This window comes from Argopecten irradians, chromosome 13 (genome assembly GCF_041381155.1).
Source record: "Argopecten irradians isolate NY chromosome 13, Ai_NY, whole genome shotgun sequence".
NCBI lineage: Eukaryota > Metazoa > Mollusca > Bivalvia > Pectinida > Pectinidae > Argopecten > Argopecten irradians.
This window is the reverse complement of record NC_091146.1, coordinates 13081122-13341156: the sequence shown is the minus strand read 5'-3', so window position 1 is coordinate 13341156 and position 260035 is coordinate 13081122. Positions and strand designations below refer to the sequence as shown.

General features: G+C 35.1%; 12 protein-coding genes and 2 pseudogenes across 13 annotated transcripts; 10 read left to right on the top strand and 4 right to left on the bottom strand.

Moving 5' to 3' along the window:
- Nucleotides 1-6841: 6841 nt before the first annotated feature.
- Nucleotides 6842-12637, top strand: LOC138305610 (heat shock 70 kDa protein 12A-like; annotated as a pseudogene).
- A 9348-nt stretch (nucleotides 12638-21985) lies between these two features.
- Nucleotides 21986-30368, bottom strand: LOC138305609 (heat shock 70 kDa protein 12B-like; annotated as a pseudogene).
- Nucleotides 30369-43546: 13178 nt separating this feature from the next.
- Nucleotides 43547-45013, top strand: LOC138306157 (complement C1q-like protein 3). Its single transcript, XM_069246548.1, has 2 exons — nucleotides 43547-43772; nucleotides 44631-45013. The coding sequence occupies exons 1-2, from the start codon at nucleotides 43580-43582 to the stop codon at nucleotides 45011-45013; spliced, it is 576 nt and encodes a 191-aa protein (XP_069102649.1). The 5' UTR covers nucleotides 43547-43579.
- Nucleotides 45014-45602: 589 nt separating this feature from the next.
- Nucleotides 45603-56113, bottom strand: LOC138306156 (uncharacterized). The gene is made up of 4 exons (XM_069246547.1): nucleotides 56056-56113; nucleotides 53798-53963; nucleotides 52621-52766; nucleotides 45603-46611 (listed from the first exon to the last, which is right to left on the bottom strand). The coding sequence occupies exons 1-4, from the start codon at nucleotides 56087-56089 to the stop codon at nucleotides 45932-45934; spliced, it is 1026 nt and encodes a 341-aa protein (XP_069102648.1). The 5' UTR covers nucleotides 56090-56113; the 3' UTR covers nucleotides 45603-45931.
- Nucleotides 56114-60747: 4634 nt separating this feature from the next.
- Nucleotides 60748-77193, top strand: LOC138306767 (uncharacterized). The gene is given in 21 exon segments (XM_069247237.1): nucleotides 60748-61082; nucleotides 61293-61415; nucleotides 61771-61959; nucleotides 62395-62473; nucleotides 62741-62765; nucleotides 62767-62824; nucleotides 63229-63414; nucleotides 64963-65184; nucleotides 65594-65713; nucleotides 66632-66793; nucleotides 67154-67266; nucleotides 67576-67735; nucleotides 68446-68519; nucleotides 68948-69101; nucleotides 70684-70853; nucleotides 71683-71794; nucleotides 72279-72477; nucleotides 73562-73631; nucleotides 73955-74139; nucleotides 74355-74469; nucleotides 74852-77193. Coding segments are annotated over 21 exon segments (2955 nt in total). The 5' UTR covers nucleotides 60748-60841; the 3' UTR covers nucleotides 75050-77193.
- An 845-nt stretch (nucleotides 77194-78038) lies between these two features.
- LOC138306768 (uncharacterized) lies at nucleotides 78039-94526 on the bottom strand. Its single transcript, XM_069247240.1, is given in 21 exon segments — nucleotides 78039-78421; nucleotides 79577-79754; nucleotides 80212-80396; nucleotides 80752-80821; nucleotides 81128-81326; nucleotides 81779-81890; nucleotides 82850-83019; nucleotides 83237-83390; nucleotides 83659-83732; nucleotides 83979-84138; nucleotides 84465-84586; nucleotides 84886-85038; nucleotides 86478-86597; nucleotides 87032-87253; nucleotides 87584-87661; nucleotides 87664-87768; nucleotides 88214-88296; nucleotides 88539-88617; nucleotides 89169-89351; nucleotides 93038-93160; nucleotides 94157-94526. Coding segments are annotated over 21 exon segments (3051 nt in total). The 5' UTR covers nucleotides 94395-94526; the 3' UTR covers nucleotides 78039-78178.
- Nucleotides 94527-97102: 2576 nt separating this feature from the next.
- LOC138306459 (von Willebrand factor A domain-containing protein 7-like) lies at nucleotides 97103-105996 on the top strand. 2 transcript variants are annotated; one of them, XM_069246918.1, is made up of 9 exons: nucleotides 97103-98505; nucleotides 98785-98907; nucleotides 100483-100671; nucleotides 101068-101146; nucleotides 102034-102116; nucleotides 103117-103302; nucleotides 104141-104365; nucleotides 104807-104926; nucleotides 105750-105996. In XM_069246918.1, exons 1-9 carry the CDS (start codon nucleotides 98283-98285, stop codon nucleotides 105893-105895), a joined length of 1374 nt encoding a protein of 457 aa, XP_069103019.1. In that variant the 5' UTR covers nucleotides 97103-98282; the 3' UTR covers nucleotides 105896-105996. The 2 variants fall into 2 exon arrangements, with proteins under 2 accessions (XP_069103019.1, XP_069103020.1); XM_069246919.1 differs by lacking the exons at nucleotides 97103-98505; nucleotides 98785-98907 and adding an exon at nucleotides 99536-99578 and having other exon boundaries at nucleotides 105750-105992.
- Nucleotides 105997-108451: 2455 nt separating this feature from the next.
- LOC138306216 (hemicentin-1-like) lies at nucleotides 108452-113311 on the top strand. The gene is made up of 5 exons (XM_069246617.1): nucleotides 108452-108703; nucleotides 111535-111765; nucleotides 112041-112160; nucleotides 112492-112650; nucleotides 113081-113311. Exons 1-4 carry the CDS (start codon nucleotides 108481-108483, stop codon nucleotides 112635-112637), a joined length of 720 nt encoding a protein of 239 aa, XP_069102718.1. The 5' UTR covers nucleotides 108452-108480; the 3' UTR covers nucleotides 112638-112650; nucleotides 113081-113311.
- A 6687-nt stretch (nucleotides 113312-119998) lies between these two features.
- Nucleotides 119999-141752, top strand: LOC138306032 (von Willebrand factor A domain-containing protein 7-like). The gene is made up of 20 exons (XM_069246363.1): nucleotides 119999-120681; nucleotides 124099-124221; nucleotides 127506-127694; nucleotides 128056-128134; nucleotides 129332-129414; nucleotides 129633-129818; nucleotides 130638-130862; nucleotides 131099-131218; nucleotides 131693-131857; nucleotides 132252-132391; nucleotides 132688-132847; nucleotides 133745-133818; nucleotides 134508-134661; nucleotides 135201-135370; nucleotides 135846-135957; nucleotides 136399-136597; nucleotides 137147-137216; nucleotides 138118-138302; nucleotides 138832-138988; nucleotides 139384-141752. Exons 1-20 carry the CDS (start codon nucleotides 120459-120461, stop codon nucleotides 139618-139620), a joined length of 3051 nt encoding a protein of 1016 aa, XP_069102464.1. The 5' UTR covers nucleotides 119999-120458; the 3' UTR covers nucleotides 139621-141752.
- Nucleotides 141753-146884: 5132 nt separating this feature from the next.
- LOC138305934 (beta-1,3-galactosyltransferase brn-like) lies at nucleotides 146885-155630 on the top strand. Its single transcript, XM_069246234.1, has 2 exons — nucleotides 146885-148022; nucleotides 152205-155630. The coding sequence occupies exons 1-2, from the start codon at nucleotides 148012-148014 to the stop codon at nucleotides 153187-153189; spliced, it is 996 nt and encodes a 331-aa protein (XP_069102335.1). The 5' UTR covers nucleotides 146885-148011; the 3' UTR covers nucleotides 153190-155630.
- A 51-nt stretch (nucleotides 155631-155681) lies between these two features.
- LOC138305933 (cholinesterase-like) lies at nucleotides 155682-249885 on the bottom strand. The gene is made up of 6 exons (XM_069246233.1): nucleotides 249168-249885; nucleotides 172797-173099; nucleotides 171196-172177; nucleotides 160960-161221; nucleotides 160188-160354; nucleotides 155682-158657 (listed from the first exon to the last, which is right to left on the bottom strand). The coding sequence occupies exons 1-6, from the start codon at nucleotides 249189-249191 to the stop codon at nucleotides 158551-158553; spliced, it is 1845 nt and encodes a 614-aa protein (XP_069102334.1). The 5' UTR covers nucleotides 249192-249885; the 3' UTR covers nucleotides 155682-158550.
- On the top strand, nucleotides 231045-233182 carry LOC138306471 (uncharacterized). Its single transcript, XM_069246939.1, has 3 exons — nucleotides 231045-231160; nucleotides 231960-232366; nucleotides 232672-233182. Exons 1-3 carry the CDS (start codon nucleotides 231051-231053, stop codon nucleotides 233088-233090), a joined length of 936 nt encoding a protein of 311 aa, XP_069103040.1. The 5' UTR covers nucleotides 231045-231050; the 3' UTR covers nucleotides 233091-233182.
- Nucleotides 234206-235634, top strand: LOC138306525 (uncharacterized). Its single transcript, XM_069246981.1, has 3 exons — nucleotides 234206-234225; nucleotides 234539-234930; nucleotides 235202-235634. The coding sequence occupies exons 1-3, from the start codon at nucleotides 234206-234208 to the stop codon at nucleotides 235615-235617; spliced, it is 828 nt and encodes a 275-aa protein (XP_069103082.1). The 3' UTR covers nucleotides 235618-235634.
- Nucleotides 238311-239792, top strand: LOC138306460 (uncharacterized). Its single transcript, XM_069246920.1, has 3 exons — nucleotides 238311-238398; nucleotides 238686-239134; nucleotides 239320-239792. The coding sequence occupies exons 1-3, from the start codon at nucleotides 238349-238351 to the stop codon at nucleotides 239439-239441; spliced, it is 621 nt and encodes a 206-aa protein (XP_069103021.1). The 5' UTR covers nucleotides 238311-238348; the 3' UTR covers nucleotides 239442-239792.
- Nucleotides 249886-260035: the final 10150 nt, after the last annotated feature.

The window sequence follows — 260035 nt, the reverse complement described above, 5'->3', positions numbered from 1 at the left end:
TGACACTCTTCCCTGACTACCGACGGCGTCACGCGAACATGGATCATTCCGTATCAACACAAAGCTGACTGCTGTTTTTACGTTATTTTCTGTTAAAAATCAAGTTATGAATAAATTCTGTTTTTAGTCCATATTCTAAGTATTTTTCGTTAACAAAGATACATTGTAGGCCTAACCAAAGTATCCATTCAATTATATCTGTATTTTTCATATTGGTATAAATATGAAATACTGCTGAATTAATTTACATTATTTTTTTTTTCAATTCCTAATGTACATGTACAATAAAAGGAGTGCATGCAACTGCCCCCCCCCCCCCCCCCCCGTTCCCCAGGATGGGGGAGAGGACATGTCTTTTTTTCTTTAAACCACCCCCCCCCCCCCCCCATTTTTCGCCGACTGAAATTTTCTAAAAAATGCTTATTTGAAAGAAAAATGGTCATCCTGCACATTTTCGTACTTCATTCTAGAAAATTTTCCGCTGCGCGACGTATTTTCTAAACGTCCAAGCACATAATGTCAAACCTTAAATAGTAAAAATTCAATACAAACGAACTAGACTAAAATGTCCATCAAGGGATTATATGTACTATTTAAAAATGTCTCTTAAAAGATCAATTTATTTATATGTCTTAGCGAGACAATTAATTCATTTTTTTATGTTACACAACAATGTGCTGATGGTGTGAAGCCGGTGTATGCAGATCGAGTAGGGTTGTATAATGTTATGACGACACAGTTATCATTTCTAAATGTAAGTAACTTTAAATCGAAAAATTACCATGTTAAGAACGCTTTATAATCATTAAAATACATCGTAAAACTCATCTCAGCCATTCTTAATCGTATTTTTTTTCCCCGAGGGAGACCAACGGACCCCCCTAGTACCAAATTCCCGCGCCTTTGGGCGCTCGCAAATTCATCAAAATGCACCGTAAAACTCATCTAAGCTATTCTAAAGCTTTTTTTTCCGGGGAAGACCCTCGGACCCCCCAAACACCAAAATCTCGCGCTTACAATATTTTCTCGGGGAGGGGAGGGTGGGGGTGGGGGTGGGGGGGTGGGGGGTGGGGGGTCACCCACAGACCCCTAAAACAACATAATCTCGCGCCTTCGGCGCTCAGACGTTAATTTGGCCAATTTGCGTATTCGTTAATTTCATTTCAGCGACCCTACTGTCTATAAATGTGTGCAAGGATTAAATTTATTGATATATGAAAAATGTACATAAAGCATATATGGTTGGGAGTTGAATTAATCTCCTGCTGTAGGTGCGACGGCGGAGGGAGGGGGATGGTACAAAATATTGGGGACCTTTGCCCCCCCCCCCCCCTCCCTCCTCCATTACGTTTCATCTTCCTACGCCACTGCATATCATTCATGTGTAAAACTTTTATTGTTTGTTTGATTATTTTAACGTCCTATTTACAGCCAGGGTCATGTAAGGACGGCTTCCCGTGATTATTATTGTAATAGTCCTGAATATTTGTTAATATATGGTTGCGTAATTAATGTGATTTAGAAAACTGGAAAAAGTTGTGATCTGAAGTTTCTATATGTCCATTGATTGTTTACCAAAATTGTTGAATTTACAAAAGGGTGTTGAATGAACCTAAATAAATGTATACTTTTGTACAATGTATTTCAAACGCCTACTTTAGATTATATTACAATTTATGAACTGTTTTGTGACCTGTACAATACATGTACCGTTGTCAAACGTCGTGTTACATATATACGTGTATACGTATCTACATGAAAATCAAAACATTACTGCAACAACACAAAAATTACTTACATTTATTTATTTGAGTATTTATTTGATTAATTAATTAAAATAATAAAGTGTATGACTTCAAAAATAAGTTACAGACAACTGTGCAGAAATACTCCAATGTTTTTGCGTTTTAAAATTAATAGTTTTTATATTGGAAAAATTATTTAAACAAGCGAAGCAATAGATCAGCACTTTGATGCGTGTTTATGGACTTCTACAGTAAACCAAAAGCGATAACAATAATATCAACTCAAACACTGGAGCGTTAAAAACGGTGACTTAGAATTTGTTGTTATTTTTGGGAAACATGTAAAACATAGCGTTTTAATGGATATACTAGAAATTGCCATTGGACAATTTGACAGGCTTTTTTTTTTTTTGGGGGGGGGGGGGGGCAGAGAAACATGTCTTTTTGCCCCCCACCCCTCCAATTCATTTTCGCCGACTGAAATGTTCTTAAAATGTTTACTTGAAAGAAAAATGGATCCTTCTGCACATTTTTGGTACTTCATTAATCTTATATCACATCACACAATGTTCAAACCTAAAAGGGACTAAATCGATGAAAATTCATGTAATAAAAGATAAAAAGAATTATAGAACTAAAAATAATTGTAAAAGTTATGTACTTTGTGTTAATAACAAAATTTAAAAGTTTGTATAACAATTTTGTTCAAAATGGAGAAAAACTGAAAAGAAATAGAAACGACCTAGTCACTATTTCATATTATTATCTTTCGGCGAGTGTAAACAATCCCTATGTGCATGCGCGACGCGTGAACATTCAATACATCCGATCGAAGGAAATCTCATCTGTCTATATAATTGGACATATCTGCTATCGACTGAAAACACAAATTTATCGACTACAGGTTCCTGATTACTGTGTTAAATCTAATAAACGTTTAAACGTATGCAGAAGTTTTGTGAAGAGTTTCTAAGTGTAAATAATCCTATACTGTACAGGTTTTTGCAGCCATAAAGAAGAGTTTTCATTATATTATATGGTTTTATACTTGCTTCTACCATTATTTTATTTTCATTTGTCATGATATTAGGTACTCTTCCGCTAAACCTGCCAATAAAAAAGGCCTAATATATAGACTTTATAATAAGGAAAAAGTGGAAAAAAACCGTAATAATATGTTTAGCGGACTTAGTAAGTACATTAATATTTGACATTCCCTATCATTGACCTTGTTATTCCCCTACATAGTATATCCTTAGTTATAATGTCTATCCGTCTAATGGGCATTCCCTATATATCTCGCAATCTAATGGAAATTCAAAGTTCCAGTCTAAATATCCTTAGTTATAGTGTCTATCCGTCTAATGGACATTCCCTTATATACTTAGTTATAGTCTCTATCCGTCTAATGGACATTCCCCTACATGTTACTAGTTATATAATTTTTTTCAATCTGTTTAATTAAAACAATCAGCCTAACTACATATACTAAATTTTATGTGTACTTTTATGCATTCAAAGCAAAAATATACCTTACATTGTAGACCTATGTATATGTTTGCTTAATAATGTACATGTACACCTGTATTCATGCTTAATATATACATAATTAACGGGGGAAAATAGATCTCACTTCTTGTCATATTTCCATCAAATACGCTAAAGCATCATAAAACGTATGCTGTTTTAGATATAGGGGCGTAGGAAGCGGGGGTGGGAGGTGGTGGTCGGGGTTGGAGGGGTCAGGAGGGGGGAATTGCCTCCCCGATTCCCAGGACGGGGGCAAACATGATTTTTGCCCCCCCCCCCCCCCCCCCCCCCCCCCCCCCCCCCCCCCCCCCCCCCCCCCCCCCCCCCCCCCCCCCCCCCCCCCCCCCCCCCCCCACCCCCCCTCATCATTTGCGGACTGAAATGTTCTAAAATTGCACACTTGAAAGAAAAAAGGATCCTCCTGCACAATTTCCCGCTGCGTGGCACATTTTCTTAAACGTTCATGTACATATATGTATGCATATAATGTTGAAACGTTTAACAGTAAAAATTCAATACACATGAACTAGACTAAAAATGTCAATCAAGGGATTTTACGTACTATTTAAAAAAATGTATCTTAAAAGATTCATTTGTTTATATGACTTAGCAATACAATTAATTCATTATCATTTTGTGTTAAACAACAATGTGCCGATGGTGTGAAGCCGTTATGTTCAGATCGAGCAGAGTTGCATAATGATATGACGGCATTCACAATTATCATTTCTAAATGCAGGTAACTTTAAATAAGAAAAGTATCATATTAAGAACGGTTTGAAATCATTAGTATACATCGTAAAACTCATCACAGCCATTTTAAATCGTAATATTTTTACCCGGGGGTAGCCCGAGATACTCTGGCCCTGACACCAGACTTAGACATTATGACAGTTAGATGTCTGGTTTAATTTAGGGCCAGAGCGCAGTAGTACTCGAAAACCTGGGGCCGCGGTGGCCGAGTGGTTAAGATGTCCCGACATATTACCACAAGCCCTCCACCTCTGGGATGCGGGTTCGAATCCTATGTGGGGCAGTTGCCAGGTACTGACCGCTGGCCGGTGGTTTTTCTCCGGGTACTCCGGCTTTCCTCCACCAACAAACCTGGCACGTCCTTACATGACCCTGGCTGTTAATAGGACGTAAAACTAAACAAACCAAACCAAACAACCTGGAATAAGCCGACACCGTTTGGTATCGGGCCAGGTACTCTCCAATTCAGACTGACCACCGAGAATCGCCACTTACCTTGGTCTTTTCAACAAATGAATAATTTATCTACTCATAGCCATCCATTTCACCACGCATGCACGTTCTATTGTGTCAACACAGTAGTTTCTTTTCCGCAACTTTAAATTTCACTCGTCGTCGTCGCCATTTTCTCGTAGTATGCAAATCCTCTTTGATCTCGACGGATTGCTATATTTGGGTAGATATGATATTCATTTGTTGAATAGACTAAGGTTAGTGGTGATTCTCGGTGGTCAGTCTGAATCGGAGAGTAACTGGCCCGATACCAAACGGTGTCGGCTTATTCCAGGTTTTCGAGTACTACTGCGCTCTGGCCCTAAACTAGACGTCTATCTGTCATAATGTCTAAGTCTGGTGTCAGGGCCAGAGTACCTCGGGCTAACTCGGGGGAGACCCCCGAACCCCCTAAAAAACCAAAATCTCGCGCCTTCGGGCGCTCCCACGTTCATCAAAATGCATCGTAAAATTCTAAATCGTAATCGGGGCGAGGAGTGGGGGGGGGGTTCAAATATTTAGGACCTTGCCCCCCCCTCTCTCTCTCTTTAGGACCTTGCCCCCCCCTCTCTCTCTCTTCTCTCTCTCTCTCTTTCAATTACGTTTCATCTTCCTACGCCACTGAGATACGATGTAAATGTATCGGCCATTACGCTTAATCAGGCCAAAGTAACCAATAAAATATAAGTTGCCTCTTAGTGGTGTTATTAAATTGCATTAGCCGGATGAGATTTTCAGCGACCTCGATTTCGAACTCAAAGACAGACAATGCCGACAGATACAATTTCTTGTTGTAATTGGCTATATTTTAACGTTGATAAACATTGCCAATAGTTCAAATCAAATGTTGTAATTTTGAAAACTTTCTAATTTCAGGTATTAGAACGTTTGTAGGAAGTCAAAAACCCTAAGAAATCTATGTAAATCTAATGATTTAGTAACTTTAATTAATAAAAATCATATGTACACATAAACTTGACTAAAATGTCCTTCAAGGGATTCTACTATTTCGTAAAATGTCTCTTGAAAGATTAGTTTGTTTATATGTGTAGAAGAACAGGAAAAAATACACATTCCTGTCGAGTGCCCCGACCAGGATTCGAACCCGGGTCTCCGGCGTGGAAATCAGCATGCTCCGTCAGCTGAGAGACAGAGACCGTATTTAACACTATGTACAAGTCACACCGACCCGCTCCTTTTACATATGTAGCAAGACGATTAATTCATTATTATTTTGGGTTACACAACAATGGTGTGAAGCCGGTATGTTTATATCGAGCAGTGTTGCATATATAATGGTATGACGACATTCACAATTATCATTTTTAAATGCAAGTAATTTTAAATCGAAAATCGAAAATTTTCCATGTTAAGAACGTATTAACATCATCAAAATAAATCGTAAAACACAGCTCAGCCATTCTAAATCGTCATATTTTTTCACAGGGGAGATTCTCGGACCCTCCAAACACCAATATCTTCGGCGCTCGCAAATTCATCAAAATGCAACGTTAAACCCATCATAACCATTCTCAATCGTTCTATTTTTCCTGGGAGAAACACGGACCCCACAAACACCAAAGTCTCTCGCCTTCGGCGCTCGCAAAATCATCACTTTGCACCTCCATTACGTTCCATCTTCCTATATACGTCACTTTAGTACTCTTACCTAATCAAAGGTATCTAGGCTACGGTGGCTGGAAAAGTACATGAAAAATAAAAATAATAATAAGATAAAAAAAAAATGCATGCGAACGCAATAATATTGCATGTGAACGCACAATAGTATTGCGTTCGTACGGAATAATGATTGCATTTGCACGCATTACTTTTACGTTCGCACGCAATATTTTTTTTTCATTTTTTTTTCATGTCCTTTCCCAGCCACCGTAAGGTTGAGCCCTATAGAGGAACCGAAAATTTGGTGAAATGTGATGAAATGTCGTAGCACTGTTTATGAGCAATTCTGTATTTGCACATTACAGAGTGATCTGCCCTTGCGGGAAGGTAGTGACTGTGACGCCGTATGCTTGTTCCTAAGTTCCTTAGGTATTAAGAAGAAGCCAATATTTTAGCAAAGGTCATTAATTGGAACAAACATCCCAGCATACCACAGGCTCAGTGTCAGGTCTCTAGGCCCCTTAGCCCTTAGATTTTTAAAAGAAGTCATTTAAAGATTTCAGTCTATTTTTTGACCCCTGTGACCTTGAATGAAGGTCAATGTCGTTCATTTGAACAAATTTGGTAGCCTTTCATCCCAGCATGCTATTGGTCAAATTCAGGACTCCAAGTCTCCAAGTTTTGGAGAAGGAGTTGTTAAAATGGAAAAGTTGACGCCGGACAGACGGACTTGCCCTTCTGCAGGTGAGCTAAAAGTAAGAAAGCATCCATGATATAGCGAATGTCAAGAATCCTCTTTGGTCCAGGGTATGTTGTTATATTTGAGGAAAATCAGTTTGATCAATACCTTTGTATGTATAGCGTATACATACTCAAGGAGGTGAGAAGATATAATTTACGTCTAAGAAGAAAGAGACAAAATCAAACTTTTCAGTTGTCTGTATCATAGATAAAACTTGAACCAGTTATACAGTGCCGTGGTTTGTATTGTACCAAATATGACAACGTTCTGAAAAGACTTAGAAACGCTTACCAATTAACTACCGTCAAATATACGTGTAGGGTCATGCAAACCAATAAATTTGGAGTCTTGAGATCCCAAAGTAAGTACACTATACCATCGACTAGTCTCACCATCCAGGAATTATGACGTCATCATTTTTTAAGCGAGTTTCGATACGTCATCATAAAAAGATAGCACTAATCCACGGTTAACATTATTTACCCAAGTCGGTCTCGAAACCCCTAAACTAGGTGAAAGGATAATTGTTCCCTATAGGCCGGGATCTAGAGGGGGTCCACGTGCACTCCCCCCCACAACTTAACGAACCAATGTGTTTTTTTTCTGAAGCCTTATGATCCACTGATAACGAAATCGAGAGGTAACATTGTATAAAACTGGGATGAACTTCCGGTTATGACATCATCAAGATGGCAGCCATCTCGAATTTCACTAAAGACTGAAAAAAACATTGACATTTTTCAACCGAAGAAGACAAATGAGGCATCAAAATGACCAAAATAGAACCACAAATACATATCAGGTCCATATAATCCAATATATGTAGTTATTTCTACACAGGAAATGAAAAAATCGGATTTTAAGCTCAAAAATTGTCATTTTAAAGCAATTTTTTCATATTTGGCTTGACTCAGCAAAAATGTTTTCCAACAGCAAACTATTATTTCTGATCAGTTATTTGACCTCTTATCAATCAGTAAAAACAACACCAAAAAAAAAAAAAAAAAAAAAAAAACCAATGTTAACATTGTATAAGCTCCGGTTATGACGTCATCAAGATGGCCGCTAATGCGAATTTCATGGAAAAGTTAAAAATATAGTCATAGACATTTTTTCAACCGAAGTACACACAGATGAGGTATCAAAATTACCACAATCGAACAACATATACATATAAGGACCAAATAATCCTATATAAATAGTGATGTGTACGCAGTAAATGAAAAAAAAAGAAGATTTTAAGCTCAAAAATGGTGATATTTTTAGCAAATTTTTCATATTTGGCTTGACGCATCTATAATTGTTTTCCAACAAGAAACTATTATTCGTAACCAGTTATTTGACCTGTTATCAATTAGTAAAAACAACAACAACAAAAACATATAGAAATGGAAAAGAAAATTATTGTTATACCATCATTTGGTTTACAAAACATCACCGGGTGCGTATACAGAGTATATGATTGCTGGTTTTTTTCCAAACCGCTGACACCACAGTTACCGGATGTCTTAGAAATTCCTGAAGATAACATTGGCAATTGACGATTCATATCTTAACACATTTGAATTTTAAGTTGGCTTAATATCTAAGTGGGACTTGACAATTTCCTAACATAATCCATTTTCATGTTCGAAAGTTTGTAGACTAGTAGCGTCTCAAAATGAATTTTTATAGCACAACGCCAAATAATATGGTATTCAAATTAAAACTGAGAAAGCATTTGTTTCCGTTAATACCACGACACTTTCCGAAATTTGTTTCTTTTAGAAATAGCGCATCCACTGTTAACTTTATTTTTCTGTGTATAACGTAAGGAAATGTCAGATGGTTACTGCAGTATCACATATTTCTTTCAATAGTTCTTAATGATAGGCATTATCGTTGTGCGCGCTTTCTCGCCAGAGTGTCGATGAGCTGATGAGCTAATGTGACATCACATTACCAGTTTACCATCGTGGTTCTAACTTGTCAACCGTCCACGGCCAAAGGTAACATCAAGAACATCAGGTTCGCGGATGTGGGAGCTCATCCTGTTTTCAACCTAGTGATTCACATATCGTATATGATGTTCCAGACGTCTCCGGTAGGATGGAAAAAACACCAGAGCCACATTCTGCGAAGGGTTGAGTTGTTTCTCCTTAATTCGTATGAAGCACAATTCCTCATTCTTGTGAACCCTCAGTGACCATAGATGGCACAGGTGAATTCTTTGAAGTCATAAATGAGTTCTACAGTGAAGTTCCTCTCTTTGCCAAGTCTGGAGAGCACTGTAGAAAACTATTGTTTCTGGAGAGTCTTCAATGGTGTATCCACGCATACACCAGATGCGACACAACCAGTACCTTCAAGGGACTGGGGAAAGTCTGACCAATGAAAAACATTTAACATTTATGACCTCATTAAAGACCTCGAGGATATCAACTGTGCCATCTATAGTCGCACGAGTGTCCACGAGGTTAAAGAATGGTGCTTGAATCATTCCGCCATTCGAAGAATCTGGATCTGGTGTAATTTCCTGAGAAGTCTGAAACAGCATATACGATGTGTTAGAATCTGAAGAAGATCCCACATCCCTGAACCTGTTGTTCCTGATATAAACTCTGGCCATGGATGGGCCATGAGAGATGACAGGCTAGAACACTACTGGTAATGTAGTGTCACATCAGCTCATCGAGACGACGCTCTGGCTTTCGACGAATTGGATACTGATATCTCGATTACTCTGATTCGGACTGCATGTACCAGCTACCAGACATGCCGAGTCACGTCAGAGAATAGTGCAGTGAGGCGGGAAAGAACGCACAATGATAATGGTTATAATTGAGAACCAGTGAAAGAAATATGTGACATTGTGGTAACCATCTGACATTTTGCTTATACTATGCATAGGAAATAAACGAAACTGTGACTTGTCCTACCTAGATATTCTGTCAACTTTACATTCATGTTTCCTACTTAAAAATCGCAAATATTCAAACTTATTTAAGGAACATATAATACACCAGAAAACTGTAGTGTCAGCGGTTTGAAGTTAGAAAATTAGCATATACCCAGTATACGCACCCGGTGATATTTTGTAAACTTAATGATGGTATAACAATAATTCTTTTTTGTATCTCTATATATTTTTATTGTTTTTACTGAGTGATAAGAGGTCAAATAACTGTTTACGAATAATAGTTTGCTGTTGATAAACATTTTTGCTGCGTCAAGCCAAGTATGAAAAATTTGCTAAAAAATTATCTTTTTTGAGCTTAAAATCCGATTTTTTCATTTCCTACCTAGAAATCACTACATATATTGAATTATGTGGTCCCGATATGAATTTGTTGTTCTATTATGATCATTTTGATACCTCATTTGTCTACTTCGATTGAGAAATGTTAATGTTATGACTATTTTTCAATTGTTAGTGAAATTTGAGATGGCGGCCATCTTGATGACGTCATAACCGGAGCTTATACAGTGTAAACATTGTTTTTTTTTATTGGTGTTGTTTTTACTGATTGATAAGAGGTCAAATAACTGATCAGAAATAATAGTTTGCTGTTGTGCAAACATTTTTTGCTGCGTAAAGCCAAATATGAAAATATTGCTTTAAAATGACAATTTTTGAGCTTAAAATCCGATTTTTTCATTTCCTGCGTAGATATAAACTACATATATTGGATGACATGTTCCTGGTATGTATTTGTTGTTCTATTGTGGTAATTTTGATGCCTCATTTGTCTTCTTCGGTTGAAAAATGTCAATGTTATGACTATTTTTTTCAATTTTTATTGAAATTCGAGATGGCGGCCATCTTGATGACGTCATAACCGGAAGTTCATCCCAGTTTATACAATGTTACCTCTCGATTTCGTTATCAGTGGGTCATAAGGCTTCAGAAAATATTGGTTCGTTAAGTTCTGGGGGGGGGGGGGGTCCACGTGGACCCCCCCCCCCCCCCCCCCAGATCCCGGCGTACTAAACCTTGTGTGGAATTTTTGCATTGTGTTACAGAGGGCAATCAGAATATTTGATATCATTTTTTGTTGATGATTTTTTATTGAATTTAATTCGAAAATAGATCACTGCAGACACGTGCACTCAGGGCAGCCATTTCCCGCCTTGTCTCCGAGTTTGTACCCGTATGTACACGTCATTACACACGTCAGGATGTTAGCACACTGGTTCGGGGACAGCTTCTTGGCATGTTCTGTGAATATACATGTATATGTATATATATTAATTAAAACATATATATGTTAATAAAATATGTAGAGTGTTTAAGTAGTGCACCAATAATTAGAAGCAAATTGATGTTTTATTGTCGTGCTAAAGTTTGTATTAGACTTTGTCCTGTATTTCGCGCACAGTATAGACATGTATTTCATATCATGGTTAAATAGTGTGATTTTTGCTTCTACGCATTGATGAATCATTCTGTTCCATGGGCAACTTGTATTTTTGGATTATCGGCCGTGAGTTAAATACCGAGCAAATATTTATCCCGTACGCTCCCCAAATCGATACTTATCTATGTAAAACAAGCATTTCCACGAGCCCGGTTTGTACGATTAGCCCCGGTGAGTTAGGATAGCCTGTGAATTTTTATTCTTATTTCTATTATCAATAACCTTTCAAACAATATTATCTACTACGTACTCTGTTATGTGTTATGTTTGCTGTTTTCCTTTCACACAGGTGGTACAATAGATATCACTGTACATGAAGTTTTGAAAGGAGGCTTTTTAAAAGAAACCACTCTGCTAATGGCGGGGATTGGGGTGGGACAAAAGTGGACGAAGCCTTCGAAGAGTTATTGCAGTCGATCATTGGCAAACCTGCCTATAGGCACTTCAGCGTCAACAAGATGCCGAATGTGATTGAGTTGCAGAGAATTTTCGAGGAAAGGAAGATATGTTTTACTGGTAAAAATGCTGGAACGAAGATAACTTTTAGAATACCACTTGAGATTAAAGAGTCATTTGAACAGTACAATAACGATAGAAATTTAGCTGACGTAATCGCAGCTAACTTCTCCCTTGCAGATATTGATTTGAAGCATGACAAAATGCGCCTCTCTCACGCAATGGTACTAGACCTATTTAAACCATCGCTGAAGCACATCACTGATCATATTACTAGTATCTTACAGAAAACGGAGTTACATGATTGTAAAACTATCTTGATGGTCGGTGGCTACTCAGAATGTATCATCCTTCAAGAAGCAGTCGGAAGTGTCACAGAAAACATTCGCGTTATAGTTCCAGGTGGTGCGAGTCTAGCTGTTTTGAAAGGTGCTGTGATCAACGGATTCACTCCGGATGTATTGTCACATAGGGTATGTAGATATACATACGGGACAGACTGCATGACGAAGTTTGTAGAAGGTGTTCACAAAGAGGAGTATCGTGTAATAGATGCAAGAGGGGAAATCAGTTGTGCACATTTCTTTGACAAATTCATCACGAAAGATAAGCAAATAAGAATCGGTACATCTTCGGTTACCAAAGGTTTTGATGTGGTTTTTCCTAAACAAACAGTGATGGGTTTTCGAATATACGCCTCCACGTCGGCTGACCCGATGTACGTCACAGATGACAATGTCCATGAGATAGGCTACATGTGTTTGGATATGCCAGATACATCATTAGGTCTAGAAAGATGGGCCATGGCAACGATGTACTTTGGAGGATCAGAGATCGAGATAAAAGCTGTGGACGAACACACAGGTAACACAATACGTACATCTGTTGACTTCCTTGGGTAGTGTGGTGATGTAATTAAGTTCTGCACACGAACCAAATTAACAAAACCCATGTGCATTATGCATTACTATGACAGAGAACCTGTATGACACCTTTTAAAATTCAAAAGACCCAAGCGGCCGGTACTAGGGATGATCTAAGTTAGCTGCTAAAAGCCATTCTTGAAATTGAACAATGAATAAAAATATCTTATGGATCATTGTTCGCAACAAAACGAGGAGTTGGCTGAAGGTGGTTAAGGTCGTACGAACGAAAGTCAAGGTCAAATTTCCATATAGTGGAGTGTTTGGGGAGCTGGTGGGGGGCTGGATGGCATGCATCACAGCTCATGTGCTACAACTCATCTGAGCTGTCAATCATCGGGATAGACACTGCTTCTCAGAAACAAAGAATATTTACACCCGGTTCCTCAAATGTACCCAATACCAGATACATTATGCGTATATATATCCTACTGTTGAGTGTAAGCTAACATTTACATTTTAGTGCACTCCTTTTAGTGCACTTGGAGTGCACTACATTTAAATTATTAGTGCACTACATTTAAACTACAGGTAAACTAGAAGTGCACTACATTTACATCAAGTAGTCAGGTGTGACCTCTAAAACCTCTATACAAGAAATGGGCAGTGCCATTGAACACCTTTGTTAGATACATAGATACATGTACCCGTATATTTTACCTGTCTCACCTGGTAGTTCAGTTATTACTGGATATTCCAATAGTGTAATTGAATTTTCTGTTCTTATATAATTACTTAATAACATTTTATGTTTAAGGAGATTAGCATTGATCATCATAATATGAACACTCTTGTTCTGTGATTTAACGATATTTAAACCGGAGACTTAATATCTGTTTAAACATAATTCTACAATAATTCTGCACATATTATATTATATATAATACATATATAATATAGAATGAATTGTCTTTTTATTGATATATAATAAACGTATATATACATTTAATATATTTATTGTATTGTCATTTTGATGATATAGATATAAACATTAGATCTACAAATGTATGTTAAAATCAAGTAAAAGTTGTGCACATGTATTAGAAGATAAACTGTAAGAGATGACATGTACGTTGTATATTTATTTAAATGTTGGGGAATGTAGTATATGTAATTCATGTGGACAATGACATTTTAATCTATTTTAGTATTTACACGTACACAGAAAATACATTTTTTTAATTATACACAAATTAATTGGTATTTTTATTTTCAACCAGTAAATTTAGAGTATACACTTCATATCATTATTACAGTAGAGCATTCGACTAGTGTTCGGAGGTCCCGGGTTCGAATCTCGATCTTGCTGCTCTATTTTCTTCTCTTCTGTTACAAAAATGTATGCTAATCAGTTGCCACATGTCTTTCTTGAAATACTTCTCAACACGAAACAAAACCGTTTTTTATTAACTTATAAATTATTACTTCAGGAATAAACGCATTAATAGATATATGTATTTATTTTTTACAAAATGATAAAAAGTTTAACGTGATATATAATTGTGAGCATCTTAAAACAAGCAGATGAGAAAAATACATTAAAAATCATTGCCGAACTTCAGAAGCTATATGGATATTCCGTACTTCATGATTTTTCATTAAACGAAATTAACAATAGAAATATTCGATAATAACATAACATTACCTTACTGTGTTTTTATGTTCAAAATAGGATCTGTTTGAGTATTTAATTAAGGTATACAGTCTTCTTTGTCAGATTCTTTTTCTAAATATAAAATACATTCTATACACTAAAATATTGAGTGTCATTGTAAATAAACCATTTGCTTGCAACACTAATCACGTGTAATTAATAGTAAATAATTCAATTTTGCTTGTTATGAGCATTTTCATTGGCTTAAAAATTTACTTTATCAGCCCATAAAGGAAAAAATGGCGTCGCCGTTTGTAACGTTGCTTTTGATTGGTTGAGATGAAGGCGTAATGATTTCATAGACAAAAGAGTCCCAAAATGAATTTTGAATATTGAAGAGATTATCTTTAGTAAATTGAATTATAAGGATTAATTTGAATAGATTTTTTATGTTATGAAGATATAACACAAAAATCTGAGTGTACTCTCATCATAAACCGCTTCGCGGTTTATTTAGAGTACACTCAGATTTTTGTGTTATATCTCCATAACATAAAAAAAATCTATTCAAGTTAATCCTTAAATAATGTTTGAAAGTTTGCAAAACATGAAATCAGCAGGTAAAAGTTTGTTTACAAATGAACAAAACCCAAAACTAGTAGCCATGGACTACATTTTCCATTCGATGTATGGAGGCCCATACGGGAAGTCCATTTGTATCATCACGTAAATAACCTTTGTTAGTAATTATGCAATATATTTTGAATTGAGCAAATTTGTCATGAATAATTTTTTCAGAGGTAACTAGTTCCTAGTTATATGTGCCGTAGTATTCATTACGATACGCGGAGGATTCATACAGTTTGCAAAGAAAATGTCATTCACACAACGATGAAGGTACAAATAGTGACATCATTATAGTTGTAAGTTGTAGCTGTGTTCCCAACGTTTTGCTTTGTTTGTTTCCGTTCTGTTTCCATACATCATTCCAAAGTCGACCATTAAGTTCTTATGAAGGTACGGACTTTCTTAAAATGAAAACATGGATTTTGAAAAATATGGCCGTTATAATCGTCGAAGTGATGTAGGCCTATATATGTAGATAATGACTATCATGATATGCAGAGATTTAAATATGACATCAAGGATGTACTCCTCTTTAATCTCTTGTGTATATGGTCAAAACGGCAAAATTCACATAAAATCCAATATTTTGTCAACTAGGTATCTTTGAGTGACAATAGCTCAAAAACGAGCACACGGACATATGTTTTTCTTCCATTTTATTTTATGGCATGAACTCCTATTCCCAAAAATCTAAATGAGAAAAAAGTTTAATACAATGAAATTTTGAATTCTTAGAAGAGTTTATCCTTCAAGACAAATAATCATGATTTGATACGCAAACCTTTTCTTGAGGTTCAAATTTGAGCTACGATAATTTTCCTAGTTGTTCTAAGTTTATTGATGCATGTAAAAAAAAAGTTCCACGGTATATATTTTCAACTTTATCAATCTCTATCTCATTTCCATATTTAATTTCTGTTTCTGAAGAATTCGATTTCGGTTTTATCAATAGAGAAAGAATTATGAGGCGAATAAACCATACGGATTCGAAAAGCGAAACCAAAAATCTCTAAACCTCAGAACATATTGCCCAAATTAATAAAATGACTTTAGTGTAGACCTAGCCAGTTTCTTCTCTCCTCAAATTTCTAAGTAGTTTTTTGGGTACACGAAGAAAAAAATGCCATAATGACGCATCGTCGGGAACCCATGAACCATCGATATTATAGTTGTAATGTTCACCAAAGGGATATGAGAATTAGTTACAGTTTATATAATCTTGGACCCACCAAGTACTAGTACTATATAAAGTATGATGTTTACCCTGTTTTATCTAGACCTCTTAAACGTCTAAAATGGTCTTAGGGCACTCTGGTGGGTCCATGATTATATAATCTGTAATTCATTCTCAGATCCCTGTGCTGTTCTCAAGCGGCTTTGGATTTTCGACCATATAGGAAAGACGAAAAGCACAGTTTCCTATGTGCCAACATAACGACGTTTCTGATTGGTTGTCAAGTTTAACGCGTTAAAAGTTAACGTGATAAAATAATTATTGACGTGATAAAAAACATTTTAACGCGTTAAATGTTAACGCGTTAGCATTTAAAGCGTTAAATGCAATTTTAACGCGTTAAAAGTGTGTGTTTAACGCGTTCAATGTTAACGTGATAAGATAATTATTGACGTCATAAAAAAACATTTAACCCGTGAAATGTTAACGCGTTAGCATTCGCGTTACGCGGTAAATGCAGTTTTTAACGCGTTAAATGTGTGTTTAACGCGTTAAATTATCTCCTTTCTGACATGAACAGACTTTCATAGTATACTATGAAAATGCTTATAAACTGTCAGATATATTTCTCCGTGCCTTTGAAAGATTTTTACAACTAAATTCACCAAACCCTATGGTTTCCAATAGATTACTAAAGACAAAATAGGATGTTATTCTCGCCTACGGCACATACACATTTAAGAGATTTTTACACGTAATAGTAGCGAACAGCATTAATGACTCGAAGAGGTACATTTCCAAATCCAACTACCGTCACATATATGTTTTTAAAGAGTGAGGTCTTATTGCAATTGACAACGGTTATATTTAACAACCATTATATTTAACAAACATAAAAATGCCTTGATATCGAAAACATCTGTAATTAAAGTTGTTGCTTTCTTCAGACATGTCAAATTTCAGTACATTGTATGTAGGTCATTCAAATCAAATTTCGGTAAAGTGCTGAGTTTAGACAACACATACTATTATGAAGTACACATGTATAATAGGTTATTGCCTATCGCATGTTTCAGTAGATTCAAAACTTGCATACATACGTTTATTATTTACCACCTAATACTTTTAGCCGTTCTGTCCGTCCGTCCGATGTCTATGGGACCCTAGTGCATTTTGGAACCGATCGGTCAACAAGATTGCCGACAGGTCGCCATCTTGGATTTTGATAGTTTTACACAGTAGTATTTACGGCAACACATATCACATATATTCTCAAAATATGACTTAAACGTCATAGCAAACCAATTTCATTCGGAATACAGCAGTCCGGTACTTTACCGACATCAATGCTTCATTTGAATTTGTTTCTCTAAATCGAAGTGAGTAACACAACAGAGGGTAGCCTTGGAAACTTTGAAACGTTTAAACATGCGAGTGCACTTTTGCTCGCAGGCACTCGTGAAATTCTCAATATCCATCATCATTTTCTTTAAAGTAGTTGTTAATACCCATGACAACACTTCTCGTCCGTCATTTAAGTAGAAAACAATTTTAGATTATTTACAGATTGTGGAAGAATGTAAGACAACAGACCGCGGACGGAAGAACAAAAGTTTATACATATTTTTGGAGATTTGAAGATACGCTGTATGAATAAAGGGGGTCTCGACATATTATCACAAGCCATCCACCTCTTGGATGTGGGTACGAATCCCATGTTTGCCAGCAACAAACCAACAAACCTGGCACGTCCTTACATGACATTGGCTATTAGTATGGCGTTAAACGTTACAACCAAAACCATATATTTACACTTGCTAGGCTTGTTCACTATACGTAAATACTAGCCGATTTTGTTTACCATAACTGCATGGGATCTCTTGTTATTTTTTGATCACATTTAAAAGTATGATAATGATTAGGGCATGCTAATAATGAAAATATATATTGAAGTCATGTTGAAATGTCATGTTATGGTAATATGTTTGTAGGGTGATAGAATATAAGAATGAATAATGTAATTGTGTTGATGATAAGTACAGAAATGTTACAGTGATTTTATGATGAATGATGATGTATTTGTTGACCACTGATGAGGATGATAATCTTATTGATATCTAATTGGAAGATGATATAAGTGTATATGATGATTAATGTTATATGGATGATGACTCATGATAATAATATTATATTAATGTCATGTTGAATGAGGATGTGAGTGGGTTGATTGTGTATGATTATCTTGGACGAGTTAATATTATATTGGTATGCTTAATTAATAACGATGTGAGTATGAATGATGATCTTTGATGAGGCTGTGGGGTGTGAATGTGATGGTCAATTTTTGAGGATGATTATAATACATGAAGATGGCAATATATTGAAATTATGCTGAATATGATGTGAGGAGGTGTGTATGGTGTGAGTGAGATAACCATGTATCTGTATATGTAAAATCTTCGAAAATAAAATAAATATAAAAAAAGAATAACTGCATGGTAACATTGAACTTTGAACTTGCGTATGAAAATGTTCTATTCAATTTAAAGGGGCTACTTTTTAAAAAAAAAGAAACACATGGCTTTGTTTACATTTTGACGCAACATTATGTGTATATTGTTGTTTTTCATAGAATTTTGGAAAAATGTAAACATTACATATATGTTTTACATTTATATATAATACCAACATTTTTTAAATAAACAATTTTATAAAAAAAAACGGGGAAATATCCCGACCGGGGCGACGTGCAGTGCTGTCAAATGTAAACATTACCTCTGTGTCTGTGTTCGTCCTACGATCGAGTCTTTGGGGCGGACGGGCGTGAGACCCTCTGACAGAGGTCAGTTATAAACATATCATCTTGTCTTTGTTCTTTGAGAATTTAATCATGTGTATTATAAAACATGCACCGCTAGTAATCCACGTGTTGACAGTTACGCGTCACCACAAATACATTGTACCCATCGAACACAAGTGAAAGTGTTCCGTCTGTAGATGGCGATGGATCTAAGCGTAGATTATACAATCACATGGCTCCCAATGGTGTAATATCGTCAAGTCAGACGACAATCTCCAACACGTTGAGCTACTTGAATAACGATGTATTGACAACTTCGGCAAACTCCAGTGTGTAAGCGTGCGTCAGCTTCGCCTCGCTGTACAAAACGGTCACCGAGTTCACACATGTGGCCGAGTACAAATTCTTTATGTTATAACGCTATATATTAACTTTAAGCAAAATTGAATATATATTTATAATTCTGATCTGATGAAATAAAATTTTCTCTGAAATTTTCTTTGTTTGTCATGTTTATTTTACAATGAAATATTGAACTTTTTTGTCGTCGCGGATGAATAATTCTACCTTACGTGAAGAGTCATAATTTGCTGTTCAAATGAGTAAGCTCCTCCCACTTTTGACCGACTTTTATTGAATAATAACGTCACATTCAAATGACGATTTCATTGCATAAAATATAAATAGGGATTGGATTTCGCTTTTATGTTAACCATGCTTGTATGGAGCAATTCCTCTAAGAATATATTCTATGGGGCGCGGTTAACATAAAAGCGCAATCCAATCCCTATATGAATAAAGGTATGACATCAAATCTCCGTTTAGATAAGGGTTTGTTTTTCGGCACTACCTCCCAACCCAAGTTTGTCATAATCGAAGGAAACTACAAAACATGTCAGTGTAATTTTGTTGTTATTTATTTTAAGCTTTGTTTTCATACAAATCATTAGCAAAAATAAAACACTGCTATATCACTTCAGCATTGATAATTACAACAACAAAAATATTTTTTTGATCAGATCAGATCAGCAAAAACAGTTAATGTATCACAAATTATAAAACCTTGTCAATAACATTCCAAACAACAAATATCACAAAAAAGAAAACTAAGACTCAAATAGACTCTAGGCGGGTCACACAAGTACAGACCGTCTATGTGATCACCCTGACCTAGCTATTCAATTATAACAATATGTATAGAAGTAATGTTGATAATGTAGTATAATACATATAAATGATAAGAATTTTAGAGTATGAAATTTGGACTAATATATAATTATCCACATATATCTTTCACGTACGGGGTATGTTACACTGTTTTTTGTCATTTATATGTATTATACTACAATATTGCATTCAAAATGTGGGTATTAAAATCAGTAGTTATGTCATGGCCATAGGTGAACTGCATACAAATGTTGATTTATTCAACATAATGCAATTCGAGGTCCATTTTGCTGACATTTCAATTTCAAAAATTGATAAAACACATATGTTTCATTAGGGTTTAATTAGTATTTTTAGTGGGAGTTAATTTTCTGATACTCCATTTTAATTGTTAATTTTAAATTTCGGAAACAGATTATTGACCTGGACATAAATTGTCACAAATTCACGAATTACGTAGGTCTACAGTGAAAATAGTTTGATTCTGAGTATACATTACTATATAATAAGGGTCAAAGAATTAATATCAACAGGATTTTCCAGATGACACGGGATCCCATTAAACGTTAGTCTGTAGGATACGAATTACTTTTAATGGTAAATATGGGACAAAAAAGTAATTACAACCGTGTGAACAAAACAAATTGTCAAATTTTCGAGGCGATCTGCCCCTTTATCAAGATACACAAAACGAACACGATTATATAATGTGATACGAATAGTAATACGGGACAATGAAAGTTGACAAATATATAGCAGCAGAATGGGGCGTAATAAACCCTTCGTCAGGTGGCAGACAAAGGCCGGACCTACCAAAATGATGTTCGGCATAACAATATGAGCAGTGACTGGAAAGCGTGCCACATATGACGTCAAAAGTGTGGCGAAAATTTATTTGTAGGCCTAGTGCTCATTTGTATAGGATACAAATTAAGTCGCTGTGTGCAAAGGAGCAAAATCCTAAATTTAGTCGTCTTTTACCTGGCAGCATATACAAAGAATAAAAAAGCGTAGAAAAGAACGGAAAAATGCTCGAAGTAGGGATAAGTAATTGCAATTTGTAATATACATATACATGTACGTATATGCAATCTATATTTAACGTTCGTTAATGTCTTTGGAATAGCGGGTCTGTAGATAGGTAATCCAGAATCTCTCTCAATCGACGCTGGGTAAGTTGAAATGTCTGGCAACCGGATAGTCAGGTTTGTTTTGTTTGATTGTCCAGCGGTGATTGTTGATTCTGACGTTGAATGGACCACCGGTTTCCCCAACGTATTACATTGTGCATTGCCAACACGAGAGGAGGTAGATGACATGGTAGAGGAGGAGGTTTGCTGCTCATCACTACTAGGTCTTTTACATTTTTGGTCTGCGGTAGGCTAGTACCGATGCCTCTGGGAAAATACGCCTAAGTTTGGTTGATGACTCGATGCTTTTTCTAGTGGTTCCATAGGATAGAAGGGATATGTGATAAGTTAGGACGGAATGTTACCACACAAGGAATACGTTGAGTGGCAGTTCTGGTTTGCTTTATGAGAAGACTGGGTCTATCAAGGGCGCGGACCTTGTCGATTTCTTGGTCAATCAGGTGTGATTTGTATCCTCTAGAGAGAAGGTGGTATTTCATCTCTTCGCAACGACGTTCGAAGGTGGTATTGTCGGACATTATTCTTCGGACTCTTAAAGCTTGTTAATAGGGAATGCTTCTGATTGTAAGCGATGGATGACAACTGGTGGGACGGACGTATAATAGATGAGAATCAGTAGGTTTGGAATACAAGGCAGTACTAATAACCCCTTGGGTGATCGGGTGGTGTAGTGGTTAAGCCGCTCGCCTTTCACCTAGCACGGAGGTGAAAAGGTCAGCGGTCACCTGCCCGATCACGCGGATTTTCTCCGGGCACGCCGGTTTCCTCCCACAATAAAAACTTGTTTCCCAATCGATGTAAAATAAAAAAAAAATTATATCTAATGACCCTTTCAACTAAGGTGGATCTAGTGTCTAGAAATATATTGGTGTCTGATGATATATCGTCCGTGACTTTTATGGTATTGTGGATTGTGTTGGCATGTTCAATGAATTCATCGGAGAGACTGTCGGTTGGAGGTCCATTTGATTTCAATATCGTCAATAAATCTGAGGCAGCTGAAAGGTTTGATTGGGACTGCAAACTTACCACATCTCCCTTCTATCCTTAGGAACCACTCGCAAATCATCGAGTCACCAACCAAACTTTTTCCCAGAGCTACCGCTACTAGCCTACCGGAGACCAAAAAAAAATGTAAAAGACCTTGTAGTAAGCAGCAAACGTCATCCTCTTGCTCCTGCTGCACAAACGGATTCATTCAAGACATGAAACAATAAACGGTGCATGATGTGTCCATACATAGCATCCACAGACACATTTGAACATGCATTCAACAAAAAAGCAAACACCATCCGACAGAACCAGACATGCAAATCCAGCAATGTCATCTACCTCCTCTCGTGTAAGAAATGCACAATGCAATACGTTGAATGCAGAAGTTTCCCGTTATACCGTCCCCTGATGTACCGCCAACCTCACATACCACCACACTAGTCCCCCGTCATACCGTTCCCTGTTGTACCATCAACACTGCATACCGCTACACTAGTCCCCGGTCATATTGTCCCCTAATGTACCGCCAACCTCACATACCGCCACACTAGTCCCCCGTTATACCGTCCCCTGATGTACTGCCTTCACACATATCGCCACAGTAGTCCCCCGTTATACCGTTCTCTGATAAGCCGCCAACCCGTTATTCCATCCCCTGTACCGCCAACCCGACATACCGCCGACAGCAGTGCCCCGTTATATCACCCCCTGATGTACTACTATATAATATAATACTAATCACTATATAAATTCCTGTTAATACCGTGTAACCCCACATACCGCTATCCACAAATCTAATGCAAATACAAACATACTGCCGAAACAGCACTGGACAAAAGGAGGCTTATAACGGGGGACTGTTGTAAGGGTATATTCTAAAATGCATGTGTTTAGTCGTATAAAATGGACAGTTAATTACACGTGTACAGGCGTTTTTGCCAGTCTAACCGAGGAAGTCAAAACATGCACAGATCTTGTTCTCTGTGTGTTTGTCGACAGCGGTAAGTTGGATCTCTGAGCCTCCGAAGTATAGGGTCACATTTGCTCCCCTCTCTTTACCTAACGTGATATCAGGCATCTCGAGTCTCGCTTCTCCGATCTTCTGACAACTGTCGTCTGTAACATATTTGGGACATTCAGATGTAGACGAGTACAACATTAACCCCATGCTTGTTGCTGAGGAAGCCACAACATTGAATGATTTAGTTACTGATGATTCCCCTAACGATACATGCGATCCTTTACTGACAAAGATATAGAAACAGTTTATCGCATTTCACCTCACCATCATCATTTACAATCCGATATTTATCATACCCATCAACTCCAAACGGAGTGCGTGTGGCTATCCCGTAAGTGTATTTTACATATCCGCTGAGACAATGTCCCCGGACAGTGGACCATTAATCACAGCTCCCTTCAGTACGCCAGACCTGACTGCCCCGCTCGGAATGATTAAGACGTCATGTATCCTAAAAGCAATTCTGCGGATAGCTTCCTGTAGATATTGACACTCGGCGACGGAATACCCACCTACCATCAGATATAGCCTCGCAATTAGATCACCACTGGTTGACTGAGATAAATGAAACAGTGTTTTTGGTTATGGATTTCAAGGATTGATTGGAACAGAGCTGGTGCTTGGTTATGGATTGGTGAAAGGCGGATTTTATCACGATTCCATTTCCACAACTTCATTGGAGAGAAACTAATTTGGTATAGCTTCTGGCAATCGCTTACCTGGATTGAACAGTTTGTGAATGATTCCATAAGAGGGAAGGCACTGTGATCGTTGATTTACTTGCAGGATCATTAACTATCAAATGTCCGTTTTTTTACCTCAAAATTCCGGTGCAAGTCGATAACGCTTGGCACATCGTTAGTCTTGAAGTGGTCAAATGCAGGTTTACCGACAATATTTTCCCAAAAGTTTCTCAAAGGAGGCATCCACTTTAATTCCTCCCCAGTCTCCGCCATTAGCTTCGTAGATTTCTTTAAGGAACCCGTTCTTTAATACTTCATGGACCGTTATATCGATGGTCCCGCCTGTTTGAAATGAGAAAATTACAAAATTAGGCCTGTAATATGATATGACCCATCGGCATTCACACCACCTATGGTTTTCGCCATCGATGTTCAATTGTAGAAATTGATACGATCATAACATTCATTTGGATATAATGGTTAATTGACAAAATAACATGGGCTCATGTATGGTTAAAATAGTTATATTGACCGAAGTGAGTTACTTTTTCAAATGCCATTATGCTCTGTGATTATGATTTATAAACGAGCATGACAATTACCGTATTTTTCCGGACAATAAGTCTTCCACATCTGCTAAGGCCAAAGGCTGTTTAAAAGATTTTCACAGTTATAGTACACATATAAGTCGCACAGGTAAATAACACCATCTTGTTCGCCCTTTATATTGCTTAATTAATTTAAAGTATTTCGAATTCTTGTAAAAATATAGTGTTAACAATTTGGTAAAACTTTGACATTACATATTTTTTATAGTGCCACAGCTGTTTACCTGATGATATGAACATGTTCTGTATGCTAAATTTCACTGTAACGATATATCACTTAATAAAATATTTTAAAATTTGAACATGGACCCCATGTAAAATTAGGATGATCAGGTTGATGCTCCCAAAAGAGCAAATATATCGGCCTCTAAGAGAGTCGGAAATCTAGGGATCATATATTCATAGATTATTTAATTGAAGTCGCCAAACAATCACCGCCATGTTCAGTGACTTACAGGTTTTGTCGAGTATTTATGAATCGTATCACGTGACTGACGTCGACACAACCTGCACCTGGTGAACCAGGTAACTAGCGTAAGCGCACATGTGCTTGTTTACGTGTTTCCTTCTGGCTAATATACTACTCAAAAATTTGCTAAGGATCACTTTGATTTTGTAGTATATCAAATTCATTTAATTGTACAATATTCATAAAAACACACTTTAATGATGTCTTTAAGATGTCTAAACACAGGCTCCAACAGGAAAACTATGGAATGTTCACGTGTGCTCGATACATTACTTGCGAAACAGAGCTACCCCCCAAAATCACAAAAACACGGCAATGGGAGCGAAAATGAAATTCGCGTTAAATCAATTTTCTCGTGTAATTTTCATTTCATTATATTGTGTGACGTCCCCTAGCTTCAATAAGACTTTCGACATCGCCGACGCATGCTCGCAATTAAGTCCCGTTTCCGGTTTTACTGGATGGAGGCCCATTCCTCTTGTAGGGCCTGTTCCATGTTTTTGCAGTGACCTTTCGGGAAGAAATGGATTACTGTAGCATGTCCTACACGTGCTCTATCGGATTTAGATCCGGGGAACGAGCAGGCTAATCCATGGGTTCGATAGTTTCCCTCTGAAGTTCGTCGTCAGAGGTTTAGTAACGCTACGTCACTACAAAATGACTTCATAAACGCCACTGGAACTCGAATATCTACGCTATTTGTACATAATCATACAGACTGAGGTTCCGAAGACCTGCAGAGAGGATTCCCTTGACTGGTAGGCATGCTCAGGCTACACTTACATGGGCCCACGATCATGCGAGATGGACTATCAGAGACTAGAGCCCTGTTCTGTTCACAGACAACTCCAGATTCTGTATCGACTTCACAGACAAGCGTGCTAGAAAGTGGAGACTACCAAATGAACGATTTCTTACAGCCAACGTCTCCGAACACGACCGACATGGCGGCGGGTCTGTAATGGTCTGCGGCGGTATAAGTGTCCAAAGTAAAACAGATCTCCATGTCTTCCCGAACGACAATTTGATAGCCCAGAGGTACTGCGATGAAGTCCTCGATGTCTACATTAGACCATATGCTGGTGCTATCGGTCCGGAATTCATTCTAATGGATGATAACGCTCATCCACATAGAGCTCGGGTCACTGTCGCCTATCTTCAGAGGAAAACTATCGAACGCATGGACTGGCTTGCTCATTCTCCGGATCCCAATCCGATAGAGCACGTGTGGGTCATGCTACAGGAATCCATTTCTTCCCGCGTTTACCAGCCAAGGTCACCGCAAGAACTTGGAACGGCTCTGCGAGAGGAATGGGCATCCATCCAGCAAAACCGGAAGCGGGACTTAATTGCGGGCATGCGTCAGCGATGTCGCAGTGTTATTGAAGCTAGGGGACGTCACACGATATGCTGAAATAAAAATTACACGAGAAAAACTGTTTTAACGCGAATTTCATTTTCGCTCCCATTGCCGTGTTTTTGTGATTTTGGGGGGTAGCTCTGTTTCGCAAGTAATGTATCGAGCACACGTGAAAATTCCATAGTTTTTCTGTTGGAGCCTGTGTTTAGACATCTTAAAGACATCATTAAATCATTTTTATGAATATTGTACAATTACATGAATTTGATATACTGAAATATAAAAGTGATCCTTAGCAAATTTTTGAGTATTATATGAGCAAATCATGCTGGTATTTATCCACATAATGAGTATTTGAAACATCTAATTCACACATTGCCGTAAACATAATGTGTGTAATCAAATATGTAATATGCGAGCATTATTTTCTTTGTAGATCAAGTCCTGCTGAGGTCGACCACATGTTTGTAGTTATGAAAAATTGTTTGACATTTTCTCTTGGTTTCACAACTCTCGTGTTACTTCGAGATTGCCGCGACGATGTTTGGAAGAATCTTTCGAGCGTATTTTCCGTGTACACGTTAAAAAAAGATTTTTTACTTTTATAATTAGAAATACTTCCAGTGCTGCTGCAACTTTACAAAAAAGTGGTGAAAATTAGCAAAGTTTAAAACTCAGACAGACCGGAGAAAAATATGTAAAACACTTAAAAAACAGTTTATCACTATGACAAAAAAGCGAAAGTGATAGACCATCACAAACTTTAAACAATGTTGCCTATTTATACTTAGGTAAACTAATTTAATATTCTACGAAACGATATATTGCATTTCTCGAATCAATTATCGATAGTCATCACTGAATATCGTCTGAAATGGTGAAGTAAATTGGAATTTAATCGTTGACAAGGCTTCTAGTAACGTTTTGTTGTCGCTTTAGATAACATTCCGATTTGTCATCAAAATTCGAATATAAATACACTAAAAGGGTTTTACCAAAATCTTTTATGGAATCTTTGAGACAAAAATAGGACCATATATAATAACCGAGGTTTGCTAAATCGATGTGTTCTATATTGGGGCTTGCGTAAGCATCGATCGATTAACTAGTAAACAAAAACAGGAGTCGTGGAAGCCTTAAAATAACTGTGCCGTTAACTGGGCGAATTTTTAGACCTGTTAATATTTCTTCACTTAATCTACTGAAAAAACACAGAAAATATTGTATATGTACTAAATTGCTGTGTTTTATGCCTTAATGAATGTATAGATGGACACATACCTCCAGAAATCACTGTACAATTTACTAATACCATTGTAACAATGTGCCGATGATATTGTAGACAACAATTTGGGCTTCATTCGTTCTGAACCGTAGGTACGTAATTCACTATTATTATGTAATTAAGTATATGTACTAGTGCTATTGACGTTATGGCCACAACAACCAATTTCTGCTTATATGTATATGTAAAAATCACAACCAATGCATTGCCAAGTACTGTTATTACAAAATACTTCGCAATCGTTTTGGTGATGAATAAAATATTAACACGCATTTTTTTGAATCATGCCGAGGTAAAACATAAAAAAAACAGAATATATCACCTTTAATTTTCTTGAAGCGAGTAAATAAAGTCCGACTTTCCCCGGACGAATCTAAGATGAATCATTGTAGCAAAATAAAAATAAATAAGTGAGATTGGTTCTATCTAGTATTGACGATTGTATGTTCTCAATGATGTTGATATTTTTGCCAGAATAAAATCTACTCGACATATTTACGAGTCAATATAGTAACACAATATAATATAACGTGTAATATGTAACAGGAATAAAATTGTTAAAGTTATCCATGATACATGCCCACTTATTATCATCGTGTTCGTTCCTAACGGTAACAAATAGAAATGACTTTAATGCCTGTAGAATATCACTAGTTTAAACCAGAATCTCCCCTTATTACCCAACTCTGTTCTTTAACTAGAGATCTAAATATCTAACAGCAATACGAACCTCCACATCCAACACCAAGTATCTACAATCCCTCATTGAAATGTTTCGATTTTAGCAGCACCGATCCCTCCAGATAGGAGTAAACTCACAGGGTATTCTGACAAAGTAATCGATGCGTGCTTCTGGTTCTAACATCCAGGAGTATCTGTTTTGCAGCTAGTCCTGCCAGATAATCTATCAACAATTCACAACAATATTGTTGAACCTTTGATGGTACAAGTCTTAACTTTTTTATTGTGTTACAAATTGGATCTTGTCAAACAATTTCCTATTTTCTTGCACGCAGACGCTATGTCCTTAATTAGTCCGCCATAACTGCCATATATCATTAGGCTTTTTGTCTGATATTTATATATAAGAAAAACAACAACTAGTAATAAAGGCAGAATTAGCGAGCTATATTCCATCCATATTAGCTCATACATATTCACTATAGTAGTTCATGCACACTCTAATTTATTTACTTATTCTATAGAAAAGGTTCGACGAAGGTAACAGTCGTTATAAAAACCATAATATATTATGACATTGCAAAATGAAGCTTATTTAGTTTAATGTGGTTTTTGTTTATTATCTCTTTACAAATATAATTGTATTATCAGGAATTTTTTTGCAAACACTTTTACATTTCGGCTGCTCGATGTTTATTCGTCTATTCAAAATATCTGAAACCTAATCAAATACGTGTAGGTAATTAATTGGATGTCTTCAAATAACCTTTCCACCAAATATCATTTGAACAATTATTAGAGATTTATCCAGAGCTTATATTACATATCAGAAGCCTCACGAATCATCTGTTTGGCCGGATGGGTCCATAATAGCAGAATCACGTAAAGAAGCACCATCTTATAATCTGTCTCCGATGATCGCCTCATCACTGTTCGTCTTAATCACTATCATCGCAGGGTTTTTCAAATGTGAAATAACGGACAGGACGATCACCACTTTGATTGCCGCCTTTTCTTCTTTCAGTCCTCTGATGTTCAAACATTTGCTTTCTGTCCAATCTGAAAACACGTATACGTGATCAACCATATTTTTGTTTCAGTGATCGTTATTTTGACAATAAAGCTAGAGTAGTTACAAAAAGAGCTCTCTATGACTGTCGATCATTATTCTTTTTTTTTTTTTTTGGCAAACCTAAATAGCTCATTTAATCTATCCATTATATTTATTTCTGTAACTCTTTGTTAAATAACATCATCATAATCAATTATAATTATTATGTAATTACTTTATGTTTTAGAAATGCAGTACAGTAAAACGCGGTTATAACAAACCTCACGGGACCAACAAAAGCAATTCGTTATAAGCATAATCAGTTTAACACCTAATATAGATAACTTAATATATTATATTATGCATTTGCACATTACAGGTTATTCGCTCACTTAAGCATTGACCTGCTTTCAGTTGGCAATTATAGGAGTATGAATGCAGCGACACATTTAATAAAGCACGCTAGTATATCAGCCCGACAAACGTAGCACAATGTTGTCTTGTCATTTCATGTGTAAGGCTATTTTCTTTATTGATCCGTAGCTACAAAGATATGTTTGCATGCTTTGATAAAAGTATAAAACCATATTTTAATTAAAAGAAACAGCTATCTTTTTAAGCATGAGCTTGTGTAAAATGTAACAAAATGCAATGGTAAAGCGAGACATTAGCAAACAAAATACTATAACAATTATTTGATACCTCTGAAACTCACATGTGTTTGGTACAAATGCATCTTGAATCGTCTAAAGAAAAACCATAGGTGGTGTTCGCCGTCCATGGCCAGTTCGTTATAGTGGTCCTCCGCTTGAAACCCAAACGAATGAAATGTCTTATCAGGTCTGAACAAAACACAGGTAGGTGCTTTTTGAGATACCAGTCCTCCTGAACCGGCATTCCAGGTCATCAAGTTAATCTTCAGCGGGTCAGTGTGGAACTCATGTCGTGTGGAATAGGCGTACCCAGTGTACGTAGTCCCAAAATCGATGGCCACAACAAACTGGAAGTCGTCCCTTAGATTCATTCTAGAAATAAAATTATTAACTACACTAATATAGTAATTTACCCAGAACATTTCACTATCGCTATCAAATATCCCGACGCCTAATAAGTTGGGAAGCGCAATAGTAAAAAATACTCGATTGGACATGGTTTGGATTTAAACACATTTCAAAGGGAATTGAATAATAATATTTAAAGAAAACATCTCCACATGTACAATTTAGGACAAATCTCTATAACATTTCACTATGATGTCCATTATCTTGTGTAATTCCTTTCTAACTTTGTCATAGCTGAGTAAAATGAAATCTTACTACGTGCTTACAGTTTTTAATTGAACCAACTTTTCCGGTAGACACACTAATCCATGAAATACGTCTTCGTAGTAAATTCCAATATTCCCCTTGGTGAGCTGTTCTACTTTCACTTTCGTTTTCGCAGAAAAATCACTGTTCTTAGAATTCTGCTGTGCTTTTCAAAAACAAGCATTATATGAACTAGTCCCATCGTTTCGATTATTTTTCTTTCAATAATTGGTTTTATATAGTCCAGACATATGATAAATAACACCGTGTGTTCTTTTTCTTGAGTTTTACTTCGCACAGACATTGTCCTATTGCTTCATTGGGGCCTGCATTGTATGCTGTTAGTTTCACTTTTGTCTTATGTATTCGAGGCTTATTTTTCATTTTGTCAAGCTCATTATTTAGATTGATGTTTACATCTGATCCTGTATCTATCTTTAATGGTTTCAGGTTTCCCTGGACTTCTAGAGTAACCATTTCAGACAAACAGGCATCCCGAATTTTGACAAAAAAATGCATAGGTCTAGTATTTATTTGTAGTTTTCTCATGTTTTAAACATTCAAGAATCAATAAACAAATCATTAGACTGACACGAAAATGTAAATATGTTCATGGAAATCGTTAAGGATTTAAGTACAATGGCCCCCTCTCTGACAACGGGTTGTCCTCGCGAGGTAACCAATCAAGCTAAACCACCTGTTAATTAATTTTGTTATTTAGGTTATTTTGCAACGTTTGCAATAACAAGATGGAAATTATGACATGCAGATATGACAATCAGAAGGCATTTTAAACATTACACATTTTCTTGTTATACATGTATTACAGTAAAGGACCACTACATGAAACAAGGAATAACTTTGAGAAAAAGATATACAACCGCCGTCTTTGGGAAAAGCATTCAGCTTTGTGGAATTATAAAAAGTTTATACACTATGTTCAGATGACATTATAACAATATATACTTTGGTATCAATTGGAATGCCTCCATTGATGTCATATGTACGTAATGTAATATACAGCCGCCATTGATAAAGGACTCGATGTGTATGCCTTTGTAAGTCAAACCCGGTTAAACAAGCGTTCCGTGTACATGCTATAAACACAATTATTAAACGTATTATAAGAGTAACATAGTTATTTGGTAGACCGAAATATATACCGGGACCCATGTGAATTTGTATAACTGAATTGTTCATTTTTGTTTTGTAATCTTTTGTCAATTAACAAGCAGCAACAACGGTATACGATACAGTAATACCTTAAGGTTATAACACTTTTTTATCACCTTTGTTACTATAATGTTTCAAGTAAAGCCTACAAAATGATACATGTGCATAAACATACAAAACTATCACTAATTAAAAAACCCTAACAAACCAAGCTCTTTTATCATATGTATTTCGTAAGTAAACCCTTTTGTGAAACAAAAAGGTGATTTGTATATTTATCTGGTAACAACCGACATATGCTTTATTTGCCGTAAAATATGTTGGAATAATATACCCCCCAATCAAATTTTTATATACGATAAATCGTCGTGATATGATATATGGTCCTGCAACCGCCTGTCCACAGATCTAAACAATTTATTATGCTATTGTCATACAAATAAAGCACATGTATCACTATACCTTATGCGTAAACCTTGACATTTAGTTCACAGACAACTCGAATGGTTTCAGTCGACATACTATTAATATTAAGGTGTCCAAAATAGTATATTACCTACCTATAGGTTTACGAATCCCATTTTTCCGTACAGTGCCTACTGTTACAATGGAGTACACATCGTCCCCTTTCGTAATGAAGTGTATCCCCCATGCTGTAGCGAAAATTAACAAAGAAATAGTACAAGAGTGCATAGATAATAGAGATGTGATGAAATCAAACATACGATTAAACATTAATCTTTAGGATAATAGAATGGTAATACTTAAATTTGATGTAGATCGATTATATAATACTTGAGACAAACTAATAGTCGAGTGGAGATACGAGGAGAGAATAGATTTATTGTCACTCAGGAACCTCCATTTTGAGAACTTAATGCCCTGTTAAACTTGTAACTCGTCTCTGGCTGACGGGTGACTCAATGAGCATCACACAGGGTAGATATTTGATCACTGCCTGGACTTGCCACAATGCCACCCTGTTTATAAGCATTATTACATACAGCAATATGACTGAACCAGAGCTTCTCTCAGTGTCGGTGCTTGTCGCGCGTAAAACCGTTTATATCCATGGTACAGTGTGCGACATTTATGAGGGGTATATACATGTACATGTATCTTAGGTCTATTTTAGGTGGAGGGTAAATATAAAAAATAGACCAAACAGCAGTTAGCGATGTTAATCGTCAGGTGTCTTCCCGATTAAGACAAACCAAAACATGACACCATGAATTTTGAAAGAAACATTTAAAACTTAGAAAAATAAATCTAGATGGATACCACATTTGTTAACAGATGAATACAAGAGATCACGCGTCGTTAACGAAAAAAAAAATGAAATGTTTCCAAAATACAAAAAAAAACAAAAAAACTTTCGACAATTTAGTGATTTGTGATGTTGTGGGGGTGTAATGAATTGAGTAAGGAATTAAGTATGTAATTAGCAGTACTGTACTTATGTATACATTTGTATTTAGTAATTAAGTTGCATCCCTTTAGTTTAAACATATTTGATTGAGACAAACGGATTCGGCACAAGATATTTCAACTTATGTCAAGCCCTCTCCAACAATATTACATATATACATAATCAACATTTGAAGATGGCAGACTTAAGATATTTTTCAGAAACGAAATCTCATGCATACTCAAAATCAATATAAACATAAAATTAACGTAGTAGTTTTAAACATACAAAGTACATTTCCATTTTTTTTCTTACAAACTCCATGACGGATAGAGAGAGAGAGAGAGAGAGAGAGAGAGAGAGAGAGAGAGAGAGAGAGAGATATTAAAATATTTTTGTATCAAGAATGTATTTTTGAGTTTCATTAATAATAAATTCATTTTCGTTATATGTTAAGTTAGAATCACCGAACAACAAGGCTGGCTCAGATTCATTGACGATATTGAAATCAAATGGACCTCCAACCGACAGTCTCTTGATGAATTTATTGAACATGCCAACACATTCCACAATACCATCAAATTCACTGCCGATATATCATCAGATACCAATATATTTCTAGACACTAGATCCACCTTAGTTGAAGGGGCCATTAGTACTGACTTGTATTCCAAACCTACTGATTCTCATCTATACCTCCGTCCCACCAGTTGTCATCCCTCGCATACCACCAGAAGCATTCCCTATTCACAAGCTTTACGAATCCGTCGTATAGTGTCCGACAATACCACCTTCGAACGGCGGTGCGAAGAGATGAAATGCCACCTTCTCTCTAGAGGATACAAATCGCATCTGATCGACCAAGAAATCGACAAGGTCCGCGCCATAGATAGAGCCAATCTCCTCATATACCAAACCAGAACTGCCACTCAACGTGTTCCCTGTGTGGTAACATTCCACCCTAACTTACCACATCTCCCTTCTATCCTAAGGAACCACTGGAAAATCATTGAGTCATCAACAAAACTTAGGCGTATTTTCCCAGAGCCACCGCTACAAGCCTACCGCAGACCAAAAAATGTAAAAGACCTTGTAGTGAGCAGCAAACTTCCTCCTCTTGCTCCTGCTGCACAAACGGGTTCATTCCAAACATGCAACAATAAACGGTGCATGATGTGTCCATACACAGCATCCACAGACACATTTGAATGTGCTATCAACAACAGAGCATACAACATCCGACAGAACCTGACGTGCAAATCCAGCAATGTCATCTACCTCCTCTCTGTTCCTACTGGACACAAACCAAGCGTCGATCGAGAGAGAGATTCTGGATTACCTATCTACAGACCCGCTATCCCAAAGGCATTAACGAACGTTAAATATACAAATTGACATCAATTGATCACTTGCTTTTCAATTAATTATCCCTATTTCCAGCATTTTCCCGTTCTGTTCTACGCGTTTTTGATCCTTTACATATGCTGCCCAGCAAAAGGCGACTAAATTTGGGACTTTGCTTCTTTGCCAACACACCGAGGAGATAGGCGACTAAATTTGCATCCTATACCAATGAGCACTATAAATCTATTTCGCCACACATTTGACGTCACACGTGGCACGCTTTCCAGTCATCGCTCATATTAAATTTTAGCGTTCTGCCGAACAGCATGGATACACTTTTGTAGATCCGGCCTTCGGCTGCCACTTGCCGAAGGGTTAATTGCGTTCCACTGTGCTGCTATATAGTTTAATATTTGTCTACTTTGTCCCGCATTACTGTTCGTATCCTATTATGTAATCGTGTTCGTTTTGTATGTCTTGATAAAGGGGCAGATCGCCTCGAAAATTTGACAATTTTGTTTTGTCCACACGGTTGGAATTACTTCCTTGTCCCATATTTACTATTTGAAGTAATTCGTATCCAACAGATTTACGTTTGATTGGATCCCGTGTCATCTGGAAAATCCTGTTGATATTACTTCTTTGACCCTTTTTGCAAATATAGCTACACTGTATTTTAGTGACATTTAGGAAATATTGAATATGAATATAAAATCATATTCGCAATGTGTCCTAACTGAAAATTGTATAACACTTTTTATTTTGATTGAGCGATCAATAATAAAAAATAACTGCGTATTTTAAAAATTCCGTAAATTGTCCACTTATAAAACGACGTCAAACCAAACGTCACGACGACGCGCTACGTAACGTCAGATTGAAAAATGTCAAATTACATCTCGGTCTAGCTAAAATCGGATTTTATAAAAACAATTGCTTAACATTTGAATTCAGACTATTAGATTTGTAGCAAACATATGCGTTGTCATATGGATACATGTTTATTCTATACACAATCATTTCACTTTTAAAGAGATCTAGAATATATACAAAATTGACACGCGGCCTAACGGTGTACTTTGTCATTGAATAAACATAAAATATACTCACTTAAACATTTATTCAATTTAACGTAAAAATTATTTTTGATTTTCCGAATGTAACTGGCCTTGTAGAAGAAGATAAACCTGAGTGTCCGGAGTTGAAAACTAGAAATGTGTTCAACTCTAGAGAAAGACTGGGGAAAAAAAGAGAGTATATTTTAGAGTCAAATGCATACACAGGGATCCGAGATATAGTTACAGTTAGTACATACATATATTTAGACACACCCTTTTATGGATGTGTATGAGTCGACATAAAAAAACAGGAAATTTCATTCTCTTCGTGGTGTATTATACCAGTTCAGTCTACATGTGGAATACGAATTTTATCGATTTTTATCCAGATCCATAAAACGTCTAGAAATAATTGTATGGGTACTCTGTTAGGTCAAAATTGATATATACTGTACACTATTAATTCTGAGACCTATGTAATTCATAACGGTAACTTCAGGCACGCCATTTAAAAAACGTGATTAGAAATCGATCTGTACTAAAATTGAAAGAAAATTTATCAACATCGATCATAGGAAAAGTGCTTTAAGGATGTACACCTCTGAGAAGTCAAAATTTTCTTGTGTTAAACTTTTTTTCTCATATAGATTTTTGGAAAAAGGAGTTCATACCATAAAAGAAAATGGAAGAAAAAATATATGTCCGTGTGCTCGGTTTTGAGCTTTTGTCACTCAAAGAGACATAGTTGATAAAATATTGGATTTTATGGGAATTTTGCCGTTTTGACATATAAGATAGAAATTAAAGCCATAATTTCCTAATGAGGTGTTTGATATGTATGAATGCTTGTAGAATTCATTTTCTAGTAGTCTTTTTTAAAAATATACCAGTTTTGATCAATTAAACTAATATTTTTTTCTCAGAATAACAATATATGCAACCCCTACCCCTTAATTTTGTGCTACAAAATGCACCATTTTCAGCCATTTTTGCCAAATTTAACCTTTTATAGAAAAAGTTTTGGTATTAAACTTTTGTTAATATTTTGCATATCAATAGGGAAACGGTTGTTCTTTCTAAATCATGAAGAAAAATTGGGGGTCCGTGTGCTTACTTTTTTGCCCCATTTGAATTTTTGTTATTTTTCAGTATTTTAGAGTAAAAACTAAAAGTGCCCAAATTACCATTAAATGTAAAAATAAAGTCGCAAAAGTGTATCGTTTCACATATAAATGCTCAATATTTTAATTACTATGAACCTAGTAACGATATGCAGCTAAATACAGCTAAAAATGCTGGCGCAGTGATGATTTAAGTAAAAACAATTTCAGTAAAAATTAGCAAAACTGTGGCTCTACTTGAAAAAAGACAATCAGGTGTATTTCAAAATGCCGCCAAATGGGCCATGTATACTTAAAACCCCAGGAGGTCATTTAATTAAGCATGCTACTTAAAAGCCTCTCTACCTATATACATTGTACTCATCACACAAATACGTAAAGTTAATGCTAGTCAATAGGGATATGTATTTTAAGTGGTTGTTGCATTTTAATTAATTTGATAATGAAGCCTTATATCTTACTTATAAATCCTTGTTTGTATATTAAAATAAAAGAATATAATCAAAATACCCGGTGTATAATTAAGAAAAACATTTATTTCTAGATTATTGGAATATCCAATTCCATCAAATTACTTTTTATTTTTTATTTTTTTGACACCATGGTTGTGCCAATCATGCTTGATTTACGCATTGTAAAGCTCCCGTCAGCTCCACTTCACGGCTGCCTGTCATGACAATAATTTACATGTAGGTGTATTCAGCATCACTTACTCTGTTTTACCAGCTAGTTTTTACCTCACCCTAATCTATCCCCAGGATACGATGTACATGTCTACCCCAGGCTTTCCAACATGCATGTAAATGTACGTGTATCTAATAAAAATGGTATTTATGTATTTCAAATTCATAACGAAAAAATATGTCTGTTTAGGGTTACATTGGCAAAAAAAGTAGGGTCGGTCGGATTTTTTTCTTCTATTTGTTTTAGTGTCGTTCACTCTAAAATGATGGCCGGAACCGGAGTCTGAGATCGAAATCCCGACTATGTATTTTTTTTGTAGAAAAGTGGAAAAAAATAAGGGTCGAGGGTGAAAAATTAGGGTCGGTCGGGTAACCCTTAACAGACATTTTTTTGGCCTTAAGTATATGATTTTTAAACGGTAAAGTATATTTGTTTGTCTTAACAAACTTCCATTGAAACAATTCAAAAATCACATGTTCAAAGATACTGCCCCCATTCAGATAAAGCTGTACAAACACAGAAGGCTCTGGCCATCTATCGATGGTCACCTTGAGGTCCCATCCTGAACTCATCGGGTATTATCACGATCTATTCACCGAGGAGTTCCGGATGCTGGAGGTCCCTTTGACAAATTGTGATTATTGGACCATGACGCAATATACGGTCAAGATAACTTGCGGGGTTGGGATCATAAATATATTGTGTTTACCAGTGATTAAGAATCAAAACAAATAGCCTACAATAAGTGGAAGACGTCAGTGGATTTAATTTTGCATGATCTTTTATAGACGTTCAGTTTTTAATGAAGGATACGTAATTGAGCTATTTTACGGACACTACTTTTAGAACTTAAACTAGCAAAGAAAAATAATATACAAGTGTATATATTTTAATGAAAGACGATCTACAAGCGCTAGATAACTGATTGATATGCATCAAATCTTTTTATTGAAAAGCTGATGTCTTACCCGGTATATGAATGTATTACTGATAGCTTATTATGAAATAAAAAAAGTGTTTCAAAAGCACAATAAGACTGGTTTTTTGCTGCAATTCAAAGTTGTTTTGACTTGTGGAAATGCGTTTATTTCATGTAAATGATATACATATATATATAATGTAATCTACCCATAAGACACTGACTTTTGAAAACGAAATATTTTAGATATGAAATAGAAACTACTGATATAAAATTAAATAGACATTTATAAATTACTTAATGAATATGAATTAATCTTTGTTACTTTTGCAGTGAAAAGGTTTTATTTATGTAGCAGAGATATGTATATTTACTAAAGAAAAATACCGTATAGTTATATGTACTGTACACTTACTTGTGGATGTTGTAATTAAAAAAATTAAACACTAAAAAATTATAATTATGTATTATTTTATATTGAAGAATGTATTCTTCCCCCGATCCCTAGCTGTAGCGTATCACCATGTCTGTCTAGGTCTGAATGTACCTGGACACCATGTCCACTCGTCGTGGACACTGTGATCACACGTAGTGCACTCCATGTCTACCTGTAGTCTAAATCTTGTGCACTCCGTGTCTACCTGTAGTCTAAATCTTGTGCACTCCGTGTCTACCTGTAGTCTAAATCTTGTGCACTCCGTGTCTACCTGTAGTCTAAACCTCGTGCACACCGTGTGCACAATGTGTAACCTTTAGTCTACTACCAACTGTACTTTATCGTTCGCACGCAATAATCATGTTGTTCCCACTCAATAATATTTCGTTCGAACGCAATAATATTCCGTTCCCACGCAATAATATTTCGTTCCCACGCAATAATTTTATTTATTTCATGTCCGTTCCCAGCCACCGTACATTATCATACATGCATGATATGACAGTAATCATGCCACCGTAGTAATATGATATGGCCTACAATTTATGAAACGGCATCTTATCTAAAAAAAGGTGTTTTCTTTATTTTTAACCATTAAAGCTTTATTGTATTATATTTTATATATTCAATGAAATATATATAATTGTATTTATCTTGTACGTACAACATACATGTAGTATCTTGCACATGTATGAACGACTTAGTGTATAAACTTGTACGTACAAGATGCAAAGTTGTACGTACATGATACTACGTTGTACGTGCAAATGTACAAGATAATAATTTGTACGTACAAGATACTGTAATAACATGTACGTACTTGTAAGATATGAAGTTATACGTACAAGATGATAACTTGTACCTACAAGATTCTAGGTTGTACGTACATGATACAACGATGTACGCACAAACATACAAGATTATAGTCTGTGCATACGTACGTACAAACGTACACGATACTGTAACAATAGATACTAATAAAATGCTAAGTTATACGTACATGATAATTGGCCGCCATGGGTAAAAGTATCGCGCTCCAAATATGGCAAATATAGTTCCATATATGGAATGACTTACAAATTTTCACTACGAAAGAAATATAATGTCACATAGTTTTTAACATTAACTTTAAAGTTCTTTTTCGCTAAATTCTGAATAACACTTATATTTGTTCAGTTTCACGATGTTTATTCTTAGTTTGTTGGCCTTTTAAAACTTTTAAACATATTTTACCTGTTGAGTGTGTCATTTCGTCACGGTTTCCGGTAAATCAAACATATAGCGGCATATTTGAACAGAATTATACGTGTGTTGGATTTTACCACTAATAGTTGATGAAACATTATAATCGAAAGGTTTGTGAATTGAATATTGATTATAATTGTCAGAACAATACAGGACAATACAGTTACACCGTGTCCAACCGTACTTTGGAGATTGCGGTTGAAGTAACGCAGAGTTTGCGGTTATGAGCCGGAAAACGGAGAGTCGGAAGAGAAAATGTCATATTTCTCATCAGGAAGCTTTTTTCAGAAATCTGAAGTGTGCACGGAGAACAGAGATGATATATCCAAAATCGGGAAGCGGTAACCTGTTTCTGTATGGCCCCAGTATTTCAAACACCTACGTACAGTGCATAATTTTTGCCACTTTTCGCCAATTGTCAAGTTCATGATCTCATGCTGCTTTACAAATCGAGTCTAGACCAGTATCAACTGATTATATTATAATTTCGAACCCTTGTAAACAGCCTCTCAAAAGATTTTCTAAATCTAATACCGGATGATTGAGAGATACGATTTTGAAAATGTGTCGGTAAAAGTAACGTCATTATTGCGGTTGACATAAAGTAGTTTTTCGTGGTTGCGGAAAATGTAAAGTAAAAAAGTAACGTCATTGATTGTTGCGGTTGGGATAAAGTAGGTTTTATGAGTGCGGATTGTCAGATGAGTCCTAAATGGACGAAATGATACCATCTGGTGCAGCTTATCCCCCTTTTCGACTTACTGCATCGATTACTAAATTATTTATAATTAGGTGCCAGTCAACTGTGTATCTTTTTTACATCGTTTTTAGCAATGATTCAAGTGTTGTTAATGTATGTTGACGTTGATTCAAATGGTTTTTTTTTATTTTTATATTTATTTCATTGCAAAGACTATGGCGGATACATCTAAAGTAGGACCGGTACACCATGAAGCATTAAAATCGGTTGATTATTTTTCGAAATATTGCCGAAAACAGATGTTCTGAGTTAAATGGGACAAACAGTAACAAACTTGACACATGTTCATAGGTTATAGATCATTCTGTTTCCCATTTATAAACTCTCCTGTTTCTCTAATTAGGTAGTTTGAGATTCGAGAAGGATTTTTTGTTGTTCTTTGCTGATTGAAAAGAAGCATGGTTGAGAGTTCAATGAAAGTGACCATTCACAACTCAAAAATAAAATCAGGTTGTTGGAAGGGAACAGTACATGAATAGGAATCAATATTATTGAGAGTTTCACTTCCATTATTAATCCCAAACGACCAATAAGAGATTTATCATTAAGACCGAGAGTCGGAATCAGAATCAGAAAGCGAATTGAATGTCATTACTATAGCATATAGTGATCAATGAAGTAGAACTAAATACAATACAATGGATTTCGTATTCTGATTCGGATTCGAAGTCTTAATGAGAAATCTCAATGGTCAATTCAATCTTTATTCATTTTTTTATTTACTTTTATTTATTTACTGTGTTATCAATCGCCTGTAGCAGTAGGCGTCTCTTTAGCGGCTACTAGGTAGGGCCTACTCTTATTACGAAGACTACAGAGAAACACAATACACATCATGTATTTTTATAACGGGTACGGGTGTGTTTCGTGGGGTGAAAAATGCTTCATGATCTTCATGATAATTTTATATAATTTTCCTGTTTGTTGCTTCACAGTTTTATAATAACAAATGAAGAGTTAAAGCTGACATACCATTCTTACATATACATACCATTGCTAATATTAAAACTGATCAATACGGAACGGAAACTTAATTGATTGTCTTAGTGATAATAACATTAAACGCAAACATCTCCGAACCACTCTGAGGTCATGGAAAATGGCAAATATCATCCTTCCATTATAGCTATTGAATGACCAAAAACCGCAACCCCCATTTTTTACTTTATGCAACCGCAACCTCATCCTTCAAAAATTCAATTCAGTATTTCATGGAAATTTCTTGACACAAACAAATGTCATTCATTCGGGGTGTTTTTAGAACATCAACACATAAATGGAAAGTGTTTATATAAAACAATATGGCTTAAAACATTATGAAATTTTGATTTGTTTACAAAAAAATCCTATTTCGATTTTTGTCGTTGAGTGTTTGAACTCCACAAAAAACATCGACAATATGCGAAACATGCCTTGAATTCTTCAATGTGTGCTACAATCCGTGAGCGACTCAGTTTTTTTAAATATTCTCTAGAATTTCGTTATTTGACAATTTCGTGGACCTACCCTCTCAATTTTCCATCACCTTCCGGCGATAACCGCAAACTCTGCGTTACTTCAACCGCAATCTCCAAAGTACGGTTGGACACGGTTACATTAGGATATTAAAGATGCTCCACCGCCGACAGAGTAGAAATGATATTCATCATTTGAACAATAATTGGTGTTTAATCATGTATATATATGTCTAATCAACACAAAAAATAATGTAAAATAATTTATTTCGCCTGTGGTGCATGTGCAATCGGTACTTCATTCCATATAGGATATAGTGCCACGGAATTTTTTCGGGATGCAATTAATTATTTTTCATATTTTTAACTTGAAGTAAAAATAGAAGCTCAAACTTTTCATTGGTGGTTATAGTGTAAAGTAAGTAACTTTTGTAACTGAAGAAAAATACTAAATCGTCTGCTTCTGTTTTTGATATTGAAAAAATACCATTTGTCAGCGGTGGAGTATCTTTAAATGGGGCAAAAAAGTAAGCACATTGACCCCTATTTATCTGTCTGATTTAGAAAGATGAACCTTACCCTACTGTTCTTGAAAAACTTGGCAAAATCTGAAAAAAGGCTAAATTAAGGGGTAGGGGTAACATATGTTGTTCAAATTATATTTACTTGATAGTCTCCATTGTTGATGGAAGGGTGGGGTCAAGACTCGGTCACCCAGTGACAAGGTCGGAAGACACACACACTCGACTGACATCTTTTAAACTGACTGGCTATACTAGTGTTTGTATGTTTCACACAGATATCAAACAATTGCTAATAGAAAATTTTACACCGTATATGACATTTGTTTTAGTAATGTAATGATAGTAATTACCCATCAGTCAAAAAGCTTGTAAAAAACCGACGACATGTTAGTAATGTGTTATAAGTAAGATAGAGGAAGTAAGCACATTCTGTGTCAAGTCGGATACTTTCTCAGGTAAAACAGATTTCATATAAAGGTGTATAATACAATCGGCCATTCGACGATTATTTGTAAGGAGACCGAGCGAAGTGGATGGTAGGAATAAGTTCGATTATAACCGCTCTGTAACTGAAATATTTTAACATTTGTCTTCGAAACCAGTCAGGCGTTGTATATAGGGATCTGTATTACAGTGTATCACGGTACAGTACACAGAAGATGTATTTACTATTATATCTGCTGTTTATCGGTGTTGTTGTTTCGCAGCCTCTCGTTAACAATGAAGTTACCGTACCAGGGCCAAATGGGGATAACTCCTATTTAGCTTGTATTAATACCAACCAGCAGTTACTACGGACAGAGAACAGAAATTTACATAGACGTATGGCCGTATACGGCAGTAAGTTACAATATCTAAATCAACAGGTTGGTTCTACTAACAAAGCCCTTCAGGATTTACGTTACAAGTACGAACAACTCCAAACATTTTTGATAGAAAATGTGATGCCAAAGTTGCAAGACGCCTTGCCATATCAGCCCGGTGAACAGGGGAGTAAGGTCGAGGAACAAACAAAAGGTAAATATGAATAGTGTATACCAACTGTGTTTCGTGGCTACTAAATTTCGCGATTTCATTTTAAAGCAAGTTAGCGAAGATTAATATTAGCGAATTTAACAATTGAATGATAATTTCTTTCAATACAGATGATGTAGACATTAAAGGGACAATTCAGTGAGGCTAATTTTTTTACATAACCAAGAAGCAAAATATGGCATAAGTGTATTGTTCTACATTTCTTATGAAACATTTAGCACATTGACAAATTCCACGTCATTGTTTTGTATTTTAATTGCTAACGTTGTAATTACAAATCGTTGATCAATACGATTAAGCAGGTACAATATGTACGCTGTACCCATATCTGAGCTAAAGTCACGCACGTTAAACAAATGAACTACATAACCACTGAAGAGGTGATAAAATGATTTTTAGGCAAGACAATTCACCAAATAAGGTAAACACACTACTGTAAGCTAAACTTTTGCGAATTGACCTGGATCGTGAAATTCGCGAAAGTTAGTAACACGCGGAATTTATCACATGGGTTTTCCATTGTGAAACATGCATAGGTATGGGATGAGGTGAATTTAATCACTCTGAAAGTTGCTGTTGCAAATTCTTCCATCTGTACATGAGGTAGAGCCTCGTTTTCGTATAATCTGCAATGACGTCAGATAAACTTGGCGCTGAATATGAAAGGTAGATTTTGGCGTTACATCTTTAATAACACCATACATCTGTCTGGTTCAGGCGTTCTCGCTACATGACTATACTGCAAGATGGCGTGATTTGTATACGATTCTAACTGCTACGCCTCAAGTGTATCTTGAACGTTTCAGAAAATATTTCAAAAACTTTTTTGTTATGTTTCAGAACACAGTCAGAACATAGCATTCTATGCCATTGTAAGCTCGGATACAGAAACAAATCCAGTGGTATTCGATAAAGTTTACGTCAACGAGGGCGGTTGTTATGACAACACGACTGGTGTGTTCACATGTAGTGTAAGTGGCGTGTACCAGATCACGTGGTCAGTGGAGACGTTCGGAGAAGAGGATGTCGGGACTATACTAGATGTTAATGGTGAGGAGTTCGGATACACTTGGACTGATTCACAGGACCAGCAGTATGACACGAGTACCAATGTAGCAGTACTGAGGTTGAACACCGCAGATGTCGTTAAAGTGATTCTTCAGGCAGGGTCAAAGGTCGACGCCCGTCAATCTTCGTTCACGGGTCACTTCCTCTTTACTTGAAGGATAAACCAGCAGTTTGATTGTCACTCATAACGTTTTCATAACATTTGATAAAGGAATATTGGTGTATCAGTTTATCTACATGTCTGTGCAGAGTGTCCACCACCGACAGAGCATATGTAATTCGTATTGAATCATGTGTATACGTTTCATTGTCACAAAAAATAATATAACAAAATATTTTACTTTGGTGCATGCGCAATCAGTACTTCATTTCATATAGGACATAGTGCCATGAATTTTTTTCGGATGCAATTAATTTTTTTATTATTATTATCATGAAGTAAAATTAGAAGCTCAAATTTTTCAATGGTGATAATGGTGTTAAGTAACTTTTGTAACTGAAGAAAAATACTAAATCGTCTGCTCCTGTTTAGGATAGAGAAAAATACCATTTTCAGCTATGGAACATCATTAAGTGAAGATATTTCATTTTAGCAGTTCTCTAAGTCTTAATTCTATTATGTTTCACTTTCTACATCTACGTCCACATTCCATGTTTATTAACCACCTTCATCAAGTAGAAGTTATGTCACAGTGGAGTGAGTGTACAAAAATATCTTATAATTTTTACATATTGCCTCATAAGAGTAAGCATGTGGTATATATATGAAGACCATGCCCGCAATCAAACAACTAAATAAAACTTCACGTTTCGCATTTGCAACGGTTTTTTGGGGTTTTTTTTGACACTATGCGATTAGCAGGAGTTATGATTGTCCTTTGAACAAGTTTAGAGCACACTTTTTTCAAGATACGATGTAAATATTCTGGCCTTAATATTGATTGGTTATTGAGAAACAGTCATATATGTGGTAAAAGGGATCATCTTAAACTGTATGACATTAACTGTTTATTGTGTATAAACTTTTGATGTTTTCAAGATCTCGGGATTTCATTCAAGTTTAGGGTAAAATATTACACACGATGAATTCTCTTACGGATGACTTTCACTGTCTGTAGGTATCTGACGAGGGAGATAATATCGGGGACAGCTATAACACATAAACACGTGATCAGAAAGGCTACAGCCACACCACCCATGGCAACACTTGTCGGCCGCGAGTCGTACACGCTGATATATTGACGCCTCCTAGAGGACAGAGTCGTCTTGTTTATAGCTAGTTCCAACGTCAGTTCCTCCATCATGGCTCGTAACTCAGTCTGGCTAGGGTGACTTCGGTTTGTGTAACAGAGCTCTTCACAAGTATAGGAGACGTTAACTTTCGGAATGATCTCGATGACGGAATCGTTGGGATATTTCGTAACGTCAAACACCATGGTATTGAGATCTTGGGAAACGTCATTGACAGTACTGTTTGAGGAATGATTGACGTCAGAAGTGGCAGTGTTGATAGCTGGAGTGACCTCACTGAAAATGTTGCTAAGAGATAGGGTGACGTCAGATGTGGTGCTGCTGTGACTTGACGTGCCATCTTTCACGCCATTTGTTGGAGATGACGTGAGTGAAAAGGATGTCGTACGACCCTCGGACGTCACGGTGGGGACAGAAGCCGCTTGTGTGGAAGTAATGTCAGTAGTTTGTATTGCCGGGGACGTTTGGACAGTCGGATGACCAGGTCTAGACGTCGTATTATCTGAGAAAATAACGTAAATGAAATATTAACAAAAGTGTTCAGAAAAAACCAACCCATTGGGCCTGTATCGCTCACCTGGTTTGTAATGCCAAGTAATATTCTGGATACAGGTTCATTGTTTATTTTCTGAAGAAATTTGAATATTTACCTCTAATTCCCCTATTGGGCCCCACCATTCCTGCCCCCTGGGGGTCAGAGCCAAAATTTATACAAGCTCTGTTCCCCTTCCCCCAAGGATGTTTGTGGCCAAATTTGGTTATAATCCATGCAGAACTCTATGACAAGTAGCGATTTATAGGATTTACCTTTATTTCCCCTATTGGGCCCCGCCCCTCCTGCCCCCAGGGGGTCAGAGCCAAAATTTATACAAGTTCTGTTCCCCTTCTCCCAAGGACGTTTGTGGCCAAATTTCGTCACAATCCATGCAGAACTCTAGGACAAGTAGCGATTTATAGGATTTACCTTTATTTCCCCTATTGGGCCCGCCCCTCCTGCCCCTGGGGGGTCAGAGCCAAAATTTATACAAGTTCTGTTCCCCTTCCCCAAAGAATGTTTGTGGCTAAATTTGGTTACAATCCATGCAGAATTCTATGACTAGTAGCGATTTATAGGATTTACCTTTATTTCCCCTATTGGGCCCCGCCCCTCCTGCCCCCGGGGGGTCAGAGCCAAAATTTATACAAGTTCTGTTCCCCTTCTCCAAAGGATGTTTGTGGCCAAATTTGGTCACAATCCATGAAGAACTCTAGGACAAGTAGCGATTTATAGGATTTACCTTTATTTCCCCTATTGGGCCCCGCCCCTCCTGCCCCTGGGGGGTCAGAGCCAAAATTTATACAAGTTCTGTTCCCCTTCTCCCAAGGATGTTTGTGGCAAAATTTGGTCACAATCCATGCAGAACTCTAGGACAAGTAGCGATTTATAGGATTTACCTTTATTTCCCCTATTGGGCCCCGCCCCTCCTGCCCCTGGGGGGTCAGAGCCAAAATTTATACAAGTTCTGTTCCCCTTCCCCAAAGAATGTTTGTGGCTAAATTTGGTTACAATCCATGCAGAATTCTATGACTAGTAGCGATTTATAGGGTTTACCTTTATTTCCCCTATTGGGCCCCGCCCCTCCTGCCCCCAGGGGGTCAGAGCCAAATTTATACAAGTTCTGTTCCCCTTCTCACAAGGATGTTTGTGACCAAATTTGGTCACAATCCATGCAGAACTCTAGGACAAGTAGCGATTTATAGGATTTACCTTTATTTCCCCTATTGGGCCCCGCCCCTCCTACCCCCGGGGGGTCAGAGCCAAAATTTATACAAGTTCTGTTCCCCTTCCCCAAAGAATGTTTGTGGCCAAATTTGGTTACAATCCATGAAGAACTCTATGACTAGTAGCGATTTATAGGATTTACCTTTATTTCCTATATTGGGCCCCGCCCCTCCTGCCCCCAGGGGGTCAGAGCCAAAATTTATACAAGTTCTGTTCCCCTTCTCCTAAGGATGTTTGTGGCCAAATTTGGTCACAATCCATGCAGAACTCTAGGAAAAGTAGCGATTTATAGGATTTACCTTTATTTCCCCTATTGGGCCCCGCCCCTCCTGCCCCCGGGGGCTCAGAGCCAAAATTTATACAAGTTCTGTTCCCCTTTCCCCAAGGATACTTGTGGCCAAATTTGGTTACAATCCATGCAGAACTCTATGACTAGTAGCGATTTATAGGATTTACCTTTATTTCCCCTATTGGGCCCCGCCCCTCCTGCCCCCAGGGGCTCAGAGCCAAAATTTATACAAGTTCTGTTCCCCTTCCCCCAAGGATGTTTGTGGCCAAATTTGGTCACAATCCATGCAGAACTCTATGACTAGTAGCGATTTAAAGGAAATGTTGACGGACAGACAGACGGACGGACGGACGGACGGACGACGGACGACGGACGCCGCGCCATGGCATAAGCTCACCGGCCCTTCGGGCCAGGTGAGCTAAAAACCAACCCATTGCTTTAAGTTATATATTTATTTGACCTTTATTATGTAAAATTAAGCAGGCTTTTTTTAAGTGCACGACAGATTTTGGTGAATAATGATATGTTTGGAGGTTTGATTGTTGTACGGGGTCAGAGGTCAGCGGGGAAATATAACATGTTCATCTGTAACCTCCTAGCAGTTATTGAGATTAATAAAGTCGACAACTAGTCTGGTGGTTTATGTTATAACGTGATGAAGTTTTACACCATATATCAAAATGTTAAGTAGGCCACCCTCTTCCCAAAAATGATGGTGTCAATTAAACGTAGATACCATTCATGTAACTATCCAATTCAGAATGTGCCTTATTTCAAAAAGAAGAAGGGCTACATGTTCACTTAGCTACTATAAATTCAACTGTTTTGACTATTACCTTTATAAAATAAGACGAGATCACTGTCACATACAGAACTGTTTAGACTGTTACCTTTATAACATAAGGCGGTATCACTGTTACATACATAGTTGTTTAGACTGCCACCTTTATAACATAAGGCGGTATCACTGTTACATACATAGTTGTTTAGACTGTTACCTTTATAACATAAGGCGGTATCACTGTTACATACATAGTTGTTTAGACTGTTACCTTTATAACATAAGGCGGTATCACTGTTACATACAGAACTGTTTAGACTGTTACCTTTATAACATAAGACGGTATCACTGTTACATACAGAACTGTTTAGACTGTTACCTTTATAACATAAGACGGTATCACTGTCACATACAGAACTGTTTAGACTGTTACCTTTATAACATAAGACGATATCACTGTTACATACAGAACTGTTTAGACTGTTACCTTTATAACATAAGACGGTATCACTGTTACATACAGAGATGTTTAGACTGTTACCTTTATAACATAAGGCGGTATCACTGTTACATACATAGTTGTTTAGACTGTTACCTTTATAACATAAGACGGTATCACTGTTACATACAGAGATGTTTAGACTGTTACCTTTATAACATAAGACGGTATCACTGTTACATACAGAACTGTTTAGACTGTTACCTTTATAACATAAGACGGTATCACTGTTACATACAGAACTGTTTAGACTGTTACCATGATAACATAAGACGGTATCACTGTCACATACAGAACTGTTTAGACTGTTACCTTTATAACATAAGACGGTATCACTGTCACATACAGAACTGTTTAGACTGTTACCTTTATAACATAAGACGGTATCACTGTCACATACAGAACTGTTTAGACTGTTACCTTTATAACATAAGACGGTATCACTGTCACATACAGAGATGTTTAGACTGTTACCTTTATAACATAAGACGGTATCACTGTCACATACAGAGATGTTTAGACTGTTACCTTTATAACATAAGACGGTATCACTGTCACATACAGAACTGTTTAGACTGTTACCTTTATAACATAAGACGGTATCACTGTCACATACAGAACTGTCTAGACTGCCACCTTTATAACATAAGACGATTTCACTGTTACATATAGAACTGTTTAGACTGTCACCTTTATAACATAAGACGGTATCACTGTTAGATACAGAACTGTTTAGACTGTTACTTTTATAACATAAGACGTTATCACTGTCACATACAGAACTGTTTAGACTGTTACTATTATAACATAAGACGGTATCACTGTCACATACAGAACCGTTTAGACTGTTACCTTTATAACATAAGACGATATCACTGTCACATACAGAACTGTTTAGACTGTTACCTTTATAACATAAGACGATATCACTGTCACATACAGAACTGTTTAGACTGCCACCTTTATAACATAAGGCGGTATCACTGTCACATACAGAACTGTTTAGACTGTTACCTTTATAACATAAGATGGTACCACTGTTACATACAGAACTGTTTAGACTGTTACCTTTATAACATAAGACGTTATCACTGTCACATACAGAACTGTCTAGACTGCCACCTTTATCACATAGGACGGTATCACTGTCACATACAGAGATGTTTAGACTGTTACCTTTATAACATAAGGCGGTATCACTGTCACATACAGAACTGTTTAGACTGTTACCATGATAACATAAGACGGTATCACTGTCACATACAGAACTGTTTAGACTGTCACCTTTATTATAACATAAGACGGTATCCCTGTTACATACAGATATGTTTAGACTGTTACCTTTATAACATAGGACGGTATCACTGTTACATACAGAGATGTTTAGACTGTTACCTTTATAACATAAGACGTTATCACTGTTACATACAGAACTGTTTTAGACTGTTACCTTTATAACATAAGACGGTATCACTGTTACATACAGAACTGTTTAGACTGTTACCTTTATAACATAAGACGTTATCACTGTTACATACAGAACTGTTTAGACTGTTACCTTTATAACATAAGACGGTATCACTGTTACATACATAGTTGTTTAGACTGTTACCTTTATAACATAAGACGGTATCACTGTCACATACAGAGATGTTTAGACTGTTACCTTTATAACATAAGACGTTATCACTGTTACATACATAGTTGTTTAGACTGTCACCTTTATAACATAAGGCGGTATCACTGTTACATACAGAACTGTTTAGACTGTTACCATTATAACATAAGACGGTATCACTGTCACATACAGAACTGTTTAGACTGTTACCTTTATAACATAAGACGATATCACTGTTACATACAGAACTGTTTAGAGTGTTACCTTTATAACATAAGACGGTTATCACTGTCACATACAGAACTGTTTAGACTGCCACCTTTATAACATAAGGCGGTATCACTGTCACATACAGAGATGTTTAGACTGTTACCTTTATAACATAAGACGTTATCACTGTTACATACATAGTTGTTTAGACTGTTACCTTTATAACATAAGACGTTATCACTGTCTACATACAGAACTGTTTAGACTGTTACCTTTATAACATAAGACGGTATCACTGTCACATACAGAACTGTTTAGACTGTTACCTTTATAACATAAGACGATATCACTGTCACATACAGAACTGTTTTGACTGTTACCTTTATAACATAAGACGATATCACTGTCACATACAGAACTGTTTAGACTGCCACCTTTATAACATAAGGCGGTATCACTGTCACATACAGAACTGTTTAGACTGTTACCTTTATAACATAAGATGGTACCACTGTTACATACAGAACTGTTTAGACTGTTACCTTTATAACATAAGACGTTATCACTGTCACATACAGAACTGTCTAGACTGCCACCTTTATCACATAGGACGGTATCACTGTTACATACAGAGATGTTTAGACTGTTACCTTTATAACATAAGGCGGTATCACTGTCACATACAGAACTGTTTAGACTGTTACCTTTATAACATAAGACGGTATCACTGTTACATACAGAACTGTTTAGACTGTTACCTTTATAACATAAGACGGTATCACTGTTACATACAGAGATGTTTAGACTGTTACCTTTATAACATAAGACGGTATCACTGTTACATACAGAGATGTTTAGACTGTCACCTTTATAACATAAGACGGTATCACTGTTACATACAGAACTGTTTAGACTGTTACCATTATAACATAAGACGGTATCACTGTCACATACAGAACTGTTTAGACTGTTACCTTTATAACATAAGACGGTATCACTGTTACATACAGAACTGTTTAGACTGTTACCTTTATAACATAAGACGGTATCACTGTTACATACATAGTTGTTTAGACTGTTACCTTTATAACATAAGACGGTATCACTGTTACATACAGAGATGTTTAGACTGTTACCTTTATAACATAAGACGGTATCACTGTTACATACAGAGATGTTTAGACTGTTACCTTTATAACATAAGACGTTATCACTGTTACATACATAGTTGTTTAGACTGTTACCTTTATAACATAAGGCGGTATCACTGTCACATACAGAGATGTTTAGACTGTTACCTTTATAACATAAGACGGTATCACTGTTACATACAGAACTGTTTAGACTGTTACCTTTATAACATAAGACGGTATCACTGTTACAAATGCGTTGTTTAGACATCCCGTTGCATATGATATTCATACACTGCCTGTCTATGGGCGTAGATATGTTGTAGATACCATGTGAACATATGTTTATTGGTCCATATCCCGTTATCCTACAGGACACAACCAGAAACACATATCATAAACATGTAAATTTTAGCATATCTTTGTTTGCAAAACAACATTTCGTAATATAAAAGTGCTGGTGAAACAGTAATGATATTCGTAGTCATTAATTAAACCATATTGATATGCACATTTCAGAACTAACAACATGAAAACGGCTATTCAGTTCAAACGTAATTTAGGAACATCGTCAAAGCCAAAATTATTATATAACATTTTTCTTTGTTTTCATACTAATTCTGGCTTTCTGATTTGCAATCCCACTATGTAACCTTACCAAGCAATTGCCATTTATATAGACTTTGAACTTCAATCGCTTATCATGACGTCATTATTATTGTGTTCCAGTGATCATGGAAAACGGCTGTTCAAATGGCTGTTCCATCCTTGACGATAACGAATGATTAATTCCTTATAGATGCTAAATACCTTGGTATGTCGACATAAAATTGTAACCAAATATAAGTTAAGCATTGAACGTCTTTCAGTTGCCATTCATAACCAAGATGAATGCCAACTGGACAGAGGCAAATCCAACATGATGCGCTAGTGCGCTTTAAGAAATTTACCTCTGCCCAGTTGGCATTCATATGAATGCCAACTGAAAGACGTTCAATGCTTAAATAAAAACATTTCAGAAGGGTGCGGAAACTCGACGTTATCGTGACGTCACCATAGAATCATTGACGTTGCGTATTGATTTGGAAAAAATAACACTTTGGAAAGGCAATGGAATCTTACGTGTAAACGTATTTTATTTTATCAAGAAGTCTGGGAAATCAATTATAAGCATTGATGACACTATTTGTTGTAACTTCATCAGGTTATGAAATAAATTTCGTTTGCAAACTTTTGTTATAGAAACAGTTTAGATTGAAAACAAAATTTCGTTCAAACCCGATTAAATTAAAAATAAATGTTATAGTGACGTCAAAGCTTAAAAAAATACGAGTATGAAATATTCTTATGACACAGGATTATCAAAATGTTCATACTATGAATAGAATATTTGACTTACCTGTAAATGTGATCGATAGTTCCATCATTCGACGCCAGGTGTCTCCATGTCTGTACGCTATGATCTGCAGTATATAAGCCAGCCGTTTTATTGCAGTACTCTTTAGCTCGTAACCAGTGCTGGGACCTCGACCAGTACAGATCATATCTCTCACACGTGACCACACCTACATCCAATGGGGGTAACAATTTCATTCACTATTAAATTGTTATTTAAAGACAGACATTGAAGTAATTTCACATGTATCAACATCTACAACCAAACAGGGAAACAATATCATTCACTATTGTTATTTAAAGACAGACATTGAAGTAATTTCAAATGTATCAACATCTACAACCAAACAGGGAAAACAATATCATTCACTATTGTTATTTAAAGACAAACATTGAAGTAATTTCACATGTGACAACATTAAGTATACAACAAAAGAGCGAAACAATATCATTCACTATTGTTGTTTAAAGACAAACATTGAAGTAATTTCACACGTATCAACATCTACAACCAAAGAGGGAAAACAATATCATTCACTATTGTTATTTAAAGACAAACATTGAAGTAATTTCACATGTGACAACATTAAGTATACAACAAAAGAGCGAAACAATATCATTCACTAGTGTTGTTCAAAGACAAACATTGAAGCAATCATTTCACACGTGTCCACATCTACAAACAAAGAGGGAAACAATATCATTCACTATTGTTGTTTAAAGACATACATTGAAGTGATTTCACATGTATCAACATCTACAACCAAAGAGGGAAAACAATATCATTCACTATTGTTATTTAAAGACAAACATTGAAGTAATTTCACACGTGACAACATTAAGTATACAACAAAAGAGCGAAACAATATCATTCACTAGTGTTGTTCAAAGACAAACATTGAAGCAATCATTTCACACGTGTCAACATCTACAAACAAAGAGCGAAACAATATCATGCACTATTGTCGTTTGAAGACAAACATTGACGTTATTTCACATGTGACAACATTAATTATACAACAAAAGAGCGAAACAATATAATTCACTATTGTTGTTTAAAGACAAACATTGAAGCAATCATTTCACACGTGTCCACATCTACAACCAAAGAGCGAAACAATATCATTCACTATTGTCGGTTGAAGACAAACATTGACGTTATTTCACATGTGACAACATTAAGTATACAACAAAAGAGCGAAACAATATCATTCACTATTGTTGTTTAAAGACAAACATTGAAGTAATTTCACACGTGTCAACATCTACAACCAAAGAGGGAAAACAATATCATTCACTATTGTTATTTAAAGACAAACATTGACGTAATTTCACATGTGACAACATTAAGTATACAACAAAAGAGCGAAACAATATAATTCACTATTGTTGTTTAAAGACAAACATTGAAGTAATTTCACACGTGTCAACATCTACAACCAAAGAGCGAAACAATATAATTCACTATTGTCGGTTGAAGACAAACATTGACGTTATTTCACACGTGTCAACATCTACAACCAAAGAGCGAAACAATATCATTCACTATTGTTGTTTAAAGACAAACATTGAAGCAATTTCACACGTGTCAACATCTACAACCAAACAGGGAAACAATATCATTCACTATTGTCGGTTAAAACTTGACAGTGACGGTAAGGACAAAATGACTGAAGGCGTCTGATGTAGAACGACGACAGCGATGAATTTCTTATGGCGAGATAGGCTTACGTAATCAACTTATACAAACTCTAAGAGCGGACTTCACTGTCACAGTATATTCCGTCTTTGCATATTACAGAGTTAGCTCCCTTGCGGGTAGGGGTATCAATTGTTACGTCATTATGTTGTGAGCGCAATTCACGTCGTTTTCTCCGAAATGTATGACGTTACGCTCGCAAACACATGACGTCACAATCAATACCTACCCGCAAGTGCAGATAACTCTGCAATATGCAAATTCGGAATATAATACAAAGAGAAAGGTTTGTCTGAGTAGCAATCATTAGTTAAAACCTGACCTAATTAAACAACAGTTGTTTTCCGATCTAAAGCCTGTTTTGAAATTATCGAACGAAATTGATAGAATGACAATATATATATTAAAATACGTATTAAATATGCCAGTGCTTTAAACTCAAGACAGCTTCGTCTTCCGATCCAGAAATATAAGCATACCATAAGATATAATCCTAAACATTAATGGACTGTTGAATTGACACATATCCTTTGGAAAACTGCAAACAAAGGATGATAACTTACCTAGTACGAGGAAAATGAGTATTAGAAATATCATTTGTGAGGTTACTGCGCATTCGACTAGCTAGGTATCGTAGATGGCAGCTGGAATAGTCGGCGCGTTCGAGTAGATTGCTGATAATATGGCAGTTATGTTGTCTGACTACATACTACTTTGGAAGTGTCAAATGATTTAATATACATGGAATTATCATCTTTTCCATTAACATAATCAATAGGCTTTTCCCAGACATTGTTAAACTATACCTAGGATTATATATATTACGGATACTTAAATCAATCAATTTACACATAGGTTTTTCTTCGCGGGTACTTCAGTGACTGTTTTTAATTTCGGCAATATTAAGATAAGCCAATCTAATTAATACTATATTGCTTATTGAATACATAGATACCTTAACACTTCTGGCGAATTACATCCGGGCACTAGAGCCAGAAATCCCTAGATCAATTATCCCGATATCCTCGTTAGCATTGCCATTTATTGCAACATGTCTGCATGGATATCGTATATGATATTGGCATCATATATATCGATGTGCTCATATTAAGACAATTAATTGTAATCATGAATTTCATAAACCAATAATCACTACTTTGCATTAAAATGCCTTTAACATTGTCATCGCATAACGTAAAACATGGCATCGCCGTTTGTAACGACATCTCTGATTGGCTGAAACAGCGACACAATGATTTCATAAAAATGAGGCACGGGTTTCGATTGGTATATAAGGATTACTTTTAACACACTAAGACAGTAAACGTGTGTATTATACTTACATAACTAAAACAATCATGAGGGATGTTGATGATTCATTAAAGATGCTCCACCGCCGACAGAACATAAATATATGATACTCATTCTTTGAACAATAATTAATGTTAAATCGTGTATATATAAATATGTCTAATAAACACAAGAATTTATACAATTTTTTTTTTGTCTTTGGTCCATGCGCGATTAGTACTTCATTCCATATAGGATATAGTGCGACGGAATTTGTTATTACTGATGCAATTAATCATTTTTCAATTTGAAATCAAATTTGGAGCTTAAACTTTTCAATAGTGGTAATGGTGTACAGTAAATAGCTTTTGTAACTAAAGATAAATACTAATTCATCTGCTCCTGTTTTTGATTGAGAAAAATACCATTCGTCAGCGCTGGAGCATTTTCAATGATTTCATATCTATTTAAGATATATTTGTCTAATTTTCATACTGACAAATCAAGATGATAAATATGTTATTCACCGCAAAAACTTATCAACAGTTTGATGACTGCTAGAACAAAAATACATAGATTTTAATTTTACAAAAGAAAATGAGGGTTAAAAATGAATTTTGGCAGTACTGCCAGAAATAATGATGTGAAACATATATTTGGCATCGGGTCTCCTATCCAAATTAAAATCTATCGGTATCTCAGGAAATATTTTCTCTTGGTTCTCTAATTATCTGCTTAATCGTTGTCAATGTGTAGTAATTAATGGTAAACAATCTCAGTTAGCTTATATTACAGCCGGTGGTCCTCAAGGATCCATCCTAGTTCCATTGCTATTCAGAATTTTCATTAACGATATTATAAGTAGTATCAGCTGTTCCATCAAATTATTTGCGGACGATACATCATTGTCTGTTATAGTGGAATACTCTGATCTGAGTGCAAATCTACTAAATAATAACCTTAGAAAAATTAACGATTGGTCTAATACATGGCTTGTAAATTTTAATCCTTCTAAAACTGTAACTATGACCGTAAGCAAAAAAATTAACAAACCGATTCACCCCTCCCTATTCATGAATAATATCACACTAACAGAAGTCAGTTGTCACAAACATCTTGGCATCACCCTTTCAGCTAACGGAACATGGTCTTACCATCTACAACAAATTATTAGTAAAACTTCTAAAAAACTAAATATACTCCGAAACCTTAAATTCAGCATTGATAGAAAATCTCTTCAAACTTTATGCTGTTCTTTTATCAGACCATTGCTAGAATATGGAGACATTTTCTGGGATAGCATGACATTGGGACAAAGTAATCCTTCAGAAAACATTCAACTTGAAGCAGCTAGGATCATTACCGGTGCCACCAAACTCACTAGTCATGATCGTTTACATACAGAATCTGGATTAGATATACTTATCAATAGAAGGCGAAAACACAAAATCATTACATGTCATCAGATTGTTCATGGTTAGTGCCCCACTTACTGTACCTAACTAACATGCTCCCAACTCGTCATCATAATATTCACTCATACAAAACAAGGGGAGCCGATTCTTTCTATCAACCTCCATGCCTTACTAACCTTTACAAAGGCTCCTTTCTACATTCTTCTGTGGACTCGCTTCCGGACATTATAAAATTAAATCCATATATTACCTGTCTCAAAACTTCCTTAATACTAATATCCCAGCTGTCCCTCTCTACTATATTATTGTAAAACAAGGCATGGCCAGATTCTAGAATGCATTGCAGTTCTCTAAACTCTCATCTATATCATCGTAATCTTGTAGTTGGTCCTCGCTGCTCGTGTAACCAATCTGACGAAATTTCTGAACATTTCCTTCTCCATTGTCTAAATTACCATCAAACAAGAATGGTATGTTTCAGAAACCTACCCCATGACTATGATATAAACACTTTACTCTATGGTAACCCTAATATGCCCGACCAGTACAATGAAAATATTTTTGATACGGTTCAAAATTTTATCAGTCGCTTAAACCGTTTTAATTAGATATATATACATATGTATCCAGTAGTGTTTACTCTACTGTCCATCTTAAAACCAGTCTTTTTTTCGTATATTGGTTATATACTCATGACCCGTGTTAGTTTTACTAATGATCAAACTATGGCTGATTTATCAAAATCTTTGGTTTTTTATGGTTGAAAAATAAACACCATTTTTCTCTACTCAATCCCAGCACCCGTCACTTTCCCTACCAAAGCTCTGTATATTTAGCACTGAAAATTCTTAGAAATCAGTTTGTTTAAACCAAACATATATAGTGCAGTGAATACACACAGCCAAACTTAGAATTAAAGCTAAAGTTTATAATTTCACATTTTATAGCGATTTTAGTAACTACTTTTTCAGATGCATTTTCAGAATAATATGTAATTGTTGAATCATATATACCATGTAGTCATACCGCGAGATGGTTTGTTTTGTCATTTATATTTCTTAGATTTTAGAATATTTACAAGACAAAACATGCAACACAGATGGGAGACAAAACATTATTATTATATAATTTTATTGTTTTAATATACATTAAGCACGTGAATCACTTAGACTGAATACTACATGTACCTCAGTGAAGACAAGACATGACCATATGACAACAAAACATTGTCTTCTTGTAATATTGAAATGTGTAAAAAATAATAATACATTATAAAATGATAAGGTAAGTATACTATGTATGTTACCATTTACACCAAACTCTACTTCAATACAACAAGACATGACAGGAATATATGACATTAAAACATTAAAACGTATTTGTAATATTGGAATGTATAGATAAATTATATCATTATGAAATGAGTGTAAGGCCAAAAAATAGTATGTCTGTTTAGGGTTATCCGAACCGGCCCTAATTTTTTACCACCGACCTTAATTGTTTTCCCCATTTTTCTATGAAAAAATTAAAAGTCGGGATCTCGATCTAAGACTCCCGTTCCGGCCATTATTTTAGAGCGAAAGACACTAAAAAATCCTCCCGACCTACCGATTTTTTTGCCAATGTAACCCTAAATAGACATTTTTTGTCTTAAGGTGTGTTGCTACTTAAACTGAATACTATCCCACTAAAACAGGACAAGCTAGGACAATATGACAACAAGGATTGACTATTTGTAATATTGGAATGTATAGAAAAATAATATCTTATTATAGAATTATAACATGTGTGATGTCAATTAAACTGAATACTATCCCACTAAAACAGGACAAGCTAGGACAATATGACAACAAGGATTGACTACTTGTAATATTGGAATGTATAGAAAACTATTATCGCATTATAGAATTATAACATGTGTGATGTCAATTAAACTGAATACTATCCCACTAAAACAGGACAAGCTAGGACAATATGACAACAAGGATTGACTACTTGTAATATTGGAATGTATAGAAAACTATTATCTTACTATAGAATTATAACATGTGTATTGTCAATTTAACTGAATACTATCCCACTAAAACAGGACAAGCTAGGACAATATGACAACAAGGATTGACTACTTGTAATATTGGAATGTATAGAAAACTAATATATCATTAGAATGATAACATGTGTGTTGCCACTTAAACTGTGCACTACCTCACTTAAGACAAGACATGGTAGGACAATATGACAACAAAAAATGACTACTTGTCAACATGTGTGTTGCCATATTTTTTAAAATATTTTTTGTCAAAAAATCACGACATTTTATTTGTATCGAGTGTTACTAAGCGGCTATAGGGTGCCTCCATGATCCCACTATATACCATTCTTATCAGCTATACCTAATGCTGCCCTTCAACGGAAAACAAACGTAACCGCCAACGATCGATAGCGGTGACAGGCCTTGCTATCGGGTGACCTGGTATGCCCTCTACACGTAGGGATACGTTTTGACCAATCATTGGATCCTCCAATCCAGGAAGTACCTGTACAGGTTGCTCAATCCTTATCAAACCCTACATGACCTACAGAACACTGGTCTAACAGATCAAGATGGGTTTTTTCTACTTGAAACATAACATCGTGTGAAAGAATGCAAATACCATTAAAGATGACCACATTTGGTTTGATATGTATATGGTGGTTTCTGGTTGCTGAGACTGGGGCGTTTAAGCCGACTACTGGTCAGGGAGATGACCAATCTATGTATACTCATGAGAGTATCACACAGGATGGAGTGGACAGAGCAGCAACCAAGTTTCTTACATCGACTGGATTATTTAATACCTCAACACAAAATTCTACGGACATCGTCAAGGATTATTTCGGATCGGGTACGTGAAATATTAAACATCGATCCTTTAAAGTCGGTATTTTTACTGTACAATATAGAGTAACTGTATAGTGAGGCACACCGCAATATATATATCTGGTCTATATATCAAACTAGTTAATCTGATATGTACATACTTTTGATTCACAACATGCTATTTCATATTACAGCGGGGTAAATATAGGGAACGCAATCGGTTTCAATGTTGTAGATACAAAGGGTTTCAAGAACTACCAGAAGAGGAGGCAGGAATTCGCAGCGGCTGTGATGAATGTCTACAGGTCATTTCATAATGACCCTGACTACACCGTCACCTCCGAGAGGATCCGGGAAGGTATGTGTATGTACACTGTCACCTCCAAGATGATCCGAGAAGGTACAGGTACTATAGGATCAAATCTACTACACTGTTATCTCCAAGGATACCCGCAATTCTATGTATTTTCACTAAATTAAGTTTTCCTAAAGGTTACATATCAAATTGCAAAATATAAAAAAATCGAAGCACATTTACAAGTGACTTGATGCGACAAAAATTCAATCTAACGAATCTCTGGATTGACCATTGACTACATTGAATCTGGGTATTGACGTCTTAATATAAATTTTATTTCAATAACCAATTAAAAAATCAATGATATATCATATTTAATATCATATTTTATTTCATTTTATTGCAAACGTTTTAGCGGATAATTTAGTGAAGTCGACAAGACTAGAGATCGCCTCCATCCTTTCCCAAGGATCACTGGATGATACCTCGATACACCTCCTGATAGACAAAGTAGGGAAGTGTTTGATGATCATACAGTCCTTCTACAGTAACACCAACTGGGTAGAGATGATGGTCAATGGCGGAGAGTCGTTCCTTAACTTTGGTAAGGATAATATTATTCTGTTCTCTTAAATACAGGCAGTTAGATATGTTCAGTTAACAGGTGCATGTATCAGTCTTTAAAGTTAACGGCTTCAGTTACAATGTACATAGGTTAATTGGTCAACCATTAACCATAATCTGAGAAAACGTTCCCGCAGTAATTCCATCGTATTTCGTATCCCTCATTTACCAATTTTCGTTTCAGTGAAACTGGATAATATGTCACTCAATCAACCAACCAGTAACAGTTACCATGACAACAGATGCTCGATTTGGGTGGTTTCATGATCGGCCCAGTTCAGCTCGTATTGATCTAGTTTACTATTGACATTTCTTCTCTCGTATTGCTTCCAATAGAATTTCAGTGTACTGAAGATTAGTTCTATAACGGTAACTTAAATATGTATTTATTTTGTATATTTTCCACATTACAAAGGAACACTAGCGCCATTCAATATGAAGATAGCTGAGTCAGGGACAGACACGTGTCGTAATTGTGATGGCAGCATGCCTAAGTAAGTCCGGGTAAATTCTTAGTTCGTTAGTTGATAAATCTTTTTTTTTTGCATTTACATTGTAATTATATTGCTTTTATGACTTTCTATCGTATTATACCATTAGTGTTTCCCTCATTCCCCTCATAAAGAGGTAGAAATGGTATAAAGCTAGTATATTAATAATCCGAAATAAAAGGCCAAAATAAATTCAAAGTAAAATCAAAATCATTTCTATGGAATTATCCTCATTTGTAGAGTTACTAATACAATTTCGTTGCATTTCAGTGCCTGCAATAATAACCTGCTTGTCCAGAAATCGCTTGACCAGTGGATACCTCTATGGCCAACTTTATTTCCCCAAACCTACAAGTTAGATAGTACTTTATCATTTATATCCCTACCGCAATATGGTGAAGTGTTAAACACCACATGAGAGCTGCAAACTTTTGTCATAAGAAATGAGAATATAATTATATTAGATAAAGTTTAGATTAAAGTACTAACAAACAATATATCAATATGTAAAAAAGACGAAAATCAAAAAGCTTGCAATGTATTTTGATATATTTATTTAATTGAATTATAAGATTACTAGCATATATTTAGAATTAACGGCTCTTAATGTTGCTGTGAGCAAACTGGGTTAAGCTTATAATGATTAGAAAGTAACAACATGTAACGGAATCTAAAAATTGTTCATTTTCTTCTTCAATTTTAATCAATATGTTCACTCATAAATGTTTCGTCTGATACCGTAAACTTACAACTAACAGCAAACCCCCTGGCTGTTGAGGGTAAATGCAGTCACGGTGGAGTGAATGATGCTGGAAGGAACACAGCAGCAACTGGGGGGATAAATAAAGAAACACCGGATTGGAACTGGTCTCCGCATGCGCACCTCCACAACACTTCCGGTCTGACGGCGGTCAGAGCTACCGAAGCTTTTTTCATGGACTCCGGTAAGTCGTTATCATTTCTCTTAAATGTTGTAAACAGGATGCTTATCATCTGCGTCGGACACGATAAATGAAAACAAGCAAACAATGATTAAAATCAACTGTTGATAACACAAAGTAAAAGTGTAGTACATTAAACGTATCTGCAGTCAAAGTAAAATTATTGATATTTTTTTACTGAAATCTAAAATATATGTATTAGACTTGGTGATTAAGATGATACCGCGTAATGATATCCTAGTGGAAATGAATCTCGAAAGTGTCTTCTAGAAAAGTTTTAACAGATACAATTAAGGATCTGCTCTAGTGAGGTTTTAGTCTCTTTGAAGTCTTGTTACAACATTAATCAAAGCGTTTTTGTGACTTTCAAAACCTAAATGTCTCAATTTGTCATTTAGAAAATATGAAAAAGTAGACTCTATGGCTTGTAGAACTCTTTGTATACAGACTTTAAGAAATTACCAACTTTGCAGCCATTATGAAATGGTGCATTTCTCACACTTTGTAGAGAGGTCGGTTCAGTTGTTTATTACCATACACCGTTTGGGTTATCAGTACATTCACTTATTTTAATTTCAATGTTTTTAATTTAACAACATGTTTAGCTGTATTAAGTTAATTTTTGCTTTATTTTTTTTTTAAGTTTACTGAAATGAAAATGGTAAGCATTTAAATGTGGAATTAGAACCTATTTTTACACGTAAGTGAAGATAAAAAGATTTATATATGTTAAACAGGAGATGTTGAAGTACTTTTTTGGTGGTTTTGTAACTGCAAAATTTTAGAAAAAGTTAGTCATTGGAACTTTTTTCTGTGAAAAATGACATCTGGTAACAATTGTAAAAAAGCCAGGTATTTTCACCTTCATAATTTAGGCGGTAGGGGTAACAGATACAGCTATTCTGAGCAATAGCATGACTATGTGATAATAATATTTTCGTAAAGAAAACATCCTAGTTAGTCGTGCGTATGGTCAAAACAGTGGAATTATGTTAAAATCACAATTTACGTCAAATAGCTGTCTTTGAATCGTACATATGCAATAGCTCAAAATCAAGCACACCACCACATTATTTTATTACATTTTTGAATTTGGTTTGAATTCCTTTTTCCAAAACATTATATCAGAAAAGAAGTTAGTCATCAGAAAAATACTTTTCATTAGCGCAGACCCTTAAAATGATATCGCATGAAGATAATACCTATGCTCCTGGGATAATTTCTCCTAAAGGTGCGTTATATAATATTGTACATATATCGACTGTTCCTCTTCTCATTTTAGGTTTTGTCATTTTACGAAATATTTGAATTAAAGGATGTATAAAACAATTTCGAGATAACACTTTTTCACCCACATGATTATTTATTTATTCCTCAGCCATAGTTTATTTGTTTACATGCATTCGTTTCTTTATTTGATGTATTTTCTCCTTTATTGTGGTATTATTTGTTTTAAGTTAAGCTTATAGTTTGTGTCGTTAATATATTTATATACATTTGTTTTTTTTCAGATAATACGTAAAATATTAACATGCACTTATTTCCTTCCAGCTTCAGGATTATTACGAGATGTCAACCAGGCAACCATAGAGAATATTTTCAAACTGAATTCAGTCAAACAGGAGAAATCCATGGGCTTTGTTGTTGATGTAACAGGCTCCATGGGGGACGATATCGCGTCTGTTAAAGCATCTCTCATCCATGTTCTATCTTCAGTCTTTGGGACAGAAAACGAGCCCAGTAGTTACGTATTGTCTACGTTTAACGATCCAGGTAACAACATTTAATCATCCATATTATATACAATAAAAAACATCCAATATCGATAGATACATGTACCCAGCCAAATCCTATCAGCGCAAACACCATGAAACACATTGAAGTATACGAATTAAGGTTACTTGCAGATACAGAGAGCATTATTTTCCGGATCGACCAGCAGAAAAGTGTAGTTGGAATCATCAAACTACACCGTATATGAACCCATCAATATTGTGTATTCTTAAAGAGTGCAAATTTGAAATTATTGCTTTTTATCCATTTTCCTTTCCAATAATGTATATAGATGTATCTGTTATGACCAGAGAATGACAGTATATGGCTTCGTTCTGTGATTTACGATACGTTGATACATGTATTACACATCATTACTAACATCAACAACGACTTTAATTTACTGTAGCTACCCTGACGACAGTAGAAACAACGACTGATGGACAGGAAATGATTCACTGGATAGAATCACTCAGCGTTCATGGAGGCGATGATTGTCCTGAGTACGCCATGTCCGGCATTTTAGCTGGTAGGATCATCAATCTCGCTACCATCTATAAAAATACCTTAGTTAAATTGTCCACTCAGTAAAACCATCCACATGTGGTAATATGGCACCAGGTGTAGCTGTAAACACTTTCTAGTATTTACATAGAGAAGTATTATAAGACTCTTTCATAAGTGGATATGAAGGATAGGGATATTCTACCCGAGGGTCACAAAATGTAGTAAAACCCGAGGCTTGCCGAGGGTTTTGCAACATTTTGTGATCCCGAGGGTAGAATATCCCTATCCTTCATATCCACTTATGAAAGAGTATTTTTCTTTCATACCTCGACGTTTTATTGCAATTTTACAACTATAATATCCCGCCATTTTGAAATAAATTCGAAGAAATCCACGACTGGAAGTCAATTTTCCATACATGAAAAATTACGTGATATTTTCAACACAAATTCCGTTGCTTGCATCTTTTATAGTAAAACCAGTCAATTTTGTGAAAAAAAAATGTTAAAATTTTACCGAGGAAATAGAGATTTTGTTGACGCCGTGACGTCACGAGGCTTTATTGCATGGGTAGCCATGCAATACAGCCTCAGGCGACATGAGTGTATTGCCCTAGACCAGCCAGTATTTGTAGGTATGAAAGAAAATAGTTTATGGCACTAGTGTTTTGAACCACAACTTTTCACTTGTATAGGTAAAGTAATGGACACCAGTCCAGACAGTTAAGCGAGACGAAATTCATACACTGTATGTTGAGTCAAATATCCTGAAAAATTTCCTTTTTGCTATAGATGTTCACTCTAATTATCTGTCATTTAACACCGAATTTGACCAAAGTTGACAGTAAAAAAGTTCTTACAGTAAGAAACTTCCTTTGTTGCAGCCTGTTCGTTTGTGCTATTGTTTTAACTTTGATTTAAGTACTTTTTTATTGCCACAGCGATTGACGCCTGTAAGCCGCACTCCATCATCTATGTTGCTACAGACGCGGATGCCAAAGATGGAAACTTGTCGAGCAACGTTATTCACCAGGCGAATGCTAAGGATATCACACTAAAATTTCTTTTGACCGGTAGTTGTTCCCCAACTCGTCGTCGGAGAGGTACATCGCAAGCTTTCATCCAGGGAAATGCTTTATTACATATTTGATTGTATCATAATTATACAGACCCACACCAACATTTATTTGAAATATATTTGGTTTTGAGTTGTATTTTACCTAAATTATCCAGTTGCTCGGTAAGATCTATTTGTTTTATCATAAAACAATAAAGGCGATAATCAAATATTGAAGCTTGGCATTCGTATGGGTTTATTTTAGTAACGTCGATTTTTTTAAAATTGTGTTATCAAAGCTGATTTACAGGTAGTCTAACATTATAATGCATTTTATTCCCTTACTGTGAAGGCTTTCTTATTATATTCATAATTTGTTGTGTTGCTTATATTTTGTATTAATCAGGCATAGAAAAGAGAGGTCACTCGGTGTTCGATGCACTCGTATCCAATACTGGTGGAAGTATGTTCAATGTAAATCATAGCGAGGTGACGGCAGTTTTAGATAATGTATTAAAGGTATAGAGTGTGTTTCTTGAATCCAATTATGTTTGATCATGACGAAGTCATGTGTGATCTGCTATAGAAATGAAACATTTAAACCGTAGGTAATTGCTGTGCAAAACCAATAAGAATTGATATTTTAAAGATTTAAAGTAAAAAAAAAAAAGTTTAAATAACACAATAAATTCAGATGCTATAATAGCGCAGATATGTAGTTGTACGAAATAATAAATGTGTTTTCACAAACATGACTTTGTATCCGACTAACATGGAACAAACAAAATTAAAGACATTTCATCTGTTTCTATTTCCGTATTTCTTTAGAATGACTTTCCCTCATCTGAAGCTATAATCGACTACTTTGTCTTGGCTACATCAGACCCCGATACAGTAAATGTAACTGTGGACAGTGAGGCAGCCGTTCTTGTCATCACCATCAAAGGACCATACAGTCTGGCGCATGCGTCACTGGCACTTCCCAATGGTACCTTTTCTAAGTCTAACAGTTTCTGCAACAATCATATTAAATATCTTGTGTATTCATATAGTAAATTTTAAAATTCATACCAATGACTTGGGATCCGCATACAACACCAAACATCAGGTATCAGCGTGACCACGTGTCCACATTTGAGTAGATATTTGTGGTAATTGAGGATATAGCTTTTAAGGAGTTTGTTTAATGATTTGTGGTAAACAAAATGCACAAGAAAAGCATGGCCTCCTTCATTAGATGATCGTAATCAATAAAAAGAAATACATAAGAAGTATATATTTTTCATATATTTCATGATATCAGAAAATGCTAGGTTGAATACACGCTGAGGATGTGTAAATTAAGTTGTCTATGTGTCCACCTCTCATTTGTAAAGAGTCAAAGACATAAACTTAAGAAAGTAGGGAGACGTTCATTCGATGTTTGCAAAATCATCCATTTTTTTCAATTGTTGCGATAAATGACCTTGATACCATTTGTATTATAATAGGTCAAGAAACATTAAAAAGTAACAAAGAAACATCGTGCTAATTAATTTGAGGAATACTCTACTATACCAAATATATCTTATGAGAATGATTTTCAGATTCTGTGTCAATATTGATAATACATATAATTTCAGTGGTAATCTCATGTTCTCAATTGAAACTATGTTGTAAAACTAATTTAACCTACTACATTTATTGCCTTTTCAATAGGAACTATAGAAACATTCTTGACCACACGTCCCACACAATATTTCTCCAGTAACACTATCACAATGTCCATCCAGGTAAGAATTAAGATAAGTTATTTTACGTATTGAAATCTTTAAAACTGTAACTCATAAACCGTTTAACGCAGCTCTTTGAAACTTTCTTTGTCCATCAGACAAGTGCTCTAGTTGTGCCTTTTGCTATTGCGGACATTCCTGTTTTTTTTCGTTACCATGGAAACTTAGTAAAAATACCAAATTACTATTTCTTTTGGTTTACGGGCTATAACTTTAAAACGGTTCAACACAGCTCCATGAAATATTTTGCATGTATCAGGTAACTGTTTCTTTTTGTTACCTTCAGTTTTCCAGTTTTACAATACTCAAATAAATTTGAAGTCCTACATTGAACTTGATGTATTTGGGATTTTCTACTAACTGCGGGGTGCGGAGGATAATGCCACGCTTTGCGGCACCTTGTTTGAATTGCTTTTGTTTTTAAATAGAGACCAACCCCTGGTATATGGAAGCTGACACGACTCAGGGGTAAAGAGTGGGCAGTAAATGTTACAGCGGCTACCTACATGTATATAGACAGTCAACTAAAGGAATCGGACGGATCAGGAATATCCTATGTGTTAGACCGTAACCCAATAACGGGTAGGTTATACATTGTATGTTAGACCGTTATCCAATAACGGGTAGGTTATATGTTAGACCATTACCCAATAGTGGGTAGGTTGTGTGTTATACCGGTACCCAATAATGGGTAGTTGTGTGTTATACCGTTACCCAATAATGGGTAGGTTGTGTGTTATACCGTTACCCAATAATGGAAATGTTGTGTTAGGTACCAATAATGGTAGGTTGTGTGTTAATTGTAACCCAATAATGTAGGTTGTGTGTAGATGTAACCCAATAATGGGTAGGTTATTGTGTTAGACCGTTACCCAATAATGCGTAGGTTGTGTGTTAGATTGTAACCCAATAATGATAGGTTGTGTGTTAGATTGTAACCCAATAATGGGTAGGTTGTGTGTTAGATTGTAACCCAATAATGCGTAGGTTGTGTGTGTTGATGTAACCCAATAATGCGTAGGTTGTGTGTTAGATTGTAACCCAATAATAGGTAGGTTATGTGTTAGATTGTAACCCAATAATGGGTAGGTTGTGTGTTAGATTGTAACCCAATAATGCGTAGGTTGTGTGTTAGATTGTAACCCAATAATGCGTAGGTTGTGTGTTAGATTGTAACCCAATAATGGTAGGTTGTGTGTTAGATGTACCAATAAGTAGGTTTGTTAGATTGTAACCCAATAATGGTAGGTTGTGTTTAGATGTAACCCAATAATAGGTAGGTTGTGTGTTAGATTGTAACCCAATAATGGGGTAGGTTTATGTTAGACCGTTACCCAATAATGGGTAGGTTGTGTGTTAGATTACCAATAATGGGTAGGTTGTGTATTAGAGTAACCCTATAACGGGTAGGTTGTGTGTTAGATTTAACCCAATAACGGGTAGGTTATATGTTAGACCGTTACCCAATAATGGGTAGGTTATATGTTAGACCGTTACCCAATAATGGAATGTTGTGTGTTAGATTGTAACCAATAATGGTAGGTTGTGTGTTAGATTGTAACCCAATAATGGGTAGGTTGTGTGTTAGATTGTAACCCAATAATGGGTAGGTTGTGTGTTAGATTGTAACCCAATAATGCGTAGGTTGTGTGTTAGATTGTAACCCAATAATGGGTAGGTTGTGTGTTAGATTGTAACCCAATAATGCGTAGGTTGTGTGTTAGATTGTAACCCAATAATGGTAGGTTGTGTAGGTTGTGTGTGTAGATTGTAACCCAATAATGCGTAGGTTGTGTGTTAGATTGTAACCCAATAATGGGTAGGTTGTGTGTTAGATTGTAACCCAATAATGGGTAGGTTGTGTGTTAGATTGTAACCCAATAATAGGTAGGTTGTGTGTTAGATTGTAACCCAATAATGGGTAGGTTGTGTGTTAGATTGTAACCCAATAATGCGTAGGTTGTGTGTTAGATTGTAACCCAATAATGGGTAGGTTATGTGTTAGACCGTTACCCAATAACGGATAGGTTATATGTTAGAACGTTACCCAATAATGGGTAGGTCGTGTGTTATACCGTTACCCAATAATTGGTAGGTCGTGTATTATAATTACAATTATATTTACAATGTATATATTAAAACATATTGCTTTAATTACAAACAGGTAAAAACTATACACTAGAAATCCTCGCCTACAATTTGAACTCCTCGTCATCGTCCTTTGCTGTGAACCTTGTCGGAGAGCACGGATCTATCATATACAGACAGTCAGTGTCACTTGTGTTCGGGTCCACCAAAACCACTGGTTATCTCTCCATCGTGGTACCATCAAAGGTAGGACCAGCATTATATTGATTACATCAGTACAGTGAACTCGCGATAATCCGGATTCCGATGGTCCCGAAATTTATCCGGACGGACATAACAGGGTTCGGATTTTATAATTGAATTTATAGCCAGACGCTGGAAGTCCGGATAATTCGCAATCCGGGAAATATATATCTGAAAACGAATGTGATTATTAACTAAGTACTGTGGAGAATTCGCAATCCGAATGGTTTTAGCAGGGGACTCAAGCGTTCAGCTTATTGAGGGTCCACTGCACTATGCTATTATGATGTCATTTTTTACAATAATTAAGGATCCGGTTTTACGATCATTCCTTGGTTCCACAGGAAAGCATTCCATGAACCGAGGTAATGTACCAGTAATACTTTCCTATGTAGAATTGTAAGTTAAGGAATTTACGGAATGCCCTTGACACCAGGTACAAATGAGTACATACATTGTATTTGAAAAAGAATTCTTAATTAAGAATTCTTTTTTTTTCAAATCCAATCGAAATGAGCTAATGTGATAATGAACGTGTATATCAGAATGGGACCGATCCGGCAACTGATATTTCTTTTTGTATAAGAGTAACATAAAATAAAGAATAATTCGAAGATGTGAATGATAAATAAGGGACACTTTGTCCGAATTAATAGAATATGAGCTTAATGGTTTTTTTTCTCTAGATTATCTCTGTATTTCCTCCACAGTAAGCAATTTTCCGCTATTATTGGTATCAGCAATGTATATTGTACGTTTATGTTTAATAAACTGATAATGGAATGGTTCAGCTATATGCTTGTATTTAGATGAACGTATTTTGATGTTTCAGAACTTCTACGTACAACTTAGTGGTGTTGACCAAAATGGTTTTAAATTTAAGAGGACTTCTAAAACTCTGATCATCCCTGTCGGAGTCGACCTATATGTACAACCCATTATAGGTAGGTATATTACAAAACTTTGTGAAAATTAGTTTCAATTTGTTTAATACATTACTCAAAGATGGAGACATTTCTCTTTTATATAAATATAAATATAAACTTTATCTATTTTACATCGATTACGAAACAAGTTATACAACTTATGCAAATAACTTTCGATGGCCTGGATGTAAGCGCGCTAGGGATTTTAGTGTGGGAGGAAACCGGAGTGCCGGGAAAAAAACCCACGTGATCGGGCAGGTGACCCCTAAGCTTTTCACGTTCGTGCCGAGGATCGAATCCCGGGATTGAACCCCGGCCGGCTAGGTGAAAGGCGAGTGGCTTAACCACTACACCGACCGATCACCCCAATATTTCTCTTATATCTATGTGTGTTTTTGTGTGATATGTTCCTTTTGGTAAATCTAGTTGTTTATTTTGCCACATAACTTCCTGAAAACAGACCAATATAATTGTGTACTAATTTGTTATGAATTCCTTATAGGTAATCTTGACATCGGTAAGGTCCACGATATAACATACACTATACGTAACCTTGGTGACACAGACAGGATCTATACCGTCAGTATAGTAGACAACAAAGGTCGAGTGAACAGTCCAACCTCACGAGAGCACGTGCTGGTGGCCGGAACCTCTACCACGGGACATTTCCAGATCCTGAGCTCTATAGAGCTGGAGTTTGTGTATGTATTGGGGTATTTATTACTGGTATTTGTACAATGTAGGCATATTTAAGTCTACTACTGGGCATTTACAGATTCTGACTTTATCGAAATAAAGCATACATATACAGGATAGAGATAAAATACATCATCACTGACTTCATTTCTAGAGTTAACGGACAAAATACTCTTTGCAACAACGACGATCACTGACTTCATTTCTAGAGTTAACGGACAAAATACTCTTTGCAACAACGACGATATATTCATTTTGAAAATAAAAGTATGGTTATACCTTAACGGTATTGATATTATTAGAATCAAGTAAATACTTACAAACATTCATACCACCATGAAATCAACATCGTTTTGACAAGATAAGGAATAATGCTGTGATAATATAGACAAGGGATGAAGTTTAATGAAGACAAAGTAATTATGATGATATTACGAATTTGATCTAAATTGGTAGAATACTCTGTCCATGTTTATTTACTGATCAGCTTATGTTGATCTGCCTGTCTGTTTGTTACCGGTGTCCGTATTTGTTTGTATTTCATATAACTTGTAAACATGCATACACGTAAAGTATGTAAATACTAAAGCAGCTCTTAAAGCAGGTAACGACATCACGTACTGGTGCAACTCATTAGGATATATACCATAAGTTGCATAAGTAATTATGTATGTAATTCCGGAACCTGGTTAACCGGATTTTAGTTTGTTGTATATCCGGATTTTAGTCCGCATTTAGTCCTCATCTTTGTTCTTCCGGTAAAACGGCATGGTTGTCGGTTGTGTTTTGGTGGAAGTTTTTTAAGCAAAGGCACGGTGTGTTTATAGATAATCAGTCGATTATTAGTTGCGGTCAGATAATTCGCGTTTGTTTGTATAATAATGATATAGTCATGATATGTAACGGTTAATTGTATAACGTATAACTGGTGCAACTCATTAGGATATATACGAAGTTGCATAAAACTTTTCAAAAGGTGAAATATAAAGCATTGGTAACTTTAAGTTCTGTAACAGTGGTATTGTTACCGTTTTTGAGATTTTGGATTTCGATATTGCATGTTTATTATGGTATACCATATGTTTGTAGGACCTATACTGTGAGTGTGAAGTTATCGGGATCTCCCTCCGTTCTACAGTCCAGACAGAGCTCAGTCATGGTATGGTCCAATGCTAGTCTATAAAAGAATTTCATATTGGGTTGCGCAGTGCGATTAGTTTTGCATATAACGTTCCATAAAAAAATATTTCAAGTTGTGTTCAGAATGTGTTAGTAGATATTAGCCCCTTGTTTAATCGAATGATATTTTGTATGCCAATATATGACTTCTTAGGCGTACTTGGACATGATAAGGATAATAAAAAGATTAAACAGGAGCAAACACTTTAAACAATGAACTTGAATGTGAGTATAGTGCTGAAAAGCAGTTTGTTTTAAGTTTGTGTGTATCACTGAGTAACTAATTATTGGATCTCTGTACAGTTTGCAGGAGCTCTCTGTTCATCCGTCATTAGTGAGTCATGCGCCCGGGCTGATACCGGAAGTAACTGCTCAGAGGTCAAGTGGTCCGCAACAGCCATCTTTTCATTTGATGTATCGACTTACGTAAGCATTCCAAGCGTTTCGATGACCTTGGATTCAAAGGACAGAAAGCGTTTACATGTCAGGTATGATATTGTGATTTTAAACAAATTAATTTCGAAATTAAATATTGTTCATGACACATTATATTTTAATGCTTAAACGCAACAACGGGTAATTGTGTTCACTGTGTCATTGAACAGCGATAAATAACAATGGGAGAATATCCACATTGACCATTACATTATATGCATACGAAAGGCAGGCAATGCTGAATTTGAGATTCATTTTTTTATTATAGCGGCACGTGTTGTCTTGACAACATTACTGTAAATGCTAAACCCTCTTTCGGAAGTGGATGCGACACAACACTGCGCGTGGTTGTCTCAGACGAGGAGACACTAGGTGGAAACAAGGTAAGCTATATCTTTGTTTTATACTTCAGTAGACTTTCATATCCATATAAATATTTAAGTTTTATATTACATATCGCCACTGAGATGATACATTGTATTTTGATGTCTAGCATTTGGTGTTACTTGTTGGTTGGTTCTAGTGCATGATATGGTGTATGTATGTTGACTTTATTTAATGCTTTGATGGACATAGTAATTACTTGACCTATTCATAAGTTAATATTTTTATAATGATCATAACGTTATACACTTAACATTATGTATATCACTTTGATATTCCAATTTTGTGTCTTATATGGCGAAGTTAATTCTAGAAATTGTTTTCTGATGGATACTTGTCATATTTATACATATATACAAATATATTACTTTGTTTGTACAGGAGAAGTTGCCACACTCGAGCCCTATAGACGACTATACTGGTGTTATTGTGGGTATTGTCGTATCTACCACTATAGTGGTGGCTGTCCTGGTCGGAGGCATTGTGTACAAAGTTCACTGGGCGAAAACCAAGAAAACTAAGACACCTACAAATCCCACAGTAATGGACAGTCACCCATCTCCTAATGAAAAACAGTGATTGTTTTATACAAAGTTGTATGTATTCACAGATGTATTGTCCTGATTGAAGGAAAACAAAGACTTCAAATCACAAAGAAAATAGGGACAATCATCCATAACCAAATGAAAAACAATGATTTGTTTTATAATTATACAAAGTTGTATGTATTCATAGACGTATTGTTGGGTTTGGAGGGAATGTGTAAATAAATAGGGAATATAAGAAATTACAAAAACTGCACTGTTCACCTCAAGATGGCAAATGATTAGCGGTTAAATGATAGATTAGATTGTCAAATTATATCTATTTCTGTGTTCGTTTTGTCTGTTGTAAATATATTTCATTTTTAATGCTGTATATCCAAAGCTTTTATTGATACACTATCACATTGTGTTAGTATTCCTGTGACGTAAAACTTTCCAAAATCCTACAAAAATCTAATCATAAGGTCTCACGGGTTTTGCATCAGTGTATGTGAACTGACGTTTTGAATGTATCAATTGCTACTGACGTGAAATATCAGAAATCCTTATACAACTTGCAGACATGTTTGGCAGGGTAGCGGTATTTTTTTTAAATGTTGTATTTTTAAACTCTTTACGTATACTAATATATATTATTGTATACCTATCCAAGTTTTATGTTATGATGTTAAGTTAAGGATATACATTTCAAAAACTTAATAGAGACTATCCATGTAAATTACTATATATACATTTCGTGTAAAAAATTGTTTGTTGATTTGTTAGAGATATATAATAGCCTATTATAGTTCTATGTATGTTTTGAATAATAAAAAAAATATTTGTTTCTACTTTAAAGTTCCTAACTCGTTCTGATGATATTGTCTAAATATCCTATAAATCTTGAAAATTTTCTCCGGGGTCAGTATTTTGAAATATTTCACTTTAAGCGGTAAATTATTAGTCTTTAATTATATGTATTAACATAATGCCTAGGCCTGTCCGAATAATATATGAATAATAAATGTGGTAAAACTTTAAAAAAAATGTATAATCATTTATGAAGTCTGCATTTTAATTATAAAATTCCTCCAAATTTAGAGCATTGTTTTTATTCAAAATAATATCAGAATGTGGATACAAGATTATCCGATAAACACCTGTTTGCTTAAGACATTTTTATGCAGGTGGTAAAACAGTAGTTTAAAATCTCTATTCACTATCACTGGATATACTCTATGTAAATATTGTGCAGTTCATTCAACTTGATAATGGAATTGAATATTATCGAAGACAGAGATATACATATTGTATGTTGATAAATGTGTATGGCATCGTTAGGGAAAATGGTCAGTTCTGGTCGTTAGAATGCTAGTGTTTATGCCGACCGATGCTCATGAGAGCATCACCCTAGATGGAGTGGACAGAGCGCCAGCTAAGTTTGTGATAACACACAGCCCGTTCATTTTCGCAGTTTGTTCCCAAAAATTGAACACTGAAATTTAAACGAATGAAAGTTCGGCTTGAAGTGTATGATATAAAATCAAGTCAATTCTTAATATTACACGTATCAAAGTTCGCGAGGATGGCTATAGCCCGCAAAGTCGTAAAACAATTCAATGTTGGGGACATACTTGACTATGCGGTATTATACAGGCAACTTCACACATTTTGTTATTGTCCCACACAGATATTTATATTTTAACTTATCAGAAGTTGAAGCTACTGAGTGACAAATGGAGACATATTTTATCGACATTGGGAGAGAGTCTAATGTCGTTCTTCGTGATATAGACATGGCAAACAAGTTCTTAAACCATGGCACCTATTGCGTACATTGATCAATGTGAGATTTTTGTAAATGATAAAGATAGGATACATTACATGAAGGTTTGGGTGGTGTAGTGAATACACCACTCGTATTTCACCTTGTTCGATGATACTGTTGGATTCCTGATCCAGCATGACCTCCTCCCAGAATACCTTGTGTGATGAGACTTCCGGTAGAGTGAGTGAATGTTAATCTATCATAACGAGATGATCCCTTTTCCTTAAAGCTTACAGGTAGTATGTGTTTGCCTATGAACCCACAACAATACCGACACTGATGTGAAAAGGTAATTTGTTAAGTGCCTGGTCACGTAGGATTTTTGTTCAGGCACATGCGTTCAGAGTTGTAATGACATGACATTTTGTATTTCGCTGTATTTGTATCTTACCTGTATTAATGGTGAATTTTTCTATTACTGTATACAGCGTTTACAGGAAATGTAACACAGAGACAACTTAATAAATAAATGTAATTATCTTTATTTTGATAACTTAGTCTTTATATGATGTAGTGTTGTAAAGATAGAATATTTTTTATGGCAAAATGTAAAATACATACACGATTTCAAGACAGCAATTTTCGTAACATCATGGAATCGTGAACTTTTCATTACAAGAGTATTGGTTTTACATTAATATTAAGATTAAATACTTCACATGCCTCATTTTTGTTCCTGTTAACAAAGACAATCAATCAACTAGCAATCAGTTCCAATTTATTATGTCAGAGTTAAACAATGATCCATGGGTTAAATAGTTATATCAAATATTTTTTTGAGAATATTCCATTTATTAAACAATATAATATTGAAATGGCTTATATAATGCAAATAGAAAAAAAATATCGGTGTTTTGATTATAGAAATATTTACATTCCATAACCAAACAAGGTCGAATATAAGAAGGATAAGTCACACTGGGTTTTGGGCAAGTACAACGCAGGAGCTTTTGTCTTTGTGCACTGACCGTGACATTGGGCGACGACTGATTTCCTTTGATATCCGCCGGCGCAGCTTTTAGTGTTGCTTGCGGGTGCAAGGGTTACCGTATTACTATCTGAAGCGTGCTGTCATTTCATGAGCTGTCGGATTTTTTACGAAAATGTAAGATATATCTTCCAAATCTTTCGTCTTTAAGCAAGTACAAAACTTCGTGAAACTTCATTAACTTTAACTTGGTGTTTCTTTGGATTTAATAAGATAAGTTTTTGTTGAGAAAAAGTGTTTTTTTATACCCGGTTCATAGGCGTCTCGCGTGGTGTTTAGTAGTATAGACAGTGGCCAATCCTTCTCACTTCAAAATCCTTGATCCAAAGTATGATCCTTAAGAACCACCGAGTTAGTGACGTCATGTATCAGTATCTGTAATGTTGATACACGTGGTTTGAATGGTACGTGTGCATCGACCGCCTCGACCGGTCCATGTCGTTGAACGTATTTTCCTTAGACTTCTTCGTGTTATTGCCAGTACACGCTTTGTAGATGATAATTACGACTGCTATGACGACGACGACGCCAGCCGAACCGACCGCGGCCCCGACTATCAGTCCAATGTTAGTGCTAGAGTGGACGACAGGGTCTTGCTGTGGTTGACTGTCCTGTAATCATGTATACATAAACTTATGACAGGTAGGTATAGGATTACATTAACAATATCTATTTAGTAATATACCATTTGGTTAAACACATTGTCGTTTTTGTTTTAATTTATGAAGCATTTGTCACTCAAAACAATCGTAAATATAAATTACTATTGTTATTAAAATCGCTTGTAAGAACCATTGCAATAACATAAAATTAAAACATAAAAACATAATGTCACCGTTTGAAACGTTGCGTTTGATTGACTGATACAACGACATAACGAATCAATTGAAAAATGGTTCATCATAGATTACATTTCATAAATATTTTTGTTTTCATATATGTGTAAAGACAACTATGAAAATCTAATGGCTGCATTAACCAAAAATATATTGAAATAATGTTGATAATTTAAAATAATTTAATTTAAAAAGAGCGAAAGATATACTTTAAGGTACTAATTAGTCTTTGGTTATAGTGCTTGTACTTCTACAATAAAACAAATTCAGTTGTGGCGCATATAAATTTTAGTCAAGGTAGTTTAGATTGACCAATGACTTTGTCCCGTATTACGTTTTCCGCAAAATTCTACTTTGTGAGTGACGTCATAGATACGGATTAATTTTTCAGCGTACGCAATAGTAATCTCAAACTTTTAACGTATATAATTGAGTATAACATATATAAATAAATCATATTAAAGATATCAGAGTGTTGAATACATATGATATTACGAATGTCTTTGTATGTTTCATAATCAATTTGGCTATGTCAGATACCCATAGAACAACATACAACATTATCAATTAAATGTTGTCATATTGGTAACGACACGTGAAACCTGTCCTATATATATGACGACGTCTTGCAAATAGTTTGGACACGTTACATTGATAACGGACACATATTGACATGTAACCGTAAGCCAACTTTGGGGATTAAATTAAATAATGTTCTGGTTGATCATATATAATAATCAACTCGTTGGCGGAAGTTAAGACTGAGTCATATAAATGCGATGTATCTATAAATGCTGAGTTGAGTGTTGTATCTTTAAAATAAAAAAAAGAATTCTTAGCAACTAAAAACATACAAGATACATCATCCAGGTATGTTTTGTTTTACATGTACATTGATAGAAATACAATGGAATAAAAATGTCTACCTACATTTCGATGTGGTTTGTCACCTATGACGTCACTCATGCCATCATTACGATCCTCATCATCTTCTTCTTCTTCAGCAATAACCTCTTCATCTGAAGCAACAACGACGTCTGACGTCACACACTGACTCCCTGCTGACGACTTTGCGTCCGCAGTAAAGTTTCCATGGCAGCAGTTCCCACTGTAAAACAACAATTACACTCAAATGATGTTGTTGACTCTTATCTTTAATAATTGTCAAAATTCAGAATGAATATCAAAACCAGTGTCTTTAATGTATATGTCGTTGTCATGGTTACTGGTATTAAACAGAGCAGAATGTTACAATTTGTAGAAAGTTGTAGGTAGTGACTCAGCATACGATCAATAATCTACTGGCACAAAATTCTGTTTCCGCTGAAGGTATATATATTCCTGTTCTGTGCAATTGTACCAGTTTGATATAATGCATGCACAAACCTACTCTGCATCGTAACCGGTCTACATTTGACAAGAATATCGGCATCACACAATAATTTATCAAATTGTACTTAAACAGTCCTAACTGAAGTTCCATCATCGTTATGTACTCTAGGCAGTTGTTTAAAACGGATTAATGTTATGTCGTTATTGGTATGTATATATAATGTTAATGTTACCTGACGAGTAAATGCTTCGGATTTGTTGGGTCTATGTTCATCGACATAGTAGCAGGATTGGCATATGTTGATATGTCAAATGAGAAAACTGCTGTGGCTGACCACGTGAATACAGTACAATTACTTCCGGTATAGGATTGCCTGCACTTCCGGGTCACAACCGAAGAACACATTGGTCCAACGAACTATGTAATAAGAAAGAAATGCTAATTGGCTTCAAACATGCAATGCGTTTAAAATACGATCAATATCATGTTTTATAGCTTTTAATCCTTTGTTGTAATTTCCTTTAAAACTTTCTACCATGTTACCGATATTATTTTTTTTTTTTTAATTTCAAGAAACCTAGGCTCAGCACATAATGTAATTCACTACTTATCATAAAGTACTGAACGGAAATGTAAAATATTAGAAATACTCATGCTTGACAAGCTTTATGTTTGATATTTATTATACATGCATTAGTAGACACGGACAAAGACTTGTCAATTGAGAATGACCCGCATGTAACGCAAGACAGTTATATATGGCTCTACCTACCATAACTGTGGAGGTACTAGACTGTAGGGCAATGAGTGATCCATTCAGGTTAGCAGTTACCGTATATGTTCTATACACAAGTCAAAAACAACATGATACATTAATATGAGGGTGGAGACACTTATTGAGTATATAAATAACATCACAACGGTAGTGCATATGTGCATTCAATTCCCAATTCGTTGATTAAAATATGTCTGTTGTTTTGTCGCTATTTATTGAATCTATTTTTTAATTTATTATAATTTTGTTTACATTATTAGATGTACAAAGTATATTTTTTTCTTTGAAGTAAAGTGTGATATCGGAAACAATACTCAATACCATAATTCGAGTTTTTCATGACTGCATCATTTTTCTTTCATTTTCCACTTACACCGTCTCAAGTTCCGTCGGACTGGCTATCTGGAAGTACCCGGTGGTAGAGTTTCCGGCTGGAACTGTCTGTTGTTGAGAGGTTGGACTTTGGATCCTCCCTTTGTCATCAGTAATACTGACTCTGTAGGTCTGAGTCGTACTTCCGAGGTTACTTAGTGTATAGGTTATATTGTGTGTCACCCTAATATCGAGGTTTCCTGTAAAACAAAATACCAGAGAAAATGTAAGGGATCGTATTTATCTGTATATCATGGAAACATGTTTTATTGTGTTCAATTTGCATGACAATCCTAACAACAGAACTTCGTTCCATTTTGAAATATTTTAGCTTTAAAACTTTAAAAGCAAGATATAATCTTTTATACCTATATGATGAATCTACTGATTGGCCATTAGTAGATTAAGATGAAGCATATTTCAAATGTATTTCAGTTCCAAATAATGCCAATTTATGTAGTGTTGAGGTGAAGGCAGCTTCTCTAAATGCACGCTTGCAGGTGAAAAATAGAATACAACATTAATACAATATTATAACTATGTACAATATGAATGAAATATTAGTTTCATCTTGTTGCGTTTAATTGCATCTGTTCATCTCTTGAAATGACAAAAAAAATGTGAATTTATTGATAAACGATTATGTTCTCACCAACAAAAGGTCTTACAGACAAATCTACTCCGACCGGTTTGGTTCGCTTCTTAGACATCCGTTGAAATTCGAAACCATTTTGGTCCACACCGCTTAACTGTACATAGAAATCCTAGAAGCAAAGATGACGATTTCACATTGAATTAAATTTGAATTAAGGGCTTATTTATATATAGCATTTTGTACAATATAGATAAATTGAACCGAATATACACATTCCGCTGCATTTTATCAAAATGAAACATTACCATATTAAATAATGTTAATAACACACTTAAAACAAGATCACATCTTTTCATCATAAATATCAATACTGTACCTTTGCTGAGTTCTATATGGCGTTCTAACGCCCTGATAAAATTAAATAATGACCGAGGATGTAGCAAAAGGTCATTTTTTGATATTCTACCAGGGCGTTATAACACCATAATATAATATCATGGACCGAATTAAAGGTCCTTAACTTATATTAGATATGACAATTATTAAAATGTTTTCTTTGTGCTAAATAAAGTAGAAATGCATGGATAATGGCTCGACTACATCTTCCAGAAGAACCCGACGACGGAATACTGTGATGACATAATTGTAATATCGACTTGGGAGTGACGTCACAATAGGAATATAGACTCGGGTGTGACGTCACAAAAGATAATATTGACTCGGGTGTGGCGTTACACTGGGGAATATTGACTCGGTGTTTCTAAAAATGAAACATCGAGTCAATATGCTTTCTAAAAATGGAAACATCAAGTCGATATACTAAATATCGCCCTCAGCGTGACAGTGTATCAGCCAATGAGGTGGGAGCATATCTAATTTATCAGAATACCCACCCCTAAATACTGTTTGCGGTGAAAGAAAAAGACAATTTATTAACGGTTTAACGTTTAGGATTGTTTAGGACTCAAGAAATCTGTTTGTGTAAAGACTTTCAATAATGTTTATGCTGGGGTCCTGTTATAAATTGTTTTAGTTACTTTACTTTTGATGGGAAGGCGACCAGTATATACTCAGTTATCTTCATTATTTAGCAATCATGTTAAAAGTTGAATTGCACATTGTTCTTACTTTATTTGGTGTAACTATCGGCATATACCCAGTTATCACGGATGGACTGAACACCAAATCCACAGGATGACTATATAGGTCTGCTCCCTGGTCGTCAAGGAGATGGAGACGGAAGGAAGACGAGGACGAGTTCAGATTGTAGATATGTACTTGTAGAGTGTAGGTTTTACCTGTTGATAGTAAAATTGTATTCAAAATCATATATTCCCTTAACATTCTGACCTATTTGATGAATCTCTGGTAGCTAATTCTAATTGTTTTCAGTGATCAACGAAAAACGCCCTAAACATATTAGAGATATAGCATCAAATAATTTGAATTAAAAGTTTTTGTAAAAAATATGTTATATAATTATCTAAGATAGTGGCAATATTTAAACAAACTTACCTACAATAGGGTTTCTGTCAACTATATACGATAGACCTGATCCATCGGTTTCCTTCAGCAGAGTGTCAATATTCATGTAGGTGGATGATGTGACGTTTACAGTCCATAAGGACGAGTCATGACGTGTTAGCTTCCAAATGCCAGGAGATGGTTGCTTTAACACATAGTAAAATATATCAAAAAAATTTGTGTATGAGAAAACATTAGACGATACACATGGCTACGTATTAACATTATTTTGTTTTTATATATCATGTTAATTACACATACACTTAATATTGATCACATTATCATAATGCTTAACATTTATTTTCTGATATTATAGGGAGTTTGTGTGTCTTTTACTTCTATTATAGAATTTGTATTTTTGTTGAAGATATAACCTACAGATACATGTACAACGTCACTAGATTGATAATTACCTTGGTGGACATAGTTAGTTTGCTGCCGGAGATATACTGTTTAGAGTATTTGTTCGGGAACATTTGTTCAGTACCTAGGGGTAGACACAGAATAATTTTACAACACATTATAACTATAGCATTATGAGAAAATCGCCACAAATTGAACTATGATATGATTGGCTTTTTGGGGTTTTTTGCATATTATAGTAACAATTAAACCAGTTATGACATTAAGAAGTATTAAGATTGAGAGTTTAAACCCCTGAGTTATAAATTCAATACGTACGATAAATTCAATTTCGTACGATATGAGAAACGTATCCTTATCTAGTATCTACCATTAGGGAGTGCCAAAGACGCATGCTCAAGTCGTCTCGGTCCTGTGATGGTGATGACGAGAACGGCTGTCTCACTGTCCACGGTTATGTTCGCCGTATTAGTGTCCGATACAGACCAGACGAAATAGTCGATGATAGCTTCAGACGATGGGAATTCCTCCTGTATTTTAAAACAAAGCAGAAACAAATACTTCTTGTATTTCACTCTATAACCAGACCACCACATCAAGAATAGCTAAGGTCATATTCAAACAACATATGCAGTGTTAACGTTCGCTATATTTTCTAAATTAATTTTCACTATAAACACAAACCCTGTTGTCAGTAAGAAACTTTTATGTTTGTGTTACAGTTTTTGTAATAGTTTTCTTTACAAATTGATCACCAATTCATCACTTCGATTATACAATGTATCATGCTGTAACAATTTTACTATAAAATATGATAATTTTAGTAATTAATTTGTAGTTGATACAACACACCTACCTCGAGGATACGATCCAAAACTTCAGTCACTTCATCATGACCGACTCTGAAGACAGAGCCACCAGTACTGTCAGCAAGTATGTCGAATGACGCGGCACTCCTCTTACGTCGCGTGTCAGCATCTTAATACCACACAATGGAAGTATTTTTAAAATGCAGTCCTCAGATATCTCATGACGGTTTTTTTTCTTTATTTTTTTTAACTAAGCTAACTGTCTTTACAAATATATATCAATTTATATCTGTTAAATAAAGGAATGCCTTTTTAGTAGATCACCGACACGTGTAACCTTCAGTGTTGGTATTTATTATATGAAGGTCATGCTTTGAAATGCAGTTAAACAGCTATTTAACATATGGATTTAATATTTTGATATTCGTTTCCACAGTTATATAACAGGAAACAGTTGATTTTATTTACCACTCCTGTAGCCACAATTTCCAGTTAAAATGAATTGAAGCTTGACATGCTTTGCCTTGGCTTCCTGTACCACAAGGTCGGTCATATCCTCGTCCTTAGCATCCGCGTCAGTGGCCAGGTAGATAGGTGAGTACGGTTCTGATTCGTTAATAGCTAAAACAAAACAGTACGATTGAGAAAAACCAATGTGATGCACACTATACTACGAAGGTATATTTAAAGGCCCACTTCTTTTCCGACACAAATACTTAAAGTTTCATAAAAAATAATACAAAAAAAAATAAGAAGATGTATATCAATGAGGTTAACAAGAGGTTACAACATCAACAATCTGAGTATAATACAGATCCTTATCATCACTACGTTTGATATGAGGATCTCACAATATCCCATTAGGGGTCATGTCAGGATGACCTTTGGAAATGGCCAATCAAAATTGCCAGAATCTTGACTGGGGACGTGTACGTAGTCATCTCGCCCTAAAAGCACAACAATGCTCAATGTGTAGGCTTACTTGCAGGGCTCGAATTTCAGGCTGTTTTACTTGCTTTTTGCAAGTAGATATACCAGAATAGCAAGTGAAAAAATATGCACTTGCTTATTTTAGCAAGTGGTTTTTAACAGGGACAACTGTAAAAATGGCATAATGATTGTGAAAAATTGTTGTAATGGAAAATATGGGGGCCCAGTTCTTACAGTAATGTTGTTGATATTTATTATGTACTTATACACCTCACATCATCATGTAAAAATAAAGGATTTTATATATAACAACTGTAATTTGAATACGGATATTAATTATAAGTAAAAAAATATTTTCTAGCGAGTAAAAATTTATGGCACTTGCTATTTCTAGCAAGTGGCAAAAATGTAAAATTCGATCCCTGACCTGGACGAAATGGCGTTAACAATTGACGTAGAAATGTGTAGAACATGTATTTGATCTGGAGAACATATGGTAAAAGGTCATCCGAACGTGACCCCATATCGGGTATTGTCAGACCCTATATTGAACGGAGTGGTTACTAGGATCTGTATTTCAATCAGATTGCAACATCAAACAAATGCCATAAGGCCCTTCGTAATCTATGTTAACAGTAAGATTCAATTCGCTGTTTTACCAGTGATAGTAAGCTAACGCTCGGTAATTAGTACGACGGTGGGAAACATAATACGACCCTTGTTATAAAAAAATACATTTTATTCATATTTTTCATATTGTTCAAAAGGTAGCGATAAATGTCAACGGTAAGCCAATACATTTCCGACTCTCCAAAATTATCAATCTCGTTTTGCATTCTCACGAAAAAAGTCTTTTGGGAAATGTTGTGGGCCTTTAATACATATAACATATCATTTATTTTTCTTCTTCTCACATACTAAAATTCTGTTAAGTTGAAAAAGAAAACAACAACAAAACTGGTGGATGATGATAACTATAAACTTGGAAATATTGCCAGTCATTTCGTTGTTGTAGATAAACTGTTGATATTATACGTAATATCTATGTTGTGATGTTTATATATGATGACTTAAGAAATAACAATTAAGGCATGAAAACTAGCTGAAATGTCTAATAATGTGACAGATACCTGCCAATAGTCCAGATAGAGCGTACTCCGGACAGTCATCCCCTCCAGATACATATAACGCATCTATCCATCCGATCATCTCATTTCCGTCCGTCGTACTAGCTATAGTAGTGAGGCTTTCTAAAAGAAATCAGCCATTGAGTTAACAATAGTTATATAGCTCTGAAACTAATGGTAATTTATGGATTAGTTTATGTTGTAGAAAAATAGATAAATATAATGTCTCGCAAAGGTTTCGTTATATTGTTATAGTAATTTGAACACATTGTCAATTAAGCAAATTACTATACGTTTATTAGTTTGAAGAAATTAGGGGAAAGTTTTTATTGATAAAATATTGGTAAATATAGGATGTAATTAAATTGCCGACTTCATAATAATAAACTCCTCTTACAAAATATCTAAATCGGGAGGAAAGCTTATTGTCTCAATCAATCCACAGTTACAACTGTAACTGTTTAATAAGAAAGAGCTTAATCTTTTACAAAAATATGATTATCTAATACTGCAACAAAAGAGCAATAAACATTTGATCACTAGTAAGTGTAATATACCCGGATCACTGAATGTTGACAACACATAATTTTTTGGCTCGTTAGCCGTCCCAATCTTGGCAGAGAGTTGACCAATTAGTGTTTCTTTTACAGATCGGATATCGTCACCCATCGACCCTGTTACATCGACAACCATTGCTAACGACATGGCTTGTTGAACCGTCCTCAATTGTAATATGGTTTTAATGGTTTCTTCGTCCAATCCTTTAAACAAACCCGTCCCTGATGAAATTGAAAAGTAATATTTAATTCCTAATTAAAATCTGACTGAAATATGTTTCGTCTATACTATTTTACATACATTGGGCATTTTATTTTTATTATTTAATATTTTGCAATTTTATGATAGCTTAAGAATTACGATATTAAATTTCTTTTTTTCTTCTCTTTTTATTGCTCTTATGGTTGGGTGTGTGTGAGGGTGAGTGAGTGTGTGTGTGTGTGTTTGCTTGTTTGTTTTTTAAAATATAGCAAGGATATAGCCAATAATTTAAGTTTCATCATAGCTAAGGAAGAATAGAAACAGAAGGACAAAAGCCTTTAAAATCCTACTTGTGTCCACGAAGAAAGCTTCCGTTGCCTTGACCGCCGTCAGACCAGATATATTGTGAAGGTGCGAATGCGGAGACGGGGCCAATACGGAGTTTACTTATTTATTCCTCCACTTGCAGGTGTATCCCTTCCAACGTCACTCAGACCACCATGGCTGCATTTACCCTCAGTCGCTCCAGCTTCGACTTGCATCAATAATAAAATAGCTTTTGTGAAATCAAGTGTTCAATTGTTAATAATTGTAATTAATCCCCTTGGATTATTTCTCAGTTAATCTATAGATGTAAGTGTCCAATTGTTAATAATTGCAGATGTTACAATAACAGATGAGGATGCTACAGGATAGTACGAAATGTAAATACAAATTAAATACAATGTAATGATAAAGACAGTTAAATTTACCCTCTAAATTAATACCAGTCTCAGAGATTATTTTTAAAAAAAACGTATATGCTTGCAGATATCAAATAGGATATGTATAATGACTGGCGTTGAATGTGTTTAGATTTGTATTTGTTTAGTATCGAGTAAAAGACACATTAATTCTCAGTCTGGAAAGATGATTGTGTATTGGCATTGCTTAGAAGTTGACAGTGATTCAAATACCTGTATACACTTTTGTAATCTCACCTGGCGGTTTTGAAAAGGACAACTGACCATACATATAGCCGCTAGTTAATTGGTTACGAACCAACAAGTTGTCCACACATGCTCTGTAAAAATAATTAATATAATGGCATTAAAATATATACTATGTGTATACACTGTCAATAAAATAAACTCTATTCACCATTTTCGTTATAAACTTCGTATTGAGATATAAAACTGGTATTGGTATACCCAGTATTTTGTTATACCGATATTTTAATTATCATCACAAATATATATTAAGTATATCACATGGATACATAGTTAATGAAGCAGTGTTAGACATTGATCAACTCAACAAACTTACTTTTCAATTTTGTCATCACAGCTGCTACATGTCACAGTTTCAGGTGATGCAATCTCAACTTCAAAAGGACGGAGGGTTCCTAGTTTGTAAGAAACGAAGATAACTAAACATTTAATGTGAAAATGGATTTATATATTTTGAATGTTCTATGTTACAAATATTACCAAGCTATCGAATATATCTGCAAATATTGTCTGTTCCGTAACGCATATCATAGAGTTATCTTCCCTTGCTGGGATGTATTTATTGTGAATGCATATGTTTGCAAGCATACCGTCATACTTTTCAGAGAAGATGGCATGAGTTTCGCCTTAACGTACGTCATAATGGAAACATATCCGCAAGGGAGGTAACTATGTAATGTGTAAAGACGGAATATTTTGTACATCTGGTAATTGTACTTATGGTAGATAGTCTACCTTTCATAATCTTAAAGTGATACTGCTATTCCATGCACATATGTTGTGGTTACAAAATACTAGACGACCCGGATACGACATCATATAATAGTATGATAATTTTCGGAATATAAAAATGGCCCGAATATTTGCTTTTTAAATTTTATACTTTGTTTTTTGAGGACTTTGACAAAATATCAAAATTCACACGAAATAATTAGAAGGGACTAACCAAAATCCTTCGCCACCACTGCACCATTCATCTCTATCCAGTTGGTGTTACTGTAGAAAGACTGTAGAATCAGCAGACACTTCCCCACTTTGTCTACCAATAGCTGAACCGACGCATTATTTAAAGATCCGGAATTCATAACTGCTGCTATTTCTAATCTGGTCGTCTGGATGAGAGTGGCAGCTAAGTTATATAAAAGGATTAAGGTTCAACTGTTTATATCATTAAAACGAACAGTGATATTGATGGTACGATAGGAGTTTGAGGTTCATAGGAAAATGCTAGATTGCTCACAAGTGATATTGGCTATCAACGAAACAAGGAGGTGCGATCCGACTCGTCTGTTTAACACCCATGGGTACTTTATCACTTATCGTTATCGTTTTATAATCATTTCGAAGGTGAAAAAATAGATATCGCAATCAATATAAATAGATTGACTGATATTGACAAATTAAAAATCGATCGATATTTCGAAAATGTCAATATTGTAATGACTTAATGGATTGTTTAAGTCAGTTTTGGAGATAACATAAATTATATATATTGTACAGTACCGCATTACAATCAACAAATATGTCCATCTCTACCATACAAATTATCCCCACAGGATGTTTGGCTGCTAATATTCACGAGTGTTTTAAATTTGCCCAAATCACCTCACATCCCGAAATTTAAGACCTCGCAAATTACGAAAAAAAATCCCCGCAAATACGTGCCAAACAATAAGTCAAGAATGTTCACACCCGTTATATACTATATAATGTAGATAGTTGTCTATATGCTAATGATAACACAAGACGTAGCATAATGTGTCAGTACCATTTGTCATTTGATTTTGCTTTCTTAATATAGATTTCATATTAGAAAGAAGATGAAAAAAATCAAAATGGTATCTCCTGAAATGTCTGTTGAAAGAAAAATATCCTTGACTAGATTGGTGACGCAATATCTCTTATTTTCCATCCTCGATGTAACAGTACAGGTGATTGGTTAAGCAGTATCAGGGCAATAAATGTATAGTATCAATCATACTGAAAAGCAAATATTTACTGAGGTAAGGTGTGTCACTATTTTATGGTAGCATAAGGTATGCGTCTCATAAATCAACAGGAGTCTGTTGTGAAAAAGCAGTAAAATACTTCCGGCTAGTGTGGTGATGCAATATCTAACATCGACAACCAGAAAGAAATTAGGTGTGCAGCTACTGCGGGATGAAAGGGAATTCCCCTTGAATGTACATCCGGGTATAGTGATGACGCAAGGTTTCACACTTATGTGATTTCAAGAAAAAGTTTAAATAGTATTTTATTCATATATTGATATATAGAGGATCTTACATGAGTGACTATGTACTATGAAATTTATCACACGAGTTCAATGATTTGATATACCACTCGCCTTACGAGTGTAAGATTCTATTTATCCCATAGCTTTTATCAAGATAGAAATATAAATGAAACTTAATTTCGTCTATATATAAACCAGATCGGATGTGACGTTTCCGTCTGCGGAGACACTCATGCGATCATAATAGTATTATTTCACATGTGTCTTATGACATGGCCGTATGACATGGCTGGAGAGGCCAGTTATGTGATAAATATACATAAAGCATATATTGTTCGGTTTCAAGAAATATTTACCAATAAAGAACAGATTTACTATAATTGTAAGATATCATAGGTATATGATAATTATATTTGTCTCGTATATCCACAATAGCCAGGTAGTCCAAAAGTGGAAACCTACAACAGATGTTATAGCAATGGGTTCACTCAATAACAGTCCATTACTAAAGGTATTGCTGGACGTGAAATCTACCTATGACTTTATTATCTCACTGTAGTATCTTATGTTTACCGTATTGTTAAATCCTTTATTGGCTTCATTTACTTTTTATATACATAACATAAGTGTTTCTTGTACTTAAGAATCTGGTTATTAAGATAATCGTTTCCACTATATTCGGTAATTGCGTATAACAGAGTTTTTTACAAGTAGGTATTAATAGTGAAAACAAGATTTCGAGTGTACTGAAAATGACACTTTTTTGAATTTCGAAGAATTTAAAAACACTTTTGACATATTGTCAGATAATTTCTTATTATTTAAGGGACTGTGTCGATCGATTCAACATTATTGTAGACATAACAACATCAAAATGCAACTAAAACAACCTTTTATAGACCGTTTATACCTCACCACATTCAGATTATACTAAAAAAACCACAAAAGGAACCAAAGATATGTATGATAAACTAAATAAAATGAATACATTGAGGAACACAGCAGAGATAAAATGGAAAATGTGACACACTATACACAGAAAGATTGGCAACATCATTACAAGATTCCTTATCAAATTACAAAAGACACATATATTCACTTGTTCCAATACATATTACAAATCAAAATACTTCCAGAACAGTCATACATAATGATTAATAAACTACAAAAATGACACATGCAGCCTTTGTAATGAAGAGATAGAGACAATTTAGCATATGTTTTGGAATTGTCTAAAAGTTCAACCAATATGGGCTACTATTACACGGTGGGTTTTTGATACATCACATACAGATATAAATTTAGACATAAAGAGGGTACTGTTGGAAATAAAAGAAAGCTTTATTCCCATCAACTTAATTATACTTTACTCAAAATACTTTATATATTTGATGTCAATAAAGAAGACAAACTTAAACATAACTTCATTAAAACCATACCTATCTAAAATGCACAAAATACATAAAACAATTGCTCAAAAACAAAACAACATGCAGGAATTTACTTTAACATGGCATGATATCCAACAAATATTTCAATGTTTCAAACATAATTGATAAATCTATCTTCAATAAATATATACACTTTATATAATTATATGGCGATAACCATTGGATTCTTTTTATGTAGACTACGTTTATATGCTAATTTGTTATTCTATACAGTTGTTAAACTTCAATTTGTTTACCTATCCGTGAATCATAAATACAATATGAAAGATTGAGTGAAAGTGATGTTGTTTTGTTATAAATGTCTATATTTATCGGCATGAACGTGATGAGTCATTTATTACATGTATGTAAGTGGTGTGGTGAATAAGAGCCCTCCTGTGTGGGGACATTTGCTTATATTTTTGAAGGCTGACCCCAAGGCCCAAACCATTGGCAGCCTTAAGATGCATAAAATGTCTGGAGTATTAAATATTTGGGCTTTTTTCTGGAATATTACACGAATTTGATGAAGCTATCTAAATTAAGACAAAATGGAATATGATAAAAAAAAACTTTTAGTCCAATCTGTATTCAGAGACCATCAAAGAGAAATTGAAAATAGAAAGTAGTCGCTTGATACAATAACTCATACTGATCAGAATTGAGACGACCGGTGTACAAGGTTTGATATCGATGTCTTTCACAATAATCTTATATGTATTCTATCTTCTAAAATAAATCAAGATATAAAATTATTGAAAGTGGTTTTTTTTTTTTTTTTTTTTTCGTTTTTAAATTCAATTTAATTCAAAATTATCATACACTCATCCAATTATTAAGTTTGTATTTGGCAAAATGCAGGATTGGACTGCAAATCAAATCGTCCTATGTGGCCGGGTCGTATAAGTCTGAGGGAGGTCGGCAGTTTTACTACTTGTTTTCTACTTTCAATTGGCAACAAACCTATCCAATGCCCATTCAATGCAGTAGTGACCATAAGTTGATGAATTTGTTTCGAATACTCCGACTATCATCCTTTTATGATATTCGATATGTAATTTCATGAATATGACCGAAACAAATGTTCCACAAATCGACAGGACAGTGTAACGTTTCCATTTTCTATAGCTAGAGTTGGTTGAAACATACCTTGTCGTATCCGCTCCGAGTTGACAGTGTAGTCAGGAATCAGACGGTACGACTTGTAGACATTCATCACAGCCGCTGCGAACTCTCGTTTTCTCTGCTGATAATCCTGGAAGCCTTTGGTATCTATCGTATTGTGTAAAACATTTTAAATGGAACTCAAAAATGTAATGGCCTTTTTAAGATGAAACATGTACATCACTACGCGCTTAAGATCTTAAAATGATATTACTTTGGTAAATTGAGTTTTAAATTCAAAGCATTAGCAAAAGAAAGAAATGCAATGTATGCTGACAATGTCTTTTCATTTTGTTGAAAAGCTTATTTCATTTTCATTAATGCACTGCATGCTGACAATGTCTTTTCATTTTGTTGAAAAGCTTATTTCATTTTCATTAATGCAATGTATGCTGACAATGTCTTTTCATTTTGTTGAAAAGCTTATTTCATTTTCATTAATGCAATGTATGCTGACAATGTCTTTTCATTTTGTTGAAAAGCTTATTTCATTTTCATTAATGCAATGTATGCTGACAATGTCTTTTCATTTTGTTGAAAAGCTTATTTCATTTTCATTAATGCAATGTATGCTGACAATGTCTTTTCATTTTGTTGAAAAGCTTATTTCATTTTCATTAATGCAATGTATGCTGACAATGTCTTTTCATTTTGTTGAAAAGCTAATTTCATTTTCATTTATATTTTAAATAGTTCTGCACAAATAGGAAGGTTTGTTTGAAGCACTTTTTCTGTAACTGCTAAAACGATGTGTAAATGCTTAAGAGGCAATAATGAAATGATATGTAGTAAAATACGGTTATAACGAGCCTCTGTAGACCATATCCGTTATGACCATATTCCTATGTCCTATTGTAGATATCTTATATGAGCCTGACAACTAGATAGTTAAATATTCCAATTAGCGAGCATATCTGTATAGAGATCAACTGCTTAATAACCTACTTCCACGGGGTCCAAAATTTTAACATAATGTTATAGACAGGCTTGACTAAGATACTGATTTGATAATATATCAGCCTAGCTAGTGCAGTGAATGTTAATTTGATCAACAAAACAAAATAACGAAGAAATTGCAACTATTCATTAAGAAATGACTTCTACCTGATCTGAAATACTCCTTAATAACATCATGTGGGTCCGTCTTTGTGGTGTTAACTTGTCCAGTCGAAGTCAGAAATTTAGCAGCTGCTCTGTCCACTCCACCCAGGGTGATACTCTCATGAGTATACATAGAGGGGTCATCACCCTGACCAATGGTCGGCATAAACGCTACCGTTCTAACTGCCAGAACTGACCAAATCAACAAAAGCATAGATTCCATTTGCCCTAAAGATGCCATGTTTAGCTATCAGTGGCAACTGTGCATATTTCGACCGTCTGCAATGAAATATGTTTATATTATAAAGTTGAACGAAATGAAAAATTCTGTTTATAAGTGTCCAGTGACCGTCAACTCACGTAAGGTAAACTTCCTGGATCAAAATTAAAGCTTAAAGGATTTTAAATAGATTTGTACATCCTGCATTATATATGTCTTAAACAAACAGGTATTTTATTGGATCAAATGAAAGTCATGTCTGCAATGAGATATGTTTCTATTATCAAGTTGAACGAACTGCACTATCTATTTATAAGTGTCCAGTGACCGTCAGCTCACGTAAGGTTAACTTCCTGGATTTAATTTTAAATAGAATGTTTACACCCTGTATATACGTCTTAAACAAACACGTATTTTATTGGATTATCTTGTAAAAAATAAATCATTATATGCAACAAATTATCTGCATTACTGTTTTAAAAAATCTGAAGGGATTTGTAAATTAAATTTATTTCACAAAAGATCGTTTTGAAAATTTTAACCATATTTATAATTTTAAATTCTGACATGACCAGACCATATATAAATATATATTTTCAAAACCAGGCAATCGTTTATATGTTAAAGAACAAAAAATAAAAGAAAAGTGACCCCAGGAACTCTCTTACAAAATCATATAAAAAAAATATACTAAATTGGTCTTCTGAACGAGTTACGTACTTCAAGCACAAGTAAACACACTTGAGTATACGGGGGTTATAAGGTAATTACACTGTTATAATTTATATAATGCACATAAGAACATAAATAGAATCCCGTTAGGATGCCAGAGATATTAATAATTCTAATAGATGGGCGACACATCAACTGAATGTCCAATCTGGTAACAATTTTTATTTATATTTCCATTATGATCATTAAAATTCAAAATTATACACGTATATAATTTGAATTCCCGCTTACGCTAGTGTTCAATGAACGGAACAGCCATATCATGAACTGCTCAATATAGTTCTCCACAAAACGGTTTGAAACAAGAGAACAAATAAAAAAAACTGTGCAGTGATTTTTAAGACATGCTACACGATAATACATTGGAATTTAAAGACCTCGCAACTTTAAAATTACTTTTTAAATCATTTGACCGTTATTTATAGGCGTAAATACCATATTCGCCGTAATTAGCGCCCCTCTGCTTTTCTGGAAAAGAAATTGAAGTTGTATAAATGCCCCATTCGCATGGCTTTAATCAACGACATTTAGAAAATATATTGTCAGTGACGCGACGGAAACGTTAAATATTCATACGCTTGATCAGATGTCAGTTCATAGCCTGATGTATTCCCATCTAGTTTAATATAGATTGAACGGGAAACTGAAAGTAGAATGGAAATATGAAATCATTTGGGCTTATAACAACACACTTAAAACATAGTTGTGATGTCATCTTTTGTTGTTTTTGTACTTTAACTACCGGATTATCGGACCATTACCTGTAACTGTCCTATATTTTACCTTTTACTGTCTTATATATGTGACTCTAATATAAGACAGTCACTTATTAGACAGTAAAAGGTAGCATATGAGAGAGTTATACAATACGGGTGAGTATATATGTCTCCGGGCATAATCCCATAATTATGTTTACACACAACGCACAACCTGCCGTAATATTCCATTATCTTTCAATCCAAGTTACGAAAAAATGCCACACAATGAATATGGAAAGAATTTTATCCTCTATTGATGCGAAATTAATCACGTCCACTGAATTTCTGTATATAGCCCATATAGAGATGTCCTCCTTATTATGAATTCACCATTTAATACTTATTTACAACATTAACTCCAATTTCCGCTTTCTGAAACCTTGCTATTTTTGTACACCACTTTTGATTTTAAATTTCCAAAACATCTACACTGTAGTTTTACACTGATTTTGGTGCTGTTTCAACAATATTTTAGAATTTCACCTAAATCCCATTGGCCTGTTGAATGAAATTGCACATGGTATAAATAAATCCAAAATTGTCCCTATATAAGTCGAAATTTTAAACCCTATGAATTCAATGAAAATTCTGGGGGCACCGACTGTTTTGAACTGGCCTGAAAATCACTGTCATATGCGATCATTTTAGCAAGACACTTTCAAACATACGCCTAAATTGCAAGTCTTTGCAAATTTCTTTATCACATCAGACATTGGAAAGAAATGTCCTTTTAGCAATAAAAGTCACAAAAGCCACCTTAATATATCGCTTAAAATGAGAAAATAATATCCCTCCACCACTGTTGGCGGACATGGTGAAAACGATTTAACAGATAGTTGTCCAACCCAAAAACATGTTTCATGCATTCCGTTCATCAATGTCATTCATCACATATAACACAGGCAAAGGTAATTTTATGTTGCCATTGTCTATATGTCTATTTGTGTCGTGGTTGAATGTACATTGGTAGAGTTACCTGAGCTCATAGACAAAGGCAAAAAAAGCTGGCTTTTATTAGAAACAAAAGTGTACTTTATTAGCACAAAGACTTGCTATGTATTAAGTTAGAGATAAGCCTCAAACTGTACAATATGTGGGAGAGAGAACAGATATCGGCACTGACGGGCCTCGATACAGTTCTCTCTCCCACATATTATACAGTTTTCGGCTTATCTCCATAACAGAACGTACACTGTTGACTAAGAAATCGTTATTTATTACTCGTGTATGCGTATTTACCGATTCCTACTAAATAAGTAGTACATACAAGGATATTGAATGAACTATTGCAAGGGATTTTTGGGACCATGAAAAAGAGGTTTTACTCATGAAACGCAGGTGGTCATTATACAGAGATTGTGATTAGTACATTTTACTGTATGTTACAGGGTGGAGGATTTATAATAAACTTAATTACGGTCTCTGCCAGGGATCGAACTCGGGACCTCTGGATTACTGGCTGACGCTCAACCGATCGAGCTAAAGAGAAGTTCTCACTAGCCGAGTGGTATATTGCTGGTAGTATTGACCATGGTTAGATGTATATTGAATTTTACGCGATACATGTAGGTTGTAAATGAAGGTCTAAAATCAATCTATTTTAAAGTTAGTCTAACCTAAATCAGATCTTTCATAACACGTCATATTCACTTATTTATAAAAAAAAATATTTATGTATACCTAGTGTGATAAAACAAAAAATGTACATAGTATTTATGACGTTTCGTACATAATGCACATCTTAAGTTCAAAGTAAAGGACCGCAAAGGTATTTGAATTTCAATCGCAAAGTCACTATCAGTGATTTACTAAATGTGGCAATTGTTTCAGAAGTTTACACGAGAAAATAAATATGATAAGATTTTATGATATGAAAGTTAATACAATAAAACATTGTATATCAACAATTTAGGATACCTCTGATACAATAAATGTTATAGTATATCCCTGCTTCACGCCATCAATTAAGTTTGAATATATTACACTCTACAACAGTTGTTTTACATGATAAATCGATTAAATAACAGCTGATGAACTGAATAAAAAATCTATGCTAATTTCCATGACCACTATCTTATCAATATTGACAGAGGAATTGATAATGTCAAACCGTTCTCATGTCGGCCTGTCGAAATGGTATCCGTACCTTGGTATGGAAGATAAATATTTGACCTGAAAACAGTTATTGATCTCAACTTCGTCTCATTGAGCCTGAGATACACTAAGGTAGCATAGTAAAGCTGTTTTATATAGCTTTAAAACAACCAGTATCATAGCATTGCCACTAGGTGCATTAATAACTGTAGGTACGTCCATCATCTGTCTAGAGATGCTTGTATAAAACGTCGATGTATGCGTACAAGTTTGTGATATTGAAATCGCTACTCAAAGAAGATTAGTGAAGTAAATTGAAATTAAGATGACGGTATTAGCCCTTATGTTGATTACATCAGTGCTAATTGTGAAGTCATGTGCATTCAAAGCTACTCTTAGTCAAGGCGATGACCCGGCTATGTATACTCATGAAAGCATTACACTAAATGGAGTGGACAGAGCGGCAGCCAAATTTCTTACATCGACTGGACAATTCAACACAACTAAGACGGATCATGATGATATTGTCAGAGAATACTTCGGAACAGGTCAGTAGTAACTATCGTTTATTCGGAAGTGATATACAGCATTATGTACTGTGGTAGCCGGGTGGTTGATATATTCAACGCCACTTTTAAGGTTAGCATGTCAGTTGCCAGGAAAATATCACATTTCAGAGTTTCCTCTGCTACTAATCTGGCTTTATTTCACCTCATTTCCAAGACACTTCCCAGAATATATATGGAAATGAAAATAATGTAAACATAAGCAAATCAGTATCGAATCGCATGATAACTGAAACAAAAAATATACTTCTTTTGTAACAGACACGAAGGGTTACCACGAATACCAGAACCGGGCTCATCAGTTTGCAACGGCTGTGATGAATGTCTACAAGGTACAGAAAAACAACCCAGACTACACCGTCAACAGCGAGAGGATCCGAGACGGTTTGTATATATATACTGACTAAATGGTTATCTCCGAGAGGATCCGAGACGGTTTGTATATATATACTGACTACATGGCTATCTCCGAGAGGATCCGAGGCGGTTTGTATATATATACTGACTACATGGTTATCTCCGAGAGGATCCGAGACGGTTTGTATATATATACTGACTACATGGCTATCTCCGAGAGGATCCGAGACGGTTTGTATATATATACTGACTACATGGTTATCTCCGAGATGATCCGAGACGGTTTGTATATATATACTGACTACATGGTTATCTCCGAGAGGATCCGAGACGGTTTGTATATATATACTGACTACATGGCTATCTCCGAGAGGATCCGAGACGGTTTGTATATATATACTGACTACATGGTTATCTCCGAGATGATCCGAGACGGTTTGTATATATATACTGACTACATGGTTATCTCCGAAAGGATCCGAGACGGTTTGTATATATATACTGACTACATGGCTATCTCCGAGAGGATCCGAGGCGGTTTGTATATATATATATACTGACTACATGGTTATCTCCCAGAGGATCCGAGACGGATTGTATATATACACTGACTACATGGTTATCTCCGAAAGGATCCGAGACGGTTTGTATATATATATATACTGACTACATGGTTATCTCCGAGAGGATCCGAGACGGTTTGTATATTATAAGACTCTTTCATATGTGGATATGAAGGATAGGGATATTCTACCCGAGGGTCACAAAATGTAGTAAAACCCGAGGCTTGCCGAGGGTTTTGCAACATTTTGTGATCCCGAGGGTAGAATATCCCTATCCTTCATATCCACTTATGAAAGAGTATTTTTCTTTCATACCACGACGTTTTACTGCAATTTTACAACTATAATATCCCGCCATTTTGAAATAAATTCGAAGAAATCCACGACTGGAAGTCGATTTCCATACATGAAAAATTACGTGATATTTTCAACACAAATTCCGTTGCTTGCATCTTTTATAGTAAAACCAGTCAATTTTGTGAAAAAAATGTTAAAATTTTACCGAGGAAATAGATATTTTGTTGACGACGTGACGTCACGAGGCTTTATTGCATGGGTAGCCATGCAATACAGCCTCAGGCGACATGAGTGTATTGCCCTAGACCAGCCAGTATTACACATGTAGGTATGAAAGAAATATTCCTATGTACTGACTACGCCATAATCTCCGAGATGGAACTGAAACGTATTAGTATTAGCTGAGGAAACAGTCCCTGATTCATCAACAGTGTCATGTTAATTTTTTTACTATTAATTTATTAGCTAACATCCTGATATTATTTCTGGAGATTGATGTAATAACTAAATATCTTGCATTCATCGTTGCACCACGTACAGAAACATGTCTAACCACACCGCCAAAGTTAATTATCTGTACAACAATGGTATGAGCAGCAATAATTTAGCTGCTGGTCTGGAAATATTAATTTTCTTTTAATTAAGATTATGTTTGTATTAAAAATAGATACCATATTTAATACTTTGACATTGTATTAGATTCAGGTTTCTGAAATGATAAATACATTGTTCTTGTTAACAGCCGACGCTGTAGTAAAATCCACACGGTTGGAAATAGCGGCCATCCTATCGGAAGGGCGACTGAGTGACGCCTCGGTAGGTCAACTAATAGACAAGGTGGGGACGTGTCTGATGGTCTTACAGTCCTTCTACAGTAACACTAACTGGGTAGAGATGATGGTTAATGGCGGAGAATCGTTCCTTAACTTTGGTATGTTATACGTCTGTTAATGAGTATATTGATATAGGGCCCTATGATGTGAGTGTTAATGCATAAAACTAAACAGGTATCCTTAAAAAACAAAATTAATGTTGCAACAAATTTGATACAAGAAAGCGAAATTGCGATGCATATAATTATCTTTTAAACTTGTTTTTAGTTGAGAAAAATATACACTTTCATTTTTAAATGACTTTCTGAAAACAATTATCACAAAAAATGATAATCACTATTGGAATTCAAATTGGCTTATTTAAGGCACTGTAGAATATTACATTAGAATATGTTCATAAAACTACTAAATTACACTTTCACTGAATCCAAGGATGCCGAAATATTTTTGTTTTAATACATCTTTGTTATATTTCTGTTGCTATTGACACACAGGAACTCTCACCCCATTCAATTTGAGTGTTGCCGAATCTGGAACCGACACCTGTCGAAATTGTGACGACAGATTCGCTAAGTAAGAACATTTCTGTGTGTAAAGTTAATTCAAAACATATGTATATAGATATTTCAACAGTCATTTAATCCTAAACATTGTTTTATTTATACATGTAGGTAGTAATTTGTTATTTAGAAATATTCGTCTGAAGAAATGCTTCATTCCGGCTGTATATTATACATAAGGGAAATACCATGAAGCTAAGATTTAAGTTTGAGGTTAAAACAGGCCATATATAGATGAATTATAGATTTTTTTAAAAAAATGCAATGGTTAATCGTCATTGTTAGTTTAGACGGAGTTACAGTTTGAATAACGCCGCATATTGTGTGTAGAATATAATATAAATCGCAGTTGGTACTGAACATTTTATTTTTTGATCGAACGTTCATGACATATCGTACTATTATGAAAGGGATACCTACCTACCGGTTTTGGATAATACAGTTGACCATACATATAGCCACTGGTCAGACGGTCGTGGATCAAGAGTTTTATTACAACTCCATAATTAAGAGAGTTACGTATACTTCGTGTAGTCAGACTATATTAATCCAGGTATCAAATAATAAACATGAGTATAATTTACTGACCTTGGCTGTTTATAGGACGTTAATAAATGAAACAAACAAAAATAAGAATTTAAACATTCCAAAATGTGGGATGAATAAAGATAAAGACGCGGCATTTTCTTACTATCTGGATACTTTAATGGAAATAAAATTTAATTTATACCTCAGGGTATTGAAACACTCACTTTGGTTTCCTGGATTTTAACGGTAGCCTTATAACAGACTAGACATTAAACCATGACGACAACCAGAACATTATAGTGTTTCAATTATATATTAGAGTTTGCATGTACCTGTATGATTTATAAAATTTACTTTCTCTCATCTTTTCAGTGGCTGTAAAAACAACCTGTTGGTCCACGACCGTCTGACCAGTGGCTATCTGTATGGTCAACTGTATTATCCAAAACCGGTAGGTAAGTATCCCTTTCGTAATAGTACCATGTCATGAACGTTCGATCAAAAAATAAAATGTTCAGTACTAACTGCGATTTATATTATATTCGATCACAATATGCGGCGTTATTCAACTCTGAGGACATTGAATAAACACTGCAGCTGTTCATTAACACTTTGTTTATATCACACGTGGTATAAACTATGTACACATTCTGATGATTGGCTGACACGGTAAACTTTGACCGAACTACTTCTTTCTAAGTGCCACGTCATCATTGTCAACGCAATCAATAATTAAATGACATTCTATGTTGTGATCGTCGCTTGACGTCCAAAACTGCTGTTGGAAAGCGCATGCGTCGTGGTCGTTGTGTCAATATACGTGACGTTATAATACATGATAAATTGACCATGTACTAATAATACATGTTGACGGACAAAAAATTCACTGATGAGTTTCGTAGATTTAACGTGTATGAAACGAACTTTGTGATCTTGATGGTAGTGGCTTGATGATTATCTGGCGGAAATTAGACGATGCCGTGTCGTGCGAACGCTTTTAAATGTATACATGTAGTCCGACATTTAGTTTTATTTTCTGGAAGCAACTTTGCAAAAGCTCGTGTCTTTTGTAACTTCTAGAAAATAACTCACTCGTGTGGAATAAATTCAACATTTAACAACCATTCATTGTGTAACCTCTATTTGTATCAATGTCCTCAGTTCTCAGTAACACATCAAACCATTCACAAACCCTGGGCTTAGGAAATGTAGCCAGGTCATTTTGGTTTCGTTATCGACCATGTTATCAATTCATTAAATCGCGTTGTCATTATTCACATGATACAGGCGTGTTTTTGTTCCATTTTGGTCTTCGAAATACTGCCGCATGGAAACAAACTTCAAATCATTCCCGATTAGCCCTTTTATTTTTTTTGATAATATTTACTTCTGCTACCGGTGTAGTATCTTAGCATGTAAGATCTACAAATATGTTTTGTTGTATATAAACACTAGCCAACCCACGAGCTACAGAAGGGAAGTGTAGCCATGGAGGACCAGACGACACCGGAAAGAATAACACAGCAACCGGGGGCATAAACAAGGAGACTCCTGATTGGACCAGATCTCCGCATGCGCATCTCCACAACATGGCCGGTCTGACGGCTGTAAGGGCAACGGAATCATTTTTCATGGATAAAGGTACAGACTGCTCCTTAGATAATAATAATGGACTTTACGTTCATTCGATTGCACATTGAGGCAAAGACCCTTCTCACATGTGGGCAAAACATATAAAAAATACAGTATTTACAATAAAGTTAATAGACCCATACATTGATTATAACACATATACATGTACATTGGCCTGATATTTTCCTCTACTTTTTAATAGTTCTTTTCGGGATTTAGGCTACGAGTCGTGATGTTAGATAGACAAAGGTACCTCCTGTTACCTCATTGTATTCACCTGTTTTTTAATCAATATTTGCATATTAATCATTTATACACAATAATTTCGAGATACTAATTATATTGCTTTAAATAATAGCTTTTCATTGGACGATATTAACATATCACATTTCGTTCCGAGTCGCGGGTTAGAATAATATGTGGAGTAGTTACCAGGTACTGACCGCTGTCGGTGGTTTTCCTCCACCAACAAACCTGTACGCACGACCTTGGATGTTAATAGGACGTTAAACTAATACCCCCTCCCCGCAAACAAAACCCCACAAAAACCGGTATGTAGCGATTTTTGAGGAATGCAATAGTGAGCATACGGAGATGTTTGGGTGACATATGTGATGTTCACTCATTACAATTAAAACTTGTTGTTATTATTGTTGTTCATACTTACAGACCTCTGACTCAATCAATGATTAAGAGTGCAATCCCGATTAGATAAATGTTTGAATTATCTTTCTATCCTTAATAATGAGCTATCCATGGGTACTTTTGTCGTACATTAACTCTTTCTAGCTAGTGATATATCATGTGTTACTGTATTTCATTATCCTTAGTGTTTTTGCTGTTTTAGTTACTGGGTTACTGAAAGACGTTAGCCGTGATGTAGTACAGGAAATATTCAAGCTCAATAGAACAGAAAGACAGGTGCCTTATTTAGGATTGGCATTGGATATCTCTGCATCCATGGTTACAGACATAAGCTCACTGAAACATGAGATTGTCGGGATCTTGTCGGCCGTCATGGGAACAGATAATGCCCCAGGGAAATATGTGTTATCGACCTTTGCGGGACAAGGTGCGTTTTTATAAAATTGCCACTTCTACCTTACAAACTAAATAAACCAAGTAAAGTCTATACTGGTATAAATGACACGCAAAATCTTACCATTATGACGTCACTGAAGTTAATAATGTAAATATAAGCATCCATTACACTGTTTTTATAATATAGAATCTACTATCTATATAGACGCCACTCTTTTGCAGACAGTAATTTCATAATGCGGTAGCACGCATTATGAAGATTTTCTGCAAAGCTCAGTCAACTATTATTTTGCATAATATTTTAAAATAGTGAGTCAATATTTAATGATTGTATATAAAATTGCAAGATGTTATGCTGCAAATTTCCAGAAAATTATGTATTATATTTTCTAGTATTTTTGTAAAGCCATCAAAACGACAGCGAGGTCATGAAAAGTATGTTATATTTGGGTTTTTTTCTCCACCATTACAGCTAACTTAACCAATGTTGTGACCACAACCGATCCAAATGAGTTCATACGGTTGCTGAATGGCCTGACATTTGTACCTAAGACAAGCTGTCCGACTTACGTCATGTCCGGGATCCGTGCTGGTACCAATGTGTTTTTTATATGATATTGATTTTATTGTCGTAATGTCCTTAGTTTATAATATATTTCGACTCGCATATATTTATATAAAAATCGTCAAAAAGTACAATATCAATTTAATAAGCTGAAGTCAATGAAAAAAATAATAAATAAAACCCAATGACTTGTGTAATGACACTTTAAGTCAAAGGAAAAGTGTTGTGAAGTTTTTAACATTTGTGAATGTTAACAGCACAGTAAAATATTTCATCGCATCAATTTTACTCCTTCCTTTGAAGATATGATTTTTAATTTCACTCAATCCTTTTTAAAGATATGATTTTTAATTTTACCCCTCCCTTTGAAGATATGATTTTTAATTTTACTCCTCCCTTTGAAGATATGATTTTTAATTTTACTCCTCCCTTTGAAGATATGATTTTTAATTTTACTCCTCCCATTGAAGATTTGATTTTTAATTTTACTCCTCCCTTTGAAGATTTGATTTTTAATTTTACTCCTCCCTTTGAAGATATGATTTTTAATTTTACTCCTCCCTTTGAAGATATGATTTTTAATTTTACTCCTCCCTTTGAAGATATGATTTTTAATTTTACTCCTCCCTTTGAAGATATGATTTTTAATTTTACTCCTCCCTTTGAAGATATGATTTTTAATTTTACTCCTCCCTTTGAAGATATGATTTTTAATTTTATCCTCCTTTGAAATTATTTTTAATTTTACTCCTCCTTTGAAGAATTGATTTTTAATTTTACTCCTCCCTTTGAAATATGATTATTATCCGATTATGATTTCTTTAATAGCAATTCCATTTTATTATTACAGCTATTAAAGCATGTACGCCTCATTCCACCGTATATGTAGCTACGGACGTTGATGCTAAAGATAATAACCTGATGAGTACTGTGATGGAGGAAGCGACAGAGAAACACATCTCATTGAAGTTTCTTTTAACAGGAAGCTGTTCGTAATATCCGGCCTCATTGAGAAGATAAACATAAAATAAAGCACCGCTATAATTTTTATTTCATTTTATTTTTTTTTTTATTATCAATATGTTGTGGATTAACTTGTATGTATAGTTATGTCATGGAGATGTAACATACAAATCAAATTGTTTTATCAAACAAATATACTTTGAATCAGATGACAGTACATTTAGATGTGTCTGGTATATCTTCATAACATATATATTATATCTTCAGGTTAAAAACCACTAACACAATCTAGATCATCTCTTCCATATTCCGAAGTCACTATGCCGGTCAGAATCAACGATATAAAAACAAAGTCATTGTTTGTCTTTTTTAAGTTGATAAGTTAAGTGTATTAATGATACGTGATCTAAATAGAAATTCTTTTCACCGGACTCACAAACGTTAATATTAACATATCAAATCGCATAATGTACATGGAAATGACCTGAATTGAAACTTATTTCAAATCCATAATTATAAAGGAGTCCAGGATTCTTCCAATACTTAACCAGTATTTTAAATTAACGATTATTCGGCATTTAGATATTTTTGGAATATTCAATATCTTTACAATTGTTAAGACAAAACGGTCTCATTTTGTACGAATGTTCATTTTTCAATGATGTAAATATACTTTCAATATATTTCCTCTTATTTCCTGCGTGATATTTTTAAAATCTGTTCCACGGTTATCCCATATATTACTTGTTATTTTTAACATCTCGATAATACTCTTCTATAGATCAAAGATGATAATTTGAGTTCCCGTACTCGATCCGGTTCTGTTAAATCTCTGTTTCGTTGCTCTCCTATGTACAGCATCAATCAACCTAATTTACTTTAAATGAATACCATTTACTACTTGCATTTTTATACGAATTTTAACTACCGATTTATATAATAGTGGAACGATTTAGTTCGTTAAGAAAATGATATTTTGTAGGATATCCACTTCATTTTCCCACCGTATGTTCTTGAACACTTGAAAGTATTATAATTATGCAAATAGGCATGTTACAGTAGTATTCCATCGTATACGTCGCGAAATAATGTTTACGGTTCCATAGCACTCGGTGTCAAACACTATGACGCACTGATACTTTTTTCTAAATGATCTGGTGATTTAATCGATCATGTTCTCCTCGTTTGTTAGAATCAGATCAGGTAGGGGTAGGTGTTTAGTCTCCGACATCTTGTTTCAGACTGTACATTTTGATATGGAGACGAGTCCCTTATTCATGACATAAACCTGTATTCCTGAGAAAACGTGCTATCTCTTGTTATTTTCCATGTATCCCAGTTGATGTTGGGATATTTGAATGCCTGATTACCAAGACATATGAGTATTTTATCGTCCATATTTTTGATATCAGCTATCGTAGTTTTACATTATCATCATTTGTCCCTCTGTCATTTGCATATACTAGACACACCAAAGGTTCGTCTAAGCTATTTCGTGAATAACAGACACAAATGTATTCATCTAATGTATAGCAATAGTTATTTTGTTGAGCGATTATCTCATAGGTAATATTGTCTTCCGTAATAACTATATTATATCAGGGTTAACCACGTCAGTTCTTACGGAAAGTTTCTAGCTTGATTTCCGTTTGTATAAAGATACTTTAAAATTTACCGTTGTTTAGCTTATTTTACATTCCTTTCTTCCAACTATTCCAGTCGCACCGAAAGTGGACCCCGCACTAGGAGTGTTACTTCCCCTGATCAGGTTACATCCGTTTTTTTTAGTTTCTTCCCCTAGTCATCTTTCTGTGCTGCATTTATCATGAGTGAGGTCATTACTAATTTGTTTAGTTGCTCATCATCACGCTACTAATTGATATTGCGAAACTGCCATTATTTTAAATCAGCGCATTTTATATTCGAATTTGATAATGTCATGCCATATTAGCATTTAATATTTGCATTAAATTAAATAATCAAATACTGTACTCAAATGAAATATCTTCAAATGAAATATTACAGAAGTTTTGTTACAGTGTTATTGAACAGATGCAAGCCGAAGACACCGACAAAGTGCCCCAGCCGGACATATTATATCAATTGTCTCCCGTACAATATAGTAAGCAATATAAACGCAACGGAACGGATAACTAAAACGAATCTTAGAAAGTATGATTATACAATGTCTTGCCTTGGAAAGCAATTTTGTTAGGTTATACATTGAGCGCCTAGTAGGTCCGATCATTGTACTCAATGGTAGTTATTTTTAATGTATTACGTGAAACGCAGTCAGTCATTCTTTATAACCAGGAAGAAAATAAGTAGGCTACCATGCTTACTATCTATGAATGTGTTTACAAAGAATTAGTCTGTCTACAGGGCGGCGGGTCCTTTAGATCAACACGTAATTGAAGTTGAGATATTTTTTATCCACCACATGAATCCTTGAGCGTAAAATAAATAGAATGGTCATAGCAAAAGAGATTAATTACAGAATTTCGATATGCGGTTTCTAAGGAATTTTGGTCCATGCTGTGGTAATTGTGTAAATAGGAGCAACCTATATAGAATATCGACGTTGCCTTCTTGCACCAGTTTATGAAATTAAAAGTAAAATGACGGTATTGGTTTGGATGTTCGTATCGTCAGTTGTTATTATTACAGTCAATGCATTTAAGGCTACCGTCGGTCAAGGAGATGACCTCTCTATGTATACTCATGAGAACATCACCCTGGAGGGAGTAGACAGAGCGTCTGCTAAATATCTTACATCAACTGGACAGGTTAACACCTCCACAGCAACTGCCAGAGATGTTGTCAAGGGTTACTTCGGATCTGGTTAGTAATGATTATTGATTGGTAATTACGTGTATTAACCTTTATCATGAGATGTATGATAAGTCTGTAATATGAATTACGACAAAGCCGTGTAAGAGCGTACCTACATGTAATGATAAATCACTAATTAGAGGGCGTCGCCGTTTGTAACGTCGCTTCGAATTGGCTGAGATAACGGCGTACTGATGTCATAGACAAAAGAGTCCCAAAATAAATATTGAAGAGATTATCGTTAGTAAATTGAATTATTAAGGATTAATGTGAATAGATTTTTTTATATTATGGAGATAACTAAATCTATGCAAGTTAATCCTTAAATGATTCATTGTTCTCAGACCCGGTTCTCATGTCTATGTAGACAGTGTCATTTATTGTAGAGTGTATGTTTGTATATCACTATTTATCAAATGTATTGAGTTGCGCCAAATGCATGTACATGCAGGACTACGCATATGGTATCAAGGAAAGTTTCTCGCCCATTATTATTTTATACCGAATTCGTGTCGGAAAAAATTCGAGTGTGTTTCTTGTGAGTGGAAAGGAACAAACCGGATGCATAAAAATTCAGGTACATTCAATGAGCTATTTTCATAAATAATGCTAAGTAAATGTTGGTATATATTTACTTAAGCATTAAAATGCCTTCAAAGAGTGATTAATGGTCCTATAAGTCTCCCAGGATTGCAAACAAATTGAATTTGTATTCAATTTCTTCATCACCAATTACACAATATAACATAATTCTGGTTTTATAGTTTGCACTATATCATTGTTTATGCTTTTGTGTAATTTTCTAAATTTTGCTTCCTTAAAAGATGGACTTGCTGATACTAATGTTAATTTAGGGTTTGCTAAATTTATTCTGATCAATATTGTTAATTAAAAATCTAATCGTTTAAAAAAATATGCAATGGATATTGATGAACTTTCATTTCATTGGCAAAACTTTTGAGCGTCGCTTAAATAATCAGTGACATACCTTTTGAGGGCAGGTTTCATAACGTTCCGCTCAACATCATCATTTACGGACCATACCGACGATTCCCGATTGCTTTGACAACATTCATAATCTCGCTGTCGTATATTTAATTCTGAACAATGATATCTCACCAAGGTTTTGTCATTTAAGTGTGCATTATGTGTTTTTTTTTCTTTTTTATTATTCTTTTGATTTGATTGAAGTAGTGATTTCAAAACATAACTGTACTTGAAATTATTTCTCCATAGGAATACTAGTTCCGGTTAAATTGGACTATCCGGTTTTCCGTTGTCCGTCGGGGTAGAAATAGGAGGCAACTCTTTTAAGATGTCCATTTTCTCAGTCTAAGAGACTTCGTGCCGCAAAAAGATTCATTCCTATTTACACAAAATCAAAAGCTCATACCAACATTTGGCATCAGAATTTCAAAATTGTTGCTGGAACTAAATATAAATTTCGACACCATTGACGAGTACACCGTATCGGATGTACAACCATGGCTCATTCAAACACCTGATATCAATTTATCTCTACATGAGAGGGCAAAATCCAGTGCATTACCCGAAGAACACAAATCCTCCTTTCGGGAGTGCATTAGGGCTTTCCCTGACCATGTTCAGATCTACACTGACGGCTCAAAAGATGATGATAATGTTGCGGCAGAATGTGGTACATCTAATCACTGCTCCTCTATCCGACTCCCGAATGTTGCCTCCATTTTCTCTGCGGAAGCATGTGCTATCGGTCCCGTGCTTGACCATATCGAAGAACACCGCATTGAAAAGGCAATCAGATTGTCTTCTAAAACTCAAATTACTTATCTCTGGATTCCCAGCCATATGGGTAAAAAGGGGAATGAAAAGGCCGATAAAGCAGCTAAGACTGCTCTTCGCCTAGCACAAACAAATTTGAAACTACTATGACAGTTGAAAAATGTTGCTTGTAAGAAAGATTGGGAAACTAGAGAGAGAGTAATTAGAATTGATATAGGCTATAGTTAATTGTTAAAGCAGTTTAGATGACCAGGACCACACATAGGGTCATTAGGACTCAAAGGGGTCAGGAGTGTGAGAAAGTGTCTGTGAGGTGTCTATGGACAATAGTGTGAGGATGCAAGGTTCATTTAGAATAATTCAGTGTACATGTAACCTTGGTCCTGAGACAGGACAGTAGGGTCATCAAAAGACTTGTGATGTGAAATGTAGCCACACCTCATAAAGATGTAATTAACCAATATAATTTGAGAATTTAGATAAATAGAGTAAAGACAGATATAATTCGAAAGGAAAGATATAGGGAGAGAGAAAGGAGACAGACATAATATCAGGTCAGTGAGAACAGGTTAGAGAGAAGAGAGCAGAACATCAGGTCAGAATGACAGAGTGACAGAGACAATGGATAGTAAGATGTACTTCCCCAGGTAGTGGTGATGAGGAAGGAAGTGAACAAGCAAGTATGGAGTTGAAGTATGAGATAACATCTGAACTGTAATAATGATATACCAACAAAAAGAAGAATAAAACTATTAGAACTGGATTTACAGACTCCGTGTCTTCCTCCCCAGTACAACAAATATATAATCACCAGCTATTCAAAAAAAGACCAGAACACCAAGAACCAATCCGGTCATACTACCTTACACCTACCAAGTGTTTACTGTAATAATAAAATCAAGTCTTTATTGTTTATAAACATTTGTTTCAGGTTAAACAGTATCGTTTACGTAATACTATTGTTACAAATCCAGTGACAATTGTAACTATGTAACATTTCGATGACTAGTATGATGTGTACCCTGTACACTGGATGTGCAACAATAGCATTACATAAATCGATTATGTTGTTGTTTTAGTAACGGGAGTTCTGAAAGACGATAGCCGTGATACCGTGAAGGAGACATTCCAGCTACATAAATCAGACAGACACGCACGCGCAGTGTCTATGGGATTTGCAGTCGATATCACTGCGTCCATGGTAAATGACGTACAATTTCTCAAAGCAACAGTTATCAATACTCTTACTGCAGTGATTGGAACGGATAACGCCCCGGGGAGATATGTGTTGTCGACCTTTGCGGGTCAAGGTAGGTTTCATGTACACTTTTCCGATGAATTTGTCTTAGATCGGATATATTTAAGATATATTTGAGATATATACAATCAATTTCTAAGATATGATACTTACAAAAACATTATGTATATAGGCTTGAAAGATTAATTTGTATATAACGCAATTGAATTGACTTAATGTTTGACCTTATAATTTTACATGTGTGATCTGGTTTTGTTATAATGACATCAAAACGATAACATGTCATCCAAAATACAAAATATGTGTATGATATGCCCTACATTACAGCAAACTTAACCACAGTCGTGACTACAACCGACGGACATGAGTTAATACGATGGTTGGATGACATAACATTTGTACCTAAGACCAGCTGTCCGACTTACGTCATGTCCGGGATCCGCGCTGGTACTGATGTGTTTTCCATATAATATTATGATTTTAGCATTTAAACGTCATTATATGAAGACCTAAATAATTTACATGTCATTATTTGATCATTATTGTAGTTAATAATATATGTCGACCATCATTTACATATGGAACGCAACACAAATTACAATATTAATATAATATGCAGAAGTTATGACAAAACAGGTTGATTGTGTAATGGAAATCACTACAGTGATAAATAATATCTAATATTTGAAGCTCGATGTAAAATTTTAACATAATAAATAATTGTACTCATTTCTAGTTGAAAAGTATGTTTTTAATAACATTTTTTTCATTTTCACAGCTATTAAAGCATGTACTCCGTATTCCACCATATACGTTGCTACGGATGCTGATGCTAAAGACGAAAGCCTGGCGAGTACTGTAATAGAGGAGGCAAGAGGGAAACACATCTCTTTGAAATTTCCGTTAACAGGAAGCTGTCCGTAACAATCGACAAAAAGTGAATATTAATATAACATTTTTTTTTACTAATGATTTTGGCAAATAAATATGTATTTTACTATTGAAATTAATAATCCGTTACCATAAAAGAGGATGTGTAACTAATTCAATACGACAATTTTGTATTCAACTCAATAAAATAATACTTATAATACCCGGGTACTATACATGTATCATAAAGATGGCGTTGTCCATTACTGATTGGATCCTTACGATCAGGTTCAGCCATCCTTCTATCCGGAACAAGTCTTCACTCACCTGATCACTTCGGGTTTGCCCGGGTGCTCTGGGTACCCTCGCGAGTTTATGTTGAAAGTGAATTGCAAAACGTGCATTGCTTTTTTTCAATTGATATGTAAAACAATAACTTTATACTTTTTGCATATCATTAATGTAGTGATTAAAATACTCAATTTATATATTTACAGGAGAAGAAAGACTACTGAATGCAGCAGATAGTTGTGAAAATTCTAGTCTTTAATTCGATATTGGTGTTGATTGTAAAGTTTGGACAGCACATATCAGAACAAAACTGCTAGTTCTGATAATTTTAAGTGCAGAACTAAAGTATATTTCACATTAAAGATAATGTATTCCCATGTCACTCTGCATATTTACTAAAAGAAAAATGTTGATTTGATTTTGATTAAAAGATTGATTATCATTACATTGCTTTGAGTGTTGATTTCCATGAGGTTTGAATCAAATATTGTCAATCTTATATGTAACAATTTCTTATTACAATCGACAGGGAATTAATAGATAGTACAACTACCAAATATAACAACCTTGATGTGATAAAACATCTAGCTATTGAAGGATGTTTCAGAACAGAACGTGTGGTAACTGAGAACATGGAGCAATGTAAATGTCAAAAAGCATATTGATACCATGGCGCTGTAACTCTTAAAGTTGACAATGCAAGTGAAAAGGCAAAAACACAATATTATAACATTTTTTCCAAAATCGTTTCTGAGACATCCCCTCTGAGACTTCCCTTCACTTATGACAGAGTCGTATTAATGGAAATGGATGTTATAATAGTTAGAACTAGACCGATGTTTTACCATGACTGTTACCATTGTATACATCTATAAACTTTATAATCATTCTATTTACCCAATTTTAACGAAATGAAAACGACATATAAAACCAACCATGTACACAGGCAATATGTCTTATAGGTCAAATTTACCTGAAAAGAGCAAACTCTTGACATAAAATTGATCTCAATTGATCTCAATTTCAGGTGAATTTCATATCAATTTCAGGTCAAGATATTTCAGGTCAAATTGACCTAAAGACTGTGTATATATTTGTTCTTTATATAAATATAATATTATTTTTGACGCGGCGACTAATATTACGGATTTGATATCAAAACGAAAAGAAACACATTATAAAACGAAAAAGAAAGAATCTACTACACTACAACCACGACACAAATATAAACATCAATTTAAAATTATCGATGTGTATGTATACTACATAAGAAATTGTGTAAGGCATTGGTAAAGAACATCATTTATTACATACATATTACAAAGTAATCAATATATGTATAAACAAAATAAACTAATGATTACTTAATGATATTGAAATATTGTTTCTTAATTTGTAAATTAAAGTTCAAAAAAAAAAGAAAAAAGCTGCTGTTTCGGTTCGTTATATATACATGATAATAGATTCTAAAGGTAACATTTTTTGTATTCCAAAAATTATTTAAATTGGGCAATTTGTTATTCGCTAGACTAGTGTGAGCTAGGTTTGAAAACAAAATGATATTGTGGTTGAATATACAATGTGGTTTATAAAATACCAAGTACAACAGTTACATGGAAAGGTACGTACATATCATGGATTAAAATGCCTCACTAATCTGCACGTATAGTCTCTTTGAATCAGTCACTTTGATTATTCCCTTGGGCTAAAAAATACCAAGTGTAACGTTGATATATATCCGTCATCTCTGTTGAGATTACGGGGGTGCAGCCAGATGTAGATGGACTCATTTGCCCACCGCTGAACTCAGTCCTACTCCCTTCCCAGTGGTAACATTAGGTCAATCAATTGTGTGTTAACTTATCATTTGTTATATTGATTGCATATTTCGCAGTCAAATACAATTTTCCAGTGTGGGCATATACTTCACTCCAGTGAAAATGTCTGTTTTCATATTTTCGCTCGGTTTTCACCAATAGGAATGCAGCATTGACGGTGAAAATAAAATTTTGATTGTAATGTTATAGTTTGTGCGTGGAAAATGACGTCATATTTATGATTAAGAATCTGACGTTATGCTTACAAAAATAGCTTTGTTAGATAAAATGGCGGAATACCTTTGGCGGCTCTAGTAGTGATGGTCTTCTCTAAGAGGACGAAAAAGTGAAAATAAATATAATATTCTTTGTTTCTTGATGAATACTAGTAATATTGCATCTCATTATCGTGGAAACTGATATTTTTCACCCATGAAAGTTTCCACAAACTCGATGGATTTTTACCGTTTTTTATCAAGGAATATGCTCTATATATTACTTTCACATTACCAAATATAAGAATAGCATGACTTCTTTGTATGTTATTAAATATTGGACATTTATTATACACGTAAAATATTGATTGAAAAGTATTTGGAAATAATCTTTCTCTCGTCTTAGATGGGATGCTATTTTAGATATTTCTTTTGATAATAATCATCGAGAGGAGGTTTACACGATACCGTTTAATGAAATATATGATTCAAAATCGCACAGCTTACAGTATAGAATTAATCACATACTTGTCTTTACAAACTCATGAGTTTCAGCTATGATAAATATCTAATATACTCTCATAACATATTAAGGGTCTGTGTATGAAAACATGTGTGATATGATAATATGGATTGACTGTAAAATGAATGATGAAGAAAAAAATATAAAAGATAAAAAATCATTCTCTCATATCTGTCAAATCCCTTACAACATATAATTATGTAGGGGTATTAGATTAATATACTTAATGTTACAGTTGAAATCAAGTTCTTGGAATGCATTCTTCTCTTCCATCTTACTTTATATCTTTCTTTTCCTCCAAACCCCCTTTTCCCTAGCACTATCGTCTTTTGGGATGTAAACCTTTCATTATATTCCTTCCATCGTTTGTTTCTCGTGTTTTATTTATGATCCGCGCCTTTAAATGGTGTACGAGCTACACGGCCTGACCGTTACTTTCTTTTTTCTATCATTTTTGTATTTACATCGTTTACATTTTATCTCCTGATTTATTCATGATCCGCAGGTGTACATGATGTACATGCTACACTACCTGACCCAAACTACAGAGCATACCTTAGCTACCACATTAGGTCAGTTGTAAAAAAGTGGTATCCGACCTATGACCTCCATACCACCAATGTACTGGATACCCTGGTATGATCCAGGTATCCCTGGGGTAGGTATTTATAAGAACTTTAGGTCTGAGGTAAGCATAAGAAGTTAATATAAAATGACGTATCTATATCAAGGAAGTCGGGTAGGATTTTGAAGTGATTTGAATTGCTCCATACCGACATATTATTTACATTTATCGTCTTGTGGATATTTACTTGAAGTACATTTTATTTTGTTACATGCGGAGAAGGAACTGGCGAATATATATATAGGGATTGGATTTCGTTTTTATGTTAACCATGCTTGTATGGAGCAATCTCTCTAAGAATATATTCTATGGGGCGCGTTAGCGCCCCATATTGAATATATTCTTAGAGGAATTGCTCCATACAAGCATGGTTAACATAAAAACAAAATCCAATCCCTATATTTACACTCACACGACTTTTTATTTATATTTTATGCAATAAAATCGTCATTTGAAAGTGACGTAATTATTCAATAAAAGTCGGTCAAAAGTGGGAGGAGCTTACTCATTTGAACAGCGAATGGTGACGCTTCACGTAAGGTAGAATTATTCATCCGCGACGACAAAAAAGTTCAATATTTTAGTGTAAAATAAACATGACAAACAAAGTAAATTTCAGAGATAATTTTATTTAATCAGATCAGAACTTTAAATATATATTCAATTTTGCTAAAAGTTAATATATAGCGTAATAACATAAAGAATTTGTACACGGCCACATGTGTGAACTCGGTGACCGTTATTGTGCAGCGAGGCGAAGCTGACGCACGCTTACACACTTTAGTTTGCCGAAGTTGGCAAAACACCGATTTCCAAGTAGCTCAATGTGTTTGAGATGTCGTCTCACTTGACGGTATTACATCCTTGGGAGCCATGTGATTATATAATCTACGCTTAGATCCATATCGCCATCGATAGATGAAACAAATTCACTTGTGTTCGATGGATACAATGTATTTGTGGTGACGCGGAACTGTCAACACGTGGATTATTAGCGGTGCATGTTTTATAATACACATGATTAAATACTCAAAGAACAAAGACAAGAGGATATGTTTATAACTGACCTCTATCAGAGGGTCTCACACCCGTCCACCCCAAAGGCTCGATCGTAGGACGAACATAGGCACAGAGGTAATGTTTACATTTGACACCCATCATTTTTAACAAAAATGAAAGCACGTCGCCCCGGTCGGGATATTTTTCCGTTTCTTTATACAATTGTTAATTTAAAAATTGTTTGAATCATATATAAATATAAAACATGTATATATTGTTTACATTTTTCCAAAATTCTATGAAAAACAACAATATACACGTAATGTTGCGTCAAAATGTAAACAAAGCCGTGTGTTTCTTTTAAAAAAAAAAAGTAGTCCTTTTACGTTGCACAGAACATTTCCTTACGCAAGTTCAAAGTTCAATGTTACCATGCAGTTATGGTAAACAAAATCGGCTAGTATTAGCGTATAGTGACCAAGCCTAGCAAGTGTAAATATATAAGTATATACTGCATTTGTCAGATGTACGCATTAAAGGTAATTGTCCAATGGATCACACCGAACTTGTTTGGGGAAAGATAAATTCAATGTGACAGGCGATATCTGCTGCTGCCAATGTCACCAGGAAGTGGCCCTAGGAATAAGATATTGTTATCTAGGTTTCTGTCAAACATACATCATGATACGCCCCTCCTTATACGCGACCCAAGTCACTGCAAGGGTACTCCAGTCCCTTGTAGGTTGATGTGCATGTATATAAAAACATGCATCTTAAAACAACTACGTCTCGAATATACGTTTGTATCTGGTTGGAGCATGTGGATCTTGTTTTGAATTCACCAAATATAGCTGTCAAACTCACTCTTTGATATACTGCATCAGAGATCAGGACGGCCAGCAGTCTTCAAAGAAGCAATGAAAACATAACATTTGAGGCACATTTGTATACCAAACTTTTTTTTAATAATTCCCATTTCCAATGGGAATAACTCACGTACCACATGGTACCCGATAACGTTTGTGCTGAACTATTGTTTCTGTTGGTGATGGAATGATGTCAAGTTATAAGATGATATCCCCCGTTAACGTCATTTTAGCGGGAGGATTACAGGTATTTATGTTCCATCACCACTGGCGATACTAGTCCCGCATAAACGTTATCGGGTATCACGTGAGACGTGAATAAATCATATTCATCTTTCCAAGATTGACATGCAACAATGATCGTACCGAAGGACAATAGTAGTCTTCACGTCAGGGCTCTAGTCTATATATAGCCTGCATCATTTGAAGTACAACATGTGCTTCATATGAATAGTAATCAGTTTTAAAAAACGTAAATTAAAAAAAATGAAAGTTAATAAACTATTATCGCGTGACGTGCTGTATTTCTATTGGATATTTCTAACCTTTCTGTTTTTCTGACGGAGGTCAGTTTCCTGAATTAAAATCACATTTCTTTTCTTTTACACCAACATACATTACCTGTCCTTAGACCAAAATGCCAGATTTGATTTGGTTTGTTTAATTTAACATCATATTAACAACTTTTGTCATATAATGACGTGTCAGGTTTGTTTGCGGAGGGAGCCGATGTTAGGATATTTTAACCACTCCACCAAATGGTTTATATTAATAACATACATATATCTTACTCCCATCGTTAGCTAGAAAATCACGCAATTTATAAAATCACGCGTAAGAGTTACCTCCAATTAGGGGAACGTGGGACTTTTTTTTATATGTGCATGATTATGTTTTTAATTTTAATAAGCAACCCGAATACTTCCGGGAATTTTGAAAGATTTTCTTTGTGTTTATTGTATGATTAAAGGGAGACAAAAGAAGGCTGCCGAAGTGACGAAGTGTTATACACAGTACGTACTCAGCAATTATTGATATAGATATATACATGTACCATATACAAGGATGCCGAAGTGACATAGTTTAATTCGTGTATCTTAGCAATTATTGAATTATATACACCATATAGCAAATAGAAAGGTACAAAACGTTCATCAGAATCTCGATTAAAGAAAACTCGAAAAGATAAAAGCTGTTTTTTAATCATTGATAATTTGCAGTTTTAAATTATGTACATGTCCAAGAGCTTTGTCACGTCTAACGAAATCATGTAAGATACAAGAGATAGCTAGAACTTAAATATTCTTTCCGAATAATTGGAAATTGTAACCTCTATTCATATGAAATCATATCACCTGTTTTCTCAAAACCTATAAATTGATTTTTTTTTTATTTTCAATAACTATAAATTGAATTTTTTATTTTCAATAACAAGAAATTGAAACCACTAGAACTTGAATTTTATATTACCAATAACTAGGAATAGGAAAATTCATAAAAAATAGAAATTTTCAAGAGTTGAAAATTGAAACCTCTTTTAATAATAACTAGAAATTGAAATACTTATTTTCAATAATTGGAAATTAAAACCTATATTCATAATAATTTTAAAAAAATCAATAACTGTAAATTGACACCTCTATTAATAATAATTAGAAATCGAAACCTCTATTCTCAATAACTCGAGTTGAATCCAATATTTCCAATCACTCGAAATTAAATATCTATTCCAAGTAACCCGAAACTGAAACATCTATCACATTTGTAATTAATAACTGAAAATAGAAACAAACTTCTATCCCCAATCCCTAACCTGTACAAATGGACCCATTCCTATAATCAATACATTCTTTCCGTCGTTTTTTTCTTTGGAGTGGTTGTCCAGTAGCCATAGGTCAGAGGGAGATCGATAAGGGTTTTAACCAATGGACGACACAAGGAAGTCCCGACTACTGGATGTGTTATCATCTTCTGTGTTGACAAAGGTATTCACCTTTCAATACGATACACTTTATGTTAGATTTAATTGAAAAGGGGCACCTGTATATATCCCTAGTCTTTTATCTCTGAGGTTATACACTTTTTCTTTTGTATAAATCATAAAATGTAATGATTTAATTTGTTCACTGCAGTTAAATGTTCTATCGGTTAGGAATCATGAGATAAGATAACACTCACGTTATAAACATCATGTACATTCCATAATAACCTCAGTTAAAGCAGATCAAAAGAGACATCATTAGGTTACAAGGCAGCTCTTTGAATATAAAGAATATCAATAATCCACCGAGCTGTTATGTGGTTTACTGAAACTTTGAGGTTATCATATTTACACAAACAAACGGGAGTTTATTCATTTCGTAAATAACATGCTGAAACAGAGGATTCGTTGCGACAGACGTGGGGAGTGACACATACTTGAGATTGTGACATTCTCCCTGGGAATATTTCAGCAGGACATCATCCTTGGTTATACCTTAGCTAACGGACTAAATGGAAATTAGATAATCACTCATCAGGACCACTACACTACCCCAACATGGTGAAATTTCTATTGTTTTGTTTCTGGTCAATTCTAACTTCTAGGACACTGGCGTTTAAGCCGACCGTCGGTCAAGGAGATGACCCCTCTATGTATACTCATGAGAGCATCACCCTGGACGGAGTGGACAGCGCGGCTGCTGAATATCTTACATCAACTGGACAGGTTAACACCTCAACAGCAACTGCCAGAGATGTTGTCAAGGGTTACTTCGGATCTGGTCTGTATTTATCACTGATCATTACATTTATTATATTTTTTTATTTCTTCAAGTGTTAATGCAGATAATAAATTAGAATACATTCAAATACGAGGATAAAAACAAGATGATTTTACATGACGTAAATGTAATACAATGTGATATATTAGTATAAATATATTGAATGTTACACATAGTACAACATAAACATATAGATTAGATATTGGTATCAGGTACCTTGATTTGGATTGATATATAACCGATTTGTTACATATTGACCCCATTGTCTTCGCCACAAATTAGTACACAATTGTAATCAACTACCAACTACATATATAAAGACCGGTATCAGTTAGTATATATTGATTATAATGTAATATAGAACATGTAAAACAAAGATAAAAAAAACCGTGTTTTATCATTAAAACATACAGTGACGGAATACAACATTGTTGATGCATATCGTGGCTATCTATTTAGGAAATTATAATTTATTCATATTTACATTACCTTTTTAATGAGATTGATTTATTGAAATGTGGAATTATTTAGAGGAAATTCAAACAGGTCTGAGGGTTTTAATTTTCACGATCATTCATTAAAACGTGGTGGTCCTGAATGGAATCACACTGGACATTAATATTAACATAAATATATTTGGACTTTGTTTAGAAACGTTACTTAACAGAATAAATGTAATAATCTATAACAGAATTCGTTTGTATGCGATAAATAAATGTATTTTTGTATAGATAGAAAATAGTTATCAACCATACGTGTATTCATCCAATTTTCTTTACAACCAAATATTAAGATTAAAGTAAGACATAAACCCGACTAAACAACATTATTACATGGTGCGGATGATATAATATAAGTACATGTATATGCTTTTAAACCAATTTGAAATCAATAATTTTTTTTTTTAGATTTTTTTTTTATTTATTTTATATAAAAATAACAAAAATACAAAATAGCTAATTCATAAATAATTTGAAAACAAAAATTGTTTATCGAGAGAAAAAAAATTGAGTGGAAAGCCAGCTTCGATTATAAGCTTATCTTGTATACACTATGTGTTGCATTCTGAATTGAAAACTATTTACATAGGCTGTGATTTGGTGCCGCGTTTATAATGTCTCATTACTGTATTACGTCCTTCTCCGGCTCTGTAAATGAACGTTAATGATATTTATGTCTACCTGATAACAAACAATTTACTTATCTTTATTTTCTTTTAGATTTGATTAGCATTATGATATAATTCGTTTACAAGGACCGTGTATGTAAAAATACTAAGCCAAGTTCTATAGCTTTCGATAACAAATGTACTAGACCCCGTGATAACTAAAAAAACGTTTCAACGTTGATTGGTTTTGCATTTATAATGACCAACAATATGTCAAAGTCAATATGCTTATCTTTTTTTCAAAGTCAAACTAAGGACGACTACTCACGAAATGAAATGCACGTGTATGTTGAAATTATATTTTTCATATTTGAAAAGTTTAAAACAAATGTCTGGTTTATAGTGCGGCAACATTTTTCTAAAGTGATCGTGCTTAGAAACAACGACAAGCATTGTATTTAACAATTGATATGTTATCATTCCAATGACCCCCTCATGACCTTATCGGTAATGTTACGACCTGCTTAAATAGTTATCTGTGATTGTCAACATCATTTAGATACGCTTTATCATTTCCTAGATAAACATCATTGTTATATTGTAACCGAAGTACCCACGCTATGATTTCAAAATGTTTCTTAGGATATGTAGTGTCCTCCGGGTTTTAATTTTATTAATTTCATTTTTTTATATTTGTAAATGTCCATGTATCGATTCTGAATATTATTGTGTTATAATACATGATTTGTAAAGTTATCTTTTGCCAGTACATTTGTTTTTATGATTCGATATAATAAATATTATAACCGGGAAAAAACATCGATTTTGTACAGGTGACAATTGATAATTTACTGATTTGTGATTCTCACTGTATTGGGAACAACCAACTAAATGAAAAAAGACCTTCGAAATGTATATATGAAGATTGAGCCGAGGATAAAATTTTAACCCGGCTGCCCTTGGCTGGCTATTTATTAATTTCAAAGGTAAAAATGTTTTCTGACAGGTAATTATTCCTAGATAACTTTAATAAAGAAAATGTTTGTGTTATTGAGGGTTCGGTTCGTTGGTAATGAGTATAAATTGCAGGACACAAAACGAAGAATTCAAGTGGAATTTGCTTTTCTCTTGTATTGTATTTCTTTCTCATATATCAAACATATGTGGCACATTACATAGAAATAAAATGAAAGTTCACTCGTATTGGTAATCCAATATGTAGACACCGAATTAGTTGTCCGTAGATGGCGATCCACCTTATAAAAGTTCCGAATTTGAATAATGTTCACACACACAGTTCACTATCTGGTAATCCAAGAAATATCCGTAGTGACCGCCTTGAAGGTTGGGGTTCCAACTGATGTTCATAAAATGACCACTGTCCGATAGGTAAACCCGGATGTAATCAAGATCAATAGCATAAAGATATTATCACAATTAAACGACTTGAAAATATATCGACAGTTTGATATGAAATATATCTACTTAAGCTTATCAATGACACCATTGCCTCAAGGAAGGTTATAAACACTTTGACATGTGAATACTATATGTAATTGTCGGTCACTCCACAAAAATAAGACCACAATGCCTTAGGGTAGATTTTAAACTTGTCAACACATCTATAGGTAAAATATACAATTATATAACAACATCTCAAAATTTCTCTATGACATAACCATGATATGCATTTGGAAATTCAGATTGAAATTTAGGTTCCACATATCAATTTTGATAATGAATAGTTAAAAACATTACAATTTCATGTTTATGTAGTGCGCCTGATTTCAACATGGCTACCTTTGTTGAGGTTTCAGCTGAAGGATCCAAATTTGTTTCTCTATCTAGTGTTATATGAGAACCTATACTTTAATTATAGAACACAATAGCTAACTAACATCCCTTTGTTTTAATAATACATTAGAAAACTTTAACAAAAATTAACACTGTGGTGTATGTATAATTATTTAGTTGGCTGTTTTCTATACATCTCCTGAGAAAGGGTAATCCAAATTTTCTTTCGTAGCTAATACATTTCGCGATTTTTTTTCAAAGCGATTTTGCAAAGATTAAAACTCGCGAATTTAGAAATTGAATGGATATTCATATCAGTATAAGTGATGTAGATTTACATTCACATATATCATATTTTGCAAATTTACTAGGATCGCATAATTCACGTGCGAAAGAAAGTTTTATATTTTGTGAAAAATCAGCATCACCATACAGTCAGATTAATATACAGATATATATATATATATGTCGGATTATGTATGTATCAATAATGTAGAGATTGACAAACATTCCAGACACGAACGGTTACCAAGACTACCAGGCGCGCTCTAAAGAATTTGCTGCAGCCGTGATGAGAGTATATCGGACATACCGTAATGATCCCGATTACACTGTTAACTCGGAGAGGATAGCAGAAGGTGCGTACATATGTCAAATCAAACCAGCTGATGAACGTAATTATAAAACATTATATTTTTATATCTTGTCTATTTTGTACAAAATCATATCATTTATTTAGAAAGATGCACAATTACATCATCTTTATTATACTATCAATTGATTATATTACTTTATATTTAAAATATTATTAATAACTGTTTTTATATTTATAACTGTTTTATTATTGCTAAAAGCAATTGATTATATTACTTTATATTTAAAATATTATTTATAACTGTTTTATTATTGCTAAAACAAATAGAATATATTACTTCATATGTATAATAATTCATTAGATTTGTAGCATTGACGCATTGTAGCATGACGGGTTTCACGATACCTAATTATAAGCTTACATATATCTGTATTGCATTTAACACATATTTTGTAATTTGTACCATTGTAATACAGAAATCTTGACGGTTTTTAATTTGTAATCGTAAATTTATATTCAGGTCAAATTTGAGAGCTATTAAAATTTAAACAAACCCCGCGTCTTAATTTTCCTTGTGTCACAAACATTTACGTAGAATTAAAACAAATTAGATGTTATAGGTCTATGCATGTGACAAAATTATAACCTTTCTGTATGATAGGCAAAATATGCCAAAAATACCAGAGATGTAAGATGAAGATTTCTACATGAACGTACAGTACTACAAGTCGTACATTACACGTGTTTGTATCTGCAAACTTGAACTGCATGCTGAGTAGATTTTATATATAGATCATGAGTTGCCTGACCTTCCCGAATTCATATTGTCGATAATGAAAACTAAGCCGGGTACTAATTGATAATGAAAATAACACCAGTGATTATTTAATCAACTTAAAATATATAATAATTGTTTATGTTTGTGCTGTCTGGGCAAAAATAAGTTCTACTAGCAGAGACAGTCTAACTTCTTTATTCGTATGCGCACATACACAAACCCCACTAGGTAAATATAGCCTGACAGGAGGCTGGAACAGGGGGTGAAATCTGCAAACAGAATAAATGAGATTACTATACATAGACACTATCTATCATTCCAGACATCTAATACAATATAGATATTAAGATATGAGACAGTAAATCATAAAATTTACCTGTATGCAAACTTCACTTACAACTATTAACAGCATATTGCATTTCACAAGCGCCTGTGCTAACAAGGTGTGAATAACGGAACCACTTATAATATAAAATTATGACTAGTTTATAGCAATTCTACAACTAATAACCATAAGGATATAGAATTATGTATTATTGAACACAACTTATTACGTAACTTTCTTAGTTAACCATATTTAATGGTATTGTAAACAAACAGACGACACTGATTGACATTTGGCGGGACGGACCCAAGCCGATCCCAAAAATTACCAATTTACGGCATAAAATGAGTCGACATATCAATGTAACATAAAAACTAGTATTACAGATACTTCATACATTCATTTTATACACTTACTCTTTTGGGGGCCTACCCATTATGGTAAAATTGACTTTTTAGCGTGACTGAGACGCTTCCACATGATACTGTCATGGACGCATGGGAACTTGAAAAGTGAAACTAAAACCCGGAGTCAACCGGAGTCTAAATTCCGGAATTATAATTGTCAGACCAAAAAATCCGGACGAAGACCGTAACATGTTGACATATCATCGGTCCTCGCTGATACATGTATACATTTGAAGGCCCCGTCCAGCTGCGGCACAAACACCAAATTGTAACATCCAAACCCACGTGCCCTTCAAGTCATATTTGGCCCCGTCCATCTTGTAAACGAGCCATTCAATGAGAAAACGTTTTTCCGGCGCGGAGCACTTGTCTTTGATCATGTACTATTGATACTTGTCGTAATTGTATTACACTTTTGGCGTTCACAGATAGGGTTCAACGGCAATAAAATATTTTCTTTCATTCCTACGGGTGTAATACTGGCTGGTCTAGGGCAATACACTCATGCCGCCTGAGGCTGTATTGCATGGCTACCTATGCAATAAAGCCTCGTGACGTCACGGCATCAACAAAATTTCTATTTCCTCGGTAAAATTTTTACATTTTTTTTCACAAACTTAACTGGTTTTACAATAAAAGATGCAAACAACGGAATTTTTGTTGAAAATATCACGCAATTTTCATGTATGAAAAATTGACTTTCAGCCGTGGATTTCTTCGAATTTATTTCAAAATGGCGGGATATTATAGCTGTAAATTTGCAATAAAACGTCGAGGTATCCAAGAAAAATACTCTTTCATAAGCGGATATGAAGAATAGAGATATTATACCCTCGGGATCACAAAATGTTGCAAAACCCTCGGCAAGCCTCTGGTTTTACTACATTTTGTGACCCTCGGGTAGAATATCCCTATCCTTTATATCCACATATGAAAGAGTCTTATAATTTTGATTCGTTGGAATGAAAAATACGACACATATAAAACTTTAAAGGAGTTCGATCATTTTATATGCTACGAGCCTTTAGGTATATGACATACAAATTATTAAACGAGTTAAAATTCATATTAATATTTTGTACCTAGCTACGAGTGTGTAAGATTATAGTTATCACATAGCCTTTATCAATGAAACTTTAAGTAAAACGTTTAATTACGTCTGTACATATCAGCGGCAATCCGGCTCAAATGTGTCGTTTTCGTATACCGAGACAATCATACGACGTCGTATACTGGATATTACGTAATAGTTACCCGTGACGTTGCAATAGTGTTATTTTTAAAAGTATCAAACTGTCTTCCTGTGGAATACATGGTCTATATAGATGCCAGAGCTTTGCATACAATCTTCATATTGCGCACATCTACATAGACCACATATTGCATATAAAGATGGTTTGGTATTTCTTATTTACATTATTAACTCATTCATATCTGGGGTCTGCATTAACATTGTTTATATTACACGAGGAGCCCGATTATAAACGATAATGTTAGTCACAAGATGGAACAGCCATTTTGACAGTGAACAGTTAACATTACCGTGTCAACATTAGTGACGTCATAACGGTTCACTTTGCCTTGATTAGTTACTATAGTAGTAGTAACAAATAAAATATGATACGATGTTTATGCCATTGACGTATATTATGGCTGAATAGGTCAGTTACGTAATAAATCAAATATCAAAACGACACAATATGCGCTTGGCAACTCAAAAGTAACGTCTTTCAAATCAACAAAATCACAATAGAGATTGAGTATCAGCCCATACTCTATCAACTCTAACACATGATGCTGTTTTTATTCTTTTACAGCTGATGACCTTGTCCAGGCTACTCGACTAGAAATAGACTCCATCCTATCTCAGGGGCCACTTGATGATTCTGCTATGAATCCGCTGATAGACAAAGTAGGGAAGTGTTTGATGGTCATACAGTCCTTCTACAGTAACACCAACTGGGTGGAGATGATGGTCAACGGTAAAGAGTCCTTCCTAAACTTCGGTAAGTTAACCATATGTAAACCTTAGTGTCTTCGGCTTGGTTATTACCAGGAACAGGCCGATGATTCCCATAAATCAGTCAACCATTTGTAACCCGTTATCGTTTCATTTGGTAGAAAAATAAACGAATATGGATCTGCCATGTAGACAAGGATATCTCAACTCTCGTGAAACATATTGACCGCCAACTCTAGGCAAGTGTCGGATTGACCAGCCAAAATCGTTCACTCGGGTTGAGATATGTCTGCCCTTCTGATAGACCCATATAAGATTATAATAATATAGTACATTTACATATGTAAAATCAATATTCAAAGTAAATTCATATCAAAACATGTTTTTTATTGTTTTTCTTCCAAAAGGTACACTGAATGCTTTCAACGTGATAGTGGCGACCTCAGGAACAGTGACATGTCGTAACTGTGACGATAGCTTACCAAAGTATGTGCTAGTTTACAAGGACTTTTCAAATATCTGTTATTTAGGGCGAATTATATCTCAATGAACGAGACAGAACAATGGTCTAATTATTGATGATTAATCTCCTATACCTATCTTTATAACCTTCTAACATCAGTGAAGGACACAGGGCTGTTAGGCACTTACTTCGTTATGACGTCATCAAGATTGCCGCCATCTCGATATTCAAAAGTAGACAAATGAGGTATCTAAAATGACCACAATAGACAAACAATATACATATCAGGACCAAAAAATCCAAAATATGTAGTGTTTTCTTACTAAAAGTTGCTTTTATTAGCGAGAGATTATATTTCTTTGTCCCATTTCCGGTCAAGTTGATGTTCAAGACTCCGCATATAAAGTTTCATCTTTGTTTAGAGAACCCGGTCTGAATTACAAGATAAAAAAGAAATCATGAAGTCTGAATGTAACCATATCCGGAGAAGTCTGAAAACAGCATATACAATTACGATATGTTTGAATCTGAAAGAGATCCCACATCCCTGAACCTGTTGTTCCTGATATGAACTCTGATCATGGATGGGTTGTCAATGCAGTCTCGATCTGGCTTTCGACTACAGATTCGGACTGCAAGTACAAAAAGCACGCACAATAAATAACTATAAGTATTAGAAATGAACGAGATTGGAAAATAAACAGAACATCTTTCAAAGGTCTAAAATATTGAAACGTAGGATTAGGTTACTCCTATGTTGTGTTATTTTGAGACCTAATCTACAAAATTGAGGTGTATAACTTTATTTCTATATATTTTTGTTGAATAGGTGTCTAACTTCTAACGTCGTCGAGTGAGAGGAAAAGCACACAAATTCACTACACATATTTGGCTGTAAAATGTCTATATTGTATTTGTTGTTCTATTGTGGTCATTTTGATACCTCATTTGTCTACTTCGGTTGAAAAATGTTAATGTTATGACTATTTTTCAATTTTTAGTGAAATTCGAGATGGCGGCCATCTTGATGACGTCATAACCGGAAGTTCATCCCAACTTATGCAATGTTAACATTTGGATTTGTGATCAGTGGGTCATAAGGGTTCAGAAAAATATTGGTTCGGAGGTTTGGGGGGGTGCATGTGGGACCCTCCTAGCCCATGGCCTATGTAAAATGTATTGTGTCGGCAGTAATTTGTGATACTGATGTATACTTTCAGTGGCTGTAGTAACAACCTGTTGGTCCACGATCGACTGACCAGTGGCTATCTGTATGGTCAGTTACACTATCAGAAACCGACAGGTAAATATCTAAATAAACATATTCAAACATTCCCAAATAATGTATCACAATGAATCAATTGTTGATGTAAAATAAAGATCAAAAGTATAATAAATAGGCCAATAAGGACAAATTGGTCATTATATTGTATACTCGTTCACTAAGCAATCTTTAGTGTTGGCAAAAGACAATATTATATTGAGAGTTGAATTCTACGATTATTTTTACAACATGTGTAGCAAACCCTTTCGCTGTTGAGGGTAAATGCAGTCACGGTGGAGTGAATGACGCGGGGAGGAACACAGCAGCAACTGGAGGGATAAACAAGGAAACTCCGGATTGGAACTGGTCTCCGCATGCGCACCTCCACAACATTTCCGGTCAGACAGCTGTGAAAGCAACCGCAGCATTCTTCATGGACCCAGGTATTGCTTTTATGATGCCAATTACATGTACACGAAGAGCGTACATGTTTTAAGTAGATATACATTTTATATAAACATCGGATATCAGATATACCTTTCTGTTTATGTGACATGCATTGTATGTCATTTAACATAAAGGTTAAATACCATCATAAGAGTTTTGTTCTTTGATAAAAAATACTATATTGTAGCATTTGATTTATTTATCAATGACTTCGCATGCTGTACAATAACGGTATACTCTTAAGAATGCCTCAACATTAGTAACATTCATTAGTACAAGCGGAAATATATATAGAGAGATTGACAACTCCGCCATTAACACGATCGGTACATGCACCTCTTTATTTAGTGTTTAAATATCCTCTTAAATAGAAAGACTTTGATATGTACAAAGGATAAGTAATTTTCAGATGGTTTGAGTACGATTTTGGAAAGAAAAAAATATTTTAACTTATATACTAATAAAACGAAATGCACTTCCGGTTATAAATGTCTGATTTTCGAAACACCATTTAAAATTGGTCATTTTCATCCTTTCAAAAATCATATTAAATCATATTAATCGGGACAATTGGTTATATAACCATGATATATGGTTTAAACTTTGTATTATATTTCATATTATATATTAAATATCATGTTTAACATGATACACATGAAAGTAGTTAGCCAATTGAAAATGCCTTTAAATCTTAGGTCCCTCTGCCGTCAACAAAGACAAAGGGGTTTTAAATCTCTATGTATATATGTTTCTGGTACAAACTGTGTGTTCTTAACTTTGATAATTTGAAACGTAATACCGCCCCCTGTTTAAAGCGGCTGGGATCCTGAGGGGTGTAGATCAAGCAGTGATGACGGCCATATTTAAGATAAAGAAGAAGGTGTCACATGTACCGGCGATGGGTTTCGTGATAGATGTGACGGGTTCTATGGCCAATGATATCAGGTCTGTCAAGGAGACACTGATCAAAACGCTGAACACCGTCATAGGCACACCGAACCAACCAACCAAATACGTACTGTCCACATTCAGTGACCCAGGTAGGACTCCACATTTATATCACCCCCTCCCATTAGATGATCTACATAACTGCTTCATATCAGATAACATCCAATCACCGCTCATTATTATGTGTTCGACCTTCCTGTAAAAGTGAAACATGGATAATGTGAAGTATATGTTCCGATTTCCAAAGAATACCCATATAACCACGTTTGTCACACAACAAATGTTTTCAAATAAAATATGTTTCATTACGACTCGTGATACATTACAGCAAACCTGACAACCGTTGCCACGACAACAGATGGCAATGAGATGATTCGGTGGATAGAGAGGCTGACGGTAGATGGCGGTGGCGACTGTCCCGAGTTCGCAATATCTGGAGTCCTAGCTGGTCAGATTGTCTTCCTTAAATGTTCTGCATTTATTGATCGTATTGTTTTATGTTCTTAATTTTCATTTTTAACCATACCAATAATTCATTTCAAAATAATTAATTTTCTCTTTTGTTTCTGGCTTTCTGATTGGCCTATTCATTTTTTTCATACCACGATTCTACACGGATTCACGCAGTTTGCAAACAATATTTCTTTCATACCCCGATGAAATTAAAAAAATAGTGACTTCAATGCTTAATTGAAAGATCGTATGCTATCATGCTGTATCATCATCTGGAATATGATAAAAGAACATTATATAACTTTATACGTAATGTTCTACAGATTAACGTCACATTGATTGTTATAAATTTACTTCCAATTGTAGAAGTGAAATTATTTATAATTCCACTGGCGATACTTTTATGACATTGACTAAATGATTAAATGGTAAATATTCAGAATTATAACGGGATTGTAATACCTTGTAGCTGTACGAGCCTCCGACCCGTTCGCCGTGGTCTATGTCGCTACTGATGCCGATGCCAAAGACGACAATATGACCAGTGTAGCGATACAGGAGGCTAATGCCAAGAATATCACACTCAAGTTTATCCTCACTGGTAACTGCTCGGGATCTGCTTGGCGACGGAGAGGTTAGACAAGTTTACATTTTAATTTTCGAATGTCCTTTTTTGTTATCCAGGTGAGATTTGATTTGTATTTCATATCTAAAACTGTATATTCAAAGCAGAGAATAACCCTGTCGACATAATCGGATTCAAATCAATGAGATTAACATAAACAAATTACAACAAGGTCGTACGTATCGTGAACGTGAAGAGACTTGGGGGTTGGGGCGGTTTTATTATTTACATATTCTTTTTCTGTCCTATTTTACTGCAATCGAGCTATATAGATAGTATTTTTTGGCATACCATTGTATATGTGAATTCATCTTCATTTTTAATGTCTAAAACAAGTCATGTATTACCATTTGTCATATGCATGAATTATCCTAATCATAATTGTTTTATATACCAATTATAGATGTACACTTTGATGCAAACGATGACAGCCACCATAGATCGGTACGGTCTGTGTTTGACGATCTTGCTCACAGTACAGGGGGAGATGTTTACAATGTCGCCCATAGCGAGGTTACAGCCACACTGGACCATGTACTGGAGGTTAGTATTCATATCGATATTACAATAACAACCATAGTGAGGTTACACCAAGCCTTGACCATGTGCTGCAGGTTAGTATTCATAACGATATTACAATATCGACCATAGCCAGATTACAATCACTTTGGACCATGTACTGTACTGCAATGCTTCGCGACGGCGGTAGTCAGAGTGATTGACAAAACATGGGAACAAATAATTTTCTCATTTATTTAAATGCTGTTATGCCGATAAGGCAATTAAATTCACGTTAATGTTATTATTTCTATGAAATGAATTACTTTTGTTATGTACAGAAAGATTTCCCTTCGTCTGAAGCTATTATCGACTACTTTGTCCTGGCTACATCAGACCCCGATACAGTAAATGTAACTGTGGACAGTGAGGCAGCCGTTCTTGTCATCACCATCAAAGGACCCTACAGTTTGGCACATGCGTCACTAGCACTTCCGAACGGTAAACAATACATTTATTGTATTTTCAGACTTGTCCATAAAGAAAATCTAAAGCTAAAAAATCCAAAAAGCAAGTGACCTATATTATTGAATGATTTATTGAACAAATATTATCTCTTCAGATGTTTAATGAAGTTTTTAGACAAGTAATCTGGAAAACCTTATAATTCAAAGACTAATGCTTCGGTCACAATCCCTTCCGATTTGGCTTAGGATGTACTCCTGGCATGATTTTGAGCCATTTTAGCCCGGTTCCCGGCCGGACACCAGACATGGCCGGCCGGTGGCCGGGGCTCTCAAGCAGCATCGGGAAGGTGCCCGAAGAGTTTTAACTCGAAGTTAAAATCTCTCCGGTGTCCCGTAGATTTCCATAACCGGCTACATATCCTTCACACATCGTTTAAGTATCGTGCGATATCCGGTCGGGAATCGAGTGGCAATCACACCGCCCGACATTCGCCCGGGCCCTATGCAACTATTGTTCTTTATCCGTAAGATATCCGTACGGTGTCCGGAAAATAGGCCGGTTATCGCCCGGACATCTCATGATAATCAGCCGATTAGCATGAGATGTTCGATCGGTATTCACTGCTTCGTTTTCCCCAACACAATTCTCTTTGGAAGCAGACGCCGTACGATTACCGCACGGCCTCCTTTTTATGTAAATGATGTGTGACACATTTTTACCGGTATTGTCCGATGTCGGGATAATGGCCAAAACCAGCGGTGTACTCACTATTACCCCCTATGCCCGGATATCGGCCGATTATTGTGACCCAAGCATTAATTTTGCTTGATTAACAAACGTTTTCTGCACTAAGTATATTGTTAAAAGTTAATTATGTGTGTTAATACAATGATATCCATTTATACACATAATTTATGCTTATTGTTCCAGGAACTGCCGAATCCTTCTCGTCCAAACAGGCTACCCAGTATTACTCCAGCCATACAATCACCATGTCAATCCAGGTAGTATCATCTATAATAACCTTCTTTTATACCTTTTAAAAAATGTTATATCATCTATAAAAAGCTGCTTTATACAAATACAATGCAATTATAACCGTGAATGGGTTACAAGTACTATACATATTACGTACGTACGGTGGCTTGGAAAGGACATGAAAAAAAAATATTACGTGTGAACGCAATAGTAAACCTGACAATTAATTGTCAATTACTTAGTGTCATACCCAATAAATTATTGCGCTCGAATGCAATAACTTTTTATTTGTCATGCCGTTGCCAAGCCACCGTAAATACGAGATCGATGTAGAGGAATTCGAACTTGACTGAACATATACTGGATAACCAACTCTTAGCATATTACCACCTGTGTTTGAGTTATTTCCCTTTATATCGTTTCAGAATGAAATAACAAATATGAGGAACGCAATACTTAAACGAATATCATTCACATTGTTAGGTTCATATCATGTTACATAACATATGTAATCAATTATATATAGATATTTAATATTGGAAGTTTGAAAATTAATTAGAAGTTTATCAAAATAATTAATTGACATCACAGGTTGTTTTGTGTATAGCATGATGGCCAGACAATACCCTGGGATAGTTAACCCAAATAGACCGTAATAATATCATAAAACATTATAAATCTGGCTGAGATGTTACCATTATAAATCTGATCACAGAGTCCTGCCCGGGGTATATGGAAGCTAACCAGACGTGTCAGCTCGTTGTGGACGGTCAATGTTACGGCGTCCACTTATCTCGACATCGACAGCCAGCTGAAAGAGACAGATACGTTCGGGATATCTTACGTAGTGGACCGTAACCCAATTGTCGGTATGCATAGTTTCATAAGAATTATTCTTAGTTTAATGATTATAAATTTGTCTTAAATTAAATGTACAGGATGACATAGTTTTGTAACTGTTTATGAGAACACAAATAAATGACCTAGAAATTGTCCGTTTGATTAAGTAAAATTCATTACTTATCTCATCCACAGATGAAAAGATAATGTTACACTGTGCTTTCTTATTATAAAATTGGAATGTAATAAATACACAGGAGGCTTTATAATATACTTTTGATTTAAACAATGTTATATATATATTTTAAAAGGAATAGATGGCCTTATAGCTGTAGGGCACATATGCATTACTGTTGGAATCTAATGCTTGTACTTCAGTCACAGATGTTTTCAGAGCAAACCAAATTTTGAAATGCCATTTATATGCAGGTGTCATATATACTGAGGTATTTTATATACAGGTGTTTATTTATACTAAGGTTTTATACACACGTTTCCTTTATATAAAGGTGAACTATATATACGGAGTACCATGTCTGATCTCGTGTTTTGCACTCGCTATCCCCAGGTAAAAACTACACTCTACAAGTGCTCGTCTCCAATCTGAACTCGTCCTCGTCTTCCTTCCGCCTCCATCTCCTTGACGACCAGGGAGCAGACCTATATAGTCATCCTGTGGATTTGGTGTTCAGTCCATCCAAGATAACTGGGTATATGCCGATAGTTACACCAAATAAAGTAAGAATAATGTGCAACTTAATTTTTAAAACAATTGGTTAATTATGAAATTGGTACTATAATCGGTGCACTATTTTTAGTACTTGGGGTGATCGGATGGTGCAGTTGTTAAACAACTCACCTTTCAACTTACCGGCCGTTAATCGATGCGCGACACAGCCCAATCACGTTGGTTTCTTTTGGCCACTTCGGTTTCCTCCCATTCTAATACCCCTCGTGCGCGCTTGATTCCGGGTCATCCAAGTTAATTTACAGTGATAAAAATATTATATCGACTATGCATATGTTACGATATTATTTCGTAATAATAAATAATAGCTAACAATAACATACTGCAACATGATATAACTTGTGTTCACGTATACTACCACAAATGTCAATTAAGAACTCATTGGAAAATATGAAAACATATTAAATACCATTTAATGTATTACACATGTACAAAATTCATTGACGATAAATGTTTCCTTTTTAGGACTTCTATGTACAGTTAAGCGGTGTCGATCCGAATGGTTTCCAGTTTAAGAGGATGTCAAGAAAATTAACCAAACCTGTGGGTGTAGATCTGTTTGTACCGCCGATATTAGGTGAGTTGTGTCGAAGGTACTTATATGATATATGTATGCTATATCGACTATAATAGGAAAATTGAGTTAATTTTACAAATGCTTAAAGAAGTTGAATCTGACTGAAATCAATATTATTTTGTTGGTAAAAAACTATGTACAAGTTTTTGATGAGACAAAAGATTGTCTTAAACTTAAACAAACGCTGAAGTGAAAGTGTTTTCAGCAAAAGGTAATTCTGCTGCTTTCCATACATATATTTGAAACAAGCATAAGACATGCGTATTCATTAGTATTGTATGATAAACTTGCCACAGTAAGGTATTAAATGAATGCCATTTTGAGTCAAAATATATGTCGTGACATATACTGTACACACATTGCAGTATACAATTTCTTCCAAACATTGTGATCGTCTTCGTGCATATATAAAAAAACGAAATATATTTGTTTGTTTTGTAGGGAATCTCGATATTAATGTAAACCATAATATAACCTATACATTAAGTAACCTTGGTAGTACTGATCAGACATACACAGTTAGTATTACTGATGACAAAGGGAGGGTCCAAAGTCCAACATCTCAACAACAGACAGTGCCGGCCGGGAACTCTACCACCGGGTACTTCCAGATAGCCAGTCCGACAGAACTGGAGGCGGTGTAAGTGGAAAAGAACCAAGAGTCGTAATATTTGTATCCGTCAAATCACTGTAATAAATGACATATTATAAACAATACAAGATGACAAAATTAAATATCTAAGGAAAACGCCTGTTACAACATAAACCCCATCATACTTCGCATGGCGTCGTTATGATAAAAATAATATATCAATATTAAAGGTAATGTTGCGAATTCTACGTATAATTATGGTATGCAAGGTTACATAATGCAGGCAAGAGGAAAGCGTTGCATTGGCTAGGAAATAATTTTCCTGAATAATAAATAAATGTTCCTGATATTGAGAACAGAAGTGGTCCCTCATCTTGAAAGAAATAAAACATCGTAGATATTTTTGTAATGATATTTACAATGAATTTGAGGATAATTCTATTGTACCATTTCATTTCCTTGTAATATTTAAATATCTTCAATACCTATAAATAATTTAACCTATGCACTAACATTGTAGTATGAAAATACAAAGATAGCTGAAATGAAAGACCTATCAGTGATTTTACTATTGTAATCATGACGTTTTGTTTTCAGAACCTACACCATCAGTGTTAAGCTGTCGGGGACAACGTCTGTCTTACAGAGCAGTAGAAACTCGGTAATGGTAAGTATTACACGAAAGTTGTTGATATGTCACTGATTACATGAGATCTACTGGTGTCTTGTAATTCTATATGGATCATACTGTAAACCAACTTTCTTGTGATTGACTTTCGCTATGAAGGTTAAGTCGCGAATGTTTATCTCCTCAGACTGTTATTTACTTTCATAATATTAAAATATAGTTTCAATTATATGTAGATTTTAAATCTATGACAATAAATCTCAGTAGACTTGATTTGAATCTGTATTATTGAAAATTAAAAGCCGTGTAAGGGATTTGTATACAGAAATAAACTGTAAAATAGAGAAATATAAAATAGGTTTAACATATCACAGAGTAACCTCCATTGTAGGAAGGGTATCAATTGTGACGTCAATATTTTAATAATGGAACTCACGTCGATTTCTCGGCTGAAATCTTGACGTTACACTCGCTAATAGATGGCGTCACAATCAACATCACCCGCAATGGTAGATAACTCTGTAATGTGCAAACACCGTGTAAGTCTGTATTTTGGTAAGGAATTTTCTTTACCATAATGTATATTCGACGTACCCAGTTATGGCATCTTACAAATAAAAAACGTATCCACCGTTTATACGTTGATCAATATCAGTAGAACGTCTATTGTTTGTCAAATCATTTTTTTCTTAATTGATAATAGGAATTATCAAGGTTATTACATCATTTTAACTCATTTCATATTTAACAAAAAATAATTCAACATTTAGGCAGGCGTTTATAGTTTTTGTTGTTGGTGTAAGCATTCAACTGGTTCCAATGTTGATATAAATGATGTCTTTGCTTAACTGTACTAAATTATAGAGATAGTGTTACACGTTAACACGATTTTACCTATTTATCTTCAATAGGGTAAGGCTCGATATTCTCTTTCCTTCAGTTTGCCGGAGCTGTGTGTTCATCGCAAGTGACCCAGAAGTGTAGACAGTCCTATACTGGGAGTAATTGTACTCTGTACACGTGGTCAGCCACATCAGTCTTCTCATTCGATGTATCAACTTACGTAAACGTAACAAATGTATCAGTAGCCATAGACCCGACGAACGGGAAGCGGTTACATGTCACGTAATTATTGTATAACTTCTAAAGAAACAATACAGTGAAACAGATTTTCACACTTAGTCACAAAATGAATTAATTTATATTTTAATATTACATACAACCATTGCTAAATATACAATGTACGTTATGAAAAAGGAACATATATAGGCGAACTCCGCACTATTGTTAACAATTTATCTTGTAATTAATTATCATATAGTTATTTGTTTAAATATACTTGATGTGTATGCTGTACTGGTTCGCCAAAGGCAACGAACATTTATCTGTATTTTCTGACTGTCCTTTCTCCTTGTAAGACGAGAAATCTATGAAATCTGACTAAATATTCCCCATATAAACTGAAAACTAAACATAACAAACAACTTAGTTGGGCCTATTTTCCATTACGTTCTATTTTTTCTGGGATATTTGTAGATATATATAAATGTACTATAATGATAAATCTAACTATGCGTTTTGCCATTCTATTAACTTATTATAAATCGAGGTTTGCGATGAGAAATTTAAGCATTTATCTTATTTGGCCTTGCAGCGGGACCTGTTGTCAGAAAGACTTTACCGTGAATGCCAAGCCGTCTGCCGGAAGTGGATGTGTGACGTCAGACGGTGTGGTGGCGGCAGACAACGAGGAAGTGGCAGCGATACCGTTTGTAGTCACAGATGCCGGTTCATCAGGAATACAAACAAATGTAAGTGTTTGTTTGATAACGAAGTAAATAATTTATAGTAAATAATACTAAAGCGCTTCAATATCATCGGCCATTTATATAGCCTTTATAAATCGTCATTTGATTATAAATGATACAAATGATTAAAATTAAAAAATAGATAATAATAGTTTGAGCATAATAAAAAGCAATTGATTAACCCCTGACATGAAAGTTTGTGATTAAAATCAAAATAATTTGATATGGAAAATGGAGTGAGTGCCCTTCAGTGAAAGGGAAATACATGTATACTGTAATTTACATGTTTCATTGAAAATTTGTGAATGCAATCACAGCAAGCTAAAGCTTAGTTTTTAATACACACTTAGGACAAATTTTGGCTGTCAACCTTAATTAAATATTTCTATTTTCCACAGACCAGTGGGCCTCACAGAACCTCCGTCCCGGTCCCGGAAACAAAGTCTAACACTGGCCTTATTGTCGGACTAGTCATTGGGTGTTCGGTCGGTGTTGTTGCCATGGTTACCGGTGTCATAACGTATAAAGTTTACAAAGGGAAGAGAAATCAAGTAAAAATGTTTAAAACAGAATATCCAGCTCGCCAGGAAATGGTCGTCAAACCCCAGTTCGATCATAGAAGTTTAGAGTTGTAAAGAGTGATATTGTTTTATACGTTTGTGATGATATGTAGTGTATATGGGAACAGAAATTCACATTGATGTTATCGGCTGTACATGCAACCTAAAAGATGCTCCACTGCTGACAGAGGATAAAAGATACTCACCATTTGGTGTATAATCATACAAATGTATGTCTGAATAACACTGATAATAATATAAATTAACTTGTTTTGCTTTCGGTGGATGCGATATCAGCAATGTATTCCATATTAAGGGCATACAGTGCCATGAATTTTATTTTTTAATATTTTATCTTGAAACAAAATAGGAAGCTCATATGTTTCAATGGCGGTACTGATGTATCTTTTATAACTGAATAAAATATCTAATTCGTTTAGTACTGTTTTACATAGAGAAAAATACCAGTTGTAAGTGGTGTAGCATCTTTAAGGATATTGTGCTTCATCAGTTTTAGTAGTAACTTTTTATTACATTTCTCACCTGCAACTTATTCTATATTTTTTTCGCAAAGACGAAGTATTTTTATAGTTTCTATTTTTATGTAAGGAAGAGTAAGGTGCGACACTTTCGGGATAAAAAGGGAGACAATATAACCGGACACCCTTTTTGATTTAGCCACTATATCGTACCGTCCAGTATTGTTTTAATTATCACATAATCTAGACTATATTAACTGAATGTTGGAATAATAAAAACATGGTATTGTTGCTGTATTGGCGGACAGCTGCTAGAGGAACATTATGCTACATGCAAGTATAATCATAAAATGGATTCATTAGTGTACCTATACGTGTGTGATCTAATCGGTGTCTTCCCACTCAGGTATTCCTATAATAACATTTTGCGAGGAACAATAGAGAAGAGTAGGGGCTAATTACAGGTAAAATATAGCCTGCTTTAGAAAATGACCTACCTGTATTAACGTGTGCTACAAATTAGTTTTGATAATCTTATGCTGTTTTTTAATAATAAAAATTAAAATAAAAAAAAACTTATATCCATATAAATCTTTTATACACAAAACTTGCATGTACACTTTCACATTTTTTCCACATCAAAATGACAATCTAACAATCATTTTAATTTGTAGGTCTACATCTTATTTGATATCCTGGGCATTATAGATATAAAATAGTTTAAAAAGTTAACAAATATAGTTTTTTTTTCAAAACTGATTTATAATAGTACTTTTTATAGTACGTAATTAAGTTCTTCTGTGATCTTGTATATAGGCTTTTATCATATATGTAAATGTTATTCAGACTCAAAATAATAATTTCGATGCCGAACTCGCTATAGGGAACAAGCAACTAAATGGGGAAAAATCTTCGAAATGGCTCTTGTGTATACAAGGCCAGGAAAAAATTTTAACCTGACCGCTGATTGGCTGGCTAATTATGAATTTCAAAATGTAAAAAATGTTTTCTGACAGGTAATTAGGATAACCATGATATGAATTTAGAAATTCAGATTGAGATTCAGGTTCAAAATATCAATTTTGATAATGAATAGGCAAAAAACAGAATATCATCATTTTTAGTGCAAAGTGCGCCTGATTTCAATATAGCTAATCTGGTTGGAGTTAGAGCTGAAGGACCCATTTTTTTTCTATCTAGTGTTATATGAGAGCCTAGACTTTAATTATAAAACACGATAGCTAACGAATATTCCTTTGTTTGAATAATACATTGCAAAACTTTAACAAACTTAAATACTGTGGCCTATGTAAAATTATTTAGTTGGTTGTTCTCTATATAAAAAATGTTTTGATTTTAATTAATGACATTACATGTATATTCAATTAAATTATAGTTGTACAGTCTTTGATGGAAAGTCACGTAATTCGGGCTAACGTAAAAAGTAGGCTATAGTCACGATGTGAGGTCTTGTGTATAGGTGCACAGATATATACAAATTTAGAATGTAGATATAGAACGTTAATTTAGTGCTAACCATGTTCTATTTTATATATGTATGTTTGTATTCTAATTATGCTCAAAACAAGATATTACATGTCTTTTTATAACGATATTAATTAAAGTGCAGTAAAATAAACGACAATGAGTAAGTGATTTTACTACAATATACATGTCTACTGTGGAGCTTACATGATATTTAAGTTAAATAAACAAATCTTAAATGGATCAATCCGAATTTGCGTCCATTCAGTGAAAAAGAGAAATGTTTTAAATTATGTATTCTTCAACACATTTTGATCGAGCATGGACATTTAGACGTCAACTGAAACAGAAGAATACAGATTCCATTTTTAAGTTCAAACAATTTAAATATTGACGTGGAAATAGTTTTTATATGTTTTGTTGCATACGAATCATGCAGTATGAAACTATGTTCAGAAAGCAGGTCAAAATGTAATCTAGTATTATCTTGGAATTGGTTGATATCACCGCATATGATCGTTATTAACGAATTACATAACTAGGATGTATTACCTAATTGAAACCCAATTTATAAGTTTTCATAAACGTGGGGTTTCCAGCAATGGTAAGTCCTGTAGGGGTCGGCCGGAGTTTTTTTACCCATTTGTCCAAAGCTATACATTTAACACAAATTAATCTGCGAGTCACTTCCCTAATTAACTAATTATATAACTAAATGTATTAAATAAAGATGAAAATTTTCACAAAATAGGTAAATTGAATGATTGATCTTAATAAAAATAGTAAAGTTTATACTAAACACACCGCCGATCATATATATTTCGAAGCATTTTGTGAAAACATAACATCAACTGTTCGTGAACTAAAATATTTTGAATATTTGACATCTGTAAATGGCGCTTGAATTTAAACTTATTTTATTGCTAAAAACAAACAAAAAACAGGATTGATCACAGGTTATTACAACCTATAAAAGCCCTCTCCCTCTATAGTCATGAAGTTTAAAGATGTTTCATCACATGGTTAGGAAGAGACTACAATAAAGTATTGCATGTTTGAGGATAGTAAGAATAGAACATGTTCATACTCAAAATCCGTCTCATTTTCATCTCCATTGATAAATTAAAACAGCGACGTCATGCTTTACGTATATAACATCTAAAGAAAAATATATCTAATCAACAATGTTAGGTTCAGTCTTCTCAAATACTAAATATATAAAAATCTTGCCTTTGTTCATGTTTAGACTTATTTTATACATATGACTGGATAGGATATTGGTAACACAGAGGTCATTTTGAAACACCACCTTTTTCTGTTTTATCATTGACAATGTATTTCGAAATCCAATGATAAATTACATGCAATGATCAGGTAACCCGTCTATAGCACTGTTACACACAGCATTGCCAGGGTGTATTAATGAGTCCAAGGCATCTGAGATTGTTTTGTTGACAGATCAATAACCCTAACCCATGTTTATAACCACATGTTAACCCGTATGTTTATAACTACCTGTTGGCTCTCATGGTATAGGCTTGTGAACGGTGAATGTGTTAATGTTGTTATTATGTGGTTTCAGAGGAGAATAAAACCATGCATATGCATTTATAACGCAAGGATTACCTAAAGAGTATACAAGGGATTACACTTATCAGCCAATATATTATTTGACATAGCCAAAACTCTCATCAAGACGGCACATGAAAATAATACCTCCACAACTTACATCGGACTCCGACCTTACACATATGTCATATCATGATGTCCTAACCCCTAGGTATCTGTAAGCAAAAATATGCTTATCGGTCACGGCCACCAAAGGGCCAAAATTGAGACTCCTCCTTCTAAATTTTTAGTAATCGTACGAAACTATTGATTCCGTTGTATCAGTCAAGAGTGAGCTCACCTGTTCTTCTCTAAATTCAGTTAACAGTTACAATTCTATTCCGCTCTTGATGTGTAAATAGGAATTTATTCTGTCAATAATTAAACTAAGTTTTGTCTAGAAATTTGATGTAATTATGGTTTTTTTTGTTATTAGTTTTTGTGATGAGTCTAAATTAATAATTCATCAAATTGATGTTATTCTTTCAAAACCAGTATAAAATATAAGAGAACGCAGGGTATCTACTTTGTACGGGGAGTTTTCGTCTATTAAATTGTGTTTCTAAGAGCACGTATTTTATTGAAAAATAGTTTCAAATTGCTTTTAAAAGACATATACTAGGATGCATACGTATCCGAATAAATCAAAACATCTCAGGTGTTCTTTCTTAATCGATTAATTAGATTTATGTTTTATATGCAATTTATCAAACACTCTATATAAACCAATAAAATGTCGATGTTAGCAAAAATCCGAGTCCAACAAATGTATAAAGTCTCACAATAACCTAGCTGAACTACAGTTGTCATTGTGACGACTGGAGAATAATATTCTATGTGTATGTACATGGATGTTATACATTGGACAAAGAAGTAATTCCAACCGTGTAGACAAAAAATGTCAAATTGTCGAGGCGATTTGCCCCTTTATCAGGACACGCAAAATGAACACGATTACATTTTATGATGCGAAAAGTAATACGGGACAATGTAAGTGGACAAATATTTAACAGCACATTTAACCCTTTGGCAAGTGGCAGCCGAAGCCCGGATCTACCAAGGTGATGCCATTATATATGCATGTTCGGCAGAACGCTACAATAAATGTGACGTCAAATCTGTACATGGATGTTGTAATTGTGAATTGTCAAGCCCTGTATGTATATATATATTATAGTTATCATTGTAGGTTAAATCAGACTGTTTTATTACTAAATGATCTAGATATTTAAAATGTGTAACATGGCGCAGCTTTATCAAAGCGCAATGACACTTTAACTAACTTATATATCATTTTCATCATCAAACAGTTAATGGAGAGATTGGAAAAGGTGGAGCTGAGAGACTGATCACAAATCAACCAATATACATATTTTATTTTAATACATGTATGTCTTAATTTGGTCCCGGTTAGTTCATAATCACTTTTGCCTGTAAGTAATGTTTGAGTGGTATATATTCTAATACTTATATAAAATTCATTTTGAAGATGTGATTTATATTTCATTCCTGTTCTTCCCATGGGTAGATACTATACAAACGATACTATACCACTGATACGAGCCCGCGAATGAACACGGCCGGTATTTAATTTATGACCCTGGTGATAGTTAAAGTCAAGGTCAGGTGTTATCGGGCGGTTACGTATACATGATCATGACTCGACTGTATCTGTCGGGGACACGTTATCTACGCTGATACTGGCCCAGTATGCAATAATCAATGGTGCAGTTTAGACACTATAGGTATCAGTAAACCAATTTAAAAATATACCTTCGAAATGGCCAATGTACAGAGTATAGAGCCCAGGAAAGAATTTTTGTTTGGCCAATGGTTAGCTGGATCATTATGAATTTCAAAAAATGTTTTCTGGCAAGTAATTATCCCTAGGTAAAATTGATTTTTACTTTGGACATCAAATAAAGATAAGGGCCTTATTTTAATATGGCCATTCTGGTTAGAGAATAAGCTACAAATCTCCACTGTGTATATATTATAGGTGTAGCGGGATTGGACTAGGTAGATAATTGGTGACCAGGTAGCTCAGTCGGTAGAGCACTCGGCTAGTGTTCGGAGAGTCCCAGGTTCGAATCCCGGTCTGGCCGCTACATTTTCTCCTCTCCAGTAACATAGGGAAAATAGTTATAAAACACAATAAGTAACTTTAATTTAACAGTGCAAAACAAAAATTCAAAATTGGTCTATTGAACATAATTAAGTTGGTTGGACTTATAAAACACCGCCCTAGACTCATTTCATCAATATCATTAACATGTCCATATATTTGCCAATAGACAATACCAAATTAAATCATAACCTTAAATATAACAAGAGGCCCAAGGGCCATAACGGTCATCTGACTACCTTGGCAATAATCATATAGGGAATTAATTAGATCATGTCATGGTAGCCATCTTCAATTTGGGATTAACCAGAGATGTAACAACACTTTGACAGGACCATGTCAGGATCATTCCATGCAAGTTTCAGCCAAATCGCACTGGTAGATCTTTAGAAGAAGTCCCTCCAAATGTGTTTTCAAGATGGCGGCTGTAGCGGCCATCTTGGATTTCAGATCAACCCGAAAAATAACAACACTTTGTCGGGACCATGTCAGGATCATTTCATGCAAGTTTCAGCCAAATCGAACCGGTAGAACTTGAGAAAAAGTTCAAAATGTGTTTTCAAGATGGCAGCTGTGGCCGCCATCTTGGATTTCGTATCGACCCGCAAAATAACAACACTTTGTCGGGACCATGTCAGGATCATTTCATGCAAGTTTCAGCCAAATCGCACCGTTAGAACTTGAGAAGAAGATCAAAATAAGTTTTCAAGATGGCGGCTGTAGCGGCCATCTTGGATTTTGGATCAACCCGAAAAATAACAAAACTTTGTCAGGACCATGTCATGATCGTTTCATGCAAGTTTCGGCCAAATGGCACCGGTAGAACTTCAGAAGAAGTTCAAAATGTGTTTTCAAGATGGCGGTTGTGGCGGCCATCTTGGATTTCGGATCGACCCGAAAAATAACAACACTTTGTCGGTACCATGGCAGGATCATTTTATGCAAGTTTCAGCCAAATCGCACCGGTAGAACTTGAGAAGAAGTTCAAAATGTGTTTTCAAGATGGCGGCTGTGGCGGCCATCTTGGATTTCGGATCAACCCGAAAGATAACAACACTTTGTCGGGACCATGTCAGGATCATTTCATGTAAGTTTCAGCTAAATCGCACCGGCAGAACTTGAGAAGAAGTTCAAAATGTAAAAAGTTAACGTACGGCGGACGACGACGGACGAAACATGACCACTATTGGTCATCCTGACCCTTCGGGTCGGATGACCTAATAAAGTTAGCACTGACACATTGTACCCAGTTTTAATCATCCAATCCACCCGATGTTCATTCACCTCGTCCATGTAATATTGGCACTTTGTACCTACCGTGTAGATAATGCAGGTCATTTTTTAAAGATAAAGCTATAAGTATATATGTATACTCTTTGTTCCAGCAAAACATTTTACATTTAGAAGAACGCAGTGAACTTTTAAGGAAATAAGAGGGAAATTAAGTTCATTATGGTTTTCACCAAAAAAACACATTGTAGTGTGGGACAATGGAGTCATTTGATACGAAGGTAAAGTCACTAGTGAGTGTAAATGATAAATAACAAGCTAAAGGAACAGGTGAACGGTTGTCACGGGAACATAGAAAAGTGAGTAATAATTACGGCGAAAGATACAACATATATTGAAATACACTTTGCTTCTCTCAATCATTCATACCGGAACAGTTTAAATAGCAATAATAACACTTAAAATTATAAGTGCGTAGACAACATTTAACACATCGGAAATTTTTCGATATTGCTCTGCTGTTTTTCTTTTTTTTTACTTCTTTCTTATCGTAGTCTCACGAATGTCAAATATAACTACACAAACGTAACCATAAAAGCCAAATATACTTAAGATTTGTTTTATTTTGATTTGTAAATGAAATAATTAAAATGAACATATAACCCCACGTTATAATCGTGGATCTGCCTATGTCTCCACGTACGCGTTTCACGGTAATAAATCGGCCGTATTAACTAACCACAAGAAAAAGTCTGGAAATCCTGACCCCCTTGTAACTTGTTATATGTTGTTATCTCCCCTTGATAACTAAACAGTTACCCTTATTCGATTCTCTTATCACGATTGCGATGCCTCTGTTGACAATGTGGTGGCCTTATCTCCATAATACAATATCTTACATTATCAATCGGGACTGTTCGTTGCTTGTCATAAACGAGGTCGATAGTAAAGGTACGTTTACGGGGAATACCAAAGGGCTTTCGTACAGTGTTTTATATCTTCTTATCAACATGGGACACTTACACACAACGCGAAGATATAGTGAGACATGGGGAGATTTAGCTTTATTTTAGTGCGTTGGCCAATCACAGCCTTTTTATCTACCCTTGTATACCGGCTTATATAAACATGATGGGGTGTATCTATAGGTATGGAAATTATGTGTGAGTTAAACATTTACGAGTTGCTTCGGAATGTCTGAGTGATTGACAAAATACATGAAATACGACAACGCGTGTGACTATTAAAGTACCGGAAGAAGCAACTTAGACACCATCGACAATTACCGGAAGTGAATACTTATGTCCATTCCGTTACATACGTGAAGTGATTTTCCGGATATGAGAAGCAATACACTGCTGTATTAATATCCTTGATTACTGAATCTGAAAAGGACAAACAAAAGAACATTTTTAAATCGATTTTTACCCATAACCTTCTAAAAGTTGACTGTATTACTACCCCAACTACCTACCTACTTCAACACAAATACGGGAGAACACACTTTATTGAGGGTTATGTGCGGCTAAATCAAAAATAATGAATATACGGTAAGTGGCAAATTAATTTTACTATCTTTTCTTAGAATCATTATCCTTTGATTATATCAATATCTATTTCGCAATTTCGAAATCCGCTCTAATTTGTAATTTGTATATAGTTATAAAGTAACAAACTGTAATATGTATACAGTACTTTCTTCGGGACTCCTCGTTATATATACATTCATACGTTGTTCTGCTGACCATGCTATAATACAGAGAGTAGATATCAAAACCAACCCTACCACGTGAGGAAGGTATGCACTATAAACATGATACTTAAGCTGGGCGTCGCCACGCTCCCGTGGATCATTTATGTCAACAACTGCATACCCCTGCCCAGTTACAGCTTAAAATTTCTATATCGAAATCAAAATAGATGAATATAGTTTTAGCTTAAGTTGAATGGATCCTTTTCATCACGACTCAATTGATAAATCATGCATCATGTTAGAACTAAATGTTAAAACCTGGTTAACATCTACCTGATGTGTTTGGTTCATGTTAACTACACTGTGTGTTTGTGTTTTACCTAGTTTTAAATACTTTTTCTGGACGAAACATCAATCCCATCAAGTCTGCTAATTATGAAGTCAAAGCAGACTTTATTAGATAAAATATTAAACAAAATACTAATCATAAGGATTTTATTTTTTGTGACACATTTTAGGAATCCGATAGACAATCTTAATATGTTTGTCTAACAAATTCAAATTATCATTACACAGCATTGCACATGTAGTCCAGGATAGATAGGGTGTTACCCCAAAATAATTGCAACAGAATTTTTTCTTTGTTTTTCATACAGATCTGACTTTGTTTTATACAAGAAAATAGGCGCCACAAACAAAAATTTGGGAAAGGGTTTTTCTTTACCCCCAAAAAATCAGAAAATGTAGGGATATTTGCAAAACGTGCCAACTTTGAAGCCAAATATAAACTTACATGGTTATCATGAGATACTAGAAAATTAATGTATGGCGTTATGAACATTATAAGGACAGCACAGATTGCTAAGAATCTAAGTTGAAATCAACACAGGGAAAAAAGTATGACAGCATGAAAATTGCATAATTATGTCCTAGTAACAGCCACATATGTTTTTATTGGATTGTTAAGATAAAAAATTATCAACAATGCCATTGATACTCATTTTGGTGGAATCTTTTTAAATAAAACTTGTTGATAAAAGGATTTAAAAGTAAAACATTTTACTTTCACTACCTGAGATAACATGGTTGCTCAAAGTTTGGATTTTTGGCCCTTTCCAATGACATTTTGAAGTCCAAATTGAATAATATGTCTTTTTCATTCAAGAATTATTCAGTAAGTACCGTCTCAAGTGTTTAGATAGTTATTAATTCAGATTCTATGTAGGATATACTCTCCTAAAAGAGACTACTATATCAAGATATCACCAAATATAAAAGACGTGAGGTCGATCAAATCCTCATTAAGTGCCAATTTGACTAAACTTCTCTAATTGACTATGTCCTTAAGTTGAAATGTCAAAAATGTGAATATCTATTTTGTGACCAATCAGATTGCAAAATCCTTTGGCAGATAATACCACCATAATGGAGCGCTCTTTATAAAGTGAGATTGAAGTTTCTTTTTGATCCAATATTTGCATAGGTCAGTTTTTCATTTTTCCATAATGTAACCGGATGGGGGTTACATAATTTTCAATGAGATAAAGGAATAAAACAAAAGTTCAAGTTCACTTTTATAGCTGAAAATCATCACAGTTCTGATTTATTTACTGGCAAAATTTCATGACAATCGAATAAAGCATATTCGAAAAAATTAAGATTTATGTATTGCAGATTTATGGACTTTGACATATTTTGGTATTCAGCCAAATCAACTAGATAGGAAGTTTTTACTTCTAAATAAGATGTGCATATTTATACCGTTTTTACAACAAATGATCAAAATAACAAGTACAAAATATACAAAAAAGGATATAACATATTTGGAAGCATTTGCTTTTTTATTTTCCGAAATATTAACTACCAAAGTGGGTGTTTTGCCAATAATCTAAGTATAAAAATCACTTCAAAGGCACGATCAGTCAACTTGACAAGTTAATATTTAGAATTTTTCTAGCTAATGTATTATCGATCATGCATTAATATCTAAGAAAATGTAATGCTTTAAGGAATAAAACATAAACTGATATAGTTCAGTGTAAGATTTTATAAATGTTTACATCTAAAAAGAACAAAAACGATAATGCTAGCTAAATTCAAAAGGTTTTGAGCCGTTTTCATCCTTCTTTATTTCTTGGATGACTGAAATTATTGTATCATTTCAACTTATTTGTGCTAACCTGAAGTTTGTCTTACTATATACCAGATTTCATATTTCAAGTATTGCAAAAATAACAGATATTGTACTTTAACAGTGGTCAAAAGTGTAATTTCTATATATTTTCTTATTTTTCGGGTGTTGAAAAAACGTCTTTCTGAACATGTGATTTTTGGCGACTTTTTTCATGGTAAAATACTAAGATCCTCCAACCCAAAAAGCAAAAAACCAATTCTGTTGCAATTATTTGGAGGTTAGGCCTCTATTTCTCGTATTTTTACTGGACTATAAATTTCATCATTTTAAAACCTAGCAAAATACAAGCTCACAGGTACAGTCGTGCTAATATACAATTAATTTGCTTTAATGTTCCTCTGGTTTGCTTTTTTCTTTCTTTCTTTCCTTTCTTTTTTACATACTCCTTATTATTCATCCCAATTAGTATGAGCGCTTACACCCAGAAATAAAATAAGAAGAAATTTAGTTAGATCAGACTGATTCCAGTTATTTCTATCAAATGTGTTCTTGATTCAGATAGATATTTCAACAATTACTAGCTTATCATCGATCACTTAACATTATACCCACATAGCTTTTTTGAAATATCTTGTTAAATTTTGGGTTTGCACAGAAGTCAGTTGTACCCCTCTCTTTCAAAAGTACTACTACAATTATCTATCCCTCAAAATATTATCTAGAGCACTGTGACTGTGACATTATGTCTCTGTCCTAGATCTAGTCTAGGCCTGTCGATACTAGTATATACATATGTATCTTAATGCGCCGTTTTACATAATACACATCCTCCAATTATCACCTTCTTACTTATTTAGTTCCACACATAAAATGTAAATTTCGATTTTTTTTAATTCACATTTATGCAAAAAATAATAACTGAAAGATGCCAATATTTCAAAAAAGGTCTTCTATGCTGTGTTATGGTTGGTCAGTATTTTAGTAAAAAAAGGTTAATGAATATAATGCAATATTAAAAAATAGGTAAATCAAATAAGAAATTAGTGTCGTCTGAACGTCCACATATCAGCTGTAGAGTACACACAATGTATAGTCTATTGTTTTGTATACACTGATATTACAACATAATTTTAATCACTTTTTCAATGTCGTAATAAAAAAATAAGTCAATACACTATGATTTGACTGTTAATTACGAAATTATATTGGATTATTAAAATTAAATAAAAAAATCATTAAGAATTTTTTTAATGTTTTTAAGTATGTAATGGTACTAATGTTTTTGTTTTAATTTTTATCACAATATAGAATAAATTTCATCCTATCTGGAAAAGTAGATGTTACTATTTTTTCTTTAAGAAAGATCTTAAAAGATGACATAGAATCTATGTTATTTTTTACCAATAATATGCATATTTTCATCACTTCAATACCCTCAGTATGGTTCATATTGTCTATTAGTAACCATCTGGACGCAGAAGAAATGTACACCTTACACAGGTACTGGCGGTGCATGTTTAAGTAACTGACTTTATACAATTCTATTGCTATGTATAAGGAGTAAAGGTTTTAATGTGACTATGTATTAACATTGTTTATATTAAGAAAATTAAAGATAAACGGTAGTTATTATATTTATGTCATATTGCTATTATTGAATGATAAATTATCCACATATCTAAGCAACATGAAAACACGTGCATTACTATCAATGATATTATGTATGTACATGTATTAGAATAAAAATAATAGCAAGGAAATCAAAAGGGTTTTCAGCTCTGTATTTCAAATAAACTAATACAGATATGATCAATGTAAAAATTGTTTTTCTTATTGCAACACAATCAATTTTATCAATATTATATATATAAGATTGTTTCTTACTTATTCTTTGTTTTATTTCAGATGTCATTCAAGGTGCAAGCTACGATATATTATGGTCTGTCCTGTTGCGGTTTTCCTTGTGATGTTCTGTTGTAATTCCTACGAACCATTAACAGTCCCTGGTATAATGGACCATACCTTACTACTGACGGAGAGAAAGCCAAGCACAGTGTTTCTCAATCCTAAAGTCAAGTGTAAGGATAAATCCACAAGTGATACCGTGATCATAGTGTTAAACCAGGCATCAAGTTCATCCCGCAGGGACGCTATCCGTCAAACTTGGGGACATCCGGAGATGCAGCGAAAATATAACTTCAGTATTTATTTCATTATAGGAAACGAACAGAATGTGGATTTAACAGAAAGAGACAAAGATAACGAAGACATACTGCACGTCGATATTGATGAGGATTATTTCAATATAACAGAAAAAGTCATAGAAGCATTGAATTGGGCCACTCATTCCTGTTATAGATCCAGCTATTTCTTCAAGATTGATGACGATGTTTTCTTTGACTTGGAATTCTTGCGGAAAATTCAAACTGACAGAAGTTACGTACCCGATGACGTCATCAGAGGTGATTGCATACAGGAAACTTCGCCGTACAGATGGACATCAAAATTTAAAGTATCGCATGAAGAGTATCCGTTCCAAAGTTTCCCGCCATATTGTGGTGGGCCTGGTTACGTGATGACACTACGCACTGCAAACAAGTTATACCATGAAATGGTCAACACAAAGGTATTCAAGTTTGAGGATGTGTATGTAGGGATAGCAGCCTTTAAACAGGGCATAGACGTCCACAAGGTGGATTATTTCATTTACGCCATGGACCGGACACCAAGGAAATTTTACATTAAATGTGCCCGGATAGTACACAATCTGACCCCGGAATTAATCTCAAAGTTCTGGAATGAAAGAGATAGGGGAATGGACGTAGAATGTTCAAGATGGGGGAAAAGTAAATATATGATAAAAACACTATTTGGATTATTGCCTAGTTGATAAAGGTGTTTAAATAGGTTTTCGAATGGCATAGCTGCTTGATTCTAAGACATGTATTTTGCATTGAATGATCAATTCAGCTTCATAATTTTTTTTCGAATTAAGTATGGATTACATGCAGCACAGATTATGTGTCAAAACTAAACTCAAGAATTGTCGTATATAACCACATTGACCTGAAACTAAGAATGCGTCTTAAATACGTATACCTGTGTAAGTGTAATGTGTTATTATGACTGTGTGATAGTGTGTCCTGTGAGTGAGAGACAATCTATTTTATATAAGCTTTCAGCTTTTAATTTATATATAAATATAATTCAATTAATTAGCTTTTGGTACACTGACACAATAATTGTAGGTACATGTAGCTTATGGTTTGTTTCATATGATGAATTGTTCAGGTAAAATTTACAGCAAAATTTCATTGCGAACCTAACCTGAAATTCATATTTCTTATGAATCTACATGATGGTTTCCACATGTGACTTAACCTGCAATTTACATAGAAAAATCAATTGATCTACATTCACATGAAGATTTTGTCATCTCAACTTGACAAGATCGGGGTCAAAAATTGACCTTTTTTATTCAGGTCAAACTCTTTTTCAAAATCTCAATGTTTCACACTGTCGATATTAAAAAAGTGCAATTACAAGCTGGGTACTTTTAGATAATGATAAATAGGTATATATGCTGGGTACTGTTAGATAGAGTGGTATATATGCAGTGCAATTTAAGTGATATACTATATATATTTAAGGATATAATTTTCCTCGTGTCAACCTAGTTACATTAATACGGCATATATTGGTGTATTGCCTTTTCTGTTATTCCATCTTACTTAAAAACAATACATCGTCTATAGTGTTTTATTGTGTTTATCTATGCAGAGAAATATAAACAACGAAATAACATGTGGTTAGTCTATATGGCCAGAAATATCTAATATAAAGATTACAGATTACAATCAGATTTTTGCTTTTCACGTAATGTATGCGTGTTGGCGTCTGGCCGCCTGTATGTCTGTTGACACGAATAACTAAATATTTATAGATGAGATTTATCATTACTAAATATGATTCGATTTATATTTTATATAAAAATATATTTTTGCTGTCTACTTCTCTATTGATAATTCGATATTAAAGTAATAATAGCATTGGAGTGATCTCCCTTCATTTCGCATTAGATGATTATTTATGTATGTGTTTGTTCATCAATGTGTGTTACTGCTACCACCATATTGTTTTGTAGGGAGAAGATCTATAAGGCAATCCCTGCTGTCTAATCCCTGTGGCATTTATCAATAAAAGTAATTGACAACAAATACATGTATTGTTTTGTAGGTAGTATCATAATACAAACTAGCCACGGTGAGAAATACACACTTTGAAACAATATATTATTGTAGTTTTAACCTTTCGATCGTAAACATGACAAATTGTAATGATATCCTCCATATCAGCTGTGTAGTAAGTCTGACTATTTATACATCTGTTATCTTTTAATTCACTTTTTTTCGCACTTTGCATCCTTATTTGCATTCTTACCGGATTTCGCCCCGGAAGTAGTCTCGCCTCCGGACGTTTTCCAGAAAACAGTGTATGTGTATATATGTAATATAAACATGCAGAGATTAGTGAATCAATTAAACTTAAGGAGAAGTTATTATTTTAATTACTTTAAAAGGACATGAATGTTTTCTGAAGTTTATAATGTAGTCAGTGATTTCCATACCTCCATTTTGTTTTCGAGTATAACGTTTGTTTATTGCATCGCCCGGACAAAAAACAAAACGGCCGAAATAAATAGTATATCTTTCAGTTTAAGGAAATGTGATATTGTTGTTATAAGCATAACAGATGGGATCGGTTAGCATGGACTTCCGGATGTTGTGTATCTTATTACGGAGGTTTACCAGTCTTTTGGTAAAGGTAACATATCATAGTACAAGGTAACATGAAATCATTTCCCTAACTTTGAAAAAAAGTGTCAACAAGGTTATTGTTTTCTTGGTAACATTTCAGCTGTATTATATTTTTCCAAAACAACGAGCTGGTTTTACTGGAAAGAAGCCAAACAGAAGGTTAAATATCACGCACTTTTCACGTATGGATAATTGACTTACAGTCGCAGATTTCTTAGAACTTATCTCGCAGATTTCAAAATGGTATTTTAATTGTGAATATGTAAAACAAAACAACGGGTTGACTATCCCTGTCTTTCATATTCATAAAAATTATTTTTTCATTGTTTCTACTAAACCTGATTTCTGATTGGCCAATTCATTATTTTTATACCACTATAAAAAATATCCAAGAATGGCGCAAAAATTCGATGTTATCGTTAGGTCACAATAGAAACATTTACGTTGCGTATTGATTTGGAAAAATAAAATCTTGGAAAATTAATGGAATCGTACGTGTAAACGTCTCTTATTTTCATCAATAACAATGCTATTCCACAATAGGAAAAAATAACACGATACGATGTATTATTGTCATTCTTTATTTACAATCGTAAAATCAGTATTCGATGAATAAATGTGTAATATGTACAAATAATCAAACTCACATCTTTGCCCGAATTCTATCATATTCATTTTCCCAATAACAAATGTTCAGACCCAAATATTATGCCTTTGGAGAATCCCAACGTTGTATATTACATAGAAACATTCCTTGCGGTAGGTATCCATTGTGACTTCATTAAAAGTTTGCGAATCCACGTCATTTTTCATTTTTTCTGAACGATATAACGTTACACTTCAAAACACAATCAATACCAAGCAGCGAGGACAGATAACTATGTAATATACAAATACAGAATACCAATTAAAGAGAGAATTATAGCAGATGTTAGGAACAAGTCAAAAAATCACTGTGTTTTAGTGGTGAAAATCCAACGTAAAAGTTTACAAAGTTTACAGTTGGAATACAAATTGACATTTCAGGAAAAAGAAAAAAAATCGTTATTTGCACAACTATCACGCATAAGTAAAAAGTCAACTTATCTAATAAACTATATGATTATTGACAAAATGGACCAACACACATACAATATCCAAAACCTACGCTACAGACAGTAATAAAATAATACCATTAGTTCCAAATAGCAGTGGAGGCAAAAATGCTAAGACCGGAGCAAAGAAAACAAGGAAAAGCACAACCTGTGATAATTGAAACATATCAAAATCTAATTTTATAATTTACATGAGTTGAATTGCTATTGTGTCATTAAGATTTCAACAAAATATCTAATTTGTTATGAGTGAAAACAATTTATTTAAACAAAAACGATAATGACGACTGTAGATTCAGTAAATATTACCGACACAATTTCACCAGAAATAGTGTACATGATACCAAGAATAAGGCATTTCATTGGGCGATATCATACATATAACCACCATATTTAACGTTTTAGTACAGGATTGTTGGTAGAACTGCTCTATTCTTTACACTTGTATAATAATTCATTGAAATCAAATTGTTTAGAATATTTTATTGAATTAGGGTACAAAACGTTTCGAATATTTTAACGTTTCTCTTCCATTCCTAAGATCTACTTTCGTTTTCGATGCATCTATTGGTAGTTAGAATGCCTTGTACAACTTAAGTGATAATTAAATGATAGGTATATAACTGATAGCTAAAGGTAAAATAAATACCAGACTCCCGTATCAGCGGGATACAATGGATATAAAAGTACAGATGAAACCAAATCTACCAACTACAATAACCAGACTCTTGCATTCATAATCCGATATTAGTGTTATAAGTCTATATGTCTTGAAATAATGTGTGAGCGTTGTTATATATACACGTACATATTAACTTGTACTTGCATTAGTATCATGTCTCCTGCAGATAGTGACGATTATAACAGTGTCCGTGATTAAATGAAAAACAATCACATGACCGGTAAATAAAACGTAAATACCATATTACCCTGGGGCACGTGTCCCCATGATGAATGCTCATCTTTTACACGGCGTAATATACCGATAACAATGACGGATGAAGCATAAAACGACAATTGACCCCAAAAATAATTAATCGTGAAATTTCGATAAAATAAACATTCATATCCCATGTGACAGTGGAAATATCTCAAAATATATTATATAAACATGATAAACCAATTATTAGCAAACCAAACAGACGAAGTAAATGATAGTTTAAAGTGACAGATACTACAAAATGTGATACACGTATACCGATAACTTAATATGGATATCAAAAATGTATGTTTTTACGTACCAATGTAACTATATAAATACATTGGGAAACTTGTATGTGTACATGTTCTTGAAACAGCTGTTTTGATAGAGCCTGAAAGTCATACCAATAATGTTGGCGATCTTTGATATTCTACCAGTGCATCTGACCATGTACACTTGTATTAGCCTATCAATGAGAATACTGGAAAATCACAGATTACTTGTATCTAATACATGATGCATTCGTGGTTTACTACAATTGTACGTGTTATCTTTTCTACTAACGTGTAAATGGTGTTATTTAATCACGCGTAATCATCACTAAATAGTTCGTGAATTCGTTCTTATAAAGTGTATGCAATGTAATCATGTGTTTTATGAATATAAGGGGTATCTGATGTGACCTGATATTGAAAATTTCTCTGGTTATGACGAGTTTCCCTTGAATATATCTCTGGTTATGACGAGTTTACCTGTACAATGTTGAATATCTCTCTGGTTATGAAGAGTCTCCCTTGCATAATGTTGAAATATCTCTGCTTATGACGAGTCTCCCCAATATAATGTTGAATATCTCTATATTTATGTCGAGTTTCCCTGTATAATGTTGAATATCTCTCATGTACTGTCGAGTCTCTCTGTATAATGTTAAATATCGCACTAATTGTGACGAGTCTCCCCTGTATAATGTTGAATATCTCTCTGGTTATGTCGAGTCTCTCTGTATAACGTTGACTATATCTCTAGTTTTGACAAGCCTCCCCTATATAATGTTGAATATCTCTCTGGTTATGACGAGTCTCCCCTGTAGAATGCTGAATATCTCTCTATTTATGACAAGTCTGCCATGTATAATGCTGAATATCTCTCTTGTTATGACGAGTTTCACTGTATAATGTTGAATATCTCTCTGGGACGAGTCTCCCTGTATAATGTGGAATATATCTCTAGTTATGACATGTATCCCCTGTATAATGTTGATTATCTCTCTTGTTATGACATGTCTCCCCTGTATAATGTTGATTATCTCTCTTGTTATGACATGTCTCCCCTGTATAATGTTGATTATCTCTCTTGTTATGACAAGTTTCCTGTTACATGTTATCTCCCTGAATGTAGGTACCTAATCCCGAGCAGCATTATCTATGTAACAAGACGGCGATACAGATTATACAGGCCTGTAGTAGACCCCAGTGTGAAGACAACGACCCTGAACCGGACACACAACCTCCACTATAGTCCTCACCTGAAACCAAACAAGGTGTGTTCGAATATTAAGATAATAAGTTAATAACCAAACAAGGTGTGTTAGAATATTAAGATAATAAGTTAATAACCAAACAATGTGTGTTACATTATTAAAAATACAATTTGATACGATTTGATACGATAAATGATGGACGTAGGCTCCAAGCCTCTATGTGTGTATACCATATAAATTCACAAATTCATTACTTACTAACTTGCTGTTTATAGACCAGCAAGGTGCGTTAGATTTTTATAAAATTGATAACAAGACCTTATGTATTATGTTTATCTATCAAAAACACGTCCAGACGAATTAGTATGTTTCTTCGGTTACACAGGTTACTTACTGTACTTTACACCATTACGACCATTGATAAGCTTGAGCTGCATATTTTAATTTAGGATAAAACATTAAACAAGTATTTGCGTCACTCTAAAAAATGTGCGATAAGCAATTAAGTACTGATTGTGTCATATAAATTACTATATCTTTATTTTTGTGTTTATTCGACACAGATCTATGCGATAAAACACCATTTATTGTTGTGTATAGTTTATAATCCGTCGGCAGTGGAGCATCTTTACATTTTCTCCCTGACATGTTATACAGTTAAAGTCCTCTTTCTCCCCTTTTACACGTCCTAGGAATAACTAGTATCAGAAAAGTGCCTAAAATATAAACACATGTCCATTTTAACAGAAAAATATTTTTGTTTTTTCACTAGCGTGTTTCGAATCCAATGTTGTAATTTATCCAATCATACTTTATTCGTTTGTTCTAGACAGAGAGTTCTGATGAACTGTCACAGAACGCTCTAGGAAGGCGATGACGAACCATTGATTTAAAGACTCAGATAGTATATAGCGAGGTAGGCAGACTAACTCGAATCGGGGATTTATCTCTACATAACAACAACACACAATGTACCTACGTTACAAGATAAAATATGCAATGATATTTATTTTATATATTGTGAAATGATACAACTTTGGCAAAGAAGTCTTATTACTGCAACAATCTTTTTAACGAAATTTTCTCGTTTTATTTAAATATTATTTCGGTTTAAAGAACTGTTATTTCGTTTTAACGAAATATCATTTCGTTCTATCGAAATATTATTTCTTTTGATTGAAATATTAATTCGTATAAACAAAATAGTATTTCGATAAAACGAAGTATTATTGAATAGTAAGAAATAGTATTCCGTTTTACCTAAATGATGTTTGAGATGATCACATTACCAATTTGATGACTCATATCTTTTAAGCCCAAAGTTTAGATAACGGCCAGATGAATGAAGGGGCCCAGGATTTCACGAAAGTTGCCATGCTCAAACGCAATGCATGTGATATAGAAACCTATTACAGTTGCAGTTAAATATATATATAACAAATATTTTCCTTATTTTTTTTCTATCATTTTTCCTGGTTGTCTACTCCGTTTTGTACTATTTGGCATGTACGTTTTACTATGAAATAAGGAATTTAAAAACTTTTGTTGTCACTTATGATTTGTTTCTATACATACCTATGGCCTTCTTTAGTTTAGGGTAGAACTCGGTCCAGTAGGCACATTGCTTGTATCTTAGTCCGGATTTAATGTCAAACACCGGACCTGGTTTTAGAACAATATATTCCTGCGTTTCATACGTGTATTCCGGCCATCGTGTAGCTCTGTTACCATTCCCGGGGTCACTGCAAGGACAAACAGATATTAGAAGGATTTGGAGCGTTGAAAATACCACAATTCAAACAAATGTGATTTATTTCTTTTTTGTCAGAGTTAAATAAATGTATAAGGTTTTACGGTGCAAATATATGTGGTAATGTTCACCCGAGTAAAAAATCACTTTTGATATTTTCACTCAATAAAATCAGGACACATTATTTACAGTGAAAATATCGTTTTGGCGGGAATACCATTTTTTGAAATATTATACTAACACTATCATATAGCATTCATCTTTTCTATTTTTTTTTATTTTTTATTTGATTCATTGAAGCATTGATGTCAGTATTTTTTAACTTCACCAAGGTATAAATGAAATTTTGTTTGTCCAGTATTTTATATCTACTGGCTTCACGTTCGACCTAGAAGAGAGACGTAAAATGATATAGATAGCATAATACTTGTTTTTTTATGAATAACAGTTATATTTTATCTCTAAGTAGAAACTTTTTTTGCTTCGCGATCTTAAACAATGTGACAGTTTTCATCTTACTCGATACAAATATGGCTGATATTCATCAAGAAACAAATAATATCCTCTATATACTTTCTCTGCATTTAAAACCTATACCCATATTTGGCGAAGTTGGTCCAGTACTCCACCATGGCTATACTGAGCTGTCTTTCCTCTGATGACCGTCTGTGGTCGTTGACCGGTACAGCGAACACGTACTCTATCTCGTCCCCGTGTAGGACTCCCGACCAGGATGGCCAGGGGTTTGTCTCAGATCTGTGCTCGAAACTGTACATAAACACGTGAGGCGAGCCCCTCCTGGCCCGACTGAACTGCTGGGCGTACTCTATCACGGGACACTTGAAGGCGAAATCACCACCTGAAAAAATGTAGACTTATAACTGTAGTTTTGTTCAGCTGGAACTTTGATGTAAATCATCCACACCATGTCTCGGTGGATTATATCACAAACTTGAAAATCCCCACCTGAAAAAGATGTGTTTTTTTGTAACTTTGTTATCTTTTCCAGATACATTCTTATAAAACAGCAGTAATTTTTCATACCATACCTTTTATGAACGATATGCATATATCAGGTGTAAGTGATTGAATGTGTGTATTTAAAAGTGCGAAATCGAATATGTCTCCTCTTGTGGGAGGACATGTGCATTTTGTTGTTATCCTTATTATTAATGTATAAATACAAATTTGTTTTGGGGAAAATATTGCATTGTTTTGATAAAAGATGACGAAATATTACAAATATATATTATTAATAATAAAACAGATGCATGTAAAAATACTTTTTATCCCGCTAGAACATATTTGAATAAATCGTTATAGGTTGTTCAGCTGCTGCATTAGTGTTAATAATTTCCATACTGTTTCGGTGCATTATATCAATGGAAAAACAACATTTAATAATAAAATACATGCAAAATGTGGCGCTATATAATCGTTTCTACATAAACTTTATTGAAAAAATGCCGTCGAGCGGTCCAAAGAACTGTTAAAATCGACTGTAAAAATGTGCTTTTAACCGGAGTGACGTCACACCTACAATTCGTGACGTCACTGCATTTTTTTAGTATATGCGTATAACAAAACAGTTATCGGCTGGGTTTTCGTGCAATATATGATTCGTTGGACCCTCAAACAATCTGTTGCCCTCGGCCTTCGGGTCCAACAAATCATCTGTTGCCCGAAAATCCAGTCGCTTACTGTTTTGTTATAAACCATTGTGACGTCACTCCGGTCCAGCAAATCATTTTGACAGTCGATTTCAACAGTTCTTTGGACCGCTCGACGGAACAGTTTATTTATTGGAAATTTTTATAGGGGTATAACAGAAAATATATTCAACTTAATCGTTGAAAATTTGTATACATTGTTTTATTGAATTGTCTGACCTGGTTTTACACCTGTATACCATACACGTGCATTACAAACGTGTAGTGTGTGGGTTATGAAGCTGTTAATGATAATGATGTGAATCGCATTCACATATATTCAATATCGGCGCTCGTTAAAACATAGTGAAACAGTTTAAATGAATTAGAGTTGTCTCCCCTATAACAGTTCTGATGTTTTAAGGATTGGAATGGGTGAAGTATCAACATTTTGTGAAAACTAGTCTCCAACTATAGTCTGGCAGGGAACAAAGATGTCATTGTAAATATTGTGGCAGAGGATATCACTAGAAGGGTTAGAATGTAGTAGGCCTCTCTTTTTAATGTGTTTCTCAGTGACAGACAAACCTGGCAGGACTAAAACTTTAAACTAATGGCCAATACCCTCGTCAATGTAGCAGCTCATGACAACAAAATGTTCCTCCATATTGTTACTATTGTAACCATTATTGAAGCATGTGATGTGTCAAATCATGAACACCAATAAAGTGTATCATTTGAACAAAAAGTTATCAAAGCGTCATTATCCATTCTATAAAACTTGTTAACATAAAGCCTTCTTAATTGCACATCTACGCATATTCCACAACATTACTGATATATGTTATCGAAATCGACCGAGCAGAAGAGAGACAGATGTTACGGTGGTGTGAGAATAAATGAAAATGTATCTAGCATGTCTGATTTGTGATTTCGTTGCTTTTAATAACCAAGTCGAGCAATGTTATAGTAACGACCGATATAGATCTAGGCATCAATCAGGGTTACGTCCATATTGTTTTAGATTATTTCATAACACGACGTGATCCCTCGTTATATAAGCTGTTACCATAGTAACGTAGTTGTTGTTTTACTTATTTTGTTTACCCTAGACACCAGTAATATCGAACTTAACATTGACCCCGACACAACTGAGTTAACGGTTAAACATAGTAAACATGCGATTCTATATTTATGACATAAGCTTATTTCACCACTAGATAAGGTCTTAAAATGTTTGTTTTAATATTGGTGTTTGTTAGGAGAATATAAACCATATATCATACATCCTAGCTTAATCCAAATCATTGCATAAATGATTAAAATGATATAGTTCATAACTCATAATAAAGAGTAGGGGTGGCACGTGTTTGTATTCTGCAGAAAAATAAAAAAAATCCACTACTAAGTTGTTAAAGAGGACAAAAATTCGGCAAACATTAAATACAAACCAAGCAATCCATATGGAAAACATGACCTTAATGTATCGTGCATTTTGCCCATAGAACAAACCCCGTGAAATTTAAAATTATGTCACATAGGTACATTGTATCTTTGAGAGGCAATATCTCAAAAAAACATCATGAACTTATTTGCTTCAAGTTTAATATGGGACAAATGACTTCACACAGGTTTATATCCTTACCATGAGTATAAAGGGGCAAATATAAAAGGTGATTACAAGTGTACAACGATACTTCTTAAAAGGCAATGCGATAAGATAAGTACAGTTGCAAATAAAGGAAAATATTGAAGCATTGGTGTTCCTATCTTATAATAGCAACATAACCCGACTACATTAAAATTGTGAGACTTATATATAGCTTTTTTGTCAGACTATTAAATGTAATAAATGAATGATTCCTTTGATAATTTTCAAGATATTTTGTTTTTCAAATCAATACACAAAAACATTAACTAAATTGTAACGTAACGATATCGTCGGGTTTTCGCGCAATTCTCGGATTTATTTTCGATAGTGGTTTATAAAATCGATGATAAACAATGTCATATTAAGTTTGAAAACAAAGGAATGTTTGAAAGTGAATAAAACAGATGCTATTTAATATAAGTAGTTATTACACGTTTTATGTCAGAACGTACAATTACAGTATGATACAATACAGTAGGAGGAAATGGTACATTGTTAGAATATCAGCTTGGTTCACAACCGTGGAAGCATTCAATGATAACAGCCGTCTTTATCTGGGAGATATACTTTTATCGTATTTAATCATAATTCGATATGTAAAATAACAAGGAAAAGCTTTTATACAAGGACATCGTAAAGTATGTACTGGACTGATATTATCCTCCGTGTACCAGACCAGTGTGTCCCTGAGGAAGACGGGTGATGTTCTCTAAATCTCTGATGCGGGCTCGTCTCAAGGACAAGTCACGGTGTTTGCTAAAAGCGCCACAGTCCTAAATTTTACACATGCTTCGTTCATGAAAGCCGACAGCTGCTGGTTTTGTTCTGTTACATAATGAATCAAGGATACCGTAGTTGTTTTTCGTTCCGTATAGGGAAGTTTGACATGAGGCTTTTCTTGGACCTTACAGTATAGTTGTGAAATGTCGCTGGTGTAGAATGTTACGCGTTACTGTTATAAACTTATTCGCGAGCAGATACTTTTGTAGCCTTTGCGACAGGCTGTAATTTGCATAACAATGATTTTGATAAGTTTCCCTCCCGAGGAAAATGTATTATATTTCGCGACCTTGGATTAATGCACGTGTTTTGCTAAATTAACCCCCCCAACCTTCCCCGCGAATATAAAAAACATACAGTGGTTGTATTTAACATTTTACAAATATATACGCATGATACAATCAACAGACATATATATAGGATCTTACATGAGTGTTCGTGTCATATGAGATTTTATGAAACGAGTATAAGAAATTTTTATTTTTGCGAGCCTTGGCGAGACGAGTTTCATAATATCTGATATGAAATACACACAAATTTAAGATAATTGTATTCACATATCTCCAAATACCTACATAACAAAGAATTTCACGTCAAAATGTATTCCGAAAATCCAGCAGAGGCCGCAATTTTGTCCCGATGTCCTCGTAATCCTGACGTCACGTCATTTTTCCCTGACGTCATTTTATTGTTTCTGTCTAACGTCACAATGGATTTACAGCCAATGAAAATCGCTAGGGTCATATTACATTAGTGACATACGAAAAAAATATTACATAGGCGAAATCACTAGATATCAGGCGGATTATGTGATATATACCTGTATGATATATTGTTTTGGATCATACTATACCATTAGATTTGTTTAAAGGAATTCATGGACATGAAGCAAATACAAGTACATAAACAAAGGTGATGTTGACATGATGAATAGTTGACATGAAAGTGTTTATCTTGATTAGAAGCGATTCTTATAAATCAGAGCTTATCATACGATGTAAAAGATCATAATACAAAAAATCTATTGAAGATTGGACATTTATCTATTCCGTCTTTGCATATTACAGAGTTAGCTCCCTTGCAAGTAAGTATCGATTGTTACGTCGGTTGTTTTGTGAGCGCGATTCACGTCGTTATATCCTAAGAGTATGACGTTACACTCACAAACACATGACGTCACAATCAATTCCTACCCGCAAGGACATATAACTCTGTAATATAAAAATACAGAATAAGAGTCAAACAATGCGACACATATATAGACACGTGTGTATAGGCTTGACTGCCATAACATCTGACTGTAAAATAAAATATGTTTTGTATGTCATATGTCTTTGATATTAAAATTAAACATTCCAGAAAAAAAAAATAAGACAACACATGCAATTTACCCTGGTAGTTAACTTCAATAAAGTACTGTTCTCGGGTACTTCATTATGTGCATGGCATATATACTACATGTTCTATGGAAGTAAAATGAACATATTTTAAAATATATCTGTCCTGTTTATTTATGAGTTAAATGTATTAAATATTGAAATTGTTACAGGAACCAAACACTAATACATATAATACGAAATGCATTTTATTTATTTCGGTTAATAAAAAGGGTTGTTATATAACATTCATACCACAATACGTCGTGGTATCCCACTCATAGGCCATTGTATCAATGTGTTGGGTATTGGATAAATATATTGATATTTCACTAGTGGATTAACGCCTCCGACGTTTTGATTTGTCAAGATTTTAAATTTTGACCCGAACAACTTTTTTCTCATTTTCATGTCACAATTTGTTAACGTCATCGATCACCGAATGACGAATTGTTGTACTCCGATCGCTGTCTGCAGAACAAACTGCTGTTGAAATGGATGTGATTACGTCGGCATCTGTCATGTTTTGCCATTCGTAGCATACTTTCATACCTGAAGGTTATTTTTAAGTCACAAAAGACACTCATTAAAGCTGGTGTATTTTTGTGAGGTTAAAGAAAATAACTTACTCGTGTGAAATAAAATTCCATTTCAACAACCACTCGTTGTGTAACCTCTATTTTAGATATATTTTGCAATGTCTAAGATACTTCAGATACGCACTGATGCAATTGAATACCTAATAACATATGATGAACTGTGCTACCATTCCCATTGGAACCTGAACAGAAATACATCTAGCTCTCTGTACATCGAGTCAAGGAGGTCCACGATCTGGTGATATCTCGCTTCACTCGCCCACACACTACTATCCAAAGATATGCAGTGGTAGAATATATGTCACAGAAATGAAGCTAATCCGATTGTCATTTGCGATATATATCCCCCACTGAAAGAGCTAAAAATTGTAGGAATGAAAATATTAAGTAACATCGACAGTGTTTAGACGAGGTATTAAGTGACATCTGTAATGTTTAAGACAAAATATAAAGTGACAATGACAGTTTTGTAGACAATGAATTGACTGGAAGCGAATTCCTACTTTATGATAACTCACTTGCTTTGAAATATGCGATCACCTAGGGATAGGATTTTTTTTACCGTCTTTAGACGTCACATAATTATTTGATTTTTGTTAATGTATAATTAGTGCACTGTTCCGATATGGAATGTCATTTGTTGCTTTCACACAAAAAAAAATTTAAAAAAAATATGTTTACGTACAAAATCGATGTGAATAGAAAGTATAATATGGGATATTACCTATCTTTAAATGAGCAATAATATATGATACGTTTCACATGGGTTAACGCCAACATATACTTACAACGTATACCATATCCCAACACGATACCACCTTCTATGTCAGTTTTTGACACACATTAACCAGACTATGTAAAATATTTGCTCTGAGAAAGTACTTCTACGTTGTGATTTACTCTAAAGTTATGAATTAGTTTTCGTTCTCTCGGAAAGAAATGTGCAATGGGAATAAGTATCTAACAGGAGATCATGAACTTTTCTCCGCGTGACATTATATAAATACTACCTGCATTAGAGGGTGACAGTGCCTATTATTATACCTCAAGTGAGAATCCTGCATTTTGATTGGTCGAGAGATATTTGATATTTTACACTATCACACGGCAGGTAACATTAGAACAATAGGAAACAATAGACACGTTCGTAGCAACCCCCTAGCAACAGGTGATAGCGTATTTTTGACAGTGTAAAATATTAACCGCCCGAAAAAGATGCGCACTCATTTCCTTTTTCGGCGCCATCTTTGTTTTTTGAAGCGACGCTTCAAAATTTATCTGGAGCTATTTCGCAATAGTTTTGCCAAATAAGTCTGTTTATCAGTATTTTTTTCATATAAAGGACGGAGCTTTCCATTCACGCCTTTTCGCTTACCGTCAAAGCGCTATATGTTGTTTTTATGAACCCAACGGCGATTAGGTGAACGGAAGACATGCGATTTCAAGCGTCTTCGTGACGTTGCTAATGTTGTAAACAGACGATGGGAAGAAACCAAAATTCGTTAAGATTTTAACAAACAGAGGAGACAAGACAACAAAAATGTTCACCAAATGCTTATTGTGAGTATTCTTTTTTATAATGCAATGGTAGTTAGCGCTACTGAGTAGAAGCTGATATGCTATTCTACTGCCGACGGTGACTGTTCGACTTTTGCTAAAATCATTTAAAATGTTTCAATAGATTGCAAATACTTGAAAACTAGTTTTGTTTCTAGACTTTTGGTATAATGAAATAAATACTACCTGCATTAGAGGGTGACAGTGCCTAGTGTCACTCCTCGGAATATCACTGCGTCCCTCGGCTTCGCCTCGGGTGACAGTGATATCCTCAGGGTGACACTAGGCACTGTCACCCTCTAATGCAGATAGTATTTATATGGTGTGTCACCCCGAGGATATCACTGTCATCCCCTGCATTATAAAAAAGAATACTCACAATAAGCATTTAGTGAAAATTCTTGATGTCTTGTCTCCTGCGTTTGTTTAAATCTTAACGTTTTTGTAAATCTCAATGAGTTCTGGTTTCGTCCCGTCGTCTGTTTACAACATTAGCAGCGTAAAGAAGACGATTGAAATCGCATGTCTTCCGTTCACCTAATTACCGACGGGTTCATAAAAACCAACACATAGCGCTTTGACGTTAAGCGAAAAGACGTGAACGGAAAGCTCCGTCCTTAATATGATTTTTTTATTGATAAACAGAGTAATTTGGCTAAACTATTACTATATAGCTCCAGATAAATTTTGAAGCGTCGCTTCAAAAAAATCCTGCGTTTGTTAAAATCTTAGGCTTATCTTTTTTTCTATAAAACTCAGTCGTCTGTTTACAACATTAACAACGTCACGAAGACGCTTGTAATCGCATGTCTTCCGTTCACCTAATCACCGACGGGATTGATAAAACTAACACAGAGCGCAAAGGTGTAAACGGAAAGCTCCGTCCTTAATTTAAAAAAAAATACTGTTATTAAACATGCTGATTTGGCAAAACTATTACTAAATAGCTCCAAATAAAATTTGAAGCGTCTCTTCAAAAAACAAAGATAGCGTCGAAAAAGGAAACAAGTGTGCACTTTTTCGGGTGGTTAATATTTTGCACTGTCAAAAATACACTATCACCCGTTGCAAGGGCGTTGCTACGAACGTGTCTATTGTCTCCCATTGTTATAATGCTAACTGCCGTGTGATAGTGTAAAATACTTGGTGCTATTCGTTTTTATCACGAATAACACACGCATATTTTTAAACGATACAAGACAGCACAAGCCAGATATATACAGAATAGAAATCATTATTCATTTAAAAGGTCACGGTAATGTTATATATGCTTAAAAGTTATAATGATAAGATTGGCAAATTGTTCCTAATTCAAACAGTATTTTTCTGATTAATTTAAGACTTGCTATGTATTTCTCACAAATTTTGTATCACAATCGCACTAGCTTTTTTTTCTAGAAAATCATAGAACTACCAGTTGACAGTTATTACCCACATATTCCATCTACTTTGCTATTTACAAACACATCTTTCTTAACATTTCTAATTTGAAAAGACGTTACAGACCGACAGCAGAAAACATGCGGCCTTTACTACATATATCAACTGTAGATTAGATTACATGACACAAAGCGGTATATCACGCGGTAATTTTGTCACGAATTTTCTCGTCATTGGCGAGACTTGTGATACATACGGGTCTCGGGGCAGAGTAAATGACAGAGAGCCAAGGCTACCCATGTGTTATATCATAGCTAACATTTAACAGTTCAAGGTCGTGTAGACATCGGGATCGGCTTGATCTGCTGATTTATTGGTCTGGAAATTTTATCATTATTTGTTGTGTAGACCAAACCGCTTTACAAATATGGAAATTTTTACCTGTTAATAATCAAATCAAAACATCTCCAGAGATTCTGCTTCAGAAACCCATTTGGGATTATCTTATAATGTAGTAGACTGATGAGCAGCGTTATTTCAGTAATCCATTATCTTTCATGAATCTGCTTTTGAACATATTGTATTAACCATAACATCATCAAGACCATGGGATCATATCTAAAAAATAGAGGATATTTCTTATTTCTTTATGAATAACAGTTATATTTCATCGAGTGAGGTGGACACTTTTATATCTAATAAAAATATCAAATTTTCAAACTCACGAGATAAAATTTTAATGGTATTCATTATTAGGAATATTCTATTTTTCACATTTGTTTTCTCGCTTCCATTTACAGAAGAGCATCACTACTAGTACCACCAAAGCTTACTTTATTATATATTTTATTTATTTTACAGAGTTATTTGCCCTTGCGATTATTTTACGCCGTATTTTTGTGCACAAATGACATAACAATCAAAATATGTTTTTATTGCGAATTGTCAAAAGCGAGTGAACTATCAGAATTGATATTTCGACTGAATAAAGTATATCGCTTTTTATGTTCATAGTGAACCCTTATATTTCACTGAGAAGAATGTAATAAATAACGTTATCAAGCATGCGAATTAGATTCTAGTATAGCATGAAAGTATGTCAATAATTATCACATGGATAAAAGATGAAAGAGATAAAAAGATGAAAGAGATAAAATAGAGTAAAATCAAATATCAAAGTAACCCCGAATGAACACATGGTATATACAAATATGTCATCTCATATTTCGATGAAAAGACGTAATATCAGATTCGAGAAGACTCTGCCTTATGGACGCCATACTAATGTTGAATAGACGTCTGGGCTGAATATATTAACAACGCCGAAAGAACAGTCAACTGATATAGGGAATTTGTTGTGAAAACGCGGTATCTGTTACACTGCATAAATGATACTGTTGGCAGAGTTGCAAAACGTTCCATTCAACGAACATCCTCAATATTCCAGAGGTTATGTTCACTGTCGCGATACCCACTCCTTAAGTATGACAAAGGGAAACGAAAGGCATTTCAGGAGAAAAACAACTGACCAATCACATGTCTACAGAGCATGACCTCCTTTTGGAATACGAGAGACAGCGACGGTGATAGAATTCACTGTAATATTGAGGATGTGAAATATACCTGTATGATGTCCATGATTAGCAAATCTCTTTTCATAGTTGTATAATATTTCACTTACTTGTTACACTCCAAATATTTTGTTGATTTCAGAAAGTTATCAAATTCTAACTTAAAACAGAACGGGGCATTGTAACGATATTTAAAACTTATATACATATGTATATATCAATATTCGCGAACATCTTGAACCCGTGAAAAACGGAAAAAATAATACTTACCTATATCATCCAAAATGTTCATATAGTTCTTGGTTGTTCCAGGGAGATAATCCGTTTCGTACAGTTGTAAGATAGAATCCACCAGGGGGCGATGTCGTCGGTCTGCGATAACATTTGACAGTCCATTGTCAGACACAACCATTGGAATAGAATCAAGAAATAACGAGCGATTGAGGTTTGATGAAGGCCAGCCAATCTTATCAAACAGATAATAATTCAGGAAATAAACACTTTCATCACTGTTTACACCCATCAGCAGTGATTTATCGGGAAAGCGGCCAGCGCGGAGGAATTCCTGCGGACTTTGTTTTATAAAATGGTTATCCGTCGTCGGCACTATAGGAAATGTGAGGAAGGTTATGGGGAGCTCCCATTGTATATCAGACATAATCTTAGCGTCAGCGTGTTGGAGGCAATGTATCATTTGACTGTCGTCATCTGAAGAACAGTTCATCTTCTTAGCCAGAAGTTTTGCATAGGTACGGGCGGTTTCGGGAGACATGTGAGCCCAGTGACCGAGGCACGTGCCACTTTGCATAATTGCTCGTTGAAAAAGAGGCTGAGACATTTCCGACATGAGATGATAGCTGACGCTCGCTCCCCCAGCACTCTCTCCAAACAAGGTTATATCACTAGGAGTTCCTCCAAAATATTCAATATTTTTATTAATCCACTTTAATGCTAGCACTTGGTCTAATAATCCCACGTTACCAGGCGCTTCTTCAGTACCAAAATATAAAAATCCGAGAGGTCCCAAACGGTAGTTGATGGAAACAACGATTATATCTGCATATGCAGCTAGAGCAGTGCCATCATAAAGGTCAAGGGCGGAGGTTCCGGTTACGAATCCCCCGCCAAATATCCATACCATTGTAGACTTGACAGGGATTTCCAGGTTGACGGGTACCCAGATGTTAAGGTATAGGCAGTCTTCACTCATTGGTGTTTTAGGGTTCCAGATGGCCTCACCCTCCTCACCGACCTGTTACATAGTAAATAAATGCATTATTACATAATAAATAGGATATCAAAATCAGTGATTTGGTCAATTTGACATGGAATTCACAGGAAATTTTGTCAATATTATATATAACATTAAATATGCGTTTAATGCCATTCGAAATGCCAGTGTCTTTTAAATATCCTTTTAGACGAAATTACTGCAAGAAAATTACAATGTAAGCAATACTCATTCTGATGACAAATTGAGGACCTTGATAATATGTTTCTCAGTTTATTTACAATAGTCGTATACTTGCTATGACATCCATTAGAGATCAAACAGTCCTCACATCAATGACTATATAACTGTAATCGTTAATTATATCTTCCTTATCAGGTTCACAGTTTTAAATAAAGAATGTCATTTTTCAAATGCTCACCTGCATTTTGACAATGGTCGCACCGATCAAATGATGGTACAATTTTTATCGCGTAGAAAAATATGCATTTTACAACGTTTACCTTGATTAAATAAATATTTGTATTTTTGCAATGGTCATTGTTCATCTTCTGTAATTAAATACAGGTATTTTTTTACAATTATCGCATTGAGTATATCAATACAGCTACTCGTATATTTATGTTGTAGCAGTACTCACCTTGCCGACGAACGATAAGAAAGGCATCTGGTGACAAGCGTTGTGCCAAGAACTGGTGTTCAAAACGCCCTCCCAACTTTCTACTGGTAGAGGACGCTTAAAACGAAGGTTACCAATAGGTGGCATAGCGAACGGTATTCCTAAAAATGTCTTTATTTTCTTTCCAAACATTTCTTGTACATATCCGACAATTTTCCCATGAGACGTCTGTACTTCCGGTAAATCTTGTGCGTATGCGCATGAGTGAAGAAGAACTATTAATAGCCATGATGCTTTAAACCAAATGCTCATTCTCTCCCAGATCTGAAATGTTAAAAAAAAAAAAATTATTTGTAAATAATTATTACGAAAGAAACGAGAGATAAATGCACAATTTTAGCTGGGTTTTAGACGACTTGTCTCCCGTATTTAGATTCCACATGGTGCCATTTCCTTTGTTTTCGCTGTTGATTCCATGTAAAAACTGGATGATGTTTGCTAGTATGGTATCAACAGTTGTATGTGTCGTCTGTATATCGTTTAGTTAGTAATTGGTTGAGACGATGCAACTATTCCATAGCTAAATACGCTTTGTGTCATTTGAGTCCGCTTCCGTCATGTTCTTTCTGGGGTACTATGGGATAGAACCCCTTTGTTGACGGAGGAAACACTCATTAGGTATGACATGCATAATACCACGGTGTATGGCTTTGTAAATCAAACTACCAAATAGAAAATAAACCTTCATACACAACACTCTTTTATTGAGTATTCATCGTTTCTATTCCTTCTCGATTTCTATGGGTTCTGGTTGGTAAAATAACAAATAAACTTTTACATAAGGTTTATTGTGAGTTTATAGGTAATGTAGCGAACATTACGGCCCTATATAAGCTATACTATTGGATTGCCAATAAACCGCTGTGTTTTATTAGCTGGTTCATTGACATTTGTCGCTTTTTGTGTTTGGTTTATGACTGTTAGGGCATGTGTAAGGCCATATATGGGCCTGGGACTTAACCACTGTAAGTATCATGCGAAATCAATAGATATTGGCCTGCTAGTGTACAGGCAGCATGTGTTCCGGTCTATAGGGACAGCTAACAAGCAAGTTTGTGTCTCAGAGAGTGTGGAGCCATTTTACGGGTACTATAAACAATAAACTTTATTGGGTTTAAATCAATTAGAAAACAAGTCACACTGCCTAATGTAAATCATTTTCGATGGTCCGTACGTAAAGGCGCGAAGGGTCCCCTTGTGGGAGGAGTGACCGATGGAAATCCGCGTGATCGTGCATGATCGTATAACTTCCCTTTATTTGACGCCGCCAGCCGTCAGTCGGCGCTGCCTACATTTCGAACACAACGTATGGCAGGGGTCTGACATCAACCGGCAAGATTCAACAGGGCCAATAACTAATGCAATACACATCGATCTCAAATTATAGAATAGCGTTTTGGAACTTTAAAAAAATAGCATACTGCTTTGGAAATTTTAACAAATTATATGATATATTGTTTTGGAAGTTTCAACACAATATAGAATATTGCTCTTTTATTTTTAAAATATTATAATATTTATTTATCCTTTTCTTTCATTATTTCACTCAAAGCAGGTACTCACTTTTCCATCAGCCGACAATTCTAACATTCAAACTTTCAATTGAATAGATCGTTTTAGGGGTGTTCGCGTTGAGTAATACATTTCTTTCATATTTAGATCTTAAATATGGCTTCAAATTGAGAATATAACCATGATTCAAAATGAAAATAAAAACAGGTTATTTAATCTTGATTTAAATCAAAGTAATAGAAAAGTAGTTTTTTTAAGAAGAAATTTAAATTTCAAACTTCAAATGAGGACACCGTAATCAGAATATGAAATGATATGTTCACTTGTATCTTTCAACGGTAGTATGACCTACGCGGTGCTCGCTATCCACACATCTTTTGTTGTGGAATTCACGCCGTAAAACGTTTGCACCAGGTGCCCCGCATGGATTTATTTCCCTCTTTCCTGGCATCATCCAGTCCATTAAGTCAGGTGATTTGTTGTTAAAAATGTACTCTATCTGGAAATGCTGGCTATCGTTACTACATATGGATTTATCGAGATATCTTGCGCAAGAGTTCAATTTTAAGGTACTTGTCAGAATATTTTTAAAATGCAAGACATATTACCTCAGTATTACACAGATTGGCGACGAACACTCTATAATTCTGACAAGTGCTTTAAAACTGAACTGTGACACGATAAATCTCGATGAACCTATATGTAGTAACACTAGACAGCATTTCCAAATAGAGTACATTACTAATAGTTACATGTGCATTTGCCTTGACCGTTCAGAACCAGTTTCAATATTTTGTGTCTACCATATTTATTCAATATTCTGTTATTTATACTAAACATAACATAAAATACCGTATAGCTGGCTATTTTCGAGTTGATAACGTCTTCGCGATTTCGCCAAACATTACTATGATTGCCAAAATCTAAATCAAGGAATTATCAAGATAAAGTTCGATCTTACATACCATTAAAGTCATACCATAAAAACGTAAAACCACATAAATAAATCGCGAACGTTTTGAGTCACGAAAGTAACCGGTCGAACTTTTGTCAAAGTAACCGGTCGAACGTGAGTCAAAGTCACCTGTCGAACGTGTGTCAAAGTAAGCGGTCAAACGTGTGTCAAAGTCACCGGTCAAACGTGTGTAAAAGTAACCAATAGAACGTGAGTCAAAGTAAGCGGTCAAACGTGTGTCAATGTCACCGGTCAAACGTGTGTCAATGTCACCGGTCAAACGTGTGTCAAAGTCATCGGTCAAACGTGTGTCAAAGTCACCGGTAAAACGTGTGTCAAAGTCAAAGGTCCAAAGTGTGTCAAAGTAACCGGTCAAACGTCAAAGAAAAAATGCTTATGACTCATCACCTACCATGGCCTCGAAATCTGCACACACTATTTCAGTGTTCCTACCCACTCCACATTGTGTATATTATCTTTTATATCAAAATGCACATGATATTTCATTCTTTTGATTAGAAGTTTGTGCCCAGATACACTATAGCCTATAAAAGTGTTCAGTATAAAGAGAATGAGACGACTGGTTTGCCCATTGTTAGCATAATGTTGGGTTGCTCTTGTTCTGTGTCTTCGGCAGCTTCAATGCTATAGACCTATAGAAAGTACAGGATAACTACTATTACAAGGCGGCACGGCACGAATATACTACAGCCTCCCAAAACACGTCTACACTCAAAATACACCGCACATTGTATGATGTTCATCAATGTGTAGCTTGATGTTTTAGGATATTACCATTACTTGATAAAATAGTAATCGACTTAAATTCATATTAATATAAATTAGTCTAATAATTTGTATGTACTTTTAATATATATAAGGAGAGAGCATGTAAAGGTATCTTGCCTGTTTTATTAATTCCGATTGTTTTCAATAAACTATTTTGAAATACATTGCACAAATGGCTATCATGATACATGTATGATCCTATTATGTTAACAAAAAATTAAGGTTACTAAAAAACAAATAAACAAAAACAAAATCCGCTAAATATACTAATACATACTTAGTCAGTAAGTCTATCTGTCTCTTTCTCTATCGTTTAATGCCAGTAGGGTAGCTGTCCTGCACTTTAGTGGTGTGCACCCTATAACTTACAATTGATATAGAGTCGATTAGCGGAGAGACGTTTGTCTCCGTCAATTAACATTCGTACTTTTATCTGTACCTAGTAGTTAGGCTTTAATTCCAAGCATGTAACTAGCCATCAATCCCAATGTGTATAGATGTAGTTTAACATTGCCGGTCCTTCTTACGACACCGCTGTCATCAATATCCAATTACAATCGTTATAATCAAATAAAAAAAAATCTTGCAGTCCATAGCCCTTACGAAACTAACAGAAAAGTAACTATTGAGGTGTTAACAATGTTATTCAATGCTAGTTTATTTTTCAAGTATATAATATAGATAATATATATATTTTAAATACAGTAACAGATCTTAAATGAGTATTCTTTTCATATGATATCAGCTTTTGTTTTTATTTTTGCTAGCCTGGGAGCGCGAATATCTATTGGAGGCGGCCATATTGTTACGCCTTCCTTCCTGGCATCCTAACTCACTTAAACATCATCCAACGTCAAGTTTTGATACAAATGATATGGATATATTACACTATTGACAAATATATACATATTACGAATCACTGGATTCCCGGCGAATTATGTGATGCAAATGGTACGTCACCAAGTAACGGGTATTCATAAATATTGACATCAAGTCCCTGCTTGTTAAGAAATTGTTTTTAGTTTTTGTTGTTTACTTGTGTTTAAACTGCATTTTTGTACAGACATTTTAGTTTTTAAAACTTGTATAAGTACTGATTTACTGAAAATCGCTGATTTGAAAAGTCTATTTTCATATTTATATGTTATTATCTGTTGAATCACACATTAGAAAGTTATGTTATGTATTCATGACAAGAGAAAAGCACAAAACATTTTATAACATAATAGTTATATTAGTTTACACCGAAGACCCCAGTCTGCTCGACACCTTCTGAATCTCTCAAAACAAATAGCGCCACACCAATAACATGTCTATAATGTCCTTCTTGTGCACCACACAGTATTTCCTAGTTTATCAAAATCCCAACATTTTGGTCCCTACATTATGTACTAGATTAGACATAAGACATATAAAAAGGAAGGGGTTAGATTATTTTAAAGTTTATACGATAGTGCTAGAGATGATTTTCATATAAGATGCATTCGTTAGCTAGGCTGTAGACAGGAAATACGGTCTCATATTTCGGAGCCTTAGTACAGGTAGTTTTGGACCACAATACCTACCTATAAACTACATTAAAACTATCCAATACGGTCTATCTATCATGTATCTCATGTTTCTCCAATACCTACCTATAAACTACATTATAACTACCCGATACTATCTATCTTCATCATGTACATCCGATACCTACCTATAAACTACATTATAACTACTTATCTATTGAGAGGGCACTATTGCCTCATAGTATTGTCGAGGGATGGAATAGTGCCCGAGCCGAAGGCGAGGTCACTATCCTATCACGAGACAATACTATGAGGCAATAGTGCCCTCTCAAACAGGCCATAATGGGTTTAGTACATCACCCTTACATGAGACCCGTTTTCATGTCGTCGTAACAGAAGCACGTCAAGCGACACCTCGCAACGCTATCTCCATTTCCACACACGTTGTTACATTAAAGGCCCAATATCCGTACAACATATGAATTGTTGCAGAAATCTGTGTTTCTATAAAACGGGATTCAGCTTCATGAAGATCAAAAGTAGATTAATATTGAGCATGAGTAAACTGTCTTCTGTAGAAAAGCAACATTTGCTTCCATCCCCGCACACAACAGCCTGTCCGCCATTTTGACGTCTTGGTCGAAGCGCAACATTATAATGACGTCATGTAATGGTGACGTTATAATACATTCATGTTCAATTTCGTGCCACTTCAATAGTGCCCGCTTGCCCAGGCACTATTGCAAAAAGTACCCATCTATGTAGCCAATCAGAATCCATCATTCTGTCACGTGATGCACTAACCAATAATATCTATCTGTCATGTATTTTATGTATCTCCAATATCGAGATTGGCACGCTGCATCACACCTGTTGGTTAAGGTTTTAGAGCCTGTTTAGTTTGAATGACTACTTATTATATCACAATTAGATATGTTTGAACATAACTAAGTTGTTAAAAAGGCGTATGAATCCGACCCAAGCTTACGTATTACAGTTGACTCGAGGGTTGTTTTGTTGTTTGTAACTTTTGGCAAAATATGCTCAAATTGTACATTGTGATATTGTAAGTCTATAGGATTCGGTACATATTTCTGTCATCATATAACCATGTCATCATATTTACGTTCTGAGTGTTTCGTCACTATATGAATCTCTAATGTATTGTTTCTTGATATAGAATCAACTATGGGTTACTGTTATAAGTCAATCAAATCTTATTTTAAGTATAATTCTTGTTTATCGTTTGTCATTTGCAAAAATAGGTCGACCGGAATGCGGAAGCTTGAAAACGCGACGTTGTGAAACGACTTTGTCATCCAGCTGTTCCATTAATCTCGTTTCTTGTCGTATATGGGTGTCATATCTTTATATATAATATAATAACATTTCAATAGTTTTTACTTCAATGAGTTATTTATATATATAGATAGCTTCTGCTATTCATAGCCGCTATCAAAATTAGAAGGAAAAAAAATATTCAATCCTTTTTGACTATGTTACTAGTTAAATGTTTACTAGTGTTTTGGCATGTGGTAGTGGCGCTGACCGGATTCGACTATACAAAGGTATATACATCGTATCATTTGAGCTGTTGAGTAAAGGATGCAAATAAAACCTTAAGGAATATTTGTAACTGATAACAGTCGATATTGATGATTAAAGAAGTAAATATATACGATTAACGATTAAGTTAAGTGTTACAACCAGCTCGATGCTTTAACGATGTTTTTTATAAAGTGAAGTTTTAATGAGCTTAATGTGACATCGTTATTGTTACTACAAATGGAGAAATAGTGACACAGTCGTAAAATTAATGAATAAATCTAGAACCAAGAGATAGCTAGCGAAATTAAATCAAATCATAAAACAATTAACAAGATGAGCCTAAATTCAATGTGTTATGACAGTCTGGTGGTTTTTGACCATATACGCCACTGCAATGTGGGTTGTACGTTAATACGGCCAACGGCCGAAATGCATTGGGCATTACACTATTTATCTTTAATCATGACACAGGCAGCTCTGTATTTTAAGACATAGCTTTATTGCTGACACTATAGTTTGGTTATTCTAACAACCTAATAATATACCAACACGTTTCTTTGCAATGAAACAATACAAATTGTGTTCACTAATCTTTGCTATGTTTGATGCCGATATTATTGATGATGCTGTTTAAAAGCCTCTGTGTGAAGCAGAGCGTTGTCTAGACAGCACAGAGCGGGAGTTAACACGAAGAGAGACATGCGTGTCTATACATCTGGTTTGTATTTTATTACGCTGTAATGACCCCAGATTAAAACTACATCAATAACATTCTGTCTGATCGCGTATATGATTTCCTATAAAATATCAATTAACTTGGAATCGGAAACCAAACTCTGTAAAACCACGCCTGGTAATCATGTTCAAACGCATTACTGATCTATGGAGTGAGTTTAAACAAGGTTCCATGTAGGTTACTGTACCAATACATCTTATAATAGACGTTATTAAATAGGCCTAAATCTTCATCATTTCTGACGTATGTTCTAGAGTACTATCGAAGTTTTCACGGAGACTGCGTTTTATATTAAATGTCTTAATTCAATAAACTTACAGTGGAACCTTACTTGTCTCTTATATCTAGGGATTCTGTAAAACTAGATGGTAGAGATACTGACATTATCAATATTTCTAAGGCGGAATAGAAGTTCGTGTAGTCGATTTGTATCTGGATTCCCAGTAGGCATTATATCTGTATAATACCATGATATGCACGGAGAGAAGGGTAAATAGTGTTATTTCGCATCATTGATAAAATACGCAATAAACATATTTGTTATCAATGCAGTCATGTTACATTGTAATAAAGGCTAAAATTGTTACTGTATTTGTGGATGATCATTTATCATTCTAATTTAATCCTGCAAAGATTATGATTATAAGGCTTAATATCACAGATGCGCTGTATGGGTACATAGCTTGTACATACACCACTAACTCAAATATAATTATGTAAGCGCCACGAAGCCATCGTTAGCTTTTCGTGAATTTCCTTCTCAAAAAGGTATTTTTCATGTCAACTAATATTCGAAGGGGACGTTATAGATTGGAACTTAAGTTCAAAATATCAATTTAGGTAATGAAAACGAAACAGATAATAAAGTCGAATTCCATTAGTTTATATACAGCACAGCGTTCCTCCATACCCTGTTGAGAACTTAGACAGAAGAAGTATATCGGCTGTAGCACTACCCCCCGAAATGTTAATACCGTACTCAAAACCTAAGTTCCCTTTAGAAACTGAAACATTGTGATGAAAAAGTAAATACTATATATGTTATTGATGAAATATAAAATATGTGCTGTCATTTTGATGATTAAAGACAATGAATACTAAACTACTTGGAATCAGGTGACCATAAAACGTTCGGATACAAACGCACATTCCCTATCAATCATAGGGAGCGTATCGCATGTTATACAAATGATATACTGACATTGTATGCAATCCAATATGTTTAGATTTTGAATGATTTATGATTACATCATCACCACAGGTATAAGGATGACAAAGTATCTTTAAGCAGTTACCATTTGACGTCATCATCTCCTTTTGGATTTCTGATATGATGACTGTGATTTAAATTCGTTTTAAGTGCTATGTTTTACTATTCATAACCTTTTAAACGCCCGTTGATTTTACCTGTTTGTGTTTTTAAGGTATATCGTTGTTGTCATGTAATCTTAAACTATTCACTCTAAATCACCCTCCTGCCGATGGACCGTTAAACAGACGTTTATATGTGATGTTTAAGGGCAAGCCAAAACCAATTCTATTGTTTTCATGTTTAGGTTATTGTTAATTGTTTTGTTAATTTTCATAGCTATTTCAGCTCTAAATGTACATCACGTGGTCAAAGTACGTGAGAATTATTCCACATGTCACGTGATTCCGTTGACTGCTATAGCCTAGAGTAATTGATACATTGATGCTGTAATAGGTATCGGTCCGAAATCGAGTTAGAACCACGTACAATGTAGGTAATTAAGCATTGAGTAAAATAACACGTCAGCCTCCATCATACAGAAACGTCATTGTTTTCTTATAGACGCCCGTCAATAAAGATGTCTACTTGGACACTTTTGTATCTATCAGACAATAGGTCTGTGAACTCATCCTCATGAAATCTACAACCCAGACACAGCAGTGAAACGTTGTCTGTTACAGAACTGCACCCGTGGCATCCATCCTAGGTAAACTGTCTAATCCAGTGTTCCGGCCCTTCTTCGATGGCGCAATGCACGTTATTCCGTCACTCTTTTAATGGGGATTTATAGTTCCAACGACAATGGATGTTTTATTTCTTCCAGACAAACATAACTACCACCACAAAGTGAATGATATACAAAGCTACAGTCCTCATACAACGGGCACGTATCCGAATGAATTGTGGATCGATATCAAATATACGTGACGTGGTCAAATTGTCCAAACAGATTGACTCTCCCAATGCGGGTACCCTACTATGGCTTGTGCGTTGTGTACAAACCTTCATAGATACCTTTTTAATGAGGCATGTCTATGAAACCTGTCCAGCATCAATTTAAAACTCAGTCAGGCGCGTTTTAGCTAATTTACCCTCATTTTTTAGATTTGCATTCGACTTATGGAGATAAGAATTGTATTGGTAAGGGATGCAAAGTCAATAAAGCAGATGACTACTGCTTGTTTCGATTTTCTGGTTTTTTTCAAATGAATGACGGTCTGCTTCAATGTTATTCGATACATTTTTCGATCCATGAGCCGGTGCCAAACAAAACGTCTGTAGAGTTAAGTAGTACTTATACTGTGTCATACCCTATATATACTTTACATGTAGACATATCACCGTGAACCTGGCTTACTCTTAGGGCTACTTAGACTGGGTTCAGGGGACGCTTGTTCTATGAGAGTGACTCTTTGTCTGCTACACGCTTGTCATTTAGGGCCAATAACTTGTCCGCCATTGCTAGTTATGATCCAGATCCGTCTCAAGTGTAGACAAATTGGAGTTCTAGTATCAGATCACGCCGGCCTCGTACTTCTACAGATAGGCTATTCAGACATTTGACCCGGGCGGTAGTACTACTAATGTCCCAGGTGAAGACAGCGATACAGACCTTGTCAAATTTGGACATGGTTGTTCCGAGAACAGTGGGATATTCCAAATCTCACTTTACATATAGAGTCCTGTCTGATAGCTCTGAAGACACTTAATGTCACCGGTATGACTATTAAGGGAACGTATCGACGTACTTAGAATACTTTGCATAACTTGACAGGAAGTTTTTATACATATTTGGACGAAATATATTTTGGTTCAATTGTTCATCTCGTTTTTAATATAAAAAAAATGTGAATATTTCTCCCTATTTAAAATATGATATATTTTAGCGTTCGTCTTAAAACAAATCATCTGTCAGTTCCGTACTAATCAGGCGAAGCATTTATCACCCTTTGTTAATTTAGTCGTCTATCACATTTTCTACATACATCTGGCCCACAGTGATCTGAGAATTAGTGACAGATTATAACTATACAAGGTGCAGTCACTAAGAGGTAACACCTGCGTTTCAACAAAAATAACACGCAAATATTCTCGATAGGGCAATGGAAACTCATCATGCCATTGTGTCATGCATTGTACATGAGCGAGACCTCCGCTGCAATCTCCTTTGCTGACAGAAATGAAACGTTGACATGCTGCTTTCGGAGTAGACGTTTTGGGTCGCGGAGCTTTATGATCTGTTGATGACACCATGGCCTAGTGATACATATCTCTGGTGTTGGCTGTCATTGTCAGTTGTATTACAACTATCAAATTTTTATCTCTAAGACGAAGACGTACATTACATCCGTGTTAAACAAAAATTCATTTATAATCGTTGTTTACACTTTATTGTAATTAAGTGACCGTACAATGGTCCTTTTAGGGTGTTTACCTACAGCAACAATCATAATACGACATGTTACACCTACAATATTATTTGTCTAGCAGACACGGCAATAAGATAGCAATTGTTATCGTAGTGTTTTAACATATAGGGTTTAGACTTGAGCCTGTGTAATTTTGGTAAATAAACAAGTTTGAAACGAAATGAAAATTACATATTCTTTTGTGTACCATTTCCAGCAACCTTGTTTATATATATATATATATATAACTACACATTCTTAATGTGCATGAAGACATCTTCATCCTAAGCCCAAATTCAATTTCTCTTCAAGTAAAGACTTATGTTGTTGAAAGTTGAAAAGTGTTCGTCAAAAATCAAACATGATTAATATATACAATGGTGAGTTTTTGTTCGATAAATATGAAGACTTGTGAATGATTTATTGCCTGCTATATATATATATAGCCACGTTACGTAATCCTATTTATCACATAATCCACCTGATAACCTGTGATTTCGCCCGTGTAATATTTTTGCGTATGTCACTGTTATAGGACCTGCAGCGATTTTCATTGGCTGGAAATTCAGTATGACGTCAGACAGAAACAATAAAATGACGTCATGAAAAATGATGTAATCAGGATAATGAGGACGGCGGGACAAAATGGCGGCCTCCGCTGGATTATACATTTTGACGTGAAATTCTTTGTTTTGTAGAAAAAAGAATCTTAAATTTGTGTTCATTTCATATGAGATTTTATAAAATAAGTCTAAGAAGTTTTTATTTTTGCGAGTCTTCTTCTTAGACTCGTTTCATAAAATATCATATGAAATGAACACTCATGTATATTTATATGTATTTATCTGTGGCATCATCTCCAGCAATACACGTCCAAACCGAACCACGGGGATCAACGTTATAAACACTAATTTCTTGTTCGGGTGTTTTAATGTACATTCATCCCAACATATTTATAATATTGGTCCTTGTATATAGACTAAATATTCCCAATAATAACACATTTTCATTGATCTGACATTAATTTTGATATTGAATTATATTTGCTATTTTCTAATTATAATTTAAGTATTTATTGCCGTATTCTGCCCATTGATACCTTATAGTAGATTCTCGCACCCCGGTAGTGTACACTACATCGACTTTATGTCTGGTTTACATATCCACCTTTACATAATGTTTCAGTTCAAACTGCTGATCAATTAGAAAAATACAGATATTTGCATTTCTGTTTAACAAATCATGTCATCATTTTTTTTTTTAATTTTATAGAGGTATGAAACATAATGTTTGCAAACAATGTGAATCTGCTACCGATTCTCTCAAAAATGCACATTTTTTCTCATGACCCGATTATTTCTTATGAGCAGTAACATCAATAATTATAATTAATTTTCCGACTACTTGACAAAACCAAATGTGTTTTAATGTGTAGTTTCGTTGATTCACAAATGAAGTCATCTTCCAAATCAATATGTTAACGGCTCTAGTGTGACATCCCGATGACATCGGATTCATTGATGTATGACAAAAAGAATCGGCCAATCAGAAAGTCAGATTTTATCGCTGCGCAGAATCACACATTTTGCAAACATTTTAATTTTCATAATCCGATGAAATTTAAAAATTGTGACAACGATGCTTAATTATATCCAACCGTATCCTCCTTTATTTTTTAGTTATTTATTTTCAGCAACACTAAACTTCAAATACATTACCACTATTGAAAACTACTGTATTTACACGCATAATATTATCCATTCTGCAGTTGTCGCGGTTTACTAATCACATTTCATAATTCCAAAATTAAAGACAAGGATATACTTTGATGCTAACGTTTGATACAAAAAGACAGGACCGATGGAAGGCAGGGTTCACGAGTAAAGTACATGGATGTCTTTTTATATCTCAGTGACCGTTATAGCAGTATCCTTACGAGTCCCTACTCCGCCTCCGGACCAGTTTAATTAACACCATTGTGTATCCTATACACTGTATATAGACCTCGAACGTCATAACGTAATACAATCACGTCCTGTAGGACACACAGATCATGCGAGCGTAGGAGTCAAATATGGCCGCTGCACGAGTTTAACGGCAATAATACGAGATGTTCACGGAATGTTTTGATCTGTTATCACGCGATTAACTCCCAATTTGTAAATAAATTTGGACGTAATATAGAAAATGATATCGCTTACTCTCTACGCGGTAGTCTTATTTGGATGGTGATGTCCTTACACATACATGGACAATGATAGTTTGATCTATTGTATGAAGCCTTATATAACTAGCTAGACAGTGAAGGCCGGCACCTTTGTAAATGAATAGAACTCGCTATACCTAGATACACAAATTGCATTTCTCTAGTATGCATCTACCTTGCCTAAGCCTCATTAAAAGGTGGCGAGCAATGGTAAATTGCCTTAAACAATGTATTGTACTCCGAAAATTTCACCCTACTAATGATGGGAACGTCAATTCCATATCATACTCAATGCATGGCGTTTATAGGGTTTAATAGAACAAGAGGCCCATGGGCCTTAACGGTCACCTGAGTTCAGATACAGAATGAAACAAAGACATGCATATAAACACTATATATTGGCCCATCAGGCCCTTGAAGTCAGTCAGTGATTTTATAAATTTGACTTTTTAATCTATGAAGATTATTTGGTTCCATCAAATATGTGAATTCCGAAGAAAGCTTTTTAAAAAGTTATCCATTTTGACCCCTTTTGGATCCACCCCTCTGGCCCCTGGGGTCGGCCAGGACCAATATGGATATAATGTTAAAATGCTATCTCAGGCTAATAATTCTAATCCAAATTGACTAATTTCCTATGAAAACTAAGCAAATAATGTTCCTAAATGTGTTTTTTCCAATATAAACTATAGTAAATTTGACCCCCTCCCCAGGGGAAAATCTGAGATCCCAGGGCCATGAAATTCACAAATTTTAGTGAAGGGCCTTAAGACCTACCAATCTATCAAGAGTATCTAATTCCATCAAATCTGTAAATTCAAAAAGAAGATTTTCGAAATTACCATTTTGACCCCTTTTGGCTCCGCCCCTCTGGCCCTTGGGGGTCGGCCATGACCAATATGGATACGATGTTAAAATGCTATTTCAGGCTAATAATTCTAACCCAGTTTGACCAATTTCCTATGAAAAATAGGCAAATAATGTTCATAAATGTGATTTTCCTATATAAAGTAAAGTAAACTTGACCCCCTCCCCAAGGGGAAACATGAGAACCCAGGGTCATATAATTCACAATTTTTGTAAAGGACTTTAAGACTTTTCCATCTATGCAGAGTATTTGATTCTACCAGTTCCAGAATTTCTGCAGATTTTTTAAGTTTTAGCCTATCCGACCCATTTTGGCCCCACCCCTAAGGCCCCTGGGGATCATTCATGGAAAATTTGTTTATAAGATTCAATGGCCATCACATAGGGATAATTCTGATTACAATTGACTAATTTCCTAATATAATGACTAAATAATGCTCAAAAAGTGTTTTCCCTTATTAAGTATAGTAAACTTAACCCCCTCCCCAGGGGGTAACCTGAGACCCCAGGGTTATATAATTCACAATTTTCATAAAACACCTTAAGACATGTCCATCTATGAAGAGTATTTGATTCTACAATTTCCAGTATTTAAGAAGAAGATTTTTAAAGTTTTAGCTTATTTGCCCCTTTTGGCCCCGCCCCTCTGCCCCGAGGGGGTTAACCAGGACCAATATAGATATGATATTAAAATGTTATCTCAGGCTAATAATTCTAAACAAGTTTGACTCATTTTCTATGAAAATTGAGCAAAAAATGCTCATAAATGTGTTTTCCCTATATAAACTATAGTAAACTTTAACCCCTCCCCAGGCGGAAACGTGAGACCCCAGGGTCATATAATTCACAATTTTTGTAAAGGACCTCAAGACCTTTCCATCTATGAAGAGTATGTGATTCTACCATTTCCAGAATTTCAGAAGAAGATTTTTGAAGTTATAGCCTATTTGACCCCTTTGACCCCGCCCCTAAGGCCCCTGGGGGTCAGTCATGGAAAATTGGTTAATAGGATTCAATGGCCATCTCATACTGATAATTCTGACAATATTTGACTCATTTCCTATTACAAATGATCAAATAATACTCAAAAATGTGTTTTCCCTATATAAACTATAGTAAACTTAACCCCCTCCCCAGGGGGAAACCTGAGACCCCAGGGTCATATAATTCACAGTTTTCATAAAGGGCCTTAGGACCTTTCTATCTATGAAGAGTATTTAATTCCATCACATCTGTGAGTGGAGAAGAAGATTTTTGAAATTTTAGTCAATTTTACGCCTTTTGGCCCCTCTCATAGCTGCCTGGGGTGGCGACTTTATATTTCACAATTTTGATTGGCCTTATACCTTAGAAGGTTTGTGCAAAATTTCATTGAAATTGCTTTAGAAGTTTTGGAGAAGAAGTCGAAAATGTAAATTGTTTACGGACATACGACGCACGACGCACGACGACGGACAAAAGGCGATTAGAATAGGTCACTTGAGACTTCGTCTCAGGTGACCTAAAAATGTCATGATCAGGGAATTGAGACAAATGGGTAAAATTTCAATATAATGTGTAGACAGTTACTGATGACCTCAGAATGAAGACAGTTCATTATTCACTCTTTACAAATGTCACTACGAGCAGTCTCTAGCTTTCATCTCGGCTTTCCATGTCGAGCACCAAAATAAGCCTTGTATTGCAACCATTCATTCTCTATATTCTGTTTTTCCTTATATATAATGTTTAAAACGAAAGCAAGTTGCTTATACTTTACTTAGTTTTGTTCAAACCAAAACGCATCTTTGATACGAAATTTTCATTCACTAAAAATTTCCGAAAGAAAGTGTACCCCTGTTTACTGCCGTTGTAAATATATAAGTACATTCGCAAACAGTACCAGTGATTTTGTTAAGATAATACAATACTAATAAAAAACCACAAAGATTATCCATCAAAGAATTACATGTTGTACGAACCTTTGCTGTGAGCAAAGAAAAACAAAGTTATTGGTTTCGAAGAAGGTTTCGATATAGTAAAAATGATGTCGTTCCGTGACGTCACGGTACGGTATGACTAAATTACCAGAATGTGAAAATTGAGGGTCAAGTTAGGAAACGTTCTGTCATAAGTGAAACAAATTCGCGTGATCATATTGACGTAATTAAAAATCGTACTGACGAATAGAGCATTTCTTATTGACGGTAAAAGAACAATTTAATCCGGCAATAGTTTTCCGTCAGTATGTGCAGTAGATGCAGGATAAAGCACATTTTTATCCAGCAGTAGTTATCTGTTAGTATAGGCGGAAGTTGCAGGATAAAGTACAATTTTATCCGGCAGTAGTTATCCGTCAGAATGTGCAGTAGTTGCAGGATAAAGAACAATTGTATCCAGCAGTAGTTATCTGCTAGTATGTGCGGAAGTTGCGGGATAAAGTACAATTCAATCCGGCAGTAGTTATCTGTTAGTATGTGCGGAAGTTGCAGGATAAAGTACAATTTTATCCGGCAGTAGTTATCCATCAGAATGTGCGGTATTTGCAGGATAAAGCACAATTTCACCTGCAGAAGTTGTCTATCGGTATGAGCAGTAATTACAGGATACAAAGTCATAAATCTTACTGAATGAACGGAAATTGTCATTTGAGCAGAATTTTAAAAATTAGTTTATAATTATTCAATTGATTATCAAATATCAAATATCAAACCTCTCATCGCTAAATTGTGAAACCCGCTAGTCACTGTTAAATGATACTTTATGTTCCTAATCTGAAATGTTATTGGACATGTTATATTGGCTGGAGGTGAAAATCGACACATATCACAAACCTCATCAATTTAACTGATTGATATAAATCTCAGATTTTAAATCTTACTAATTTATGACATTAAAAATGTATAAGAACAGCTAAATAGGATATCATTTATCAAAACAATTCTAAAGCATCGATTCTTATTCTCTTAGATTATGACTTATCGTTGGTTTACAACAGATGATAATGAACTGTGTATAATAATTCACCAATTCAAATCAGCTATTCGTATTATTTAAAAACAATTTTTGAAAACTTGAAAACGACTTTATATTATTTACAAGAATTTCGCAGGCTAAATCAAAATCGATAAACACTATATCTTCATTCGAATGTTCCATAGCAATTTGAAATAAAACTCCATCAACTTGAATGTTTAAAAGGCCACTTTATATAAAAAAAAACCACTACTAAGTCCCTGATGGATGAGCCGGAGTCCAATTCGTGCCCGTATATCGCTCTAACTCGAACACTTAAAAGATATTGATTTTTAAAATACACCGATTCCCAAACAGATGCCAAGCAACGTTTTAAAATACTAGTTTGATATTAGTTACGACCAGTATTGTAGATAGGGGTATGGCAGAGTTCTGAAAGGTTTAAATATACGGTTTTGTTATTACCCTGCTTTGGTGGGTTTTTTTTAAATGTAACAAAGTTATTTCCCTTTTATTTCTTTCACATAAGAGTTGTCTTATGTGATCCTTTTTTTAACTAAAAATCCCAAATGCTGAATAATAACTATATTAAACATATTAACTTTTTTCGTTTACGTATAATTTACCGACTGCTCCATTGGGTTAATCATCTCATAAACTAATCAAAATAAGAAGTAAATCCTTATATTTACAATATTTTCTTTAAACAATAAAATCAACCAGAACTGTTCGCCTTCAAAATTATACTGCCGTCATGTTTAACCGTTCAACAGCCATTCAGAAAAAGCGTGCCGCTGATGAGAGATCCATCCGCCCTTTTTTTCAATGACGTCAAAAAAATAGTTCTTATATTTCAGTTATTTTATTCAGGTCGAATAGCAATAACACATCCAAAAAAATCAGTTTTATTGTATGTCTCCGATTGTCTCGTACATGTGTTATTTGCAAACATTGACGTATTATTTTGTGGAATGTCAAAGAAAGTCCGACAATGTTTACATGTATCCATACGCACCGAATCGGGTCACGTTTTGCACTCAAGTTATTGGGAAATAACATATCTGCTCCAATTTAGTTTATAGATACAGAAACAGTAGCAATTGCAAATATCATTAATTATTCACGAATTATCCCCATGATACGAAGTGAATTTGTGGTCTCAACAATCAATTTTTTTCTCCATCAATTTTTTCTCCCTTCTGTTTTTGTGAAAGTACTGGATGAATCCTTTTTTCAAAAAGTGATACTTGGGACCTAAAAGGGAATCGATTGATAGTAACTCAAATACGATGATACAAGTAAACAATTAATAAATATCGATAATGGAAAATCTTCCAAAGACATTATTGCTAACATTGAAATTGGTGAGTTATATTCTTTTTTTTTGCTCTTTTTTGCTTTTTTAGTTTTAATATAAAGTCAGGCTCGTGTTGAGATCGTCACTTGGCCGGTACAGTTAGCAGTAGTGATGTCATGCGTCGTTAGAGAGTGTAATGATATTTACCAAATGTCTGTTTCTATACGCATGTGACGTGTTGAATGTATAATCCCTACAGACCTGATATAAATACCAGTCGATCCTAAGCCGCCGGTCTGGTGGACATTGGTATGTTACACTATTGTTACAATGTTTGTGATATAACCACTAATACATGTGTTCTCACCTAGCAGCATGAAATGTCTCAATGTATTTCGTTTACATTTATCAATTCCTCACTCATCCGATCCATACATAACCAACATCATTGCACTTGTTTTACTTTCTCCTGAACAGGGTTTATTCATTAGGATAGTAATTACATACACATATATACCCATACGAGTATGTTCTATTTTTTTAGAAGCGAAAGCCTTTTAATTTTCTAAAAGGATAATACTTATAGTTCAAGGGGAAATTGTTACCGTGAAAACGACTGGAATAAAAGCGTCGCTAGATCATTTGGATACCGTCGGTAAGAGAGATGTAAGCTGATTTAACAATTATCGCCTGTTATAGATCTACACAGGAACCTACTGGTGGGGCGTATCATTATCATAAGCAGACAGCATCCCCTTTGTGATTTCAAAGCAGTCCGACAACAAAGTGAACGAACCAGACACGACAAACTACCCTGATGTCTCGTGGATTATCTCGTTAAATATCGAGATCTCGTGACAATAGAACACTGTCGCGTGCCGTGATAACACAGACGGATATGTTGCTACAGTTTACAGAAGTCTTTAAAGTACCTCCCGTTTCTGTCTATTTAACTCGGACGAACGTGTCTGTGGTAATAGTTGTCTAACATGTTATTCTTAGAGGATTAAAATGTCCTATCCATTACGTCAAGTCCCGAAATAAATCTGGCAGAGAAAAGCCACTCATTTAAAAGTGCGAACCTTTGGGTATGTAAACCTTTCGCCAAAGGTCGTATACATTTCAGTCATTTGCTCTTATGAATTTTATTAAAACCCCCGTAGAAAAATTATACTTTAAAATGTCGTATTAGTGGCTCTAAAAGTATCATTAAAACTGTTTCCAGATAATTTTACAGTAATATTTGAATTCCAGGTATGTGTTCGGTCACCGTATCGTCTTAATAAATGCTATGTAATATGTATTATTAAATCAGTGTTTTCGCAATTTTCCGTACGATATCACGAGTGCGAATTCTTTGTCTTGCTACTTTCTGTAAAAGAAAATAAAGACGATATCGGTATTGCTCTGTTGATATAAAAAGTGTGTCTTTGTTTGTTCATAGCATGATGTCGCTTCACATGGAACCTTTATGAAATTAGAAAACTGCAAACATATTTTTATAACAAATCAAAATCAGTGAACATATCGTGTCAGGCTGACACTCTCCTGCTCATGGTGTATAATTAGTTACCATGGTGACATCAGAAACGTCGATAAATATATTAATATTATACCGGCATCTTTCCTAAGTCGATAGCAAGTTGAATGGATGCATAGAGTCGGCATTGTTAAACTACAAAAATGTATAAGCCAATTAGTTTGATGAAATCTCGGGATTTCTCCACTAAATAACGCTGAATGACACTATAGAGAACTTCCAGATTAATCACCTCATCTCCCGGTAATACATCCATATTATGATTGCCATCTCGGTGTGAATCATTTCTAATAATGTCGGTACACACACGTATAGCTGTGTCTTAATGGCATAATTCTTACACACGCAGCTAAAATGTGATTATTTAGTTTTATAAAGTTAATAGATTGACAACTTTTGAAGAAAAACCCATACCCAGGTCAAATTCGTATCAACTCACACACAGAAAACGCAGTGAAGATAATGAACCAGGTTTTCTTCAATTGTATTTTTAAAAAAGTAGTTATTTTGCTTAGACAATTTTGTGATTAAAAGACGTTAAGGCATTTTTTTCTTAATTCAAGCTTTCCTCAGACCCTTTTCAACTGCAATGTTAGTGCAATGTATTATGTGATTGTTTATCGCAAAGTGAAGGTATTAATAAAATGTATTATACATTGTAATTACAAACAAGTCATGAAAATAACTATAATATTTGTGACTTTTTGTAGTTTAATCACGTGGAACACCCATGCGCAGTCTTTATTTTATTATATATAAAACCAAGAGAGAAAATAAAAAGATACAACACGTATTTTGGATCGTTGATGATATAAGCAAAAAATCGAGGACCATCGAAACAGAAATACATTGTTCAGAATAAAGTAACTCTACAATTCTTTCTGGGCTTGCTCCATTATACGTGTAATTTAAAAATGCTGATGACAATATCAACAAACACACGTGTACCACCCAATAACGAAAGACTCAGCTGCCCATTAGTAGTGGCGGAGACGTAATACGGCGGAGAGCTGTATACTAGGAACGCCTCCATCATAATCAGTATTCCGTCTTTGCATATTACAGAGTTATCTCCCTTGATGGTAGGTATCGATTGTTACGTCATTATTTTGTGAGCGCAATTCACGACGTTATCTCAGAAACATATGACGTTTCGCTTCCCAACACACGAAGTCACAATGAATACCTACCCGCAAGTGGTGATAACTCTGTAATATGCAAATTCGGTATATGGCAGTTTTGGAATTTTACTGAACGCCAATACGTAGTTAATACAGGAGACATGATAGACACATCTAAGAGGACATGTAAACGAGACGTTGTAACAGCGTAAGAATAGGTAAATCGTGTGATTTTATAGACATTTACTAAAATAACGAGAGGCCACGGTGGTTCAGTGTAAAGGTGTCTCAAGATATTATCAAAGGATCACCAACTCTTGTGTTCTAGTTCAAATTCCATGTGGGACAGGTGCTAGGAACTGACCGTTGGTCGGCGATTTTTCCTCCTAGTACTCAAGGATTTTCAAACACCTACATCTGACACTTCTTTAAATGCCCTGTCTATTACTAAAACGTTAAACCAAATACATCAATACCAATACAACAATTACTTACATATGAATGATTTATCATTCTATTATAGTTCTTTCCAGAGCGAACTGCTCTCGTACAGTGTTGTATGGCGAGGTATAGTCACCGAATCGAAGAACTGTTATCAAGGAGAAGGGCCATAATAGATTTAGTACGTCACATGACATTCAATATGACGTCATATATTTAGTCGCGTGCTCATTCCTGGGGGAATGTACTTTGGTATAGTTCCCGTAGTCAGGTATAGTCTTCTGTAGTGAAGAAGGAAAGGAAAACGTCGCAAAATAGACCATGTCTGTTATCCAATCGCATTACTAGCAATTATTATGTGATGTACTAATTTCAATTATTATACGCCAGAATTCTCGTCATTTTTCTGATCTGAACAGAGATAGTATACGTATATGGTGTATTCTCCGGTAAAGCGTTCGATTTAAACCGGAATATATAACTAGCAGTTATTGCCAAAAGAAACACTATACAAATGCCTGGTAGATTAGGACGGACACCTGAGGTGGCAGCGTACTGCTTTCTTGTCTAAAACCAATTTGTTGTCATCGTTAAAATTTAAGCCGCTTGGCATCCTTCGACCATGAAGTCGAGAGGGAAAGAGAGATGGTGTACGGTATGTGATGTTTTAGCTGCAATATTGTAGCTCAAAAACGTTTCTGGATAGGTACTGATGACCGACAGTCAGAGTGGGCTGTGTGTTCATCGGTGTTGTTTGGTCTTTTTCTCCTTGTAATTCAATTTACCGAAGATAGTCACTTCAAAATACACATTTTCATTTTGGGACTCGTTCTTCTATAAAATCATTGCGCCGTTATCTCATGATAAGCCAATCAGAAACGACGTTGCAAACAGCGACGTTATTGTTTCCGTTATTGGGTGATTAAGGATGTATTCTTCTGTGGTTTCAGTCCCGTTAAAGTCTCGTTTCGACATAGATCAAAAACGTTATGAGATTTTCAAATACGATTTATCAATATCTGTAACATGTGGTCTGTAGCAAATTTTGTCAAAAAATTACATTTCTATTTTTAGTAGATTTTTTTACACAGCGATTTTTAGAAATGGCCCATTTGGCGGCCATTTTGAAATTGTGTCTTTTTTGGCATTGAGAAGAGCCATCGTTTTCCCATTTTTCACTTAAATTGTTTTTACTTAAATCATCACAGCGTCAGCATTTTCAGCTGTATCGAGTTAATTTTTGCTGTAAATCTTCACTGGGTTCATGTTAATTAAAATATTGAACATTAAAGTATGAAATGATACACTTTTGTCACTTTATTTTTACATTTAATGGTAATTTGAGCACTTCTATGTTTCAGTCAAAAATATTGAAAAATAACATATATTTAAATGGGGCAAAAAAGTAAGCACACGGACCCCCATTTTTCTGCCTGATTAAGAAAGAACAACCCTTTCCCTATTGATATGCAAACTATTGACAAAAGTTTAATACCAGAACTTTTTCTATAAAGGATTAAATTTGACAAAAATGGCTGAAAATGGTGCATTTTGGAGCTCAAAATTAAGGGGTTAGGGTAGCATATGTTGTTATTTTGAGAAAAAAATATGACTCTTATTAATCATAACTGATATACTTTTAATGAAGACTACTGGAAAATAAATTCTACAAACATCCATACATATCAAACACCTCATTAGGAAATTATGGCTTTAAATTCTAGTGTATGTTGTCAAAACGGCGAAATTCCAATAAAATCCACTATTTTGTCAGTTTGGTATCTTTGAGTGACAATAACTCAAAAACGAGCACACGGACATATGTTTTTTCTTCCATTTTCTTTCATGGTATGAACTCCTCTTTCCAAAAATTTATATGAGAAAAAAAGTTTAATACAAGAAAATTTTGACTTCTCAGAGGAGTACATCCTTAAGTAAACTTTTTGTTCGAATGAAAATGTTCGTTACAATCACAATGGAATTAATGCCATTTAAATGTAAATACACGAGCATTGGATTTCTTACTTAAAAGTAATTCGGGAGCTAGCCATATACATATAATATATTACTATTTCCAGAGGTTACGGAAACAAGGTGTCAGCTGTCATGGTATTTTACCAGTCGCAACGATGATACACTGTATATTGTCATTGACGAACTGCGCCGACGTAAAGTTGTCAATAAAATCGCTTTATGACTGTGTTTTAAATGTTCTCATGGGTACTATGACATCAATGAAGAACAAAGGGCGACAACCCAATTTATGTTTTTTTTTCAAGAACAATTAAAGATGGAGTAAGGAAATGTTTTACATGAAGAACGCCGTATATTATCTACTTTTGTCAAAAAATTACTCATTTTACAACTTAACAGGCTTCTATTAGGAGAGAAAATACATATACCCTTAAGGCTGAGAATGTGTTAAAAGGTCACAGCTATAAGAAGTACCACAAGGGGATTGTAGGTAGTAACTGTGACGTCATTCGGCATCCATTGTAGTTGTGATGACACTTTGTGATACTAAAGATTACTGTAATATAATCTCGTGGTTCTAAATTAGGAATTTCTTTGTAAGGTGAATTTAAATGCACTCAGACTGCATGTTAAAGACTTATAAATAAGTCGTTAAGTAAGTCCGTGCATTCATGATTACGGTAATGCACAATAACTAGCTCCATAAGTTATCATTTTAACTTCATTTGAATCGCAGAAGTTTCATTTTCATGTATGACACATTTCTGTATTACTTACAGTTGGCAGCATGCCAAGTTTACGTAACATTGTAGGCCGTATACTTAACCAATGACAATGGTTGAATACCTCACATTATCCTACCTGAATTTGTATATTGTCGGGGTCATGTTGACAGAATAGATAAAACAATTTGACATAATGTAACATGACAGGTCCTTCATCTGTGGGTGCCGAGTTAGAATCCCATGTGAGGTTGCAGTTGCCAGAATCTGTTCATCGTTCGCTAGTTTTACACCAGATAAACCGAGATCGGACTCAATATAAACCTGTCACATCCTTAATAATAGATGTGAAACCAAACAACATTAACGTTACTCTATACCGTGAATTGACGAAGGAACCTGGCGAGAATATCGCCGCTAATGCTTGTGGTGACAATTTATTGCTGATAGCTCGATATTTTTTTTTTAGTCAGTATATACTGTTTATCTTAGTTGCTTTTATATTTTAAATTTATTTTGAAATGCGGAAATGGAGTATCTTTTATCCTACACATTTTAGGTTCGTGGTAGCTTATGCTGCTTATATATATATTCTGAGCGAAATGAATGGGTGGGCGGTTTGTAACTGTTTTTGTTAAAGATACTTGTTATACCAAGATATATTACATGATAGAGAGACTTCTCAAAACAGACCACCCTTACGTTACTTGTCGACCGTTTATGATGTCTTTGTTAATATGTACTGTTTGCGTGAACTGAATCATTGTTTAGGAAGTTAGTTAAAAATGCAAAGTAGACTTGACGTGACAAAGCAACATACCGTCAAAACACATTAGTATTTAAACGGTGTCTGGAACTGGGGATGATTAGCACGCCTAGATAGTTAGTAGACGTCCGGACTATAACGATCACACACAAGTCTGTTGTCTGTTGGTAAACGGTTCCAGCCTGTGCTAATTGTAGCTTTAATAACGGTATGTGCTTCATTCCCCTCAGATATTTAAACTGTAATAATTGCATTCAAATACTGCCGGTACCTGTGTCTCGGTTTATATAAGCTGAATGCATTTCAATAGCTTAGTTTTATTTAAACAGGCGCCCTGTGTATAGAGTATATAGATATGATTATGTTCGAACGATCTCAACTGCATAACGTCATGATATACGACATTTGTTGAAAAGTTCATCTTCTTATAATTTGGTTTACTATCTTGTTATAAGTCAGGTTCTTTTAAGGACGTGCCAGTTTTAAGAGGCGGAGAATCCAGAGAAAAGTCACCGACCTATTCACAGCCGCGCAACTGTTCCACATAGGATTCTTACTAGCTACACAGTGACGTTGAGGACTTGTGATTATATATTGGACGATCTTATCACATGGCTATTTCGTCCTCTCTATATTTTAATGGGCAAACTAGTAGTACAGTGATAAGGTCTACTGAATAATCCCAAACAACATGTGATGGCGTCATCTTATGTTTAAAACAAATCAATATAGTTCATTGGAATAGTACGATCTTATGGTTTCAAATTTCAAAGTTACAAAGCACTACTCAGAAGTCCGAATAAACAAAATAATAGGAGTTTAAATCTTGTAATTCAAAAGTTAAAAGTCACCATTGAAATCAACGGAATAAGTGGAACGATAATTTGGATTTTTATTGCAGTAATGAGCCAATCAATTTCACTGGAATAATAACTGTAAAAGCACAATGAATTAAACGGAATGATGTTGGTTAATGCATAGAAAATTATTTGTTAATTTCCTTTTGATACTGTGAGCAAAATAGCGCAATTGTTAAAAATCGATCAAACCAAGTTGTAATCCAATAGCAAGTGTCAATCTTCTACAACGGTGAGCCGAAACTGTGTGGGGACTAATGTCATTATTGAATGGTTGTGAAACATTCACATGAACATAGATTGACATTCTAGACCAATAATAATGTCCGTAAGTGGATTATGTAAGTTTGGGATTCCTCCATACTTGTGTTATGTTAATGTCACGTAATATCACATCACAAACAAGTAAGAGTAATCCTGATGAGCAAAATATACAAAACATGTATTTGTTTAAAACTTGCTCATACATCCTTTAATGAACTTTTTTTCTTTGAAATCCTATTTTGTAATTCGAAATAAGTTGTAATTTCCACATTGTCACTAACGCATCGAAGTAGGAAAATATAATTACGTCGTAATATTAGTGAGCGTAAGGTAATTTCCGGGGAATGACAAATACAGCATTGTTAGGGGAAGCATAATGATCATGTTATTCCCGACAAAGTCGTGCAATACAATATACGAGCACGAATAGACAATCAGAGCACGGGTAATGCTGCGGTAATCCTACACACACGTTATCATCTTATAACGAATAGACAATCAGAGCACGGGTAATGCTGTGGTAATCCTACACACACGTTATCATCTTATAACGAATAGACAATCAGAGCACGGGTAATGCTGTGGTAATCCTACACACACGTTAACATCTTATAACGAATAGACAATCAACGTCCGGGTAATGCTGTGGTAATCAGACTACACACACGTTAACATCTTATAACGAATAGACAATCAGAGCACGGGTAATGCTGTGGTAATCCTACACACACGTTATCATCTTATAACGAATAGACAATCAGAGCACGGGTAATGCTGTGGTAATCCTACACACACGTTATATTAACATCTTATAACGAATAGACAATCAGAGCACGGGTAATGCTGTGGTAATCCTACACACACGTTATACATCTTATAACGAATAGACAATCAGAGCCCGGGTAATGCTGTGGTAATCCTACACACACGTTAACATCTTATAACGAATAGACAATCAGAGCCCGGGTAATGCTGTGGTAATCCTACACACACGTTATCATCTTATAACGAATAGACAATCAGAGCCCGGGTAATGCTGTGGTAATCTTACACACAAGTTATCATTTTATAACGAATAGACCATCAGAGCACGGGTAATGCTGTGGTAATCCTACACACACGTTAACATCTTATAACGAATAGACAATCAGAGCCCGGGTAATGCTGTGGTAATCCTACACACACGTTATCATCTTATAACGAATAGACAATCAGAGCACGGGTAATGCTGTGGTAATCCTACACACACGTTAACATCTTATAACGAATAGACAATCAGAGCACGGGTAATGCTGTGGTAATCCTACACACACGTTATCATCTTATAACGAATAGACAATCAGAGCCCGGGTAATGCTGTGGTAATCCTACACACACGTTAACATCTTATAACGAATAGACAATCAGAGCCCGGGTAATGCTGTGGTAATCCTACACACACGTTATATTAACATCTTATAACGAATAGACAATCAGAGCACGGGTAATGCTGTGGTAATCTTACACACACGTTATATTATCATCTTATAACGAATAGACTATCAGAGCCCGGGTAATGCTGTGGTAATCCTACACACACGTTAACATCTTATAACGAATAGACAATCAGAGCCCGGGTAATGCTGTGGTAATCCTACACACACGTTAACATCTTATAACGAATAGACAATCAGAGCCCGGGTAATGCTGTGGTAATCCTACACACACGTTAACATCTTATAACGAATAGACAATCAGAGCACGGGTAATGCTGTGGTAATCCTACACACACGTTAACATCTTATAACGAATAGACAATCAGAGCCCGGGTAATGCTGTGGTAATCCTACACACACGTTATCATCTTATAACGAATAGACAATCAGAGCCCGGGTAATGCTGTGGTAATCCTACACACACGTTATCATCTTATAACGAATAGACAATCAGAGCCCGGGTAATGCTGCGGTAATCCTACACACACGTTAACATCTTATAACGAATAGACCATCAGAGCCCGGGTAATGCTGTGGTAATCCTACACACACGTTAACATCTTATAACGAATAGACAATCAGAGCCCGGGTAATGCTGTGGTAATCCTACACACACGTTAACATCTTATAACGAATAGACAATCAGAGGCCGGGTAATGCTGTGGTAATCTACACACAGTTATCATCTTATAACGAATAGACAATCAGAGCACGGTAATGCTGTGGTAATCCTACACACACGTTAACATCTTATAACGAATAGACAATCAGAGGCCGGGTAATGCTGTGGTAATCCTACACACACGTTAACATCTTATAACGAATAGACTATCAGAGCCCGGGTAATGCTGTGGTAATCCTACACACACGTTATCATCTTATAACGAATAGACAATCAGAGCCCTGGGTAATGCTGTGGTAATCCTACACACACGTTATCATCTTATAACGAATAGACAATCAGAGCACGGGTAATGCTGTGGTAATCCTACACACACGTTATCATCTTATAACGAATAGACAATCAGAGCCCGGGTAATGATGTGGTAATCCTACACACAAGTTATCATCTTATAACAAATAGACTATCAGAGCCCGGGTAATGCTGCGGTAATCCTACACACACGTTAACATCTTATAACGAATAGACAATCAGAGCCCGGGTAATGCTGTGGTAATCCTACACACACGTTATCATCTTATAACGAATAGAAAATCAGAGCCCGGGTAATGTTGCGGTAATCCTACACACACGTTAGCATCTTTTAACGAATAGTCAGAGTGGTATTAGGATGTCGCTTACAGCCATTGCATTAAAGATCTTATTTCTGAAAGAACTTATTGACTTTACATCGGAAATGAGAAAAAAATGTAATGGAAACTGTTACACGTAGTATGTGATTGAATGTTCAGAGATGATTACAATATGATAAAGCAACATGATGAGATGGCGCTGGCACCGTGTATTGTGTTGTGCGATAGCAGCTCCTGCTTAATGTGCAGCATAAAGGGAGTGGGACGACTGGTTTGTCAACATCATGGGGACGAGGATGGGTGAGTTGGCGTAGGTTCAAGTGTATTGTGTTGTGAGGTGCTTGGTCCTACTTAATGTGCAACATTAATTAGGTGGGACGACTGGTTTGTCGTCGGTCAACATCATGTGGTCGGGGAGATGGGCTGCCCAGTCTCTCTAGTGGTATGTTTCAGTGATATAGCACTACAAATGTGCAAGAGTGTTTACTATTGTAAAGAGATACAACCCGAATGTCAGCCTCCTTAATAGCAATGACATTCACACATGAACGCAGTGCAATCACGGGGCACCGTCATTAAATAACCCAAGTTGTTTATAGAACTCTATACTTGCACAGATGGGTATTTCTAAATGAATTTTACTGTTTACATTCCGAATTCGCATATTACAGAGTTATCTGCATTTGCGAGTGGGTATTCATTGTGACGTTATATGTTTGCGAGCGTAACGTCATACGTTTCGGAGAAAACGACGTGAATTGCGCTCACAAAATAATGACGTAACAATCGATACCTACCCGCAAGGGAACTAACTCTGTAATATGCAAAGACGGAATACATAAATTAATATTTCCAAAAAAAGGCGCATGATCCACGAAGTATTTGAGCTATGCATTTGTCCATTTATGTCATCGATAATGTTCTTTTAAAAAAGATTGTTTGCACAATTCTACTCTCGACGAATTAGATCAATACATTGTACAAGATTACAGTAATTCTCAGACGCATAGCTGTTATCTAAGGCAGCAGCTCTAAACCACGCTCTTATCTTGTCACCCCTAATTTACAAAGTAGACATGACGGTAACAGTGATAAGAACGAGTCCATTACTACGTTTGGTGTGGATCGAACATATGTTAACCTGCCACCGTGACTCGATCTTAATCGTATGAGATGAAGTGTATTGTGAATACATCCTTCAGATATTAATATTGAATTCATAGTGCTGCTTAAAAACGCGGGTTTTTAAGTTTGTGAAATAAGATATGTCCATTGGCACGAGCGCGAACAATGTTTAGAATCGTATATGGTCTATCGTCCTTATGACTTATATGAAATAAATCTTGAAAACATATAAGCATCAATTTGGATATAATTAATGTTATAGAGATATGACACAAAGTAGGACTTTCATGTTAAAAGGCATCAAAATGCGAATACCACTGAAATATATACATGTATGTGCCGTAATTGTCTAAAATTTTGACATGCTACAGTATTTTTTCTGCAAAATAAATTTAAAACCGTACGTTTTGGTGAAGCGATGAAAATCTCTCCAAGGCAAGGACAAATGTATATAATGCTTTGTAGATACTAGTTAAAACACAGAAGTTATGCATCGTAATAAGTGTTTTATGCTTTATAAGGTTTAGATGAAAACATGTCTGAATAAGTCAATTTTTAATAACCGATATCAATGTTAAAATGTGAAATGGAATATGTATATGCAATGTATACTACAACTTGGCATTTGCTTTGCCTCAGTGTACTAAACATTATGCTTTTCGTAGTACTGGCAAAATTCATTTTGATGTCTTGTTTGACTTTGTATGCATTGTATAAATATTGTAATTTTCAAAATGTTATTAAGTTTTACCGGAGAATAACATATTAAAATGTCCTGATCCGCGAGTATGTAAATTATGGCATATAAAACTGTAGGTTAATTATATGTAAAGGATAGTTGTAGGCGTGACGCTTCGTTAAAAGTATCATTTATCTAATGAAGATGACGGGGCGAACATATAACTAGTAGCCATCGCATCGTCAAACTTAAATATCCAAAGGTTGTGTAAAGATAGCATTACGTACACAATACTTGTCAACCCGAATCTGTCTAGAAAAAATCTTCGAGTAATTATTTAGCAATAAAATAGCTATTTGAAAGCATTAACGAACACGACAAAACAACAGCAAAGAATTGGTATCAATGATTGTAATTATGTTTACACTGTATATATTAACATATACAGCCGTCAATAAACATTTAATACATATATCAAAACATTACGTCACTGTTCCATTCTACAAACAAACAAAGAACACATCACTTTGTTCCCCCAAAGTCTGGAGTCACATTCGTTTATCGGTGGCTACATATAATGTTTATATGATATCGTTACCAATGCCCTGTATATATCGAGCTATGGTCAATCTGTGTTTGGCAGCAGTACTACAGTTAGAGTTATGCCCTGTGTGACCTATGTGAAGTCTGAGTTATGCCCTGTATGGGCTATGACCAATCTGTGTTTGGCAGTAGTAGTACAGTTTAGAGCTATGCCCTCTGTGACGTATGGGAAGTCTGAGTTATGCCCTGTATGACCTATGACCAGTCTGTGTTTGGTAGCAGTAGTACAGGCTGAGCTATGCCCTGTATGACCTATGTGAAGTCTGAGATATTCCCTGTATGAGCTATGACCAGTCTGTGTTTGGCAGTAGTAGTACAGTTAGAGCTATGCCCTGTGTGAGCTATGTGAAGTCTGAGTTATGCCCTGTATGGCTATGACCAGTCTGTGTTTGGCAGTAGTAGTACAGTCTGAGCTAAGTCCTTTGTGACCTATGGGAAGTCTGAGTTATGCCCTGTGTGAGCTATGACCAGTCTGTGTTTGACAGTAGAAGTACAGTTAGAGCTATGCCCTGTGTGACCTATGGGAAGTCTGATTTATGCCCTGTATGAGCTATGACCAGTCTGTGTTTGACAGTAGAAGTACAGTTAGAGCTATGCCCTGTGTGACCTATGGAAAGTCTGAGTTATGCCCTGTGTGACCTATGACCAGTCTGTGTTTGACAGTAGTAGTACAGTTAGAGCTATGCCCTGTGTGACCTATGGGAAGTCTGATTTATGCCCTGTATGAGCTATGACCAGTCTGTGTTTGGCAGTAGTAGTACAGTCTGAGCTAACTCCTTTGTGATCTATGGGAAGTCTGATTTATGCCCTGTATGAGCTATGACCAGTCTGTGTTTGGCAGTAGTAGTACAGTCTGAGCTAAGTCCTTTGTGACCTATGGGAAGTCTGATTTATGCCCTGTATGAGCTATGACCAGTCTGTGTTTGGCAGTAGTAGTACAGTCTGAGCTAAGTCCTTTGTGACCTATGGGAAGTCTGAGTTATGCCCTGTATGAGCTATGACCAGTGTGTTTGGCTGTAGTGTTTGGCAAGTCCTTTGTGTATGGGAAGTCAGTTATGCCCTGATGAGCTATGACCAGTCTGGTTTGGCAGTGTAGTACAGTCTAGCTGTCCTTTGTCCTATGGAGTCTGATTTATGCCCTGTATGAGCTATGACCAGTCTGTGTTTGGCAGCAGTAGTACAGTCTGAGCTAAGTCCTTTGTGTCCTATGGGAAGTCTGATTTTATGCCCTGTATGAGCTATGACCAGTCTGTGTTTGGCAGTAGTAGTACAGTCTGAGCTATGTCCTGTGTGACCTATGGGAAGTCTGAGTTATGCCCTGTATGAGCTATGACCAGTCTGTGTTTGACAGTAGTAGTACAGTTAGAGCTATGCCCTGTGTGACCTATGGGAAGTCTGAGTTATGCCCTGTATGAGCTATGACCAGTCTGTGTTTGGCAGTAGTAGTACAGTTAGAGCTATGTGACCTATGGGAAGTCTGATTTATGCCCTGTATGAGCTATGACCAGTCTGTGTTTGACAGTAGAAGTACAGTTAGAGCTATGCCCTGTGTGACCTATGGGAAGTCTGATTTATGCCCTGTATGAGCTATGACCAGTCTGTGTTTGGCAGTAGTAGTACAGTCTGAGCTAAGTCCTTTGTGACCTATGGGAAGTCTGAGTTATGCCCTGTATGAGCTATGACCAGTCTGTGTTTGCCAGCAGTAGTACAGTCTGAGCTATGTCCTATGTGACCTATGGGAAGTCTGAGTTATGCCCTGTATGAGCTATGACCAGTCTGTGTTTGCCAGCAGTAGTACAGTCTGAGCTAAGTCCTTTGTGACCCATTGGAAGTCTGAGTTATGCCCTGTATGAGCTATGACCAGTCTGTGTTTGCCAGCAGTAGTACAGTCTGAGCTAAGTCCTTTGTGGCCTATGGGAAGTCTGAGTTATGCCCTGTATGACCTATGACCAGTCTGTGTTTGGTAGCAGTAGTACAGTCTGAGCTAAGTCCTTTGTGACCTATGGGAAGTCTGATTTATGCCCTGTATGACTATGGACCAGTCTGTGTTTGGCAGTAGTAGTACAGTCTGAGCTAAGTCCTTTGTGGCCTATGGGAAGTCTGAGTTATGCCCTGTATGACCTATGAACCAGTCTGATTTTGACAGTAGTAGTACAGTCTGAGCTATGTCCTGTGTGACCTATGGGAAGTCTGAGTTATGCCCTGTATGAGCTATTGACCAGTCTGTGTATGTAGTACAGTCTGAGCTAGAAGTCCTTTGTGACCTATGGGAAGTCTGAGTTATGCCCTGTATGAGCTATGACCAGTCTGTGTTAGGCAGTAGTAGTACAGTCTGAGCTAAGTCCTTTGTGACCTATGGGAAGTCTGAGTTATGCCCTGTATGAGCTATGACCAGTCTGTGTTTGGCAGTAGTAGTACAGTCTGAGCTAAGTCCTTTGTGACCTATGGGAAGTCTGAGTTATGCCCTGTATGACCTATGACCAGTCTGTGTTTGGCAGTAGTAGTAAGTACAGTCTGAGCTATGTCCTGTGTGACCTATGGGAAAGTCTGAGTTATGCCCTGTATGAGCTATGACCAGTCTGTGTTTCGCCAGCAGTAGTACAGTCTGAGCTAAGTCCTTTGTGACCTATGGGAAGTCTGAGTTAATGCCCTGTATGAGCTATGACCAGTCTGTGTTTGGCAGCAGTAGTACAGTCTGAGCTAAGTCCTTTGTGACCTATTGGAAGTCTGAGTTATGCCCTGTATGAGCTATGACCAGTCTGTGTTTGGCAGCAGTAGTACAGTCTGAGCTAAGTCCTTTGTGACCTATGGGAAGTCTGAGTTATGCCCTGTATGAGCTATGACCAGTCTGTGTTTGGCAGTAGTAGTACAGTCTGAGCTATGTCCTATGTGGCCTATGGAAGTCTGAGTTATGCCCTGTATGAGCTATGACCAGTCTGTGTTTGGCAGTAGTAGTACAGTTGAGCTATGCCCTGTGTGACCTATGGGAAGTCTGAGTTATGCCCTGTATGAGCTATGACCAGTCTGTGTTTGCAGCAGTAGTACAGTCTGAGCTAAGTCCTTTGTGACCTATGGGAAGTCTGAGTTATGCCCTGTATGAGCTATGACCAGTCTGTGTTTGGCAGCAGTAGTACAGTCTGAGCTATGTCCTTTGTGACCTATGGGAAGTCTGAGTTATGCCCTGTATGAGCTATGACCAGTCTGTGTTTGCCAGCAGTAGTACAGTCTGAGCTAAGTCCTTTGTGACCTATGGGAAGTCTGAGTTATGCCCTGTATGAGCTATGACCAGTCTGTGTTTGGCAGTAGTAGTACAGTCTGAGCTATGTCCTTTGTGACCTATGGGAAGTCTGAGTTATGCCCTGTATGAGCTATGACCAGTCTGTGTTTGGCAGCAGTAGTACAGTCTGAGCTAAGTCCTTTGTGACCTATGGGAAGTCTGAGTTATGCCCTGTATGAGCTATGACCAGTCTGTGTTTGGCAGTAGTAGTACTGTCTGAGCTAAGTCCTTTGTGTCCTATGGGAAGTCTGAGTTATGCCCTGTATGAGCTATGACCAGTCTGTGTTTGGCAGCAGTAGTACAGTCTGAGCTAAGTCCTTTGTGACCTATGGGAAGTCTGAGTTATGCCCTGTATGAGCTATGACCAGTCTGTGTTTGGCAGCAGTAGTACAGTCTGAGCTAAGTCCTATGTGAGCTATGGGAAGTCTGAGTTATATGCCCTGTATGAGCTATGACCAGTCTGTGTTTGGCAGCAGTAGTACAGTCTGAGCTATGTCCTATGTGAGCTATGGGAAGTCTGAGTTATGCCCTGTATGAGCTATGACCAGTCTGTGTTTGCCAGCAGTAGTACAGTCTGAGCTATGTCCTATGTGAGCTATGGGAAGTCTGAGTTATGCCCTGTATGAGCTATGACCAGTCTGTGTTTGGCAGCAGTAGTACAGTCTGAGCTAAGTCCTGTATGAGCTATGGGAAGCCTGAGTTATGCCCTGTATGAGCTATGACCAGTCTGTGTTTGGTAGCAGTAGTACAGTCTGAGCTATGTCCTTTGTGACCTATGGGAAGTCTGAGTTATGCCCTGTATGAGCTATGACCAGTCTGTGTTTGGCAGTAGTAGTACGTTACATGGATGATAGGACATATCACTGGTTCTTTTTTAATAACGTTGACAGGATCGATAAAAAGGTCCGGGAAAAACCAATTAAAGATGTTATGAACTATAAAGAAGTTCTTCAAGAACGGTTTATGACCACAACGGGGATATTAGAGTGTTTGACACGTGTCCAGGAACAGCGGCCTCCATATAGTTGGCGGTGTGGGGTCCCGAGGAGAGAGATCCCCAGAATACTTTAGATCGGTCAATGTTTAATGGATCCAATTTAGATCCCGTTATAAGTGACACCAGCCTATTAGGGTAGTGTTTTGATTGTTTTTCTATACTGAATCAGGTGTTTTATGTCGATAGGAGATGAACTTATTATCATACAGAAAGACTCTAATACTAAACCATGAACGATCTACTGACCAGTGTGTCGGGAACAATACAATATGGTATGATGTTAGTGATTTATGTGACCTGCTCTCGTTCTATGGTTCAGTTAACACTCTCCCCACCCCTTTAATCACATTATTTGAATGATTTGAGAAAGGTTCCGGTGAGAGCTGTAAAATCTATTGTTTCAGTGGTATGTACATATTACGTCATCCTAACAGGAACAACACCTTCTGAATCAATGGCTATCTCTATGTTCGGTTGGTTACAGAAAAGACCACCAGTGTGAGAGAATCATAATTGATTCCACTTATTTTACTTGGTCAGTTTAGTGTGTTAGTTTGCCCGAATTTGCATGGTATAGTGTCAACAGACACTTTTATTTTTTTTTTAAATGATGGATGTACATGTAGGCTGATAGCCTCTATGTCCATAGCATTAGATATATTACAAAGATTATATAATGACAATGGTTTAGTAAAACTTAGAAAACAAATTATCAGTAATTATTATACATGTTGTCCTTTAGATTATATAATGACAATGGTTTAGTAAAACTTAGAAAAAAATTATCAGTAATTATTATACATGTTGTCCTTTAGATTATATAATGACAATGGTTAAAAACTTAGTTAAAACTTAGAAAACAAAATTAAACAGTTAATGATTATTACATGCTGTCCTTTAGATTTATAATACAATGGTTAAAAACTGACAAATGGTCAGTAATATTATAATCTGTCCTTAGATTATATAATGACAATTTTAGAAAAAAAACAAATTATCAGTAATTATTATACATTTGCTCCTTTAGATTATATAATGACAATGGTTTAGTAAAACTTAAAAACAAATTATCAGTAATTAATAATGTGCCTTTAGATTATATATGACAATGTTATAAACTAGAAAACAATTATCAGTAAATTATATACTTTGTCCTTTAGATTATATAATGACAATGGTTTAGTAAAACTTAGAAAACAAATTATCAGTAATTATTATACATGTTGTCCTTTAGATTATATAATGACAATGGTTTAGTAAAACTTAGAAAACAAATTATCAGTAATTATTATACATGTTGTCCTTTAGATTATATAATGACAATGGTTTAGTAAAACTTAGAAAACAAATTATCAGTAATTATTATACATGTTGTCCTTTAGATTATATAATGACAATGGTTTAGTCAAACTTAGAAAACAAATTATCAGTAATTATTATACATGCTGTCCTTTAGATGGTTGTCGAGCAGAATTTCCAATTCTATCGTCGATTCTGCGTTCACGACCGAATCTAGCCAAACCGTTCCAGATATCAACTACTTTAAAAGTAAACGAGTTTTGAGTTACATCGATATCGTTGTTTGTACAATTTGTACTATGTCCCCGTATTCTTCATTAGTATCGTGGACAGATGGGTTGGAGGTGACGTTTTCATTAAACCTTTTCTTCACAATCTTAAAAGCATCTATTAAATCCCCTCTAGTTCTTCTGTGCCTAATTGTTGGTACGTTTGAATTTTTAAGAGGATCTTCATAGGAGAGATCTTTGAATCCGGGTAGTAGTTTGAAGCTCTTAGCTGTATATTCTCTAACATCTGAAAGTTTGTATGGACTCCAAACACTTGCTGCATACTCTAAATGCGGTCCCACAAGTGCATTAGATAATAATATAATTGTTTAAACATCGATTCGTCCACTGAATACAATGGTAATCAAGAAACCTTAACATATCACTCGATAACAAGTTTTATTCAATATTGCATCATTTTAATCATATAACGATCCTGTGTAACTTGTTTATACTTTTCTTAGCAAGGTAACTTGATGCTTCAGGAATAAGTAACATTCAAAATATACAACTTAATGCCACAAAAACAGACACAGAAAATAAGAAAAAAAACTTATAAAACAGTTACTGCACAGTAATGTAAGGCACACACATGCTACGATTGGAAATTAGAGTTAGAACCAAGGACTATTTATCATGATGTAATAAAGGCGACTATTTGAACCGTGCTAATCCACTATCCACTAACGATGTATCAAATACATTTGTACGCACTACACAAAACAATATAACTACTTTACTGAAAGTCTCTTAAGTTATTTTTACATCATAGAGAACAATCAATAGGTTTCCGGACTAGTACAGGCCATCATCAGACTGTTTCCACTATGATCCCCGTATTATAAGATTGATATTACGTAAGACTAGTCTTTAGGACTACAAAGCACGAGTGCACGGACTTACTGGCGGACTAGTTTATCCTCGACACGAGTGCACGGACTTACTGGCGGACTATAGTTTATCCTCGACACGAGTGCACGGACTTACTGGCGGACTATAGTTTATCCTCGACACGAGTGCACGGACTTACTGGCGAACTAGTTTATCCTCGACACGAGTGCACGGACTTACTGGCGGACTAGTTTATCCTCGACACGAGTGCACGGACTTACTGGCGAACTAGTTTATCCTTGACCCACACTACTATTTCTCTGATGACAAAAGTAATTGAAATCCTCCTATCAACATGCTGACGATGTCGTTTACTCTATATAGTATGAATCCCTCTTTGTTTGATAGAAAATGCTGACGTTGCCGTTTATCCAATATGATGTACTGTCTCTGCCTCTAATAAAAATCACCTCCTGGAGGAATTCTCAGTCTAGCATTAGCTTAGTTAGCTGGTATACATAAAAACGTAATACTTAAAACATTTGAAGCATATAATGCACAGCGAGGCAAAGATGACAGCGAGGCAAAGATGACTTTCATTTTTGATGTGTGCTTTCAAACACTGACCTCGGATATACTGTCTCTATTTGAATGTCAACAAAACTTTGTTTAAATTAACTTGAAAAAGTATAAAACAACAGGCAACGCCTCAATAAGTTTTTAGTATAAACATACATTAGGGTATAAACTTGACCGACTGAGTATACTAAGGTTGGCAACAAGAAATCTAGTAGTCTCAAAAAAATAGTTATAAACATTGTATCATCGTATAACTGTCTCTATTTCAATGTCAACAAAGCTTTGTTTCAATTAAATTAACTTGAAAATTCTAATGCTTTGGGTATAAAACAACAGGCAACGCCTCAATAAGTTTTAGTAAGTATAACATACATTATAATTGCCGTCCATTATCGAACTTGACCGACTGAGTATACTAAGGTTCGCCAACAAGAATCTAGTAGTCTCAAAAAAATAGTTATAAACATTGATATCACTATTTTGTAATCGGGGTATGAAAGAAATTCTGTTTGCAAACTGGATGAATCCACGTATCAATGCTTAAGTTAATTATCATGTCAGAGTAAAATTGCTGAGTGAATTTGCGACCCCAATCTTAGTCCTATTCTTGCTGCTTTGTAATTGTGTTAAATATTAATTTGTACAGGAATATCAAATATAGCTTGAGTCCTAACTAATATTTAACAATCATTTCTTTTTATGAAAATCGAATTCGGAGAGAAGGATATTTGTTTCTTTATGGTTAAGTAAAAAAAAATATGTTGCTCTTCAAACTGCCGATTCAAAACCATGGATAATGTATTGTCGCAAAGGCAGGCACAGTAACAGAACAGGCTGACTCTTCGTATCAAAGACAAATAATTATTCAACGACATCAGTCCGGAGCCTAATTTACCATCTGAACGCCTTTAGAGTCCTCGTGTCATTCGGTGACGAACGTAACCTTTGGCAGTTTTAATCATGTCATAAAAAGTTCGTACTTACACGCCGCCATAGATCAAACATAGATACGGAACGCTCTAAATGCCAAAATATGCTGCTTTCACACGACCAGACCATTGATATCTGACGGCGAGTCACAGCCGATAACAGTCCGCGGATAACCCGAAAAAAGTGAGCAATTCAGAGGTGACCGCGGTACTTGTCTCCATAGTTGATTCGGTAACTCCCTTTATAAAATTAGTTGTTTCGTGAAATCGATCATATCATAAAATAATTAGCAATATCAAATTCCATTTTGGTTATCACCAATTAATGTTATATAAAATGAACTGGTATGTGTGTTTTTCCTCTATTTAAATTATTCTGTTTTTTTTGGGGGGTTTTGTTGTTGTTTTTGTGTGTTTATTTTGTATGCAAAATGATAACATTGTAATTATTGATATACATTTATGATATCTATTTCAGTTGACTTAGGTCATCTGTTCGAAACAATCGAACGACTCAACAAATCTTATTTTGTCTAATCAACTGGGTCTTCAAAATAATGACAGGCTTTTAGTGTTAACACTTACGTTATTCTAGTCGTCACGTGATCTATTTATATCCACACATCCAACCCATTATTAAATATTAATAAAAGGAACGGAATAGCCACATAAATAACAGCCAACTGCTTGCGATCACAGTTATTACATAAGATGACTGATCCATTATGTACACCAAACTGACAGAATCGTTTCGGAGATATAATGGCTAGCAGGCGGAGATAACAATATTACACATATTTTTCATTTATAGCGAAGGGTTTCTAGGATGCAATTTAAACAAAAAGGCATGCATCACTTCTAATATTGGCATATTATTCGTTACAGACGTTTTTCAACTCCGCATGTCAAGAGTAAGCGAGAAATAAGTTGTGAACAATCCGCTATTCCACCTCTTCCTTTATGACGGATAATAGTGGCGTTCACACATTATCCCGTCCCCATGGAGACCGGTAATCTTTTCAAATAACCACCAACCGCACGTCCGGAACAAAATTACCAAACAACGGCTGTCAATAACTGCAGTCGGTCTAGGTCCTTGAGGACAACAGGGTATTTTAAGGAGAATTAATGTTCCAACAACAGTCAAACACAAAGAGCGCCATTTAATAAGAAGAGGAATTAGCTGGAGCGATTTGCTGCTATTCATAACAATAATAAAACACAAGTCAATTCAAAAGAATCAATCATGAAAAGACGTGGATAATGTTTGTTTAAATGCTTCTTGCAATGATATAACTACGGTGTATTATGTATTGCCCTCAGAAAACTAATTGTTAGTTTTACCAAAAAATTTGATGTAAACTTTAGTCTTTTGCTGAATGCCAGTCTCGTAATGATAGACATAATGTTTGTATACATTATAAACTAAATCAATTGAGCTGTTGTGTGGGCAATCGTATCAGCATACACACATGAAAAATGATTTGAAATTGTATTTCAGATTTTATCTCAAACTATACCATATAATTTGAATCGCACAAGAAGTATCAATTCATGGAGTTGTGTGAGGCAACTATCGATTTGATTATGATGTGATTCGATAACTTCATTTATAACAGATACCCGGTGTCCTTTTTCATTGCTGCATTCAGTTCTGAAAGTTATGGTATTTGTTTAGAGTCAGGACATAACTACGAACACGCATCAGTTAAACTGCAATATGGTCTAAATTGGAGAAACCTGGAACTACTAGTATTCGACTTTACTACCACAAATGATAATACAACGAATGAAGTTTTAACACACCGTTCACGATATCTATTATCATACCGTTATTTGAGCATATCTGACCCCTAAACAGCATCGCTGATCGAACGCACCCGAGACTACACAGATCACCGGTATTAGGATTCTCCGAGGTCTTACATCAACCCTGTAATTGGATACTCTCGAGTCTTGATATCACAACTGTGATCGAACGCTCCCGAAACTAGCATCAACCAAGATATCGAACGCTCCCGAGCTTCACATCACGCGGATGATCGCACGCGCTGTCACTCTCAGCAGACCGACGCATTTCTAATTCATGGAACACTATTGGGATTTCTGTGAATGCTCCCAAAGGCAAATCGTGCCGCACAGAAAAAAAATAGAAGACGCAAATGATATCAACTTATCAGGTTTCTGATGCATTTAAATGGCCATGCATCATTTAGCACCGCGCATCAACCTTACAGAATTGATAGGCAGTAGGTTACGTCGTACATCAACTTGTTTTCGCGTGCGATTGTTTTCCGAGTACTGCGCTGGATATATGAAATCGAGAAAAAAATCATTCGCCATGAAAGTGATTCAGACACAAGTAGAATAATAAGTGTCTAGATCGCGGATTAAATCGTCGTGAATAAGTCGTTCTGCTGAATAACGCGAAATTATGTTGGTTTACAGTAATTCCATCTTTTTAAAATATAGAGTTAGCTCCCTTGCGGGTTGGTAACGATTGTTACGTCATTATTTTGTAAGCGATATTCACGCCGTTTTCTCCAAAAACTATGACTTTACGCTCGCAAACACCTGATGTTCCAATCAATACCTACACCCAAGGGTAGATAACTCTGTAATACGCAAATACAGACTCGGATGCGTATCATATTTAGTCTCATAATTGTACAGTGTATATCGCATGGTTACAACATGTTACTCTTATTATTCATTATAAAAAAGTTTGGATTCAAACTATACAAATGAAGGTTAAAATAAATTATGTGATATACAAACTGTATAACGATTAATTTGATGGCAGAAACATTTAAGGCCCGCTAACGTTTTTGACAGAGAACCAAACGTTTATAAATAATATTCATAACATACGGTTATCTATATCGATGGCGTAAGTTACGACACCAATCGAATGAAACCCAATGAATGTGGTGGTCGTTGATAGAAAGACCTGCGACTTACGGAATATATTAACAGTGTGGAGTAGAACTATTTTCATATTATCCGCATACAGAAGGGCGGAGTAGAACTATTTTCATATTAACCGCACACAGAAGGGCGGAGTAGAACTATTTTGATATGATCCTAATGATGTGACGATCACGTGACCACGGGCTCCTTATTCTGTCATAAATATACAGCAGCATTATCGATATCTACATGTGTATTGGGCTCTATCTCATAACAGGGGAACACGTAAAAAATAGTGAATAATCGGGAGCACGCATGCTATTGTATAACACCTGTATAGCGGCCGCCAGGTGCATTCGGACATTCTACAGTCTATAAACAATAAAATAAAACCTGTCTGTAAACTATCAGATGTACAGAGGAAAATACCAAGGGAGTTTGTTAAGGCCGACTAAGGGAGATAGAGGCATCACCAGGAGGTAGCAAGTTATGTCATATATCGTTACAGTAGGAAATAATATATCAATGTATATTGAGTAAGTGACATAGCATGACCTTAATATAGCAAAAACACCAAACAGACGTGTTAGAAGATAACTGTATTCATTCTAGTTCAGTGTATTGACTCGCCCTTTTGATCTGAGCGTACATCGCTGTATACACTCTAATGGATTTTGCTCGATATTGAGACTTTTACCGATACTACTTTTATAATAATAAGTGTTTTGATTATCAGATGGAAGGACAGAATATTTCCATTGAAATAAACTTTGTCTTCAATATTACTGAACTTCAAATTCCGCATATGCAGAAAAAAAAATCTAAAAATGTGTCTACACAATGTTTTATTATGATTTTGATGAAAAAACCGCTGGTTTTCCTTATTTTGGAAACCACTCAAATCACTACCCGGTTCCAAGCGATAGGAGACTATCCTACATGTTGCTGTTATTCTAGATTCAGGTCCTAAAACAAATTTGATTTCATTGATTTAATTAAAGCTCAAGAATTGCACAATGGCCTTATGGGATACTATCTGTTGATTAGCACACATAGTGATCGGGTTTGTTCTATAGCAATCAGCAATCAAGCAAACGTTCTGAATATCAAAATTTAGACCCAAGCATTCTACAGGGTGTACCACGAATTTTCCATTATTCTATATTTGGATTATTCAACAAAAAAGTAAGTTTACTTCTGAATCGCAACGGTTATATGTCTTCTTCATTCCACAAAATATAATTATATTTATCGAGAAAAGGACATTCCCTGCATTATTGTTATAATTATTTTTTTACTGCAGTATTGCAACAGTTACAATTCTTCAATTATTTCTTCACTGAATATATCTCTATTTATCGAGAAACTATTGAATCGCAACAGCTATACGTCTCCATTTCACAGAGTGTATTTCTAATTGTCTACTACTAAGTTGAAACGGTTATATTTAGCCATCTATTAACAGAATATATTTCTATTTGTCGGGTAAAAAGGGAAATTTACTACTTAACTCCAACGGTACTATTTTGTCTTCATTTATATTTCCATTTTCAAGAATAATCTTTATTGCTGGGTTGCAGGTTATATTTTTACTTTTTTTAACAGAATGTATTCGTTTTCGTCGAGAAAAGGGAAATTTGATAAATGGCAACAGTGGTAATCCTTCTTCTTTTCACAAAATAAATTTGTCGAGAAAATTTGTTAGTCACAACTGAATTGCAGTAATAATATTTCTTCTTTTCACAGAACATATTTCTATTTGTCGGGGTAACTTTACCACTGAATTGCTGACTTGTTTCGTCCTCAGTGCGTGCTCTGCCACTTCGCCTTATTTTAACTGACAATTCTATGAACCAGAAACTGGTCTATACTATTACGGGGCCCCTAGAGGACACCCATATCAACAACACACGCCGATAACATAGCGATATATGGCCACGTTATACGACCCCCTGCCTTACACTAAATGTTTATTCCAATCAGGGCGGGATATACATTTTTTCCTACAAAGATTTCACATGCAATTTGAAAATTTTTCCTGGTACCTATCATACGATATCGATAGCTATTAAAGTGCTATAATATCACGGATGTTTAAAATAGCCCTGCCATGATGTATTGGTATGTTGGTGGATTGTCCTGTGTAACACTATAGGGGTTTATGTTATTCTCGATGGCTGTGGAGGTTTTATCTGGTTTACCAAACAATTGTTTAATTGTCACTTACTTCGAGATTTTTCATTTTCCATAGATAGTACAAATAAATGTAAATTATTGGAAACTTTAAAAAGATATTCTGCCATATCAGTAATATTAGATTATTTTGGATTGCCTGGGAAACGAGATCCTGAGGAATTTTAGTACGAAGTCACTTGCGTTCTGTAAACCCGAAATCTAAAGTTATAATAAAAATAATACTTCGATAATTTCCGTTTCTTACGAAGAAAATGTAAAACGTTGTATTCTTTTAATTCACTTTTTCAACATTACACCAGTTCGAGGTTGACCGGATAACGAGAATCCTACTTTTAAGTGTTTTTTGTCTGAAGTCTGTAGAGTTCAGTAGTGTATTACTAGGTTGTAGAGTTTTAATTGCGCTAGCTAAGTAATGACAGGGATGTCCCTCGATAGATTAGTTAACCTAATTTGTGTAGTGGTGACAGAGATATGTGATTATACGGTGTGACCGTGTCACCTGCTCCCGCGGGTGAAGGTCACCACACCAGATACTGACGGAATATATTCATATTGAGTCGTCGACTAATAACCGATGTTTAATTGAATTTCATGCTATTTGCGACCTTTGATCATCATATAAACAATCCTTCACAACACTAGAATAATAGATTATCGACTGATTATTGGTTCCATATGCACAATGAAGTAATATGCAATCAAATGTATATCGACATGAACTAACAGGCAATGCTTGCTCATTAATCTTTTATAAGTTTAGATCCAAATGTTAAATAGTTTCCGGAACCCTAAACTCGAAATCCACAACAAACATTACTGTTTTAATGCTGGATATTGGGCCTATCTGTAACATCAGTGTTAAACAAAGCACGTAATAACCCTTATACGTATAATGCTATTGTTCAACCCTATGTCTCTATTCGGCAAAATAAACATAAGCCGGTACCTCCAGGATCGATCATTACATGATAGCAATAAAGACTGGAATGCTTCGACCAGGAGCAGGAAAGGTAGAAGGAGGAAGAGGAGAAAAGTGTCGCGATATCAATATAATGTATCTAAGCTATTTGAGTGTTTGTTTGCATAACTCCGCTACCAATAGCTACAGTTATTTTATATTCTATCATGATTAGTTTTTGAAGCATACGTTTTCCTTATAGAGTAGTAATTGATGTAACACAGTCGTAAATAGTTTCTTTTCAGAGAATGAAAACCCACAGGGCACTGATAGACTACTGCAGCAATATCAATTAGAGTGGCGCGTTAATTGGCCCACCACACTACGAGTGTCGGTATGGAGTGCGGCTGATACAATTAGTAAAGGAATTCCCCATATTTCAGCACCAATTACCAGAATCCTCTCCTCCTACTCCTAGATCGCTAAAACTCTTATCATCCGTGTAACTGTCGATTCCATTTTACCACACATCTCCACCACTGGCTCAGTACAGACCTCGCCTACTGCACTTTTAGATATCCCATTGCTGATACTTCTATCAGAAAAAAATATGTTGCATATGACAATTGTTTCATTATGTTTGGTTTATTCCGTTACAAACCAAGAGCTAGGACATTACGGAAAATACTTTCATTGACCGATTTGTTAAAGTGTGTCTCCATCTCATCATGTTATATGTCTCTTAATGTTAATGGTTGTTTAAAGACATGCAGAACATTATATTTGTATCAATATTTATATTTAAAGAACGCTGTCTAAAATAAACTATCAAAAAATAGTGAATTCTTGTCAGGTGACAGCCGCCGTTAACATGATGTGAAAGGCTTCGTTGTGATGTGTAGAGACTCTACCGTTAGGGACATCAATTAGTGCACCAAACGAGGTTGTTTTAAACATGTAAAATTGTCAGCAGTATCAGTGCAATACAATAGGGAAAACAAAAGCGTGGTCGTGATGCACTATTAACTTTGAAAATAACTATGGTTTACGTCACAAATGAGGCCTCATATACTGTAATGAACTTATCAGTACATACGAGGTGATCCATCATAGGGAACACCCATCAATACGGGAACTCTGAAGCCATATTCTATAAATGAAGATACTGAAGAAAAAAAACCATATTCCTCATAGATATAACGATACAACACTGTCGTTGATTGGTTTAACGTCGTCACGTGTGATGGAGACAAATATCGAGTAATCCTAACGTACAGCAGCTTTCTTCCATTTTCCCTGTCGTGTATCCCTCTCGGTAGTCCGTGCCTCTCGCAAAACAATTTTTGTTGCTAAGTATGAGATAAAGAGAAATACGCTAGTATAAACCTTTAGTTGTAAGTATCATTCCATTGCATTTTAAATTGTTGAAAATAAATGATTGAAGAATACTTTTATTGGGTTTTCTTATCTATCTCGTCGGAGAAACAAATCTCCATATCTCCCTCACACCATGACAATACATGTATAATATATCGATATTTACGAACACATTTTATATTTAAGCGGATAGAACGTTCCGCTATTTATACCACGTCATACATCAGCTGTAAGATTCATAACACATTCAGTATCGTTAAAAATGCTGTGGATTTGGTACCATATTTCATATTTTCGGAAACAACATTTTCTACATCTGAATGTGAAGACGAACAACATACCGAGGGCTTTCCTACGTCAATTTTTAAACTAAGTTAACATTTACGCCTCCAATAAAACTGTCTGTAGTAGGAATTACCAGGTGTTAATGCCCCTGATATTGGTAATAAAAGACTTTTCAAGCCAAAGTCATTTAACGAGGATCATGTATTTACCGATTGTAGGAGAAGGCGAGTCTTGTTACATGCATTGTACGTGTTCGTTAAATTGGGTATTGTTTATGTTAAGACAATATCAGATCATAGGAGAAGGCGAGTCTTGTTACATGTATTGTATGTGTTCGTTAAATTGGGTATTGTTTATGTGAAGACAATATCAGATCATAGGAGAAGGCGAGTCTTGTTACATGTATTGTATGTGTTCGTTAAATTGGGTATTGTTTATGTGAAGACAATATCAGATCATAGGAGAAGGCGAGTCTTTGTTACATGTATTGTGTGTGTTCGTTAAATTGGGTATTGTTTATGTGAAGATAATATCAGATCATCATAGGAGAAGGCGAGTCTTGTTACATGCATTGTATGTGTTCGTTAAATTGGGTATTGTTTATGTGAAGACAATATCAGATCATAGGAGAATGCGAGTCTTATTACATGCATTGTGTGTGTTCGTTAAATTGGGTATTGTTTATGTTAAGACAATATCAGATCATATGAGAAGGCGAGTCTTGTTACATGTATTGTATGTGTTCGTTAAATTGGGTATTGTTTATGTGAAGACAATATCAGATCATAGGAGAAGGCGAGTCTTGTTACATGTATTGTATGTGTTCGTTAAATTGGGTATTGTTTATGTGAAGACAATATCAGATCATAGGAGAAGGCGAGTCTTGTTACATGTATTGTGTGTGTTCGTTAAATTGGGTATTGTTTATGTTAAGACAATATCAGATCATAGGAGAAGGCGAGTTACATGTATTGTGTGTGTTCGTTAAATTGGGTTTTGTTTATGTTAAGACAATATCAGATCATAGGAGAAGGCGAGTCTTGTTACATGTATTGTATGTGTTCGTTAAATGGGGTATTGTTTATGTGAAGACAATATCAGATCATATGAGAAGGCGAGTCTTGTTACATGCATTGTATGTGTTCGTTAAAATGGGTATTGTTTATGTTAAGACAATATCAGATCAAATGAGAAGGCAAGTCTTGTTACATGCATTGTATGTGTTCGTTAAATGGGGTATTGTTTATGTGAAGACAATATCAGATCATAGGAGAAGGCGAGTCTTGTTACATGCATTGTATGTGTTCGTTAAATAGGGTATTGTTTATGTTAAGACAATATCAGATCATATGAGAAGGCGAGTCTTGTTACATGTATTGTATGTGTTCGTTAAATTGGGTATTGTTTATGTTAAGACAATATCAGATCATAGGAGAAGGCGAGTCTTGTTACATGCATTGTATGTGTTCGTTAAATTGGGTATTGTTTATGTTAAGACAATATCAGATCATAGGAGAAGGCGAGTCTTGTTACATGCATTGTGTGTGTTCGTTAAATTGGGTATTGTTTATGTTAAGACAATATCAGATCATAGGAGAAGGCGAGTCTTGTTACATGCATTGTATGTGTTCGTTAAATTGGGTATTGTTTATGTTAAGACAATATCAGATCATATGAGAAGGCGAGTCTTGCTACATGCATTGTATGTGTTCGTTAAATTGGGTTTTGTTTATGTGAAGACAATATCAGATCATAGGAGAAGGCGAGTCTTGTTACATGTATTGTATGTGTTCGTTAAATTGGGTATTGTTTATGTGAAGACAATATCAGATCATAGGAGAAGGCGAGTTTGTTACATGCATTGTGTGTGTTCGTTAAATTGGGTATTGTTTATGTTAAGACAATATCAGATCATATGAGAAGGCGAGTCTTGTTACATGCATTGTATGTGTTCGTTAAATGGGGTATTGTTTATGTTAAGACAATATCAGATCATAGGAGAAGGCGAGTCTTGTTACATGCATTGTATGTGTTCGTTTAAATTGGGTATTGTTTATGTTAAGACAATATCAGATCATATGAGAAGGCGAGTCTTGCTACATGCATTGTATGTGTTCGTTAAATTTGGTATTGTTTATGTGAAGACAATATCAGATCATAGGAGAAGGCGAGTCTTGTTACATGTATTGTATGTGTTCGTTAAATTGGGTATTGTTTATGTGAAGACAATATCAGATCATATGAGAAGGCGAGTCTTGTTACATGCATTGTATGTGGTCGTTAAATTGGGTATTGTTTATGTTAAGACAATATCAGATCATAGGAGAAGGCGAGTCTTGTTACATGCATTGTATGTGTTCGTTAAATTGGGTATTGTTTATGTTAAGACAATATCATATCATAGGAGAAGGCGAGTCTTGTTACATGTATTGTATGTGTTCGTTAAATTGGGTATTGTTTATGTTAAGACAATATTAGATCATATGAGAAGGCGAGTCTTGTTACATGTATTGTATGTGTTCGTTAAATTGGGTATTGTTTATGTTAAGACAATATCAGATCATAGGAGAAGGCGAGTCTTGTTACATGTATTGTATGTGTTCGTTAAATTGGGTATTGTTTATGTGAAGACAATATCAGATCATAGGAGAAGGCGAGTCTTGTTACATGTATTGTGTGTGTTCGTTAAATGGTGTATTGTTTATGTTAAGACAATATCAGATCATATGAGAAGGCGAGTCTTGTTACATGTATTGTGTGTGTTCGTTAAATTGGGTATTGTTTATGTGAAGACAATATCAGATCATAGGAGAAGGCGAGTCTTGTTACATGCATTGTATGTGTTCGTTAAATTGGGTTTTGTTTATGTGAAGACAATATCAGATCATAGGAGAAGGCGAGTCTTGTTACATGTATTGTATGTGTTCGTTAAATTGGGTTTTGTTTATGTGAAGACAATATCAGATCATAGGAGAAGGCGAGTCTTGTTACATGTATTGTATGTGTTCGTTAAATTGGGTATTGTTTATGTTAAGACAATATCAGATCATAGGAGAAGGCGAGTCTTGTTACATGTATTGTATGTGTTCGTTAAATTGGGTATTGTTTATGTTAAGACAATATTAGATCATATGAGAAGGCGAGTCTTGTTACATGTATTGTATGTGTTCGTTAAATTGGGTATTGTTTATGTTAAGACAATATCAGATCATAGGAGAAGGCGAGTCTTGTTACATGTATTGTATGTGTTCGTTAAATTGGGTATTGTTTATGTGAAGACAATATCAGATCATAGGAGAAGGCGAGTCTTGTTACATGTATTGTGTGTGTTCGTTAAATGGTGTATTGTTTATGTTAAGACAATATCAGATCATATGAGAAGGCGAGTCTTGTTACATGTATTGTGTGTGTTCGTTAAATTGGGTATTGTTTATGTGAAGACAATATCAGATCATAGGAGAAGGCGAGTCTTGTTACATGCATTGTATGTGTTCGTTAAATTGGGTTTTGTTTATGTGAAGACAATATCAGATCATATGAGAAGGCGAGTCTTGTTACATGCATTGTATGTGTTCGTTAAATTGGGTATTGTTTATGTTAAGACAATATCATATCATAGGAGAAGGCGAGTCTTGTTACATGTATTGTATGTGTTCGTTAAATTGGGTTTTGTTTATGTGAAGACAATATCAGATCATAGGAGAAGGCGAGTCTTGTTACATGCATTGTATGTGGTCGTTAAATTGGGTATTGTTTATGTTAAGACAATATATCATATCATAGGAGAAGGCGAGTCTTGTTACATGTATTGTATGTGTTCGTTAAATTGGGTTTTGTTTATGTGAAGACAATATCAGATCATAGGAGAAGGCGAGTCTTGTTACATGCATTGTATGTGGTCGTTAAATTGGGTATTGTTTATGTGAAGACAATATCAGATCATAGGAGAAGGCGAGTCTTGTTACATGCATTGTATGTGGTCGTTAAATTGGGTATTGTTTATGTTAAGACAATATCAGATCATAGGAGAAGGCGAGTCTTGTTACATGCATTGTATGTGGTCGTTAAATTGGGTATTGTTTATGTGAAGACAATATCAGATCATAGGAGAAGGCGAGTCTTGTTACATGCATTGTATGTGTTCGTTAAATTGGGTATTGTTTATGTTAAGACAATATCAGATCATATGAGAAGGCGAGTCTTGTTACATGCATTGTATGTGGTCGTTAAATTGGGTATTGTTTATGTTAAGACAATATCAGATCATATGAGAAGGCGAGTCTTGTTACATGCATTGTATGTGGTCGTTAAATTGGGTATTGTTTATGTGAAGACAATATCAGATCATAGGAGAAGGCGAGTCTTGTTACATGCATTGTATGTGTTCGTTAAATGGGGTATTGTTTATGTTAAGACAATATCAGATCATAGGAGAAGGCGAGTCTTGTTACATGCATTGTATGTGTTCGTTAAATTGGGTATTGTTTATGTGAAGACAATATTAGATCATATGAGAAGGCGAGTTACATGTATTGTATGTGGTCGTTAAATTGGGTATTGTTTATGTTAAGACAATATCAGATCATAGGAGAAGGCGAGTCTTGTTACATGTATTGTATGTGTTCGTTAAATTGGGTATTGTTTATGTTAAGACAATATCAGATCATAGGAGAAGGCGAGTCTTGTTACATGCATTGTATGTGTTCGTTAAATTGGGTATTGTTTATGTGAAGACAATATCAGATCATAGGAGAAGGCGAGTCTTGTTACATGTATTGTATGTGTTCGTTAAATTGGGTTTTGTTTATGTGAAGACAATATCAGATCATAGGAGAAGGCGAGTCTTGTTACATGTATTGTGTGTGTTCGTTAAATTGGGTATTGTTTATGTGAAGACAATATCAGATCATAGGAGAAGGCGAGTCTTGTTACATGTATTGTGTGTGTTCGTTAAATTGGGTATTGTTTATGTTAAGACAATATCAGATCATAGGAGAAGGTGAGTCTTGTTACATGTATTGTATGTGTTCGTTAAATTGGGTATTGTTTATGTTAAGACAATATCAGATCATATGAGAAGGCGAGTCTTGTTACATGCATTGTATGTGGTCGTTAAATTGGGTATTGTTTATGTGAAGACAATATCAGATCATAGGAGAAGGCGAGTCTTGTTACATGCATTGTATGTGTTCGTTAAATTGGGTATTGTTTATGTTAAGACAATATCAGATCATAGGAGAAGGCGAGTCTTGTTACATGCATTGTATGTGGTCGTTAAATTGGGTATTGTTTATGTGAAGACAATATCAGATCATAGGAGAAGGCGAGTCTTGTTACATGCATTGTATGTGTTCGTTAAATTGGGTATTGTTTATGTTAAGACAATATCAGATCATATGAGAAGGCGAGTCTTGTTACATGTATTGTATGTGTTCGTTAAATTGGGTATTGTTTATGTTAAGACAATATCAGATCATATGAGAAGGCGAGTCTTGTTACATGCATTGTATGTGGTCGTTAAATTGGGTATTGTTTATGTGAAGACAATATCAGATCATAGGGAGAAGGCGAGTCTTGTTACATGCATTGTATGTGTTCGTTAAATTGGGTATTGTTTATGTTAAGACAATATCAGATCATAGGAGAAGGCGAGTCTTGTTACATGCATTGTATGTGTTCGTTAAATTGGGTATTGTTTATGTTAAGACAATATCAGATCATAGGAGAAGGCGAGTCTTGTTACATGCATTGTATGTGTTCGTTAAATTGGGTATTGTTTATGTGAAGACAATATCAGATCATAGGAGAAGGCGAGTCTTGTTACATGCATTGTATGTGTTCGTTAAATTGGGTATTGTTTATGTTAAGACAATATCAGATCATATGAGAAGGCGAGTCTTGTTACATGCATTGTATGTGTTCGTTAAATTGGGTATTGTTTATGTGTTAAGACAATATCAGATCATATGAGAAGGCGAGTCTTGTTACATGCATTGTATGTGGTCGTTAAATTGGGTATTGTTTATGTGAAGACAATATCAGATCATAGGAGAAGGCGAGTCTTGTTACATGCATTGTATGTGTTCGTTAAATTGGGTTTTGTTTATGTTAAGACAATATCAGATCATAGGAGAAGGCGAGTCTTGTTACATGCATTGTATGTGTTCGTTAAATTGGGTATTGTTTATGTTAAGACAATATCAGATCATAGGAGAAGGCGAGTCTTGTTACATGCATTGTATGTGTTCGTTAAATTGGGTATTGTTTATGTTAAGACAATATCAGATCATAGGAGAAGGCGAGTCTTGTTACATGTATTGTATGTGTTCGTTAAATTGGGTATTGTTTATGTGAAGACAATATCAGATCAATATAAAATGCATTACCACCTGAAAATGTAAATTGATAGCTCAATTGTTGTTGCAAAAAATAGCTCAATTTCATTTTGGACTTTTTTCTTTAGGGAACCTATACCAATGTACATCTTGTCGACACAAACAGCGGTGAATGGTGTGGTATCTAAAGCTACTACTGTGGTGTCCAGGCATAATAATGTATTGTAGAGCCGGTCCTGAAATGTTTGTAACCGAATGTATGGCCTTCTGAGTGGGTAATTGTGATTACTGTCTTTGTTCGGCCACGTGGGAACAGCAGAGATGACGGTTTCGGAACAATGAAATATTTATGTCGTGTTTTGTTGGATCTATCGTAACCAAGTTCTCAACACGTGGGTGAGATAGAGTACAATTTTCCAAGGTCAGGGTAAGCAATGGTTCCTCATTGGCCATACTTATATATAGATATGCTACGATTTACATGGAGAGGAGTAAAACACTGAAGGCAAGATGGTCTAGGATCCGTTATTACAAATCATTATATATACACTAGTCAGATTTCTTTATGGTATTGGGAGATGACATTGCTTGATATTGTCTCATGGCAATGCACTTATTTTGGACAGAAGCTTAATTAAAACTCGATATCTTGTGAATTAATGAACGATAAAAGAATAGTTATTTTATATCTGCAGTAATTTACAGAGAGACCAACGTGTATAGATATTATTTATACCATAACTACAAATGTTTCGCAAAGGAAAAATCATTTGATCAATTCCATATCATTTAGTTATCGTTTATGTTTACACTTTCCTGTGTGTACAATACATTGTATGATGGTACGTTTCCCTTGATGAAGATGAGAAATAGTCACCACGGTATAAATATGGAGTTACAGTTATGGGATGAACAAGTTAATCAACTCGTAGCTGTTACCTATCATGTTTATTTAAACTCCAGTTACTTTATTCTATTTTATCAACCTGATAGTGATGCTTTCTGTATAATAGTAAATTAACTTCGGTGGAATGAGTACCTCTGTCACAAAATTACAGCGACATTTATTGGTAATCAAAGTACTGAAAGTACTGAGACTTAAGCCTCAAAAAGTTACAAATCAAGAATTCTGATTTGCATTGATTACATAAATGATAAATGTCAATGCACAATAGCATATTCATCAATTGTTGTCAAATTGCAATGGTAAAGAAATTGTTTATACACCTTCTTAAAGTTAATTTTCTATTTCTTTCTGCTCAATACAAAGAACATGCGTTATGCGATACAATAATGTAATTGAAAGACATTGCAATTTCTAAGATAAATGAATGATATCTGTGAACAGCATATCATACACTTCATGTAAATTCCATGTTAGAAAACTATGAATTCCAGCTAAAAGTGTTGTTTTATAAATGCAAGCATCCTTTTATAAAATGACAATTTATTTCATTATTCATACACACATATATTAGTAGCAAATCACAAAATAGGATCATTACAGAAGATCACTGGACCGTGAGTCAATGATACATAAATATCACCTTCTCTCTTTCATTTGAGAAAATGGCAACAAATTGTCATTTGTCGCTCTAAAATTTTGTTATTATGTGTACCTTGTATTTATCATATCCTTTAAATCCCTATATGGCAATGTTCAATTTACTCTGACAACATCAATTGAATAGTATCCTATATCTAACTTCTTTGCGCATATACACATTATTTCTTTCATTCCGGCATATTTAATCGAAATTGATTGAAAAGCTTTTTTGTATCATTAGCAATAGATCTCCAAGAAGCTAGAGCGCATCATGAAATTTGCCTCCCTCCAGTTGGTATTTATATTGACTATGCATGCCAACTGAATGCCAATGCTTAATATCTACAACCGGAACTCACTCGAGGATATCTGTATTTTACACAATATCATAAGCCACCTACACATATTTCAAGTTATTTTGTAAATGTTGGAAATATCAAAATACATTTTAATTTTCATGTATACTTTTCAAACCATCATTAGGGAATAAGAGCTTTTTTAGGCATTTTATTTCAATATAAGTATGGTAATTTAACACTGTTTGTGTCCGTTTTATCATAATGATGGGATTCAGTCTGATTTATGAAAATAGATTGTGGTATTAATCTAAGAAGCATGCATTATGGGGAATAAACACAAAGAGTAATTTCTTTAGTCGTATTTTGAATAATAATAAGGTATCAAACATGAAACATTGTCTCATTAAATTCAGTGTATTCAGTGATTTCATTCTTATGTGCTGAAAATTGTTGTTTTATTTGCATATGATTTCTCATATGTATTTGAGGAAAAGGCAAAAAAGATGATTTCAAGGCCATTACAATAATTAGAAATGATCATGCCGCACATGTATATGGTATATGGATTTCAGTATTTTAGTGAGACCCCCAAAGATGCATCTTTGTTAGGCTAGTGAAATGCAAACAACATATTTCACTTTTAACATTAGTTTACATAAATGCAATTATTTTGTATGTTTATTGGAACTAAGAGATGAAAAAAATAATTATTATACCCAAAAATATATATAGCATTTATTCATATCAGTTTATAACACATGATTTGTTGTATTATAACTTCAAGAACAGCGTATCCATATAGCTCAGATACAGTATAGGTCAACTGCATTGAAATCAGCATGTCGTAGGTCAACATCATTCAAATTACAGAGTTGAAATGTTACTGGATGTAATCCCTTAGACTCAAACCATACAAAGTACAGCTTAATTAAATCAAACATAAGAAATGAAATTGTAGACCACAATTTAACTTCATGGTCTGACTGTATGTACTTGTTTCACTTCACCATAGATGTAAATATAAAAAGTTTTGCAGAACTGCCACAAATAATAACATAATTCAAAATGATTTTTAGTTTCAAGTTATGCTGATTATTTGACATTATGATACACAATTCTGTTTTTACAATTATTGTTATTATAGTGAAAAAAACCTTATAATTTCCTAATGATATGAGTAATTCATTATAAAAACATTAAGCTGTTAGGCAGATTTCCATTCCCTAGAAACAGATACTGTGTGTTATAGAAACTTAATTCAAAGCTTTGTGTATCTATCAGCAGTCTAATGTCTTAAATTGTGACTGACTTTGATAAAGATTATTTCAAGAATATTCAACTGATCACAGAAAAAAACATGCTGGGTGTATGTTTTGTTTGACATTCTTTTTAATCAAAATTCTTATAAATAAAAGAAAAGATTTTAAAATAAAGAAAGCAAAAGTCTTATAATTATTAAAAAAATTTTGTCCTACACTCTTGTATTGTTCACTTATATATGTAAGCAAAACCATGCACACAATAGGGCAGCCTTATATTGTCCTTTATCTCAGATCTGTTTTTAAAGACATTATTTAATGTACACAGAAAGAAACACTTAGATATGTAAGTTAGATGGGGAAGACACCAGTGTGTATAACTTGTGTGGACAGTAGTCAGCTGGAAGGTAAGGTACTAGCTGCTGTGTATTAGATGATGCAGGCACAGAGGGATGGTCAACAGCATCTAAATTAGCATGTCATAGGTCAACGGCATTTACATTACTGAGTTGAAAGGTTACTGGAAGTAGTGCCTTAGACTCAAACCGTACAAAGTACGGCTTAAGTCAAAAACAGACATTCGATCTTAATGTAGAATAATTTAAAGAACAAATATTCCAACGAATGAAAATAATATGCTTATATTATAGTTGGGAATTAGTCAATAAAGAGACTGCCAGTACTGACCGCTGATCGGTGTGTTTTCTCCAGGTACTCCAGCTTTACAGCTAAACCTAATACGTCCTTAACTGATCATTGCTGTTAAAAGGACATTAGTCAATCAAAACAACTAGAAAGATAAGAGAAGTTATACACATTACCAGAAGTGATCTATGTCCAATCAAGAAAATCGATCATATCATTTTAAGTTACAAGTATCCCAGGAGACATGTGCAACAGCTGTTACTACCCGGCCGGATCTGCCTTATACTTACATTAGCTTTTACGTACTGCCTATATATAATGTTAGGCGCATTCGAATACCTATCTACGTATGATATACGACCTACACATGCTTGCCTATGCGTAATAAAACATTGTCCCAATGTCTAGTGGGATATAGAAATGACATATTCTTCGATTTTGAAATATAGCATTTTGCATATCCTTTTATAATGTAATGTCATTCTTTACTGATGTAATGGTGCTTTTTTCTTTTTTTTAATTTTATTCTCAACGAATTTGTGGGATCACTTCTTCGTGTGCCGAAACATAATATTATTTACAGCATGGTTCATTTTGGTTATACTAAAAAGACTTTCTGAACACATTCAATGACAAGATATATAGAGAATTTATACAATATTGTTAGACATTTAGGTGTCGGTCTAGATATGGTTGTCTTTATCCACTAAAGTGGTAAAAACTACTACTGTATATTTGTATTAAAAGCTTTAAGCACATGCATGTGCATGAAACAAATGTTGCCAATATATAGCTTACTTTATACATCATCAATCGTAAACTCATGTTGGAACTTAAATGGTAGTTTATTGATACAAAATACTTGAAAGTCTGGTTTTCTCTATAGCGTAAACACGAAAGATGAATATCGATATATTCATTCCTTTGAATGTGAACATATATTGTTTTACTTTCAGCAGTAACAAATACAAGTGCATGCATGAAACCTTTACGTAAGTTCTTTTTATAAAAGCTTGCCAACGTATGGAATTTTATTGATTCCTTGATGTGAAAGAAGTTTGACAATCGTTTGGTATTTCGATGATGAACAATAAAGCGTTGGCGCGGCTATAGCCAAGCTACTTCTATATGACTTTGTAAATATGACGTCCATACAGTTTGCTTTGGATTCAACTTACGGTTATATGTGTAATACAGGTATATGGAACATAGGAATGCACATGTCATTGTCGTGGATTCTCCGAACAGACAGATATACTATTTCCCTTGACCGAAGTATAATCCCTTATCAGCTGGTTTAAAAGTAATCGTAGACGAGTGCATGTCTCGTAATATTTCATAGGGATTCCGACCTTTTCTGATAAGAACGACAAAAACATAGATAAATTGGCATTTCACTGCATCTGTTTCACTAGTCATATGAAGTGACAATGTCGTGTCAACTATTCCATGTGCTTGTGATAGTATGTCCATTGATATGGATGGAAGTCAGCGGAGACTACCCGGGGCTATCATCTATGGAAGGTGATGACACGGACAGGTAAAGTTAAGGAATCACACACTGATCGCAACACAAAGCCATGCTGCATTTTATAATACCTGTGATATGGAAAGCATTAACCGAGGACGGAGTCCACATTTTCCACAGGTCGATTTGACAAAACGACGTATTAACCAATACTGAAAGATATTGTTTCCTTCTATTTTCTCGGCATTTTGAGTAATAAAATCTTTAAATTGAGATCTTGAAAAAAGTAAATTTGGTTGGATAAGCGTTACATTGTAAAATTATCATTATTAACGACATAGGGCTGCTACAATGAAATTTAATCATGAAACCATTACTCATTTCTGAAGTGGCTACGTTCACACATTCCATCAGTACATAGACATACATTTTTCCTTCTTTTGTCCGTAGTGTTGTATAAAATGAAAAGCTATTGTATACTTATATCACAAACAAAGATTTGTTTCAGAATACCACTTACAATAGACCTCGTGTAGCTAAAAAAAACAGTCTACGCACCATTGTCTTGCTGCAAATACTGACTGATTAATCAGTAATTGTAAAAAAGACCACATTTCGTTGAACTATAAAGTTAAATTGTATTCGATATCATCTTTGATAGAAATACAACCCATTGTCTTTCAAACTCGCTAGTGGACACGCTTCATGTAGGTGACAAATGTCTAAATATATTTCGGCGAACTTTTTTCCTGATCAATCATTCAACTTCGCGTCTTGTTTACCCTCTACGTATTGAGCTACGGATCTAGAACCGTTAGGTCAATTGTATACAGGCAGTAGTTTGTTTAATGTTTGGTAATATCTTTAACAGGACAGTTATCGAGGACCAGATACTGGCTCTGATCATAAAGGTAGAAAGACAGGGAGAACAACTACTACGTCTGCAGAAAACAGTCGAGAAACACACGCAAGATTTGGCAGTGAAGGACAACATGATACACAAACTCCGGCGGGAACTCAATAGATTCACGACAAATGATGAAATACATAGTAAATCTTCGAAAGAAATACATAACGACGTAACAAAAACAAACCTGTTAAATAATGGTAATGGTGTTATAATCACTAAACACGGAAACGGTAGTTATCGAGATGTTCTCACTCGTAACAAAGAAAATCCGAATAGGCTGAATACAAATGCTGCTAAAGTGGTGTCAACGGCCACAGAAACACTCAGAATGTCCGAGATCAGGGAATCGTCAGTCAACAAAAGGAACAGTAAGTATCGGAAACCGTTTAAACGTCCACTTATACTTATGTGTATATTAACAAAAAAAATCAATGTATCCAGTTGTCGATGAGCTCTTTCAATTTTATGAATAAATGCGATGTAAATGGATATCTTCATCTTTACTTATTTATTTATATCAACTATTTTGTATAATTTCAAGCCTATAGGAATTAGTATTAAAGCGATGATACTATCATATACGATGTCAGAGACATACAGTCTGCCTATATCATCAAAACAATAGCATATTCCATATATGTTGAAGTTCACCTTTATATTTTGGGGGTTTCAGAGAGAGTCGACAGTTCACTAACAGGTAGTGATGCCTTTAGCGTTTCTTTGAACACACATACAGACGTAACTCCCAATAGGATAATTGTGTTCGATGACGTCATGATTGATGCAGGACATGGCTATAATCATGGTAACGGTATCTACGAAGTTCCGGCCACGGGTGTATACGTATTTACCTGGTCTATCAGAAGTGGGAACAACAATGGCGGCAATATGATAACACAATTGACGGTTAACGGGGTCGTGCTTTCAACTACAAATGCGGACAGTGATGCAAACAACTGGGAATCTGCTACCGGGCTCATTGTGACATCAGTATCCAAAGGCGATCATGTTTATATCAAAGCGTATAACGCAGGGAAGGTGATCAGTTACGGCCATAGCAGATCAACATTTTCTGGATGGCGTCTGTTTTGAAGTATTGTAACCTGTAAGTGCATGTAATTAAAATGCTTATTAGTGTGAGCTGTCTTTTGTTTTGACCATTCTCGAAACCTTCCTTTCAATTGTTACATTAAACCTAAGACAGTTCAGCACATAACACAGATAGAATACAAAGAAGCAGGAACGATCGTAGTGTAATAATGGGAGCACTTTTAACGAAACTATGATATTTGAATCGATTCGGCTTAAGAACATAACGGTCAAAAAGAAATTCGTACACAAATTCAGGGAAATCGAAATTGGAAAGCTATCATTTATGATTGACCGATATCGCCAGCCCGTATTTAGGCACATCACATAGTCGTAAACGTAGTACATGTACCTGTTTGATGTCGTAGCAAACACGAGATAAACGCAAAGTCAGGTGCGGTACCAAGACGGTTTGATTGACAGTTGGCGATCCGTCATTTCAAGCTGGAATGTACTATATTATGTTTCTTTACATAATTACATGGGGATTTGGGGCCCAAATGGTCAAGACCATGTATAAGTTAATATCACGGTAATGCTTTAGAAACATGTATCATATATAGAAAGCAAAACAGAAGTAAGGTGATAGGAACATACAATCCACATTGTCGTTAGATATCTAAAAAGTTAACCCGTGACCTTTGATGATCATACACTGGACAAAAGATAAGGAATTTGTACTTGTGTGATTATCAGTTAACGACGAGATGTTACGCGGGTCACTTTATGCACTTGTCGTCTGTCCATTGATTTGGAGCTGGACAATTACCGGAGGGTATTCAGATAAGACATTGGAAATAGGTAACGTTCACCGGTGTCTATTTCGGTAATAGTCTTTTCTGTATAGAAGTGAAGGGAAAATATGTTTAAGCAGAGAGTGTAAACATGCTTTTAACAAAAGTTTCGTCCATGTAAAATTTTCAAAGCTTCTTTTGCATATGTTTTTATTTACTTTGTCGGCATGTTAAATTTACATCTTTACTTTTCGATAAAAAAACCTGGTTTCTACCGTTTGGAAAGATAGGAAAGTGTATAAACATGATATATCGGTAGCTTCAATTGTGATACTGAAATATAAGATTATAATTCCGGCTTGAAATGACAAACTTACTCTTAAGATGAAAACAAATGAGGGGAGGTAACACCATACTTATGTATTTGTATATTACAGAGTTATCTGTCCTTGTGGTTAGGTATATATTGTGATGTCATGTAATTAGGAGCGTAACGTAATATTTTCTGAGAAACAACGTGGATTACGCTAACAAAACAGTGATGTCACAAATAGAGGTAAATCGGAAATATGTGAAACGGAATAGAAATGTTTTTTAACGGCGACAATGGATTTGTTTTCTTCGTGTTCTAAATTCGACTCCATCTCATTACCATTACTATTAAAATGGCATTTAAAAAGTAAGTCAATCAACCAAATATTGGTTTGTAATTAACAGATTCTTTCGTGATGCCCAGATCGATGCAATCATACAGAGGATTGACGCCCAGGAACACCGACTGAAGAGTCTGGAAAAAGCGGGAGAAGAAAAGGATAAGAAGATTGAGGAACTTGAACAGAAACTCAAAGACGTTACTTCACATTTAGGACTACACGTACCAGCATCTGATACACCAACCATAAGTGAACAGGTACCCGACCAACAACAGTACACCGACTCAATGGGACCCACAGAAGCCATCGTCGGAGACTCCAAAACAAAGACACACGACAACGAAAAGTCTTCTGGAAACAATGAAATCAACAACGTCAACTTTCTTCATGATGCGAACAAATTGACAATCATTGGACATAAGACCACAACACAAAAGATTGTAAGGAGTAGGGGAAGTATGTTGATTGAATACATCAGTGCAGACACATCCTCGTATTTTTCACTTTATATTACACGTGTTATCACAACATAGAGACTGTTAAATAGGGTCAGCATAGCAACTGTGTCTTTAGGCAACGTAACGCATGTGGGGAAGTGATTGTAATATTTATTTACTTATTTCATTTCAAATTCTACAGCTTCATCTCTGTAGTTTTATCTCGTCGCTTTACATTATGTATGAATGGAATTTTAGAATGATTTCATGTCATTTTTTTTTCGTTTCAGAGCGGGTAGATCCAACATCTTCCGGTGTGGCTTTCAGTGTATTCTTAGCTTCAGATATGCACGCAGTTTCCGGAAGTATAATTAAATACGACAGCGTCAGAACTGACACCAGAAATGCATATAACCATGGAAACGGTATATACGAAGTCCCAGTGAGTGGTGTCTATGTTTTCACCTGGTCCACCACTAGTGATTTAAATGGCGGGGGTTCAATATGTTCCCGCCTGATGGTGAATGGAGCCGATAGATCGGGGACATGCGCCGATGCTACTACTAGTGACTGGGACACCGCCACGGGCCTGATTGTGACGTCAGTAAATTCCGGAGATCACGTGTACATTACGTCTAAATCTACCGGAAACTTAATCAGCCGTGCGGATGATACGTCCACGTTCTCTGGATGGCGATTATTCTGATATTTTATCTGTTCACATATCTGTCAATAAAACTTTCGTCATGTGGAAATCAGACGCGCTTTCTGGTCTTTTGAATAAATATAAATATATATATTTTTCATATTAGAGTTATCTGTCCTTGCGGTTAGGAACTAATTGTGCGTTATTTTAACGAACGTAACGTTTTTGTTTGAGAAAACTACATATTGTTTTGCTCGGCATTAGGTCCTATATGGATTGAGGTACTGATTTAACAAAAGCAGCATAATATATTTTATATGTGTGTGTTAATTGTACAGATATATATATATACACGATTTAACAGCTGTTATTGTTCAAATGATGTGTATGGTTTATGCTGTCGGCGGTTGAGCATCTTTTTATGTCGCGTAATGTTGCATACAATCACAGAGGAAACATACCATTTTGTATATTGCACTTAAAATTGTCTTTCTCTTTCAACTTATTTTGCTTTCTTTTTTATGCTAAATCTGGCTTTCTGATTGTATAATTTTATTTTCACACCATTATAAAAAAATCGAGAATCGTGAGAAGACTGAAGTTATCGTGACGTCACAATAGCATAATTGACATGGCGTAATGATCTGGGAAATAATTCACAGACAAACCAATATAATTGTGCACTGACACGTATTTCATGTAATCAAATTGTCTAAAAATATCATTAGCGTCGATGTTAGTATATTGTTTTATTTCATTGGGTTATGAAAAAAACCTTTTGTTTACAAACATTGTTTACCCAATGAAATTTATAGATGCTGTCATCAATGCTTAACTGTGCCATAACGTGGTGAAAATTTTGATAATTTATTTTCCTTCAGTAATCTATTGAAAGCCATCAGGTTTGATGAATTAAGATGTGAAAATCTTTCAAATGGACATGCAACCATGTATAGTACCTTACACCGTTAGTTGCAACACAGAATTTGAACAGTGTAAATGTATAGATGTATACATACCTGTGAATTTACTTAAAGCACACTAAATACACTGTAAAAGTGTGAAATTATTTGTAGACCACAGCTTGACTAAATGGTCTGCTAGTATGTGCAAAAGCATTTTCAGCTCCTATTTGTACATGTGAAAAATATCTTCTTGATTCTTCAGTATGAAATTTACTGCATATTAAACTTTACAGGAATATGACAAAATGGAGAACGAAATATCGAAAACAAAATGACAGGTTGCATGATCTACTACTATTATAATTGATTTACAAACAACTACATTATATAAATGAATAAAAAATGTTTTTTTTTATGATTTGAAGATGTTTACACCGAAGATTTTTGCCAGATAAATAATGGTTTGTTTTCTATTCCTACCACAAGATGATTTATGATTTTATTCAAAACAACATATCTCAGCTTTCCTAAATACTGTCCTCTTATCAACGAATTATAAAATGTATGCGATGACATGACCTACTTTGTAGCCTGTGTGCATATCAATAAACTGTAACATATAGGCGATGTAATTATTTAATGAACATTTAATAACAAAGACAGATTATAACTTTCGTAATTGCTAAATACACTTCCTCTGGGGGCGCGTGACATTCACTGTCCTTGAGCATGCTATTAAAACAATTCAGGTTTTCTTTCCCTGCCTTACAAATGACCCTATATGGGCTTTTTCATCGGTTTATTGAAAATAGTTATATTTATCTGAACACGTTTCGTTGTAAAATGCATAGTGCTATAAGGTGTTTTATATATTTGCTATATGAACATTTGACATTTTAAATAAACAACAGCAATGATCAAAGTTCCTCAATGCATGGATATATACATAGTGTACTTAGATTTATTGCAACCATGCACTTAATTTTGCCTTTACTCCTTGTAAGATTTAACACATACTTCTGGTATAAGTAGATATATATAATATATATAATTCGTTTATGATATAATTATTCGTTTATAATTTAGGACAGAATTTGTTAATTTATAAAAAAAATCCAATTTCATTTGTAGCGATTTTCATTTGCTTAAAAATACTTTATCAGCCTATGAAATGAGAAAAAAATGGCGTCGCTGTCTATAACATCACTTCTGGTTGGCTTCGCGGTTTATTTAGAGTACATTGTAATTTTGTGTTACATCCTGAAAACATAAAGAGTTAATCTTGAAATAAATAACTTCTATATGGTTTAATATATTCGTTTATTTTATATGTAATGTTCATGGTTTGGTAAAACATCAAGGTATTTGTAATGGTTCCAGAACAACAAAGCGATTCCTCTTCCAATGTCGTCACCTTCATCGTGTTTTTGAACCACAACACCGTCATCATAAAACAATGTCTCAACTTCCATTCGAATAGCATCCAAATTATCATTGCTGATAATATTTCAATGGGAAAGCAGACTAAAATAATCTTTATATACAACTGTTTTCGATCATAAAACAATTATTTCATATTCGATAGTGATAGGAAACCCCTAGACTTAAAAGGATGACTGGACAGCTGTATGATTACAAAAACAATTATGAAAGTTAATGGGTTTATGCTTCAGTTCGAACGTTTTATTTTACATTATTCAACAGTTGGTGCATTATGTTTCCTTCATATTGTGGTATATTCGAGACACTAAGCGATAACATTATCTACAGTCTAAACGACCTAACAAGTCAATGCAACTAATACAAGATAAGAGATCACTTCTTAACTACTAGCTAGGGAGATCATGACTTATTTTACAGTTGTTGTGCTTATCTGTCCCCTAATTATGTGTTGGACTGTCATTGGAGGGCTGGAGACAGGTTGCCATGGAAACAGGTAAACTATATACGAGGTCTGGGGCGGGGGACAGGTAGCCATGGAAACAGTTAAACTGTATACGAGGTCGCGGGACACAATATAAATTCTGCTGTGTTGTTAGTTTTCGATTAGTTAACCTATTCGTGTCTTATGTGAAAGACAGGAAAATTACATATATAATATCTGTTAACAAACGACTGTCCTCTATATATTGTGAAATTCTGGTGTAATTTTCAGCTACATTATATTGATAATAATAAAGCCATTGATCTATCATGTCAATAATATTCTACATACATTTACAGACCCTTCCAAAATGACCAAGTAGCCATACTTATCGAGAGGATGAAAGACCAGGAAGACAGACTTCGGACTCTAGAAAAGGCACGTTCGGAACAAGCTCGGGTTATTGTAGAGAAGGACCGGAAGATTAAAAACCTAGAACAAGAAGTTTACGACATCAAACAGAAAATTATATCAATAAACAGATTAATTAGCGGGCATAAAAATGAAGAAATGGGGAATAAGTGGTCGCACATATCTGAATTGGATACACAAGTGAAAGGACGATATCCCACCGAATCGGAGAGGTGGGGTGGATTCAGCTCGGGAACACAGAATAAATCTAATGAAACTGACGAAATTCAGAAGAGGGTCAACGTATTTGAAAACCAAAAGCTGAAAAACAAAGACTCAACGAAATCATCAAAACCAGTTGGAATTGGCCGGAAACAATTTGAAAGGAAGATAAACAGTAAGTATTGTTAACTTTTGTTGTGTGAAGTATGCATTGATTTAAACATTTCATTTTCATATAATTTGTTAAACATTTTTCTATAAGTAATTGTTAGGCTAACATGTCTTCCGTTAGTTAAGCTTTGAATAATCAATTTGAATGTTGTTATACATTCAATGTAATATGATTGATTATCGTTACAGAGAGGGTTGATAGTACTCCGACGACTGCCGTTGCCTTCAGTGTGTTTTTAGGTTCGAGTACTGATGTGGTCACACAAAGTATCATTAAGTACGATGGCGTCATGATTGACAAAGGAAATTGATATAGCCATGGCAACGGTATATATGTTGTCCCGGTCAGTGGCGTGTATGTCTTAACCTGGTCAACCACAAGTGCTGTGAATAATGGACACGAGATATTTTCACGACTGGTGGTCAACGGGGTGGCCAGGTCCGGAACCTGTGCCGATAGTGATGCCTCAGACTGGGATTCCTCCACAGGTCTAATTGTGACGTCAGTAAACGCTGGGGACCACGTGTACATTACGTCACAAACTACAGGTCAAATCGTCAGTTCCCCAGCAGTAAGATCTACCTTTTCGGGATGGCTTTTGTTTTGAAATAGGGTGAAAATTTTATATGGGAGTAATCACAATAAAATATATTGCATTTAATTTGCTAATGTTTTTGGTTATTTTCAATAGATTCTAGTCACAAAGCACTTTTCACACAATAGACAAAATTTTAAGCAATAATCCATGCTGAACAAGACTTTTACAGGGCTCCTGTTCAATTTCATCATCTAATGCCGTACCTAATTTTTCATTACCTGATTTCACACTTAAAAATAACACCAAATATTGATGGAGACAGGAGATATCCATTTTGTTATATCAAAATTGCATAACTGATGTTATACCATATTTTACGAAGATTTGAAATAGAATATTCGTTCTACACATGGTTCTGTGTTGCCATGGAAATATGACGTCATATTCTTTACGTTACATTGCATGAGTGTTAGTCGGAAACTTCGTATTTAAGTTGAACTTCACCCGCCATATATAGAGAGACGAATATGAAATTTTAAATATGAAAACGTATGCATTTTAAAACTTGATATCGTTGATAACTGTTTTTACCTTAAATCGTCTAATTTGAAATCTCATTATGGGTAATATTTTTTTCTGAATTCTTTCAGTCGAAAATAATAGCTACCGAAGTGTCGGATTCAAAATGGAAGCATAAGTGCGATGACGGACTTGTTGATCGTAGTGTATCAGATGGCTGCGATTGCACGGTGTAATATTTATTCAACATGTGTAATCCAAGGTTAAATGACGATCGATTTATATGTCCTGTAGGTATAAAAAATAAGATACTCCTGTTCATGTGCTGTCTCTCACAGCTAGTCAGGATAAGTATGAGTGATGACCGAGTGTCTGTGGTCCTCTGTCCCATAATCTGGACCTAGACAGCCAATGGAGGATATCTGAGGCAGGAGGCGAATGTCAACGGAAACAGGTCATATGCATTATCACATTGTTATTGTTCGTTCGTATTACGCGTATCTATTATATATTGGTATTCATATTTTTGGTATACTGCTGTTTTCGCTTTAGATTTGTATCTGCTGTCCCTAATACATTGTCGTAAAAGGCGACTAAATTTATAATCTTATCTTTTCTTTCTTCCCAACTTACTTTTTTCTTCCTAACGTCTCCCTTGATACCACCTTACATTTGACCTTCTGTGGAGCGCTCGCCCTTGTGAGGTAGGCTTTGTGTTCTGTCCCCTGGCCGAGACACGCCAAAGTCAATTTCAGTGGTAGTTCCTGCTCCTACTAAGCGCTCAGCATACCAGTAGTAGAACGACTGGTTCGCCCTGTATTATAATGTAACCGGGTTGAGTGTGTGGCTTGGCGTCCTCGGCAGCATGCTTCAGCGATATAGCACTATAAAAGGGCAACAGTTCCGCTATAAAAGAAGACACGACACGAACATACCGCAGTGTACCATGCACCTCGCACTACACATACGCTACACACTGCATACAATGAAGGGCGTCCTGGCCCTGGCTGTTAAAAGGACGTTAATTAATCAAACGACCAAACAAATAAAAATCTGCACAAATATCACTATACAAAATAAGTAATGAACTATGAAATAATTTACGTCGATTATCATAGAGAATTTTTGGATACGTTCATTGCATCGCATTTAACCGTTCATATATACGTTTTCGTTTCTGTTTATACTGTTATAGATCATGTCAATATGACCAGATCGAAGTCCTGATTCAGAGAATGGACGGACAGGAAGTAAGACCGCAACGTCTAGAGAAATCGGTTGCTGAGCTAGCCAAGGCTTAAATGGAAAAGGACAAAAGGATTCAGGAACTTGAACACGAACTTTAAAACGCAAAATTATAAGTGGCGCCAGTCCCCAAATCGAATAGCACGCATACCCGTAACACAGTAGATGCTATACGACAGCAGCAGAACATGATGGGATATTTCGACCAAAGGACACCAGGAAACCGACAGAAAGAACAGGAGGAAAAATCTGAAAGTCAGAGGATTCAGATCGACGCCCAGCTTAATGTCACTAATGGTGCGAACATGAAAAATCTAAAGCCAAATGGAGCCGGAAACAAGCGCATTGCACGGGGGACAGTAAGTATATATCACGCTAATAAAGGGGTTATATAATAAACATAATTTATACCATACACCTTAGTTTATCCTTCATACTGACTGATAAACATGTGATTTATTTATCAATACCATTCACGTGAATCTGTTTCAGATCTGACGAAACTTTATCTAACGTGACACCGAAGTTTTACAGTTGATTACAACATCATTCAATCCCGCCAAAACGTGACGTCACATTCACCAGAATGTCGTCATTTTTGCGATATAAAAACCCCCTTATTGTGGTATCGTCTTTTTCTTGGCGCATGACAGAGGTTGTGTATTGTATTTAATTCTGCGTTAGAGAGTAATTCTTTTTGAGCACTTCCATTTCAGTAATACTGTTTACGAAGGCGCTGATATATTTCCAACAGCAGTAAAAAGTAGTACACTTTCATTCAAGTTTAGTGAATGAATATTTTCTTGCACAACAAATAGTGTCTTGAATCAAGCCCAACCAAGAAAATTACCGACAATTTATTTTCGTTTTGAATGTCGTTTAATAGCCAATTGCTGCAGGATGAAGAGAATACACGATTAAAATTTACAATAAAAGGTATGGTTTTGGTGATCGACACGGCAAAGACTCGGCATCCCGGCTTTTCTAAGAATCGCACTAAACTAAACTATGTAAGACAATAATCAAGCATTATCAATATGACTTGGTGTTACATAGTCTAGATCTGACATAAACGCACTATATTTCATTATCAATATGACTAGGTGTTACATAGTCTAGATCTGACATAAACGCACTATATTTCATTATCAATATGACTAGGTGTTACATAGTCTAGATCTGACATAAACGCACTATATTTCATTATCAATATGACTAGGTGTTACATAGTCTAGATCTGACATAAACGCACTATATTTCATTATCAATATGACTAGGTGTTACATAGTCTAGATCTGACATAAACGCACTATATTTCATTATCAATATGACTAGGTGTTACATAGTCTAGATCTGACATAAACGCACTATATTTCATTATCAATATGACTAGGTGTTACATAGTCTAGATCTGACATAAACGCACTATATTTCATTATCAATATGACTAGGTGTTACATAGTCTAGATCTGACATAAACGCACTATATTTCATTATCAATATGACTAGGTGTTACATAGCCTAGATCTGACAAAAACGCACTATATTTCATTATCAATATGATTAGGTGTTACATAGTCTAGATCTGACATAAACGCACTATATTTCATTATCAATATGACTAGGTGTTACATAGTCTAGATCTGACATAAACGCACTATATTTCATTATCAATATGACTAGGTGTTACATAGTCTAGATCTGACATAAACGCACTATATTTCATTATCAATATGACTAGGTGTTACATAGTCTAGATCTGACATAAACGCACTATATTTCATTATCAATATGACTAGGTGTTTACATAGTCTAGATCTGGCATAAACGCACTATATTTCATTATCAATATGACTAGGTGTTACATAGTCTAGATCTGACATCAACGCACTATATTTCATTATCAATATGACTAGGTGTTATATAGTCTAGATCTGGCATAAACGCACTATATTTCATTATCAATATGATTAGGTGTTACATAGTCTAGATCTGACATCAACGCACTATATTTCATTATCAATATGACTAGGTGTTACATAGTCTAGATCTGGCATAAACGCACTATATTTCATTATCAATATGACTAGGTGTTATATAGTCTAGATCTGGCATAAACGCACTATATTTCATTATCAATATGATTAGGTGTTACATAGCCTAGATCTGATATAAACGCACTATATTTCATTATCAATATGACTAGGTGTTACATAGTCTAGATCTGGCATAAACGCACTATATTTCATTATCAATATGATTAGGTGTTACATAGCCTAGATCTGACATAAACGCACTATATTTCATTATCAATATGACTAGGTGTTACATAGTCTAGATCTGGCATAAACGCACTATATTTCATTATCAATATGACTAGGTGTTACAAAGTCTAGATCTGACATAAACGCACTATATTTCATTATCAATATTACTAGGTGTTACATAGTCTAGATCTGACATAAACGCACTATATTTCATTATCAATATGACTAGGTGTTACAAAGTCTAGATCTGACATAAACGCACTATATTTCATTATCAATATGACTAGGTGTTACATAGTCTAGATCTGACATAAACGCACTATATTTCATTATCAATATGACTAGGTGTTACATAGTCTAGATCTGACATAAACGCACTATATTTTCATTATCAATATGACTAGGTGTTACATAGTCTAGATCTGACATAAACGCACTATATTTCATTATCAATATGACTAGGTGTTACATAGTCTAGATCTGACATAAACGCACTATATTTCATTATCAATATGACTAGGTGTTACATAGTCTAGATCTGACATAAACGCACTATATTTCATTATCAATATGACTAGGTGTTACATAGTCTAGATCTGACAAAAACGCACTATATTTCATTATCAATATGACTAGGTGTTACATAGTCTAGATCTGACATAAACGCACTATATTTCATTATCAATATGACTAGGTGTTACATAGTCTAGATCTGACATAAACGCACTATATTTCATTATCAATATGACTAGGAGTTACATAGTCTAGATCTGACATAAACGCACTATATTTCATTATCAATATGACCAGGTGTTACATAGTCTAGATCTGACATAAACGCACTATATTTCATTATCAATATGACTAGGTGTTTACATAGTCTAGATCTGGCATAAACGCACTATATTTCATTATCAATATGACTAGGTGTTACATAGTCTACATCTGAAGCATATGCAATCAATGAATGAATTTAACAAATCAAAGTACTCAAAGTACTGCCAAAGTACTCAAAGTACCGAAATATGAAATATGAGTAAAAACGTCATGGAATTGAAATTGTCTCAATAACATTATTATATTCAGCATATTGAAGTGCTTTGACCAAATCTGAATTGTCTACTTTTAACGTAGAATAAATCAAATATTCTGTCCACCTCAAAATTATTTGACTTCTATTGTTTTGTCCTGTTCATGTCACTTGTAGTCATCCACCACCTACACACACAACACATTATTTTAACAATTGTTAAGTAACCCTACTAAGCACGATCTATACAGGCTGCAATATCAGGAGTACAGGTTCAAAACCAATTTCATGATCGCCATTTTGTATGACTGAAACACAGTTTGTTCCCAAGGGAAAAGCGTTATCTGTTGAAGATAAAATGAGAAATACATAACATGTGATATAAATAGCGCATGACATATGTTCCATAACACATTTGTTCCTCACGTACAAGTATACGTCATAATCAATAAATGACGTCGCATGCGTATCTTGCGTGTCTTGTAGGACGACAATATCACAATCAACTCTGTGATAGAGAGATAACGGCTTTATTTCTATATCGTATGTAATTACTTACGATAAATATACATATTTACATTAATGACTATATCGTTGAGTAATTTGATATACCGCTAGCCCAACAGAATGTGGTATATCAAATAATTAAATTTGCGTAATATATTACATATTACAAATCCATTTATACCAGAATATGTCATATATCATAGAAGTTGTATAAACTCAACACAGGTGAAATAAGATATATTTTAAAGGTATTGAATAACATATATTGATATATAAATTCAATACCTGGGAAATGCAAAAGGTAATATTAAAGAGGGTAAAACAATAAGTAATTTGCCTAAGTCACAAATTGAAATAGTCCTTTCTCTCTGAGAGAATAATAATATATGTTTTGTATATCTAAATAAGACATACTATAATGCAAACCATGATATATATTTCAAGTAGGATATATTTCACGTAAAAAATGTTTCACAGCAATTTTTTGTCTATTTGTTTACGAGCAATATGCAAACCCAATTACAAAATAGACTTGCAGCAATTGTATCATTAAATCAATAACAGTTAAAGTACCATTAAACATAATCTACATGTATCTGTCAACGTCCATATATTCTTTCTATTTTCAACAACATTATATCCAATCTGATTAAAATACAAATCCTTATTATCACTACGTTTGATTGGAGTGGTTAAAATTATCTGTATTTTCATCAGATTGCATTATAACACAACACTTTATCAACGTATTCATGAAATATCGGAATACGTTGACCATAAGAATCGTTGGATTGTTTCGCAGAACAAGGTTAACTTCGTGTAACAATCCGCTTACCTGACAAAGTTAAAAATAACACTTATCACAATGTTTATTTTCCAGTGAACTGTTATCTGATCGGTTTTAAGTTACCTTACATCATTAAATTTGAAGGAAGAAATCCGCGATACCTAACCAGATTATGTAACGAACCAATAATCATTAACACGAATATCTGTTATATTTTTATGTATATATCTCACAAACCTAGCTAAGCTTGCTATGATGAGAGTATATTAAGACATTTGTTTTGTATTTCCATCACATACAATATATATTTTCAGGTTATTCCTTACAAATCAATCAGCTATGGAAATGTATTATTTATTGGGGTACTGTTTACTGTTCGTCATTGTACCAATCAGAAGCGACCTTACAAACGTAAACGTCATATTTTTATCTGTTTGGGCTGATAAAGTAACTTGTTAAGCCAATGAAAGTGTTCGTTATATACAAGATTAACCTATTACAAAACTTCATAGACAACTTCTATGCATTTGGCATTCCATTAAAATCTAGAGTGGGAAATGGTAAATGTAAAACAAGGCTGCCAAAATAAGACAAAGTTCTCTTTAATGATATGTAATTTATCATTACAGTGAATAGTCGGGCAAAGAAAACCAGTCAAAATGCGTTCATTGGCCTTCCAAAAGTTCTCACATATTAATACAACGGTCAAGTTCTGCTTACGTTTCCCTGTTCTGACCATTGAAATAAAGAAAAGTTGAAAGCATTGAAAGCGAGGCTGCGTGGAAATGTAACCACGGACATAGTCAGCCGGGAGGACGTTTTAGCATTCGTATACTTTAAATTAATTTCTACGTACCCAGACAGATTTTGACGAGAAAGTTTTTTTTACTATTCCATAACAAATTATACTGGATACATTCACTCCATTTTTACTGACTTTAGTCATCCTTGCCCGACTGTTCACTTTAATTATGACCAATTTTATTCGACAATTTTATACTTGATAATTCATTGCTTACATATTATTTATTTGTCTGCGACAGACAGAGAAACAATGAGAAGCCTGAATATCCACTAGAAACAATGTTAACTCACTTAGATATGTTCTAGACTGGTTTCAGTGAGTTTGATCTACCTTTAATCGCACAATCCACCTGTTAGTTTTTGCAAACTGCAAATGTCATGAGTGAAATACACGGGACGCCATGACAAAAACTGAAATGACGTGGATTAACAAAATCAGAATTTGAAGACAATAGAACAAAACTACCACCATCTCTGGATTTTTCAACATATATTGACGGTAAATGTCATTCAAAATGTTAGTTGTTGTAGTATGTGCATATCATATCCGGTTTTTACAACGATTATTTCATATGAGATTTAATGGAACTCGTCTCAATGTGTTCATATAAAATAAAAACTCATGATATATTCTATTATAATAACAGATATCTAGGACAAAATGTATCATACATTAATATGATAGAAAATCATAGAATTATATAAATAAAAAAGTTCCATTTATCGAATTATATCCCACATTCAGCAGGAAGCCCATAGCTGGGATTTAGTGTGGAGCAGCAGTGTGGTGCATACAAGATGGGAGTCATTGACATTTTATGGTGCGGTTCTTTTTTCTGTAATGAGTGCTTCAGAAAGTGTCATGTCGGCTGCGGTCTTCAGTGTCAACCACCGACCACTATTTGTCTAATTTGTTGGTTTTTCAGATATATATTTACATAGCTTAATGACTTCTTAACCAACATTTCACAATTTTTCATTCAGAAAATATATTCTAGAAGTTAATTCAATGGATCACATCTCTGTTTATTGAATGTACCTATTACTGTACTTTGAACTAATTTTTGCTGCCATATGTATATATAATCATTATGTTTTACGGGAAAAGATAGATTATACGTTTACAACTTGTGTCCAGTTTAGGTATAATGTGCAAAAAGATTATGTTTAGATCAAATAAGGTATACCCCCGTAGTCTCACAATATTTTAACGTACGGAAATGTGTATTTGCACTGAGAATACATATTGCAGTATTGCAGACACCAAAGTAGGAACGTTTCAGTATCTGACGGCACATGTCTAGTAACGACCCTGACGGTATATGTCTAGTAAAGAGTCTGACTGTATATGTCTAGTTAAGAGTCTGACTGTATATGTCTAATTAAGAGTCTGACTGTATATGTCTAATAAAGATTCTGACGGTACATGTCTCGTAAAGAGTATGACGGTACATGTCTCGTAAAGAGTCTGACGGTATATATCTACTAAAGATTTTGACTGTACATGTTTAGTTAACAATCTGACGGTATATGTCTTGTAAAGATTCTGACGGTACATGTCTTGTAAAGATTCTGACGGTACATGTCTTGTAAAGATTCTGACGGTACATGTCTTGTAAAGATTCTGACGGTACGTGTCTAGTAAAGAGTCTGAAGGTACATGTTTAGTAATGAGCCTGACGGTACATGTCTAGTACAGCACCACAATTTACTTAAACAGTATTTGATATATATTAGATTACCTCGCTGACAGTCCGTCTCTAGAAACCGACACAATCGATGTAATTACGATAGTCTATGAAGATTATGACAAAATAATAAACTTCTTTAGAAGTGTGTATCGTGAAATCTTATCTACGATAGTAATGATGAGTGAATGATGAATACCATGACTTCCGAGTCTGCAAAAACAATAAAAAATGGGGAACAGATACAACAGTAACTACATTGTACGATTCCACATATATGCCTTACCTTATTTTAAAACCTTCCGAATCAAACGGCTTTAGCAGGGTGTAATTATTTGCTACTTGTTCCTCATTCACGATTTTCCTTACTCCCACTAGGTAGTTTTTTTTAGGTATTTTTCCTAACTTTGATATACCATACGACTAGTGTAACTAATGCAGACTATAACATTGATAATAGCTTTGAATTATGTCATGGATTTGCTTGTTATATCATATCACGAAAAAATGTTTATATGCATGTCTTCTATGATGTTTAGATATATTTTGTTAAAAAATATCCTATCACTGAAAATATAAAATTGATACAAATTGATTATATTTAAAACTCCTTTTTAAGTTTGTAAAGTTGTAGTTAGAATTCGTACTTACATGACAGAAGGCTACCGTCCTCATACACTAAAGAAACCTATTACTATAATCCCAGGAACACGTGGTCAAACACATGGTTTCTATAGTAACCACCACAAATTGGCGCGATTTCACACCTCGAGCAATTTCTGCTTTCAAATACCAGTGACGTAGTCGTGGACGGGACTTCATGATCTCCCGCTCAAAGTCCGTGGTGACATCACCAAGAGACGTTACATGGGGCTCCAGACAGGGGAGACATGGTCCTGCGTTATCTGCACACCAGTCCGGCCTCTGTTACACTGACGGTAGCAAGTATCGGCGCCCTACTCTATATATATTGATCAATTACACAGTCCAGGTTCAAAGGTAAAATGACGTCACTACGTACAGAATCAAAGGCGATGATCCAGAGGAGAGAGAAACTGGTACATGAGTATAATAACAAATGTCATTTACACAGCTTTAAATAGATTGCAGTATCGAAACGATTACTTTTTACGAAACCTATATTCTTAACAGGTCAAAGTTCATCTCGGTGACAAACTGTCGTTGATGTTCGACGTCTAACAGAACAAAATGTACATTCCATGTTTTCAATGCGTCTCGGGTTTAAAACAGTAATTTAGCCTGATGAATGTTCGTGAGGATTTGTTTTTTATATCTGATCAAAGGTAAACCTGCCCGATCATAGGCTGTGAGCACCATACATAAAATCCATCTCTATAATATCATTGTGCAGTTTAGACTTGTGATCGGAGCGGCGTCAGTTAGATATACGTTCTTTCTTGAGGTTTTTCTCGAGATTTGAAGGCAGACACTGTTCAAATAGATTACACGACAGCCAGACAGGTTTATTGATAATTCGATAAAGAAACTTATCTCGGATATAAGTATTTTATAGACGGATTCAGTGGAGCGTAACAGATGGTTTGTGTGCAGATCCATCCACGTGTTCTTTCAGACGTTGATAACAGCATGAACTTCTGTATGGCTATCTGTAGACACTGCCCATTACGGTATCCAAAGACCATCGTCAGCTGTCATAATGTTGGTGGTGATCTTCTACTTTCGAAATCCATTCTGATAAGTTTGGCAATGGCCTGTGACTTCGATATGATACATGTTAGAAGACAATGCGCCTTTGCTATCAGCTGCCAGTGGATTTCTGGGAGGATCTCGGCTGAGCCATGTCAACGCTGTCTTGGCTTGTTATAAGATATAGAATTCGCTGTCAAAACATCCTTTTAAATCCGTATTGGCTATTTTTTCCGACATCAGGCTTAGTTTCTCCAAACTGATCTTTTTGTTATCCAATTTGTCATAACCTATGTCATAATTCCTCAAACAGTATTTATATCTGTATACACAGTTCAATGATGCTACATGTTCAATGCTAATACAGCACCTCATTCATTCGTAATACCTCTGGCGATATAATTATGTAATGCATAACCATATAAAGCATTTTACCTACGACATTCGGAACACCTTTGTAAATGGCTATTTACAGTATATCCAAGTTGTGTATTTCACGTATCGTAAATACCATGCAAGAATACCTATAGTAGGAGCACAGTGTAGAGCGTGAAGCTACCAGCGTGGAGAAGACTTCGCGCCACACACTAAAACAGTTACGATCAATCATGCTGCAGTCTTGTACAACGCTATAACTGTTAGAATAGGTACGCTGTGTTCCTTAGTCGGTAGCTCTGTTTCTACCAAAGGGCGCTCGGATCGACATCACGACACAATAGATGGATAACGTTTTTGTTAATCCCAGCTCTTGAGTAAAGTATAGCGTTCCTTATCAGAGGGCGGCTGTGGATCCTCAGCCAAATCGGGGATAGAAGGCAGAAACAATAATCAAGTGAGAGATTTATCTTATCACAGCATAGACATATATATATATGTCGTATATCAAGGATACGACCAGGTACAACTGCAGATTGAGCGTCTTCGGGAAATTGCGAATACGTGATGTTATTAAAATATTGCAACAAATCCTGCCAATATTGGGGTATTGTTCGATTTTTGTATTTTTTGAAAATAATCAAATATTGATAGCTTAATTTTACGTATTATCCTCAAGGCTAAGTGGCTAATACATACTTTATCCTACCAATAATTGGTGTGTTGTTCGGTGACGGACAGGCAAATGACATGGTCTTCCGTAAACTGGAAAATGAATATTTGCCAAGACATATATAGAAAAGAAAATTAAATGATCACTGGGTTTCCGAAACAGATATTACAAAATAATTAACAAATAAAGATGAAAAGCAGACAAATGCAAAACTACAAGTTTTACCATGTTACCATGTTACACAGTGATTTCAAACTACTACGAGGTAATTTAGTTGTGCCTCGGAAAATAAGTGTTTTTATTGTTCCTGAAGTAATGATAAATGTAGCGGTAAGCTAATATATTTTATATGTTAACAAACCTTGCATTACGTAGTGGGTTGGATATGTACCTTTGATGTACAAGTCTTTGATCTTACGTTTTGAGATTCGTTAGACTCTTAGCGTTAAGGACAAGACAATTGTACTATACAATTAAACAAAGTGTATATTCACACTACGTAATCCTTCACTCGTCTGTTATATACCACAATGTGTGTTTTTGTTCAATCGTTTACCTACATGTAAATACGTCATTATGAGGCTGTGTCTGGTGTTGTTTGGTGAAGGTTTTACACATAGATTCTAACTCTCTGTAGGCCTTGTGTGAAGATGGTTTCAACAAAAAGAAAGGCAAAAGTAAATATGAAAACAGAAAAAAAAGAGAATATATTCAAGGAAAAGAGGAAGAAATAGGGGGAAATCACCACTGTTATAGAAACCACGAGGACTGAACTTGTTAGCTTCCACATAACGTTAGCATCTGATAAATTAATCGATTTATAAAACATAAGTCCATTGTAGGTATACCAAAATAATAATACACATTTCCTTTAAAATCATTTCTAAATGCAACATGTCAACCACTTGTCCGCTGTAAATGAAAATAAGTTAGCAGTGTGTTATTATGCCATTAGTCCGTTATACACAAGGTAACATTATAAAATTATATCATAAGTAAATCAGATTGAATTAACATTTCTTCACCCAAGTAAATCAGATTGAATCATCATATCTTCACCTAAGTAAATCAAATTGAATCAACATTTCTTCACCCAAGTAAATCAGATTGAATCAACATTTCTTCACCCAAGTAAATCAGATTGAATCAACATTTCTTCACCCAAGTAAATCAGATTGAATCATTATTTCGTCACCCAAGTAAATCTCCAGTGATCACAAGTAAATAGAATTGAATCAACATATGTTCACCTAAGTAAACATGAGAAAGTATATTTCCAGTGATCACGTCCTTGGACAAAAATAATCACTTCCACGTGATCTGAGTAAACGGGAGCGATATCGAGAATGGAATAAAGAGAGAGAGAGAGAGAGAGAGAGAGAGAGAGAGAGAGAGAGAGAGAGAGAGAGAGAAAGAGAGAGAGAGAGAGAGAAAGAAAGGAAAAAGAAAGAAAGAAAAAGAAAGAAAGAAAGAAAGTGATAGAACAAAGTACAATAACATGTAGGTAATATACTATAGTATAATATAAGGTTCTTTCATATGCGGATATGCAAGATAGTGATGTTCTACCCGAGGGCCACAAAATGTTGTAAAACCCGAGGCTTGCCGAATTACATCTGCTAGGCAAGCATCGGGTTGACCAGCCAAAATCTTTAACTCGGGTTGAGATATCCTTGTCCACGTGATAGACCCACGTAAGATTCTATTTGTATTACACCTGTAAATGGTCATTAATTTTGGGTTTAGTGTAGACATGAACTAAGATAAACTTGCTAAACATCAAAGATGGGAAAACACATTAATACTTTATTATCACTTCGTGGTCTTTCAGTGCGATTAAATCACACAAATTGGGCCGTCCAGAAGTCATGTATTTGTTGTGTGTTGCTAAAAAGCATTTGATTAATTGCGACAGTAAACATGTGACGTTTTGACAGGATTCACCGGAAATAATTGCACGAGATGCATGGATCGGTTCTATATTTTTTTTTTTCTTTCTTTTATTTTTCTCACGTTTTCCTAGTAATTCTTGTCTTAAACATTTCAGTATTTCAAAATGAATTGACATAAACTTTAAGACAAATATTTCGATTGCTTTTAACTATATTACGGTCTGTCGCGAACAGGAAGCCATCTTTCTTTTACAACCTGAATTTTCGCGCAATAAAATATTGCCATACTCAGCACGCGTTAGCAGTTTTTGGATCTGCTTGTAACAAATAAACACAAATTAGTTTCAAAATGGTTCAAAATGTCGGTAATTCGTCATAAAATTTCATCAATTGAGTTTTGAAATACGATGTTGTTGAAAGCACTACATTAGTTGTGTGTGCTTAGTGGATGGGGTGATTTATTAACACAGCGATTTTAAGTGAATCGATGTAAATTCTCCTCGGGCTATTTACTGTACATGAAGATGACCACGAGGAAAAAACATCTGAAATACAAGAATTCATTCCAACTCTTTAAAATCTATTTTCCAAGGATTAAGGGACGCAAATACATGAATAACAGAATAAATAACTTTCTAGGAAACAAGTAAAGCCACTAACCCATAAATTGGACCAAACGTATTACATTGTTTGTTTGTTTGATTTATTAACGTCCTATTAACAGCTATGGTATAATTAATAGCTATCTAAGACGTAACAAAATAAGATTAAAGTGATTTGAACATATGTTAAATGCTATAAGAAGTTTCCGTCAAACACGCCTTTGTGTGATCAGGTCCCACCGTTTATCGGTAGTTGTACAATTGTATTGGGAGCAGTACCCTCCACAGCATTATTAAGAGCAGAACCTTCCACCCATTGTATTACTACACGGACCTATAATGTATCTCGCTGCTGTAATCTTTTGGAGATCTTATTACTACCATGTTCAGTGTCATTTTAATGACCTTGGAATGAATTATATTGTTACAGCATGCGGAAATCCGTCACCCAAACGGTAGATTACATTGTAAATGTAAACCATCTGGCATTCGTACAGATGATTGATTTAATTTTGTGCTAGAAGTTTAAGATAAACGGAAATGTATTTCATCAGACACAATGATACAATCGCAATATACAAGCGACATGTTAACAAGTATACAGTACACTGTACCGATATCCTCCATGATAGGCCTGCACCAAACCGCATACGAACCAGCCTCGCTTGACGCGCACCGACCCACATACCCAGGCACTGGAGAAATTCGTGAACTACGGTAAAATTACAATTACTTTTCTTTAACTATTTGGTCCATTCATACACCATACAAACATTTGTGTAAACTTCTTCTAAAATACATAGGAAACCTATATTAAGGTAGAAAGTATATACACATGTGACGTCGTTATTTGTTTTTAAGTCTTTTAAACTACAATACTCAAGTTACTATAGAAAGCTGTGAAATAAAGCTGTGCAACTATTTTCAATATTTCAATTAGGATTTGAGAAACTTCAAACACTAATAAATACAGTGTGGAGTTAGTCTTAGTTAGTTGTGACCGTTTTACACATCCTTTGTTGTGAAATGGTATTGTTTTTTATTCTCGATTTTAGGCTTTATAAAAAGTGGCTTCCAACCGTAAAAGTAGTCAAAACACCACGTAGTTAACAGATACCAAACCCATTTATGATGATTAGTGCAGTTACCATAGAAACACCAATGATAATTTAACACGTTGCTCTAACTACATAAGATGCGGGTCAGCCACCCATGCCAATTCTGAAGGTCTCGATGGCGAACATAATCAGAGTTTTATTCTGGTGATGTTATTCGGATTTTTTTTTTTTTTTTTTTTTTTTTTTGGGGGGGGGGGGATTTTAGGTATGATCAAATGTGTTGAGAACATGTTGATATTCATAAGGAATATTTTACCCTTATGAAACTTATGATTATTTATAAATACATTGAATTTTCAAAAGTATAATTTTGTAGCTAAGGTATATTGTGTATATATATATATATATATATATCACCATGCGCAACATTTCATTTAGATATTGATATGAGAAAAATGTGTCGGCTTATCAATTAGTCTGCAATATATTTGAAGTCAATAAATCGTGTCGGCTGTCAAAAATTTAGCTGAGAAAGCCGGTTTGCTTATGATTATCACATGTAGCCATCCAGTGTCTATCTAAGTCAGGAAGTTTAACTGGTTATTACCAATAAACTTCTGAAACTAATCGGGTGGCTTGACTTTTATTTCAGGTAAGAAATTCTATGTTACTGTATATATTTGTTTGTAACCTATTTTTACTTTTATGATTACTTATTAATTGTGCATCTTCAAATTGTTAATTGTTCAGTGATTTAATTATTATTTTTGTACTAAATAACACAATACGATTTATCAGGTATTATGATTGTACAAAGTATTTCAAACTCAATGTATTTATTAAACTTAGTAAATTAATTGGATTGGTGTATTATTATTGTAATCAGCTAACAGTCAGTAGTAACCTTCTTATGTAAAGTAACACAAATCATCAGTATCGTGATGACATTATAAACCGTCGTATAATATAATTAAAACAATCTCAGTATCCATCTTTGACAAGCTAACCCGTCAAGTAGTAAGACCTTCTATGTTAATTACACAATCGTTTCATATCGTATATGATCACCAGCTAAACATGCTCAGTGTAAGACTTCTATGTGTAACACAATCGTTACCATCAGTTCGTTGTAACACCGAAGTAGTAACCTTCTTATGTAAGTAACACAATCGTTACCATTTATCGTGATGACACCATTAACCGTAGTAGTACCTTCTTATTAAGTAGTAACAAATCGTTACTCATCAGTATCGTGATACATCACCAGCTAACACCGTTCTGTAACCTTCTTATGTTAACACAATCGTTACCATCAGTATCGTGATTACACCAGCTAACACCGTCAGTAGTAACCTTTCTTTATGTAAGTAACAAATTATCAGTATCGTTCTTTTACAGCTAACTGTTGTCAGTAGTCAATTTATTGAATTACAATCGTTACCATCAGTATCGTGATGACACCAGTTAACACCGTCGGTAGTAACCTTCTTCATGTAAGTAAACAATCGTTATTCAGTATGTGATGACACCAGCTAACATCATAAATATTTACACCCATTTTATGTATCGTGATGATACACCAGCCAAAACCGTCAGTAGTAACCTTCTTATGTTAACACAATATTACCATCAGTATCGTGTGACATCAGCTATTATTCAGTAGTAATAACTTGTATGTAAGTAACTACAATCGTTACCATCAGTATTGATTGACACCAGCGACTGTCAGTAGTAACCTTCTTATTGTAAACACATCGTTACCATCAGTATCGTGATGAAAATAATCAGGTGACTTGACACAATTATTTCAGAACCTCTACAGATATAAGACCAACCGAACAACAATACTTCACACACAAAACACAAAAAAACTACATAAAACATATATGATACATGTTTAACATTGCATGGAACATATTAGGTCACTACAGAAAACAGACATACAAATTCCTTTTATTTCTTTTTGTCAGTTTTTTTTCCTATAAATTCACATACACTTGTGGTTTGATAAATGAACTTGTGCTGTTTGGTGGCGTTTTACCCAACACGTCAGATTGTAGATTTCGCAGTAACCAAAAACAAGCTAATGTGTTCAGGTTATAACACAATCGTGACGACACCAGCTAAACACCGTCACTAGTAACCCTTCCTTATGTAAGTAACACAATCGGTTAACATCAAGTATCGTGAGGACACCAGCTAACACCGACTCAGTAGTCCCTTCTTATAGTAATTAACACAATCGTTACCATCAGTATCGTGATGACACCAGCTAACACTGTCAATAGTACATGTAGTAACACAATCGTTACCACAGGATCGTGTGACACTGCTACACGTCAGTAATAACCTGTAAGTAAACACAATCGTTACCCATCAGTATCGTGATGACACCAGCTTACACAGTCAGTAATAACCTTCTCATGTAAGTAACACAATCGTTACCCTATCAGTATCGAGAATGACACCAGCTTACACCGTCAGTAGTAACCTTCTTATGTAAGTAACACAATCGTTACCATCAGTATCGTGATGACACCATCTAACACCGTCAGTTGATAACCTTCTTATGTAAGTAACACAATCGTTACCATCATATCGTGATGACACCAGCTAACACCGTCAGTAGTAACCTTCTCAATGTATGTAAAACAAATCGAGTTTGATCCCATCAAGTATCGTGATGACACCAGCTAACACGTCAGTAGTAACCTTCTTATGTAGTAACACAATCGTTACCATCAGTATCGTGATGGACACCAGCTAACACCGTTCAGTAGTACCCTTCTTATGTAAGTAACACAACGTTTACATCAGTATCGTGACGACACCAGCTAACCCCGTCAGTAGTAACCTTCTTATAAGTAACACCACATTACGTCAGGTATCGTGATTACACCAGCTAACACCGTCAGTAGTAACCTCTTATCACCAATCGTTATCAGTGTGATGTGACACCAGCTAACACCGTCAGTAGTAACCTACTTATGTAAGTAACACAATCGTAACCATCAGTATCGTGATGACATCAGCTAACACCGTCAGTATAGCGTTACCATCAGTATCGTGATGACACCCAGCTAACACCGTCAGTAGAAAACCTTCTATGTGAAGTAACACAATCGTTCCTCAGATTATCGTGAATGACATCAGCTTAAACACCGTCAGTAGTAACCTTCTTATGTAAGTAACACAATCGTTATCGTGAATAACACAGCTAACACCGTCATCGTGTAACACATAACACACAGCTAACACCGTCAGTAGTAACCATTCTTATGTAAGTAACACAATCGATAACCATTATGTAATACACCACCTACACCGTCAGTTAGTAACCTTCTATGTAATTAACACAATCGTTACCATCATATCGTGAGACCAGCTAAACACCGTCGTAGTAACCTATCTTATGTGTAACACAATCGTTACTCAGTATCGTGATGACCAGCTAACACCTCATAGTATAACCTTCTACACCATCGTTTACCATCCGTATCGTGACGACACTAACACCGTCATAGTACCTTCTTATGTAAGTTAACACAATCGTTACCATCAGTATCGTGATGACACCAGCTAACACGCGTCCCAGTAGTAACCTTCTTTATGTAAGTAACACAATCTGTTACCATCAGTATCGTGATGACACCAGCTAACACACCGTCAGTAGTAACCTTCTTATGTAAGTAACACAATCGTTACCATCAGTATCGGAGATGACACCAGCTAACACCGTCAGTAGTAACCTTGCTTATGTAAGTAAACACAATCGTTACCATCAGTATCGTGATGACATCAGCTAACACCGTCAGTAGTAACCTTCTTATGTAAGTAACTCGTTACCATCAGTATCGTGATGCACCAGCTAACACCGTCAGTAGTAAACCTTCTTATGTAAGTAACACAATCATACGATACCATCAGTATGCGTGACACAATGACATCAGTATCGTGATGACTAACACCGTCAGTAGTAACCTTCTTATGTAAGTAACACAATCGTTACCATCAGTATCGTGATGACACCAGCTAACACCGTCAGTAGTAAACCTTCTTATGTAAGTAACACAATCGTTACCATCAGTATCGTGATGACACCAGCTAAACACCGTCAGTAGTAACCTTCTTATGTAAGTACAAATCGTAACATTATCGTAGTTGACAATCGTTACCATCAGTATATCGTGAGAACACCAGCTAACACCGTAGGAGTAACCTTCTCATGTAAAAGTAACACAAATCGTTACCATCAGTATCTAAGGACACCAGCTAACACCGTCAGTAGTAACCTTCTTATGTAAGTAACACAATCGTTACCATCAGTATCGTGATGACACACAGCTAACACCGTCAGTAGTAACCTTCTTATGTAAGTAACACAATCGTTACCATTCAGTATCGTGATTGACACCAGCTAACACCATCAGTAGTAACCTTCTTATGTAAGTAACACAATCGTTACCATCAGTATCCGTGACGGACACTAGCTAACACCTGTCAGTAGTAACCTTCTTATGGTAAGTAACACAATCGTTACCATCAGTATCGTGATGACACCAGCTAACACCGTCAGTAGTAACCTTCTTATGTAAGTAACACAATCGTTACCATCAGTATCGTGATGACACAGCTAACACCGTCAGTAGTAACCTTCATATTAAGTAACACAATCGTAACCAAGAGCAATTTAAAACACCACTAACACCGTCGTAGTAACCTTTTCCCCCCCCCCTTTTTATGTAAGTAACACAATCGTTACATCATATCGTGATACACAGCTACCACCGTCAGTAGTAACCTTCTTATGTAAGTAACACAATCGTACCACATTAGCTAGAAGACACACTAGTAGTAACTTCTTAAAGTAGACACATCGATCCATCAGATAACGTATGACCTTATTAACCTTCTTATGTAAGTAACACAATCGTTTACCATCAGTAATCGTGATGACACCAGCTAACACCGTCAGGTTAAATCCTTCTTAGTAAACAACAATCGTCTTACCATGTATCGTAACACCAGCAACACCGTCGTTAAACCATCACAATCGTTATCAGTATCGTGATGACACCAGCTAAACACCGTCAGTAGTAACCTTCTTATGTAAGTAACACAATCGGTTACCATCAGTATCGTGATGACACCAGCTAACACCGTCAGTAGTAACCTTCTTATGTAAGTAACACAATCGTTACCATCAGTATCGTGAATGACACCAGCCAACACCGTCAGTAGTAACCTTCTT

Coding starts and splice junctions, on each gene's coding strand:
- LOC138306471 (XM_069246939.1), top strand. CDS start 231,051: ATGTCGTGTCAACTATTCCATGTGCTTGTGATAGTATGTCCATTGATA. Junction 231,161..231,959: donor GAAGGTGATGACACGGACAG/GTAAAGTTAAGG, acceptor TATCTTTAACAG/GACAGTTATCGAGGACCAGA. Junction 232,367..232,671: donor GTCAGTCAACAAAAGGAACA/GTAAGTATCGGA, acceptor TGGGGGTTTCAG/AGAGAGTCGACAGTTCACTA.
- LOC138306032 (XM_069246363.1), top strand. CDS start 120,459: ATGGTGAAATTTCTATTGTTTTGTTTCTGGTCAATTCTAACTTCTAGG. Junction 131,858..132,251: donor ATCTGCTTGGCGACGGAGAG/GTTAGACAAGTT, acceptor TACCAATTATAG/ATGTACACTTTGATGCAAAC. Junction 132,848..133,744: donor GTCACTAGCACTTCCGAACG/GTAAACAATACA, acceptor TTATTGTTCCAG/GAACTGCCGAATCCTTCTCG.
- LOC138306216 (XM_069246617.1), top strand. CDS start 108,481: ATGACGGTATTGGTTTGGATGTTCGTATCGTCAGTTGTTATTATTACA. Junction 108,704..111,534: donor CAAGGGTTACTTCGGATCTG/GTTAGTAATGAT, acceptor TTGTTGTTTTAG/TAACGGGAGTTCTGAAAGAC. Junction 111,766..112,040: donor GTCGACCTTTGCGGGTCAAG/GTAGGTTTCATG, acceptor CCTACATTACAG/CAAACTTAACCACAGTCGTG.
- LOC138306525 (XM_069246981.1), top strand. CDS start 234,206: ATGAAAACAAATGAGGGGAG. Junction 234,226..234,538: donor ATGAAAACAAATGAGGGGAG/GTAACACCATAC, acceptor TGTAATTAACAG/ATTCTTTCGTGATGCCCAGA. Junction 234,931..235,201: donor GATTGTAAGGAGTAGGGGAA/GTATGTTGATTG, acceptor TTTTCGTTTCAG/AGCGGGTAGATCCAACATCT.
- LOC138306156 (XM_069246547.1), bottom strand. CDS start 56,089: ATGATATTTCTAATACTCATTTTCCTCGTACTAG. Junction 53,964..56,055: donor ACTCATTTTCCTCGTACTAG/GTAAGTTATCAT, acceptor CATTGGATGTAG/GTGTGGTCACGTGTGAGAGA. Junction 52,767..53,797: donor ACTATCGATCACATTTACAG/GTAAGTCAAATA, acceptor TGTGTCCTGTAG/GATAACGGGATATGGACCAA.
- LOC138305933 (XM_069246233.1), bottom strand. CDS start 249,191: ATGAGGACGGTAGCCTTCTGTCAT. Junction 173,100..249,167: donor GGACGGTAGCCTTCTGTCAT/GTAAGTACGAAT, acceptor TTAACATTTCAG/ATCTGGGAGAGAATGAGCAT. Junction 158,658..160,187: donor TAAACTAAAGAAGGCCATAG/GTATGTATAGAA, acceptor GTTTGGTTTCAG/GTGAGGACTATAGTGGAGGT.
- LOC138306459 (XM_069246918.1), top strand. CDS start 98,283: ATGACGGTATTAGCCCTTATGTTGATTACATCAGTGCTAATTGTGAAG. Junction 102,117..103,116: donor GTATTATCCAAAACCGGTAG/GTAAGTATCCCT, acceptor TATAAACACTAG/CCAACCCACGAGCTACAGAA. Junction 103,303..104,140: donor ATCATTTTTCATGGATAAAG/GTACAGACTGCT, acceptor TTGCTGTTTTAG/TTACTGGGTTACTGAAAGAC.
- LOC138306157 (XM_069246548.1), top strand. CDS start 43,580: ATGGCCGTATACGGCAGTAAGTTACAATATCTAAATCAACAGGTTGGT. Junction 43,773..44,630: donor GGTCGAGGAACAAACAAAAG/GTAAATATGAAT, acceptor GTTATGTTTCAG/AACACAGTCAGAACATAGCA.
- LOC138306460 (XM_069246920.1), top strand. CDS start 238,349: ATGTGTTGGACTGTCATTGGAGGGCTGGAGACAGGTTGCCATGGAAAC. Junction 238,399..238,685: donor ACAGGTTGCCATGGAAACAG/GTAAACTATATA, acceptor ATACATTTACAG/ACCCTTCCAAAATGACCAAG. Junction 239,135..239,319: donor ATTTGAAAGGAAGATAAACA/GTAAGTATTGTT, acceptor TTATCGTTACAG/AGAGGGTTGATAGTACTCCG.